We start from the raw sequence: 251,186 nt of genomic DNA, 5'->3' as shown, positions 1-251,186 counted from the left end.
AAAATATTGTAATATTTAAAAAATTTAAAAGTTTAAATATTATAAATATTGAAACGTTTAAAAGTTCTTAACTTTTAAAAAGTTTTTAAAAATTATAAGTTTTAAATGTTAAAAGTTTAAAATATTATAAATATTAAAAAAAATTAAAAGGTTCAAATTTTATATTTCGAAACCTTTTAAAAGTTTAAAATATTATAAATATTGATGCAAAACATATTTTTGTGTATGATTTTATAGATGAGTTGATATTCTTTCATTAGTTTTTTATTTTTGGGTCTAAGGAAGAAGGATTGACATCGCAAGACCTTAATTTGATGTTTGAGTCATATTTTGAGGTTTAAAGAAGAAAGATGGACGACAAACACACACGTTTTATTAGCTATACATAGGCATGACCAGGGTTCTGGTTGTCACGGTTAAGGTTTATTAACCATCGGTTATGGTTAGAAATTTTTGTAACCTTAACCAGAACCGTTTAACAAACGGTTAAACAGTTACGTTTAAATACGGTTACAGTTCAAGCGGTTACTGTTATTTACGGTTACGGTTGTTTGATAATATGATACAGTTGATATTATTTGATGATATAATATAATTGATATTATTTATTTATAATTAATATGTTCTTATAGTGTACTCATATTTCTATATATCATATGATTCATATTAAATAAATAGTTATTAGTATATTTTATTATGTTTTTAAAATATTATAAACCAAGTAAGGATTTTGGTTTGAGAAGTTTCTAAACGGGTGGATCTAAAACCAAATAAGTATATGGATAAAATTGTCAATAATTGGGTGCATGTGTTGACTATGCAGTTAATCATGAATTTTGCAAATTTTATGAGAAAAGAAATGATTTTGTTCTTGGAGTTTGATGAATTAACAAGTTGTGTGGTAGTCTAAAAAAATATTTTCAGTGGAAGAATGTGAAGAAGTTGACGAGGAAGAAGAAGAAAAAGAGTATACCGAATAACCAAACGGTAAAAGTTATGATGACAATTAACACAAAATTTGACAATGAAAATGACAAGAAAGAATATGAAGAATAAGAAAATATTGAACAAAAACACAAAAACATAGGTGGTAGCGATCAATTAAATATGAAAACGAGTTAAATTCATGATTATAAAATTGTTTCGTTTTTTTGGTGGTCAAATAAAATGGTTTAGGATATGTGAGGTCATCATTTTGATTTGCCTCGCCTGGACATCAAGTTAAATTTATAATTTTTTTAATCAGATTTGATTTTATAACACAATTGATTTTTATATTTTAAAAAATTGTGTATCTGAAATTTAATTTTTCCCTTAGTACTAATTTTAATTTTTTTAAGAGATAATATTTTATTACCGTAACTAATCATATATAATTTTTATCAAAATATATTAAATAAACTCATGCGTAGCATGGGTTCAAAACCTAATAATTTGGTCTTGGTTGTGTTGTCTTCGGTAAGGAGGAGGATGACGCCGTCAAAGCAAAAAAATCCAAGTCATTGGCTTATAATAATGGCGAGACATCAGACACCTTTACACCTTTGCATTTTTATTTGTTTCAATTCTCAGAATCACAACATCTTTTTGTTTGCCCAACCGGTGAGTTCTTCCTTCCTTAGTAATCGAACTGACCCATGAAAATGCCCACCACACGTTACGTGTTTATGCTTCTTTCGGTGGATCCAATTTTTTTATTAAAAACTATTGCTTTCTTTAAAATCTTTAGTTCTTTCTTCAACCAACTCTTTCTTTATTTGGTGCTTTCATTCCGTTTGGTGTTTAATCTTCATCTGGGTATTTCTCAAAAATCATAACTTTATATCTTAAAAAGTTTCGAAATTTGTAGAACCCTTTTGCTTTCGATTGGGTTGGGTTCCTTCTTGTGATTCATATATCTGATTTGGTTGCAATTGTTGGTGCTACGTTTGATTAGATCGGATTTGGTTGCATAGGTCTTTACTAGCTCAAGTCGTTTGTTTTATCCAATTATGTCTCTTCTTTGTGTAAAGATCTTGTTTTATGTTTCTCTCTTGATATGTTTCTTGGTTAAACGAGCAGCTTAAGATTGGGAATATGAAAATGTCTTTTGGCTGATTTTGGAAATTGGAATGCAGATAGTTTGAGGTTATTATTAACATGGAAGGAATCATTGTGAGAAGAGTTATACCATCTGACAACAGTTGTCTCTTCAACGCAATTGGGTAATCAGCTCTTTTGAGTTAATAAGAAGTTTATAGAGTTATTTGCCTTTGAGCCTTGTGTTCTTATCTTTGAGGTTTCTTTCTCTTCTACAGCTATGTCATGGACAAGGACCAAAAAAAAGCTCCTGAGCTGAGACAGGTTTGCTCATTTATCTTAAGCTTCTTTGATCTGTTAAGAGTTAGTTCAGCTGCATTCTATGTTTAGCTTCTTTTACCTTGTAGTTATCAGCTTCATTAAGCTTAGAGGTTACTGATACCGTTCTTTAATCATTCTTGATATGGTTAATATCCAATTCCTAACAGTCGAAAAGTAGCAATACTTGGGGTAGGTTTATGGAAGAGAATGTTACCAAATGAATTGAGTATTTCCAGTAACCGTTTAGTGAATTATCCAATCATTATTAAATAGTTCTGAGACATTAGCTGGGTACTATTTTGCAAAGGTGATAGCAGCAGCAGTTGCAAGCAACAAGGAGAAATATAACGAAGCATTTCTAGGGAAGCTAAATGAAGAGTATTGTGCTTGGATTCTCAATCCGGAGAAGTGGGGAGGTATCTTTGCCTAATTTGTTCAATATCTCCATACTATCATGTCCTCGATGCTTGTAGGTTTCATCATCTTGTATTGATAAGTGTCTTTCTGTTTTCTTTTGTGTAGGTGCGATTGAGCTTTCTATATTAGCAGATTATTATGGTCGAGAAATTGCAGCTTACGATATTCAAACTAGTCGATGTGACTTGTATGGACAGGTATCATCAAAATCAAACTATACAAATTCTGAAAGAAACAAAACTTCAAAAGTATCAAACAGTAGTTTTCTCTTTTGCAGACGAGAAACTACAACGAAAGAGTTATGCTAATCTATGACGGTCTTCACTACGATGCACTCGCTGTAAGTTGATATATTCTGCATTGAAAAATTGAACTGAATTACAAAACTGGTGGCTCAAATACTTCGTTGCTATGAATTTTCCAGTTGTCTCCATTTGAAGGAGCTGAGGAAGATTTCGATATGACTATATTTCCAGTTGGTAAAGATAGATCCATCGGGTCAATCGAAGGGCTTGTACTAAATTTAGTAAAGGACCAACAAAGGTAATATATATGTGTTAACTATAGTTTGTTATATGTGGCTTAACTGCTTAAGCAAAAAAGAATAAACCCTGTGATTTGGTTTATTTGATTCAGGAAAAGGAGTTACACAGATACTGCAAACTTCACTCTGCGTTGCGGTGTATGCCAAATTGGAGTTATTGGACAAAAGGTCATTTGCTTTGTCTCCTTAAGTTCTTCATTTGGTATGCTTTTTATCAACCATAGAGCTTGATAGTGAAACATATAATCGAAACTGTAACAGGAAGCGGTGGAGCATGCTCAAGCAACTGGTCACGTTAACTTTCAAGAATACAAATAAGAGAATGATTGATTTGATTCATACAATTCCAAGAAAGGGGAAAAGTATATTATAAAAAAATGATGTGCTGTGCTTAGTTTTGTTTTTTCTGTTGTCAACAATTCAAATCCAGTCTGTTGTACTATTATCTTACGTTGTCTTCTTTCTTTGGTTACATCCCCTCTAAGAGGACAATTGTTCTATAATGTCATGAATATTTGAAAACGAAAATTTCCACTATACATAATAGTTCAGAGCTGCTTTTAGCCTTTGACCATAACAAAACGAAAACAAAAATCAAAGCAAATCATAACGAAATGAAATGCGCATCTTCGCAAATTTGGTGAGTTTGCAGGAAACTAAGAACTATATCATATAAATTGATGAACAAAGTCTCTTACGGAACATTAGCGTCTCTTACTCTGCTACAGGTTTTTCATCCATGAGAGGAGATAATAATATTAGAGTACACATTGCTTAATTGCTAATGACCAAATGACATGCGTAATCTAAACTCCGGTCTAAACTGCTCGTTGGCTCTGACTGCTTCCCCGGAACATTATTACTTCATACAGAATCAGAAACCGGTGAAAGATCAGAGAACCCCACGCAGTGCCCCCGGGTATTAAAATATGGTTCAGCTGTGACCAAAACCGGTTCGGCTTTTAAATCTTCTGTTTAAGAACATGCTTCAACTGAACCTTTTGGCTTTCGATTCGTGCTTCAATGAGTTTTGACTTCAAACTATTCTTCTGTGCACCTCTAGGCCATTCTATGCAACCTTTCATTCCTCCTCGGTTTACATGAGGATGATTTGCAGATTCCGGTGAGGAGTTCCATTGTCCAACCAAATCCATCATCGGGCTGAATCCGCCTTTACTCGAGACTCTATCCGGTGAAACCATTCCCGCGCATGATTTCCTCCCATTTGAAACCCTTCCTCCATTCATACCTTCCATTGATATTACCTTGTAGTTGCTATCCCTATCTCCATTGCTTGCACCTGATGATCTCCAAAGCTTTGCTATTGATGAAACCTTTTTGGATGAGCGTCTTGGAATGGAACACACTTCACTTATCTCTGTGGTTGGAGTCATTGTCTCATCCCAAACTTTGCCTAAGGACTCTGTACCACCACTCGAGGCGTTGCTGTCTCGGTGATGGTGATTGTTGTTGTTCACAGAAGGAATGCTCCCATCTGGTGAGTAACTTGATCCTTGTTCTTCGAGGTGGCTCACTGTTTCCCAACCGCTATCATCTTCTTCAATGTCGCCATTCTGGTGAGTAAAAGCATCCGAGTGTCTACCTTTCTTGTTGTTCAAATTGGCATCTGGACTTACGGTGTGAACTTTAGAACCGTGGCTGATTGGACTGTAAGCAACAGATTTCTCCATCTCTCTATCATGAGCTTCACCGCCATTCATTTCTTCAAATACAGCGTAGATATCATCTGGATTTGCAGGCTCATATGTAAACTCCTTGATTTCTTGGATACTAACTGATGCAGCAGTTTCTCTTAACAACTCCGCCTCTCTCACTTCTTTGACATCTGTAACGATATCCCTGGACCTGAGGAAAGATTCCAAATCTCCTACAAGCTTGTTCATTTGTGAGTACCTTTCCTCGAGTGCTACTTTGGCGTCAATAAGCTTCATCTGGACACGTTCCTCACGCCAGACCTCAGCCATCTGCAGCATTCTTCTTTCATCGTCTACTTCTTCTCTGAGGCTCATGGATTCTATCTTCAATGCTTCAATCTCAGCTTTATCTTCTCCTATTTCCTTGGCAAGTTCATCGCAAACTTCCTCAATCAATTCTCTTGCCTTCCTTTCCTTTTCATAGTCCTGCATGTAACGCTTCACGGCCAACTTTGAATCTGCAAGCTCGTTGACTAATTTATGATTCACGATTTCTAATCTCTGACGGGTTTTCTTCTCCCTGTTCATATCAGTTTTCATATCATCGATGATTGCTCGGACCTTCTCATGTTCTCTGCTCCGCCAAGCAGCCCTCTCCTCGCTAACTTTTCTCAAGAACTGCTCAAGCTTCTTTTTGTGAGATCGCTTCTCGCTCTCAAGATCCTCAATGCGAGCATGTGCTTCCTCCAGCTCTACTTCAAGGGAAGAAACCAATGAAACAGCATTCACTTGTTGATCAATACGCTTCATGTTGCTATAAATTTGATGTACTTCATCCATTGTATCCATGCAGACAGGATCCCATTTTGTTGCCCCCTCCATCGCCGAGTGGGGAAATGGCATTGAAGGCTCGAGCTGACAAGAAAACAATATAAGACTTGAGGTCAAGAAACCATAAAGAATTTACACAAAATGATCAGTTAATCACAATAAAAACCTTCTAGGAATCAAACAAGAAAAGCCCAACAGAAGAATGTATAGGGTTCCATGCATTAGGATGCCCAAGTTAAAAGTTATACATTAAAGCTTCGTAGCTTTTATCAAACCCATTTCCCAAAAAGGTAAGAATGACCAAGACCTCATAAACTAGATAAGAACCAACTCGGACTCTCAGATTATTACTCTCAATCTCATTCAAGTTTTTCTTTTCTGCAGCTTGGGGATATAAGAGAAACTTTTGGGACCTCTTCTATAATACTACATTTGAATATTAATCTGATTTGAAAATGAAAAGAAACCATAATACCAGCAAAAATACACAATCAAGTACGCCAATCGACAAGAATACCCCTTTTTGGTAATTCCTATAGGGAGGAGAAAATATAATCTCAACCACAATTATGGTAAAAGAGCACGTTAAGTCTTTGGAAGAGTAAACATACATCTATTGTTTAGCTAGTATCATATACACTACGAAGAATGAGAAGATAAACACACCTTACACAAGAAGCCATTTTTCGTCGTAGCAATAGTGCTAGGATTCTGCCTAATCTTGTTGCTTTGACCACCAGAAGATTTGTCACTATGGTGATAAAGATACGGAACACCCATGTACCCAGCATTTCCCTGCAGGGGGGAACAACAATATAGCTTAAAACAGAAAGCTAAATGATCATAAAGTTTCTTTCTCCATATGAGCAGCACCCATCAGATCTTTCACTAAATCCAGCAGTTTGAGAAACAAACAAACAATAGGAAACGCTCTCAGTATTCTAACTGCATACTGTATATGGTTATAATCAGCTCGAGTTTGGACTAAATCATAATTACTAAGTCAATGAATTTCTAATGATCAATCCACTGACTAAGAGTTGTACATATGTAGGCTTAATGATGATATAATTATGAAAGGGAAACAAAAGATGATATAAGGTAATCACAGAGCAGTGGTTGTTGAACTTGAACTTCAAAGTGAAGCAATCACCAATTGAGTAATAAATTGAGATCATCATCTCTCTCAATACTTCCATTAAATCCACAACAACAACTACCTCAATGCACTTCAATTCCTAAGTAAAGAGCCACAAAAAGCTACTACTGGATCTCAAGAAAACCATAAGATTCCAAAAAAAAAAAGGGTACCTGAAACCCTAACCCCTCTTTCCCCTTCCTCTCTCCGCCGCTGGAACTCGCGTCAGGTACTTGTAACCTCCATAGACCGGCGGCGAGTTTCCTAACAGAGACAGGCCGTGAGATTTTCCTCCGATCGTTGCGGCGAGTAGTAGGAGCAATAGTCTCAGACCTCTCAACCTGGTTATTATTATTATCATGATTATTACATCCAGCATCCTCGTAATCATCGTCCTCAACAACGCCGCCGCCTCTATCCTTATTCCGATCCTCAACCTTCCATTTCAAAAGAGGAGTCTCAGGTCTGCTTCGTCTACCACCAGAAGCGCCGGATCTTCGGTGACGAGTCAAACTCGGGTTCCTTGCTCTGCGTTTAGTGACTCTTTGAATAGCCCTGAGATCTGGAGGGTTAGTGAATAGCTTCGACTGTAGCTCAGAGGGCGGTAATGTCGCCGTCGGATACGGCTTTCCGGTGACTTTCATCTGTTCCTCCTCAACCACTCAATCAACGCCATACACACACAAAAAAAAGTATCTCCAGACCAACCGTGAAGAACCGACCAAAAACCTCGGGGGGCAAAAAAGAAAAGCTCGAGAATCACAGACGAAAAAATGCGTGACTCAGAGAAAGAGAGAGATAGGGAGAGAGAGCTCTGAGTTCGCTTTGTTGTATGTATCCGAGAGTCTTGTGAGTGGAAACGAGAGAGAGAGAGAGAGAAGAAGAGAAGAAGAGAAGAAGATGAGTAAGAGAGATGAATACGTATGTATTTGTTAAAACCCAAGCGTATTATTAGTCAACGGTATAAGACTAAAACGATGTCGTATGACAAAAAATACACTCGCGTTGTAGCGCGTGTGGGAGCGTATCCCTAAACTACATGGGGGGGGAGAGGTCCTCTCTAGTCAGTAGCTTGGTGGTGCGTGTTGCAGAGAGACGTTGGGAATATATGATTTTATTAATATAAAAAAAAACATTTTGTTTCAATAAATGAATAATTGAATAAAGTTGTACGTGTTTATTATTTATTCTACTAAATAAATTTATGTATGTACAAAAGAATAAGTATCAAGAAAAGAGTGGAATGGGGATATTGTATTGTCTGATGTTAACATAGCAGTTTAATTCTTTTTTTAATGAGAAAATGTATTGAATTGAACATGCAATGCATAAAGCTTTATAATTTAAGTCAAATAGATCTCGATTTCTTTTTTTATTTTATGGGGTTATGACTAAAAAACAAACAAAAGAGACGACGAAGACATCAAAAGGGTATCCTAAGTGAATATTGTCGGCTCATTGGATTCATCAAGCCAGCCTTACTACATACACATGATCTATATATATGTTTCTTTTTTTTCCTTTCAACAAAACTTAATTATAAGAATACAGTATACCATAATAGTTTCAATTTTTTACTACATTTGACTGATTCGAGATTAAATATACCGTGTTCCAAAAAATATGATACATGGCGTTTCTAAATATAGATTTAGGTTTTTTAATTCTTGATTAATTACGGATTTCTCTATCTGGTCTGATATTTTTATTTTTCTGTTAAAGTAAAGTTAGATATGTTATATAAAAATATATACTTTGAGAATGCATTTAATAAATATTTTCTGAAGTATTTATGGAAATTGGAAACTTTTATATGATACTTTTGTAATTGTATCCTACTATACTAATTGAGAAGTACAAATATGAAGTTTTTTCAAAAAAAAAATACAAATATGAAACTAATTTTATAAAATATAAATAATTTTTAAAAAAAAATAAAAACCAATCAGAATTTCAAAAACTAAGATTATATCCAAGTAGACAATATGATTTCTTTTTTTGTTAACTAAATTTTAAAGATTTTGTTATGATTTTAAATTATGATTCTCCTATCATCTTTTTTTTTTTTACAAATTGTTTTGAATTATCATATGATATTTATGATTAATAAATATGTAGAAATTTTCTGCATATGTTGTGATTTGATTTTTTAAAAACAAAGATATATTACACAATTTATGAAAAAATGTTGTTTTAATTTTACACATTGGCGGGTTGGTAAAACTAAATTTATGTGGTTGATAAATTAATAAATTTTATTTACATACAGTTACAATATTGTAATTACTACTTCAAAATATTTTATAAAATAATGATGCAAATACAACAAACAATATAAAAGTATAATATACATCAAACAAATTAAAATACTATAATATTCTAAAATAATTAGTATTCAAACATATATATTTATATATATATATAAATTTATAGAACAATTGCAATATTAAAATTAAATATTATCTCAAACAAAATAACTTTTTAAAAAAATATAACAATAATTTTTATTATTATATTATAATTTTTAGAAAAATTGTTGTGATATCTCCTACTTATGTTAGTATTTTCTTAAAACAAAATACTGTTTTTATATTATTGTTTTCAGCTATTTCTACTCAACACAAACTCGGCAGTCAAGTATGAAAACAGTCTTCTTTAAAATTTGATCAAAAAGATGGAAAATGTAAACAGAAATCAATGATCAGTTTATCTTTTTGTAAAACAAAGTTAACTTATTTTGTAATTCATGTAAAAATGTATATAGATACTTAGATCCTGCGCAACAGATCTTGGCTCTATTTGTTGATCACTGCAATCTGCATGGTTCAATTATAGTAGATTACCTGTTTCTTTTCTTTTTCTTTTTTGGTTTTCAGACCTATAGATCTGCAAGTTTTTTTGTTTGTACTTTTGTATGTGTATATTATTATTTTACCCAAAACTGTTGTATTCTTGTAGATCTATTATTTGTATCATCACTATGGCAAAACTGTTTCAAATGCAAACACATTTATTTTTGTTAAATTTAAGTTTATCTTGGGCTTCCAACTAAAAACTAATTCGTAATTAATAGATTAATTCTAACACTTTATATATTAATGATAGTCTCTTTAAACATCAGATGTGGAACTTGGTTTGTATCCCAACAATCTCCCCTTCAAACTAAGAACCACATATGGGATTTTAACATGCCTTCTCGAGATGATAACTTCATCTTGAACCGATCTCACTTGGACCGATAATAAACCCCTTTTTGGGCCCCCATTACTCGGGTTAACAAGAGGCATGTCCATATCCACTTTTCTAGATCCACCAGAATTTTAACTTTGGGCTCTGATACCATGTTAAATTTAGGTTTATCTTGGGCTTCTAACTAAAAACCAATTAACAATTAGTGGATTAACCCTAACACTTTATATATTAATGGTAGTCTCTTTAAACATCAGATGTGGGACTTGGTTTGTATCGCAACAATTTTAATATTTATTTATTTTATAATCCTTCAATGTAAACGCTCATAAATAACTTTGTATTTCTTACCAACATTTTTTTTAACCATAACGTATAAACGTGGTTAATAATAGCAATCGGCAAACATGCACGTAAAGACCAATATAAACCACATCCATGTATATCAGTCGCCACATCGATAAACTTTGTTAAAATTTGTTCCTCCAATTCACACCTCATAAATAAAATTGAATCATTTGTCAGGTTCATTCACAACCTGTACTATAGACTTCTCAGTTGTCATAATCCGAATAAGTATATATTTAATGTGTACGTACTATCACCCTATTGTGTATCATAATAAAATCCAATGTTTGGTTAAATCTTTAACAACCAAATTAGTTGATTCCTCCTTCTCTAGTGATTTAGTTAGTTCTCTCAAATGTTGGCAAATAGATAAAACTTAGTTTCCTAGTATTACTACTTTCTCTTTGAGAATGTAATGTTTGTATTGGGGATTGCACAACACTAAATAAACAAGATTTACGGGGAAAGAATGAAGCTAGTTCTTTATTAACGATGAAAGCGTGAGGTCGTCACTAACACGAATCAAGATTGAGCTCGTCAGTTTACAGGAGAACTAACAAGTCAATAATGACGAGCTCAGAAGCTAAAAAGGATTATACAAAAGACAATAACAGTTTTCGATGCAAAGTATTGCTCTCTAGGTATTGCTCGGGAGTCAGAATCCTCTTCTCAATAAATGTATGATGCTATTTATAGGTGAGTGTGGAATTAGGGCACTCTAGGGTTTCTGCGCGAAATCCCAAGATTGTCCTCCGAGGTTGGCCCATTTCTTGTTATCTCTAGTAAGTCTTTGTTGGGCGGAGTTGGCAGATGGGGCAAAGCCAATATCCAACAATAGTTCCCCCCTTAGTCCGGCGAGTGAGGTATTTCTATGATCGGCGGGCGTATTTCGAGTCTTCACATATGCCTGCTCGGCGTTGGGCGTTTTGGACTGCCTCGGGATGATCTACCTTTGTATGGTGATGTTTAAAGCGATAGTTTCTGCTAAGCTCAGAGATCGTTAAGATGTTGTATACGTTAAACATGTTACGTGTCTTGAGCACGTCTTCATGGAGTATGGAGCTCGTCCATATGTTCTTGTCGGTGGTCGCCGATGAGCAAGGTCGAGGTCGGCGAGGAAGGATTGATGAGTGGATTCTCACCCTCATGAGGGCGGCGAAGCTAAGGTCGGCAATCGCACGATATCGAAAGATGTCGGCAGAGAGGGCGGCACAAGTGAGGTCGGCAGACTCGATGGCTCAGGCGGAGCTTGGCGACCAGCCGGTGAGATCGAGATCGGAGTGGTAACTGAGATCCGCGAAGTTGGATGTTGATCGTCGAACGAGATCAAGGCGAGATATTGTAAGGTCGACGGTCGGCAGGTGCGCGTTACTGGCCTAGGAAAGGAGAGGGTTGACGAGGTCGGCCTGGTGAGAGAGGTTGAGATCGGCATAGTCAGCTCGTCTCTTACTTGCAACATGGTTGGTCGGCGTAGATCTGAGCTAACATCATGCAAGATCGCACATCTTGGTTCGACATCGAGAGCAGCGCATCACGAGGAGGTCAGCGAGTATGGATCAATGAGAGTAAACTTTCGTCCTTGTGAGGGCGCCTGTTAGCTAGGTCGGTACTTGCCCGTTGAAAGTGACTGAGACCAGCCTTGCGGGCAAGGGAGGAGGTCGGCAAGAAGAGATCGGCGCTAACGGTGGGTCGCTGTGAGAGAGTTAGATTGGTGGAGCTTCCTCTTGATAGTTCCAAGGTCGGTGATTTCCATGGTCTCCACAAATCAGTGGTCCTATGGAAGTTGTCATTGATTGCGAGGTTTCACACCTAAGAGGCTCGCAAGATCGGCTTCCGTGAGGTCGCTCTCATGAAAATGGTAGAAAGAGAAACTGGTCGACGTACCGATTAAGTGATGTTGCAGTGAGGTCGGCACCAGGTTAGAGCGAAGAATCGAGAGGATGAAGTGAGGCTTTGTGAGAGCAAGCAAGGTGCCAAAGAGCTTGGTTCTCATGAAAGCGGCACAAGCTTGGTCGACCCTCATCAAGATAGAGGTCGGCTTGCTTACTTCCAGCAAGGGCGGCAAAAAAAGGAGAAATGCTGATTGGCAAGACAAGGTCGGCTTGATGCTTTGGGAAACAGCTCAGCAAGGCGAGGTCAATTTTTGCAAGGGTGGCTTGTCTACACTTCCTGAGGTTGGCACTTGTGAAAGTGTGGGAGAAAGTTATGAGGTTGACACCGAGAATGAGAGTGAAGATCGACACTGAGAAGGAGGGTGGATGGCAGTGCCAAGCTTGAGAGCAAAGGTAGGCGCCAAGCTTGGAGTGGAGATCGGCACCGGGTAGAAGAGTGGGTATCGCCATCGAGAATGAGATTAAGGTCGGCGCCGAGAGTGAGATTGAGGTCGGCGAGAGTGAGATTGTCGTCGTCGATGTTGAGATTGAGATCGGCGAGTGAGATTGAGGTCGCCACCGAGAGTGAGATTGAGGTCGGCGAGAGTGAGATTGAGGTCGGCGAGAGTGAGATTGAGGTCGGCGAGAGTGAGATCGTTTTCGTCGAGGTTGAGATTGAAATTGGCGTGTGAAATTGAGGTCGCCACCGAGAGTGAGATTGAGGTCACCACCGAGAGTGAGATTGAGGTTGGCGAGAGTGAGATCGTCGTCATCAAGGTTGAGATTGAGATCGGCGAGTGAGATTGAGGTCGCCACCGAGAGTGAGATTGAGTTCGCCATCGAGAATGAGACTGAGGTCGCCACCGAGAGTGAGACTGAGGTCGGCAAGAGTGAGATCGTCGTCGTCGAGCAGGGTCGAGAGATGAAGAGAGGTCGGCGGACAAGAATTGATGAGTGTTGAGGTTGGTTCTCGCGAGATCAGCGGATTGAGGTTGGCGGGACGCTGGGCGATGCCCTAGAGTTCGACAAATCCTCTCATGGGAGCGGTAAGAAGAGGTTTAATTTTCAATTTGAGGTCGGCACTTGTGATAGTGCGGGAGAAAGTTTAGAGGTCAGCACCAAGCTGGAGGTCGGCATCGGGTAGAAGAGTGAACGTAGGCACCAAGGGAGAGGTAGGCACCAAACTTGAGGTGTGCACCTAGCTAGAGGTTGATATCAAGCTTGAGGTCGGCACCAAACTTGAGGTCGGCACCAAGCTGGAGGTAGGCACAAAGCTGGAGGTTGGCATCAAGCTTGAGGTAGGCGCCAAGCTAGAGGTCGACACCAATATTGAGGTAGGCACTAAGTTTGAAGTCGGCACCAAGCTGTAGATTGGCGCCAAGAGACTCGAGTGTAATAGCGTCGAGCGTGAGAGCGTCGAACGTAAGAGTGTCGAGCGTGAGAGCGTCGAGCGTGAGAGCATCAATTGTGAGGGCGGCAAGCATGAGAGCGTTGATTGTGAGGGCGACAAGCGCGAGAGAGTCGAGCGTGAGAGTGTTGACTGTGAGGGCTGCGAGCATGAGAGTGGCAAGCGTGAGTGAGTGTGTGAGAGTGGCAAGCGCGAGTGAGTCGACTGTGAGGGCGTCGAGCATGAGGGCGACATGCATGTGAGCGTATGTTTGATATGCAACAAGGCTTTGTGCTTTACCGGAGTAAAGTGGTAGGCGAGACGGACTCGCCGTACCTTTAGGTGCAGCTTTTGTGTCTGGCTTATCATATGGGTGTTTGGGGTTGGCAAGAACTTGCAAGCCTGAGCTTGGCTTATTAGTTCAGGCGCCCTTAAGCTAGTGCGAGGCTTGCTCGGTTTTTTGCTTAGTTTTGAGATGTATTTTACGGGGCGAGACGTCTCTCGGCTTATCTTGTTACGTGTTTCGAATACCAAGTTTTAGGTTGGTAGTTGAGATGTGCTCGTCGTACCTTTTAGGTGCGGCACTGGTGTTTGGCTTACCCTGTGGGTGCCTCGAGGTCGGCAAGAGTGTACAAGTAAGAACTTGGCTTATTCAAACTTGACCGCCTGCTAGCTGAATGTGAGACTAGGCTCGGCTTTTTTTTGTGCGGATTATTTCACCGCTGCATCCATGTGGAACGCGTTTTAAATCGTACACCTGGCCAGGGCGACAATGTAGATGCTGGACACTCGTTAAAACGGACTCGTTCGAGAGAGCTTGTGTGTGATTACTCGTTCGAGAGAGCTTGTTTGTGATCAAATGTATTCTTGCGAGTGTAATTTTTATTTTTATGTTTTGTTATAGTTGTGTCTTGTAAAAAGCTGCCTACGTACCCTTGAAAAGGGATCAAGCCATTCGTAGTTCATTTTGTGAAGAAAAAGCTTGGTATGACGAGCGTTCTGTTTTTTTTTTTTTTTTTTTTGACCCAAGGCGTCTTGTTATTTTTCGATTTGGTTGAGTTCCACGACCGGTTATCTTGATGGATGGTTTGACCTTGCGTCTTTCTCTTTTTCTACCTCGATATACTTGTTAGCCCGGTGCAGTGCATCGTTGAGAGTCAGAGGCTCATATATGATAATATCGTCCCTAAATCTAGACCCATATGCGAGAGCATTTCGGAGAGCGGAGATCTCAGTATCGTCTTCAATGGCGAGCTTTGAAACAACTTTCTTGAATCGTGCCATGAACACTCTGAGCGATTCGTCGTCTTCTTGGTACATCGTCCGGAGATCGGCGCTAGATGCCCACTTTATCATAAAGGTTGAGTGGTGTTGCAGGAAAGCAGCGGTGAGCTTGTAGTAGCTATCTATCGAATTGGCTTCAAGACGAGAAAACCAACTTAGTGCGTCAAGGGCTAAGTTTTCCACAAACATCTAACAGCATCCGACATCGTATTCTTCAGGACTAAAGTGTGCTCGGTTGATTGCAACACTCATCGATGTTAAGAAAGGTTTTGGGTCGGTTAGCCCGTTGTACGAGATGAACTTGAACTTGTTGATGTAACAAACGCGAACGCTAGAGATTCTTGTCGTGAAGGGTGAGCGTTGAGCCTCTTCGAGCACCTTCTCCAATTTGGGGGCAGCGCTTGTTGCTCGATGTATCTTGGCCGAGATGTCTTTTACGATCGCTTCGAGTCGCTGGATTTTTAAATCCTTGTAATCTTTCAGGTCGTCTCGCGGATGGTGGTTCGACAATGTTGGAGTCGGTTGGCTCCTACTACGGTTGCTACGACGGTGCGTCTGGTCTTGCGGTGGGCACCCCATCCGTGGTGTGGTCGTCATTTGTGATGGACGACGGTTGGCGTCTGTGACTCTCTGAGCGTTCCTCGACTGGCGGTGACATGGGTGGTAGTGTGTCGAGGTCGGCAGGGTAACTTGTGTGTCGACGATCGTGCCTTCTTTGCTGGAGTCTGTTAATTTGGTCTTGCAATCCTTCTTGTGTTTCAACGAGTGCGTCGAGCTGCTCAGTTGTTCATCTGTCCCGACTATTGAGCTTGTCAAGGATAGTCTGCATCATATCGTCGAAGTTGTTCGTCTATCCAGCAAGCAATGGAGCTGGGAGCACGGCACCATCAGTGACAGCTGGAGCCATGGTTTGACGATGCTCGTCATGTGCGGTAGCAAGAGGTGGGATTGGCGCGTCGAGTACGGTATGCATCAGTTCGTCGAGTCTGCTCCTTTGTGCTTTGGGCAAAGCATTTGGAAGGGCGGCATGTTGACGACGGTCTGGTCAGTGGCAGGCTCGTGCTCGGCATGCATGGCAGCGAGAGGTTCCGAGGACGCGTCGGGCGCTGGTAGAGAGGTTGTGTTGTTCGGCGCAGTGCCTTCGACTGTGGTTGTCGGGGAAGGTGGAGGTGGGAGAGTGCATTTTCTTATGCGTCCCCATCGTTGTTTTGAAGGCGATGGTTGTTCGTAAGTTGTGTTGAATTCTTCGCTGGAGTTTCCTGAGTTTGCCATGTCTTGATCTGGAGTCTTCGTGGAAACGGCGACCGTTAGTCTTGATTCGTCAAAAAGAAGCGCTATACTCTTGTCCCACAGTGGGCGCCAATTGTTTGTACTGGGGATTGCACAACACTAAATAAACAAGATTTACGGAGAAAGAATGAAGCTAGTTATTTATTAACGATGAAAGCGTGAGGTCGTCACTAACACGAATCAAGATTGAGCTCGTCAGTTCACAGGAGAACTAACAAGTCAATAATGACGAGCTCGGAAGCTAGAAAGGATTATACAAAAGACAATAACAGTTTTCGATGCAAAGTATTGCTCTCTAGGTATTGTCCGGGAGTCAGAATCCTCTTCTCAATAAATGTGATGCTATTTATAGGTGAGTGTGGAGTTAGGGCACTCTAGGGTTTTTGCGAGAAATCCCGAGATTGTCTTTCGAGATTGGCCCATTTCTTGTTATCTTTAGTGAGTATTTGTTGGATCGAGTTGGCAGATGGGGCAAAGCCCATATCCAACACGTAAGAACTTCCACAGCAAACTAGTTGCTACAGTTTTTTTAAAAAAGGAGAAGAGAGAGAGGTTGCTGAGGACAAGTAATGAAAGAGAAGCAGAATAAAGTAGAACAGAGGTTACTGTAGTGTCCATGAGTCAACGAATCCACCTGTTCCAATTTCCACATACTGTAATGAACAAAAAAGCACACGTATATGTATTTTCCATGTGTGTTTCTTGCCTCAGAAACAAGCCTTCACGTTACAGGCCTTGTGGCCCAATTAAAGTTTACCCATACAATTTTGTTATGCCACTTCTGGTTTGTTTTTTTGCTTTCTTTTTTCTTTTCTTTTTAGTTCTTCTTGTTCTTGGCATGGAATGTTATTTGCAGACACACTTTTGACTTTCGTTTTTTTTTTTCGAACTAGAAAACATGCAGACATTATGTTGAACTCCTCTCTCTCTCTCTCTCTCTCTGTACGCTTGAAAGGTTTGTGCAATTGTGCTCAAGGAGATCCAACTAGCTAGCTAGTCTCATTACCTTGTTGTTATTTGTTAACTTTATAAGAAAGAATAAGAAGACCAAAAAATAACTCCATAGAAATATGCATGTGTTCGCATGCCATTAGGACAGACCAACGTAACTTTTTTATTAGAGAAAATTGTAACCCCAATATTTTCTTAACAACCTTTTGTAACTCCCAAAGAAAATAAAACTTAGCAAAATTCATGTGGGCTTTGTAAACCCACTTTTTGTTCTTTTAACTACTTTGCCATGTGATTCCCTTTTCTTTTCTTCACACTAATTTATATAAATGTACGTACCCCTCGCGGTCCAAAGGTGATTTCATTAGAGAAAACAATATATTAAAGTTTCTAACTAATGAATAAAATGATGAATGAGTAACATGCATAATAAAATATCATCATCCATGCACGAAAATCATGAGCACTCCTCAATCTTTCTCCCTCTTTCTTCAGACTAATATAAACCTTTCATTAATTACACATCTGAATTAGCGATCTAGATAACTAATCTCATCCCAAACTCTCCTCGATGATGATCACCGTTAAGCAATTATTATGTGCCGTATTCTTCGTCCTCTTAAACTCTCTTCTTCATCAAGTACGGGGTCAAAGTTACCAACTTAACACAACCTCTTCATGGCTTAAGAGCCACACCAAAGCAGCTACAACAACAAATTGTGGTAGGGCAAAGCCACCGATGTGTAAACCAAGGACTTGCAAACTATCCGGACCACCAATGGCTCGGATGAAATGTTGTCGTAACCAATGCGTCGATGTCTTGTCCGATCCAAACCATTGTCGGTTCTGTTTCCGGAGTTGTCGGTTCGGGTTATCATGTTGTGGTGGAGATTGTGTGGACACAAACGATGATCCGTCTAATTGCGGACAGTGCGGGAACGAGTGTGAGTCGGGTGCGCCGTGTGAGTTTGGTATGTGTGGTTATGCTGCTCCGTCGTCACAGCCTGGAACTAGAAAACGTCATCATCGTCCTAAGTTTCATAGGCCATGTCCTCCTTCTTCTCCGGACAGTAAACTTTACGATGATCGTGATGATGAATGAATCGTTCATAACGTGGTTAGATACTGATGAGATCGAGTCTTTGAGTTTAACATTTGTTGTTCTGCGTTGATTGATCATATCGTGTAATTTCGAGTTCATTTTTTTTTTTTGATGAAATTTATTTTGTAATGATAATAATTTTGGTTATATGAGTGGTTTATGCTTAGGATTCGCGGTATTTTGTATGGTGTCATTTAATTTGTAATGTTAAGTCGTCGCCTCGTCGGTCCAATTATAACAGTCATATATTATAATATCAAGTGTTGAATTTACTGTTTCGTTTCGAATTGATATATTTCGGTAATATCTATTGTGTATGACTTTCGAGCAAGATATATTATGTCCAGATTTTTCTATATTATAAACTGAAGGATTGTTGCATATAGCACATCAGTTAATTTGTAAATGATTTAGACATGTAGTCGGAGCTAAACGTTTTAGAAGTTATATTTTGATACGTCTTAATTACAGAAAGAATGTGAAAATGTTAATGCATGCTAGAATTAATTTATATACTTTAAACTGAATTTTTTCACTGTTGTGCCTATAAATGTGAAAATGTTAATGCATCATGCATGTAAGTTCAACATAAAGATCAATGTTGGCTTCTTCCATGCATGTTTACGTATATAATATCTAAAAGAGTCGGAAGCACCTGTACTGTTCTTCTGTGGTGGGGCATAAGTTTCTTGTTTGGAGCAGTTGTTTCGAAGAAGGTCTCTTAACCGTGTTTAATCGTGAATATGAAATTTGAAAATTTAAAATTTAGATGGGAGAGTTTAGTTCAAACATGAGTACACATAAAATGCAATGTTTTCTAAACAAATCTCATTCAGTTTACTTTGCATCAGCAGTAGTAACTCAACTATTGTACAAAAGTAATCATCCAAAAGAAAATGTTTTCAAAATTACGAGTGACATAATAAGAACACGCAATTATCTATTTAACATGTTCGGGTTTACGGCCCAGTATGCTCAGAATTTCTCATTTGAGGCCCAGAGCTTCCTCATACTATAAGATAACAATCTCATTCAATTTATATTTATTATATAATTCATTCATCTTCCATTGAGATAATGAATGGTTTTTTTATCGAAAAAGAAAAAAATCTTTTTGACCACTTAAAAAAAAGGAGTCCCTTTCGTGAACTACTAAGTTCGATGTGTGTATGAGCACACATTATCTTTCAATGTTTAAATTTACTAGACTTTAAGTTTGGTGGTATCCACACTCTATCTTATATAGCTTCTGACAATTTATTTTTTCCTTGTCTTTTTTTGTTGAGAAATGTTTTTTATTCAGTCAATAAAATTAAAGATAGGAATAAAACCCAAAGGAACACACACACATATGCACCCTATTTTTTTATGGTTCATAAAAGAAAAATATAGAGCGTATCACACATGTATGTAATCTAATGAGGCCATGTGGTCGTGGAAGATAAGACTATTATTTTACAAATATGTTTTGGGTTCTAATGAAAAAGTGAGTGTTTTCTTTCTAAACAATGGATCAAGTTACTGATTAAATTAGATGGTAACACTTCTTCTTCGACACGTTGTTGTATGCTATATCGGATCCAACATTTAAATAAAATAGTTTTGTTCATTTCTAATTGGTTTATTAGTAGTTTGCATCAACCTTTTCTTGTGATTGAATTTTGTCTCCTTGATAAATGAGTTTCTTTTTGGAAGTAATATGTACTAGTATTAAAATTTGTTTATTAGAGATGGAAATATAAAAAAGTTGAGGTGGAGATGTCATTAGGAAGGAAGACGAAAGAGAATGAAAAAGCGTGGAAGGAGCAAACTTGAACCCAAAAAACAAAAAAACTATCACTCGTTAACGCGTCTCGTCTCCTCAACATGACTTTTTCTATTTATCACACTTCAACCGAATTTAATTCATATAACGAAAAAACAATCCAAATTTTATTAAAAAAAAATTAAACCAATCCAACAATAATGTTCTAAATAGTACTTTGTCGAATAATGGAATGATTTCGCGACTAATAGAGATGTAGATTGCCGATTTCGGTTCACTAAATTAGATAATGAAATGATAAAAAATAGTAAATAATGATATAAATCCCCAAAATTAGTTCAACTATAAACTTCTGTGTGTTGATGATTATTTTTTACCTCTTCGCTCTGCAATATTACTAACTAAACTCTCAATTAAATTGCAAATATGTACGATAGCAATAGTGTAAATACAAATTGAAATCTTGTAAAACAATGGTACGAAAGATTTAAAAATAAAATAAGATAAACTACTCCAAAAGATTATGAAAACATTGATGTGTTTTTTCTTTTCTGATAGGTGTAATTAAAAAATTTAAAAGAGTGAGGGTTGTGTATTTTAGTTTAGTAAATTAATAAGAAATGTGCGAGTCTTTTGGTGAGGCGTATAAAAAAGAAAGAAGAGAAATAAAATGACTAATAAAGAATTAGGAGAGGGTGAGGTGAGGTGGGAAGTGCAATGAAGAAGAGTGCAGAGAAGGAAGTGCCAATCTCTTTCCCTTGTCTCCTCCTCCTCTTACCACACCTATCGAGACACCATCCTCTCTCTCTCTCTCTATATCACCTTTTCTTTTTTTCGAAAAATATTGATTAATTATTAGTATTTTTTTTTGGTTTCTTTTGTTAGTCGATGCGTTTCGAATTTGAATTGCTAATTTGTTCTAACTACTTCAAATTATTCTATATTTTAAATTAACGAGTTTTAACAAGTGTTAGGGCATCACCAACTCTACTCTATTTTAGAGCAAAAACTTTATTATAGAGTAAAATCTTCTCCAACCCCACTCTATATCTTACTTTAAAATAGAGAAAAATTGAAATTACTTTATATTTAGAGTAACTCTATTTTTTCCCTCTATTTTAGAGGTAAACTTTTTTATTTATACTTTAATTCCTCAAATATGAATTTCTTTTGTTTAACAACTCCGTACGTTATTCACGAACAACATGTACAATTTACTAACATCAACAAACTTGGATCGTATCATAGTTTTTAATATGTTGACGAACTTCAATTGTATATGTTGACGAACAACTTCACTTTTTTAATATTATGTATACTAATTAATTAATTTTATTGGCATATTGAATATTGCTGATAAATGCACATCTACGTAATGTAACTTATTTTTTCAATAAAATTTTAATATAACGAGAATGAAACACACTTAACATACATAGTTTTATAAAATTTACCAAAATATTAGGGGGAAGCAACCGCACGAGCGGCGGTGGACGAAGCAATACCAAATTAAAAATAAGAAACATAGGATAAAAGTAAAACAATAAAAAAAAACTAGCAAGTTAATATTTTAGTAAATTGCTTCCCAGTCCTCCAAGATCATTAAAATATTGTTCAAATGGAATAGATGTAGGAGGAGCTTCCTGATCTTGTTGTTGACCACGTCGTTTTTGTAAAATCCTTGCTTGTTCAATCTCAAAATACTCACAAACATTTGGATTCTGAAAAGAATTCAAATCGCAAAATAAAATTTTGTTTTCCTCTTTCAACTCATTCAAAGCATAATTTTTTTTTTTGAATCTCCAAATGATGTTTTCTTTGTGCGCTTGTCCTCTTTAATTGCTCCAAAAATTGTTTATTTCCTTCTTCTAAGGTGTTGATAACCGATGTTGTTTGATAAACAAGTTTTCTTTTCATTTTAGACTTCTTTACCCCATTTGGTCTTGGAGAGGGAGATCCGCCAAGAATTTCCTCCTCATTAGTATTAAGAGAAATTGAAGACAAACCTGGAAATGTTTGCGTAGGAGAAAAGAAATAAGGAATCCAAACACGACAAGACAATAAATAGGTTTGGTTTAATTAGGTGGTTGAGCATAAAAAAATGGGTCTAATTGTAAGTTTTATAAATAAAAGGTACTAAGAATAATATAGAAATAGAATATATTTTAGAATATTCCTTTTTAGAGTAAAAAATAGAGTGGTACATTGGAGAGATACCCTACTCTATTTTAGAATTACTCTATTTTAGAGCAAAAAATAGAGTAATACATTGGAGATGGTCTTAGGTGCACAAAGAAAACCACAATCATCTTTTACGAAAATGAATCATGATCATGTAAACAAACTAGTCATTGTGTTTTAGGGTAAATATATCATAATACAATATTAAAGGTTTTGAAATGATTTATGTAGCTAATTTAGCTATTATTCAGCTGAACATGTGTTTTAAACATACTTTAATATGTATATATATATATATATATATATTAAAGTTCGATTTGAATTTTAGATATAGCTGATCGCAATGAACATTCAAAGCAAAAGATTGGAATAATAGAAAATAAAAAACACATAAGAAGTGTTGACAAAAAAAAAACCACATAAGAAATACAAGTATTATTGGTATATCAATTTCATATATTTCATCCATGTTAATTTTGGATTTATAAATAGTGAAAATACACCACACACAAATTTTCAACTTATTATTATAAACCAAATGTGTGATTATTCCATCACAAGACACATGTCATTACACTTGTCCATGTAGTGTTACACAATCTTTGTAAATTTAACACTTGTCATTACCAAAACTAATGGGTATGTGACTCATGTGTTTTGTAATGTACTATAAATAAAGAGTTGTGTAAGAAGAGTAAGACATAAGTTGTCTTTGATCAAAAGAAAGAGTTCTATATCTCTCACTCTCGTTGGCTTCTCCTTCCTCTCTCTCTCTTTATTATTTCTTGTTCACTTTACAAAATATTACAAAACACATATAAGTGTATTCTAGTTATAATTCACAACACGTTATCAGCACGAAAGACTTTCGATCCGTTACAAGTTTGAGCATAAGCGATTTGCGGTCCGTCATAAGTTTGAGGTAACATTTAAGTTATGTTAAAGGAGATTGGGTATATATGTCGGTTATGCATCACCGATTATAATACGATATCTTGAATCGCAAACTGGTGATAGGTTTACGGCACGTTTTGCCGATTGCCATTTTAATGAAGATGGATTTCCAGCGTTAGGGGGAGGAATTAAACAAGTACCAAAAGATATTACATGGTATACACCATCTTTGATATATTTTGATCCCTCTACAAATCAACGTGAACTAGAAGTTCAGAAAATTGTACATTTACAAAGTTTGGCAAATCAATTACCAGATGCGTTCATAGATATAAAAAGGGTGACAAAGTCATATATCCCCGCTGCAAATGCACCATCAAGAGTTGAAATTCCTATAGAGCAATTAGATGGGAGCAAAGCCAATGAACCTAAAGTTCAATTGAAACAAAGGAGGCCAATGGGTTGTAAAGATAAAAATCCCCTAAATAAAAAGAAAATGGGAGATCAAAAGGTTCAAGAAGAACCAAATAAAGAGAAAAATCCTCAGGATGATACATAAAAATATGAGATTTCTATTAACTATGCCCAAAATGGAATATCATGGTATAGAGATGAAATCGATGATGATAATGGAATATTCTCTTTTTCTGTATCTAAAGAGATCGATCATAAAAAAGATGATCCAGATCCAAGGTCCGTATCAGAATGCCAACATAGACCTGATTGGGAGAAATGGAAAAAGGCTATGCAACTTGAGTTGTTCTCCCTCAATAAAAGAAATGTCTTTGGACCTCTTGTCACTACATCTAAAGATGTAAAACCTGTTGGTTGTAATTGGGTATTTGTGAGAAAAAGAAATGAGAAAGATGGAATCACACGATATAAAGCCCGACTTGTTGCACAAGGTTTTTCTCAAAGACCTGGAGTTGATTATGAAGAAACATATTCTCCAGTCATGGATGCAATTACATTCAGGTACTTAATGAGTCTAACAGCTTCAAAGAATTTAGAAATGTACCTTATGGATGTAGTGACAGCATATTTGTATGGATCATTGGATAATGATATATACATGAAAATCCCTGAAGGATTTAAGATTCCTGAGGCATTAGACTCTAAGTCTAATGAAATTTGTGCGATCAAATTACAGCGATCACTTTACGGATTAAAACAATCTGGGCGCATGTGGTATAATCGCTTAAGCGAATACCTGTTGAAGAAAGGGTATGTTATAAAGAAATCTCCATCGGGATTTGTGATCATTGCTGTATATGTTGATGATCTAAATATAATTGGAACTCAAAAGGAGATTGATGATGCAAGAACTCATATGAAAGAAGAGTTCGAAATGAAAGATCTTGGAAAGACTAAATTTTTTCTTGGGATCCAAATAGAACATTTCCAAGATGGAATATTTGTGCATCAATCAAATTATACGAAAAAAGTTTTAAAGCGCTTTAATATGGACAAAGCGACTCCTTTGAGTACTCCAATGGTCAATAGATCTCTGAATATCGATAGTGATCCATTCAGACAAAGCGACTCCTTTGAGTACCTTATATGAGTGCTATCGGTGGACTCATGTACCTTGCAAATTGCACTAGACCAGATATTGCATTCGCTACGAATCTACTTGCAAGATACCACATTCAGAAAGCATATTCACAGTATAGGAATGCGTCATCTACGAGATTTATGAAAAAAGATTATACATATCTTTTCAATGGGGAGATTACGTTATTATACTCTTTTTTCCTTATCATGGTTTTTATCCCAATGGATTTTTCCGTGACAAGGTTTTTAATGAGGTAGTACGTAACTCGTCGATGGCGATGGATAATCAAGGGGGAGTATTGTAAAACACATGTGTGATTATTCCTTCGCAAGACACATGTTATTACACTTGTCCATGTAGTGTTACACAATCTTTGTAAATTTAACACTTGTCATTACCAAAACTAATGGGTGTGTGACTCATGTGTTTTGTAATGTACTATAAATAAGGAGTTGTGTAAGAAGAGTAAGACATAAGCTGTCTTTGATCAAAAGAAAGAGTTCTAATCTCTCTCGTTGGCTTCTCCTTCTTCTCTCTCTTTATTATTTTTTTGTTTATTTTACAAAATATTACAAAACACATATAACTGTATTCTAGTTATAATTCACAACACTTATCATGTTTTCATTAGCCAAGAATACTATTATAAAGTCATCGATTCATGTTCTCTAAAAAAAAAGAAGAGAAGAATTGGTCTTCTTGTATATAGGAACTTACCTCCTCCACTTTCCATGTTTCCCTTTCTTGTAGGAGTTAGGACTCCATCTTTTTGCTTCTTGTTTGTCTATTTAACCAAATAAAAAATCAAAAATAGGATTTTAGTCAGCTATTTTTTCAATTCATTCACAAATTATCTTAACAAAAATTTATATTATTCCAAAACAAAAAAAAAACACATGTGTGTAGATTCAAAAACAAGCTCGAAAAATTAGAAACAAGTTTTGAGATGATGCAGTATGAGATGTAAAAGATGCATGACTAGGATAAACAAGAATCGAAAGAAACAAACCTTATCATAGTCTATTGCATCTTTGTGCATCTCATTTTGTATTATTCTAATACATGTGTCTAATTCCTCGATCATGTCTAACAATAGTTGTGAAAGTTGTAATGATCTTAAAAACTTCCCAATTTTTTTTTGTAAACTAATGTGAAATTTAAAGCCTGGTTTGCATTCAAAATTGTATACATTTTTGCATGAATTACGGTGTTGCTTTCTAAAAACGGAATATTTATAATGTTTTCCAGTATTCTAACATATGGTAGTAAATACGGTATTTATACATCGTATTCTACTATAGTTTTTTTCAAACAATTTTATAGTTATACAATGGTTTAATATGGTTAAAGCTATAAAGTTCATATATTTTAAATTTTTGCATATATATGGATTTTTTAAGGATTCAAAATCAAAAATTATGTTATTTTTCAAAATGTTTTTTTTTTAAAAAATTAACTAACTACTAGTTTTTTTTCTAACATCGGAATCTGTTCGGCGGTGTTAGCAGAATTGTGGGGAGTGTATTATGGATTTTGTATGGCTTGGGAGTGTCATATGCGATGTGTGGAGTTGGAGGTGGACTCGGAGATGGTTGTTAGTTTTCTTACGACAGGGATAAGTGATTCTCATCCCCTGTCCTTCCTAGTATGGTTGTGCTATGGCTTTATTTCTAGGGATTGGCTGGTCCATATTACTCATATTTATAAGGAAGCTAACCGTCTTGCGGATGGTTTAGCCAACTATGCCTTTTCTTTACCGTTGGGTTTCAAATTTTTAGATGTTTGTCTGGATGCTCTTAATACTGAGCTGCTAGCGGATGCGACTGGAACTGCGTATCCAAATCGTGTTCGAATGTAACTTGAGTTTTTTGCTTTTTAATTTATAGGAGACTATGTCTCCTCTTTTACACCAAAAAAAAATGATGGGATGATTTATTAGTTTTTATAAATAAACAATTATTTAAAATACAGTATATGTGGACGAAAAAAAAATTTCTCTCTCCCAAGATTTTTTTTTAATCTAATGCTCCAATCTCATTGCAAAGTTTATATATTTGGCTAGAATATAAAAGAAAAAATAAAAAAGTTTAGGTTCTTCTTCACGACTGATTTAGCTTGACGGTAATGGTTTCCAATCTCTCTATAATAATCGGTTGACAAAATGATAAGAAAACCCAGTTGGTCGGTCTTGTGGGGCGGGTGCGGGTGCGGGTGCGGGTGCGTGTGTGAAGAAAGCTAATAAGAGAGAATTCCAGAGATTACTATTCCAACCAATTTTAAAAAAAACCCTTTTTCTTATAAAATTAACAAAATATCAGTTATTTATTTATTATTATTATTTTTAAAAAACAAATTTGAATTTTAGTTTCTTCACAAAAAAATTGATTTTTTTTTTTTTTTTTTTAAAAAGAAGGAAAAAAAAAAGGAAAGAAGAAGAAGAAGAAGAGCTTTTTGTGTTGAAGAGAGAGTTTTCCTATCTTCCCCCATACCTCCTCCCCTCCCTCATCTTCTTCATCTTCCCCTCTCCCTTCTCCCAGATCCTCTCTCCATCAACCATTACTACCTACCTCTGACTTTTTTCTTAAATCCACTATGAGGAGAGGAAGAGGCTCTCCCGCCGTCGCCGGACCAACCGCCGTCTCCACCGTTATCAACGGATCTGTTAAAGAAACACAACAACGTTTCAGAGGCGTTCGGAAGAGACCTTGGGGACGTTTCGCCGCCGAGATCCGTGATCCATGGAAAAAATCACGTGTTTGGTTAGGTACTTTCGATTCCGCCGAAGAAGCCGCACGCGCATACGACTCCGCCGCTCGTAACCTCCGTGGTCCCAAAGCCAAAACCAATTTCCCAATCGATCCTTCCCCTCCTTCTCCCAATCTCCGGTTCGCAGCTTTCCCTACTACCGTAAACCAAAACCAAAACCAAGTCGATCCGTTCATGGACCACCGGTTATACCCCGGAGATAATAATAATAATAATAATAACCAACAGTTTCATCCCGTTGTTAACCGGCCGACTTGTAGCAGCATGAGCAGCACAGTCGAATCGTTTAGCGGACCGAGACCAACGGCGGCGAAACCGGTGACGACGGCTGCGAAAAGGTATCCTAGAACTCCGCCTGTAGTACCTGAGGATTGTCACAGCGACTGCGATTCGTCTTCGTCTGTTATCGACGACGACGATATCGCTTCGTCGTCTAGGCGGAGGAATCCGCCGTTTCAGTTCGATCTTAATTTTCCACCGTTGGATGAGTTCAATGGTTCTGATGATCTTCACTGTACCGATCTACGTCTCTAGATGAATTTGGTAACTCAAAATCAAAAGTTCACAGATCCGTTTGATCGATTTGATTTAATTGAAGAAGAAAAAAAAGAAGTTCGTTTTCTAATTTTTTTTTTTTTTAGAAAAAAAAGATTTTCTTTTTTAGTTTTGTGTTTCGTTGAAGTCGAGAAATAGAAAGACAAAGAAACGACGAAGAAGAAGATAGAAGATGGTGATGGAACTTGAGCTTGCGCTGTGTTCTTCTACTTCTGTGATGATGATATATTATTGTAAGAGTATTATTGTTATTACTACTGCCATTAAAAAACTTCTTTGAGCTCTTCATTGTTCGAATCAAGAATTTATGGGTTTTGTTCTAAAGATCAGCCGGTTCTTGTTTAAAATCTCATGTATGTTTGAAGTTTTTTCACATTAGTTGTGTGTGGGATTAACTTAAAAGAAAGACAAGTGAATCTTGTTTTATGAACTTGGTTCATGTGTTGTATCTTAACCCCTTAGAAAGTTATGTTCTGTATTAATGAGCAATGGGTGATTTGATTAGTTAGAGAGTAAGATTATTAACCCAGATCTAAAAAAAGCTTATTAGTAAAGACTTGTTATGAGTTCCAAGGGGTTATGATATTTCTTAACTAAAACTTGTTTTTCTCTTTAAAGGTATTAAAGGGTATGCTAGATCTTCTGTTTTCCAGAATTATTTACCAAACTCTAAGAATTTCAAAAAAAAAATCAATTTTTAAGTTGAGTAAAAGTTGTTAGAAGTTTTCTAAACGTTTCTTCAACCTAAAAATCGTGGTACTGTTGAAGTTTTTATTTCAAATTCGTGATATTTTTTTGTTTTGAATAACAACTAGTATTTTTTAGGTATTAAAAAGGCATTTTTCTAGGTATTGTTTTTGTTATAAAACAAAAAAATTATTTTTAGGTAATTTGGGACAATAGTTTTGGTTGAGTTTGGTGGGCAATTGATAATAAATCTGTGAGAGAGAGGTGTCTGGTGGCAGGCAGATTCGTTTCGTGTTTGACCCATTAGATTAGATTTTGTGTTCGGCGTTACCCTCAAATTTGGGTATCTCTACTTTACTTTTCCTGCCACCATCGAGACACTATTGAACGACCTCTGAGTTCTAACCAAAACCCACAAATTTGTTTTTACTGTTGTCCAAAAATGATTACTTGTTCTGTTAAATCTTGTAAGATAGTGAACTTCTATTTCACTATCTAATCTTGTAATCTAATTTCTAAGATCTTACACATATTTAAACAACATATTAAAATTTAATTTCATAACTGCATTATTTTTTTTGTGATTAACAATTTTTCACAATTTTAAACCAACAATATTCAGTTATTTTTTTCTTTTTGAAATGTTCAATTTATCATTAATTATTTATTAAAATACAAAGAAAACCTAATTTTTTATTTTATTGCAACAATTTTTTTTTTTCTAGAAGTCACATTTTTAAAGAATAGAAGGAGTATAAAACAGTTTTTATTAGAAATAAAATGGGAAAACATTTTAGGAAAACAAATTATGACGTAACTGTAGCGATTTTGTAATAACGTATTACAATATATTAATGCCCAACATATGCTAAATCTAAGATTTGATTATACAATATATCATTCCATTGTTTACACCAAAAAAAATCTATATATATATATATATAATATATATCATTCCATTGTTTTGTGGATTAACAATCAAAAGCTTTACCTTAATGTTATAGATAATAGAAAATAACTCGTGCTACAAAATGGAATTACACATTTGATAATAATATAGTTGAGCTGTATAATATATATTTTTGTTTTTAACAGTATAAATTTTTTAAATAGTGTTCACTTGTATATTGGATTTACATGGTAAATACGTATAATTTATGTTGTTTAAAAGTCACAAATTGAATGATAATAGACACAAACAAATAGATTTGTGGAGTATACGTAGTTGTCTTCTAATTTCATTACTGTAGCAGAAGGAGCACGTACATCAACTATGTCCCAATATACATGTTTAGAAGTATATTTTTACTAATAAAAAACTCATCTCACGAAATCTACGGGGATAATGGTTGAATTTGTCCCACTTAAATTCACATAAAAGGCAGAGATGTCGTCTCTTTCGGGGCGATTCTCTCCATGACTGGGCGTTCCAGTCATACCGTTTCAATTCTCTGATCGTTTTTCCAATCTGGAGTTCCCTTTCGACTACAAATTCTCCATGTTTTAATTTACAGATGTTTGTTGGCGGTTATTCTTCGTCAATTATACTTGACGGTTTTCTGTCTCCCCGATTTCGGAGGAGTAACTGTCAATTGAAACCGCCGTGGAACCACTATAAATTAACCTTCTCCCCTCGCAATTCTCTACCCTTCTTTTCAATTTTGTTTCTTAACAGTCTGATTACTTTCACGATGAGTGACTTCCTTCGAAAATCAATTCAAGACCTCGATCTGGGTATTGATGATCTCCCGGTGGTTCTTCCTCCGGAATTCACTTCTAGAGCGGCTGCTATAAATAGTTTTACTATTGTGGTCACGCCGGTGAATCCAAGAAAACAGAATCTTTGTGCTCTAATCCGTCAAATGCCTCGCGTGTGGGGTTTCGCCGATGGTTGTGTGGGTCGTCTCATTGACGGAGGACGGGTGCAATTTTGTTTTCAGACTAAAGAATCAATGAACCTGGTATTACGAAGAGGTCCCTGGTCTTTCAACGACTTGATGATGTCCATTCATCGATGGTATCCTAATATCAGCGAGGAATCAATGTGAATTATCCCCTTTTGGATACAAATCCAAGGTATTCCTATTCTCTATCTGACAAATGCTATGGCTAGATGGGTTAGTAACAGATTAGGTTTTGTTACGGAGGTAGACTATGATGAGAATGCTAATCAAGTAGGGGCTGTAAGGGTTAGGATAGATTGGAATTTAGACAACCTCCTTAGGTTCCAAAAGAACATCCAATTCATTGTAGGAGAAAATACTATTGTTAAGTTTCGATATGAAAAATTAAGAAACTTCTGCAAGAAGTGTGGATCCTTGAAACATGATGCAAAGGAGTGTCCTCTTTTCTTTGATGTTGGTGACGATGTTGATCCCGGTGAATCGGATGATGATCGTGGTGGAGATGATCATAATGGTGGAGACAATGAAAATTCTACAACTCCAACTCTTGTCACGGTGGATCCAGCAACTCTCATCCTTGGACTTCAAACGACTACTCCGACAAACTTTTCTACACCCAACAATGGAGTTCCAACTGAGTCATCATCCTCCTTACCAAGTCTCTTTGAAGATACTGAACTAACTGCTAAACGCATACGCTATCTTCATGCAAAATACAGTAGTGGTAATGCTGCAGAGAAAACGAATCTTCTTAATGAAAGCAGCGACAATGCTCAATCCGGTTTTGTTTTTATGAAGCGTAAGCGAGTGAGTTTTGAGGATGAGTTTAACAAGGCTGAAGCTGCTGAGGAAATGGCGGTCCTGTGCCAACTCCGCAAAAGAGGGAAAGCTACGGTTTTAGTGGGTTCTTGTTCAGTAACCAAAGGATTCGACGTAGGCGTGGGGGGCCCGGTACCTCCAGAGGATCCAATATGAGAGTCCTATCATGGAATTGCCAGAGTGTTGGCCCTTTGCTAACAAGATCTAGACTAAGTAAACTATGTATAACTACTAGGTGTGATGTTCTTTTTCTTTCTGAAACTCTGAACCAGTGTGATGTTTTATTTGAACTTATGTATGACTTAGGATTCTCAAACTTAATAACTGTACCCCCTCAAGGAAGGAGTGGTGGTCTAGCTTTGATGTGGAAGAATCATGTATCTCTCTCCTTAATTTCAAAGGATGAGAGACTCATTGATGCTTCTATAACACTTAATAATATCCATTGCTATTTGTCCTGTGTGTATGGTCACCCAACTCAAAGTGAGAGACACCATCTTTGGGAAAGATTCAAATTATTATCACTCTCACGACAAACTCCATGGATACTTATTGGTGATTTTAATGAAATAATATCAAATCAAGAAAAGATGGGAGGACCTCCAAGAGATGAATGGACTTTTAGAAGATTCAGAGAAATGATATCTACATGCGATTTGTTGGATGTGCGATCAAGGGGAAACAGGTTTTCTTGGGTGGTCGAACGTCACACTCATACAGTCCATTGCTGTCTAGATCGAGCAATGTTAAACTCTTCAGCTAGGGCGAATTTTCCAAATGCAGAACTTGAATTTTTGGAGTTTGCAGGTTCTGATCATAAACCTTTGCTGCTTTGATTAAATGACAACCAGAATCATCGGAGACGTACTTTCCAATTTGATAAGAGGATATGCGACATTCCCACATTTAAATCTGTAGTTGAGAAGGGCTGGACTATCAGAAATAATAACTTTGATATTCCGATAGCTCAAAGGATATCAAGTTGTCGTCAAGCCATGGCAAGGCTAAAGCTTCAGTCAAATTTAAACGCTGAATATAGAATAAAATCTATACAACATCAATTAAACATAGCAATGGAGGGTTCTCTCGGATGGATGAGACAAAGAATCCCGTATCTACACGATGCACTCACAAAAGCATATACAGATGAGGAGAAACACTGGAAACAGAAGAGTTGCAACACATGGATGACAGAGGGAGGTCGAAATACACATTTTTCCATGCCTCTGCAAAAACAAGATATGCATAAAACAAAATGATCTCTATACTGGATATTCATGGAACACAATTTAGAGGAGATAAAGACATTGGTAAACATGCACATGAATATTTTACCAATGTCTATAAAACAAATGGTCATTATGTCTCTCCTATTGAATTTTCTGATTTCACAGCCACTGTAACGGATGATATCAATGCCAGTTTAACAAGAGAATTTAGCGACAAAGAAATTCATGATGCAGTATGCCTGATTGGGGATGACAAGACACCAGGACCAGATGGACTAACAACTAGGTTTTATAAAGAATGTTGGGACACAGTGGGAGATCATGTCATTTAAGAAGTCAAAACTTTTTTCAGAACTTCACTTATGAAACCAAGCATTAACCACACAAACATTTGTATGATCCCAAAGATAGATAACCCCATCACTGTTTCTGATTATCTTCCTATTGCCTTATGCAATGTTTTATACAAAATAGTATCAAAGTGCTTGGTACAACGGTTGAAACCTCATCTCAATGGCATCGTATCTGAAGCACAAGCTGCTTTTATACTAGGATGAATCATTCAAGACAATGTGATGATAGCTCATGAGTTGATGCACTCTCTCAAGGTTCGAAAAAGAGTTTCACAGACTTATATGGCGATAAAGACCGATGTTAGTAAGGCCTATGATAGAGTCGAGTGGAATTTTTTAGAAACTACCTTGAAGGTCTTTGGTTTTTGCGATCAATGGATAGGGTGGATAATGGCTGCAGTTAAATCAGTGAATTACTCTGTTTTAATTAAAGGTGTACCTCATGACAACATAACACCAGAAAGAGGGATACGTCAAGGTGATCCTCTATCACTCTACATCTTCATCCTCTGTTCTGATATCTTAAGCCACTTGATAAATTCAAGAGTCAAAGACGGAGATATAAGAGGAATTAAAATCGGTATTGGAGTACCAAGCATCACCCATTTACAGTTTGCTGACGACTCACTCTTCTTTTGTCAAGCAAACAACGAAATTGTCAAGCACTGAAGGATGTTTTCGATATTTATGAGTACTACTCTGGTCAGCAAATAAACAAATCAAAGTCGATTATAACGTTTGGGTCTCGGGTTTATGGTATGACACAAGACTGATTGAAGTCGATCCTAAATATACCAAATCATGGTGGAGGTGGTAAATATTTAGGTCTTCCAGAACAATTTGGTCGAAAGAAAAAGGAAATGTTCACCTATATAATTGACCGAGTGAAGAATAGAACATCTCATTGGAGCTCAAGAACTTTATCACCTACAGGAAAGGAAATAGTGCTCAAATCAGTTGCAGTCTCGATGCCTATTTATGCGATGTCGTGTTTTAAGCTGCCAAAGGGTGTCACCTCAGATATTGAAACTTTATTAATGAACTTCTGGTGGGAACGAAATTCACAACAACGTGGGATTCCATGGATCTCATGGTCAAGGCTTAAATATCTTAAAAAGGAAGGTGGTCTAGGTTTCAAAGATATCGAAAAATTTAATGATGCTCTTCTAGCTAAGCAAGCCTGGAGACGGTTTCAATTACCTAATTCTTTGTTTGCAAAAGTCATGAAAGCACGCTATTATCGTGATGATACTCTATTGGATGCAAAAGAACAAAAGAACCAATCTTATGGCTGGTCTTCCTTACTGAATGGACTGAAGGTGATCAAAAGGGTTCTCGATACATAGTTGGAGATGGCAAGTCAATACATCTCAATACTGATAATGTGCTACCAGCTCATCCCCCTAAACCGATAACAACTACAAATGTACATCATCATAATAAAACATCGGATATTTTGATTCAAGAAATTGGGAGCTATCGTTCTTGGGACTTACACCAAGTTGAGACTATATTGATAGTTGAAGATCAAGAAGATATCAAGAATTTATATATATCACAGATTGGAGTACTAGACAGATTAATATGGCATTATACAAGTAGTGGTGAATATAATGTTAAGTCGGGATATTGGCTGCTCACTCATGACCCCCATGATGCTCACCCTTTCCCACCTATTCCTCATGGCTCAGTGGAGCTCAAAAATAAAATATGGAAACTCCAAATCTTACCAAAAATCAAGCACTTTCTATGGAGGGTATTATCTAAAGCTTTACCTACAACTACCCGGCTTCGAACCAGAGGAATGCATATTGATCCTCTTTGTCCAAGATGCAACCAGGAAGATGAATCAATCTTACATGCTTTATTCATGTTCCCTTTTGCAAAATTAGTATGGCAACTATCAGACATATCACCGCAACATAGTAACCAAGTGCACACGGATACAGAGTCATCTGTTGAAACACTCCTCAATTCAGCAACTCAACATAACAACCCACAAAAGTTTTATTTACCGTTTTGGCTCCTTTGGCGTATATGGAAAGCAAGGAACACACAAGTTTTTGATAGCATTAGAGAAGATCCTTCAACCACAGTTTTGAAAGCGGTTGCTGAAACAAAAGAATGGATAACAACTCTAAATCTGGACACACGGATTCCTCCAACCAGTTCTTCTACCAATTTATCAACTTGGACAAGACCAAGCTATCCAATGTTTAAATGAAAATTTGATGCATCTTTTGATACACATAGTCACTCTACTTCAGGTGGATGGATAATTAGATACTATCAGAAAAAAGTTTTGGTTTGGGGAGCAACAGTTTTATCTAACTCTCAGTCGGCACTTGAAGCAGAGGCAAAGGCACTACTATCGGCTTTACAACTAGCATGGATTCGAGGTTATAAATCGATGATCTTTGAAGGGGATTGTGAAAATTTGGTGAAAATTGTTAATGGTCATCAAAAGAATGCGTCCACTTCGAACGTGATTCAGGATATACATCTCTGGGGATCAAAATTTCATAACTTTGTTTGTAAATTTACAAGAAGATCATGTAATGTAGTTGATGATACTCTTGCAAAATTTGGATGTCAAAATACTGTTTTTTATGTTGAATCTGTAACAAAGCTTGTTTGGCTAATTGAACCACTTTGTAATGACTCTGGTTAACTAATATAAACTTTTTCAAGTAAAAAAAAAATTCACATAAAAGGACTTCCAGTTAAAAGTCCATATTTAGTAAGAAAATAAATAATTTGTTGGCTGATAATGGACTTGGGCTATCCATACTCTCAAACTAGGTTCCAAATTATATATACTTGTTAGGCATTAGAGTTGGCACTTAATTAGTACAAAAGAATCCAAAACATGTTAATTTGTGTTCGGTAACAATTATACACAATATAATTACTTTCCGATGAAAAGACATGTTACTTTTTACTTCGTGACTCCTTCATGTATTATAATTAGGATACAGAAATGTGATAATAATAATGAATTCATACAACATAATTCTTTAAGGTTGATTGAAACACTAACAGTAAAATAATAATATGCAATATGAGCATTATGATGCAACATAAACTTTGAGCTTGATTGAAACAACTAATAGTATAGCAGCAATATGCAATATCAAATGTATGATGTATAAGATATATGTTCTGATTAATATAACACATATAATTGATTAGTAAAGTAACGAGATGATTATACATTATAATTGATTAGTAAAGTACCGAGATGATTATAAATTAAATTATAAGAAAAAAATTATTATATATATTATGAAACCATACACAGACGAAAGTTTTACATCTATCAATGCCTATAGCACAAATCTTCGAGAGAATCGACAAGAACAAGGACAGGAAAATATCATGTGATGAATTTAATATCTTAATGTTGTTGGTTTAAGTTTATGAAGTTGGTTTGATGATCAAACTTTAGTCGAACTATTTGTGTTTGGATTTATCTCTATATTTTTTTTAAACTAAAAATAAGATTTTCTTAGATATGATTTTGTTTCGATACTCTAGTTGATTTTGATTAACTCAATTTTTCTTTTATAAAAAAAATTATAACATCAAGAAGGGTAAAAAAGATATATATTATGAAAGCTTATATCTCTCTTTACATTTTAATCTTAATAATTTTATATATACTCAATTTTTATATCATAATATTATTATTTTTGAAATAACAAGTATTGATAAAATAATGATAAATGTTAACTTTAAAAGTAAATAAAATTGTATCTTAAGAAACCATAATGTTTTGATATTTTTTTCAAAATAAATTAATTAGATTAAATTATTTCAATATATTTAATATTATAAAGGTAAATGTCGTACATACAAGTGATTCATGTGATAGTATAGAGGAATGGATCATTCGAGAGCTAGCATTTGAATCTTCCAAATAGTCTGTTATATGCTTTTTTAACAAATAGAAATTGAATCATATACAGAAAAATAAGGTTTCACTCTCTTTTTATTGGTCAATTTAGCATTTATTTTTTAAAAGAATAATTATTTTTAATTAAATAAAAATATAATAATGTATAATAAAATTTTGGTGACCGTAAAAAACAATTATCGATGTAGATTCAACAATATTGATTTGATCAAAACCCAATGAGGGAATCAAGCTAAATAAATCATCTTCATTCATGTATATTTATTTTATTTTTTAAAATATAGAATGTTTTAACAAAATAAACTATTATAATAGAATTATTAAATCATATTTTTTAACTCTCTCTTACCTCCAAAAAGTTTGTAATACATTTTTTGTATACTCATCATTATATTTAGTTCTTGTGATCCAATATAAAATTATATAAAGATCCTTATAATTTTTATTTAATACAAAATTTTATTATTTAATGATTTTCTATATAAAAAACCATTTGATATTCCATTTCCAAAATTTTACTACAAAGAGGAAATCACTAGAATTTAATCTAGCAATATAGCTTAAATTAAAGTGAATATAAAAGAGATTAAAAATCAAATTAATCTTTGAGATTTTTATTGCATTTCATATGATTTTATAAGGTTTCACTCTCTCCTTCTTGGTTCATTTAGAATTTAATTTCTAAAAAATAATTTTTATTTTTTAATTAAATAAAAATGTAACAATGTACATTAATCTATACTTTAAATCAATATTTTACTACTAAATTTTAACTGAAATTACATAAATTATGAATTGATTTTTTTCCATTCATTTTCATTTAAACACACTATAAATTATATTGTTGTAACTCCTCTAATTAATTTATTTTAGAAATGTAACTTTCATCCCTTGAAATCCTATAAATAATCATTCTCATATCATCACCCACCATATCTCAAATTCTAAATATTTCTTTGTTTTGTTTATGTTTTTGCATGGGTTCAAAACTCATGGTAGGAGTGTGATTATATATTTTGTTAGAATTATCTTATATTTTGCTCAATTTTATTTCTTTGTTTTTATATATTTTTTCCTTACTTCTTTGTCTTCTTATTATTTTTAATTTTCAATTACATATGTATAATAAAATATTTTAGAAATGTAACTTCCATCCCTTGAAATCTTATAAATAATCATTCTCACATCATCATTCACTATATCTCAAATTCTAAATATTTTTTTTTGTTTTGTTTATGTTCTTGCATGGGTTCAAAACTCATGGTAAGAGTGTGATTATATATTTTGTTAGATTTATCTTATATTTTGTTCAGTTTTTTTTTTTAAATGTATTTCTTCCATTCTTCTTTGTTTTCTTATTATTTTCAGTTTTCAATTACATATGTATGATAAAATTTTGGTGGCTGTAAAAAACAATTATCGATGCAGATTCAACAATACTAATTTCGATCAAAGTCCAATGAGGGAATTAAACTAAAGAAAGCATCTTCAATCATGAATATTTATTATATTTTTAAAAGTATGCAATGTTTTAACAAAATAAACTATTATAATAGAATTATTTAATCAAAATTTTTAACACTCTCTTACCTCCAAAAAAATTGTAATATATTTTTCTGTATACTCATCATTATATTTAGTTTTTGTAATCCAAAATATAATTATATAAAATGATCATTATAATATTTATTTAATTTAAAATTTTGTAATTTAATGATTTCTATATAAAAAAAACAATTTGATATTCCATTTCCAAAATTTTACTACAAAGAGAAAATCATTAGAATTTAAAGTGGTAATTTTTGTTTTTATCATTAACAATATTGTTTAAATAAGTGGTATATTTTGATATTGTATGATTTGAATAAATAAAGTGTATTATTGAAATTTAGGAAATTTGTTTGCTATACATGTATTTTTAGGGAAAATTTCAAAAATACATCTTTTTCAACACTACTTTTCAGAAATACTATTTTAAAAACTTTATTAAAAAATATTTTCTGAAAATTTTCATATTTTTATGATTAACATAACTAATATATGTGCGGGATATTACCTAGTGACAAATGTAGTTAGGTTAAATACAGTTGCATATAATATGATTGTGGAGAACAACAAAAATCAAACAATCGATATCACAAGGGAAAGCATTTTAAATCAAGTTTTTCGAGGCCGCCAAGTGCCCTGATCACGAATGTAAGCTGATCTGCGTTTTAGCTGGAAAAGTGATGAGCATATACATGCTTCCATCCATTCTACACCAAACTCTACTCACTGAAGAAGACCTCGTCAAGCTTATTACGTCTGAATACTTGAATACTTTGTACAATACATCCTTATTACACAGCTCGAATCCAATTTCGGGTCTCCCATAGTCCCATGTGGTGAATTGAAACAATGAAAAAGATGTGAGATATCTCAATCATAATTCGCCACATTTTCTATCATAATTCGACTTCAAATATAAATATTTGTCTTTGCATTGTAGTATTCAATTGGTTATTAATCTGGATGTTGTCCACTCAATGCAAGAAAAACCAATAGCAAGCAACATAATGGAACGGTTAAAAAGATTCTAAAATAAAGCATGCAAAATGGTAAGATAATAAAAAGCGCAAAATAAAATTTTGTTAAGTGATCAGGAAAAAAAAAAGAGATAAAGTTTTGTCCTAACTACAAAACAATTGAAAACATATGTCTACATACTATGTCTTTCACTAAAACGTATGCCTTGAGGTTAAATTGTGGTAGACAAATTAATTCATGGGAAATAATGTGATCAAAATACTAAACATGTGAAATAAGTAATAGATCACCGTTTTATATAGTTTCATGGTGTATACAAAACATGGCCACTAAGGAACTGACAAGATCACAAGTAATCAATCAGATGCAAACAAACGAATTGATTTCAAATCATTCACAATCATTAACTTAAAAAAAAAAATTCAAAACTGTGAATTATCACGTATAGTATTCGATTTGAGATCTAAAGCACTAATTGAGTTAGACACTTCACATATGCCTTATAAAATTATACTTTTCTTCCAGTAAACTTAAGACATGCCCTCCTTTTGCCGGTGGTTCTTTAAAATCTTTGTATAAATTGAATGTGATAAGAAAATCATCGTACATAAAAAACAGATTGATATAATTGGACATAATACATAACATCGACTAATCAAATGATGATTAGAAAATTAATATGGTTACTGAGGAACAAGACAGCCAAATGGCAGGCGTGGCGATGCTTCTACGGTGATCTGAGAAACCTAAACACATGCCAAGTGGGTTCCACTACACAGCCTGTGTTCATGTTCTTCTACTTGATTTCATATTATACAAACATGTTTTTTTTATAATGAAATTAAGTATTTCCAATTTTCCATTTAAGAATAAAATATAAAATGATGAGACATCATATTTTTTACGTGAAAAAATCACACTCTAGCTAGCTCGAGTCGATTCCAAAGTAACTGTTTTTTTTTAATTTTATTTTACCTTTTCAACATTTTCAAAGCATACCATTTGACTGGGTCATGGATCATTTTTAAACATGGTCCGACCAAAGCCATAATTAATAGCCAAATGAACAAGTTTTATTTACTCTCCATCGATGAAATCACTCTTTTTCGAACTCAATAAAATTTTCAACGTGCTCCGAAACACAATATCCATAAATTAGTGTTACTTTAAAAAAATAACATGATCCTTTTTCTTATTGATATATACTATGCAATAAAATATCAGGTTATGTCAAAAATGAATATAATTAAGTGCTTTTGGACTAAAAAAAAAAGTTTATACCATTTATGTTACTCAGTCCTTACAAGACAAAACAAAATCAAAATTAAAAAACAAAAACAAAACAACCTTCACACGCCAAACCAAAAAATAACTAACTTATAAATAGCGTTTCCCATCTCACTTCTGTTCACAGATCGCATCAGCAATCGCAGTAAAAAAAGAACGCAAACGCGATCTTTCTCTCTTTCTCTTTCTCAAAACTCGGATTCTCCATGGCGGACATCGACATCGGCCTCGGGAAAGAGCCGCTGATAAACCACGAAAACAACAACAACAACAAAACCAACAAGATCTTCAACCGCTGCGTTTCGCACCAGCAAGACGAGCTACACAGCTTCCGTAAATACCTAAGATGGATGTGCGTGGATCACTCGAGTCCATGGACAGCGATCCTCTCTTGGACTATGTTCGTAGTCTTCACCCTCGTCGTTCCTGCCATCTCTCATTTCCTCCTCGCTTGCGCCGAGTGCGACAGCTACCATTCTAGACCGTACGATTCCGTCGTTCAACTCTCTCTTAGCAGCGTAGCCACCGTCTCTTTCCTCTGTCTCACCAGATTCGTTAGCAAGTACGGTCTTCGAAGGTTCCTCTTCTTTGATAAACTCTGGGACGAGAGCGAAACCGTACGAAGAAACTACACCAATCAACTCAATGTGAGTTTCTTGAATTTTATTTTTTCCCCTAATTCCAATTCTTGAATTTATCAGTTTTGGTTTTATCTCTGTAAATCCGAGTTTTGTTTCAGAATTTTGATTGAATCACACAAATCTGTTGGTTTCTTGAGAAACTTTGGAACCGATCAAGATCATGTCGCACTGTGTTAAAGCTAAGAATAGATCTTTTTCAATGGTGTAAAGTGTAAACAACTCATTTCTGCCACAATATTTTTTTTAAAAGTAGGAAGAAAATGCCATTATTATCGTGTAAGGAATTAGTATTCGATTCTTTTTGGATTTATGGCAAATCATTTGTGCAAAGAATAAAAGTCAAGTTGGAAAAAAAAGATATAATAGAGCAAATTAAGGAGAAGATATAGATAGAAGAATCATGAATATAATAAAGTTAGGAAACAAATCTACGGCATCTTAAGGAAAATTAATAATTACGATATTGTCACTCTCTTTTCTAACATATAATTTGGTGGCATTCTCTTACATAAACTTTGGTGACATTCTCTTTGTAGTAAAAAGTAAAAAACTCTGGATTTACCCTATTACTTGTTCTACAAGCATTACAATTTTTTTTGTTCTTTTCTTTACAGACTTCGCTTCATATTGTGTCCTACTTTGTGATACCATGTTTCTCAGCAATGAGTGCATACAAAATTTGGTGGTACGCATCAGGTGGATCTCAAATACCATTCTTAGGAAACGTTGTCTTAAGTGATACAGTGGCTTGTGTAATGGAGCTTTGTTCTTGGCTTTACCGTACAACTGTAATCTTCCTTGTATGTGTGCTCTTCCGTCTCATTTGCCATCTTCAGATTCTTCGTCTTCAAGACTTTGCTAAGCTCTTTCAGATTGATTCAGATGTTGGTTCTATCTTGTCTGAACATCTCCGTATCAGACGTCATCTTAGAATCATCAGCCATAGATATCGTTCTTTCATTCTATGTTTATTGATTCTTGTTACTGGTAGTCAGTTTTCTTCTCTGCTTATTACTACTAAAGCTTACACTGAAGTCAATATCTACAGAGCTGGAGAACTCGCTGTAAGTTTCCTTTACTCACTATATGTATATATGTGTTCATTTCTAAATAAACCTGAAAATTGAATTGTTATTTATCTCAGCTTTGTTCAATGACATTAGTCACTGCACTTCTCATACTACTACGAAGTGCATCAAAGATCACACACAAGGCTCAAGCGGTGACATGTTTAGCTGCGAAATGGCATGTATGCGCGACCTTAGAATCCTTTGATCAGACAGTAGATGGAGAGACTCCAACTTTGGTTTCTAGAAACAACAACATAGATAACAACAGAGGCCATGATGTTGTTACATTAACAGAATCAGACAGTGACGAGTATGGTGACGAAGAAGATGATCTAGACAACAATAACATCATTCACGCTTATGCTTTCAGTACCATGTCATTCCAAAAACGACAAGCTCTAGGTAAAAACAAAAACACAATCTTCTGCACTGTCATTTGTTGCTGTCTTAATGGTTTCCTTAATTATGTCTGGTTGGATTTTTCGCAGTGAGCTACTTCGAGAATAACAGAGCAGGAATCACAGTGTATGGGTTTACACTTGATAGAGGTACACTCCATACGATCTTCGGACTTGAATTGTCTCTTGTTCTTTGGCTTCTCGGTAAAACCATTGGAATTTCTTGAATCCCTTTCTGGGATCATCAAGAAACCTCCAAAATGTTTTGGCACTGAATCACTTTCAAATTCGTTTTATCAAATTTCTCCTTTGTAATTTCTACTGTAAATCAATTTATTTGTTACGTTGGTGTGTTATTATTATTGTTATAGAGTTCATTATTGTAAATTAGATTCGAATCAAAAGCCTTCCCCTGTTTTTCACTTTTATATTTTCTGAATTTTCGAAGTCTTGTACTTTTAGCGAAATGAATTTATTTATTTTCCAGTCAATGTATTACATTGTGTCATACTGTAGTACTAGATGATGAGGGTTTTATAAGATTACCGTAAATTAAGGAATTATTTCACAAAGTACCTTAAAAAAAAAACTTAAAGCTTAAACTACACAAGCTTAAACTAAACCAGTCACTACTTACGCTCAAAAAATTGAACCACACGTGTTCTATAGAACAAGATTTAGCAATTCAACCTAACCCAAAGGTTAAATCAAAGACATCATCACTTACTAATATATATACTTGAGGACCAAAGAGCCTGCCTAAGTAAGAGTGGTGACTTTTGCGGACAGAGTGAATACTGTTCTCTGTAACTTTTGTCTGACCAGAACCATCATCAGCTTTTACCTTCCGATGGATTTTCTGTGAAATTCTTCCGTATAGCTTCTTGGAAAGCTGGTGTTGTGTTCTGTTGTTGGACATGATCTGTGTTGGAATGCAAAGGAGGAGGCTGAGTTGATGATTTCTCCGTCTGCGTAGCTGGATCTTCTGTGAAATTCTTCTGTATAGCTTCTTGGACAGTTGGTGTTGTGTTCTGCTGTTGGACATGATCTATGTTGGAATGCAAAGGAGGAGGCTGATTTGGTGAAATCTCTGTCTGCGTAGTTGGATTTTCTGTGAAATTCTTCTGTATAGCTTCTGGGACATTTGGTGTTGTGTTCTGCTGTTCGACATGATCTGTGTTGGATTGCAAAGGAGGAGGCTGAGTTGGTGAGTTCTCTGTCTGCGTAGCTGGATTTTCTGAGAAATTCTTCTGTATAGCTTCTTGGACATTTGGTGTTGTGTTCTGTTGTTGGACATGATCTGCGTTGGATTGCGACAGAGGAGGCTGGGTTGGTGAGTTCTCTGTCTGCGAAGCTAAATTCTCGTCTTGTAATGATGATTCCGCTATGATCTTCGGGCTTTTATCTTGATAACTTGTGGAAACACCTCTCTGAGTAGCATCTTTGCTCAGTACTATCTTTTTCTCTAGGTTTGGAGGATGAAGAGTCTCTGAGTGAGATACTGGTCCTGAAGGATCATCACACTCAGCATCAGCGTTTCCTACAGGAACCGGTGGATCAAAGTTTGCATCAACTGCTTGATTAATCGCTGCATCTTCAGCTTCAACTATTTGACTCATAGCTGCTTTAACTCTTGGATTCATAGCTGCATCTTCAGCATCAACTGTTGGATTCATAGCTGCATCTCCAGCTTCAACTATTTGACTCATAGCTGCTTTAACTATTGGACTCATAGCTGCATCTTCAGCTTCAACAATTGGATTCATAGCTGCATCTTTAGCTTCAAAAGTTTGTTCCATAGCTGAATCCTCAACTGGTTTCGCTGTCTTGGGATGTGGCGTTGCCTCTTGCTTAACCTTTGGATCCATTTTACCAACCTTCTTCTCTGCGGGTGACTGAACTTCGGCTGTACTAGAAGACATTTTTGCTGTAGTGGCGCTTCTCATGACACGGCCGTATTTAGGAGGAAAAGACTTGCCATTGTACAATTGCACACACCTGGAGCAATGCCACTCAGATTTCGGAACTCCTTTCATGTTGTGAGCTTGTAGACATTTCAAGTGATATCCTTTTTCACAAGCATCACAGATTAGCACGGTCTCTACTTCATTGATATTTCCGTGACACATTTGGCATGCCATTGCTTTACTCATGTATTCTCTTGAAGGTGGGTTCCACAAGACATTTTGTTTAGCTCGCGGTTGCAGAACTTTATGGATTAACTTGGCAATTTCAGCATGGTTGTTGTTTCCAAAAGGTGAAGAAGTTTGACCGTAACTCACTCCTTTCATGCCTGGGAATGCACCTGGTGGAGTTTGAGACATAAATGGTCTAAAGGTCGGATCTGTAACTCTGGAAGAACTCTGAACAGGAACTTTGCTATCTGACGCAGTACCAAATGATATGGTGGAGGAACTCGAATGAGGTTGGGCAGACCATGTTGCAGCATTCCCATAGTAGTTTCCAGCAGGAACTGCTGGTTCAGAAGAAGAGGTAATAATTTAGAGATGATAGATACTTGTCAATGAACAGATAAAAAAAACAGAAGATATGAAACCCAAACTCGAACTCAAAATGAAAACCTCATAGACGTTTCCAAGTTTCAGTTAGCAAAAAAGAACTAATAACCAGGATTAGCGAGAGAATATGCCAAGTGTCAACAGAAAATGTAGAAATCACCAGTAAGCTTTCTACTGAGAACAAAACTTATTAAAACACTCTGATAATGGAGGATTAGTCAAAAAAATTAAACTAAGCAATGGGAAATGATACTCAGATGTTGCACTTTGAGCACATATTCATTACGTTTTTTAACTTCTAACATATAAAGTATAACCATATCAAATCAACTAAATGACCAAACAATTCACCAGCTAACACCAATTTTGAGGCTATCTTTTCTAGCTCATCATATCTTAGCAAAGAATATCTCTAGTATACAAAATAGGGAATAGAACGACAAGGCAAGCAAAGTGGAGATACCTGGTGCCTGAGAAGGACCGGTATGCATATCTGACTTAAACTGTGGTCTCTCTATCCTAGGTTGTGTTATCTTAGATGCATCCTTAACAAAATGGCTTCCAGTAGCAGGATTAATAGAACTAGTGGTTGCCTTCACTTCGCTATTAGGCCACTGATGTGAGGTAGAAACATGATTTGCTGCTGCAAAAATCATAGAGTGGTCAGAGGATTACAATGACTAACTCTTGAAGTTATATTAGCTGATGGTTAATTGAAAACACTGATCGTAAATGTAGTCATACCCGGAACTGATGAATGAACCGTAGATGTATATGTAGTGGACACTACTGGGTTCTTCTTCGATTCTTCCATCTGGAGAGAAACAAAACATCTTTATACCAACAAAAATTGCTACTTTGATTAAATCTGAAAACATCTTTATAGACTCAGATCAATGTGCATGGTTACATCCTAATCGAGAAATTGAACATAGAAGTAAGTAAATAAAAGGAGACAAACCTTTCTCTTCGCAAGGGAGAGCTTCTCAGAGATGGTCAATTTAGGAGCTCGGAACCCTAATCTCTGATCTTTAACCTTAGCATTCAAACCCAGATCTTCAATGACAGCTCCGATAGCATCCCTAGAGATGATATCCTTAGGAGTGAACTCCTGACACATGTCAACCAATTTCGATTTAGCTTCAACCATCAGCTCAATCTCAAGTTCCGTCGGGTTTTTCCCACCTCGGATCTTACGCAATGCCGATAAAACGAGAACGATCTCCGCCACTCTGTTCACTTCTTCGTCGAAACGTGCCTTCTTCGCCGGCGGTTGTTCCTCCACCACCGCAACAGATTCGTCCACTCCGTCTCTATGCTCTTCAGATTGAAGATTCACCGGTACATCGCTAATCGCCACATCCATCTCTAACGAAGATGAATGAGAAAGAGATCCGCGAAAGGAGACGAATCACAGAGAGAGAGAGAGAGAGAGAGAGAGAAGAAGAGAAACCCTAGAAGAAAGAGATAGAGAGGGAAGAAGAACTGAGTTTTTTGGTTTTGTATTGAAAATTTTGAAAAGGGAATTAAAATGTGACAAAAACCTAATAATTTTTCGCGGGTAAAAATTTGGTGGAAAAGTTTTAAGAAAGGACGACGAGGACGAGGACGAGTCGATTAACCAAATTTTACAAAAAGAGTTTTTTCGCAGCAGCTAAGAAGATGATGGGAGAGTCGTGCGGTGCGCTGCTGCTTCGGCTTCTTTATTTTTTTTTCTAGAGAGATATCATCAGCTGTGCAATTGTTTTTCTGGGTTCATAGTTGGGCCTTCTTATTACATAAGCAGGCCTTATTATATACTTATTCCTAAACAGGCTTAGGGAAACTGGGCTTTTATATCTTTCTTTAACCAAATCTCTAATCTTAATTTAGTCTTACAAATCGTTTGACACCGGAATTTATCAACAACAATAACTAAAATTATATAGACTATACATGTATTTGAAGCATCATATATAACTGTTTGTTCATCATAATTGTACAGACTACATGTATTTGAATACCATCATATTGCATTAGATCAAATATCTCTCATGATTAAAAACTTGTTAGAGTGTCACCTCACTATATATTTTTCAAAATTGAAATTAGTAAATTATGTAATCTTACAGTTTAATCCATCAAATATAGTTTCTCATAAAATTTGGTTAGTGGTTTTGTGATTTTTCTTTGTTTGTTTCACATATATTTTGGTCAATTTATATCAAGAACTGCTCTTAATATGAACTAATGTTTGGTCGATAAATAACCAATAACAAAATGACAACATTGCCAAGGCATTACTACGACAATTTTTAAAATATTCACAATCATGATCAATCATCTATCAATCAAAGATATAGTGGCTCCAAAGTGGAAAGTGATGGAAGAGTAGTCAGGTGTTTTGATGGGTGCATTTGTAGGCTACTTGAGACACGCTAACCAAAGATAAAAATCATAGTTTTAGTGTCATTGATTCTCTGATAGTGGGAAAGCATTCAATATTATAGTGGCCTTAATATCATGAATAAATAAAATTGTTATTATAAGGAAATATTTTCATATCAATTATAAGGAAATCCGCCAATTCGATACATTGGAACCTCATTGGAGGATTTCTCCCTCTATTATGTGGTGGATTCATTTTGGTTTTGAAGACATGAGTGTTCGTTACCTTCTTAGTATCCATGATGATAAAGTTCATATTTGCCATAACATTGATTGTCGTTTCGTTATGAGTTATTGTTATCATTTTGAGAGCATCCAAGCAGGTAATCCATACTTTCTTATGGTAACATTAATGTTCAAATCATCGCAAGTTGTAAGATATAAAATCAACAAATGGTAGTCAACATTTTTCCAAACTGAACATTCCACAAAGTTTATTCTTCACTGAGATTTACAAAAACTTAGAAAAAACCATAATGATACACTAAATATTTAACTATTATTTCTTAAAAGAAAAAATTTCACTTCGGAAATAATACAACAACTAATTATATCGTCATGTACAATCTATAATAGTTACAATAAGAAAACCATCTTACAATAAAGTATAAAATTACATAGTATAAACTCAACAGAATATAATATATATATATATGACATCATAGAAACAAATTTAAACTGCAACAACATATACAACAAATAAAATCATGATTAAAAATACATGATTTAAAGTTTTCTCTGTTTTTATATGGAGGAAATAAAATAATTATAATATATGGTTGTCATAATATTAATGTATAATCAATTTCAAATTAGTGTACTGACTAAAATAATTTTAATTTAGTATTATTATAATTTAAACTCATGTATAATAGAACTTGTTATTGCCAAAAAAACAAAAACAAAAAGAACTTGTTAGATAGATATTTTTATTTTATGGTTTATAAGAAAATGAAAATAATAATAATAATAAGATATAAACTATTGAATAAACTTTTTTGTCTAACAATTGTGAATTTATTATACCATAATGATATATAAACCATTTATTAAGAGACATGTGTCTTATGTAGGTCCTATATAATAAGTTTTTAATGCATTTTCAAACTATCTCAAATCAGAACCAATTCTTAGACCACCTTTTTAAGAGTAAATTATTGGTTCTATGATATTAATGGATTTGGAAAACAAAAAAAAAATCATTTGTTATTCAATTATTGATTTTAAGTTAGTTATCAAAATTATGTGTTATTGATTTATGATTTATAAATACTTGTTAAAATCTCATCTTATTCATTTATGATTTGTTTTTGGATTTCAAAATCTATGTTATGTTTTAAATTGATTTGAATGGATTTGAAAGTATAAAATAGAAGGATACAAATCCAAAGATAAAACATGTTATTTCAAAATTCATGTGTTTTGATTTTCATAATTTACAATTTTATATGAATTTATAAATCACTTTTTCAATAATAGCACCTAAGAAAATATGTTTTATTATATTTAACTGTGAAAGACACTAATCATGATCATCTCATTTTTGAGTGTCATAAAAGTAAATTAATATTAAAATTAATAAATACTTATATTTTGGAGATTTAAAGTGTCTCTCTAAAGACACTAATCTAACTTTTTACACATTTAAAGAAATCCTTTTTTTTTAGAGACACTCCATAGAAATGAGTCAATGTGACTAATGAGGATGGTCTAAAGGATCTATTAAATCTTTGTCCAAGTTGTCATCCAAATGAAAATCCTAAAACCTAATTTTGTGATGATCAATTCTCTATTCTTTGCTTAAGAATACATATTCAACTAAATCATCTAATATCTCCTCCGGAATCGGCATTTTTTTATATTCTTCACTTGAACATTGCGAGTCACAATGCATATGCTAGACTAGACCAAAAAGAAACATAAAGTTGATGATGATAATATATAAAGGTTAAGAAAAAAGAAATCTACACTTTAACACAACGAGAATGATATATAAAGTCGAAAAGGAAAAATATTAAAACACAAATCGTTCGTTGGATTCAAGACCTAAAGCTGATGATGATGGTGATATACAGTAACGCAGATACATAATATATACATGTTTTAGTCCATCATTCTATTGCTCATACATTTTCATATCTGCATTAAGCATACAAAAAGAAGAAAACCTCCCAGTAGCATATGGTCTTCATTCTTCCCTCCGGTGAAGCTACGTCCTCCGATCCGGAACATCATCTTTTTTTAACATTTTTTATATTCCTAAAAGAACTCATCGATTCATCGAGAAACCAAAGTCATCATCGTCTAACAACATTGAAGAATATAAATTATTATTATTATGAGTCCCTCGATGATGATCCACAGAACCAAAATCATCATCAGATTCTCCTTCTCCCAACATCTCAATCATCTCCACAGCTTCTCTCATCTCCATTCTCCTCTCTTCTTCTTCTTCGCAACATCTCAACCCTATCTTCAACATATTAATCATTTCCGCTTTACAGTTCTTCATCCCTTTCATTCCCTTGTCGAACACGTCACCTGTTTTCTTCTCTTTAACCATATCGTTCACCCAAGTCACAAGACTCATGTTCGGATCATAACCTTGCGTTAAGTAATTCTCAGGGAATCTCCCTGTCAAAAGCTCCAAAATCAACACACCAAACCACCAAACATCTGTCTTCTTCGTTATGATTTGTCCTTTCGCGGGTCTATACTCTGGCGATTTGTATGCTGTCATGAAGTTATGTGCGTGCTCTGAGCTCATCACCGGTCTTAGAGCGTAATCTGTTAACAATGGCTCGAATGAATCGTCTAAAACAATGTTCGATGACTTTATGTGACCGTGAGGGATTGTTAGTGTAGGTAACTCCTCGAACAAGTAAGACAAACCCTTTGCTACTCCTTTTATGATCTTTAGACGCGTTATCCAATCCAATCCCGTGGAATCATTTGCTGAGAACATATAATTCAAATACTTAGGACTCACAAATAGTATTTATTATTGCAAAATGTAATGTTAAAACATACCATGAAGATGGATTGCCAAGCTACTATTAGGCATAAACTGAGTGACTAGAAGCTTCTCTTCTCTACGGTAATAATAAGCGATGAGAGGCAATAGGTTCGGATGGTTTAATCTCCCTAAACGTCTCATATGCTCATGAAACTCGTCTCGTCCAACATTGTTCATATGTTTATACCTCTTTACGACCAAGGTTTGTCCACTAGATATCGCTGCCTTGTATGAAGCACCAAACGTTCCACTACCAAGAACTTCAGCTGAAGCTCTGAGAAGATCTTGAAGACCAAATCTTTGAATGTCTTCCCTCACAAATAGAAGCCTGCCTCCTGCTTCAGGCATCGATCCTCTCCTTGTGCGATTCACAACGGATTCCGCGGGTTTATTGGTCTTTTTTGCGGATTGATGGTAATTGTAGCTCTCTATTCTTTCCTTTCCCGCAGAAGGATAACCTGACAAGAACTTCCGTCTTCTTGTTTGAATGAAACAGAACACAAGCGCGATGATCACTAGTATTATGCCAATAACAATCAAAATGATTGCTAAAGTGTAAAAGGATCCGGTCTTTTGCCCCATGGGTGGAGGAGTGAGAGATTTTGGATCACTAGGAGATACTGGAACATCAGGAATTTTCGGAGAAGAAAGGGAACATGGACTTATGGGAGCATCACACAAATCTTTGTTACCTACAAGTTACAAAACACAAAACATTAATGTCATGGCATGTAACCAAAAATGCATCAACTCTTGAAAGATTTTATGCAAATTCTATATTAAAAATGATTTTTTTTTTTTGGTTAAACTATATGAAAAATGAAAGAAAGACCCAAGTAAACGATTCCACCAGTTGCACACCTAAAAAGGTTTTTGTGAATTGTGATGTCGACATTACATTCAGATAGCATTATATGATAATGTTAATATATATAACGTTGAAAATGTTACCTGCAAAAGAGCCTGGATCCATGTTTCGAAGGCTTTCGGGTATCGGTCCATCAAGGTCATTATTTTCAAAGCTAGCTAACTTAAGATCCCTCTGTTGAAAATATGGTATTTGCCCTTGAAATTGGTTACCATTTAGCCTCAACTCTAAAAGCATCGGCAAAGTGGCTAGAGAAGAAGGAATTGTTCCTCGGAATGCGTTATTTGCCAACAATATTTTCTTCAAATGCGGCATACCTTGAAATGCATCCGCTGGTATCTCCCCCGAGAATCGGTTATTAGACAAATACAAAGACTTCAAAGAACTAAACCTCTTAACATGAGGCATTGGTCCATTGAAATTATTGTTCATGAAGCTTATGGTACGTAGATTCTTCATAGGAACCAACGGGTCGAGGTTTAGTTTCCCAGTCAAGCCCATTCCCTCGAGTTGTAACCCCCAAACGTAATTGCTACAAAGAACACCAAACCAATTCGCTGTGTTTCCTTGACATGGTGATGTTAATGGATCCCAACTACTAAATTCTGAACCATTTGCTAATGTATCTTTGAATCTCAAGAGACAATCTGCATCTGAACCTGGCACAACCACCTGTGACATTGCCACCGGACATAACACGGTGGTAAAGATGATGAGAAAAATGCAAGAAGGTAGATTTTTCTTCGACGCCGTGTTACACGCAAGCATAACCAGGTTCTCCCAATTTCGCATTGCGGTTACACGCGCAATGGAATCGATTTGATCGCTGCTAAATCTTTTTCTTTTTCTTTTCTTTGTTTTTTTTTTGTCTTTCGTGAAAGCCAAGAAATTGTGTGAACGGAAGAGAGAAGAACAAAACCTACCAAGAATAGACAAAGCAAAATATTTAAATTGGCAAAGCTATGATTTTTTTTTTTTTTTTTTTTGGATTTGTGTCATCTTATGATTATTATTAGGTGAGAGAGAGAGATCTTTGGATAACCATTCAATTATCTTGTTTTAACGTTTAAGTTATATATATACATGTAATCCTTGTTGTTCTGATTTGTCATTTGCTTTTGTTCCAACCAAAATATTTTTTTTTCCTCTAGATGAAACTTAATTTTGGTATAACTGATTTCAGAAATTAGGCATGAATTGGTGGATTAATATATATGATGAGGGTATATGAACGAATTAAACAAGTAATATGTTATATACATTGTAACAGATGTGCCGCCCCAACCACGCATCATATGATATGTTTTTCCATACATTGTAAAAATTAGTTGTTTGTTCTTTTTCGTCATGTTTGATAAATCAACGATAGATTTGGTTAGCCATGCCGGGGGTAAAATTTAGGCTTGTCTTTCTTTTTCTTTTTTTGATCCGAAAGTGTGTCAGACTCTTACATAGAGATCTAGTAAGAAAATTTTTGTTATCTTTTCAAAAGTCTAGTAGAGTAATCATAGATGATGACTTAGTGAATGCCCTTTTTGAAATTCTGTTATTTGTCATAACTCGGATGAGTTGATTTTTTTTCCCGACATAGTGTTGTTACTCGAGAGAACAAAATAAAACATTAAGTTGCATAGGTAGAATACAGAAATTAAAGAAAACTATAGAAATGGGAGGTCAAATACTCAAATCTGAATTCTCAAATTCTCAAAAACAACGCGGTATGGGTCAAAGGGCTTTAAAGTGATGGTGGGACAACTCAATAAGGTCGGCATGAGATCTTAACGTGTGAACTTCCCAAGTACACATTTCTGCTGCTTCTGCAGCGTCCGGGCCATGTCCATACATACATACACCATTTTGTTCGTGCAGCTGGAAATATTCTAAAGTGGATATTTGATCAAAGAGATCCTTTTCTAGACTTAACAGTTAACAGTGGATACGAATACACACACAATATTTCAGTAGCATCTCCGCTTTAAATTCTCATCAATAGTTTGGTACGTAACTACAATGTATTGGATGAAACATTAGTAGAGAGTAGAGACTATCCATTTTAGTTGTAATGTGTTATGTGTCCATATACTGAAAATTTTAAAACTAATTCTCTGGGAATTCATTATTAATACATAATGTACCATTAGTTAAACAAATCTGTGATACATCCAAATATTTTTTTATTTTGAACACACTGATCGTTAAAGTTTGAACACGAAATAAAATCACATTTATGTAAAAAAGGTACAGTAGTTGTATTACTACTAGTTAAAAATAATAAAATAATGGCAGGATAAAAAGGCAGGGAATAATCACAAACTTTTAGGCCTCAAAGTGAGAAGTGTTGGACCAACACCTGGCTTGCACGTTTGGTGTCATCTCATCTCATCTTTTTTTCTTTTCGATCTCATCCATGTAAGTAATACTGTAATAGGTCTCTGCGGACCATTTTACCCTCGCTTTTGGCTAATAGCCTAATACATTTTACTAAAAGATGAAAAATTGAAAAAACCGAGTTGTAACAATAAAATTAGGAAACAATCTTAGTATGGTAAACCCATCAAGCATAGATTTTAAGTTGAAATTATATCGTATTGCATATATAAATCACGCTATAACTGTATATATATGGTGAGTTTGGTGATAACATTAACTCTGTATAGTAGTACTTTGATTTTTCATTGAGGACTCATCAAGGTTATACCAAAAAGGGGAACAAAAATATGTTTATTGCTTTCATACATTCGTCCACACATAGAATATAATAAAAAGAAATTTATTATTTATGCTACGACAACTTTTTTGAGAAATGCTACTTTTGTTTATTCCTTTTCTCCGGCTACAAGAGCAAAATAAAAATATGAGTTTACCTTTCTAAGTTTATTATTGTTTTAAGTACTTCTTTTTTCTCCAAAATCACTTTTTACGAATTTTCATCTCTCTCCACAATCTCTCATATTTTTATGAAATCTTCATCTTGTCTGCAACTCATCGTCCTTTCACATTCTAAGCAAATCTTCTCATTTGTTTCTTCTATGACATCAGCTTTGGACTGACACGGTAAAAGATATGTTGATTTTCTCTGTGTGAGGACATTAATTTTCAGATATGCTTACCTTTTTGTTGTCTATTACTCAGATCTGTAGATCAGCTGTTGGATCCCAACAAAAGTATTGAAATCCAAGAAACCATAATTGTAAGTCAAACTAGCTATTACTTGATGGACCAGATTCAGATCTCGTCTACCGCATTTGTCTATCAGTGGACTTCGCTGGTCGTCCGTTGGTCGGTGGAACAATTTTGTATGTGTGTGCAAGGGTGGACATGTTTTAAGCTATTGACGAACAAGAGTTAACGACCAAGCAGATCTGGTCCACTAAAGAGACCGACAGACATAAATGTGGTGGACAAAAACTGGTCGAGCGTTGAATCTGGTCCACCAAAGGCACAATAAGATCGGTCTCTTCGTCAACAAACCTATAGGGTGGAGAAAATGGTTTTATATTATTGATGGAGAAATATCGTCAACCAAGTAGATATGGTCCACTAAGAGAGCGAAGGACAAAATTAGTGTGGACATAAAAAGAAATGTCCGGAGGTTGAATCTGGTCCACCAAAGACACAACGACTTCAGTCGTTGACCTCTAGAATGGAGAAGTTATATTGGTAATAATGGACAAGTATAATCCAACCAAGCGGATTTGGTCCACTTCAGATGTCGAAGGACAAATTTGGGATGGACTAAATTTGACTAGATGTTGGATTTGGTCCACTGGAAATTTGGTACATGTGTGTTTTGTGTTATAAAAATTCGCCCTGTTTTAAAACGTTCGTCACTTATCAATTTTCTTTCTATTGGCATACAGTTAAAAAATGGCATTTTCAATAAAAAAATAATGAAAGTGGTATTTATGATAACTTTAGTTTTGAAAGTCACATTTTTTACGAAATTCCCTATAATAAATCCTAAGCATGTTTTGTTTTTATTTTATTTTCTTGAGTCATCGTAATTATTCGGTTCGTACGTTTGTTTAATTTTATTCCAAAGACTTTATAACATTAATATTATTAATTATTATGAAGAATCATGGGCTATTATTATTTATACTCACTTGACAACTACCCTTTTTTTTTTTTGCTCGTGTTTCATTCATTTCTTGTTTATTTTGTTTTTGTTCAAAATATCAATTACATATACTATACATAAAAATACAAAACAATACAAATTCATTTTTATTATAGCATTTTTTAATGTTATAACTGTAGTCTGTAGAACGCAACATTGATATTATCATTCTTTTCTAAAACGATTTATTTTGGTTCAATGAATATTTTTAGGTAATTTTGTTGTATAGTCTTTTTTTGTTTTGTTTAAGATTATAGAAAAGAATGATTAACAGAAGGAACAAAAACTGTTACAAGTTGAATGACGACGTAACAAGAAAAAAGAAAAAAAGAAATTGACTCTGGTAAAAGATGGTCAGCCCAGACGACATTTCAACCACTCTCATTAACTCCAAAAATCGTTTTATTTAATTAAACATTTAGCAACTCATGTTCCAACATTTATTATATGTTAATCATTCTTTCATATAGTACCAATGTTTTCATTAATATCTCAGATAAATAATGAATGATGTAATGCATGACAAAATCTATTTCGAATCATATTACAGTTGTTTTACTCGTCGTCATACTAATATTGACTGCGAGAAAATAATTTACGCGGTACAAAACAAACAAACAAACACAACAGTGGCAAAAGAAGTAAAATGGAATAGTCAAAGGGGTACTTTGGTTTGAGGAAAGAGATGAGGATAAAAATGAAATGAGGTGAGCGTTTTATTGTTATTCCCCTCTCTGGGTGTTAAAGTAGGCAAAGCAAGCAAGTGGTAATCAAACAAAGCACTTCTCTCTTTTTTTGCCTTCAAGCTTCCAGATCAAAAATACCAACCAAATCTTTTTCTTGAAACCTCAAGAACCTCTCTTTCTGCAAACTCAACAACCATCATCAGGTGTGATTCTTGATTTCAAAGTTTCAATCTTTTTCCCAATTAAATCGAGTTTTTTTTTTTTTTTTCTTCTGTCGGTTGCTTTTGCTGAGTTCTTGTTTCTGTTATATATTTATTTACTTAAAATTTTTGTTGTTCTTCTTCCTCTTTGTTTCAATCTAATTGTACAATACAACTTACTTTGTTTTTTGGTTCAAGCTGTGTTGAAATTGAATTATCAAGCTTTTGGGGTTTATGTAACAGTTATCTCTAATACATCTTTGAACTTTGTCCTATCTACAAATAATTGAATTCATGTTTCTATCTTCTTAATGACTTTTCTCTGTTGGGTTGATCTTCAACTGAATCTATGCTACACAAAGATCCAACCTTTTTTAGGTTTTTCTTTTCTTGAATAGTCTCTTCGATGATGAATCTTAAGTTGAACGGTTAGGGTTCTTCTGTAGTATCTTGTTTCAGAAACTAGAATCTCTCAGTATCTCAGAAACTGTTTTTTTTTTTGGGTGACAGAGAGCGTTTCGATATGGAAGCTACACAGAAACATATGATTCAAGATGGATCTTCAATGTTTTACCATCCGCCATCTTCGGTTAAGCAAATGGATCTTTCTGTTCAGACATTTGATTCTTACTGCACACTTGAATCCTCTTCTGGCACCAAGTCTCATCCTTGTCTTAACATGAACAACAACAACAACAATTCTTCTTCAACCACAAGCTTTTCTTCTAATGAAAGTCCCATTTCACAAGCTAACAACAACAACAACAACAATAACAACAACAACAACAACAACTCATCCCGGTTTACTCATTCCCCTGAAGACAACAATAACTCTCCTTTAAGCGGATCTTCTGCCACAAACAACAACGAGACAGAGCTTAGTCTCATGCTTAAAGATTTGGAAACTGCAATGATGGAGCCTGATTTAGACAACAGCTTTAACCATCAAGGTGGGTTTGGACAGCAACACAGAGCTGTTTCTTCTGCTATGTATAGATCTATGGAAATGATCTCTAGGGGAGATTTAAAAGGAGTGCTCTATGAATGCGCTATGGCCGTTGAAAGCTATGATTTGGAACTGACTGATTGGTTGATTTCTCAGTTACAGCAAATGGTTTCGGTTTCTGGTGAGCCTGTTCAGCGTTTAGGAGCTTATATGCTTGAAGGGCTAGTTGCTCGGTTAGCTTCTTCTGGTAGCTCCATCTATAAAGCTTTGAGATGCAAAGATCCCACAGGTCCTGAGCTTCTTACTTATATGCATATCTTGTATGAAGCCTGCCCGTATTTCAAATTCGGATACGAATCTGCCAATGGAGCTATAGCTGAAGCTGTGAAGAACGAGAGTTTTGTGCACATTATCGATTTCCAGATTTCTCAGGGAGGTCAGTGGGTGAGTTTGATCCGTGCTCTCGGTGCTCGACCTGGTGGACCTCCTAAAGTTAGGATCACGGGTATTGATGATCCAAGATCATCGTTTGCTCGACAAGGAGGTCTTGAATTAGTCGGACAGAGACTCGGGAAGCTAGCTGAAATGTGTGGTGTGCCGTTTGAGTTTCATGGAGCTGCATTGTGTTGCACGGAAGTCGAAATAGAGAAGCTAGGAGTTAGAAATGGAGAAGCGCTTGCGGTTAACTTCCCGCTCGTTCTTCACCACATGCCTGATGAGAGTGTAACGGTGGAGAATCACAGAGATAGACTGTTGAGACTGGTCAAACGTTTGTCACCGAACGTTGTGACTTTGGTCGAACAAGAAGCGAATACAAACACTTCCCCATTTCTTCCACGGTTTGTCGAGACAATGAACCATTACTTGGCGGTTTTCGAATCCATCGATGTGAAACTCGCTAGAGATCACAAGGAAAGGATCAATGTTGAGCAGCATTGTTTGGCTAGAGAGGTTGTGAATCTTATAGCATGTGAAGGGGTCGAAAGAGAAGAGAGGCACGAGCCACTAGGGAAATGGAGGTCTAGGTTTCACATGGCGGGTTTTAAACCGTATCCGTTGAGCTCGTATGTGAACGCAACGATCAAAGGATTGCTTGAGAGTTATTCAGAGAAGTACACTCTTGAAGAAAGAGATGGAGCATTGTATTTAGGATGGAAGAATCAGCCTCTGATCACTTCTTGTGCTTGGAGGTAACAAAAGAAAAACTTTGCTTGGTTTGAGAGATTTATGAGAGATTAGAATCTATTTGTAAAAGTTAAAAAAAAAAAAAAAAACTCATGATCCGAAGACACAGTTGTCAAATGTTGTACTAGTAAGTGTTGTTGATGACCCCATATGTTTTAATGTTGTATGTTTTTCTAATTTTCAAACAAACTATGATTTGACATCAAACTTATAAGTTACAACTCTGTGTGTTTGATGTAAAAAATTAATGATAACTTTTCTGGTTTTACATAGAAGGGCTGATTCACTTTGTTTATGTCGTTGTTAAGCACGAGATTAGGATAATGCAGACCCTGTGCTTTTCAAGCAATCATTAAGTTGATGTAACACCGACATACTAATTGATTAATTGGATGTCCTAAAGAGTAGAGCGTTTTAACCAATTTGGATCCATCAAAATCTTCTCCGTCAAGGTTCTTTTTGGGCTGTTCAGGATTCTTCTACTCTAGGTTCTTGGATGTGGAAAAAGTTATTAAAGTATCGGGAGGTGGCTAAGACTTTCTGTAAGTCGGAGGTACGGGATGGTACTCGTACCTTCTTCTGGTATGACGACTGGTCTGAGTTGGGAAGACTTGTGGACGTTGTGGGGGATCGGATGTTTGATTTGGGTATTGCGCGGCAAGCCACGGTTGCAGAAGCCTGGCAATATCGTCGCCGCCATCACCGTTTGGACATTCTCAATATAGTGGAAGATGCTCTGGCTAAAGCAAGGCTTCACAGTTCGGTGGGGGAAGATAGAACCCTTTGGAAGGGTCACAATGACGATTTCAAGCCAAAGTTTTCTACTAAGCATACTTGGCATCATCTTCGCCACGCCTCGCCCAGGGTACTTTGGCATGGGGGGTTTGGTTTGCGCACAACACTCCAAAGTATTCTTTTTGTGTCTGGCTTCCAGCGTGGAACAGACTCCCTACTGGCGACTGTATGCTCCACTGGAATCAAAATGCAGTATCAACCTGTGCCCTATGCAGTTCCATGATTGAGACTCGAACTCACCTGTTTTTTTCTTGCAGCTATGCATCGGTCGTGTGGGGCGATTTAGCCATGAATATATTCCGGCATCAGTACACCACTGATTGGTCTACCCTTATCACATGTGTATCTGATCCCTGGTCTGACACACTGGTTGGTTTTCTCGCTCGTTACGTGTTCCAGGCCACGGTTCACGCGATCTGGCGGGAGCGTAATGCACGCAGGCATGGCGATGCTCCAAACTCGACTGTCCGTCTCATCTCCTGGATAGATAAACAAGTGAGGAATCAACTCTTGTCTATCTTGGCCTCTGGCGATCACTGGTACGATGAGGGTCTTCAGCTCTGGTTCGCTTCAAGGGCTCCAAGTTGAAGTTGATTTGAATTTGCTCTGTTTTAGCTTTTTGTAATTTAGCTCATCCTAGGCTTTTTATAAAAACACAAGCTGCACTAGTTGTAAAAACGCTATTTTTTTTAGTATAATTTGACATTTTATTCAAAAAAAAAATTACTATAATTACTCAATCGAGCGTTTTAATGCACGTTTGAAAATTAATGTAAAATCGAACGAAAAAAAATCTATACTGGTAACAGAGAGAGACAATCCGATTAAGTAACACCATTGTTTCAATGTTTAGTCATGAATATTTGTAGTTTTTAGCGGCTGGAGTAAAAGTAGTTAGAAAAAAGTAAGAGTGATGATAAGACAGAACCGAAAAAAAGTTTGTTACTCCTATTTGGTTAAAGACCAGAACATTGAAACTATGGTTTGATAAGGTAGTAATTCCAAAAATAAATCGTGTTGTTCAATCGTCTATTTCATCAAATCGTTCGATTGGTAACAACAACTAATGACATTTGGTTCAACATCCAACCACCAAATTAGATTTACCAATCAACCCTAAGTTTTGCTACAAGTATGAACATGCAGAGAACAGTGTAATCAATCAATCTCGTCAACAAAACAACAGTGCCCCATTTTGTAAAAGACAACAAATGGTATAAGAAGAGATGAGTAAGAAGGAATGTGAACAAAAATCCAAATTAAAACCGTTTCCCCAATTTTCTAAGTTAAATTTTGATTACATATTCTTGGTCCATTATTTTTGTATATGGTCAATTTTGTTACATTGGTTTATAAAAAAATATACTTGGATCCTGATGTATGTCATGATTACGTAATCATTCGTCAGACAAAAAAAAACGTAATGTTTCTAGAAATTTGTTTGACATTATCTTTGTCGTCTTTGATCCCTCAAATAAGTTAGTACCAAAGAATGATAAAATGGGTCAAACCGTCACCCTTACGTCATGCTGTCGCTGATAAACGTGTGCGCTTATCTGAACTAAACGACTGCGCATTCGCATCTAAATACACTATTTTTTCTTTTCAACATTTCAATATTCTTTACTATACATTTCTTAAATGAAGCTATAAAAACTTATATGCTGGCCTTGATTACATAGATGTAGTTACGGCATTGTCTGATCACTAATTCGAATTTGTCACTTATGTTTTTCTTTTCTCTTTTAACTAAACTTGCAAATATGGACAGAAAACCCTAAAAATATGTGCCTGGACTTGTTAGCTCATTTGTTTTGAGGGCATAGCTCCTTCACCTCATGAGTTCAAGCCCGGGCAGAGGAGAGGATGAGAAGAAGAAGATGAGATATAATGAAGGAACAAAAACCCTAAAAATATGTGGATATATAAAAAGAATAAAATTAAATTATTTGAGATGCAATAATTGGGATGTATCCAAAGGGGTCCATTAACGTATCAATGTGTGATTTATAAACTTTTGCCTTTCAAAATGAAACATCTCTATTGCGAGTTATTACACACACAAAAAAAAAGGATAGAGGATGATGAATTGATGACGTAACACAAACCATTGATATTTAAAATCTAAATCCTTAACACTTTTGCTAACGTATTAATGCCTTTTGGAGCTAAGTTTATCAAACAAACAAAAATGAATCATGAGATATATATATCTAAAGAAAACTTGATCATCATGCTTTAAAAGTGTTAAAAAAAAATTGCGTCTTCGAAATCCAACTTATGCTCTAAAAAAATTGCTCTAACATATTGACTTAATAAACCAATTTATATATTTTGGGTTAAGTCATCTTTTTAATTTGGCCAACTGTCAAATACAACAACTCTTTCCTTACTATAAATATACATACATAGTCATCAGAGATTCAGCAAATACACATATATTTTTTTGTTCACCAACTCTCTCGCTCTCGGATTCAAGATGCCAATCCCAGAGTTATCATCTGGTAATCATAACAATAATAGTAAGAGGTTAGTTGTTAAGAAGCTTTTCGCTAGACAGCAACAGGAAGGATTTGGTGCTGTCGTAAGAAGAAGCATCGGAAGGTAAAGCAAAGTAGCAACGTTTCATTAGTTCCAAGTGTAGTAGACTAGTAGTAATGGATAGAAAAGGTTTTATAAATAATTAGTTGTGAAATTTTTGCAGTTTTGAGTTTAGGTACTTCGACCCATTTCTTGTTTTGGATGAATTCTCAGGTTGGTATATATTGTTTCTTTTATTCCTCTGTTTTTGCTCTGTTTCTTTTGAATCCAACTTCTATCTAATAAAAGATATAAAACCTATTAATAATTGCAGTTTCAGCTCCTTCAGGATTCCCAGATCATCCACACAGAGGTTGGTTTTGTTGTTGATTATTCTAAACGCAACTTTACACGTTTAAGTTTGCGTGTTTATATATATATTAGTAAACAACTATATTCCTATCATTTCTGTTTGACATTCATAGTTGACAGTATGATCGCATAACCAAACCTATAACTACTATAATCATTGTTCGTCTTGTTTAATATTTTTTTGTTTCGTATCCAAAATCAGGTTTTGAGACAGTCACTTACATGTTAGAGGTATTGACATCTTCTTATATATTTTTTTATTCAATTGCGCAAGAAATCGCCATCTTGTAGCCTACCCCCCTTGATGAATTTGTTGGTATACACAGGGAGAGATTTTGCATGAAGACTGTGAAGGACACAAAGGAGTAATAAGAGAAGGAGGATTACAATGGATGACTGCAGGAAAAGGCATTGTTCATTCTGAAATGCCTTCTTCTAATCCCAATGGCATAATTACTCACAACAAGGGCTTGCAACTTTGGATCAATCTTTCCTCAAAACATAAACTGTAAGTTTTTTTTTGATTGTACACGGATCATCCAGTTGTCAATGACCTTGAGCTAGTGATCCATGTTATAATTTTCTATACTAGAATACTAGAGTAGGTCTCTTCTTGCTTAAAAGTGTGTAAATTCGCAGAGTGGAGCCAAGTTATCAAGAGATAGAGAGTAAAGATATAGCAGAAACAGAGAAAGATGGTGTGAGAGTTAGAGTCATAGCAGGAGAATGGAATGGAGTTAAGTCAAAGATTTGCACAAGAACACCAACAATGTATCTAGACTTTACTCTCTCGCCGGGTTCTAGAATCTCTCAGCCCATTCCACTTCATTGGAACGCGTTTGTCTATGTTCTTCAAGGCCAGGGCCATTTTGGGGATGCGAAGTTACAACACTCAGCCGCTGCTTCCCATCACTTGCTGGTTCTAGGCCTAGGTGGTGACCGTTTAGAGGCTTGGAACGGTTCTGAGTCCGGTTTGCCACTTCGGTTTATCCTTGTGGCTGGTGAGCCTATAGGTGAGCCAATGGTTCAGTTTGGTCCTTTTGTTATGAACACACAAGAAGAGATTGATCGGACCATTGATGATTTTGAGAATTTTACAAATGGCTTTGAAAACGCTAGACATTGGAAGTCTCAAGCTGCTTCTGCCTTGGGATTGTTTTGAAATCTTTTTGCCTCTATTTCCATTTCATATCCAATTTTTTTTTAATTAGTTGTATTGATCTCCTAGTATTAAATAAAAGTTGAACCATTTTAGATTCTTTAATTCATACTAGAAAACATTTATATTTTGTGTTACCTCTTTAATCATTTCTTAGTAAGACTTTCTATATTAAAAAATGTAAACCGACACTCTTTATTTTAAAATTTAGTACAAATTCATTATTTTGGAACTTTCAAAGTATTGAATTCAAGAAGATGTTGTGTTGTTGACTTCATCCTCCAATGCTTCTACGAACTTATCAGCATAACCACTCAAAAATCCAGGACTAACTAAAGTCTCTTTCAATGTCTTATGATTTCTCTTCACTAAGTTCCCAATCTCACTATCTTTATCCATCACAGATTTAACCGTATCGATCAAGTTCTCCTTGGAGAACCATCCGGAATCTTCTCTCTGCACCTTCACAGAGACTTCGAGTTCTTCAGATCTGGCAATCACTAACCAAAGACTCCCACATTGAGCCGAACCCACAATGGTTCACAAAGCAACCTACTGATGGATGAGACAATATCAAAGGTTGATCTTGATTTACCCATCCTTCCCAAACGATTCCACGCCCTTTAACTCGTTCTTCAAACCCTTTTGGTAATGCTTCCTGAACCGTTGATGAGCCTTTTGGTGGCATGACCACTATTAAAAACCGTAGACCAGTTAGTTAGCTCCTAAACAGAGTTCTTGAAACTGATCCTTCTCGAAAAAGAATTGGGTGCCAAAAGCGCAAAACACCACCGAGCCTGGTTCAAATCCGTTTAACCACTGACTCCATCGATCTTTCTACTGGTTTACCACTTTTATTTTGAGGTTCAGGGAGCATTGGACCGGTTAAGAGAACTTTCTTTTGACATTCTCTTTCGATGAAACCGCATAGCTTACCTTCAAGTTCCACACACGTCCTTATGGAAACAACATCACAGTTCTTAAGGCCTGTGGTAATTAGCCCGAAAAGCTCATGAGAAGATGCGAAGAGAGAGCAGACATTAGCGTCATGTCCACGTAACGCCACTTTGGATAAAGGATAATCCGGCGGAGGAAACCCTACTTCAGCACTAGGTGCAAGAACCATAGCTACACAAGCTGCTGATATGATCTGGTAATTAATATTGACCGTGATCGATCATGAACTTGGTGATGGTCCAAGAAAAGGATCGAGAATCCCTCCTAATAACCGTTAGACGAGAAATCAAATGTGATCACGTGTGGAGTCCTTTTATGGAAACCAAGGATATGTCGCACCTACTTTGCTTATGTCCCTATCTATATGTGGGATTGTATTAAGGGCGTAGCCCTAGTTCCCTTGTACTATAAAAGGGCTCTAGCCGACATTGTATTCTGTATTCTAATGGAAGTCCATCGATTCTCATATTCTCTTTGTTAAACACACACATCATCTCTCTAATTCTCACACATCTCTACACTACTTCCGCTAATCCTAACATGGTATCAGAGCATGTTATTCGATCTATAACTCTCTAAACATACTACTCATACTTTTATTCTCCAGCTATACTCGCTATTCTACTCACTCTATTCGCTTATTTTCTCTTTATACTCGCTATTCTACCCGCTTATACTCAGATCTGTGACTATGGAGAACAACAAACCAATTGTTACTCCAGTGGTGCTCAAAGGAGCAAATTACTTGTTGTGGAAAAGAACCACAAAGACCGCACTTAGTGGCCGAGGACTATGGATCCATGTTGAGACGGATCAACTTCCCAAGAAAGCCATCAAGGAGGACGGTAAAGCAGAAAAGGAAGACAAGGAGGCTGATCTAGAAAAGGAAGTCAAGTGGTTCCAAGAAGATCATACCGTGCTTGCTATTCTCCAAAACTCGCTGGACGCACCAATCCTTGAAGCATACTCGTATTGCGAGACGACCAAGGAGTTGTGGGAGACGCTTGCGAATGTTTATGAATATGTGACCAACTTAACTCGAGTGTTTGAGGTTAAGAAGGCTATCAACTGTCTCTACCAAGAAGACTTGGAGTTCACAAAGCACTTTGGAAAGTTTAGGTCTTTATGGGCCGAACTTGAGATGCTACGACCAAGCACCATAGATACGGCCATCCTAAATGAGAGAAAAGAACAAGATAAGGTCTTTGGTCTCTTATTAACTCTCAACCCTGCATTTAAGGACCTCATCAAGCATATCCTTAGAGGTGATAATCCACCAACTCTTGAGGATGTGTGCTCTCAAGTTCAGAAAGAACAAGGTTCACTTGGTCTCTTTAGCGGCAAGGAGGAGTTACTCACCGCCAAAAAAGGAGTCTACAAGCATGAGGATAAGAAGGTGGTGGTATGGGACCATTGTAAGAAAAAGGGCCATATGAAGGACAAATGCTGGATTCTTCACCCTCATCTTAAGTCGGCGAAGTTCAAGGCAAATCTCTCACAAGAAGGAACGAGTGGTCAAGGTACCGGTATGGTGAATCAAGGAGGTGCAGCAGCCATGGCCATGACGGTTTCCTATGGAGACTTTGTGCGGAAATCCGACTTGGAGGCTCTCATCAAGTCCATCTCTGCACTAAAGGATTCCGGTACCACATTCTTTGCTTCAAAACCTAATAAATCTCTTGTTGTTGACTCGGATGCTTCTCACCATATGATAAGTAACCCTAGTCTCATACACAACATAAAACCATCTCTAGGAAATGTTACCATTGCTAATGGAGATCGTATACCGGTTAAAGGAGTAGGAGACTTGAATCTTTTTAATAAGAATTCCAAAGCTTTCTTTATGCCTACCTTTACTTCTAATCTTCTATCGGTTAAGAAAGCTACTACTGATCTAAATTGTTATACTATTTTTGGGCCTAATAGTGTACATTTTCATGATATTGAGACTGGAAAGATTTTTGGAGAAGGGGACGCTAGAGGAGATCTCTATGTCCTAGAGAATAACTCATCAAGTTCATCTAATTGTTTTTCGTTTTTATCGAACCTTAATGCTATTTCAAGTGATGTTTGGCATGCTAGACTAGGCCACCCTCACTCTCGTGCTTTCGAATTAATGTTGCCTAATGTTTCATTTGATAGTTCTAGTTGTGAGTCTTGTATTCTTGGCAAACATTACAAGTCTATTTTCCCTAAATCTACTACAATTTATGAACATTTATTTGATTTAGTACACTCTGATGTGTGGACATCTCCCTGCCTATCTAGAGATAATAACAAGTATTTTGTGACTTTTATTGATGAGAAATCTAAGTATACTTGGCTTACATTGCTACCATCTAAAGATAGAGTCTATGATGCCTTTGTTAATTTTCAGAATTATGTTACTAATCATTTCAATGCTAAAATAAAGGTACTAAGACTGGATAATTGGGGAGAATACACAAGCCACAAGTTAAAAGAACATCTCTCAAAACATGGCATTTTACAGCAAACAAGTTGCACATACACGCCACAACAAAATGGAGTGGCGGAAAGGAAGAACAGACACCTTATGGAGGTTGCAAGGTCTATGATGTTCCACAACAATGTCACTAAGAGGTTTTGGGGAGGTGCGGTGATGATGGCTTGTTACCTGATCAATAGGACGCCAACAAAAGTGTTACACGATGTATCACCTTATGTGGTACTAAACAAAACCAAACCTTCTTTGAACCACTTACGCGTGTTTGGTTGTGTTTGTTTTGTTTTAATACCAAGTGAACAACGGAGTAAACTCGACGCCAAGAGCATTAGATGCATGTTCATTGGCTATTCAACAAGTCAAAAAGGGTACAAGTGTTATGATCCGACTACTGGCCGTACACTCATTTCATGAGATGTGAAGTTTCTTGAACACCAATGTTACTACGACAAGAAGGATTGGGACAGCTTGAAGGATTTGTCTCATTCAAACTCGGATCGGGCAACAAATCTGCGGTTTTTGCTTGATCATCTCGGCGTTACACAACCAAATCAGACGTCCAACGATCATATCAATTCTTCTACTAGTAGTTCCGAGGGATCACCATCAAGACAAGAAGAAACAGAGGTCGAATCTCAACCCCTGCCTCAAGTGACAACATCGGGTTCTCCATCACATGAAGAAGATATCAACGAGGTCAATCATGACCCCAACGCAACCAATGCCAATACTGAGCCATTGCTGCCATCAACTGTCGTCATTCCCCAACTCCGGCGTAGTGAGCGTCTCAAATTTCCGTCAATCTGGAGAGACAAACGTGTGTACTACAATAATCAGGCCGTGGCTCATCCTATCCAAGCCGTGTGCTCACTTGACATTGTTCCGCCGGCTCATGCAGCTTTTCTTAGCAAGATTGATGCTCAGTTTATTCCACAAACCTACGACGAGGCCAAAGAGCACAAGGAATGTCTGGACGCCGTTGACGATGAAACCGGTGCCATGGTCCGTAACCACACTTGGGACGAGGCCGACCTACCAAAGGGTAAGAGATCGGTAAGCTCTAAATGGGTTTTCACCATCAAGTATCTCAGTAATGGTGATGTGGAGTGCTACAAAGCTCGCCTTGTGGCTAGGGGCTTCACCCAAACATATGGAACCGACTACATGGATACATTTGCACATGTATCGAAGTTAAACACCGTTCGAGTTGTTCTCTCTCTCGCCACAAACTTATCTTGGGAGCTGTGGCAGATGGACGTCAAGAATGCTTTCCTTCAAGGGGAGCTCGAGGAAGAAGTCTATATGCATCCTCCTCCTGGTTTGGAAAATATTGTTACTCCGGGTAAGGTTCTCAGGCTCCGCAAAGCTATTTATGGTTTGAAACAATCTCCACGAGCATGGTACCACAAGCTTAGCTCTACTCTTCGTACCATGGCTACAAGCGTTCAGAAGCGGATCACACCTTGTCTTCGCTCTACTGGTGGCCTGGTCGTGGTCTTGATCTATGTGGACGATATCATCATTTCTGGCGACGATAAGGACGGTATATGCAACACCAAAAATCTTCTTAACTCTACATTTGATATTAAATATCTTGGTGAACTTAAATACTTTCTTGGGATTGAAATCTCTTGCTCTCCGGAGGGTTTGTTTCTATCCCAACGAAAGTATACACTTGATCTTCTGAATGAGACAGATAAACTTGGAGCCAAACCAGTGTCCACGCCACTTGAAGAAGGCTACCAGGTCAAGCAAAGGGGGGAGATGAAGAAACACCGCCTAACGCCCCGTTCTACAAGCTGGCTGAGCCATACGAGGATGTGGGGAGATACCGTCGACTTGTGGGTAAATTAATCTATCTTACAATCACAAGGCCTGACCTATGCTATGCGGTCAATCAAGTCAGTCAACATATGCAAGCTCCAACAAATTTTGATTGGCACATGGTGGAACGGACTCTTTGCTATATCAAGGGGAGCCCGGGCCAAGGTATTTGGATGGGCAAGAACGACAACACTGAATTAGTAGGATATTGTGATGCAGACGATGCTGGTGATACAGTGGATAGGAGGTCAACAACTGGGTATTGTACATTCGTGGGAGGTAATCTAGTGACTTGGAAGTCAAAGAAGCAAAAGGTTGTCTCATGTTCAAGCGCCGAGTCGTAGTATAGGGCCATGAAGAAATTAACCAATGAACTTACATGGCTTAAAGCACTTCTCAAAGACTTTGGATTCGAGTCAGATCAACCGATAACCATGCACTGTAACAACAATGCGACAATACATATTGCTACAAACTCAGTTTTCCATGAACGGACCAAGCATATTGAAGTGGACTGCCATAAAGTTCGAGAGAAGATTGAAGAAGGAGTAATCTTACCGTGCCATACTCCAAGTAAAGATCAGTTGGCCGACATCTTCACCAAGGCTACGAGTCCTCAAGTTTGTGAATACATCTATGGCAAACTTGGACTCGCAGATCCCACACATCCAAGATAAGCTCGCCTAACTCGTGAATGTCATACTCTTTTTCCCTTAACATATTTTTGTCCCATGAGGTTTTCTATGTTGAGGTTTTTAATGAGGTGATACTTCACGGGTTCCAAGCCTAGCCATCTCATCCAGCTAGGCTTGAGGGGGAGTATTGACCGTGATCGATCATGAACTTGGTGATGGTCCAAGAGAAGGATCGAGAATCCCTCCTAATAACCGTTAGACGAGAAATCAAATGTGATCACGTGTGGAGTCCTTTTATGGAAACCAAGGATATGTCGCACCTGCTTTCCTTATGTCCCTATCTATATGTGGGATTGTATTAAGGGTGTAGCCCTAGTTCCTTTGTATTATAAAAGGGCTCTAGCCGACATTGTATTCTGTATTATAATGGAAGTCCATCGATTCTCATATTCTCTTTGTTAAACACACACATCATCTCTCTAATTCTCACACATCTCTACACTACTTCTGCTAATCCTAACAATTAACACTCTTGAATCCAAACTCTTTCACCGTATCTGGAACCCAATGAATAAAATCAAAAAAGATTAGGTCTGGTTTCAAGGCACGGACCTTAGCTTCAATCTGATCGCGTAAGAAATCCATGGCATCGAATATGGGTTTCTTAGTTGAGTTTGGGAGATCCGAGGCCGTCTTGGCGCCATAAGGGATACCATCGACATGGGGGAGGGTAAGAGGCTCCAAGACAATGCTCTCTGGAACAGATTGAGAGGTTCAAGCTGCTTGTGAGCTTTCCTTGGAATGAAAAAGTGATGTTATGACCTTTCTCAGCTAGTTTGTTGGCTAGATGAAGATATGGAATATGACCAAAACCAAACCATGGGTACATAAAAGCATGAAACTTTGACCCCATTTTCTTCAAGAGAGCCCAAAGAAGAAAACCACTTACACTTTTTTTTTTTTCTTTTACTCAAGGTTATAGCAGAAAAGGTTGCTGCTATTTTTGGTTAAATATAGGGTGGTTGAGGAAATGCTCCTCTTCTGGATTAATTTAGTTAAAAGAATATATCAATATAATGTATCAGTTGTGATTATTATTGCTTATTGGGTTAGGTGATAATTGGTTGGCCACTTGGCTGTAGCCTAAATGTGCCATGTATTCAATGTTATTTGTCTTTTGCTTCAACAGATACTATATTCAGAAAGCAGAGTAGTGTTATTAGACTCACAAATCAATGTTACAAAACTGTAAAAAAATCGAAGTGTATTGTATGTAAGAAAGCCAAAGTGAGTTTCAAGAACAACCACATGTAATATTTCTATTAGTTAATGACAAAAGTCTAAGCTTTTTGGAGTGAGCCATGAGCCTTATTTATTAGAGTATATATAACAAATAACCATATAATTGAAAATAATTAATAAACTAACCATGGGGCATGTATCTATGTCGGCCATGGGCTTGAAATTACGTAGCTCTCCCTCTTTTTTTTTTTTTTTTTTTTCAATTTTCTCTTTCTTCTCTCCTCTCTGTTCACCTCTCCTCTCTGTTCACCTCCTCTTTCTTTCTCCCACGGCCAGCTACCACCAGATCTATAAACTCTACAATTCCTTTCAATTTTTTCTTTCAATTCCTTATTGTCACCACCATCAAATTTAATATTTTTTTTCTTCTATGTCCTTTTTTCCCTCTCATCAAATCTCTTTACCTCTAATTTTCTCTTTTTCTCTATAGAAATCTCTCCTTCTCTCACCCATAGTCCATTCTCTGTTTTCTCTTCTCGTCGAATTTCTCCACCACTCACCGATGTAACATGTGAGATTAGATCTGACTTTCAAAACGCCTATAAATATTTCATGTTATGAAAGAATCACATGATATTTTTGTCCGTATATCATGTTATTTTACATAATCAAGTGAGTTTTAAAAATTTTACATAGTCAGCACACAGATTTCTCATATATTATGTTATTTCACATAATCACATGAATTTTAGCAATTCTATACAACCAGCATATATATTTTGTTAATATATCATGTTATTTCATATAATCACATGAGTTTTAACAATTTTGAACGACCAACAAAAATATTTTTTCAATATACCATGTTATTTCGTAGAATCACATGAGTTCTAACCTCTTTCACATGTTTCATATCCACCACTGCAAACACTACCACCGACAGTATCATCAGTATGATCTTCTCCACCGCTGTTATTTTTATGTTTTTGTTCCGTTCATTGGATTCTTTTTTTCTCTTTATTTCTTTCTTCACAAATATATAGTTTGGTAATTAGTTAATTACTATAACTCTAAAGGACATTTTGATATTTATTTCACCTTGACCACACTTTCAAAAAAAGTTAGTTTGCAAAAAATAATCTGACATAAGATTAATTACTTAATTTATTTTTATTTTGTAGTCATCTACCAAAGATCTTTATTTTTTTTGTTTTTCATTAAAAGACACTCACATTGAGATGTGCCTTGGCCTGATCTTAGACTCACAAAACAGTAAAAAAATCGAAGTACCGTATGTAAGAAAGCCAAAGCGAGTTTCAAGAACAGCCACGGTTGGTGGCATCAAAATAGAAGAAGAAGCCGGTGAATGGACCGCATCCAAATTCCATCCTTATCTCCCTCCTCAGAATTACCATACTTGCAGGTAAACCAAATCTACTCTGATTGCACAAGAGTGAGTGATCCCTAAAATGTTGGAATCAATGTTTAGGTTCTTCTCGGCGAGAAAACATGGATTAGTGGATGCAGTGATGAGAAACAATGTCTCTGATAAGACGGCAGTAATTGCACTAACAGGTGGTATTGGCACACTCGATGAGATGTTTGAGATTTTGTTATTAATTCAGCTCAAAAGGATTGGATCTGTATTGCCGGTTCCATTCATTGTGATGAATTATGATTCTTTCTATTCAAAGCTGCTTGAATTCATAGAGAGTTGTGAAATCTTGGGAACAGTTTCTAAAGGAGAAGTTTCTGCATTGTGGAAGGTATGCAACAGCAACTTTGAAGCTTTGACATACTTAGCTGAATTCTATGACTTGCCTTACGGTTCTACAAAACTGGAAACTCAACTTAGAAAATCCAGTCGTGGATGACTAGTTTCTTAGCTCGTTTCTGTTGGACGATAATTGAGTTTCTTATTATAGTTTTTTAGACATTAAGAGTCGTGTCTTGCGATGAAGTAGTTTTATGTTAACAGTTACAACTCTTATTGTTTGTGTTGTTTCGGTCGCTTCGGTTAAGTCCTATATAAGACGTTGTCTTTGTATTGTAACACATTCAGTTTATCATAATAATAATAAGTTGTGTTTGAGTAAAAGAGAGAATCATATATCATTCTCTGTTCTTCTTATTTACTCTTTGTCTCTCCTACTCTGTTTTGATCCAAAGTTCAACAGTTTCTTATTTTTTGAACTGTAAGATATCTTATTTTTGACCATGAGCAACCAATTTGAAGCTATGTGGCACATGTGGAATATATATATTCGTGTGTTTATTGATATATACCAATCAGATTTGTTGTTATCACTTCATCCTTATGGTTCTTCTGTTAGCTTCTCGAGTTATTCTTCTACTTGACTGTACTCATGGTAATGGTTGTGCTAAAGCTAGTGAAAGACAACAATGGTGTCGAGTATTGTGTGATCAAATTCATGTGAATAGGTTTTGTTTGTATCAAGGACCTTTCCGTCCTATAAGCTTTAAATCATAAATCAAAAGATTCTCCACTACAGCGTCACCGATGACAAACAGTCATCAATGATTTCACTACTATGCCAACACATGTCTTCGGCTATTATATAACACTTGCATAAAACCACTTAATAAAAACACATAATCAGTCCATTTTAAACTACTATAGCTTGAGCCTTCTTCAAATCAATTGTGAACTCACTGATATACAAAAGTAATGAGCCAGTTTAACCAAGCAAGACCAAACAATTTTCTGATAAAAGATCAACCAAAGTACCAAAGTACCAAACCAATCAGATTTGTGGTCCATAAAATCATTTCTAATGCCATAAAACAAAAAGTAAAAATAAAAGGATACAAAATATAAATTTTTTTAAAGTAAGTTTTCTTTAGAGCCTTCAGAGCCGTTGTGATATAGAAACTGAATAGTGAATACAAACAAACAAAAGTGAAAACTTGAAAAAAAGAGAAAGAGAGGCGTCTATAATTTGTAGATCGTGCCTACTTAGAAAAGTCTATTTCACACTGAATATTAAAACAATAACGCAATAATTGCTCTTCTTTCACTTTCTACATCTTTCTTCTTCTTCTTCATCCTTCTCCGTTGCAAAGCTCAAGAAAACACAATCCAAGTGGGTTTTTGCAAGCGCAAATTTCAAGAAGAAGAAAAACAGAGAAAAGCTTTCTCCTTCTTTTTGACCTTTCTCCATTCCCCTGAATTAAAGGTTAACATAGCCTCAATTTCGTCTTTTACTTATAACGAGAACCCTTTATCAAAAAAGATCTTTACTTTATCCTTATTCTTATCTGCAAAATTCGTTCTTGTTCCTTAGATTATGGTTTTTTTTTTTGTTCCTCGAGAAAGTTGATTGCTTTCTTGGAATCCATGTATGGCCCTTTCTCTCTTTCTTGTTTTTTTTTATAAAGGAAGCGTCGGCGTTAAATTGTTTTAGTAACTTAGTGAATTGATTAAGCAAATCTTGACCATAATCAAGTTTGTAGCTTTTTTTCTTTGCTTGAGATCAGGTAAAAGACCAAATTTCTCTTTATTTTGTTGTTTGAGGTGTTCTTGAGCTTTGTTTCAATGGCATATTTGATTGCAGCATTTTAAAGTTCTATGATTCGCCAGAGATTTGATTTGACCCACTTAGTAAATTCTGTTTTCTGTGTTTATATTAGTGTCTTTTTGTTAGTTACCTAGAGAATATAAACCAAACTCCAAAAGGTTTGTTTGTTTTATTTAATTATGGATGATTCCAAATGAAACCTGTTGTCTTTTATTGTTTGTTTGCAGATCTTGTTATGGAGTCTCCACAATCTGAGGCATCAATCGTCAACGGTAGTATCCATTTGAATGACAGTGGTGATACCAGAACAAAGAAACCGGTCCTGTTGTCTAGTTCAGACAGTTTCGTTGGTGTGCTTGAGGTTTTTGTTCACCAAGCTAGGGACATCCAGAACATCTGTATCTATCATAAGCAAGATGTGTATGCTAAGCTTTCTCTCACAAGCGATCCCAAGACCTCCTTGTCCACCAAGATCATCAATGGTGGAGGGAGAAACCCTGTTTTCGATGATACCATTCAGTTCGATGTGAAAAATCTGGATTGTTCGCTTAAGTGCGAGATATATATGATGAGCCGCGTGAAGAATTATCTTGAGGATCAGTTACTTGGATTCACTCTTGTACCTTTGTCTGAAGTGATTGTGAGGAATGGGAAGCTGGAGAAAGAGTTCTCTCTTTCGTCAACCGATTTGTATCACTCTCCTGCAGGATTTGTCGAGTTGTCTCTGTCGTATGCAGGAGATTTGCCCGAGGTAATGCACATTCCTGCGGTTCCAACAGCTGATGAGACCGAGTTGGCTCCTATCGAGTTTGATGAAAATGAGTTTTTGGATCCAAAGATTGTCTGTGAAAACAATCAAATGGTGTCCACGTACTTTTCTACTACTTGTTCTGATTCTGATGATTTTGCAAGCTCTGAAACCGGCTTTCTGGAAGTAAACAGCATCCAGTCTGCAGTTGTTGACACTGTTAAAGAAGCTGCCCCAGCGAATACTGTCTCAACAAATGAAATATCTTCTCCCTCAGCTGCAGTTAGCTCTGGTTCCTCGGGAACTCATGATGATTCAAAGCAATCAAGCGAAGGAAACAACTCAGGTTCAGTTAAAGAAGCCACAAAGGCAACAGATATCATGGAGAATGGTGATTTGGATAAGACGGATGATGAAGAAGTTGTGAAACCGGTCCTGACAGTGAACATTGAACCAGAGCAACAGGTGGTGCAGCAAGATATTGTTGACATGTACACGAAAAGCTTGCAGCAATTCACTGAATCACTGGCTAAGATGAAACTCCCTTTGGACATCGACAGCCCGACCCAGTCAGAGAACTCAAGCTCCTCTCAGCAGACGCCAAAGAGTGCTAGTTCCCGTGTTTTCTATGGGAGTAGAGCCTTCTTCTGAAAAAAGCTCCGTAATCATCTCAAGTTTGGCATCAGAAGTAGCAAGTAGTGAAAATGTAATAAGTTAAAAGTAGACTATCCAAAATGTGTAACTATCTTCCTTTGATGCCTATAGCTTTCCTTTGATGCCTATAGCTTTTCTTGTTGTCTGCAACGTTTCTAATTTAGTATTACAGTTTCCCTACTCGTCCCTTCTCATATAACAAATGCCTCGGACTGCATAGACAACCGGTTTCCGTTTGAAGAAGAAAAAGTACAAAGACAGCAAGTTTCATACCAATTTCAGACATATGACTATAACATCAACATGAAATATCAAATTCAACCATCAACTAAGGATCTCTAGATTACCCATTATCAAATAAAATCAAAACTAAGGATTTCTAGATTCAAAGCTAGCTAACGGGTTAATTCGAGCAACAGGAGTGCATTTAAGTGGGTGGGCCATTCTCAGAGTCATTTCTCCAGTCTCCTCCATGTTAACCATATCTCCATTAATTCTCCAGTCAAAACATTGTACCATTGTTCCAATGGCTACTCCAATAAAGATATAGCCCAAGTTTGTTCCGGGACATCCTCTTCTTCCACTCCCAAAAGGAAGGTAGTTCAAAGCTAACTGTTCTCTCTCATCTTCTTTCCTCTTTGGGGGAACCATGAACCTCTCGGGCTGAAACTCGTCTGGATATTCCCATGAATCCGGATCTCTCATCACCGCATAAGCGTTTATTATCATTGTTGTGTTCTGCGCTATGTAAAACCCTCCGATCTTGCATCCCTCTGTTGCATTCCTCACCAAGATTGGCGTATGCGGGTGTAGTCTTAGCCCTTCTTTCACCACAGCCTGCAAATACGGCAGGTTTAAGAGATCTGTTTCTTGAATCAACCTTGTTTTCCCGACAACAGTTTCTATCTCTTCTCTCAATCTTTTAAGAATCTCGGGATTGTTGATGAGTTCCGCCATTATCCACTGTGTTGTATGTGCTGAAGTATCAGTGCCTCCAATGAAAAGCTCCTACAACCACGTGCACAATGTTAAAGATAAAGTCTTTGCATGATCCTTACGCGGCAGCCATGGAAGACCATAAAATAAATTTCAAGATATTACCACAAAGAGCGCTTTGATTTGGTTCCTGGTAATCTTAAACTCTGCATTGTCGTCTGCACAAACTTCCAACAAAACATCCATCATGTCTCTATCCTCTTTCTTGTTCGGATTCTCTTCGTGTTCTTTAATAATCTTCTCCAGCAATTCATCGTACCTCTGCGAGACCTCCATGATTTCCTTCTCAAACAGAGAGATCCCAAGCTTCTTGAGACCTCGACCAACCGTGCTAGCTATAAGGAACTTCTTCACCAAACTAAGTGATTTGGTCACCAAGCCTCTGACTTGCTCTGCTTCACCGTTCTCCTCTGAGCACCTCCTCCCCATTATCATTCTGCAAATGTTGTTATTTGTTAGCTTCATCATCTCTATACCAACATCAACAGTCTCATTCTTTGCTGCCTTATCGAACAACATAGCACAGAAAGTCTTGAGTTCTTTCCCACGGATGAGCCGTGTCTGCTCCAGGGAATGAGACCCGAGAAGCTTTGTGACTAAGAGCTTCTTCATAAATCTCCAGTAATCTCCATAAGGAGCTGAGACAAAGCCAAAGGAACCAAAAAGTATTGATTTTTCCATTATAGGAACCGTGCGATCACGAGTAACAAAGTTCAGGTCGTGGGTTCTGAAGATTTCAGAGGCCATGGAGCCCGACGAGACTAGAACGATTGGGATATGGAAGGCGCGGAGGTGAAGGAGGGGACAATACTGGGAGGAGATTTTCTGAAAGGATTTGTGACACGGAACAGAGAGGAGAAGGTGAAGATGACCTATGACTGGTAGAGACGGTGGGCTTGGAGGTAGACCACAGTCTTGGAGTTGTGGATCTTTTGATTTATTGAAGAAGAGAGCAGAGAGACAGAAGAGTGAGAAGAGCCATAGGAGGATGAAAATGAAGCAGAGCTGAAAGTCAACGGTGATTGCTGTCATTGTTGTCCAAAACCTGCAGAGAGGGTCAGATGAAGCAGAATGGTTTTATTTTATATATACCCTTTCTCTCAGATCTTTCCTTGAGATCCTTTGTAAGATTAAGATATCTAAATAGTTTAATATTTAAGGGACGTTTGACAAGGAGACAAAACAGGCTCCACAAGATATATTTATATATATAACATGTGAAAATAGGTTAAAGAGTTTCTTGAGAAAGAAAAAATCTTTGATAACCAACACAAAAACACTTAATAACTACCAATCCATAACATCTTCGATAAGTCCTTAATCTGAGCTTGAGCTTCAGCTCGAGATTGATAAGGAAGCTCACATCAGCTGAGAAAAGGCTACTGCAATCTGTGAACCAATAAGGGCATTGTTTTTCACAAGCGCAATGTCTGGAAATTGAGTCAAGGAATTCAAGACTTACAATCTTGAGACAATGCTGCATGTAAGGGTTTGGGATTTTCGATACTGATATAAATTTCTGAAACTACTTAAAGTAATTAGACAGCAAAAGATTGGTTGAGTGTTAAAGATTAAGGGAACTTATAGACAAAGGATACTTGCGGCAAGTGAAGTGCCTCCAGTTAATTCATTAACCCGTGCAAGTAAGAACGGAGTTTCTGCATTTCCAGTAACATTTTGTTCCCTGGAAATCACCAAATTCAGATTTAAGACGATAAAATTAGAAAAAGAAGCAAACCCCTTGAAGTTTTCTGATGCAGCATGTATAAAAGATATTAATTTCTTTAAAAGACCTTGCTTCAGTAAGAGCACGCTGTGTTGCTGATTCGATAAGATTTCCGGCGGCTGAATGCTGTTTCGGAATTGGAACAGCAAATAGAATCCCTGCCTGACGGTTCAGCTTCATGTTTGCATCTGGAAAAAGCGGTTTTCTCAATGTGACAAGGGCTCAAAAGTCAAAACGCATAAATACTCTAAAAAGGAAATTTGGAGACTAAGACTACACTTGCCTATTACTCGAGCACAGTCTTCAGGGCTATCTACACGGGAAGGTGCCTACAGAAGTTAATATACCCACGTCACAAACTAAATGTCTAAAATTCAGCAAGTGATTAATTTTAGTGGTACAAATTTTCACCTTACACCCGCTTTTTTCTGTGAAAAATGCTGGAAACTCATCGCTCTTATATGCAGCAACAAACACCTCTTGAGTTTCCTGCATTGTCGACGAATAGCTCTTGTGAAAAACTAAACTCTTAACTGTTGACTATTAAATATACCTCGACCACGGATTACATACCAAATATTCAAGAGTCTTTGGAATATCAAGTATTGATTTAACGCCTGCTGATATCACTGCTATAGGGGTTCTTCCAAGTGCAGTAAGATCAGATGATATATCCATAGCTGCATAACAAACACAATATAGCAGAGCACATATTGGCTTCAAAAGTACTCAAACACCATCATCTCAACAGATTTTCTAACCGTGTAACTACAAAAATTGAAATAGAAGTACAAAATGGGTATGAAGCTTACTATGGTTAGCATGCCTATGCACACCTCCTATCCCGCCCGTCACAAAAACTTGGATGCCAACCTGTACAACCAAAAATTCCTCTGAAATGCAATGAATGATCCCAAAACTACCATAGAGAGATCCTCAAAGGAATAAATCCAATTACCATAGAAGCGAAGAACAACGTTGCAGAGACTGTAGTTGCACCGTTTCCTCTTGTAGCCACCTGACGGAAAACATTTAGGCATTATGGAAGAACAAAACAGTCCATGCATAGATTGACAGAGATGCGGAAAAGTATATGACGTGTTTGTCTATATATAAAAGCTAGTTTATAGTGCAGTAGGTTGAATAAACTGATGCAATTTGGTATTCTGAACTGATATAGGATAGTTTTATTGTTTTCCGCTTGTACTGATGAATATAATGATGGTGCAGATAGTAAAATAAAAAGTCACCAGAAGTGACTCACAACATGTGGTATGTCTCTGCCTGCTGTCTTTTGGACACTTTTTCCTAGAGATGCAAGACGTTCTAATTCTTCTTCGTTCAGACCTGTTAATTACATAATGGCATCTATAAGGAAAAGAAAAAACCTACAAGAATCAAAAGAAACTACTGTTTTTTTGATCCTTAACGAAAAGAGATCTATATTCGTGATCTAAGATCTTGAAACCAACATTGGGTTGCAGGATATGTAAACTGCCAAAGGTGTTCTGAACACCGCTAAAGTTGACTAGGAGATTAGTGTTACCAGGTTCGATACTTCCAAAGCTTAGACAGTCAAACATTGTTATCAACTCACCTATGCAAGGTACTCCATTCAGGATAGCTATAGTTGCAGGGATAGCTCCATTTTCTCTCACAATTGACTCCACCTCTTTTGCTGTTTGCAGATTTTGAGGGTAAGGCATCCCTAAAAAATTGACAGGTAAAGAAAGATACACAACTGAAATCAGACCAAGATCCAAGAATATAGGCTTATGTTTTGAAACTAACTTTAATTAGATTCAAAAGAATGGAATTCAAACAAGTCTTGGATTATTGGTAGAACTAGGAAAGAGCAAACAACCATGGGAGATTATGGTTGACTCAAGCGCGACCACAGCGCGCCCATTGGATAAGGCTTCAGATACTTGTGGAGATATCTTGACCAGACTCCTGAGCTGCTTCAAAACCATTTGTAAGAGAAAGCAAATTAAGAATTGGAAAAAGCCTAGAAACAGTGGAAAATTCAAAAGAGAGCTGGATCTTTTTACACAGAAACCTTGGTGTTTGCCTCAAGAGGTGAAAGATGATTCTGGAGATTCGAGATTCTAGATTGAGCAGAAGACTTCATTTCTCCCTGAAAGATGTAGTTTTTGAAAGCCAATTGAATTGCTCAGGAAAAAAACACTCAAAACAAGATCCTAATGATCAGAAATGACAAAACTTTCGGGTCAAATGTTCAGAAGAAGCATGGGAAATTCTGAAATTAAAGTAACAATGAACTTAGGAACCAAAGAGCTAATCTTGATACAACAAAAAGGCGCCTTTTTTGTGTTCTTGTCTAATTCTTACAGTCAAACAATTGAAAATAACGAACAAAAAGAAGAACTCTTCAAGTTGAAAAATTACCCACGCAAATCAGTTCTGCTGCTCACCAAGGATATATAGCTTTGCAAAGTATGAGAAAATATATATATATATATATGTATAGGCAGGCACGAACTGAAAGATTTGTCTCTATCTTCACTCTTCAGGTATCTTTGAGAGATACACACAACGGAGGAACTAAAGTCCGATGTTGACGAAACAAGTCGGGTGAACCGGGTTTGAAGAAGCGATTTGGTTAAATACATCGGCTACCAGATATAAGAATCTCAAACCGGTCCGGTTTATAATTGAACTGAGAGCAAAGAAAGAAGAGATCTCTCTCTCTCTCTCTCTCTCTCTCTAATTGAACCAACTGAGTGTTTGGGTCCGTTGGCCACATACGATACGATCTCAGTCGCCGACAGTCATCGCCACCGCTTGGTGTTGCGTTCTTTCTCTCTCCTTCATACATACTCGTAAGCTTCTTCAGTTTTTCACTCTTTAAACAATCGGAAATCCCTAATTGTTCCCGATTGATCTAATAGTTGCGTCGAATCGATCGCTGTGACATATAGATAAACAGCTTAATTTCAGAGGCTATGTTCTGTACATTCGTGTTAATAAAAGTGTCCCTGATCGTCATCTGTTTTGCAGATCTTCACATTTCGAGTGATTTTGGTTTTCTCTCACATAAATTTTACAAGCCATGGATAAATCGAGTGCTTTAGAGTATATCAACCAGATGTTCCCAACAGGTGATTTTTGTAATTTTCTTCATGAAAACAGTATCAGAGGAATTATACGGTCTTAGAGTTGTTCATAATAAAATCACAAGTATTATGATGAACTATTGAATTTTTCTTGCTTCTGTAATCATGACCTTGTAGTTCAGCTGCTGATTGGTTTCTACATATATAAATGTGACTGTTTTTACCATGAGTTTCAAATGTGTGTGTTTTTTTTTTTTTTTTGACAGAGGCATCACTATCTGGCGTTGAGCCACTTATGCAAAAGATTCAGGGTGAGATTCGTCGGGTTGATGCTAGCATACTCTCTGCTGTTCGTCAACAGGTGAGCTTTTACTTTTTGCTACACTTACGCAATAGTTATACTCTAGGCTCATTTTTCTTCTGTGTTGAAAGAATAATATATGCTTCTCAATCTTATGATTGGGCTGGCAATTTTACCCCAGAGTAACTCGGGAACTAAAGCTAAAGAGGATCTTGCTGATGCTACACGTGCTGTGGAGGTTAGTTTCTCATTGTTCGATATGTAGTGTTTGCGTTCTATCTATATATCAGTTCTCTTTCAGTTCATTCGTAAGAGAAGTTTGATCTTATTTTCTATTTAACACAGGAACTCTCTCATAAGATACAAGAGATAAAATCCAAAGCTGAGCAAAGTGAAGCAATGGTTCAAGAAATATGCCGTGACATTAAGAAGTTAGATTTTGCAAAGAAGAACATAACCACCACAATCACTGCTCTTCATCGCCTCACAATGTTAGGTTAGTTAGTAATAATTCACTCTGTTAATTAGTTCATTCGCTTTACCATATCTGGTCATGGTATCCTGAAATCAGAACAATAACCCAAGTGTAGTGAATATAATCAAAACAGGGCTTATATAATTAGGGGTTCCAAGGTAGGCAACATCAGATAAGTGACATGATGTTGCTGGATAACCTATTTTGTGGATTTCTGTCATCTTTATATGGTAAACCAAGATAATGCCATGTGCATAGCTTAAGTTGATCAAGTGCACACTATTCATTAGCTCATCAATGAAATTCGCTACCATGCTATGGCAGTCTCTGCTGTGGAACAGCTTCAGGTGATGGCGTCAAAAAGACAATACAAAGAGGCAGCTGCACAGCTGGAGGTACTTTTTGCAATTCAACAATCTTTTGCTTTTATTGGTTCAGTTAGGTTGTAGTACATTTGCTTTGGCTTTATGTTCACAGTGGGAGCTCTTTGTCATTATTTAGCGTTAGGCTACCTAGTTGGATGTACTAGAAGACGATTCTTTGTATTTTCTGATTATACTCTTAAGATTCTAATTCTATAATATATTATAGGCCGTAAACCAGTTAAATAATCACTTCGAAGCATACAGGGATGTTCCTAAAATCACGGAGCTCAGAGAAAAGCTTAATAATATAAAGCAAATCCTGAAGTCCCATGTATTTTCTGATTTTTCCAGGTAATGCCTTTAGTGATTTGATCATATTTTACATACAAAAATAAGTCAGTGGCCAGCCAAAAGAGGTCCGCTGTAATGCTAGTGATTGATGCTCTTGCTTAATTCCTTTAACGTCAGTCTCGGTAAGATTACAGCTCGAATGGGTTTTTTTCCCTATAGAATTTAGGTGTATCAGGTGATGAATTTTGCTCTTTTAGTGTCAAAATTGTGGTTTCGTGCTTGTTGGCTCCTCTGTTGCTAATATAGTGTCTGCATACTGATTAAGCTTATTTGCTGCTTCATCTTCGCCGAAAACCAAAATTTGTTTTGAGATGCTTATCTAGCATTTTTTTTCACTTTTAGCATCTTCCACAGTCCCTCCCCGTCTTATCTGTTAGATGCCGAAAACCTACATTTACCAAAAATATCTACTGTTGTCATCTCAGTTTAGGCACTGGGAAAGAGACAGAGGACACAAATTTGCTACAGCAGCTATCTGATTCTTGCTTGGTTGTTGATGCTCTGGAGCCATCTGTGAGGGAAGAGTTGGTAAACAACTTTTGCAGCAGGGAGCTCACCTCATATGAACAAATTTTTGAAGGAGCTGGTATGTTGTACTTAATTCTCTACATATTACTGGCACTGAAACTCTGAAAGTGCATGTTTATTTTATCTTTATTTATTTAATTTCTAAGAGGTTTATTTGTTTGCAGAATTGGCAAAGTTGGATAAAACAGAGCGGAGATATGCTTGGATTAAGCGTCGAATCCGAACAAATGAAGAAATTTGGAAGATTTTTCCTGCTTCTTGGCATGTGCCTTATAGATTATGCATCCAGTTCTGCAAACAAACAAGGTACTACCTCTAGCGTTGGCGATGAACATTTTTTCCTATCTTTTCTTCTTAGAGTCCTCAAAAACTTCGGGACTGGGCTACATAACACCCCTACTCTTCTGAACTTGATAACTAGATAATTGTCCCACACTTTATTGTTAGGACATAACACTCCTACCTGGCGCTGGAATAGTATAAAATTTGAGAAGGAAGAAAAATTTTTATGTGCAAAAACTTAAATTTGTTAATAGTGAATATTTTAAAAGAACAACATTTTAAAAGCTTTTATAAACTGTAATTTTTTGGGAATGGGTCATATTTTTGGAGATCACAAGAAATGCATGGTATATAATATCTACTTTTTAAAAGCATGGTTTTTGTTGAATCAAACAAGAAAGTTAAATGAAATTTGTTTCATTTTGATGTAAGGGAAAAAATCTTAGATGAGTAAATAGTTTAGGAAGTAAAGGTTAGTTTTATTAGTGCCGAATCTTTGTTGTTCATTTTTAATTTCTGTGTCAAGGTAAGAGGATACCCTTTTTTTAGTTTGTATTTTTGGTTGGTTTGTAGTCACTTTGCTATGAAAGATTAAGTCGCAGTGGTAACTGTGCTAATCTTAATTTAACAATAATATGCAACCTTCTCACCTAACTGTCCTGTTTTCCCAACAATTTTTCAGGAAGCAAGTAGAATATATTCTGGTCAATATGAAAGAGAAGCCGGTTGTAGCGATATTGCTTCTGGTCGGGCATACTCTCTTAGATCAATCATTGCATATGCAAGCTTTGCTTACATACATATTTCATTACATTGATCAGATGGACATAGGGGCGTTGTTTTAATTTTAGATATTCCTCTGAAAGACATATAAAATGATTATGAATTATCTTACCCTGTTCCTCCTTTTCACTATCATAAAATCCTGTTATGTTGAATATCTTGTGGGATGTTTCAGCTCCTCTATTAAAGTTTGATGTCTTTGAATTGTTAGGCACTACAAAGGACAGTCGAGTTCGAAAAAGAACTTGAAAAGAAATTTGGTGGTGGTGTTCCTACTAAAGATATTGAAGATGACATTGAAGAAATTGGTACATGGGAAGATAATAGTCAGAATATATCCAAAATCCGCAAGAAATATGAAAAGAAGTTTGCTGCTAATCAAGAATCCGAGGAGAATGTATATTCTTTTTCTTATTCTATATTATGGAACACACTCTAGTAATTGTATATATCGTTTACCCTTTTTATTGTGATAATGTTTTCAACAGGAAAAGACCGGAAACAAAGACTTATCTGTTACTGGCGCTGGGGTATATTCCCTACCTCCTGATTTTTTTGGTTGATGTCTTATGTATAGTAATTCTGGAATCCCTTAGAGAGAAAGTGGTAGTTGCTTCACTCTTAACAGTTTATAGGCATAATATTACATTTCTAAAAGATAGTAATAATATCTTGCATGGCATCCCCATTTAAGGGTCAACTGAGATTCTTAGACTTTCATCATCCCGCTTGACGTTACATACCTGGAAACTGAAATGATATGTAATCTACTTGTGCCATTCTATCATTTATAGTGTTTATTTACTCACTAGTTACTTGAATTCGCAGTTTAACTTCCGTGGAATGATCTCTTCCTGCTTTGAACCTCATTTAACTCCATATATTGAGTTGGAAGAGAAGACACTTATGGATGACCTGGAGAAAATCGTTCAGGTAATATAATATTTTTCGCTTCACGAGATTATTTTGTTCCAACGTTTGTGAAGTTATCTTAGTGTTGTATTCGTTCTGTCAGGAGGAAACATGGGATATTGAGGATGGAAGTCAAAATAATGTTTTATCTAGCAGCACACAGGTGAGCACCTAGGCAAGTTTCTTGTAGAAGGGTAAATAGTTTTAACGTTTTACAGATATTTACATCCTTATTCAGTGGATTGAATGATTAAGACATCCACTAGGTATTAATTGGCAGGGGTAATTGGCTTCTTTATATAGGTGTGTAGAATAACTCTCTACTTGATACATTGAAGCTATAACTTGGTCATACCCACTGAGCTGGATAGAAATTTGGATTATGTCCGTGTTGTATGTTGTAGTAGTAGAAAAAGTATTCGTGTTAGACCGGATATTATACTCAAGATGAATTTCAAAAAGTATTGTCCGTGCATAATGAACTATCAATGTCACTAAAAAACTAGCGAGAACTTAATAACATTCATATACAAGCTATATCTGTCACGTTATAGCTTATCGTTGGTAATCATTTGAAATGCCTTGTTTGCAGCTATTTTCCAATATAAAGAAGAGCTTGAAACGTTGTAATACTCTCAGTACGAACCAGACTTTATTCAATTTGTTCAAGGTACATTTTTCATATGCTTGATATGGGCTTTCAATATATGTATCATAGAATTGTACTGGTAAGTCGAGCAATGTCTTAGTCTAAGAACCAGCTTTGTTTGGGGGTTTTAGAATTTTATTTGGAGAAACCTTTTTAGTTGACTCAGCTTTTCTAGCCACCTAGGTTCCTACAAGGGTTGGGCATACACATGCTGTCTTTAATGATGTTTGCAGGCCAATTTAAATGTTCTACTTCACGGTCTTAGATAAGGTGGTTGGAGATTTGAGTTTATTTTTTTGAAATGGTCTCCTCTCTACAGGTCTTTCAACGAGTTCTGAAGGCCTATGCTACAAAGCTATTTGGTAAGCTCCCAAAAGGAGGCACTGGTATCGTTGCCGCAGCCACAGGCATGGATGGACAGATAAAGGTGGGCCTTCTTCCTGTTTCCTATGTGTGCTTTTTGATGTAGTTTTTACCTATTTATTTCCTCTGTGCAGGTCTCGGAGAGAGATGAAAAGGTGATATGCTACATAGTTAATTCTGCTGAGTATTGCCACAAAACAGTAAGCTTGTTCTTCCCTATTATTCTGTTTTCTTGCCTTTCTCACATTTGGCACCCTCAGCATGCAGCATATATGTTGATACCGTGTGTATCCTGTTGCGACGGGTCAATGGGGTTGTATCATATGTACCTAATCTTCTTTTGAGGATAGTCATAGAAAAACCAGTTTTGACATTGTTAATCTTTGCATCAAGTTCCAAGAAACTTCCATGGGTCTAGTTACTTTCTCAATGTGTTTGTGATGTGATCTTCCTCCAAAGCATTTTAAGCAATGAACTTCATATCTTACACCTCCAAATTTCTTGGTTTTACCAAATCCAGCGTAGTTGTGAAAGGTTTTTGCAATTTTTCTTATATAATTGTGTCACACATGTGGTACTTCTTCAAATATAGTATCTGTTGCTTCAGTATTAAACAATTTAATGCAAGCTGTTATGTTGTTCGGGGATACAAGATGTGTGTCGGTGTTTCACAAGGACTATTTACTATTTGTATTGCAGTCTGGTGAACTGGCAGAAAACGTCTCAGAAATTATTGACCCACATTATGCTGATGGTGTAGACATGTCAGAGGTCAAGGTATTGCTCACATGAAGGAGTTAATAGTTTTCCCTATTTAGGATTGTTCTTACGCTGTGCTGCTGTGTAGGATGAATTTTCAGCTGTCATAACGAAAGCATTGGTAACACTGGTCCTTGGACTTGAGACTAAATTTGACACAGAAATGGCAGCGATGACACGTGTTCTATGGAGCACACTCGAGAGCGTGGGTGACCAGTCTTTGTAAGATCTAACTGGGGTGTTAATAGCTTATATTGTTTTTGATGCCCATATGACCAAGCGGTAACGACATGCATTTGCATCTTCGTATAGGTACGTGAATGGAATAAATACAATCCTTAGCAGCAGCATTCCTGTCCTCGGGAAACTTCTAACACCAGTTTACTTCCAGTTTTTCCTCGACAAGGTAATTATAAAGAGTGTGTACGATTTGAGTGCCTTCATGATCTGATGGTTGTGGTCTTGTGCAAATTTGGACCCGCATGAAATGGGGTCAAGCCTTGAGCAGGTCCTTACAAAATTTTCATGCTACTCTGTATAACTTTGTGCAGCTGGCATCATCCCTAGGACCACGGTTCTATGCTAATATTTTCAGATGCAAGCAACTATCCGAAACTGGAGCTCAACAGGTTAGCTTGAATGGTCTATGTTTCTTGGATACCTCTGATTCTCTCTGTTGTGATTTCTCTAACAGTCAACTAGTGAATTGCCTAGAATGATATCAGTGTGAAGAAATTTTTTTTACCAAGTTTATGTGTATCGAATGACTAGAGCCAAACTCAGTCTGGTTATATCGCCTTATCGTTCACACTTTTTTCTTTTGTCGATGTTTAGTAATTTCCTGAACTTGTACTAGTATGATCGGAGTGTTCATGCGATGTTATGTTTCTGAGCCCTTAGTTTTTAGTTTGTTTTAGAGTTCGAATATGAATTATCTTTTGGTTTCACAGATGTTACTAGATACGCAAGCCGTGAAGACGATTCTGCTAGAGATTCCTTCCCTTGCCAGACAGGTTAGCTCATCACTACCAATTTATGTCATTTCTGTTATCTCAGTGTGACTTATTACTGGGTATCTTCTGCGCAAAAGTAGAATACCTGATGCCTAAAACCCTTTGGATATTCTTGTTTCGGTCATATATCCGGTATCAGAGAAAACGCATATAGCACTTTAGTCTGTAAATCCGAAACGGGTTACTTTTTTTAGTTTTGACATATCTTGTAATAATATCATTGCAGACTTCAACTGCAGCCAGCTATTCCAAATTTGTGAGCCGTGAAATGAGCAGAGCTGAAGCACTCCTTAAGGTCATACTATCCCCAATAGATTCAGTGGCAGACACTTATCGTGCACTGTTTCCGGAAGGAACACCCATGGAGTTTCAACGCATCTTGGAACTTAAGGTAATTTTGACTTGTCTTAACCCATTTCCTCATTCTAAAACGAACTGGCGTGAGACCCGAGTCTGGTTTCGCAACAGTATTCTAGAGCGACTGTTTAGATCGTGGGGCTAAGTATTGTTCTCTCCCAACAGCATTAGTTCTTTCTCTCTATATCACACTATAGGGGCCTTAAAAATACGCTGAAACTTGTTCTGGTGTTTGGTGCAGGGTCTGAAAAAAGCTGATCAGCAGAGTATACTTGATGATTTCAACAAGCATGGCCTAGGATTCACACAGCCGTCAGTTGCAGCGGCAATGCCACAACCTATGCCAAGCCCACCTGCACCCCCACTGGCAATCACTAATCCGGCTACAGCCGCTGGGTTCATAGCAAACAGTGAGGATGTGTTAACTAGAGCAGCTGCGCTTGGCAGAGGAGCTGCAAGCACTGGCTTCAAGAAGTTCATCGCTCTTACTGAAGCTGCCAAAGACCGCAAAGATGGACCTCTGAGGAGACTCTTCAACGCATGATTTAGTTCTTTTCGACCCTCTCTGTTTTTTGGTTTTTTTTCATTTTTGGTTCTTCTACTCAGAAGAACTTATCAGACCATTATGAGTCTGACAAATCAAACATTTAAATCCACAATATATCCATGTACACAAATTTCGCCATTCATCTTTTGCCTCTTGTTTATTATTTTGGCTACGATTTGTTTGAATTAGTTCATCAACCACCACAGGATTCATAATGACAAGAAAGCATGTTCTGCAGATAGTGAAACTCGAACTCTGTACCTCAGCAACATTAGATACACCCTTAACCAACTGAGCTAAAGAAAACTTAAGAAAATTTAGGGCGGAAATAGTACTTATCCGGCAAACGGCCGCAAGCACATGCTTGGCCTCAAGGCCGGCTCTGGGCACACCAGTTTGTAACTCATGATACCGCTTTTTGAGATCAGATCATTGCACAGCACTCCACAAAACCAGTTTATTTAAGTGATTCCACCGTTTAAGGGTGTTATAAAGAACCTATACAGCTACAGAGGGATACAAGAAAAGTTATGGAACATCACTTTTGGGTTCAACGCATATGATCAACATGCAAATCAATTCTTTCATACATAAAAACTGCTTCTCCCATTCTTCTAGCATCGCATCCAGCTTCTTCACCTCCTCTTCACTTTCGGGATCGGAAGAAGTGTCTTTCGTTGAGCAACTTTATCTCTTCCACTAAACCTCAGATCTGTTCTACTGTGGGTGGCTGGGTGCCTCATTGTAGCATTACAATATAACCGTGTCTTGAAACGTAGCAATCAAATAGTTCATAGTTTTACGGGACAAATGCATCTACCTCCACGATCCCCATGATATGCACAACCATGAGAGGAACACATTTAACAAGATATTTTTCGAAAACAGACCTTAACACGAAAAACACATTACCCGTTCGGTTGATGACATTTGAAAAAATGCACAACTGCATAAGAATGTGTCCTTGTCGTCTTTGAAAGAGTTTCACGAGTGATTAAGCTCCACTATTGATCTTTTTAGTATGTATATTTCCTAATATATAGTTTCACCTTTTGATTGCATCCTACCCATCATCATCTCCTCTTTGATTGTTTAGTGTGTGGTGTAATTTGTTAAATTACAAATTCCTCAAAAGCCAAGTTTAGGATGCATAATTTCTCCGGCTTGGTTAATCTCACTGTACTTGACTGCAGCCGGGGTTCTTCAAAAATAAAAAAGGAACCTCTTTAGTTTGTAATATGAGTATTCCTAATCTTTTATTTCTTTTATTAATAATAGAATACTGCAATGTGCTACAAGATTATTTTTTAAAACAAGAAAAAGTTAAAATAAGTTGGATCATTTGTTTATATGTGATTTTATGCAAATTCACTTTAGATAAATATGAAGATTAAAAACCGTGATTTTTTTTTTTGTTTTTTTTTTTGCTTAAAGGTAAAAATCATATAAATGAATATTGTTTGGATTTACATTTTAGATCCTTGGGAAGAAAAGATAAAAAAGATTTTGGTTATACAATAATAATTATAAGTATTATCTGTAGCTGTATAAGAAACAAAATAAATATCTTCGTTTTACACAGAATATCGTCCTTTTTTTTAAAGAGTGCCTCGTTGGTATGATAAAAGATGCAAACATATGACACTGTAGTTGTACTAGTACTAGGTACAAATAGGACAAGAAATAATACAAACAAACAATGAAGAGCAGAAATATGAAAATAAGTCATAGCTGTTAATGTACGAATATAAGGAAAATTACAAGAGCAAGAAGCTTGGAGAAAAGTCTAGAAGCTTAAAGTGTGTCTTTTACAAAGGGAAAAAAGAAACTTATAGAAGATAGACAATTTCCTATTCCTCAAAGAACAAGAAAATTACCAATTTCTATTAGTATTAGAATAGAAAAAAGCATGTTATATGGCACACTCTGTTTAATATAAATAGGCTGCCTTGGTCTTAGGGTAGAAGCAAAGATTTAGAGTTTGAGAATTCTTAGCAATTGAATCTTAAGCTTAAGTAAAATAGCTTAGAGATTAAAAAAAAAAAACTGTGGGGTTTTGTGAGAGGTTCTTGATCAAGTTTGTGATCCAAGAACTCGAGATTGAGAGAATAGAAAACAGTTTTAAAACGAAAGAGTTGTAAACATATTTTCTATTAATCAAAAGGTTGTTTTGAGAAAAGCCCTGTGTTAATTCTTGATTTAGTTTCTGTACCAATAGCTCCTACTCTTTCATATATGTTTCATAAACTCTATTTGAATACAATATTTATTTTCTTTAAACAATATATATATTAGAATACACATAAAACTATATTTATTTCTTTAAACAATATATTAGAATACAATGTATCTAACTGAATTTAATATCTCTTATGTGGAATATGCATTGCGTTTGTCAAAAAAAAATTATTGTTTTTTTCTTTTCTTTCAGATTCAGAATTAAAAAATAAAAGGAAACAAAAAAAAAAAAAAACTAGCCGTTGGATAAACAAATTTCAAAAGCTTCCAAAAGCAGCTTGTTTGCTAATCCAACGTTCAAAAACAAATCTTTTTTTTTCCATTTAAACCGCAAAGTGACGCCGTTTTACTCTCACTCTGACGTCCTTTTATAAGCAAGACAACAGACTAAGCAACCCCTCAACACAAGAGAGTAGACTCATCTCATCTCTCTCACAAATCGGAAGGAAGAAGAAGGAATCTTTGTTTTCTCTCCCTCTTCTTCTTCTTCTTCTACTTTCGATTAATCTTGAATCTGATTCTACTCTTCTCTAATTTGGCTGTTTCGATTTCTGTTAAAAAAAATTCGATTTTTTTCGATTTCCGTTTGACGATTAAGAAGAAAGGCGAAAGTGATGGCTGCCGTAAACGGGTATCAGGGAAACACTCCGGCGGATCCTCCGGCGTCTAATGGATCAAAACAAACCGCGGCTCCGACTAAGACTGTTGACAGCCAATCTGTTCTCAAAAGGTATTTTTTTTTTTTTTTTTTGTTTCTTTTTCCTTGGGATCTTGTTCCAACATTCGCCATTTCAATTTCAACCGTCTTCGTCTTTTGCCTCGTATCTGTTTATCGTATCCATATGGCTATTACCCATATCCAAATTCTTATGGTTGATGTACTTCTGGATCCCAGTAATTGAAGTGGGAGACTTCTACTATATCTTTGCCTACAAGCTGTTTGTTAGAATGTCTCTGAGAGTACTAAACCTTTAAGCAGATGGTTCTTTGTATTCATCTTGAATCAGAACTTACCGTTGCCCTCTAGTTTATATTTCTCAAAGCTTCGGTTTTTAATCAGACTTAAGTGAATCCCACAGATTCTTAATCCGATTTTTTTTTTTTCTTTTTTGCTTAAACGCAGGCTGCAGTCTGAATTGATGGGCTTGATGGTGAGTTTTTATCATCTTTCTTTCTCTTGCTGTAGATAAACAGATAGTGTGAATTGGTTTTTGTAGTTAAGATTTTGCTCATAAGGTCTTGACTTGGGGTGCTTTCAGATGGGTGGTGGTCCGGGAATATCTGCTTTTCCAGAGGAAGACAACATATTTTGCTGGAAAGGGACAATCACAGGAAGCAAAGACACAGTTTTCGAAGGGACTGAGTACAGACTCTCACTCTCTTTCTCCAATGATTATCCTTTCAAACCTCCAAAGGTTAAGTTCGAGACATGTTGCTTCCACCCCAATGTTGATGTCTATGGCAATATCTGCTTAGACATTCTTCAGGTAAAATGTACCTTCCATTTGTGTCTTTGCTCTACACAGTATTAGAGAAGAAGTGCCAAACTTAATCCACATTTTCGTATTTGCAGGATAAGTGGTCATCTGCTTACGATGTGAGGACAATACTATTGTCGATTCAGAGCCTCCTGGGAGGTAATAATCTATCGGGCATAATGTTTGATTTCCTGTAAAGTCTTGTTGTTGGCTGATCCAGTATCTGAGTTGTGTTCTTTTACATCTTTTTGGTGGTCAGAACCTAACATCAGCTCACCATTGAACACTCAAGCAGCTCAGCTCTGGAGCAACCAAGAAGGTGAAACAAACAGATGAGATAACAGTCATTATAAATCAAACGTCTTTGAAGTTCTTCCATTATGAATTTCTTATGTCTCTTTCGTTATCACTGTGCAGAGTATAGGAAGATGGTTGAGAAGCTCTACAAGCCTCCCAGTGCATGATTTCTGCAAGCTCTTCTGATCCATAAATCTCCACTGCGTTTGATGATTTCACATACAATCATTTTCCAGAAGAAACACTTTGTGTCATTCATTTGCTTTATTCTTTGTTTCTGAACATCAGCAGTTTCATCTGAACTTTACCTTAAGTTTTTTGACTTGAGCCGAATAATGGAAGAATGTGACAAGTGAGTTTTTCATAGAATAGTCAGAATTCAGAAAGATAATATACTTTATTTGTTTATTTTAAAATGGTGAAGAGTGAGATTTCCAGAGATTAATCAGAAGAGATGTTTTATTCATTTCACAAACGAAGAAAAAAGCACTCAATTTCGAAGTACAACTGCAGTTTTTTATTGTTGTAGTGAGAAATGATAATAAGCACACAGGTTTGACTATTCCACCAGATTTAAGAAAGGCCACGAACTTTTCCAGTGACGGTGTCAATATCAATCTCGTAGAAACATGGTCTTGTGGGAAGTCCAGGCATTGTGCTCATTGTACCAACCAGTGGATAGATGAAACCAGCTCCAATGCTTCCTCTTACATCTCTTATTGGCAACACAAACCCTGTAGGTGCTCCTTTCTTTGATGCATCGTGCGAGAATGAATATTGCGTCTTCGACATGCATATGGGAAGGTTCGAGAAGCCTTGTTGTGTGTACATCTCAATCTGTTTCTCTGCCTGCATTTACATATCACAGAAGAATAAAAATGGATTTACATAAGGAGGTTTCTTTTAGCAACAATGCAACAAAATTGAAGAAGTCGGTTTAGGAATCAATCACCTGGTCTGAGTATTCAACACCACTGGCTCCATATGACTTAGCTATGGCCTCAATTTTGTCTTTGATGCTAATGTCCAATGGGTAGAGGAACCTAAGTGGTTGTGTAATGTTTTGACAAGCTTTTTCAACCGCAATACCAAGATCCACCTACAACATTTCCATGAACAATCCATTTTTAAGCAGGGATCTCAGACAAAAAAATTGCATATACTGTCATCGTAAAGTATTAGTTTCTAAAGAGAGAAGATTACCGCTCCTTTACCACCATGAGCATGATGGGAACAAATCACAGCATCAAAAGCACCAGCATCCACTGAAAATTTCCTAACTGCATTTAATTCTGCTTCGGTATCCGTTGAGAACATATTCACAGCAACAACTACATTCACACCGTAAGCCTTTGTGTTTGAGATGTGCTTTGCTAGATTCACACATCCAGCTTCAACCAAGGAAACATTCTCGCTTACATAAGCACGATCAAGAGGCCTCCCGGCAATAACATCAGGTCCACCACCATGCATTTTCAAGGCCCTAACAGTTGCCACAACAATCGCACACTGAGGAGTTAGTCCGCTGTAACGGCACTTAATATTCATGAACTTCTCTGTCCCAATGTCAGAACCAAAACCCGCTTCTGTAACCACGAATCCACCAGGTCCCACCAGCTTTAAAGCGATTTTATCAGCAACAATCGATGAATTTCCATGAGCTATGTTTGCAAAAGGACCAGCATGAACAAGGACAGGTGTCCCTTCAAGTGTCTGCATGAGTGTTGGGTTTATAGCGTCTTTCATCAGAACGGTCAAGGCTCCTCCAACACCAAGATCATCAGCTGTTATCGGCTCTCCGGCCTTGCTGTTCCCAACCACCATTTTACCAAGCCTCTCTCTCATATCACCAAGAGAGGTTGTCAAAGCCAAAACAGCCATAATCTCACTAGCAACAGATATATCAAAACCAGTTTCTCTGGTCATCCCTTTTTCCTCAGGTCCCTGACCAATAGTAATCTTCCTCAAGAACCGGTCATTAACATCCATCACTCTTCTCCACGTGATAGAAGCAGGATCAATATCAAGCCTAGCAAATTTCTTTATCTCCTCGGGAGTAAGCTCCTCAGGACTGGTCTTGGAGATCCCAAGCTTAGTCAATCTCCTGAACATAATGTCACTAAAACTACGCTTCCCTTCTTTATTAGGAGGACACAACCTATTAAAAAGAGCCTTGTCGGATTGAGATGTCTCATGGAAAATCCGAGTGTCGATAGCAGCAGCTAAGAGATTGTTGGAAGCAGTGATCGCGTGAATATCTCCAGTGAGATGAAGATTGAACTCATCCATAGGAATGACCTGACTATACCCACCACCGGCTGCACCTCCTTTGATTCCAAAGGTCGGTCCTTGTGATGGTTGGCGAAGACAAGTAACAACCTAAGCAACAACACTTCAGATATCAATAATACCAAAAGAGAAGTTCATGCAATAGCAAGAGAGAAAGATGTAAACCTTCTTATCGAGGTAAGCGCCTAAGGCTTGGCAAAGTCCAACAGTGGTAGTACTCTTGCCTTCTCCAAGAGGAGTTGGAGTAATCCCTCCAACAACAACATAGTAGCCATCTTCTTGTTCTTGAAGCTCATCAAACGCAGACAACAAAACCTAAAAGAACAAATCATCAGTCAGTTAGATCAGAACACTGAACAACTAAATCAGAACGTCATAAGAGAAACAACCGACAAAAATAAGTAATAGAAAATGAACAAGTTAAAGAGAGCTAATTTTGGTATAAAAATGGTAAGAAGAAGCTAAAATCAATCGAAAGTTATAAACTTTGAACTTACGTAATAGCCTACTCAAAGCTCAATACACTTAAAACCCCCTTAGCAATATCTTGAAAACTATTATGTTTTTGAACAAAAACATGATCGAAACCAATTAGAAACAATATAACAAACAGTATCATACAGCCAAAAACAGAGTTCTTTCAGATCATTGTTCAATCAAATCTCAAAACATGTCACAAGTCCCAAACCGACAACAACCTAGAGACAGGGAGATACATATGAACAATTCATTTTTTTGAGAGAAATAAACAAAAAAGGGAAGTGAATACCTTAGCTTTATACTTGCCGTAGAGATCGTAGTGAAGTGTGTTGATATTGAGATCTTTGGCAATCTCAGAGATGTGTAAAGGCTCGACGGAATTAGCTATATCAATATCAGCCGGAACTGGTGAAACAACCTGAAGCTTTCTTGATGATGGACTCATCACTCTCTCTCTCTCTCTCTCTTCTAAGTTTCCTTCTCTTTTCGGTTTTTGGTCTCAAGTCTGATCTTTGCGTTGGAGAGAGAGAGAGGATGAGAATAAGATGATGGAAGAGGACGATGATGTTTTTTTATAATTTATTTTATTTTTAATTATTAGTTAACCCAAACCATAAACCCATTTTATGTTAACATTTACATGTTTATCCATAGTAAGTAGTTAGTAACCAATGAGAGGACGATGGTATTATTGTTTTTGGTTTTCTCTTTTATTTTTATACCTTTAACAATTCAAAACATATAATTATTGAAGGCAAGAGAAAGCGACGGTTTTGTCCTTAATCTATAAGCGCAGACACTATAACCTATATAGCATAAGGCCTACTATTATTGATTTTTTATTATTTATATTTGTGTCATCCATTTATTTAATTTTATGAGGATTTTATGTTTAAGAAAGAAGATAGCGAGCTAAACCAAGTATAGCTGAATACATAACCATATGTACCAACTTTAAAAATGTATATTTAACTATATAAAGTAAATGTATTGCATAGCCACATGTACCAACTATATGATGGTATATGTTCAACATCACGATCATTTTTATTCTGGTACATTGTTTGTCAGAATCTGACATTGACTAGATATATCCGGTGTTGATGAGCAAAACTTTTTTTTTTTAGTATTAGAAATAAAAGTATTAAAATTGTTTTGTTGACTCATTTATGGTTAAAAAACATATCTATATCCAATATAAAGATATATTATATATGTTTAATGCATTCAATCTTATAATAGTTAGTTTTTTTTTAAAGTTCAAAACTTAAATAAAACTGAAAATAAATCATTAATAGTTTTTAAGATATTGAAACTTAATTTAAAACCGGAAAATTCATGTTATAATAAATAAAATATGGACAATATTTACTTAATATTGCAATTCTTTGGTAAATCAACATATATCTTTCTGAATACTAATTACTTTAGAATGGTATAGCATTTTAATTTGTTTGATGTATATTACACAGTTTTATATTGTTTGTTTGCTGTATTTGCATCATTATTTTTTGAAATATTTTAAAATAATTATAATATTGTCATTGTAAGAAAATAAAATTTATTAATTTTACCAACCACATAAATTTAGTTTTACTAATCCACCGATGTGGAACATTAAAACACACATTGTTTTCTTCATAGATTGAGTAATATATTTTCGTTTTTTAATATTCAAATCACAACATATGCAGCACAAGTTATAAGGTTAGTTTCAAATTTGTACTTCTCAATTAATATAGTAGGATATGTGGTAAAATAAAAGTTTTAATATCTGAAAAATATATTAATGATTTTTAATTTATTTAAAGTTAAGTTTTACAATTGAAAAAAACTATTATAAGATTGATTGCATTAACAAATGTAAAATATATCTTTATAATGAATATAGATATTTTGTTAATTAATAAAAGGCCATAAAAATGTGTTGATCAACATCGATCAACGTCGGTCAAACATGGTCAACGCCGGATCCTGACAAACAGTGTACCGGAATAAAATGATCATGATGTTGAGCACATGTCATCATATAGTTGGTATATGTGACCATTCAATACATTTAATTGGTGTAATTGACAATACATTTTTAAAGTTGGGATGTGTGGCCTTGTATTGAGCTATACTTCGTGTAGCTGAACATCTTTTTCCTATATTTAATCCATAGTCCAATTTTCACTTTTTTCAAAAAGTATTGTATTTACAGAGGTTCTAGTTTAATATTATATATATATATATATATATATATATATATATATATATTTATTATTTGTAAATTTAACCCAAACTATATGTATAACTTAGTAATTTGAATATTTGATCAAACGTCAATTAAAATCAGCTAACCTACTCTCGCAATATTAACTATCTATTCAATGAACTAGCTAGATCTTAAACTTTCGTTTGAATCTAGCAAACCAAGCAAACATTAACAAGTAAAAGTTTGATTTATTCATAAAGTGGCTTAAATTTCAATTCTTGTTGGCTAAGGATCACAAACCCTATGTTCTTTTCAATCAACTCAACAACACTTTAGTGCCCGATGAATTAAACCTAAAATCTTAATTGAAGTGATCAGTCTAGCTTACACATTAATAACAAAAATAAATAAAGAACAACAAGATCAATCCACAATCTTACAACCTAGCAACGATTAATCATAGAAACCTTCTGAAATCCTAAACCAAATTAAGGATGTACTCAGATATGGAAAAACAAGAAAAGAAAATCAATGATGAAGAGAACATAACTAAATTGCAAAATAACATATAAAGAATGGGGTTCACAAATCTTCTCAAAAACAAGGCCAAGAGAAGAAATAATCTCTCCAAGCTTACAATAGCAGAAAATAGAATAGAATAAATGTCATATCTCTAGAGGCCGAGCCTCTAACAAATTAAAACAATGAAAGTTGGTTTAAAACGAAAAACGAAAGCTTGAATCGGGGCCGAGACTAGTCTCCTACATAGATGGACCGATCCATGTCTCTCTGGTCTTCTCGGGTCAACGCAAAAATATCGTGTAAAAGAATGGGGACCAATCAGTCCTTCATGTGGAGCTGTCGGTCTTGAGACACTGGATTCTACGTCTGCTTCATTTCCTCACTGGATTGATCTTTCTTCATTGTATTGCTTATAACTTTCAATTTCACCGTTAAATGTTTTTCAAATAACATGGAAATAACAGTTAACATTTTCATCTAGCTTGTGTCAAAAATGGAGAAAGATCTATCGGTGGGAAATTTTTCGTTTGAGGCCAAACTTCTGAAGTTTCTACTGGTTTGTACTATCTCCAAATGCATGTTTTCGTCTCAAAACAAACTGTAAAACTCACTTTGACTTAATAAAATATTCAAAAGAAATATAAAAATAATGGCTTAAACTCTATAAAATACGACACATCAATATTATGATTGAATATTTAAAGTTAGAAGTATCAATGGAAATTAGCACTTTTATCTAACTCATCTTACATCAAACTAATCCCACCATATCATCCACAAACTCTTAAAGTTTGTTTATCAAAATATTTTTTTGTCACATGGAAATATTGATTTTTCTAAAAACTAAAATTTTTAAAATTATAATTATAATAAGGGTAAAAAAAAAATTACAATTAATTTTTAGTTAAAATATCTTATTTTTATTTTTAATGATATATTTTACTTATTTTTTCTTTTTTTTCCACCAAACATTAATCTAGAAACTAACTCCAAGATTGGTTGCCCAAACCGGAGGATAAGAGTTTACAAATATTTTATTTATTTTATTTTATTTTTAATGATATATTTTATTTCTTTTTAGATAACTAAGAAGTCTTTATTGTTGTAATATTGTTAAAATACATTACATATTTATTATAATAAAATTTTGTGGTGTTTAAAAAATAATAAAATGATGATTTAAACTTGTGTTGTAGCACCATGATATTTTATACTTTTAATATTAATATCGATCAAAAGTCGTCCTGCCATATACCATTTTTTGATATTTTAAATACTTTATAAAATTTAAACATATCGATAATAATATTAAAACTAAAGTTAAAAATTTATTATTTTTTATATATTGAAATGGTTCGAACTAATCAAAATACAAACTTTTAATTTTGATGCTTATTAAGTTAAGATTCTTGCTTATTCGAAATTTGATTCATAATATGACTGTAAAGGATTGTCTAAATAATGCAAAACAAAAGCTAGGCTTTTTTAAAACAATATTGTGTATTACTGTGTATGATGATTCATAGCAATTAAAAAGAAAATCAAACAAACATTATATGAAAAATCATAATTTTAATTCTTGACAAAATCTTCTAGATATCTATATTATTAATTATGGAATATTAATTGTGTTGGGTTGTATGAATAGTAAAAATTAGTTGTAAGGTTGTTTTGATACATGTATATAAGAAATAATACAGATTCCATATATACCATTAATGGGTTTAACTTTTTTTTTTGTGTTGAATGTGATGACATTTCATGTAATACCTTACTAAACTAATGTTACTATATAAATTGTGGCTTTTGATGAACGTACAACAAACTAAAAGTCAAATATGAATAATGTGTGAAGATGAACTAAACTCATAAAATTGAAGAATTGAATGAAGTTTGAGAAAACCCCATGAACTAAAATTGAACAAACAAACACATCAAAATCAAAAATACCAGGCTAGAGAAATGTAAACAGAATTCATTATTCTAGCTATTGAAAAGAAATTTGAATCTTAAAAATGAATGATGTGGGAAGATGAGACAGAAACAAAGAGGATGGAGAAGAAAAATGTGAGGTTGGTAAAGAGTAGTAATATACATATGAAAAGTAATTTTACCATAATTTATTACATGTAATATCCAAAAAAATGTGTTAAAAAGACAGAGTTATAAGTAATTTTCCCATAATTTATTTGGTTTTAATTAAATTACAAAATTTCTTTCCTCGTTAATGAGATGGTATGTGATGACGTGGGGAATCAAGGTTGCTTTGTTTTATTAATCTGAAAAAAAAAAATTCTTAGAAAATTATATATATTTCTTGATTGGATTTGCGCACTCTCATTGGTTGATAACTTGATACTAATTCTCTCGGATTGGCATCTGAACTAATAATTAACGGTTGATTTTATAGTCTATCTCTCTGTTGTTGATATTATTGTCCCTAACGCTACAACAAAAATGTTCAATTTCTTCAATTAATTTGTATCAAAAAATTAAATGATATTAATTTAAATTAAATATTTATAAACGATACAAAAATTATATATTTAACATCAGTTGTAATAACTAATGCTATTATGATTTGTGTTACATCGGTTCATTAAAACTGATGCAAATCTAGATCTATATATTTTGCATCACTTAATAGTACTGATACAAATATAATGATTTACATCATTTAGAATATGATACAAATTTTCAGTCAATTACAATTACAATTAAAAGTGACGTAAATACTATTTGTCAACGTCCCACTGAAAAAGAACCTTGGTATTTTTTATTATGTAAAAAATGGTAAGTTTTTTTTGTTTTTTTTTTTCGTCAAAAAAGAAATTATATAGATGATAAAATGTAATCGTTACAAAGAGTTTCTGCTAACCAAACAGGAGGATGGAAACAAGCAGAATAAAAAGGATCTGTACTACATCCAAATTTTGCTAATACATAAGCTGTTTTATTACAATTTCTAGGAATGTATGAAAATTGGATATTCTCAAAAAACTGAGACCAGTGTAAAATATCTTGATAAACACCATCAATTGAAGCAACATATATTGATTTATGCTGCATCTTAATAAGTATCTCGCAATCCCCTTCGAAAGTAACTTGTCTTATTCCCCGTATCCACGTTTGCTGCATCGCATATAGCAAAGCTTTCCCTTTAGCTTCCAAAGGTGATGATGCAAATCTCATGTTCGCAGCACCCCAACCATTGGAGATTCCTCTGTAATCACGTAAAATCCACTCACCTTGTGTCTCGTAAGTTAAGGAATCAAAACTTGCATTGAAATTGCACTTAAGCATAGGTTGAGGAGGCCTATTAACAGAAACAATTTTTATAGTTTTTATATTAATTAATAAAATTTAAAAACACTTCTTTTCTGAAAATAATATTATTTTATTAATTTTAATATCAATTATATAAGTGATGTTAAAATAATTTGCAAATATTTAAAATAATTGAAACAATATATATATATATATATATATATATATATATATATTTTATTGATCATTGGTGAATTTTATTTGTCTCGAATCGACCTAACTTCTTTCTAAGAGAGATGCGTGGGGTCTAATCTCCTTACCAATTTTTCCTTCTTACCCCTCTCTCTCTCACTCTCTTTTATCACTAATTTTCTCGTTCAATCCCTGAATAAACCAACTGGTGAAAGCAATCTCTCTACACCGTTCTCAACTAACCAGCCTTTTAAAAATTTACTGCCTATAGCCTTAGTATTCCTAGCGCCAGCTCGGGCTGTTCGAACCCACCTTCATCTTTGTCGTAGCCGTACTCGCCATTCTTCTTCTTTGTCTTTCTCCTTTTCCCTCTTTCACTTATAATCAATAGATCTTCTATATTTTTTTGTATAATTGCATTGTAATTATAATTTTCTTACATTCTAAAAAATATTTTACTATATTTTAAAGGACAATTCTTGGGTTCACCCCTATACCTTTCTTATTCATCCCCTCTTAGTTAAGGAAACAACTTATTGATGAAAAAAACAAATTCTGTATATCAATTAAATTTAAAATTCTTAATTCTAAACATTATATTATAGTTTTAAATTATAGCATTTAAACCCAAATCACTTTTTCTATGAACCCAAACTAGGTAACAACCCAGACATAATGTGGATAAATCAATTCAAATAAAATTATTATGTAGGATTTGATATTTGTTTTTGTAAAACAAAATATGTAAATAATTCTTTATATTGTTTTATTCAAATTTACGTTTATTTTTATATAGAAATATGTTTCCTACGTGAAATATTTGAAAGTAAATAATAATTTTAACGCGGTGAAAAAAATTGTATGAAATTTATTTTAATAAAACATGAATAATTATTAAATTTTTAAAAGAATTTTTTTTTTTGTTTTTTAAAGAAGTATAATATAGTTTCAAATCAAATGAATACAAATAGTTTAATTTATTTAATAAATTTGTATTTAAATATGTAATGGCATAAATGTAATTAACATTAATTAATAGGGTTTAGTTGCTAAAATGTGCTTCAAGCTCTCTGGCGACGACACATCAGATTTTTTCAAAAGTGCTTCTTTATTAATATATAGGGGATTAAAATACATTTTTATTTAATTGTAAAATCTAAACCCTAGCCACTATTTTTATAAACCCAAACCGACATATAATTTTGTTTAATTGTAAAATCTAAACCCTAAGCACTCTTTTGTAAACCCAAACCGACATATAATTTCGTTTAATTGTAAAATCTAAACCCTAAACTCTAAGCACCTTTTTGTAAACCCAAACCGACATATAGTTTCATTTAATTGTAAAATCTAAACCCTAAACTCTAACCACTCTTTTGTAAACCCAAACCGACATATAATTTTGTTTAATTGTAAAAACTAAACTCCAACCACTTTATTGTAAACCCAAACCAACATATGATTTCGTTTAATTGTAAAATCTAAACTCTAATCATTATTTTATAAACCTAAACAAACATAATTTTCTTAATGAAAAATCTACAGAATTGGTTTCCTTAATTTGTTTTGTCTTTTTATTTTAAGTTTGATTTATTTTATAAATATGATATGACATGGCAGTTTGTTGTATTTTGATTGGTTAACTAAGAGGGGGTGAATAAGAGTGGTCCTAAGAATTTTTCTATTTTAAATGAATTATTATATTATACATTATTTATTTATAGTTGAACATTTATTTGTTGATAAGTGGTTGGATCAATTGTAGTATTTTTTATAGATACATACTTGTGTTTTATCATTTAAAAAATATATGAAAACCTAATTGATCAAAGAGTCATATATGTAAGAATTACAAACATATGAGTATGAATGATCAAGAGAGAAAGAGAGAAAGAGAGAGCGGCTAGGTTAGAATAGAGGAGAAGGAGAGATTTTCATTCCTTGAATAATAATGACCTAGTTACAAACTACTTATAGGGATAAAATGAAGTATATATAAGGAAACTACTAGAATGTACATTTATAATCGTAAGAAGAACAGGTTCTTATATCTTAAGAATAACACGTTCTTATATCATAAAGAGAACGCGTTCTTATAACATAAGGAAAACATGTTCTTAGTGTGTTCATGTTCACACTCCCCCTCAAGCTTAACCATTTGGAACAGAGGTTAAGCTTGAAACTATGAACACCCACCTTATTAAAAACCTTAGTATGGAAAACCCATTTGGGACAAAAACATACTAAGGGAAGAAGAGTTTGCAGTCAATAGCTTAGGGTCTTCATCGGTGGCATGGTTAGGTCCATAAGTCCAAGTTTGGAGTGTATATACTTGCAAACCTTGGGGCTTGCTGCTTTGGTGAAGATGTCTGCCAGTTGTTTAGAACTCTTGGTGTAACATGGCAAGATAACTCCTAACTGAACTTTTTCTCTGACTTTGTGACATTCCACTTCTACGTGTATCGTCCTTTCATGAAATACTGAGTTTGATGCAATGTGAATGGCAGCTTCATTGTCACAATGCATTGTGATCGGATTTGGAGTCTCGATGCCTTGATCCTTCAAGAGAGATTTGAGCCACATGAGTTCGGTTGTTGAGTTTCCTCATTGCCCTGTATTTATACTCTGCACTTGAGAGAGAGACCGCATTTTGTTTCTTACTCTTCCAAGTGACAGAATTTCCTCCAACAAATGTGCAATAACCAGTTGTTTAGTGTCTATCTTCATGATCCCCAAAATAATCTGCATCATAGTATCCTACCAGCTCTGCATTTCCATTACATACCATCCATATGTCTTGTCCTGGTGATCCTTTGAGATACTTGAGTATTCGGCTCACCATTTCCCAATGATGTACTGTTGGCTTTTGCATATGTTGACTCACCTGGTTCACAGCAAAACATATATCAGGTCTAGCTATGGTGAGATAAATAAGCTTACCTACCAACCGTCGATACTGTTTTACATCTTCGAAAGGGGCATCATTCAGCTCCCCCTTACGATTAGCCTTGTAGATTTCTTCAAGTGGTGTTTCAACTGGTTTTGATCCAAGTTTACCTGCCTCATTCAAAAGATCAAGTGTGTACTTTCTTTTCGACAAGAAGATTCCTTCTTCAGAAACGACAAACTTCTATCCCAAGAAAGTACTTTAGTTCTCCAAGATCTTTGATATCAAAAACTGATTTAAGGTAGAGTTTGGTATCTTGAATACCTACCATGTCATTCCAGGAGATGATAATATCATCAACATATATAAGAATGATTATAATACCTCTTTGGCTTGGATAAGTGAAAAGAGTGTGATCAGCTTCTGATCTTCTAAATCCATTTTTCATCAATGTTGAGCTGAGTTTATGATATCAAGCTCTTGGTGATTGTTTCAGCCCATATATTGCTTTCTTTAATTTAAACACCTTACCGGGACCAATAGTACCTTCAAGACCTGGTGGTGGTCTCATATAGACCTCATCTTCTATTTCTCCTTGTAAGAACGCGTTCTTCACATCTATCTGCCACAATTCCAAAGAAAGATTAGTAGCTAATGATATCACTACTCTTACTGTTTGAAGCTTGGCCACTGAATCAAATGTGTCACAATAGTCTTCTCCATAATTTTGAATGAACCCTCTTGATAAGATTCTGACTTTATATTGTTCTATCCCCACATCACTCTTATACTTTATAGTGAATATCCATCGAGATGTCACAGCTTTCTTCCCTTTTGGTAAATCAGCTTCCTCCCATGTGTGATTCTTCACCATTGCGTTAGTCTTATCTCCAAACACATCACGCCAAACTTTATGTTCTTTAGCTTCCTCATAACTTCTAGAATCCAATGCTTATCAATTTGAGTGAGAAACACTTGATGTTCAACAAGGAAATGTGCCAGAATCCATACAGCGTGTATAGAGTGAGCAACTGCCTTATTATTGTAGTAGATGAACGCGTTTTTCCAGTTTGATGGAGCAGACTTGAGTCTTTCACTTCGCCGGAGGTGAATAACCTCAGTAGCCTCAGTAGTCTCATCCTCTGTAGCCTCAACCTGAGTTGGATGTTCTTCCACATGATCTTCTTCCCCTAATATAGGTTCTTCTCCCCTGGAAGCAAGATCATCCTCCCTGGATACAGGTTCTTCACCTTGAGAGTTCAGTTCGTCTTCAGCTTTACCATAATCATCTGCTTCTTGACTATGAGGATTATCGGTTTCATCCAGAGGAGAACAAGGTTGATGTAATGTTGTCGGTTCACTCTCAGACTCGACTGAATAATGATGTTGTAGAGGCTGAGGTTGATTATTCGCAACTCCAAGCCTTCCAAAAAGAATACGAAGATTATCTGCTCTGTCTGATGAAGAGTAGGAAAGATCTTTCAAATCCTCCCAATTACTTGTATCATAGAATCCCTTGGATTCTAAGAACTTGACATCCCTTGAGACTAGAACCCTCCTAGCTTCAGGTTCATAACACTTATATCCCTTTTGAGTACTAGAGTAGCCAACAAACATGCATTTGACACTCTTAGCTTCAAGCTTGTCACGCTGTTCACCTGGTTTTAAGACATAACACACACATCCAAATACACGTAAGTGATTGATAGACGGTTTAATTTTGTTAAGTACTTCAAATGGAGAGATATCACTCAGTATTTTTGTTGGAGTTCGATTGATCATGTAGCATGATGTTACAACAACATCTCCCCATAACTTCTTTGGTACATTTGTGTGGAACATCATAGATCGAGCGACCTCCATGAGATGTTTATTCTTCCTTTCAGCTACGCCATTTTGTTGGGGTGTATAAGGATAACTTGTTTGGTAAAAAATCCATGTTTGGCCAAATGTTGTTTGAATGCATGACTTGTATACTCCCCACCATTATTTGATCTCAAAATTTTATTCTTGGCATTATAATGGTTAGTCACATATTTCTGAAAGTTTAGAAAAACATCAATAGTTTTATCCTTAGAAGGATGCAAAGTTAGCCAAGTATATTTTCATTTTTCATCAATAAAAGTAACAAAATATTTCTGATTTCACGAGATAAGCAAGGTGAAGTCAAACCATCATAATGAATTAAGTCAAAACAATGTTCATATATAGTTGAAGACTTAGGAAAAACAGCTTTACAATGTTTACCAAGGATGCAAGCTTCACAATCGTTATTCTTAAACAAAATACTAGGCAATAAGAGTTCCAAAGCAAGAAAATGGGGATGACCAAGTCTAGCATGCCACACTGAACTATTAGTCTTATCAATTATTGACTTAAAACATGAAGAAAGGGAAGTAGATAGGTTTGAATCCTCAAGCACATAAAGATCATCTTTAGTGGTTCCTTTGCCAAGCACTCTAATTGTTTTAATATCCTTAAAATAAACATCATTAGGACCAAATATTGCATAACAATTAAGATCATTAGTCGCCCTTTTAGCTGATTACAAATTAGAGGTGAAGCTAGGCATATAAAAAGCTTTAGAGGTTTTATCGAATTAAGTTCCCAATTCCTTCAATAAGTACTTTATCTCCATTGGCTATGATCACATTTCCTAAAACCGGTTTTATATCACTAATTAGTTTCGAATCACTAGTCATATGGTGAGAGCCTCTAGAATCAACAATAAGGGGTTTCGTAGCATTGAGAGTAAGATATGCATTACTTTTAGAGCCTTGATGAGTGCATCGAGATCAGATTTTCTCACCAACTCCGAGGAGACTGCTAACGCTGATCTGTTTCCTTCAGTGATTTGAGAAACCCCTGGATCTTGTGCTTCACCATATCCACTCGCTTGATTCGCTCTTGGATTAGTTCCTCTCGGCCGAAGATGTGGATGGAGAACCCAACATTTCTCCTTAAGATGTCTGGCTTCTTGCAATGATCACATATGAGCCGATTCTTTCCATCATTCCTATAGTAGCCCTTGTTTGCAACAACTACCTCTCCTTTGTTGGCTCCAAACAGACCAATGGAACAATGCTCCTTTTGAATTTGATTGCACACATAATCGAGACTTGGAAGCTCGTCAAAACGAAGGATATGCTTGATGAGGTCATTGTATGACAAATTCAACGTCAATATCAGGCCAAACACCTTATCTTGTTCACAGCGTTCATTTAGAACCATTGGATCCACCGAGCTAGGTCTTAACATTTCCAACTCTGCCCAAAGAGATCTGAACTTCCCAAAGTGTATAGTAAACTCCATGTCTTCCTGGTTGAGATTGTTGATTGCTTTCTTAACCTCAAACACACAACTCAGATTAGAGACATTACCAAATACATTCTTTAGGGTATCCTAAAGATCCTTAGTCGTCTCACAATATGAGTATGACTCAAGAATCGGAGCATCCAAAGAATTTTGGATGAAGGCTAAAACACTTTGGTTCTCTTGGAACCACTTTTCATTGTCACACAAAACGATCTCCTTTCCTTCTTGTTTGGTCGTCGTCTCTTTCACAGCTTCATTGCTCTCAATGTGCTTCCAGAGCCCACGACCGCACAATGCTGTCTTTGTGGTTCTTGCCCATAGCAAGTAGTTTCCACCTTTGAGTGTAAATGATTAGGGTTTTGCTGAGATCCATGATGAGATTCTGGTGCGGAAGATGAAGATTTGATAATAAACACAATAGGAGCGTTACTGCTCTGATACCATGTCAAAATTACAAACATATGAGTATGAGAATAATAGAGAATGGGATAGAATGATCAAGAGAGAAAGAGAGAAAGAGAGAGCGGCTAGGTTAGAATAGAGGAGAATGAGAGATTCTCATTTCTTGAATAATAATGACCTAGTTACAAACTATTTATAGGGATACAATGGAGTATATATAAGGAAACTACTAGAATGTACATTTATAATCGTAAGAAGAACATGTTCTTATAAGCTTATATCCTAAGAAGAACACGTTATTATATCATAAGGAGAACGCGTTCTTAGTGTGTTTATGTTCACAATATATACTTGTTGTCGTAAGCTGTGATGAATTCTCATCTCTTCCTTTCAATAGTTTTATGCTTTACAACTTTATTTCATATTCTCATATGTTTGTAAATCAAATGTATGTTTAATATTTTCTCTTTTGTGGGAGTAGAATCCCACACTCGCTGATCTTAGTGGTCGAAAACGAGGCGAATCTCAAGAACAAGTTTGTGAGAAATTATGTTCGTTTCGATCTCAACATTCAAGTTGTAACGCTCGATCTCTTAATTGACCGAATCTCTCTAAAAACCGAGAATTTCTTTTCAACTCCGGACTTCTCGCTTTTCTCACCACCTTGAAGACCCAAACTCCCCCGGGTCTCTAGAGCTGAACGGTCCTGAGCTAGGCCTCTTTATCACCAAAGTCTGGACCTTTAGTGACACTTGTCATAAATGTGGTCTCAAAGTCAATGTGCTAACTATTAACCGTAGATCCGAACACAGGAAAAATTTATGTGTGAGATTTGAATTTTTAACCTAAACACAAAACACCTAACTATTTAAGAAGAAAGAAAAGAAGGCAAAGGTTGAGGTCGCACTCATATAAGAGGAAGGAGAAACGGCGGAGGCTCCTCAGCCTTACTCCTCATGGGGAGAGGAGATCAATCCATGAATTCCACAAACTCTCTGCCTTATACACAATCTACATTAATTTTATATCTTCAAGGACGAAGATGATTAATTCATCGGTCACATTTCTTCTTCCACCTTGTCGATTTATCGCATTCAGTCACACCTCATAGAAAGATGTTTCTAACCCATCCAACTTAAACACTTATATGTTCTTCTCTACAGGAAGGACGATTTCAGGAGCCAGCGGAAGAAACAAGCAAGAACTTTGCCTTTTTAAACTCCTTAGTGATCGAAACAACTACTACATGGTTTCTGACGGTCCAAGTCCAACACAACCAAAGTTACCTAATGCGAACGAATTGAACAGTCTTAGAGAAACGAAATTTAATAAATGTATTTTGAACATCATTCTTTTTGAAAGGTGCTACAAAGCAAAGATAGAAAAAGAAGTTATTCTTTAGTAGGGAGGCTTTGGCACTAAAAAAAAAGCAACAAAAAGAAGAAGCAATAGAAATTGACATTCTATTAATCGTCATCATTACCTTTACATTGTGTTAATCATTTCTTAAACAGCCTTCCAAATACACATCACAAGGATAGAAAGTACCAAAGAATATATAAACCCTTCCTAAACATTTACACAAAAACTATATTTAGAAAATAATAATTAACAACAAACAAATATTGAATAATTTATTTACACACACTGACTGACGCACATAACCAATTTTTATATATAACCATAAATACGAACGGATCACGATAATGAATTCATGACTGTAAAGAGGCAACGAGGAGAGCAGAGCCAATGCTTGAACCATCTTCCATGGCTTTAACGACTACGTATTGACTCACCTCTTCTCCTAATATCTCAACCAGAGCTTCTTCCATGTATTCCCTAAACATGACATAGTTCATGTACAAACCTCCTTCTACTGCAACAACTGTTCTTTTCTGCATTTGGATTTCGCCTCTGCTTCTCCCGCTCGTGATTCCTCCGCTTCCATCTCGCCCTATCTTCTTCAATATTCCTGCAATTCCTGCTGCTGCTAGCCTCCCTGCTCTTCGTGTAACCACGTCACATACTTTCACCACTAATTTTCTCACCTTCAGTGGGACATCCGGTACCTGTTTTGTTCATTCATAACAAGTTTTATTACATTTTCTACCTTCAAGTTCCATAAAAAGGCGCAATAATAGTGAACATGTTGACTTACCCCCAAGTCTTTCAAGATTCTTGCTACTTCTAGTAGCTCAGGTGTGTCATCTTCATGCATGGCTGAGACTGAATTTGTACTAAGAGATAGAAGTATACATGCTTAGACGTTTTGATATAGAGTAAACAGTACTGAGAGATGGAAGGTACTTGATGTGAGATCAAATTAGACAACAATCAGTTGTAAAGATGACATGTACCTTAGAACGTAAGGCTCAGATAATACGGACGTGGTGGGTCCAAAGACATCAGACTCTTGAGACATGCGAAGAATTACTCTACGAACAATGTCACCCAGATACATTCCTGATATCATCTTCTCAAAACCCTATTAAAGAAAACCCCAAAAGATCTTAATGCTAATAGATTAACCTGATAATAATAACTCATGGTGCAATACAAAACATGAAAAAAAAGGGAAAGCAAGGCAAATAATACCATATCATTTGAATTTGAACTCTCTGCATCCAAGTCAGTGTCATATGAAGTTCTAGGCAGATGAGAGGACCAAAAATTACCCCACTCCATATTGACTACCTGAAAATTACGAAAGAATCTTTTACATTTATTTCTCTGGGAACTAAAGCATGATAGCTGGTTTCTCAAAATAGTTCTTCGTACCATGCTTCCAGAAGTTGTAAGCAGACCCTGACACTTGATTATGGCATCAGTTCGTTCCAAGTAACATGCATTACTACCTGTCCCAAATACAACTGCTACTACCGTGTCTGGATCATGATAATATCCAAGTGACAGGGCTCCAACAGTATCATTTACCTGCTCAAAAGAGAAAACAGAAATTATAACCAAGCATCATTTCATAAGAATTTCTCGCAGCAGCTACATAGACATTTTGATTGGAGTTCTGCTAAGGCGTATTGTAAAAGAGGTAAGAAAAAGATATATGTTGCAGTGACAAAGCACTTACAAGAGCCGCAACATGCATATTTAGGCCTCTTCGGTCCAGCGCATCTTGTAGACATTCAGCTATTTCTTTCCCAACCTAAAACAGTAAGGCATATACGATCATATTACAGTTTAGCTTATGCTGTACTCACACCAAATTCCAAGAGGTGGACTACATTGCCACAAAATCATAACACAGCTAATACTTAAGCTAAAGGTCATCCACTCTTGTTAACCCAAGAGCACTATCAGGATATTAGATAGAATTTTGATAGTAGAGAGAGTAATTCGATCGAGTTGGTACGAGTTGAAGTTATTCTTAAAATTAACAAAAATATCTTAAAGAAAACCACAGGTTGCAAAGAATATAAGAAGTAATGTAAGTATCATAAGACTAACCATTTCACTAATCTCAAAACCTTTGGTCCATTTGATTAGAACTCCTGAAGAAATAGAAGTATGCTTGACAGGGAATGAAAACGTAAATGCAAGTTCCCTTTTAACACCTTGTGAATCGGACCCGTTTTCTTCTTTTTCGATAAACCTTTCCAAGGAGAAGGCGAGAAAGTTGAAAAGAACCTGCAATCATGTGAACAAAAAATCAACAGAGACCAAATTTACTGGTTTACATTATACATAACAAGCAAGGACTGGTAAAATAATAAGCAAAAATAGTCACCTCGCTGGTGCTGTTCATCAGATGTGAAGGTATTGGATGTCGTTCAACATCTTGAACATCTAGATAGGACCTTTGAGCACCGAGATGAACTCTTAAAATCCTAAAATAAGTGCCACCAAGGTGAAGTGCATAATACGTTCCTTTCTCCCTCCTGAAATAAAAGCAGTCAGTCAGTGCAATCCAACACACAACTGCAATGATTGGATGTAAACTATTTGAACAAACAGGCTAGTTGTGACAATTATGAGTCTACAAAAAAAAAAAAAGAAATGAAATACGTTTCCTCAAATAAAAAGAGAGAATCCAATGGCTACAATATGAAGAAACCAGTTCATTTTCGTTTGAGCAGTAGCAATCTAGTAGATAGGAACAAGATACGAAAGTAAAGGTAAGAGATAAGAGAGAAGGAAAAGAAAAGGAGAAGCCCTTAAAAGCTTTTACAGGATATTTAAATAAAATTCACATAAACGAAAAGAAGAGAACAGAATCAAAGGATCTGTTTTTTTTTGCACAAAATGGTACCCACTGACACTTCTTTAATTCCCTGGCTCCCTCCAACTAAAGCTCAAACACGAGAGACCCTTACCACGACCAGGAACGAGCTCGTTGAGCAAGTGATTGTCATATATATAAGAATCAAGCAACAAAACATTCTATTTTACTGCATTGAGCAAACAGTAAAATTAAGGACTTTGGTGAGATCATGCAATGTAGAGTAAACAGAAAGAACCTGAGATCACTAAATCTTGATAAATCAAGAACCAAACCGAAGAGAACAGAAGAAAGGAATCATCTTTCACACATTACTCAAATCAATGTTAAGCATGAAATCCCTAATCAGCAAAAAAAAAAAAAAAAAAAGAAGAGAAAAGCTTACCCAGTGGGCAAAACATCAACGAAAGTGAGGAGCATTTTAAGCTTAGAGCCACCTTCAGAAGCCAAACCAGCGTGCATCTCGACAGCCATAGCATCAACAACTTGTCTCAACCTAGCGATGGGAGTATCACAATCATCCTCCAACTCTTTCAAAATCTCAACCACAGTCCTCCATTTCCTCCTACTCTTCATTCTCCTACCAACCATCATCGCCGCAACAGAACAAGCCGCCACAACCGCAACAGCCGCAAACGCAACCGCCACTTTCCCCATCACAACCCAAACAAAAAAAAAAACAGAACCAAAGAAAAAAAAAACAATTTCTTTCTCTCCCTCTCTGTGTGGCGCTTTTTTACTTACTCCAATAATAAACAAGAGTTCAGAAACAGCGAACAACAACGCCTATTAGAAAACCCTATACGAGTCTCTTCCACCAACATCTTCATCATCATCATCATCATCATCAACTACTACTTTTTTTTTTATTTAACTTTTTTTTTTCTCTCTTAGTCTTCTTTTTTTGTTCCGCCGCCTTTCTACCTTAGCTGTCACTGCTCCACCTGTAAACTAACCACCTCGATTTCGACGGTGCTTTCCCGCCAGTAAACTCCGGCGAAGGTTAAAAAAAACTCTCGAGTTTCTCAACGGCGGTGAAGTGACGATTAAATAAATACGAAGTGAGAGAGATTTATGGATTTCGGCAGAGACAAAAGCGGAAGGAGAGAGAGAAGAAGAGACTAGGAAAGCGAACTGTGATTATATATATTTATTTATATATATATATATAGCGTAATTACAACATACCCTCTCGTCTTTTTTAGATGTCGACGGTTTCGTTTTTTTTTTCTTTCTTTTCCCCAATTAATTTCCATTTAATTAAGAGAATTAGAGGAAACAAATTTATCTTTATCCTTTAATAATATTGCCGACAATTTAAAAGAAAAAAATGTGAGGAAAGAGAATTTGAAAGAAACATTTTTTACTACCGTATAGTAAATTTTTTAATAATATAAAACTTTAAAAAATCTGATACAAAAAATATTATTTGAAATGGGAGAATATGTTATAATTGTAGTTGTTAACTGACGCTTCTTTGTCAACCTAATTGTCTTTTTTTTTTGGATGAAACAAAAAACAAAACAAAAACAACTTTTTTCCTCACTAATTTTGTTTCAAAAAATATACGAACATTCATATATAGAAAAAAGAGGAATTTGAAGTTTTTTTATAAACTAAACTATCAACGATGTTCTGTTCTCTATCTAAGGTCACCGAAAGTGAATAAACATTATACGACCGCATAAGAAAAATTAATTAGCATTTCAACCCTCTCGATTTCTATAATATTACCGTCGTGCCCAGTCTTCTCTCTCTCTCCCTCTTTTTACTTTAATGAATCACACTTTTAAGGTCAGTTACAAAATATTAGGGAGATTACGAAACGTTAACTCAATTACATTAAAATAACAATAAAATAAAGTAGTAGTAAAAAAGAGTAAACTTCGTTTGACCTTTGACCGGGTCGATTTAGTGAAGACTCTCGTTTGAATTAAATTATTTCAACGGCGTGCTGCTCTTTTTGCCGTTGGGGAGAGAATCTCTCACCAAATTATTAATAATTAGAAGCATTCTTAACCATCGATTAATTTTTTAATTTTTAATAAAAACGGTCCATGGAAATCAAATTATTGATAAATGACTCGTGGCTAAATCTTGTCCAATAAAAATAAACCCTCATGTATAGGGCTTGAATTGTAATATTCCACCTTCTTTTTGTGCCACTTTTTTTTTTTTTTAGTACCATCATGCCCTACATTTTAAGCCAACTTGGCAAATTTTATTTTCGCATTGGCATTATTATTTCCTGCCAGCCATTATTGCTATTTTTCGTCATTTATTTAACTTAATTTAGTTCACATAACAACAAAGTAAATGAAAAGCCGTTTTAGTTACAGTAGGGTTAAAAAAATTTAAGCATACAAACCGCTGGAGACATGTTTACGTATTTTTTTTTTTTTTTTTTACAAATTTGATTAAACTACTGTGTAAAACAAAATATTCCAGAATAATTGTAGTTTTTTTCAACAATGTAAATTTATGTACTTTGTATATAGGTAGTTAAAAATGTTTGTATAATATATATTAAAGTGCAATAATTAAAATAGAAATTCGAATGTCCTTTTGGTTTATGAATGTGGCGAACAGCCGCATAAAAGCTGGCAATTTTAATTTTTACATTATAGTTATTTATATGCCATTTTCTTGTTTTTTTTAAGAAATGTTTTTATTGTTGGGAAATTAAAAAGAAACAAAAAAATCTACAAAGGTGAGGGACAAACAGCGTCAGAGCCCATGAAAACGCACGTTGCGATTTAAGAAGGAAAAAAAAAAGAGAGAAGAAGAAAGAAAAAAAAATTCGCTCTTCCCCAGTTTGACAGCTCACTGCCACTCAACAATAGGACCTACACGTTTCGTAATATTTACCATTTTGACCCCTCGTGTGTAGAGGTTCTCCGCGTTTTGGTTTCTCAGATTGTGGTCACGTGACTTGACACGTCACCTGCTTACCCTTCGCTGACGCTACGCTTTCTTCTTCTTCTTCTTTTTTCTCATTTCCGCCACCAAACTTTTTTTTTTTTCTTTTTCCCCCATCTAATTTAATTTCGCATTTATTAAGTTTATGTGATTACATTTATTATTTTACACTTTTTTGAATAATTTGATTTCATATATTTAATATTCAAACACCGTATAAACACGAATACGACTTATCTTGTCTGGATGTATATAAGTTCAAAACTAAGAAAAAAAAAAACAAGAAATATTTATAGTCCATTTCTTCATTTTAGACCCATCCATTTATCAGGCCCACCTATTTTTACTTACTGGGCTGGAAAATGCCCAAGCAATTTATCACGTTCAAATTCTGACACGTCATCAGTTACCACGTCATCGCCTACGATAGAACTGCTAAAGAGATGAGGTGAGTGAGTGAGAGAGGGAGAGAGACGGAGAATGGCTCGAGCTCTGCTGCTGCAACCGTACAGAGCTACGATACGAGCAGCTTCGTCTAGCGAAACGAAATACGACGGCGTTCCGGAGGTTAAGCTCTCTGATCCTACCCGGAACTATCGGGTATTGGTTTTGGGTGGAACGGGTCGGGTCGGCGGGTCTACTGCTACTGCTCTTTCTAAGCTATGTCCCAAGCAGCTTCAGATCGTCGTCGGTGGACGCAACAGGTTTGCGAGCAAATCAGAAGGAAAAAAAAAGTGTCGAATAAGTTGTAAAATTCATTGTATTGAGATAAGATACATATTTCTCTGTGCGCAGAGATAAAGGTGAAGCAATGGTGGCTAAGCTTGGAGAGAATTCTGAGTTTGCTCAAGTAGATATCAATGACACTAAGATGCTTGAGACTACTTTAAGAGGTTTGTTTCAATCAAAATTGGTTGTATATGTTTGAGTTCCAATTGGACAATTGGATGAGATTTTGGGATTGAATTTAGACAAGTTCAGGGTTTATCTGGGATTTTTTTATCTTTGGCATTTTGAAGTTTCTTATTTGAGTATTAAACCGTGAAATGTGGGAATCCAGACGTTGATCTTGTAGTCCATGCCGCTGGACCTTTTCAGCAAGCTCCTCGATGCACTGTTCTTGAAGCTGCCATAAAGACCAAGGTGAGGATAAGGTAATAAAATAACATTTTCTAATGTCACCAACCTTTACCTACTCTATTTGAAATGCATGAGAATTATACTCCTGCTTGGTTTGAGTTTAGGAAATGAGTCTTACAGAGAATTTTTTTTGGTTTATATTTGAAACGAAACAGACTGCATATGTCGATGTTTGTGACGACACAAGCTATGCTTTCCGTGCAAAATCTCTTCAGGCTGAGGCAATTGCGGCAAATATCCCTGCGTTAACAACAGCTGGAATATATCCAGGAGTTAGCAATGGTGTTATATCTCAACACATGTCCCTTTTAGCTTGATTTTGTTTTTACTGTTGCAATAATGTAACATGTTTAACTTTCTTATAGTCATGGCGGCAGAACTGGTCGCTGCAGCAATAAGCGAAGACAAAGGGAAGCCAGAGAAATTGAGGTTACACAACAAACTTTCTTATATGTTTCTCATCGTAATTCATAAGAATAAATAACTATAGTTTTCATATTGCAAAAATATTTTTCCATTGTATATACATCAGACTTTTTCGTTTCTCGCTCTGTCATGTCAGGTTTTCTTATTACACAGCAGGCACTGGCGGTGCAGGTCCTACAATATTAGCAACCAGTTTTCTACTTCTCGGTGAAGAAGTTACTGCATATAAACAAGGCAAGTGTTATAGGACTTCAAACTCCTAGAAATTAAAACATATTACTCTTTCTGAATTTTTCTCAGCCTTGTATTGTGGGGCTTTTGATCAGGAGAGAAGGTGAAACTAAGACCCTATAGTGGAGTGATGAACGTAGATTTTGGAAAAGGTATCCGGAAAAGAGACGTTTATCTTTTGTAAGTCACGCGCCTCCACATCAAAAGCTCCATTGACATCCCTGAAAAATATTTGCTTAGAACAGTAGTTGTTTTCAGGAATTTGCCAGAAGTTAGATCAACTCATGAAGTTCTTGGAGTTCCAACTGTCAGTGCTCGATTTGGCACAGCTCCTTTCTTCTGGAATTGGGGAATGGAGATCATGACAAAAGTCTTACCACCGGTATCATACTCGGACCTTACCTGAATCAATTTTTACATGATCGAGGATGATAATCACATCTCTTTCCTGTAATCAAATTGCAATGCTTGTCTTGTACGCTGCAGGAGGTCCTTAGAGACAAAGCCAAAGTCCAACAAATGGTAGAGCTGTTCGACCCTGTCGTTAGAGCCCTGGATGGCTTTGCTGGAGAGCGTGTCTCGATGAGGGTAAGTGAAAAACAGAGAATTTCAAAATAATTTGCAGCAGTTATTTTGGTTACTCGTTGTTACTTATGTTAACTCTTTGGGAAGGTTGATTTGGAGTGCTCGGATGGACGGACTACAGTTGGGTTATTCAGTCATAAATCACTATCTGTGTGAGTCTCCTTAACATCCTTATATTTGCATATATATATATATATATATATACGTATATGTAAAGTTATGTATGAGAATTAAAATATCTTAGGTTTATAGATCTGTTGGAGTTTCAACCGCGGCTTTTGTCCTAGCAATGCTTGAAGGAAGCACACAACCAGGGGTTTGGTTTCCAGAAGAGGTCTCTCTAGATTTGCTAAACGACCTCAAGGTTATTTTTGTTTACAATGAAAAATAATTTTCAAGTGTTGTTCTACAGCCTCAAGGGATTGCAGTAGAGGCAAGGGAGGTTCTTCTCAAACGTGCATCACAAGGAACATTCAATTTCATATTGAACAAGTGAGCCAATTTTGTTCTTCCTTTTTTGCAGATACCGATTCTTTATCTCCTCTTTTAATTTAATAATGTATTTTCGTGGGTTTCTTCTGATCTAAAGGCCACCATGGATGGTAGAAACCGTGCCGAAGGAGGTGGTTTTAGGGATTTACGTATGAGTTCAATCGAGGAAGAAGAAACATAGATGATCGCTGATACTTTACTTTGTAAACCTGTAAACCAAATTACTTCTGATATGTGTACTCGTACAGATATATATTTGCATCAGAAATATATAACAAAAAAAAACCCAACTAGGAGATGACAAAATCTTGGTGAAACAACCATATAAATCAATGAAGAGTATAATTTACAGGTGAAATGAAGAGTAAAGATCCAGCAAGCTCTTCTCTTGTACTATACGTTCAATAAAGTCCCAACATTTTTAGTTCCATCACATGACTCTGGTCAAGCTCAGGAACATTCTTGCAGTCGCGGTCTTCCACTATATATTCCTGATGTGATTGACACAAAAAGAGTGTTGTGTACCAGAAAGCAATTATCGATGATGTTCAAGGACAGAAAAGCTACAAGAAAGCTGACCTTTGTGAGTTCTTGTTTGGCAAGAACATGGTAATGCCGCTCGTTGATCCTTTGACCACATATAATGGCAATGAAGAACCCGTAAAGCAGTCCTACCAAGACAATGGCCAAAACTGCGACATGAAATAGACCATCATGTTCATTAACCCTCAGTCATTCAGCACAAAGATAGTTCTGGTCGACTCTAAGGTCTAGTGACCGAGTGATTATGTCCAAGAACCTATAGAAAACGAAAATAGTTGTACCAGCCAATGTGTAGAACCCATAAGGATGTTCCTCATAACCAAACATTTCTCGTAGTTCTTCACCGTAGAACTTGTATACTAGTAACCCCAAGAATGCTACAATCTGTTGATACAAGAAGCCTTTGTTATTAAATGCATTCACTAAGCATCACATGTAAACATCTAATCCAAATTCATACAAGGAATCTCCTTTTTCAGTTTTCAAATGCAATAAAAACCATGAATTTGGTCATGAACTGATATGGCAAATATAGCTATGGATTTGCATTCTCATGATTGAATCCTAGTATAATACAAGAGTGGGATGGATAAATATGGGAGTCAAGAAGACGGTAACGAAAATGTAAAAACAGTAAATTCTAACAAGGAAACAGGTGATGTACCATCTGGACAGAAATGAAGATGAAGGCATGATCTCTAGCAACCAGCAGCTGAAATCTCAATCTCAACCACCATCTATCAGCAGGCACATTGGCTCGGAGTTTAAAGAAGGCTCTACACTCTGTACAATGCGAAAATGCAAAACCTTCCTGAAACACATTGCACACCCAAAGTTTCAGCACACACCAAATTATAGAAACAAAACACATTTCATAAGCAAAGTAAAACCATTGATTCAAAACCTCATCTACCACCCCACCAAGAACAAATGTGGTTACAATAATTTACCTTGGTGGAACGCCAGTTATCGAGACAAGATCTGTGAACGTGCTTCTGAGTACCTTTACAATTACAGGGAGCAATCAGATCTTCCCCTGCAATCAACAAAAAGTATACTCATTTCTCTACAAACTCCAATTACTGTAATCATCCTCAGAGATCAGGGATTGCCTTTAGTTATTAATATACCTCCGACATCAAGGCAAATCCGACATTGCGGTTGATCTCCAGAAACGAGAAGAGTAGTTTCGTCGTCGTCATCACTCTCAGCTATCTCTGAAACTTGTCCTTCCTCCAAAACACGATCCCTTCTCTCAACTGCTACGATTTCGTCGGATGATGTTGTTGATTCGTCGAATAAAACATGTTCCTTCTTCCTATCATCATCATCAATCATCACTAAGCTCTAATTGCATCTCTTGAAGAACATACTACTAAAAGAGCTAGAAATGGCGAAACCTGTGAACACGAGAGCAATCAACAGACCATCAGAAAACTCGATCTAGGGTTTCGATAGAAATCACCCAAAAAAAAAAAATCGAAACTTACACGAATTCAACCAATTCTCGAGAACTTGATCCCAAACCAAGCATTGTTTTTTTGCGAGTAAAGAAGAAGCTGCGGTGTAAACACTATGGCTTCGAAATGATTTTGTTAGTCTCCTCGATCCATCACTATATGTGTTGAATACAAACAGAGACGAAGAAGAAGAAGAAGAAGAAGAAGAAGAAGAAGATCTTTTTTGAGGTTTGAGAGCGAAGAAAGAAAGAAAGAAAGAAAGAAAGAAAGAAGATTGGGAATTGTCAAAAACGATGGCGATGAAAAGTCTTAAAAGGGTAAAACTGGAATTTTAAACAAACATGTGGAGGGCACGTGACACATCATCACTCGTTTGCCTTTGTGATCTCTGTGTTTCAGTTCATCATCGTCTTCATTGTTAACTTCGCAGACTCGTTTGGGTCAACACAACACAGATCAGAATCTGAGGTTTTTGTCCGAGAAGAAGAAGAAGAAGAAGAAGATGGCGGAGACTGTACATTCTCCGATCGTTACTTACGCATCGATGCTTTCGCTTCTCGCCTTCTGTCCACCTTTCGTCATTCTCCTGTAATGCTCTCTTACTTTATTCTCTCTAGTTCCTCAGATCAGACTCGCCACGCTTCTTCATCTCCTTAATTCATACCCTGAATTTGATTGCTCATATCTTTAAATCTTAGGAATCATTAGAACCTTCGATTGAGCAAAAGCGATGCACAGTGATTCTTTCTCGTAGAAAGTGTTGTTTTAATTCTTTTAGTACCCGTAGAGTCACATGCTGATACAGTTATGGACTTCGTTATCCAGATTAAGCAACATGCGTAGATTTGAAGCTACAAAGTCATATCTTATCTATTTGGGGAATTGTTAGTTATTATGATTTATTATTATTCTATTTGTATCTACTTCTCTGTTTTTGGAACTTAGTTTGCTACGTTATGATTATCTCAGAGACACAGACTTTCAGTTTCAGTGACTTTTTAAGTAATGGAGACTAGTTTCATTTTCGTGATGATGCTAGATGGTACACAATGGTTCATCAAGATGGTTCTGTTACTAAGACCTTTGGCTATTTTATGGAGAATGGAGTTCAAGGACTCATCACTATATGGCCAAAACCTACTATGATTGCTTGGAAAATAATTTTCTGCTATGGAGCATTTGAAGCTGCTCTTCAGCTTCTTCTGCCTGGTAGGAGAGTTGAGGGTCCAATTTCTCCAGCCGGAAACAGACCAGTTTACAAGGTACTGAACTTGAGGTTACTTAAGTTCAATTAGCCTTGTGTGGTGGAAGTTGGTTCGGGTTAACAAGTGTACGGTTCTGTTCTTGCAGGCCAATGGTTTGGCTGCTTACTTTGTGACACTAGCCACCTATCTTGGTATTTGGTGGTAAGCAATGTTTAAATCTTTTTGATGACTTTGGTATGGATTAAGTTTAGAGACTTTATACTTACATTGCGTTATTCAGGTTTGGGATCTTCAACCCTGCAATTGTCTATGATCACTTGGGTGAAATTTTTTCGGCACTAATATTCGGAAGCCTCATATTTTGTGTCTTGTTGTACATAAAAGTAAGTGGTCTATGTAATGAATGGTGTGTTCCTTGTTTTTCTTACTCTCTACTATTGTAATATTTGACCTTTTATGTTTATAAAACTTGTTCTTTTTCTTGTACAGGGTCATGTTTCACCTTCATCAAGTGACTCTGGTTCATGTGGTAACCTAATTATCGACTTCTACTGGGTGAGTTATTTCTGCTGATCAGATTCTCATTCTTCTGAAATTACTCGTTGGGATTTATTTGAGGAACTCATGTCTAGCCAATATTAGCCATCTCCTCATAATCTTCTTGCCTATTTGCTCAACATTTGGAGGTCAAGCTTTACTAAAGTGCCATATTTAGTAGACCTGTAAACGTCAGTGTTCTTAGCTGTATTTGTTCATTTAATTGACTAAATACAAGGGAAATAGTTTTGTGTGAATATCGTCTTGAATGTCCATAGATGAAGAAGGACAAGAACAAAGTGTGCAGTAGGTTTAACTTATGATAACAATCTCAAGTTTAGATCCTTCTCTCACAATCTACTCTTTGTGTCCTGCTTATCATTAACATAACCTATATTTGTGGCATTCTTTTTTCTCACTGTATTCTTTGCGTTGTGCTTTGTAGGGCATGGAGTTGTACCCTCGAATTGGTAAGAACTTTGACATAAAGGTTTTTACTAATTGCAGATTCGGAATGATGTCTTGGGCAGTTCTTGCAGTCACGTACTGTATAAAACAGGTATGTTTTGAATAGTTTTTTTGTAAACAAATTAGTTCCACATTCTAACGACATAACCTGGTCAGAGAACTTCACCTTTTTCTAATTTGTGGTTCCTATGCTTACCTTAACCAGTATGAAATAAATGGGAAAGTATCTGACTCAATGCTGGTGAACACCATACTGATGCTGGTGTATGTCACAAAATTCTTCTGGTGGGAAGCTGGTTATTGGAACACCATGGACATTGCACATGACCGAGGTATGCATCTGGTATATGTATGAATTTATAATATCATCATCTTCGTCATAAAAGGTACAAGGAAAGAAAGCCAGTTGCAACAACTAGAGTTTCTTTACTATAAGTCCAGATGTACCTTATAGCAAATGCAGCAGCATTTTATCCAGATTCTTATTCCCAGCTTAAAATCACGGGAAGCTAACATTTCCCATGCTTTGTAATTTGTGATTTTCAGCTGGATTCTATATTTGCTGGGGTTGTCTAGTGTGGGTGCCTTCTGTGTACACCTCTCCAGGCATGTACCTTGTGAACCACCCTGTCGAACTTGGAACTCAGGTGCAAAAAGTTTTAACTTTTATAGCGGAATATAGAGAATGATATACGTGAGAAATAACTTTGATTGTTAATCGAATGCGATTCCTTTATGATACCACTTTCATAGGGTTAGGAAAACAAGAAAGGTTAAGGTAAATGTGGCAATCTCAAGTCTCACCGTTAATTCTTGGAATTGAATTACCATCTTTCATTACAGTAGAGACAGGAATTATAGTATATAGAATGTCTATTATATGCTTAAATCATTCCATGCTATGGCTCATGAATCTACATAGTTGTGAGAAATCAACCTTAGTAGTAGAATAGAGCTGTTTATGAAAACCCTATTGACCCTATACTCGTTGACACGTTCTTATTGCCTATCTCTGTCTCTAAGACTTCACCATATCTGTCTTTGGTTGCAGTTGGCAATATACATTCTCGTTGCAGGAATTCTTTGCATTTACATTAACTACGACTGTGATAGACAAAGGCAAGAGTTCAGAAGGACAAATGGGAAATGTTCAGTTTGGGGCAGAGCCCCGTCAAAGGTGTGATCATAATAAAGCCCCAACTAGCTCAGTGAACTTAGCTTTATTCCTTTTCAATGTATATAAATATCTCTTGGCCTCTCGGTTTGTTGCAGATTGTGGCGTCATATACGACAACATCTGGTGAAACTAAAACTAGTCTTCTCTTAACCTCTGGATGGTAAGATTATTCTACTGTAACAACAACTTCCGTATTTAACTATTATTACACTGTAACAACAACTAATAAGACGTTGTTCATCACCAATGGCTTTGACTGTGCAGGTGGGGATTGGCGCGTCATTTCCATTATGTTCCTGAGATCTTAAGTGCTTTCTTCTGGACTGTACCAGCTCTCTTCGATAACGTAAAATCCTTCTCCATCTATTTGCTATATTATATGCGCTCTTCTTGCAAGTGAGACACAATTAACACAGAAAACATCTTTGTTTCAAACCAGTTCTTGGCTTACTTCTACGTCATATTCCTCACCATTCTTCTCTTCGATCGAGCTAAGAGAGACGATGACAGATGCCGATCAAAGTAAGCAAAAAAATCTGAATGATTTATTTACACATCATCTTCGATCTTTGCTTTGATTTGCTGACCATATTTCTGGTTTCTTTTTTTTTTGTTTTGTTTTGGTCAAAAGGTATGGGAAATATTGGAAGCTGTATTGTGAGAAAGTCAAATACAGGATCATTCCAGGAATTTATTGATTGTAACGAAGTCTGCTCTTTTTTTTTTTTCAGCAAAGAAGTCTGCTCTCTTTTTTCGAACGTTGGTATCATCAAAAGACCAAAAGCAGCAAATTGATGTGTTAGACATTCTTTTGCTGATTTGTATGCTAGGTTTTAAAATCTCTCTTTCTAGTTTTACGCCTATAAATTTCTCTAGATTAATTAAACTTACCCTGTCGTTTTAATTTTATACTACTGCTTTTTTTCATGCATCAAATAAGTTAAATCAACATCTTTTCTTTTTTTGGACAAACATTTGCTTTCATTCCATTAAAGAAGAGAACAAATACAGAACAAGGAGGATTATGAGAATCCATTGTTTAAAACAAGCTTGAAATAGGCATTCCCCAATGCCAAAACAACAAAGGTGCAAAGATAAACAAGGTAGATAGGTTAATCGACAATTGATTCTTGAGAGCTTTGAGCCAAACGCTATGAAGCATATTGATACATCTGAGGTCAAAGATTATCGATACTTCTTCCATGATGGATGAAGAGATTGCCACTGTCATAATAACATGACGAAGTAGCGTTGAGTAAGGGGGCAAAGCTGTGATTCTCGCCGGCGTGAGAAGAGCTACACAATGTAGAGCTTTGACAAGGGTTCGAGCAGGGATAGAGATGCTCTGATGCTTGAGGTGGTTTGCTAGTTTCGCCGAGGCATGAGATCTGGACTGGGACAAACCATAGCCATAAACAATGCTCGGACAAATTGGAGTCCGGAACCATAAGGTTCATAAATCAAAGCCTTAAGGGATACTTTTACCATGGTTTTCAGAAGATGGAAACTCCTCCATAGCAACAACAGTGAATTACTTCTCTGATGGGTTCCATAGGGATCGTAATCTTGACCACACCGTCGACTAGGTTTTAACTTCGACAATTGAGATATGAGACCGTACCTGGGCTTAAAGGGATTTGGAACTGAGGCACGCCTAATGGGCTTAAGAAGTTGGAGCCTTAATGGGCCAAAAGCTGACTTAGGGTCCACCAAAGGAAACCCTAATCGAACTTTGGCTATCCACGGAGAGAGACTAAGGCCGCTGACCGGAACGGGTTGAAAGGTTTGCCTTGAACACGGGCTCATCGGAAGTAAAGGATGCATCAATAGTTCGAGATGAGGTTGGTCCGATGTTGAGGCGGAGAGGCAAGAAGACTTACTCATTCCATATTGTTTAGCAGTTGCCCCAGAAGAAGATCGCCTTGCGCCGTCGACGTCTCCCTGAGCATGGCGCATCTACTGGTCCAAGAGGGATGCCTCCTGCCAGTAACGAAGCCCAGGGTGAGGGTTCTTCACGGGTGAGGGTTCTTCACGGGTGAAGTGAAGTACAGATCGAGAAAATTTCAGATCCGAAAGGGGATCCGATTTTTGTAACTCGCTGACTTGCAGATGCTTCTGTTTTGGTGCTGCGGATAAAGGTTGAGAGAGGGAGTTCACCGGAAAACGCCTCTGTCCTTTGATTGATAAACAGCCGTTGGGATATACAAGGTTCAAAAGAGTTTGGAAAGCTTGAAAAAAGGGGAAAAAATTAGGGAAAACATAAACAGAAAGAGAATAAGAGCAGAATCTTGAAGTAGAAGGGAGTGACGGTTAAGTTTTCCCGACGCCGGCGAGCCGAAGCTCCACCAGCGCCGAGAGAGTTAAATGCAATAGTTTCCTCGATAAAAGGAGAGAGTTAATAAGAAAAGTATAGTTAAATCAACATCTAATTCATCATATATATATGCCAATTCAACTTAAAGCAGTCCCTCATGCCACCGACTATAATTTTGAGTATTAGTTGCGATTACATTTGACCGAGAGATGGAACGTAAGATTTATATTATAGTGGTACCGAGTTCGATGAGAGTTGAATCTTATAAAATACATGGAATGATGGGACTTAAACCCTACTATAAAATAAACGAAGCATCTCAAATTTGCAATCACAAAACACATCTCACCGACTATCCTGTTATCAAGTTGACTGCATTTATTTAGGTTTGATCGGTAGTCGGTACTATGCATGATGTTAGAATCTACGATTCTACTATTGATACAGTTTCACAAAATTGTAATTTTATGGTTGGATATATCATACGAGATCTTACAAGCTCTTTCAATCTTTTTTTCTATAATCACAAAACAAAAAAAAGTCATCAATTCTCTAATGTGTAGTCAAAATCAAGTTGAATTTTTCCTGTTTGTGAAGCAGATTTTTCTCATTTTATACTATTTTAATCTCATTCTTTTCTATAGAATCTCTCTGGTCAATGGTCTTCTAGTTTAATGTTTTCTCAACACACACATACAGTAAAAAACAAAGAGAGAGAGAAAGGACAGAAGAAGACAAAAACGTAGGCATTAAAAAGGAAGAAAAGGACAAAGAGAAAAGTAATGAAAAGACAATGAACATTTAAAGAAGACAGACAAATCCCACACCCAATCCTCAAGCCTCATCTCAAAATATATATTTTTTATTAATTTTTTTCCGAACAAAACAACAAAAACAAAAGAGATGGTTTTTGGGTTATGTTTTGTCTTTGTTAGGGCGTGTTTGGACGTTTCCGCCTTCTCAGAATCAATATTTTTACTAAAACAGCTTTTTCTTTTGCCTTTAAACAAAATTTCACGTTATAAATATAGTCATGATTCCAAATCCACCTCATGTCATGACAAAAACCCATAAAAGTGGAGGTTCCAATCTCGAATACAGACATATATGTTGTATTCTTGTATGTATATATTTATAAGATGATTCCAAAATGTATAATGACAATTGAACTTCTTCTTCCCCCATAAGTAATAATACTTTTTCCTTTTCTTTTTGGTAGTTTCTCTATATCAAGACAATTTAAGCTAATTTCAAGAAATTTCTAGGTGATACTTCCCCCTATAATATTGATGACTCTAATGGTTTACAAATGGTGAAAAAAATCTAACAAACAATGCAAAAATTAGCGAATGAATAAAAACAAATTTGCCTAGAATTAAACAAATAAAAATATGTATATGAACTGATTAAAGATAAGTATTATATAATGTAACAGTAATTAAAAATAATTCTAATGAATCATACCAATTTATTTCAGATATAATCAATCGGATCAATATGAGAAGAATGAAATGCAACATATAGTTAGTCCTCATTCAAGTCGTTTGTTGATGTTAATACCACTTTAATGGCTGTAAACCGCACTCATTTTTTTTTTGTTCAAATGGCTGTGTAAACGCACTCAGAATTAAATAAAAAACATATTCTTATGTGAATATATACATGTTAGTACACAGAAATATAGTTAAAACGGTGGGATTGAAAATGTGATAACCTTTTTATAATTCCTTAACACAAAGGAAAGAGAGAGAGAGAGAGAGAGAGAGAGAGAGAGAGAGGGAGAAGGTGGTGGTAGAGTAGAGGAGATGTGAAAGAGGAAAAAAGACAAAGACAAAGAGGAAGAAGACAAAACCGACTATCACGCATTGTCTGGTACGTACAGCCAAAAGGAACAATGCCTCCTCTGTTTTAGTGTTTTCTTTTTTTCTTTAATTTTTTTCCCACAAACAAAAAAATAACAAGAACAATTCACACACACGCTAACACTCACAAGATAACCACCAGAGACTTATGATAGATAGATAGATAACAAGATAGAGAGAAGAAGAGAACAACCCCCTTCCTTCCTATTTTTAAACCAAACAAAAAAATAAAACATTTTTCCTCGAAATTCTTGTGAATTTTGTTCTTTCCATTGATGCAATCAATATCCAGTAAGTTTACTCTTTGTGTTATCTTCTTTGATCATTTGCTACTTCTTGTTATCAAATTCAGACAGTTTTAGTTCAGCTCTCTGTGTCTGTGTCTGTGTCTGTATTTAAGAAAGAAAATTAAAAAAAAATCCCAAGATTAAAAGGTTTAAAGTTGTGTACTTTCTGGAAACCCTAGTTTGTTAGTTCTTCTCTGTTCTTTAACCTCTTTTTTGTTAAACTGCAGATTCTCTGGATCTTTAAAGAAACTTGGAATCTTGGGTTTGCTTCTTCTCGTTGCGAGTCTCTCAAAGTTCTGAATTTTCCTTAGAAAGGATTAAACTTTTTTTTTTTTTTTTTGCTTTTGGCCTTCAATGGTGGCTATGCTTCAAGAAGATAATGGAACATCCTCTGTAGCTTCATCACCACTTCAGGTCTTCTCAACTATGTCACTCAACAGACCGACTCTCCTCGCTTCTTCTTCACCGTTTCATTGTCTCAAAGACCTCAAGCCAGAGGAGCGTGGCCTCTACTTAATCCACCTCTTGCTAACTTGCGCCAACCACGTGGCCTCTGGTAGCCTCCAAAACGCTAACGCAGCGCTCGAGCAGCTCTCTCACCTCGCTTCTCCTGACGGCGACACGATGCAGCGAATCGCTGCTTATTTCACCGAAGCTCTCGCTAACAGAATCCTCAAGTCGTGGCCTGGTCTCTACAAGGCTCTTCACGCAACTCAGACAAGGACCAACAATGTCTCTGAGGAGATTCATGTTAGGAGACTCTTCTTTGACATGTTCCCCATACTCAAAGTCTCTTACTTGCTCACTAATCGGGCTATACTCGAGGCTATGGAAGGGGAGAAGATGGTTCATGTGATTGATCTCGATGCTTCTGAGCCTGCTCAGTGGCTTGCTTTGATTCAAGCTTTCAACTCTAGGCCTGAAGGTCCACCGCATTTGAGAATCACTGGTGTTCATCACCAGAAGGAAGTGCTTGATCAAATGGCTCATAGACTCATTGAGGAAGCAGAGAAACTTGATATCCCGTTTCAGTTTAATCCTGTTGTGAGTAGATTAGACTGCTTAAACGTAGAACAGTTGCGGGTTAAAACAGGAGAGGCCTTAGCCGTTAGCTCGGTTCTTCAATTGCATACCTTCTTGGCCTCGGATGATGATCTCATGAGAAAGAACTGCGCTGTACGGTTTCAGAACAACCCTAGTGGAATTGACTTGCAGAGAGTTCTAATGATGAGCCATGGCTCTGCAGCTGAGGCACCTGAGAACGAGATGAGCAACAACAATGGGTATAGCCCGAGCGGTGACTCGGCCTCATCTTTGCCTCTACATAGTTCAGGAAGGACTGATAGCTTCCTCAATGCAATGTGGGGTTTATCCCCAAAGGTCATGGTGGTCACTGAGCAAGACTCAGACCACAACGGCTCCACACTAATGGAGAGGCTACTAGAATCACTCTACACCTACGCAGCATTGTTTGATTGCTTGGAAACAAAAGTTCCAAGAACATCTCAAGATAGGATCAAAGTGGAGAAGATGCTCTTTGGGGAGGAGATCAAGAACATCATAGCCTGTGAGGGTTCTGAGAGAAGAGAAAGACACGAGAAGCTTGAAAAATGGAGCCAGAGGATTGATTTGGCTGGTTTTGGAAACGTTCCTCTTAGCTATTATGCAATGTTGCAGGCTAGGAGATTGCTTCAAGGTTGCGGTTTTGATGGATATAGGATTAAAGAAGAGAGCGGGTGTGCAGTGATTTGCTGGCAAGATCGACCTCTTTACTCGGTATCAGCTTGGAGATGCAGGAAGTGAAAGAACATGAATGAATGATATGTACACTTTGTGTTCTCTTTTGTTTATGAGCAGAGTCCCCTTCTTTTGTATACATAGGGACACAATCGTAGTTGTTTTGTGATTGCGACTTTCTGTCTCCTTATGCTATTTTAGCAAATGCTTATATTGCCTCTGCATATAATGCCTTTTGAATTTTCAGCAGTGTATTTGTTTGTTGGTTCATTTTGGTTTGATACCAAACCAAATCCCTGTTGAGGTGAGGATAACTAAATTTCAGTTTCTTAACTGTCGTGTCAACCAGTCAACATCAATCCTCTGGTGAAAATCAGAAACACAACAAAAAAAGACAGTCACATTCAAAGGGCAACATAATGTTCATGACTTTCACAAAACTCGAACTTCTTGCAGACACCAAAATTTAGCTTAAGCAGATGATCTTGTCATGTATGTATGTAAAATGACTAACTTGTTGTATACTGTATATATTTAGTTTACAATAAGGGCATGCAATCTCCAAAGAGAGTTTGATGTATATACTACGAAAAGAAGACAAGTTATTTACATATTTCCTCGCTTTCAATCTGTGTACCAGAAGAACACCAAAAATGCAGCTCATGATCAAAATTCTGGAAGAAGAGAAAAACGGCTACACCATGAACAGATACTTGAGATCATCTACTGTTAATCGAGTTGCAGAGCTTCCGCCATGATCTTCACCAAAGGCAGAGGCAACCATTTTCCTTTTATCTTCCTGATGATAAATAGAAATCACAGAACCAGAAATGAGAAACTGATGGGGGGAAACAAGTATCAACTAAAAGGAAATATATATAGATCTTAGAGCATACCTGTAGAGCCAAGATTCTATCCTCGACAGTATCTTTGATTGTCATACGAGTTACAGTTACTGGTCGAGTTTGTCCAATACGATGTGCTCGATCAATAGCTTGATCTTCAGTAGTTGGATTCCACCAAAGATCCAGAAGAATGACATGACATGCAGCAATCATATTCAGCCCAAGATTTCCAGCTTTTAAAGACATTATCATCACTTTTACCTGTTTAGGAAATCTTGCACTGTTTAGAGAGTTTCAGGATAAAAAGAGGGACATATACCGCTAAGAAAATAGAGTAGGAGAAAATAATTTCAGATAAAAGTTTTGAAGATGTGCATACGACTTACATCTGGATCGTTGCTGAACTCTTTCACAGCTCTGTCTCTGGCAATTAGACTCATTGTACCATCTAGTCTTCTAAATTCTATACTATATTCAACTAGAGACAGCTCGACCAAGTCAAGCATACCAGTCCACTGAGAAAATATAATCGTTTTTATTGGTCCTTGGTTAGAAGGAGTTGAGTGCAGACTCGTTTTTTCTACAATGGTGACATCATCATCGTCATATGGCTGCGAGGAAGAAGACATTCGACCATTCTGTGCTGAGTTTGGACTGCCTTGGTTAGAAAGCGACTGTAGAATATCTAAGACAGCTTTGATTTTTGATGAACTAAACTCGCTGTTCTGGATAACTGCTTTTTCAAGACCTCTATCCTGTGAAGAACTACAACCCAAATCATCAGCAATGCAACTTCTAAGGGTGGATTCAGAGAAAACAACATCATGTGCAAGCTGTTCTCGGCATCTAGGCGCAGGGCACGTGTTCTCATCCGCTGTGATATAGTCTGATACACATTGATAGCAGAATATATGGCCACACAAAGTAACAACAGGGTCTTCTGGTGGATCCTGCAAAGAGACAAGACGAAATGAATGGGTAAACAAAATCAGAACCAGTAGCTTAAGGACTAGATTGTGGCAAAACCTGAAGAGATTCTACTTATATCCCTAAATTATTATGCACTTACATGGCAGCGACAGCAGATGGGAGATGATTCTACGCGACTGAGCAGGCGAACTCGAGCCTCCTTAGGAAGTCTTTTAACAGCTGCTTCTGATACTTTTCCAACAGAATCTGCGTTATATCCTTTAACAAGTTGGGGGTGGTCACAAGCTTGGCGTAGTCGCAAAAGCATGAGAAGTATGTTTGCATAGTTTTGATTCAAAGTTCCTGCAGCAGCATATGCCTGCAGAGAAAAAATATTGTTTTACAGACTTGACAGGAATCACTGCAAAAACATTTTCTTCAATGTAAACTCCTCCATAACCACAAAGTAATATTTTTATCATATCGAGCTGCTAGTTACAGCTATAAACCAAGGATGAACTGATAAAGAGCACCTTGAACTGTGAACGTGAATCAGATTCAAGCTTGTTGTAGAAAGACCGCTCCTCTACCGAAAAGTCCACCTTGCTCAAATTAATTGTCTTTGGTGGTAGATTAATTATAGGCTGGCCATCAAGCAATGTTCCTAGATCGCAGATCAGAAGATGATTATCAGAAACCCGGACACAGCTTTGTTAGGAGATAATATGAGTAACATGAAAAATCTATCATCTAAAAGCATAAGATCAGGGCAAAATGAAATGGAAAAATGCACAACCTGAATACTATAACTGGACTTAACTTTAGGACTATCATTAGAATGGCACACAACTAATCTCATTATAAATAATCTAAGAAATAGGCAGAAAAATCTCATTACATAGAACACTGTTGTCAAGTCCTGTCCATCGCCAATCCAACCACTTTATAGGAATAGTGAGATAGTCAAAGTACCTTTAGTACGGCGCAGCATAATAGCCCTTAGAACAGCTTGAAGCTTCTTGTAACCTTGAAGGGAATTTTTGGAAATTGGACCCTTAATTGTGTGGCAGAATGACTTGTATACGGCGTATGGGTCATATCTTAGAAATCTGAAATAGCTGTATAAATCATCAATTGTATTTTGTATCGGTGTTCCAGACAAACACCATCTCCTTTTGGCACGAAGACCGCAACATGCTCTTGCCACTTGGGTTCTATGATTCTTAATCGTTTGAGCTTCATCTAGTACAACTCGAAACCACCCAACTCTTGCCAGAGTACCAGAGTCAGGGTCAGACAAAGAATCATCAGCATTTTTCTTACCTTTTTTCTTACTCTTCTTAGTAGAACCCTCTGCAATTTTCCGTTTCTTATTGACAGAGAAGCCAGAAGCGAGACCGTACTTTTCGGCATTTTTTTCATCGTTCTCATCATCATCCACCAGGGGTTGCTTTGGAACTTCATTTGAAACAATAGCGTAAGTTGTCATTACCACATCATACTTAGCTAGTTCAACAGGATCTTTGGTCCTGTTACCGCCGTGGTATATTAAAACAGAAAGTTTGGCTTCATCATTAACCTTCTCATCAAGTTCTCTTGCCCACTGCCGCACAACACTTGCTGGACAAACAATTAAAGTGCCAGCAGCTGGTCTGTTCCTGATAAATTTCTGTGTTGAAGTACTTGCTTCTTCTCCCTTGGCTTTCCTTATGCCTGACCTACCATTCGCACCACTATCATTTGAAGCCTTAGACTCTGGTTTCTCTAATGGATTTTCTGACTCATCATCAGCATCCAGATCCAATGGTTCAGCCTCTTGATTACTTGATATCTTGGACTTTAACTTTGCCTCGTGCATTTGCCTTAGGATAAGAGCAATAGTCGAGACTGTCTTACCAAGGCCCTGCACAATAGACCAAATAGACTTTGAGAGAAACCTTGTAAATCATAGATAGTTTAGCGGAAAAGAATTCCGATTAACAGTAACCTGATCATCAGCTAATATCCCTCCCCGACAGTGCAAACTACAAGTTTCCTTCTGAAACATCCATGCCAATGCAATTTTCTGAGAAACAACAGAGTTTAGTACACAAGGCAATTCTGACAGATACTGCAAGATGAACCAAAACATGAATACCTGATGCCTCATAAGGGGAACTGAAAGAAGACCGGCAGGTAAATCAACCTCAGACTTGGGTTGATTCAGTTCCTGCAGAAAATACATACTTGATTATCACAATTTTAGGCACTTATCACAAAATCTCATATCGTCGCCAATTTTTTTTATATATATTTTTTTTAATATCTTATACCACGGCAATTTTGCGAAAAAACCATACTCTCGATATGGAAATTATAACCTTGATGCAACAGTGTGAAATAAGAGATAAATGCAACAAAAGTAACACAGTTCCTATTCCTTGTCGTCTCTCAAAAAGAAAAGAAAACAACACTTCCACACACGGTCAAAACATAGAGATTCAGCATGTTACTCGGTCTCAAGCATCATTGAGAAATTGAGACATCCGAACCTAAAAAACCTATTATTCATCTTTGACATATAACAAACAGGAAGGAACGAGCCTATTGCAGTCATTCAATGGTCGTTAGTACCACTGTCATAATAGTTTATATACTAAAGTTTAAAAACGCACAGCTGGTGAAAGAAAGAAAGAAAGAAAGAAGTGTGTTGTTCACAGAATAAAAACACAAAAGGAAAACAAAGATGGGAATCACACGAGTAGAAAGTTGAGATAAGGATGACTACCTGTAGTGCAGCCTGATAGATCAGCCTCTCATCATTTTCCGAATTCCTATCTTCACCCATGCCATTCCTATGCATTGGTTCACTAAAACCATTAACATGTGAAGGAGGCACAGATGTTCCATGAGCCATAGATGAAGGTAGGATCCGAGTGCCATTAGTCACACGAACTATGCCTAGCTCATCATGTGCTCCACTATAACGATCACCAATGCTACTCTTGTTGCCTGATGTAGACACAGATGGGCTACTATAATGCCCACGAAAGTGACTCGCATTCCCGTGAATTGTACCATTGTCAGGTCTAGGAGGAAATGGAAGTCGATTAATGGCTGGTGGATGTGTCCTTTTAAGAGCTTCAAAACCATTGCGTGAAGCAGGATCAGTAAGTCCCACTTTCGTGTGACCATTTGCACTGGAAGAACTCCCACCAAGAAAGTGCGGTCTCAGCGTAGAGGGATCCCTTCGATGAGATCCTGCTTGGTTAAACACAGCACCAAGATCAACAACTCCATAAAAGCTACCCAAACAAACCTCACAATAACAACAACAACAACAAACTAATTAAATAGGTCAGAATTGTAACCTTCAGTAGACGGTGGGGGAAGACGAGGCCTTGTTCTAGTTTCTTGTATCTCGACGTCACTATCTGAACTGATATCAATAGCCAAATCCATCGGAAGACCTCCTTCGACTCTCTCAGAAGAACCAAGCGGTCAAGTTCTTACTTAACCAGCCTGAAATACGCAACGCAAGAGAGTAATGTAATCCTCTAAAAATGTATAAACTTTAGAAAGCGCTTTGTTAATCTAATCACGAAAGGGCAAATCCGCAATACCCAAAATAGTAAAGAGCTTCCAGATAGGATCAAACAAAGAAAAGATACATACTTTGATGCCGAGCCTCACTTGCATATTGGAAAGTAATTTGCTAAATCGAAATAAACAAAACAATCATAATCACCCAACCAAAAAGGTTTCAACTTTCAAGTGGGCGGTGGCTTTTTGCGTAATGTTTGATGATTTGGCATCAATTTCGAATGGAAGATCACCAAAAAGCTCCAATTGAAGATAATTTCAGAAACCCAACAAAAAGCAATCAGGACAGAACACAACAACAACATGCAATGGGCGGGACAATATTAATCAAAAACCAAAAATTTCGATAAAGGGGAACCCTAAGAACGCGAGAAAAGGTGAAAATTGGGGAGGCGTGAATCAGTGAGTACCAAGCAAAATTGAGTGTGAAGCCAAATTATAGTGTTGGGGGTTTTCTCCAGTTGACCAAATAAAGAAAGAATGAATGAGAGAGAGAGAGAGATGCCCACAACGCCGCCGTTTTGGAGCGGAGATGAAAATGAAGATACAGAGAGAGTACTGTAGATGATAGATTCCCTCTGATCAATTTAAAAAAAAAAACGTGGAAAAAATCTCAACAAATCAATAAATAGAAAAAAACCAGAATCAGTCAAACTCAAACATCATCAACACGCCTCGGCCCAAACCTCTCACGCCGATAATAGTTCAACTTCATGTCGTTTAATACAGTATATTTCACTTTCTTTCTTCGGGAAAAAACACTCGTCTTTTATTAGTAGATAGATAGATTGATGTTTTAAGATAGATTTTTATTATAGACTAGATTAGATTAGGACCCGTCTGATGTACGAGTTTATAGTTTTTAAAATAAAATAAAATTTAATAAAGAATATAAAGTAAATATTTTAAGTAAGTAAAAACTATCTATAAAAATAAATAGATATATTGAAGTGTTCAATGTAAATATCTTGTTTAAAAGGTGCGACTCTCCGGCTGGACTATTAATCACATTTTTTTTTGAATGGCCTCACTCGTTGGAAGTTTAGGATTTATCTCTAACTTCGGTCTCATCATAGGGTTTTCTCTATGAGTCGGTGTACTCAAATTTGGATTTTGTTTTCTAGAGGGATGTCTCTCAACAGGATGATCCTGATCAACTTCTTCAATTACCATGATTTTTATGGACAATCTGGAAGGCCATAAAAAAAAAATTAAGATTTAGAGATCGAGACGAATGATATAATTGCTCGGGCTTTGAGCGATAAATTAGCCTGGAAAGAGGCGCTATCTTTTACGGCGGTCATATGGGCTCCATCTCCGTCCTCGAATGTCCATGTTTCTTCACCTTGTTGTCAAATTGATGGTTCTTGGAAAGCAATCATGATTGGGCTGGTGGTATTGCGTTGGTGAGGAGCGAACCTTGTTGTTGGGGGCCAAGTGTCTAAGACGGAGCCCATCTCCCCTGCATTCAGAGTTAGAAACGTTGTTGTGGGCCATGGAGCAGATACGTGCTGAATTAATCACTATGGTGCATTCCCCTGAATATTGGCCATCCTTCTTCAACTTGCTCGATGAGTTTAATTCACTGGAGTTTTTTTCACAATTCTCCATCTCTTGGATCCCGAATGCGACAAATTTGAAGGCGGATTGTCTTTCCCGTGCTTCGCATTCTCTTATCTCTGAAGTTTCTTTTGTAAACCCCTTTCCTCTGGCTTGGGAAACTAACCGAAGAAATTTCTTTTATTTTATTGTTTGGTTGGAAAATAAATAGATACACTTTTAGTTAAAGAAAATAGTTGTAGATGAGTTCAAAAATATTAAAATTTAATTTAATTTAACAAAGAATATATATTTAATTCTTTTTGTAAGTAAAAACAATGTATAAAAGTAAAGATATAAGCTTTTAGTTATAGAAAATAGCTGTGTTTTTTTTTTTGCTAAAATACACTAATGTATATCCATTTACAAATCTACTGTCTATATTAACACTAAAAGTTTATTTGTACACACAAATATATTTTACTGTTAAAATATACTCTTTAGTCTTAACTACTACCAACAAATTGTCTTTATGAACACATTAAATAACCTGTTAAATTTCTCTTCACTTTAACATTTTTATAGTTATAAAAGCGCATACGTTAATCTTACATACTCCTTTCACATATATTACAATAGTAGTCTTTTGAATAAATTATTTGATTGGTGAAAAAATATGAGACGATCTATTTTTGTTTTTTTACTTCAAAAATCTTTTTCTTTGTGTAAAGGTAAGTATTTACGTTTTTTAGAAACAGTAATTAATTATATAATTTTCACAATCATTTCTTATCTTATATAAAAAGTAATATTTTTTTGTAATATAGCAACTAAAAATTAAAGTAAGTATAAAATATTATAACTTTGTATTTTATGGTATATATAAATCATTTTTTTATCTTATATAAAAATAATATTTTTCTTGTAATATAGCAACTAAAAATTAAAGTAAGTAAAAATATTATAATTTTGAATTTTATGGTATATATATATATATAAATTTATCTTATAATTAGATTTTAAATCAAATTATGTTTTATTTTATCTATTTACTATTATATAAAACCTTTTTAGATTAGGTTTAGAATTTTTATATTTTTATTTTTTAAAATTTTAATAATGAATTGACATGTGTCAACATCTGAATGATATAATTGACATGTGTCACGATCTTGTTAATGAGTAATTTTGTCATCAAGGTTTATATAATAAGATTGATGTTTTAAGATATATTTTTATTTTTTAAAAATTGATTTTATATATTGAAAAACTAAAATAATTTTTTCCGGGAATGACGGTAGCTGTTTTAGGTGAGGAAACTATTGACACGACAAACAAACCTGGGGTGGTGTCTACATCACATTCGGTTATGGACAAGGGTCGTAAGTCAAAACCTTCTTTGGCTTTTAAAGGGATCTCTTCTAAAAAGATGAACGTGTATTTGCGATCAACACCAAGGAAGCAACATGCACCTAAGACTAATGAACTGTTTGGTGAGGGCTATAACCTGAAGAACTAGGAAACGGAGAAGGGAGCAGCTGGTGGGTTGAAGCCACCTAAACCAATGGTTGATAAATAAAGATTTTAAACTGGAATTATAAAAGGTTTGGTCATAAAGCAACAATCGATAATTTTTGGGATCTTTGGAAAAAACATCAGTCGGACTTTTTTTGTTTTTTTCGAAAACTAAATAGTTTTATTTTTTATTTTTTGGAGAATTTTATTGAGTCACTTTCGGTATAAAAATTTAAAAAACGCTTGAGCTTATTGTTTATAGTTTCGGTTTAGCTTTATTTTATAATAATAATAATTTTTTGGTTTCTATTTTACATGAGTCAAATCGTTTGATTGATATTGAGGTTCTTTATAAAGGAAAACAATTATTTTTAACTTTTGTGTATGATGACCCGGTTCCAGAAAACGTGATCAAGTGTGGGATACTTAATAAGAATTGGTACTACTAGGACCTATCAATGGTTTCTTATCGGAGATTATATTGAATTAAAAGGAAATTATGAGAAACGTGGGGCAAATTGCAACATGCGTCATCTTTTGTTCTTTTCAATTCCATGATACAAAATAGCGGTTTAATTAAGTTTCTTTATCTTGGCGATAGTCTCTCTTGGCGGGATTAGCGAGATAAAAAAATCAATTAGGTGTTGTTTGGATCAAGCTTTGGCAAATGAGGATTGGCATAATCTCTTTCTCAATTCTTTTGTTGAATGTCTGCCGATGATTGCTTCAAATCATAAACCTATTTTGGCAGAGATAGAGGATAGGATTCCGAGAGACATACAATGTCTTTGCTTTGAAAGGAGATAGATTGGTAAGGAGGGGCTTTTGAGGCCATCTCCGAAGGCTGGGGACATGAAATTGTGGTGGTAGTTTTGTGGACAAGGTGGTTAATTTCCATTGAGCAATTTCTAAACAGGAATACTAAATATTAATCACTGTTTAGAAAATTATTATAGATTGAAAAAAAAGATCAAGGTGATTTGAAATAAAACAAAAACTATCTTAAGCATCACAAAACATCTATTCAGTTAATGAAAACTATGTAAGAAGAATATTGAGGATGCTATTTGGAAATTACAATAGTAATAGAAATGTTATATTTAAGACTTTTTAGTTAGAAATAAGAAAGTTCGAATAATTTTTATGAGTTCGTAAGTGACACATTTTAGAAAAATTAAAACTAAAAATATTATCTATGTGAACTATTTATGTGAAAAGAAAATTTACATCTTTCAAACGTTCACGATAAAACAGAAGATTTGACGTTGAAATCTTATGTATGTGAACAGAAATGAGTTCATGTATGAGATTTGTTCTCTATAAAGCAATTTTAAATGCACCAAACACACAATTAAAGAAAAGAAAAAATGTCAAAAAAATTCCCAACTTTTAAAATGTGGCCAAAAAAGCATCAACTTCTCAAATGTCATTTAAATCACCAAGTTTTTGTTGACTTTTTTAAAAAATAGGTAAATTTCGTTGACTAGACCATTTAAGGCACGACGTTAAATTTTTAGTTAAACAACGATGATGGGGTTAACTTCCGTTAGAATCTCCGTTAAACCAAAACGACGTTGTTTTCATTAGAAGAATAAGACAAAAAAAATTTGAGCCCAGCAAAAATCAAACTGCCTACCTTTATGACACATAACCACCTCTCTGCCATTGAGCCACAATAACATTCAGATATTATACCAATCAGAGATGTATATATATGTAGACAATCGATTAAAAATAGCACAAAGAAAAAAATTGTTATATGTATGTAATGTATTTATAAAATATATGTTATTATATCATTACTCTTTATATATATATATATATATATTAACTTTTAGTGTATAACATATATAATATAAAGAGTAAAAATTAAATATTTTTCAAATACCAAATAAAATCATCAATGTCTTTTTTGGTATATATATATGTGCAAAAAGCCACATTTAATATTTACACTCTTTTTACCTGATAAATAAGATATTAATTTAAATATATGCAAAAAATGAATTATATATTTTATTTTGTTTTTATAATAAATATATATATATATATATCTAGCAAAGAAAAAAGTTATATTAGTTTTTGCTCTTTATATTTTATATATATTATATCATAAAATGTTAATATATATATATATATATATATATTAATGATATGATAACATATATATTATAAATACATTACATATAACCGATTATTTACGTATAAATATATTTCTGTTTGTAAAGATATATAGAAATGTTATCGTGGCTCAATGGTAGAGAGGTGGTTATGAGTCATAAAGGTAGGTAGTTCAATTCTTGTTGGGTTCAAGCTTTTTTGACTTATTCTTCTAATGAAAACAACGTCGTTTTCGTTTAACGGTGATTCTTGTTGGGGTTAACTTCTGTCATCGTTGTTTAACTGAAAATGTAACGTTGTGCCTTAAATGATCTAATCAACGAAAGTTACCTATTTTTTATAAAAAATCAACAAAAATTTGGTGATTTAAATGACATTTCAGAAGTTGATGCTTTTTTTGCCATAATTTGAAAGTTGGGAATTTTTTTTGACATTTTTCCCATTAAAGAAATCTCATGACAAACATCTCCCGTAAAGACTTTGACGATCACTATAACAAAGAAAATCATGCAATTTATTAAAAAAATGAGTATTGAAAATACTCCTTCAGTTTCAACTTAAAACACGCATATTAAGAAGTGTACAATTTTAAAAAGTTCAACCAATCATAAACAAAAATACATAATATAATTAATATAAAAATATTATATTAAATTAAAAGTTGCTTAGAAACTTGAAAACATCCTATATTATAAAACAAAAAAAAATTCTCTAAAACATCTTTAATTTTAAACAGAGGGAGTAGTAAAAAGGAAATAGATATGATATGTCTTGAGAATCAATTCATAATCAAATATATTACATGTGATCCAATAGAACGTAAAAAGAAAATAGATGTTGGGAGACAACGACTGAATCATAGAAGATAACGAGAGAAAGTATAGTTAAAAATAATTAATTTTTTCTACTAAACTTTTAGAAAATAAAGCATATATTATAAATAAAATCTTTTAAAAATTCAAATGATCATATTTATATTAAAAAATTATATTCAAAATAGTTTTAAATTAAAATTCCCCGCGTTTGCGGGTACCTAATCTAGTTGATATAATTGGGTTTATAATCATTGCAAGATTCTTCTTTGTGGAGATCAGGTTGATCAATATGAGTATATCAATAGCAACTAATTATATTATATACATCATCTCACAAATTAAAAGTTTGAGTACTAATCTAGGTGAAGAAACCTTGTATCCTTGGTGATTCTCCACCAATATGGATGAATTGTACGATTCTTAGACAAGCTCAATTAGAAAACCGAATCATATACCATTATACATATCTTAATAATGTTGGAATTAATTCATTTTATAAAAACTAACTACAATGCCACTTCTACTATTATACATACCTTATTTTCCTATCACAACGACAGCGAGCTGTTTTTACAAGTAATAGTAACAGTTTATTTTACTAACCAAGTACATTTAGCTGCCTATATCTATAATACTATAATATTAAAGCAAGAGTATTCATGGACCAACTTTTAAACCAAGATTTTCTTTTGGTAGTTTTTAAATAAAATGGTTAGTAATCAATAATTATTAATACATTAATATATCATGGAATTAAAATTCTCTAATCATTCAAATTAAATTGGATCCCACGCGGGACATTTAATACCCAATTAGTTGACCTAATTATCTCTTCAAATATATTTATTATCTATTAAAGTATTAATCAACCGTAATCTTGCCAAAATCTTAATCGTTTAGAATATTTAATTAAAGAAAACATATACATCAAAATTAAATAAAGAAAACGTTTAAATACATAAGAAATCAAATCTAAATTTTTATTCTTTACAAATATTTAAGTAAAAAATGAAAAAAAAAAAAACAAGAAAAGAAATATTTAAGTTAATATTTGTGCATATTTTTCCTCACAGTTTTTGGAACAAATAAATAAATCCAGTTTAATTTTGAAAAAAAAACTTTAAAATTAAAATTGAATTAATTAAAAAGGTATTTTAAAATAGTAAAGCATTCATTATAGCCTTAATAATAAAGTTAATTAATATGTAAGTATGTAAAATTTAAAATCAATTCAACTTTATTTGAATGGATATATAAAATATATCTAAAATCAACTTATTTGTAAGTACTCTCTAAAACACAAGATATGCAAGAAATATCTTTAAAAAGATCTTATGTAACTAATATATTTGGTAATCATAAATAAAAATAATATATTTATGAAAATAAACTATTTCATGGATTACATTTGTTTAAGAAAAATTATAACAAGTTCATTTAAAAAAAAAAAGAAGCAAAGAAATTTTAATTTATATTTGTATTTCTAAATAGTAATTACCCTAAAATAAGTATTTAAAACTCTAAAATTTAATAATAATTACAATTGGTTGACTATATTGTAAATAAATGTCACTGACCTCCAACTTCAAAGCAATGATCAAACCAACTGGGTCATGTGCAAGTTGAGAACATACAAGAAGATTGTTTATCAGAAAGCCAACGGAGAGGAGATCATCCAACACTGATATCTCATCTCTGACCAGATGGCACACTGCAATGGCAATCTAACGAAAGTGTAGGTGAACAAGTACATTTCTTTCAAGTGGGTTCAGAAACATGTGCTTGACTCTATCTCTTCCGCGGCAGCAAATCATATGATCGATGACCCATTTGTCACACTTATTGCTGAAGTCGATATTACGTACCAGAGAGTTTACATGCTGCCACATGGAGTTACCGATCTGAATGATCAACAACGTCGAAGGGAAACAAGAAACTTTTGAAGCAAGCAACGCATTTGTCCCTCAGAGCCATGGCCAGGAAACACTTCGAATCGTAGTGGAATCGCGAACAATAATATGGCCAAAACACTTGTCTATTTCGATTATTCTTAATTGGAAAAAAGGGATTTAATCAAAAGAACAGAGGAATGACGAAGAACATAAAATTCGGCAAGAAACGAAGAAGAAACAATTAGGTTTTCATATTACACGTGGCATATTCATTTTGCAATTTTTTTTAAAGCTACATTTAAGGGGATAAAAAGCAGGAAAACGGTAAATTTTAACCCGGACAAATTATAAAGTGTATTTTCCTACCCAAATAATAAGACCGTGTCTATTTCAACCTGAACCATTAAACAAATTCAAATAAACTACCCAAACTCTTATTAATGTGTCAAAATCAACATTGACTAATTTAATCATAGTCAACTGTCAAAAATAATGGCGTGGCATGATTTGAACGCTGACGGAACATGATTAAAACGGCTAACGAGACATATTATAATTATGAAAATTACTCTTAACAAAATTAGTATTATCTTCATAACCAAATAATATTATTTAGGTACAACAATTTTAAAAATATTTTTTTAAATCATAAAATCAATAATTTTATCAATCTATTGCATGATTAATTTCAGTGAATATTTTCTAATTGCAGTTATTACATTATTGATTTTTGTAAAACAAAATAGTATTATTTGGATAAAATAATTACAAAAAAAAATTTCTTAACACACGAAATCAATGATTTATCAGCCTATTGATTAATTAATTTCAAAAACATTTCTCAATCAAAACACATAGTCAATGATTTTGTTAATAATTTCTGATAAGTTTGATACCATTTATCAACTAGTTAAAGAATATTTTTTAAAAATCCTTGATGTAATAACTAATAAAAATCGTAATTAAAAAATATTCTTTTGAAATTAATTATGCAATAGGTTGAAAAAATCAACAATTGAGTTTGTAAAAATATTTTGTGAAATTTTAACACAAATAACATTATTTGGTTAAGAAGTATATTAATTTTGTTAAGAATAATTATTGTAATTATAATTTTCATGTCGTGTCTCGTAAGCGTCTAAGTTGTGCATCTTGAGCATCTACATCATGCCTTGTCAGCATTTTTTTACTGTTGACTAATGTTTAAATTAGTCAATGCGGATTTTGACACTATTAATAAGAGTTTAGGTAGTTTATTTAAATTTTTTTAATGGTTCATGTTGATAAATACACATTCTTATTGTATGGGTAAAAAAATACATTTTCGAAATTGTTTGGGTTGAAAATACATTTTTCCCGATAAAAAGCACACCTCCAACAATACATAATGAGGAAAAGTAATTTACTTATTTCGTTGACTTTATGGTGAAGAGGATTACACATATATCTAACTAAAACTTTTTAAAAAGATTTTATCCGTATATAATATTATCTATTTTGTTGAAAGAAATTTGAAAATATTTATTACTTGATGAAATAAAATTAGTCAAAAAAATATAACACAAGTTTGTTGTAAATTTTTGACAATAGGTTTTTCATATTTTTTAAAATATACCAGTCAACAAAAAATAACCTCAATTTCTAAAAAAATTTAGATGTTTTTCTATACTAATATTAATATTTTTATTAATTAGTAAACTAAGGATGCTAAATTTATCTAATTTAAACCATAAAACTTATATATTTCGCCGAAGACATCGAGCACCCAACAAAAGGGTCTAAGCATGGCCATTATCACACCACCACCCCAAACCTGAGTTGGGGTCGAATCCTTTCCAGAAACCATCAATATGACAACAAAGATCCTAACTCGAAGAAGTCGAGGGAATCCCAGAATCTGGTAGATATGCAATACCAGGCGAATCCACTACCTGAGCATGTGCTTCCTCCCAAAATATTTGGTCACTTACAGCCTGATTGATCACCTCCTCAGGCGAAAGCTGCGTGCCTTAAAATACCTTTTTATTCCTATCCTTCCAAAGCAACAATAAGATCCAAGGTAACCGATGAAGAGAATTTGAGCATCCGAATGAGAAGATCCTTGCCTATAGAAGAAATCCAGAATGGAAAACACAGACTCATAAAGGAAACCCCCTGGAGTCACCTGAATCAGAGACACCTCTCAAATTTGACGCGAACGAGGACACACAAAAAGAGCATGGTTGATTGTCTCACATTCCGAGTCACATCTTTTACACATAATATCACATTGAACTCTTTGATGAGCCAACCAATCTCTCAATAGAAGAGAACCAAAGGCAATTTGCTAAAAGAAATTTTTAATTTTAGACGGAGCATGGAGTTTCCAACACATACCCGCTTCTTATTTTTTTAGAAAAATTTACCTCTAAACGCTTCCGCTTCTGCGTGGATTGTTGACCAATTATAAACATACCACAAGGGTGCTTATGTTGAGCGGAAGATCAACAAAATGGTACATGTATAATAACAAAAAAAAAAAAAAGTCATTGCGACTCTGTTTGGTAAGACTCCAAATGGACCATATAGCGCATTCAAAAAGTCATATCTGCTTAATCAGTAGTTCAATACAATGATGGGTGTCCAAAAAGATGGAAACTTTTTCCTTCATGATTATGAAGATAAGAAAAGGAAAAATGATTGTCAGATTATAAACTATTAAGTGAAGTTAAGGATAATAGTTGACCAATTAAAAAAATAAGAAGAAATTAACTAATAACGAACATGAAAACACTCCTCCGCAATGTGAGCTTCTTGGCTTGTGTTCTTTGGGGAGTAATACACTAAATAATCTAACTAAGAGAATCTAACAGCCAAAGAATGATAAACCGAATCTTCAGGGCTTTTTAGCTTATTGCCAAGGTCTTTCTTTTTACGGAATTAAGCAGCGTTAACACCGAAACCAAACTTGTAATCCTTCTTCACATGATCCACCTGGTTCATTCAACAAGTGTGTTTTTCAACCATTCATTATTATCAAAAGCACTCAAAATGAATAGTATACGTATAAAGTCATTTTCTTTACCTCTGCGGATAGAAGTAATCTGAGTCCAGGAGACAATTGTTCTTCGAGGTAAGCAGCCACAACACCGTTAGAATCGATCTTTCCTCTTAATCGACTCTAAATTAACCAAAACCATAACCATAATTAGAACATGTTTTAGCTGCTTGTTTCAAAACTCCAATGGTACAAAAAGGAACGAAGCATGTACCTGTCTAAACATGCAGTCATACCCCACACTAGCTGTTACATCTTTTGAGATATAGTTGTAAATGAAATCCGTTGCAAGTGACAGCTGATTATTAAAGAAAAAATTATGAATTAGCTTTTATACTCTAAATAGAATTAAAGATGAATTAATTAAGACAAGGCTGGAATGTTCACCTTCTCTGTAACCTTTTGAACATAGTTCATGACAGCCAAACCATTGGAAGAAACTTGCCCAGACGCAATCTGATAACACCAAAACATTTATTGAAATTGAAAAATCTATATAAGAAGATCCAAGAAAGAAAGAAACTACTCTTACCATTTTATCAGTCTCGTAACGACCTGTATAACCAACACCCGACTTCCTATTCTGACCAATCCAGAAAACTTCACCACCCAAAGATAGGTGTGGTGTCACATGCTGCAAAAGAAAACAAAATATAATTCAGTGAAAAGATGCTACCAAAGTAAAAGAAACAATTGTCTAGGGATAAAGGGAAAAGCTACCTAACTATATACACTTGATCACATAATATGATAGAGACCAGCTTAAGGAAAAAAGATAAAGCATAATAGCAAAGGACAGTTGTTGACTTTACCTGAATGTAGTTAGCTCCATAAATTGAACCATTTCCAACCTGAAGCTGAGTTCTGTAGTCTGACCCCTATAAATAAATGTAAAACCGGGATATGTCAAAACTAAATAAAGCTAAAAGTTGCATACCATATATAAGATAGCAACATACTGAACAGAGAAAAATTATCACCTTGTAATCAAAAGTGAGTTGGCCTTGCGACATATGTTCTTCATTAGTCAGCTGGCAGAGAAAAAGGAACAATATGTTTATAAGATAAAAGGAGAATACTATGCCGTAGATCAGAACGCACAAATAGGACACTTATTTTTACCTGAGCAGTACCCTTGATGGAAAAATTGTCAGTTAAATCACACTTGCCTCTAGCATTAAGTCTACCATCCGTCGTGACCCTTCCCAGAAGCAGCAGCTGTTTAGAAAGTTTTGTCAATGTTATATATCCCACAGCTAGATGGAAATCATATCTAGTAAGTACGCACAGCTACAATCAACATAAACATACCTTGGGGTCAACGAAAGTAGCACCAAAGTCATAACTGGCAGTTGGAATTTTGATTACTTCGGAATGTTGAGTAGGAACCTCAGTCGGTCCCATCGATACGCTGTTCAATACAGAGGCATATAGTTGAAGAAACACACAAAACGAAGAATGATATTACTGAATTTGTTAACCAAACATCATCATCATCATTACGTACTTATGGCTGACAAAAAACTTCTGGTTCACAATCTTGTTATAATCGAAGCGGAAACCCTCGAATAGTTCTGGCTTTAAAGACACTGCAAATTAAGTGAAACCAAACGAGTCAATCAAAACAAAATCATCACAAAACCATATTAGGGTTTAGGGTTTGTACCAACACATGGTCACAAAACACACCCAAATCAGAATGTGATTTAACAAAAAACAACTAAAAATCATCTATTTATTCCGATTACTCTTGGCAAAACTAATCTATTTATTCCGATATTTTTGCTTTCAAACGCAAGACTAACAGAACCAAGAAATCAGAAACCTAATAATAATACACAGATAGATTGTGATCTACCAAAGTAGAGAGAGTTCTCAAAACACAAAGAACGAAGAGAGAGATAAAGAGCGAAGACTGAACTGTAAGCTTCACGGTGGAGTTCCTCATAGATGAGGGGGCAAGGGAGGTTTGAGTAATCCACTTTCTCGCCAATTTTGGTCTTCACATCGACCTGCGGCGTATAAATCGGTGGTTGAAAGCCCGCCATCGCTGCTCAAGGAACAACTGTTGATTCGCTAGAGAGAGGAATCCAAGAAGACGAAGACGAAGACGAAGACGAGAGTTTTTGAAGGGTTTTTGGTTTTTGTTTGCCTCTCAGCGTGTACGTCAAGGGTTTTGTAATCGTGCCAAAATTAGTTTGACACGGTTTGTTTGATTTTACCTTTTTCTGAAACGGGCCCGAACCCATCTATTTCGGGTCTCATATTTTTCTTTTCTTTTTTTTTTCCCAAAAAAAAAGATGTTTATTTTCATATAATGTAAATTAGAAAGTAGTAATAATTTTCCAATTTTCATAAGTGACTTAAAAGCACACGTATTTCCAAAAGAGTTGAGTAGTATGTTAAAATTGACCTTTTTATATATTTTTATATTAAAGATAAAAAGAAAACAAATGGTTTTAATCATCGAACTAGGAGATCTTAGAGACTACGAGATTGATTTGAAACTATCTTATTGCTTTTCAAGATATACATACTTTCATATACAGTATGTAAATACTTGAAGATCAAGTAAAATAATACATTAAGACGTATCAAATAGAATTGTACACTAATTTAATTTGTATAATTCAAGAAATTTAATTTAAAGAAATTCAACCGATTGAGTAAACAAAATAAATCAAGTAAACCGATTTAAATTTAAGTTTTTATATGATTGAATAAATCCTCCACTATCTGTTATTCTTTCTTTCAAGTCTTTAGAACGCGAAGCAAAATAAATTGTCTTAAGAATAAGGAGGAATCTGCGCTTAAAGAAGAAAACAATTACAAACCTAAACTCACCCAGACGCGGGAATCATGTCCAAAACTTTCATCATGAATGCAAAAATAAATGCATCTTCTTGAAGCTTCTCGAATCTGCAAGTTCATCAAACAAACCATTAACCAGCCACATTGCGAAAAAATCTTCTTTAGCTGAATAGGATTGAAAGTAATAGTCTAAATTGTAGAAACTGGCATGTGTTATATTGTTGGGACAAAGGAAAGGACTAATTCCATACCTCCCCGATTTTGAGAAATGCCCTGCGCCAATCTCACATTTGAACAGAAGTATGTTCTTGTCAGTCTTCGTTTCTCTCAGTTTCGCCACCCACTTGCCAGGTTCAGAGTACATAACTCTTGGATCTGTTGGGCAGATAGCAACAATTACAAAGGTCGACGATAGGTCAGAAATAAACCTGAGCCATCTTTATAAAAGAGAAGCAATTTCGTTTTCAAATTGTCTCTAGGACTAAAGAAAGCTTACCATTTAACCCAGCAGTTATAAGAATATTTGGATAACTCTGTGCTGTTACCTGTTATATTGTCAACAAATGCATCATCACAGAGAACTTCCAAATCATTTATTGCAGATAATATCAAAAGAAGTCAGACATATATACTCACATTGTCGACAGGGGAATACGACTTCATATAGTTGTAAAATTCTTCCTTTCTGGGGTCACCCCACTCCTACAATTATAAAAGCCAAACATCACACAAGTTAAAGCACTGAACCATTTATCAAACATTATTAAACAGAATTAGACGACACCTACTTGATTTGCTAAGGAAATATATCTACCCTTATGGTTATTCCGATTCGCAATGCAAATCACTATATAAACACATGCAGATGATGTACTCTGTAAAGAAAAAAATATGCAATTCAAACGTTTTAAGACACTGAACAAGTATCGAACCCACCTCCCATTCTGATGTCGTAAGAGGAATTGTTGGGTCCAGCATTGTTGTCAAAACGTCTACAAAAGGAACTCCAGCGACAGCCACCTTGAATAAGTCAGGCCTCATATTAAGGACAGCACCCATCAGCAATCCGCCAGCACTTCTTCCTTCGATGCACAGTTTTTCTTTCGAGCAATACTTATTTTCTATTAAATACTCAGCACAAGCAATAAAATCAGTGAATGTGTTTTTCTTCTTCAACAGCTTTCCATTCTCGTACCACTGTCTCCCCATTTCACCACCCCCACGGATATGAGCAATTACATAGATAAACCCACGATCTAACAGGGATAACCTTGATGCCTTGAAATATGGATCCACGGAAATCTGTAAGATAAAAGAGTATTTCATAGCTTAGCTCGAACGAAGTAAAAGGACCGAGAATCTGAGGACCATAAAAAATTCAGCTAAAAATACCTCATATGAACCATATCCATAAAGCAGCAATGGATCAGATCCATCCAGCTTTGCAAGTTTTTTGTTATACACAATAGACATTGGAATTTGAGTTCCGTCGGATGCTGTTACCCATTTCCTTTCTGTAACATAGTTTGACGCATCAAAACCTCCCAATACCTGAATGAAATACATCAGGTTACCAAATTGATCAAGGACGACCAAGCCTAAAGAGACGAAGACAGATTAGGAAAACAAAACCGTAAAGGCAAAGTAACAGCCAAAAAGAAACACCTTGAAATTTTTTATATTTTCCATGTGTATTTCATGTCCGTACCACTCATTACCATTCAATAAAATACGCTTATGCATTGCAACTATTTAAATCCGCAACTAAATGTGCAGAGGGCATAGGAAATAGATCCAAAGTGAGGACTTGGCAAGAATACGTAGTTTACTTACTGTGTCAATCTTCTTGACAACGGAAGTACCACTGTCCATGTCATAGTCATACACAGAAGGAGGTGTTTTCAAGGAACTGTAGCAGAACCTTAAAACATTGGACGAAAATTCAGACTCTGTTGAGTCAACTGAATAGACCGGGTCAACAAAGCTAACACTACGACCACCTTGGAGACTTTCCAGTGGCTGTCCCTCAGCAGGGAGCCTATGAACTGTTATCTTCTGCAGACCCTGTTCACGCTCGAAAACTGCGAGATGATCTCGAAAAAGCTGAATTTCCTGAATCTTTACACTGTCCATGTCAAAAATATAGCATAAGTGACTTGAAGTTAAATGAATCAGAGCAATTCGAAAACAACCCCAGCCACTCATGCGGTCTAAGCCAAAGAACATACATGAGACAAAAAGAATAGTTGGACTTCATTTCGATATGGATAGGAACACTGACAATGGCAAAAAGATTTTAACAAAGATGGTTACCTTTCTCTATGTGGAAGCAGAACAGTTGTCTTTGATGTATCATCAACTGAACAGGCGACCAATTCTGAGTTGTAAAATTCAGTGCTCCTTCTCTGAATGAAAAAGTGGTTCCCACGATGACTGACAGATGAATCAATGCCATCTACACGAGGTGTCAACACCCTAAGTCCATCTTGAGGCTTGCACACATCAAGTGAGAAGACAAATCTTGTCGTTTTGCTTTCAGATGCAACAAATATATACTTGTGGCTCTCAGAAGCGTGAAGATCAAGAGAAAACATATCATCCTTCTCATGGTAAAGGCATATATCACTGCTCTGCTCTGTCCCCAGCTTATGTAACCAAACCTGTTTCAAAGAATATATGAAGATGAGAACATGGAAGCCACACAAATTGATGTTTCTAGTAAAAAGCACCATTAAACTTAGTAAAAACTCAAAAATATGGCATCGATGAAGTGTATAATGTCATAATCTGATAGAAACAGGATAATGTAAATTCTAAAAGGTACTTGATACGATTCATCATCGTACTACTTAAAGAAGAAGAAACAAATTGATGACGTGGAGTAGAGCAAAGAGTGGAGGAAAGAGTCGAAAAGAAAGAGAGGCTTTGCCGTTGCAGAATGAGTTTAAAAGAGCCTTGGAAGCTCATCTTCTTCATTATGTTGAATATTGTGATTGTGAATGTTGGGCAAGCGATGTGCTTGTGTTTGGAGAGTTGAGCTAGTGATGTGCTAGACTCTCTCTCTTATGGTGTGTTGGGAGCTGAGCTAGTGATGTGCTAGCCTCTCTCTGTTCTTATCAGTTTGTAATCGGTTAGTTGTGCAATTGGAGTTAGCGGTATCTCAAAACTTATCATTGGTGCGGTGAAACTGTGATCAGAGCTTCAACGCGATGAAGACGGTGGAATCTGTGATCTATGACGATGATGGTTGTATGGATACGCCTATGTTCACCGGAACAGATCTGTCGTTGTGGATCCCAAAAGTAAAGAGGCTTTAAATCGTGGCTGTTTCTCAGATGATGCGAAGCTTGATCTAGTCTTCTTGTTTTTAGACGGAGTTGCGTTGACATGGTTTATGCGGGAGATGCATAAAGAGAAATTGGGGCCGCAATCATCCATTATGACTAGAAACAGAGTGTTTACCGAGTTGCAGCATGAAATACCAATTGTTGACCCACTTGGTGGTGCAAACATGGTAGTGTGGCAATCTGCTCTTGGAGATGATGTCTCAAAATCAGAGGAACCGTGTGGCGTTGTATATGTGCTGAGCGCTATGCTAAAGGAAAATCCTTCACAGCCTTGGAAATTTATGTGTAAACATGAGTCAGAGGGACTACAACAACCCCATAACCAGTTGGGACCAAGAGAGATGCAGTGGGTTTTTGAGAAATCAACTGAAGTCGCAGCCATAGTCTTTCACAACTTTCGGAAACAGAAGTTTCCTAGAACCTGGAAATTCAAGTTCAAAGATACAGTAGCATCACAAGATTTCAAATCAGGTTTTGACGTCAACGGGAATCAAACTGCTTCTAACAAATCTCTGTGTTTGTTTGTGGCCAGAAATGTGGCAGCGTTTGTTCTTCTTTTGTTTGGGATGGTGAGACAACATCACATGACAAAATTGTTGTGTAGAGTGATGATAAACCATGATTCAAGAAGAACACAACAGTTTGTGTGTGGAGATGTGATGTTATACTTGAAGAAAAACCAGAGGTCTAAGCTTAACAAATCAATTTTAGGACTGGACTTTGGTGTGGCTAGGAAGCTGCTTGAATTTCTTACACTAGAGAAAGCCAAGTTTGACATACAGCAGAATAAGAGTTGGCTAATTGTAGTTGGCATGTTGCACTTGTTTGGTAGCCATAGTTGGGTTTCAGATTTGTGGAGGAGGAAGTTGTGCAAGAATTGGTGGTTTAAATTCAAAGAAGATATCTGCAGGAGTAGAGCTCTGGTTTCGCAAGAAATTAAGCAAAAGGAGGTTGCGGTGGAGTTTCAGTTTCCTCATTCCAAGCTTGAGGACAAGCTTGCTCTCAGTGGGGAAAGTAATGGAGAGGCTGCCACAGGTTTGGAGAATGAGATGTTGATGTTTTATCATAGTTTTCCTGTGTTTTTGGACAAGATCGGGAGTGGACTATGGGGCAGGACAAGCAATAGAGGCTATGGTGTCTAACTTCCAAGTAAAGCATAAGTGGAGAAATAAGGAACTGCAGCTACTGATACTACTGTTTCAGATTCATCACAAGCTGGGAATTGGAAACACGGTTGTTCTTGGGATGGATATGAGACAAAAAGTACAAGTATGGGCTCATCTATGGCTGGAAGGCAAAACCGTTTATTGATTCATCTCCAAGGTATCCTATTACACGTTTTACTACAACAACAACAGAAAAGGAGAAAGTTTCCAAAAACTTGGATGTTCAAGTATAAACAAGAAGCTTGAGGACAAGCTTGTTTTAAGTTTCCAAAAACTTGGATGTTCAAGTATAAACAAGAAGCTTGAGGACAAGCTTGTTTTCAAAGGAGGAAGTATTGATACGATTCATCATCGTACTACTTAAAGAAGAAGAAACAAATTGATGACGTGGAGTAGAGCAAAGAGTGGAGGAAAGACTCGAAAAGAAAGAGAGGCTTTGCCGTTGCAGAATGAGTTTAAAAGAGCCTTGGAAGCTCATCTTCTTCCTTATGTTGAATATTGTGATTGTGAATGTTGGGCAAGCGATGTGCTTGTGTTTGGAGAGGTGAGCTAGTGATGTGCTAGACTCTCTCTCTTATGGTGTGTTGGGAGCTGAGCTAGTGATGTGCTAGCCTCTCTCTGTTCTTATCAGTTTGTAATCGGTTAGTTGTGCAATTGGAGTTAGCGGTATCTCAAAACTTATCAGTACTATATCATGCAAAAGTTAATCCCTGGATCCAAAGTACAATACAATAAGATAGCAGGGTGAGAAAAATAATGAAGGTAAACCTTGTCAGGTCGCAGGATTTCGTCCATAGTTATGTAGACCAAAGCATCATTACCAGCCCATTCAAGATAACAAGTCAGTCCTTTCAGCTGTTCCCCCACTGGTTTTAGGGATTCAGAGTCGATGACAGTTACTGTATAAATTTCATCACCTTTTGTGTCCTCAGCATATGCCACCAATTTATGATCAGGACTGGTCTGAAGACAGAATCAAGAGAATGAGACACATCATGTTAACAAACAATAGAAGATTTTAAACAGAACATTCTAAAGAGTAAATAAAAAAATCAATTCATAGTCCAACCTTGAAGGCACCAATTCGGTAGTAGTCATGCTCTTGAGCCTTGATATTCTCATCTAAAATCACATGCTCAGGAGGAGCATCAGGACCAGTTAGCATAGTATCATACACAGAAGGCTCAGCTTTGTTGTCAGGGATCAAACGCCTGCAGTTCTGAACATACTCTTTTCCTTGAAGATATCTCTTATAATAGTAGTAAGGACCCTTGCGTAGAGGCGCAGATATATCATCTTCTTTGATTCTCCCTCTTATTTCAGCAAACAGCTGATTCTCAAATTGCTTGGTCCCTGAAATGATATCAATCTTCATTATCACAAGCTTGCATAATTCAATAAGTCACTAACAAAACTGAAACCCTAAAATCTTACTGATGGTAAATTGAGAGACTCACCAGACATGACGTAATCAGTGTAGTCGTTTTCTTCATGGAGATAAGAAAGCATATCGGGATTGCAACGAGAATCGTCACGGAGCCAGTAGTAATTGTCAACCCTAACGTCACTGAACATCTCCATCACATGCTCCACCTTCTTCGCCACAGGAGGAGATCTGGATTCCGCCATGTCTCCCGGTGGTGTTAACGGCAATGATGCAGCTCCGGTAATATTAGAGGACGAGGAAGAAGAAGAAGAACAGCAAAACAACCGTGGAATAGGGCGGCGGCGAGAAACAACACGAGGAACGAGGCAAGAGAGGGGAGTATCGAAGTGGAGAAGACGACTACGAGTCGCGAGAAAGTGAGTGCCGAGAGATACGAGTCCACGCCCCCTTATTATCATTTACGGGTTTTTAGTTGCCTAGAGACTCGCGACGCGTTATTGTTGTTGTTAAGGATCAGTTAAATCCGGTTTGGACAAACCGACCTATCTTTTTCGAACCAAAGTGTTTTATTGACGGTCTATGTTCTTGAGTGGAGTATTTTATTGAACTTGATGAAATTTTCTAGCCTCAGATTATTAACCCAAACCTAACTGAATCCTAGTAAAACCGATCGAAACAAGTTGCGATGATAATAAGATTTTGGTCTTACATACAGAACAAAGACGAAACAAAACAGGAAAGAAACACGTATAATAATAACATCCAGAAGAAGTCCAGGTTAAAAAAGTGCATCAAAACTACTAAAATTACCAAAGTGACATTCACTTTCACAAGAAAATGTTTCCAAAATGGAAAAAGCAAAAAACAATGGAAGTGTAAACAACATCAGATGATATACCTTGAACGAACATAAGCCAATGGCAATGGTGATAATGGCTAACTTTGATCAGAGCAATACGAGACTAATAACGATGTAGGATCATCATCATGAATCACAGAAAATATGGAACACCTGTTCTTGGCCCTCTCATTTGATTGTTCTCTTCTGTTTCCGTGAAGAACTTCACTTCCCTTTCCTGGTAAATTAAGCATATTTCAACGTATCATAACGGTAAGTGAGGACCAGATCTTAAACACTTCCCAGAAACACAGAGAGCACAATCGATATGGGCAGACAATTCTAACGCACCAAGAGCTAGAATTGCACATAGATAGATAGTTCCCACACAACTGTTAGAAGAGCTAGAAACCCATGGAAGATGATCTAATATGAATGACAAAAACATAATTCCAACTCTACCTCACCAGAGTTACTTGTCTAAGTTCAAGTAAACAGCAAATTTGTACACGTTTGGGTAGAGACTAGAGAGACAAGTAAGTAAGTAAAATCCTCTCATGTAAAAGAAAGTGCATAAAAGAACATGATACAAGAGATTGTGGCACATAGGTAGGAAAAAAGGAAACAAATAACTCACCATGTTGTCATTGAAACTCAATATAGAAGCCACATTCCCACAGCGGTAGCAGTAATTAGGTGCAGACCACACCTTTATAAAAAAAATAAAGAGAAGAAACATTACCAAGCAAATTATACTTCCAAATATCCAGAATGAATCATAAGAAAACTAGACACTTACAGTTACGAGACCTTTATCTTGGAACATGTACTTGAGACCTTCTTGTACAAGCTGGTGTGCGCGACATACTAGATCAAGATTGTTAATATGGTTAAACTGCACAACAAGCAAAACCAAATATCAGTGAACTGGAATACATTTAATTCTTTAGCCAGCTTATTCAGATTTCAACCAATAAAGAAAGATTCATACCTCAGTGGTAACCCTAGACCCGAAAAGCCAACCAGCTCCACGTGGACTGACAGCCCATGTTTCAATATCTTCAGGATCACTCCACATCAGATCACAGAAGGGTCCTTCATGCGGAATCTCACAATTCCGCTCAATCAGCCTTATCTAGAGGACAAGATAACATTCTTAAGTGAGTGAATGAGATTCAATTTATCATGAATAACAGTTACAGGGTAAAATAATATACAATTACAAAAAGCACATTTTAACCTGGTCAATTGTCCGTACATCAGGTGAAAGGCCACCATGAACACAAAGAACCTACAACGAGGATGCAATACTTTTTAGTATAGTTTACAACTAACTTGTGCCTTCATATAACTCTACGAGAATGTACAACATAATACAATGCCAAAGAAACTGAGAAGAATACTTACAGTGCCATCTATAATAGCTGAAAGTGTAAGATAGTCAAAAACATCCGTGCAATATCTCCATGCATTAGCATTACCATACTTCCTTTGACATTCGTCATAGAAACCATACACCTAGCAAATATAAAATTGGAATGATAATTTAAAATAACTATATCACAAAATGAACATGCAGGGCACAAAATACGACACACCAAGAGTTATATGACACTTTAACCAGAACCCAATACAATTGTGGTCATTTCATATTTTTTTCTGTGGATGTCTTGGATTGTTTACGTACCAACTTTCTAAATCTTGCTACTATGCAAGTAAATTTGACCATACCGCCAGTAGATCATACACATCTAATTTGCACTAGGAGGTACACTTCTCTGCTTAATCATAGTGAAGGTTTACAACAAAATATTACTACAATCTTCTTCCTTGACGTGCATTCTAAAATCTATGATATGATGGAGGAATAGAGAGAAATGAAGTCCAAGAAGAAAAGCACTGGTTGCTAAAAGTTCACATAAAATGCATCTTAGTTAATATCCATGTCTAAATCTAGCATGGCATTGCAACATGTACAAAATCAACTTTCAACACAAGTTATAACAATTGAGGAAGAAAATCAAAATTACTTCTCCCCTAGGAATTGCATGAAGAGCAGTAGAGCACAGCAACAATAGACATAAGTGGCATAGAATTATGCATACCTGAGTTAGCTGTCTGCTTTCATGATTTCCCCGCAGAAGTGTGATATTGGCTGGATGTCTACGCATTGAAATACAAATACAAGAGCGGTTTTTAAAGCTCACAGCAAAGTAAGTTGGATGTAGAGAATTCCAGGAAAACAAAACAGAGATCTACTTGCAGTAGAGCAATACATTTACAGCTTATAGAGCATTCTAAAGAGAACTATGATATACAGTGAAAAGGAAGGATGATCAATATCTCATATGAAAATGCATAACAACAGGAAAAATTCAATTAAAAAAACGTACCTTGCTTTAAGAAGCAAAAGAATGGTGAAAACTTCAAGACTGTTGTAACCTCTATCAACGAAATCTCCCTGAGAAAATCCCCAACAGAAAATTAACCTATGTATACATACATACTGATTTCTCTTAAGAGACTAAGCCCAAAAAGACAAAGTCTATAGTCTATACCATAAATATGTAATTAGTCTCGGGAACATGACCTCCGGTCTGGAAAAGCTTCATAAGGTCATGAAACTGGCCATGGATATCACCACAGACGGTGACAGGACTGTTGACAGGTTGTACATTTGATTCCTCAATAAGAATTTCTTTCACCTATAAATAATAGTCAAGACACATCTTGTGTGGTTACCAATCCATCTTAGCAAAGCATTTTCATGAAAAGAAGAAGAAGTCTACTACACTCAAATAACAAGTTTTGCAAGAGCGTGGGACTTGTGCATCCGTTAAGTGTATTAAATTGGGCTACAGAAGAAGTAAAGTTATCCCTAAAACCCCTAGAATTTAGAAGCGAATTTGCAAGTTGATTGAACCAAAAACCCTAAAATCCGTAAAACAAAGGAAACAACAGTAAGGTAGAAGAAGAGACCAGATTCAAAGTGAAGTTCTTCTACAAAGCAAAGCTAAAAGCCTGAATCGGGAAAGCAAAGAATTGGGTTTTGTAGACGCATGAATCTTCGCAGAAGAGAAAGCAAAGCACACACGAACAACAAAAAGAAGAAGAACAAAGAAGGACGTACGTATTCGCAGAGAAGCTGAAGCTCGTCCTCAGAGAGATGTTGGCCGTCTTTAACCTTGGAAATCCATTGATCTAAATCCATGGCGGCCTTTAATTATCCCCTCTGTGTGTAAGTAAGTGAGAAATTGGTGCTGTTTCGTCGATTTCAACGGCGAGTTTGGACGATCTTTGGTGGAGAATTGAAGCAAAAGATAGATCTAGCAGAGCATTGCTCCCTCCGCTTCGTTAGGGTTACGTAAGTGGAAAGAGAGAGAGAAAGGGGAAACAAACACAACGAACCAAACAATCTCTGACCCAAACCCAATTTGGTCTTCCCCCATCTTCATTACTCGACCCGTCCGATAATTATTATTAATCATTTTTCTGGCAAATACTCTAATCATCATTTTTAATTTTTTAGTTTATTACTTTAATTACCCACCAAACTTTATCTATATTAACATTTTTGAAATACATTTTCGTTTATACCCTTTAAATTTTAATTATTTAATTTTTTTAACAACATTAACCCCTAAACCAATTCCATAAATAACATTGCAGAGAAACTCAAATACTAAACTTTCTTAAATTGACCAACATTTGTTACATTTATTGCCATAAAATCTTAGCAACATCTATACATTCCAATTTTTCCAAAAACAACTCTATCCATTAAAGTTTAAACCAATTAAATCTCCAAAACTATTTTTATGGATGCTAGAATCTCTCAAATTTAAATGATATACAACATATTTTCCATAGCAAAAGTTTACAATATCCATAATAATATTAACATTAATAAATTTCCTAAACGGAAAATCCAATTATAAAATGTCACATTAAATATGTTGAAAACCCCCATATAATTTGGTTTATTTTTTATTTTTTGAGGAATTACCAAAAAAATTAAAATTCTATTAATTATCATAAACTATATATATTGACATGGAAAAATTATAAACTATATAAGTATGCTAATTTTGTAAAACAATTAACATAATTAAACTTGATAAAAACTTATATAGATTTTTTTTTTGCGCAAAAAAATATTTCGATTTTAGTGAGACGGGTTGGCATTAATCCTATATAGGGAGTTAAGTGGAATTGTTTTTTTTTTTTAACACTTTTAGATGTGTACCAGGAGATAAATGTATTACTAGACTATACATATACCACACGGGTTAAAACCTTGAAAACAATACAAAAATCCTATACTTTGAATACTTATATCAAATACCTGTAAAATTTTATATTTTTTTTTAAATTAATAAAACAATAATAAAATAACAAATAAATACAATATAAATTTAAATTTTTAAAATTAAAAATATTGTCCCGCGGTGTACCGCGGGTTAAATCCTAGTAACTCTACATTTTCAAAAGTTTTTTTTAAGATATATCCATTTTTGGGTAATTTATTTTTTTGACTATACCTGTGATCATTCAAATACACCTGAAAATAATTTCACCCAAAATGTAGGCATTCCTAGTTAATTTATAAAATCTTGTCAAAATGAATTATGTGTGTAAAGACATATTTCGAAACCTATTTTATATATGTTGTATTTCGAAGAGAATTGTTCGTCGAAAATCATCCATAATGGGTTAGAACTTAGAAGTAAGCCAAACAACAAGTTGAAAACAACTCTAATGTAGAAAGTGTTTTTTTTTTTGTATTTATTTTGGGGTTTTTTTAAAAAAAATTTGACTTTCAATGTAGAAATAATTTTTTTTTAGACAAACATTGTTGTTACGATGGTCTCCAGATTATAATGGAAAACAGTCATTTGTTGGTGGGACATAATTTTACGTAAGGGTCCATGTGTGGGTTTTGTTTTCGACTTGGTCAATTGGCGATCTTAAGCTCAATCATTTTTACCTTTTTAGTGTTTGGTGGGTTTAGAAGGATGTAATTGCTTTGCAGTGGCCCGGTGGGTTTAAACTCTCTTAATGACGAATGCGGTTGGAAGAATCTTTCATAACCGGAAATTTTAGTAAAACAAGAATTTGTCGACGGTGCTAAATGTTAGTGGACTGCTCGGAGAACAAAATGTTTGCAACTATTATAGTGGGACAAAAAAAAAAGATGAAAATTGGAAACTACCAACTCCGCTAGTGACAAATTTGATGATTATATATCGGTCGAAAAACTATTTACTATATTGAACTCATGGTCGACTCTCATTGTCTATGATGAACTTGTATCTTGTGATGACGAAACTGTGGAAAAAATGGCTCAGAAAATTCAAAGAAAGTTTTTAAACAAATGGAAGCCAGATTTGGGAGATAGTGTTTATATATAATCTGTTGGGATATGGGCTACGCCCAATATGCCACTTGGCCCAACGAGATTAATTAATCACAGTCTCGGCTCGATAAGAATGGGAGCAAGTCATTAATTCCCGCAAAAGGCAATCTCGGGAATTCACGACGAAAACCCTAGACGTTCCTAGGTCAACAGTCCCCTATAAAAGGAAAAAGCATTTATTGGGATCACCATCCTGACCCGCGGACAATACCTACAGAGCAATACTTTGCATCGAAAACTGCTATTGTCTTTCGTATAATTCGTTATTGTTTTCAGTTCGTCACTTTAAGCTTGCTAGTTCGTTTGTGAACAAACAAGCTCTAACCCGACTTGTTTTAAGTGACGATCTCACGTTTTCCCTGATTAATAAAAGAACTTGCTTGCTCTTTCCCACAAAATCATTATTTGTTTAAACTGTGTAATCCCCGGTACAAACAATTGGTGCCCACCGTGGGGCAAGAGTAAAGCGTTTCTTTTGACGAATCAAAACCGACGATCCTCACTTCTTCGAAGCCTCAAGAGTCATGACAAACCCCAGCGAAAACTTCAACGAAGCAACGGAGCAGCCAATGGAGGGGCGATGGGGGCGAACAAGAACACGAACTGTCCCCCCGCCGAGCTCCCTGCCGAGCTCCCTGCCGAGCTCCCTGCGGAGCTCCCTGCCGAACTCCCTGCCAAGCCCAACCGAAGGCTCCTTGCCAAGCCCAGTCGAAGGCCCACTGCCGAGCACAGTCTCTCCACCGGCGCCTGACGCGTCCTCCGAGCCTCCCGTAGCTGCACACGCCGAAGCCGGACCTGCCGTAGACCAGCTGGTTACCAACGCCGCTGCTCTCCTCACCGCCGCTCTCACCAACGCTACCACTCTCCCCAGCGCCACTCTCCCCTTACCTGTACAAAGAAACAGACTCGACGATATGATGCAGGTCATTCTCGGTCGTCTTGATGGCCAGGAAACACGAATGAACGAACGGCTCGAGGCCATCGCAGCCGCACAAGAGGCCTCGCAGAACCAAATCAGCAAGCTCCAACGAAGGAGGGGTAAGCGCCGGAACGACAGCAGTCCTGCCGGCGAGAACGAGAATCCTCCCCCAGCGCAACCTTCTATGGAGGACCGATACGAAGGCCACATACGCCGCCCGACGTCCATTATCGTAGGATCCGTTGATCGACGCAGTAGAGAGGAGCCAAATGAGGACCTGCGAGACGACCATGACCAAAGGAGCGGTAGCCCGCCGACGCCGACACTGCCGATCCAACAGCCCGAGGCCGATCTCAAGGATGAAACCATACGGCGCCTAGAGGCGATGGTCCACGACCTCTCTTCCAGAGTCCATCGAGCCACGAGCTCTGCTCCCAACCTCGATTGAGTGCTCGAAGAAGTCTAGTGCTCACCGTTTACGGCACGAATCTCTCGCACTCAAGTCCGTTACGTAAACAAGTTTAAGTTCACCCCGTACAATGGATTAGACGATCTGAAACCATTTTTGACGTCAATGAGTTTTGCAATCAGCCGAGCTCATTTCACTGACGAAGAGTACGAAGCTGGCTGCTGCCAGCTATTCGTTGAGAATTTAGACCATGAGGCTCTAGGGTGGTTCTCCCGGCTCCCGCCGAACTCGATAGGAACCTATCACGAGCTTACCACCGCTTTTCTCCAACATCACTCTACATTCATGATTCGAGGTGCGTCGAACGCCGATCTCTGGAACATGTTCCAGCGAAACGACGAATCTCTCCGAGACTTCATGGAGAGGTTTAAAAGAATCGTCTCGAAGCTCTCGATTGCCGACGACACGACAATATCAGCTCTCCAAAATGCTCTCGCTCACGACTCCCGATTTAGGGAGGACATAATAATACACGAGCCTCTGACTCTGGATGACGCACTACACCGTGCTAACAGATACATAGAGTTAGACAAAGAGAATGCATCGAGGACAAACTGTCCAGAACCCCTGACCCCCAAATCGTCCAAAGGAAAAGAGAAGGCACAAGACGAGCATCACGAGCCTCGTCAACACTTTGACAAAGAATACACCGATAAGTTGGACAAAGGAAAGAAAGTCCAAACATTTGCAGTTAGCAATCAAGATCCCAAGGCATCTTCATCAAGGCCCTGGAATAGCAAGTGGATCCGAGACCCATCAGGAAAGGACGGCAACAAATATTGCGAATACCACAAGCGAGCAGGACACTCAACAGAAGAATGCCGCACCCTCCAACAAATATTGCTCGACAAATTTAAAGAAGGCCAAATTGACGTCGATCTCGAGCGACGACAAATAGCCGTTCACAGGGATAACCATTTTTTCAATCCTGAGAACAAAAACCCAAGCAAGCAATATAAAACCGCCCCCGCGCCACAACCGAGACCCGAAACTCTACCTCCGCCCCCACCATCAACCCATAAAAGGAATCCCGAGCGCAGTGAGGATGCGAACGCTCCGGCTCCACGCCGAAGAATAAACATGATCATGGGTGGTCTGGCGACTTGCCGCGACTCGGTCTGTTCTATCAAAGCTTATCGACGGGGACTAGAGGTCAAGCGAGGATGTTTAGCTCAAAGCACACCACCTACTATAAACTCCGATCCAATCGTGTTCACAGAGGCCGATGCATCGGGTCTAACTGGACCTCATAACGACCCACTGGTGGTCGAGATGGAGATCGGCGAAAGCATGGTTACCAAAATCTTGATCGACACAGGTAGTTCAGTAAACGTCATTTTCAAAGACGTGCTCATTCAAATGGAAATCGACCTGCGGACCACCGAGCACGATGTTCAACCTCTCACCGGATTCAACGGTGACACAGTGATGACCGAAGGCACGATCATGCTACCAGTTTATGTGGGCGGGACGATGCATTGCATCAACTTTGCTATCGTCGACAAGCCGATCGTATACAATGTCATCCTCGGCACTCCTTGGCTGCATAAGATGAAGGTTGTGGCGTCAACTTACCACCAGTGCCTAAAGTTCCCAACTCCTAGAGGAATATTTACACTACAAGGGTACCCGTTGGTAGCAAGAACCTGCTTCATCATTGAGCGACAACAACGCCACGCCCGAACATTCACCGTTTCGGACTCAGCCGAGCGCCTAGATAGTCGTGTCCACCCTAACTCTGAATCAATCATCCAAGTAAACATTGACTCTTCGGACGCAACTCGATGCGTGGGAATCGGGGCCGACCTACCACAACCAATCAAGGACGAGCTCGTAAAGTTCTTGTGCCAGAACGCAACGACCTTTGCTTGGAGCATGATCAGTATGACCGGCATCGACCCCAACATAACCTGCCACGAGCTCAATGTGGACTTGACGTTCAAGCCAATCAAACAAAGGCGACGAAAGCTCGGGCTAGAGCGTACCGCCGCCATTAACGAGGAACTCAAGAAATTGCTAGAGGCTGGATCCATCAGTGAGGTTAAATATCCCGACTGGCTGAGCAATTTAGAAGTGGTAAAGAAAAAGAACGGCAAGTGCGAGTGTGCGTCGATTTTACCGATCTTAACAAGGCGTGTCCAAAGGATAGCTTCCCCCTACCACGAATCGACCAACTAGTCGAGGCAACCGCGGGGAGCGAACTTTTGTCGTTCATGGATGCGTACTCAGGATACAACCAGATTATGATGCACAAGAACGATCAGGAGAAAACGTCCTTCATCACCGATCAGGGAACTTACTGTTACAAGGTTATGCCATTTATCCTAAAAAACGCTGGTGCAACCTATCAGCGCCTCGTTAACCGCATGTTTGTCGAGCAGCTCGGACGAACCATGGAAGTTTACATCGATGATATGCTGGTCAAGTCAAACCAAGCCATTGATCACGTCTTGCATCTCGCTCAGTGTTTTGAAGTGCTAAACCGATACAATATGAAGCTGAACCCAGCCAAGTGCTCGTTCGACGTGACTTCTGGAGAATTCTTCGGATACCTCGTCACGAAGGGAGGTATCGAAGCCAACCCAAAACAAATTTCGGCGCTTACCAACCTCCCATCTCCACGCAACACCCGAGAAGTTCAGCGCCTCACCGGGCGGATCGCTGCTCTGAACAGATTTATTTCACGATCTACCGATAAGTGTCTGCCTTTCTACCAGTTGCTTCGTAGCAACAAGAAGTTCGAATGGGATGATAAGTGAGAGTCTGCTTTCCAAGAACTCAAGCACTACCTAGCTACTCCCCCTCTCCTAGCAAAGCCCGATCAGGGCGAAACTCTATATCTGTACATCGCTGTCTCCGGCTCGGCGGTCAGTGGCGTACTAATCAAGAAGGACAGAGGAGAACAACACCCAATCTTCTATGTGAGTAAAAGCTTAGACGGAGCCGAGCTCCGATATCCCACGTTAGAAAAGCTCGCTTACGCTGTAGTTATTTCGGCCAGGAAGCTTCGGCCGTATTTTCAATCCCACACTGTTGAAGTCTTAACCAACCAACCCCTGCGAACCATTCTGCACAGCCCCAGTCAATCTGGCCGCCTGGCGAAATGGGCAGTGGAACTCAGCGAGTACGACATCGAATATAAAAACCACACTTGTGCAGAGTCTCAGGTGCTCGCTGATTTCTTGATCGAAATCCCCCCCCCCCACCGAGCTAGAGTTCGGTTGTCCGCGAGAGAAGAAGTGGACAGTGCACGTTAACGGCGCATCCTCTCGACACGACTCCGAGATTGGCATTCACCTTGTTTCATCAACCGGTGAAGTACTCGAGCAATCGTTCCGGCTCACCTTTCCCGCTTCGAACAACAAGGCCGAGTACGAAGCCCTAATTGCCGGAATGCGATTGGCAAGTGGAATTGGGGTGAAAAAGATACAAGTCTTCTGTGACTCACAGCTGGTAACTCACCAGTTTTGCGGCAATTACGAGGCAAAGAACGACCGCGTGGATGCCTACCTTAGAGTCGTCCAAGTTATGTCCAACAATTTTGAGACATTCGAGCTGAACAAAATTCCCCGAAGTGACAACGCACTGGCCGACGCTCTAGCCGTCCTCGCATCCACCTCCGATCCCGACCTCCGCCGAGTCATCCCTATCGAGAGCATCGATCGACAAGGCATCAATCTCCTCGCACACGCCGAGCCCAATATCCAAGATAAGAAAAAGAAAAAACAGGTTATCGAACATGAGACTTTCAGCGATCAAGTCTCGAAAAAGCAAAGAACAGAGGACAGCACCCCCATACTCACGCTATTCGTCGTTGAACCATCGGCAAATGTACCACCTGTTGAGTTCTCGGCCGAGCAAGGATCCGCGACTATCAAGGAAGGACGAACTTCGTCGTCTCACGAACAGTCGTCACCATCTCACGAACGAGTTTCATCGTCACCATCTCAAGAACAAGTGTCATCACCGCACGCCCAACCCAATCCCGAACTTCACGAGCGACCACACGATTGGCAAGAAGAAATCCGTTGTTTTATCGCAGACGGTATCGTCCCCTCGGACAAGTGGGAGGCCCGGCGCCTTCGGACTCGCTGCGCGCATTACACACTTTTCGATGGCAACGTCTTCCGTTGGACAGCATCTGGTACACTTTTGACTTGCGTCGGTCCCGAAGAAATCAATGATGTAATGAGAGAGGTTCACGAAGGTTCCGGCGGTAATCACTCCGGAGGTCGCGCGCTCGCACAACGCATACGCAATAATGGTCATTATTGGCCAAACATGAACGACGACTGCGATAAATTCGTCGCTAGATGTGATATATGTTAGCGCCACGCTCCAATAATCCATGCGTCAACCGAACTGTTGAGAACGACCTCTCCACCATATCCCTTTATGAGATGGGCAATGGATATCGTTGGACCTCTCCCTGCGTCCCGTCAGAAGAAATACATTCTCATTATGACGGATTATTTCACCAAATGGGTTGAAGCCGAAGCCTACGCAAAAATCGGAACAAACAAAGTCCAAATATTTGTGTGGAAAAACATCATTTGCAGGCACGGAATTCCGTATGAGATCGTCACCGACAACGGCGCGCAGTTAACTTCGCTCCAATTCGAAGGTTTTTGCGCGAAGTTGAGAATCCGTTTAAGTAAGTCGACCCCCCCCCCCCCCCGCTATCCACAAGGTAACGGACAAGCCGAGGCGACCAATAAGACCATCATTGACGGACTAAAGAAACGACTCGAAGATAAGAAAGGTCTCTGGGCCGACGAGCTCGATGGCGTTCTATGGCCACACCAAACTTCCCCGCGCCGATCAACAGGAAGGACACCGTTCTGCCTTGCGCATGGAATGGAAGCCCTTGCACCAGAGGAAATTGGCGTACCTACCTTACGACGCTCAATGCTCGTTCACGATCCTACTCTCAACACTAAGATGATGCTCGATACCCTCGACACTCTCGAAGAAGAACGCGACAAGGCACTTCTTCGAATACAGAACTATCAACAGCAAGCCGCTAAATTTTACAACAAGAAGGTGAAGCCACGCCACTTTGACGAAGGCGATCTCGTCCTCCGAAAAGTTTTCGAGAACACTGGCGAGCTCAACACAGGAAAAATGGGCGCTCATTGGGAGGACCCTTACCTGATTTCCAAGGCCGTCACTCCCGGCGTCTACCAGCTGCTCGCCATGGACGGCACACCAATTCCTCGCTCATGGAATTTCGGCAACCTTAAACTTTATTACCATTAGAACGAACGCACTACCAAAAAAAAAAAAAAAAAAAAAAAGTACAACGCTCGTACTACCGAGCTCTCCCTCTGTAATATGAACTACGAGTGGCTTGATCCCTTTTCTAAGGGTACGTAGGCAGCCCGTCACAAGGCACAGCTATAACAAAAAATTAAAAACAAAAGTTTCAACGTATCAAAACACACGAGCTCTCTCGAACGAGTCCGTCTTTGCGAGATGTCCAGCTCTTACATCGACCCTCTGGCCAAGGGAACGATTTAAAACGCGTTCCTCATGGATGCAGCGGTGAAATAATCTGCATAAATAAGCCGACCCAGATCGCATTCAGCTAGCAGGCGGTTAAGTTTGTATAAACCAAGTTCTTACTTGCACTCTCTTGCCGATCTCGTGGCACACACAGGGTAAGCCGGACACCAGAGCCGCACCTAAAAGGTACGACGAGCTCATCTTGACTACCACCCTAAACATTTGGTATTCGATACACGTAATAGGATAAGCCAGGAGACGTCTTGCACCGTAACGTACAACTCGATACCAAAGATAGGAAAAACACAAAAACATTCTTATTCCATAAACATTCTTATTCCAGAAGAACACAAGGACAAAGCAACGAAAGCCAAGTACGAAAGGCCACATTCGGCACAAAAAACTAACAGAACAAACAAGTCTCAAAGTACAAACTTAAGCTCACCGATCTTCACGTGCCAGACCTGGCACTCCCTCCGCAGACTTTCCAGCGTGTTCATCGGAACATTCGCACCCCTAGCAACCATCTCCTCGAGATACGAGCGAATCCCCTCAGCATGGTTGCTTTCAACGAAGAAATGGTCCGTGCACTCTAACTGGATAATGTAACGATGCAATATGTCAACCCGAGTCCGGCATGCGTCAAGCTCGGGCCGACCTTCGAAGGGCCTGCTCCCAATAGGCTCGAGATCGTCCGCTTCAAGGACGGGAATCTCCACCTCAGCCAATAACGCCTCACGACGAGAGCGCTCCTCTAACAAACGATCCAATCTCCATTTCGGGACCAAAAATCTCTCGTCGATCATAGTTTCAAGATATCCGATAATTTCGTCAACACGATGAAACCAGAAATGACGCTCGAACTTTTGACGCGTAGCGAGAATGTACGCTCTCAACCTCTGGATCCGAGGGCAATAAAACTCCATCTCGGAATGAACTACATCATCGGACCTCGCAGAGAGCCGCTCTCGCGCCCTCCTCAGCCATGCCGACCTCATTGTCACAGGCATATGACCAATCTCAACTACTCTAAAATCAAAAGGAGAGGTTTATCTTTAAAACAAGAAAGGAGGATGATGAGAAATGAGCAACTTGAAGACTAATTTATAGAACAAATAGTACAATTTTTGAGGCAAAGCAATCAATACCGCAATTCTCGAAAAACACATCCATAGAATGATGAACACATATCATAAAACCAGAAGACAACACATAAAGCAAGTCCAATCATAATGCAAAGGTTCAAAAAGAAAATACATCGCCTAAACGGCCCAACATCCGCTACAAAACGGAAATAGGTTCTAATAGAACAACAAGACAAAAGCAAGTCACTGCTCGGCAGCAACCTGAGCGTCCGAGCCCGCAGGTGCCCCTGCCATGACGACCTCCTCTCCTACGATCATGGGAACCTCCGCCGCCTGAAGATACGTAGGAACGATCGCAGTCTCTGGAAGAGCCTCGAGGTCGCTGTCCAAAACGTCGGCGATATCGAAACCAAGAACCTTGTCCTCCCACATCTTCGCATCAGCCTCCAAGCCGAGCAAAGTCTTCGACGGAATGACCGTACCACTCTTCACCAGCTCCTGAAGACAATCATAGGTGCCACTCACCTGGCTCAAATTCAGAAGAGACTCCTGCGCCGCTCTGTTGTCGATAATATGCTTCCTCATCCTCTCAATATGAGACCTGTAGCCAGCAACCTCGACATCGATGCCATGCCGCTCCGCTTGCAGCTGCTGCAACTGCGCCTTCTGAAATGCGTGATCAACCTCGAACTGCTCGAGACGAGAGCGGGAAGCGTCAAGAGAAGCCTTGAGATCGGCCACTTGCTTCCTGAAACCGGCAGTTTGCTTCATAAGGACAGCAAAAACCCCTCGCTCTTTATCAAGATCCTGACGAAGCTCCTCAGCCGATCTCCTCGACGGTTCAGAAGTACGAGAATCAGCAAATTGCTTCTCCAGCTCGGCAATGCGACGCTCGTACGAGACGACCATGCGATTCACGCCACCACCATCCTAAAATGCAAGAAATAAAGAATCAAGATAATAATTGGGAAAAATCAACCAAGAACATAAAATGAAATGCCAACCTGGAAGTGTTTCCGAGCCCACGACCGATACAGCTCGGGATCATAGAGAGAACCCACAGAGGCTAGCGAGCTCACCACAAGCAGCAGCATTGTTGATGAACAACTCATCCTTCGTCTTGTAAGAAAAGGAGAACGAATCATCAATCTCAGTAGTGTCGCGCGGTATGCCATCCCTCCTAGATCTCTTGGACGACTCGGGCTCGAGAACAACCACCTCACCACGATGGAGTAGGACGCCCAGAATCAGCGACAACGATCGCTAGGGCATCAGAAGCCTCATCACATGACTTCTGCGCACGCGGAACGACAGCAAGAACCTTGGCAGCTCTTTTGTCGGCACGGGTAGCAGCCACCTCCGCCAATCTCAAATCCCCTGCAGCTCGCAGATCGGCACCTCCACCGGCTGACGGACCAACGACCTCAGTATCGGCAGAGCGCGAAGAAGACCCAGCATCAACTGCCTTCTTGAACTGATCGGCGTATCGAGTAAGACGAGTGCTAACTTTCCCCATCCCTAAGCGCGGTAGACCTAAAAAGGAAAACAAAAGTGTGACGACCCAATAACCACCAAGGAGAGCAACAATCGATACAACAGAATAAGCAGGAAACTCACAAGATCTCTGAGTAATCGAAGGCCAATGGAGCGCCCCTAGTGTTCGGATATGTCTGAGATTATCGAAAAAACCTGGAGGATGAGCGCGCAAGCGGACGACAAGCTCTGTAAACACCGACAAAAATAAAGAAAGGGTCAGAAACCAGTCAAATAGCAATCAAACAAGTATGAGTGAGAAACTATGAAGCTACCGGGAAACATATTCCACTCAGTAGCGCAAAACACATCAAGGTCATCAAACGAAATCTCGTCCCGCTTGACAAAGAAAAAATAACGTTGCCAACGACGAATCTTTTTCCCAGCCCCGACGATTATCTGATGACCCGATTTAGCACTGGTGTAAAAGTATCCCGGACTATCTCTAACTTTTGTGAATTTGGTGGCTTCCTCCAGAAAATGCACGTCAACCTCTACACCACAGTTGGTACCAAGTATCGCCAAACTAACCGCATTACGGATACCTCCCACAGAAAGCTGAGAAATGGCAATCTTACGCCTCGCACAATAACGTATCAAAAATTCTGGCAAAGGGAACCAAAGACCGCATTCAGTAAAGTAATGCTCAAAAAGCGCAATGAAACCTGTCGGAGGCGTGCAAGGACGTTCGTGAGACTCAAGAACCCGGAAAACCAATCCCTCTGGCATCCTACACCACCGCGCCATCTCAGCAATAGTATCCGATGTGCACAACGAAGGACCATGAACGGCCGGACCGACTGAAAGATTGGCACCAATCGACGCAGCGCTAAGACCCAAAACAGCCGAACGTGGACCAGTATCCTCGGCCAGGACAACGTCCATGGGACTCCCACCAGAACCACTATCGCTATCTTCACTGAACTCGAGAATATAAGCAAAATTGTAGTCGTTGGCCAAACTATCGAAATCTCCACACATCTGCTCCAATACCGACACTAACATCATCAAAAACATCTTTATAAGCCGCAAACTCTTCGGAAAAAGCACGCTGGATTCCCGCAAGAGTTTTACCACGCTTATACGTTAGAACTCGGGAGCTCGTCGAAGGACGACCTTCCTTTCTGCACGAAATGCCGACCTCGCGACCACCCTCCATGAGATCGGCATCACCATCGTCGGAATCGACCTTGCAGGAAGTATCGATGAGATAGGAACCAACCTCAACCCAGCGACTAACTACGCCGACCTCAGGAGCACCCATTCGCCGAGCTGACATCCTGCTCGCGAGACTGCCGATCTCATCAATTCGACAAATGGTCGCAGTGCCCTCAACCATGTCGATCACCGGTTCGTCTCCTATGCCGATCTCGGGCATGCCATCTGTGCCAACCTCGTTCGTACCCCCTCGCTGATCTCTCTCGCTTGGGGCCCTATCGCCTGACGACCGAAAACCGAGACCTCCACACATAAGATCAGCGTCGCCTTCATCAAAATCGGAACCAACCGTAATTCAGAGATCAGTCGTGCCAAGCTCGTCGCCGCCGAGCACAGTTGTGCCGAGCACACTATTGTGCCGATCTCCCGTCTTCTTCTCATCACCTGGCCAAACCCCACAACTTCTTGTACTTGGACCGATCTCGCGAGTAATGTCGATCTCGTCAGGGTCGGCGTCGAGCTCACAAATGCCGACCTCAAGACCCCCTCGCCGATCTCCCACATCGATTCCAACCGGATCACAAGTGACCCCATTCGCAACATGGTCGTCGTGCCGCGCTCCTTGACCAACCTCACCGCCGACCTCAACTTGGTTGTCCGATCTCCGACAGCCCAACTCTCTTCGGCGATCTCCCATCTCCATCTCATCGACCTCGTCCGATCTCAAATTAAGATTGCCGACCTCTCGATTTACGAAACCAGGGAGCGGCGCCGAGCTCTGTTCGGCGAGATCGACCTCAACTCGGTTGTCCGATCTCTGATAGCCCAACTCTCTTCGGCGATCTCCCATCTCCATCTCACCGAACTCGTCCGATCTCAAATTAAGATCGCCGACCTCTCGATTGACAAAACCAGGGAGCGTCGCCAAGCTCCGTTCGGCGAGATCGACCCCATTACGCGCACATGCTCCCAACAAAGAACCGCCGATCTCACAGAGCCGAGCTTGGCATTCCAGATCGAGGTCTAGACTATCATCAGCAACGGCGGACCCTCGCCGATCTGGGTGAACCGGCGATAATGAGCCGACCATCAGCGACCTCGATCGTGGCAGCATTAAGCCGATCCCTTGCTCGGCGGCGGCAGCTAGGATTTTTAGGTGTACAACTAAACTAAAGAGAGAAAACTAGAGAGAGAAGGGAGCAAAAAAAAATAAAAGTAAAAGACTAGAGAGAGAGAAATTACCTTCTTTATGGAAGTGGAGGAGGTGAAGAAAAAGGAGAAGAGGGTGAATACATAAATAAGTAAATAAAACGGAAATTTTACTGTCGTAATCCGTCGCCTCGATCTGCGATCTGCTCTTTTTCGGGAAATTCATCGAATACCGCGCTTAGAGTAAAAACTGCTGGATATCCACGGTATCTCTCGAAGAACGAGCCTGGTGACTACAGAAGAATCGCTGTAGCAATTTTGTTCCATAGAAGCGACGAGAGACAATATGTGCCGAGCAGGCATATTACGGACAATTTAAGTATGCCCGCCGATCGCAGAAGTACTGCCACTCTCCGGACTAAAGGGGGGAGACTATTGTTGGATATGGGCTACGCCCAATATGCCACTCGGCCCAACGAGATTAATTAATCACAGTCTCGGCCCGATAAGATTGGGAGCAAGTCATTAATTTCCGCAAAGGGCAATCTCGGGAATTCACGACAAAAACCCTAGACGTCCCTAGGTCAACAGTCCCCTATAGAAGGAGAAAGCATTTATTGGGATCACCATCCTGATCCGCGGACAATACCTACAGAGCAATACTTTGCATCGAAAATTGCTATTGTCTTTCGTATAATTCGTTCTTGTTTTCAGTTCGTCACTTTAAGCTTGCTAGTTCGTTTGTGAACAAACAAGCTCTAACCCGACTTGTTTTAAGTGACGATCTCACGTTTTCCCCGATTAATAAAAGAACTTGCTTGCTATTTTCCACAAAATTATTATTTGTTTAAACTGTGTAATCCCCGGTACAAACATAATCTGCTTCTAAATAAAAGCTGAATCAGTTGTTCACTTGTACTATTTTTACTTAGATAGATTCTTCATTCTTGAAATGTGATGATGACATTGATAAGAAGTCCGTTAATCTTAGTGTATATCAAGAATCATGTAATTTTCTCAAATGTAACTTATGCGGGTGTAATCTTAGTGTAAGAAGTCCGTTAATCTTAGGTGAATTGTGGCTTAGGGAGGATAAGTAAAATGTGACTTTTATTATTAGAAATATTAAAATAGAAAAAATTGTTTTAAAGACAATAATGGTGAAGGCAAAAAAAATTCTAAGCCACAATTTTCTATCTTTTTCTCCTAAAAAATCATTCACCAAACTCACATAACAATGATATTGATAGCCAAAGAAAGTGAAGCAAAAAAAGTTTATGAGACGAGTGAGTAGACGACACAGACACGGTGAATAACCGTGAGCAAAATAGATTATCAATTGTTCACTATTCTTAAACCCTACAAGTAGTTTCCTTTATTCTTAATTATCCTTAATTAATATCATTGTTACTAGAACTCCGACCCGCCGCGATGTCGCGGAGGAAGTATTTTTAAAAAGTAAACAAATTTAAAATTTAAAACTATACATTATGAAATCATTTGAATGTAATAGAATAGTTTGAATACATAAACATTAAACATAAACTGTTACTTAAGACACAACTATCAAAATAAAAACATATCAACAAAAAATATTATGTAGAATAGACGTAACTTTGCAAAAAAATTATTGCTTAAATTATTATAAATATATAAGATATTTTATGAAGAATTATGGTAAAGAGCGACAACAAAAAAAATTATAATGACAAAGGGATCTTAACTAAAAAAATTTAATTAATGGTTGTAATGAGTAAATGTAATTTTAATAAATAATTATAATTAAAATTGTATTTAATAACGAGTGAAACTATATCAAAGAAAAATTGAAATTAAAATACACAACTTTCAGTTATTTAGTTTTAAATTTTAAATTTATTTACTTTTTAAAATATACAATAAATAGACCCACATGTAAATTCTATATTAAGTTGTATTAATTTTCTCTATTGCTATAATCATTTCTAAAAATTTAGTTAGATTATAGAATAACGTTGAATATTAGATATTAATATTCAGTTATTTAGATTCAACATAAAGTGAAAAATTTGTTTCAACGAACTTGCTGGTTACTGATGAATAGACAAATATAAAGAGAGTTCGGAAGACATGACTATTTAAATAGACACACGTCAATGACGTCATACACCTATTAGAACGAAAGTTGTGATGACAAAATATAAATAAAATATAGTGAAAAGACACAACTCTTTAATGAACAGATACAACCGTTTGATTTTTTTTTAAAAAAAACAAATAAAAACAAAAGATTTATGAGAAGGTACCACGAAAAATCGCAACTGTTTGCAATTGATTGTACCTAATAATCCATATAAACTGCTTTCAAATAGAAGGCATCTTTATTACCATATTGAAAATGTCAAATTCAAAAACTCACTATATAATCCATCTAACTGTTGAAAAAAAACATAGGTATTTTTATTAAATTTTTATATTTAAAATTAACTAAAAGTTGTAAATTATATTCATTATTCCAAAAATCTTTTGTTAAATCAAGAATTGGAGGAATTTCTTTACTTTTAAAAGAATGAATGCTAGAGAATAATAATTTAGAAAGCTGTAAAAACTGTTGAGAATGAAAATTTATATTATTTTGTGTCATAGCAAAAAAATGAAAACAGTTCAAACAGACAAATATATATAGATTTCAAAAGATACGAATGTTCCAATAAACACAACTCTATAGTGAACCATTGTAACTTTTCATAAGTAACCGTTTTAATGAACTATCACGACTTTTCGGAAAATATCTAACAGGTACGATTGAAAAAACACAACTGTTGGTCGTATTTATTCGGATTGTTATTATACATAATTTAGAAAGCTGTAAAAACTGTTGAGAATGAAAATTTATATTATTTTGTGTCATAGCGAAAAAATGAAAACAGTTCAAACAGACAAATATATATAGATTTCAAAAGATATGAATGTTCCAATAAACACAACTCTACAGTGAACCATTGTAACTTTTCATAAGTAACCGTTTTAATGAACCATCACGACTTTTCGGAAAATATCCAACAGGTACGATTGAAAAAACACAACTGTTGGTCGTATTTATTCGGATTGTTATTATATATAGATTAGATTTAGAGTCTGTAGAAATTTTCTTATATATTAGATTTATTAATATTGTCATGGGCTTCTCAAACAAAAAAAAATCCACTTTACATACATTTATCTTATCAATTTAAATACATAAGCCTAGATAGAAAAAAAATGTGGCGTAACAAATCTTTAATTTTTGGTGGCTTAGGGCAAATGCCCTTTCCTCTTGCCTGTAAGCACGGCACTATGTGTAAATATTATTTGACAACGAAAGACTGAAATATATAGACGTTCACGTGTCCCTTGCATTTTGTAGAGGAGCTTTCTGTTTTGGGAAAATTGAGGAGAGATAATATAAGCAATCACTAGCAAGTAACAAACCAAACGTTGTCGAGTTTTTCTAAGATACAACATCAAAATGAAGAGAGAAAAAAAAAGAAACTAAAAGAGCAAAAAAAGGCTGAAACATAAACAAAAAAAAAAAACTAAATTAACCCTAAAATGAATGGTTCCCGCATGTTCAGGTCCTCCATAAGTAAAACTCGTTGCTGGTCGTCTTGATGTTGTAGTAGGTGGGATTCGTCTCTTCGACTGTGAGATCGTAGGCAGAGCCGTGCAGCAGTTGTAAAGGGCATCCAATTTTTTTTTAAAAACAAGGGCATATAATTTAGTTATGTCATGTAGTTTATCTCTAATAAAAATATATAAGTATAGAAATATGGGCTGATAAATTTTTCTTACAAGTTATAGCTTTAGAAACAAAATACATGGATTTCTACAATCTAATTTTAATCATAGGCTTATTATATTAATTAATTAAAAACTAGTTATATGACATATACTCTTTATGCTTAGTTAAACAATTAGGATTACAAATTCATTTTTGATAGCTTTTTATTTGGTCGTTAAGGCTTTCTCATCTTTTCATTCTATGGTAACACAATCACAGATTTTTCTTTCAACGTCTTTTCACCAAATTGGTTATATCAAATTAAAACCAGTTTTTTATTTACTATCTCTATTTACTCTATTTTTTAATAATTGAAGTTATCAAATCATATTATGTTAATGTTTAAGAACTAATATTTCGTTTCAGTTTATTTTTGTTATATGACACTATGGTTAATTTTTACAAACGTTTTTATTTTGTATAATTTAAACAAAGGCATTTTATTTTTGTTTGCTTCTTATAATTATTAACCTTTGCACGGCTCTGGTGGTGCTCGGAAGATACCTAGATCCCATCTGTAATGTTGTGTGCTGACCGGAGACGTATATATATGTAATCGGTAGATCTTTCTCATGTTTTAAAACTATATATGTAACTAGGTGGTAGCCCATGCGTTGCTTGGGTTATTACATAATCATTATTTTATTTTAAAGAAATAAGGTTAACTATCATGTTACTATCATTTTAGTTTTTTTATTGTGTACATCAAAATATTTTACTTATGTTTTGCTTATATTTTACATAGATTTTAATTTTTGTTTTTTTGTTAGTTTACTTTTTCATATTAAAAATATATGTAAAATGCGAACTTGTCATATTGGGCCATGAGCTTATGTATTTGTTAAACCGTCTTAGATTTCTTACCGTTTTAGCAATAAATCTTATAGATTGCATTGATAATGATATCGTGCAATTTACATGTTTGACTTTTCGGGTTCTTATTATGTTTTAAAATATAAGTAGAACAATATATGGATTTAAATTACAACGTTTTACAATATATGAATTTTAATTTATTTTAGTTTAATCTTTAAAATAAAATGTTGGATTAATATTATTCATATACATTTTTAATATAAATCTATAAAAGATGAATAATAATGTATCTGAGTTTTTTTTTTTTTTTCAAAAGTAACAAAAACAAATAATTAGAAAATTTAATTTTAAAAATAACAAATGTCAAAAGGAAGAATGTATATCAACTTCTTCTTACAGTATGAGTTTAGTTTAGAGAAAACTTTACTTTATTATATCAGATAATAGATTATCCATGTAAGGTCTTTGACCCTTCTTATGTAAGCCACATGTTAATGCATGTATTGAATCTTATCACTTTTTATCCAGACAAGCTATGGTTGAATCTAAATGAAACAAACAAAAAACCAAACATTGAATCTGAACGGTGATACAACCTAAAATCTTGGAGCCAAACATTGAATCAAACAGCTTAGTCCTACAGAAGAGGAACTCATTAATTTACCTGTCAACTATTATATATATTGTGCAGCCCAATATATATAACATGATATTGGGCTCCTTCTTCATTACAACTTAGGGTTATGAGTGGCTGATAGGGTAGCGAAGAAGTTTCTTTCTTTCAATTATGACCCTAATTTGTACAGTACGATGACTAATATGATAAAACAAGTTGTATTGGCAGAAAAATCGGTCTATAAGTATAATTAATCGGTGAATAAGAGTTGTTCTTGAGCAAAAAAAAAAAAAAAAAAAAAAAATTGGAAAACAGTTACTTGTTGGAGGTACATATTACGAAAGAAATATGTTTGGTTGTAGTTATCCACTTGGACACTTGGTCAAAAGGTGATCCTAATTAAGCCTTGACAAATGTAATGTGCTATATCTACTTTGGTTGTTCTAAATTTTGATACGTAACTCTTTTAATAGTGCTCGGATACAATCCAAGTCCCACATCTGAAGTTTAATAAAACTATCATTAATATATAAAGGGTTATGGTCAATCTACTAATTGTCAATTGGTTTTTAGTTGGAAGTCTAAGATAAGCCCAAATTTAACATGGTATCAGAGCCCACGGTTACAATTCTGGTAGACCTAGAAAAGTGGATAGTAATGGGGGACCAAGAAGGGATTTATTTTTGGTCCAAGTGGGATCGGTACGGGATGGAGGTATCATCTCGAAGAAAGCGTGTTAATATCCCACATGTGGTCCTTGGTTTGAAGGGGAGATTGTTGGGATACAATCCAAATCCCACATCTTAAGTTTGATAAAACTATCGTTAATATATAAAAGATTAAGACCAATCTACTAATTGTCAATTAATTTTTAGTTAGAAACCTAAGATAAACCCAAATTTAACAAATAGATCAAGTCATTTGTGGCAATTGCCAAAAGTTTGTCGGAGAGGCTAAACATCTCGTCTGCCTTCTCGTGGGTAATTTTCTTTAGATATTTTTGTCATAAACTCTTAAAAATAAGGATCACTTAGCTTGATACATGTGTGCCATGTGGCCTCTTCCAAAAATCAGGAATACAACGAGAAGACATATAGTGATGAGGAAGTGAAGACCGGGAGCTATGACGACTGTATAATCTCTATTTTCTATCACGACTGTATAATATTCAAAACTGTAGCCAAAAAAAAAAAAAAAAACATGTCTAACACAACGGAACATTAATTGGTTACTGAATTTTGGAAGCCTTGACAAATAAATTCTATAAATATATATTTGATAGAAAAATTATTTACTGAATCTACCAATAGATTTGGATAGGAAATGATAAACATGACCCTTTTAGTACCATGAAGCCTTCTCACTTCTCAGTAGTCAGTAACAAAACCAAAACCTCAGTTACATCAAATGTGTAAAGAATGAGACGTGCATCTCAAGAAAAGGAAGAAACCAATTAAAACCTGGTACTCTTCAACCGCCCCCACCACTTCATCTTCACCTTCTCCGCTGAACCACCTGTTTCTTCACTCCCAAGTTTGCTTAGAATCAGTTTCGTTTCCCTTAGTCTGCCTCCGTAATCCTTCTTCCAAGTATCAAACATCTGTTTCAGCCTTCGTAGCTCCCGGTCTGGATTCAAGTTTGCTTCCACCTGACCAGACTTCACTTCCATCAAGAACTTTCTGTCGTCACCAAATACCTGAGCTCTCTGTCCGAATTCCTCAGCTAACCGGCTTATCACGCTTAAACCCACGCCTACACTTCTTGACCTGCCATGGCCCATTTGGAAATGACTACCTCCTGAATCTAAATCTGTTCCATCGCTTGCATTCACCGATGCATCAGAATTTCTCGCTGAGTCCTCAACCTCAAGGCTTTTCTTTGCGATGGAAAGACTGGATTGCAATGATTTCATTTGCTTTTGCCAAATTTCTTCCATGGATTTCATCTTTGTTTCATATTCAGACCACCGGTTATCATACTGCTGGAGTCTTTGTCGGAGGATGTCGTTCTCCTCTTCTTTCTCACGAAGAGCAGCTTCGGTTTTAAGAACCCTGCGCTGAAGTTGGGAAAGATATGATGCCTTCACTAGCACCTCGTCTGACTCATTTCTCTGCATAAAGAATCGGTTTAAGATTTGGGAAACATTCATATATATCCTATAGTCAAATGCAAGACAAGAATGAAAACTTTGTAAAGGACCTTGGTGCCTCCAGATTCTAACCATCCAATATCTCCGGCGCATCTTCTAACCAGTTCGCCGCGAATTGCTGCAGAAAAAGGTTTCAGCATTTATTGGAACTTCTGATTTTTAATACATTTTGAGGTTTAATTTGTTTCAATGATGAGAATTAGTCAACCCTTCCTTACCTGATTGTATTACAACAGATGCATCAACCGTGGCTTTATATTGTCGCCTAGCAATCCTTCTCTTAACATTGCTTTGAATAGCAGCAGAAGCTCGATGCCTCTGCAGTAACTCCGTGTATTCCTTTCTAATCTTTTCTCCACGAACAACTGAACAGAAGGATGTATGAGGAATCCATAGCTCAAGTTAACTAAAATATATCTCTACTATAAGAAGATAACATATACAAGCCAAGATATTGCAATGAGACAAGGGGTAATTACATGATTGAAGAACAGTGATTCCTCTTTTTAGGTCTTTTATACGACAGCGTGCTTGGTGCCCTCTAAAATAGCTTTGAAGACGTAAAATGCCATGAAGAGTGCGGTTCCTTGTATCTTCAAGAACCCCAATCTGCAATGGTGAAGCGAACATATTGCAGTAAGAATGACTAATTTTTGGTCCCTCAAAGTCAAGACATCAGACGACTAATTATAGTACCTGGCCAGTTCTGAAAAACAATTTTGTGTAGCCAACTTGGTACATCTCTGGTAAGATATTAAACTGATGGAGAATTGCAACCGAAACACTTAGAGGATCTTTTGCTGCAATGTTCTCCAGCAAAAGAAAACCATACCTAAAGTTGGAGAAGCAAAACAACATCAATGACCATTCAACATTATTGCAACTAAAAGAAGAGGAAGAAAGTGCAGCAACCGGAGATGGAGTCCTTACCTTCGGGCAAATTTATGATGAGACATTCTCGTAGGAAATCCAGACCGAGATATTCGAACTACCTCTAGGACCCCACAGCATCTTAGCTGCTGTAAGACAAGTCCTTGCTCATACAATCTGGGAGACTGAACATTGTTTGGCTTTATGCAGCGAATGAAATGTGGGGTAGTGTTCCCTAGACGTTGCATCAATTGGAAAAGTTGACCCTGAAAAAATATCCAGGCATGGGACTAATCAGATATCATAAGATGTTTCCTCCAAAGCAAAACCAGAAGCCTTTTTGAGATGAAAGCTGTGATGAGTAAACCCACAACAAGTTTTAAGATAGTTACAGAAGCAAGCTGTCTTTAAGGAAATCACCCAACCTTAAATTTAGTTGCTACACTCAGCCGCTGGGAATCAGCTCCACCTGCTTTGTGTAAAGGACCAACAACAGGTTTTTCAGAATGAATGAGCATACTAGAAGCAAACGCCTGAGGAAGGTAGCAAGAGCAAGATGACAAAAGCTGAATGGAATCCGAATGCAACAAATCTCGATTCTTCTCTAGAAATCCAGTCGTCTCATATGTAACCTAAGTTGAAACAGCAAGTAAAATTAACATCAAAAGGGAATCACACTAGGTTACTGATTCATTCTTGATTTCTAAACCTCAAAAATGAACCCACAAAACCCAATTTTATATCATATAAAATGGTGCCACTGATTTTCTTAGAGCTATTACCTCTCCAGCATAATGCGCAACTGTGAAAGCCTTCCCCCGATCTCCTCTAAAGCAAGAATTATCATTTAGATGTTCTTTAAGCTTGTTGGCAAGTGTCAAATCTGTGCCATTTGGAAATGTGGATTCCTCATCCAGAAGAGAAAGCAGACCTAATGGTTTCTGCACAGAAAATGTAACTTAATTGTCTTAAACACACATGTTTTGGAATAACAATAGATCTTTTCCAACACGATATATCTCAACAGTTGCTATGCAGCTGATGATGGGAAGTCATCGCCAGAATTTTACAAGATATTATACTGAGTAATGGACATACTGATATGTAACATATGATGACTTCTGACTGTAGAGGAGAGTAGCTCCCACATTACCTTTTCAAAGAGACTGAGACAATCTTGATTGTCCTCAAAATCAACCCTTGTCCAGTCAATGCCATCCTGAATATATTCCTGGAAGAAGCAGAAGGAAATATTAAGCCTTCAGAATCCGATTGCTTGTGTGTGTCATCCCCATGCTCTGCTAGATATACTACAAGAACCCATAGCAGAAAGGGGTAACTTTACCTCCTGCTCCAGCTTGAAAAGATGACGGTTGAAGTGTTGCTGCAATCTCTCATTTGCATAATTTATACAGAACTGCTCAAAACTATTTCTCTGCAACATTAAAGTAATAACTCCCAAACCAAATTAACTTTGGTACAAAATGTAAAACAGAAGATGCATACATACATATTGGCGAAGACCCGGGGGAACTCATGTAGCTTATGTAAATTCATACAGGAAAAATGCAAAGGGAGACTAAAAAGGAGCATACATCGAATGATTCAAAGCCATAGATATCAAGAATGCTGATGGATCTGCCCGTTCTCCTCTTTCCCACCGCAAGAGATTTGTTTATCTGTTCAACCAGCCAGTCAAATAGGGAGGCATAGATTGACTTTGCTAAAGCATCTCTTGCGTCAATGGCCTGTAAGCAAATAACAAAGAAATTCAGAACAAAAATATATAAACAAGGCTTGATGCCAAATTAATAAGAGGCATAGATCTTGATTACAGTGTGGAAAACCAACCCTACTCAGATTACAACTACGCACAAAGAAATCAATTAAGTGCCAGGAATTCTTTCTAAAAAGGCCCACCTGAGATAGTGTTAGCTTCTGTACAATAGTATCATTATTAACTCTCATATTACGCTTCGATAGAGCTAGCTTAAGCTCATTGATGTTGCACCCAATCAATTTAGCAACAGTTGTCAAACCTGAAAGAAAAGCCAAAGCACTTATTTAGTCTTGCATTGTGCAACCTGTCAAATGATGAAATGATCCACAGAGATTATAAAGCAGCAAACTTGCAATAACCAAAAGCCTACTATAGAGGTAATAATTTCACACAAAATACAGAAAAGCATGATAAATTATAAAGGAGCAGGTAAGGACTGAAGAGCAATACTTTCATCTGGTTCAGGTTCAACGTGATTTTCATTGTCAATAATGGCGAAAGAAACATTCCCCAGCCATAACACTGCAGCAAGCATTGCAAATACACTTTCTTGATCTTCTTTACTAACATGCACAATATCTAGAGCTTCCTGAAATGGCAAAGAGTTTATAAATCAAAAGGTTGGAATAAATGTCTCAAATCTGTAGAGAAAGAAAGTAGAAAAAGCTTGACTGAATGAGGGAGTTACCTTAACGGCGTGAAAACGTTCAGCGTCATCAACTCCGTTAATTGAATAGCAATTGCTCTGTTTCAAATATCTATACTCTTTTGCGCTTGTCAAATTTAGCTTCTCTGATTTAACGATGAGTGAAATAAAATGTCAGATAAACGATAAACGAGGAAAATGATAATTTACGTCAATCAATTTTTTTAAAGAGAACTGTTAAAAGCGCATTTTAGGATTTAGATATCCAGATCATACCTCTAAGCTTAGGTGAAGCCCCAGCACAAAGTTGATAAAATATATGGTATGACCTTTCTCCTTCAGCACATTGAACCACTCTAGACTATTAAAGTGTCAACATAAAAGAAGTCATGTCAATGTTAACAAACCGTATACCAACATAAAGATGAAGCAGCGTAAAAAATATATATAGAGGAACTTACCTTTTCTAGTAAAACTGCCAAAATTTGAAGATTAAGACAAAATAAAAGCTATGTCAGCTGTTGGAAAGGAAAATTAACAAACAGTGTGAAGCAGCAATCACAAACTTTATGCTTACATGTTTGAATTTTAGCACCCGAAATCTTCCCTGTCTCACTAAAATGAATCTCTATCAGCTTACCCTGTCAAATTTAACATCAAAGAAATGTTATGAGATAAACAAGGCCCATAACTTTTACAGATACATAGAAAGTAAAAAGGATCGTAAAGAAAGGCATAGTGGAAACTGGAGGGCTTACAAAACGACTAGAATTATCGTTTCTCAATGTTTTTGCATTTCCAAATGCTTCCAAGATGGGATTAGTCTTTAGTATCTCATACTCAATCCCACTTCCACCTCCAAGAGCAGCCAAGTATTGCATTGCTATTTTTGCAGTCTCAGTTTTCCCTGCTCCACTTTCACCGCTGGATAAAAAGAAATATAATGATAAGAAAACACTTCAAGATGCACAAAGTGGAAGAACTGATTAACCCCACCAAACCAGCACTATATAAATATAGAAGCATCTGTACAGGTCAAAGACTAATGCCTTTTTGGCTAACTGATTTAGCCCCACCATACCAGCGCTATATAAATATTACATATAGAGGCATGTGACCACTAATTCCTGAGCAGATATAGACACTCAAGTCCGCTTGCTGTTACTAATTTGTAATAATTAACATGTACGGAGGAAACTTTGACTAACCTGATAATGATAGACTGGTTAACTTCATCTGTAATGGAAACCAGAAAAGATAAGACTTAAAAACTTAAGAGTGTAATACATTAATTAAGCAGCTGACAAAATAATAAAAATGATCCCACCTCGTATCATTTCACGGATTGCTGTATCTGCAATAGCATAGACATGAGGGCTGTCATTTGATCTCTTCCTGTATGCCTCAATGTTGCGATTTCCATACAAAGGAACCTCCTTGAAGGGATTCACAGCCACCAGTACAGGCCCTGCTTTTGTCTATCACCATAATGAAAAATTCAGTAATCCAAAAGTAAAGGCTGTAACGTGTTATTATAGAATTCAGGGAAGAGACTGTAAACATGACAGGAAAAATAAACTATATTAGCACAAACGGCTTACATATATCATGTCCTGGTTGTACCTATACTCAAGGTTGTACAACACTGCTGGCTCATTTAAGTAACTTAGTTGCATAAGATCATCTACTCCATCAAGAATATCAGGATTTGCAGGCACTAGAGTCTCTGTTTTGACTTTTAAAACCTGTTGAATCACGTGTAGGAAACAGTTTCCGATCAAACACTTAAATTAATAATCAACATCTACCTCAGGGAATTCAAAAGGTCACTTACTTTTCCCTCAGGTAAGGCAAGAACAGACTCTTCTCCTGAAGTTTTCAAAATCTTCCCCAGCTCCCAGTTACCGTTTGGAAGTTGGACCCAAGATTGCAGTACCTAAAATAGAAAACTTGTCAGTTTAATCCCGTCAACATAAGAAAAAGGAATGTTTCCTCTAATGTTTGTTCATTCGTTTCATCCTATTCCTAACAATTAGTCCAACCTGGCCATGCAACAAAAACCAACAACAAGAAAAGTTGCAATACAGGAACCTTAATGATACCTTTTTCCGGGCATATGCGTTTGTGTCGTTCCACCTGTGATCATTACTCTGAGGCAAGGGCACAATAGGATCTTCATCACCAATTGAAGATCGCTCTCCATTCGAAATGCTGCGCACGCTATACGGTGAATCCTCAGTAGCAGTATCCATTCCTCCAACAGAATTTTCAGTGCCATTAACCCCATTCCTTAAGTGACCATTTGGTGGAATAATCAAATTGGTCACACAAACACTTGAGCCAGGAGATTTCTCAAGAAACCTATAGTCCGCCGGCATGGATTTAAGTGACTGAATGGTTGGCGTAACCTTCTGTGACATATTGCCCTGTAACAGACAGACGGAAGCGTTCAGTTCAAAAGAAATGAGACCAGAAAGAAAGAAAATATTCCTAATAGAGCAAGAATGGGGGACCATATATACTTCCAAAGTGCAGTCACTATTATTGAGTTCCAAAACCAAAAGAAAAAAGATTCTAAATTTAGACAATCCTCTGAACTAGCAGAAAATGCAATGACTTTCTGATATGTAGAAGCAATGCAGGATCTAATGGGATGTGTATGCTCACCAAATATCACACTAAAAATAAATCTAAAGGCTTGAGATCTTTCTTACACAGCTTTCTTGACTGAATTGTTTAAAAAAAAATACTAATCTGATGATCTGATCGAACACAATCTAATCTAGATTGAATCTTGAATCATAATATCATGATTTCTAAGAGGAATAAAAAAAAAAAAAACGTTTTTTTTTTTTGTCTTTTTTAAATCAGCAGAGGACCAATTCCCGTATCACTACTCTATAGACGATCACAAATCAGAAAAAAAAAAAAAGATACAAATTTTCTCATAAGAAATGAGCAAAGAGATACTAAAAGATAGAAACTTGATTCGATCTATAGCTCAATAGAATTTACCTTTAGAAATTAGAAACTCAAACAATAAAAAAAGGAGAAAAGGCGGCAATCAGAAAACTTCAGATTCATAGATGACTTCTTCTTCTTTGATTTGCCCCCGATGAGATCGATCTTTAATCAGACACCCAAAAAATCCAATGATCCACAATAGTAAAAAGTCAGGACACCAATGAAGGAATATAAGATTAAAGAAAAAAATGTTTGTGGAAGTAAATGATATATATATATATATATATATAAGTTATTAACACTTGGGGTTTAACAGTAACAATGGCGACTGATAAAACTGAAGAGAAGATCAGAAAAAAAAAAAATCGGAGAAAAAGGAAGAAGAAGACGAAGATGCAACTTTTTCTCTGCTTAGTAAAACTGTTTTCTCTTCTAATTTTCTTTTCTTTTCTTTTCTTTTATTTACTACTTTTCTTCTGATTTAAATTATGTTTAGGCAAACTCTTGTGTGTGTGTGTATTAATTAATTGTCCGACAAATTTGAATGTCTTTTTTGGCCACCCAACAGTGGAATTTTTAAGCACATCACATGGTCAATATTCCTATTTTACCCTTGTTCTTTTTTCCTTAACCGATGCTTTTGTTTTTCAAATTACGTGATCATAGGAGTTTTAATGATGATATTTTCCTCATTTAATGTGGTTTTCAAATGATAATCAAACAAAAAAAATTGTTAATTCTTCAAATTTTGTTCTTTTTGAAAATGATGATAGATAGATGTCTACAACATACAGAGTGTAATATTTCAATTATCATCAGTTTTAATTTGAGTTTGATTATAGTGTTGATTGGTTCTCCCGTAACCTCCCGCAAATGTAGCGTTTGCGGGTGGTAGCAGTTGCTAGTGATTGGTCAAGCAGTCGTAAAACTCCCGCAAACACACCTATTTTAAAACGTTAAACTAGTCATTCAAAACGTTTAATAACGCTTGAAACCGCAACCACCCGCTTGCGCAATCTCCCGCAACCGCAACTGCAAACACTGCGTTTGAACCAGTCAGACCCTACATTTATTTAAAATATGATCCGTTCATGGAATTTAAAAGGGGGGAAAAGACTAAAATAACATTAAGCCTTAACTTATTAAACAATAGATTAAATTAAGCAGAATGGGTTATTTGTCCATGTTTCTATCACACCTCTGTTTTATGTACTCAAGTCAACCATTACATAACCTGAAACTGTCTTAGTTTTTATATTCCTTACAATGTTGTCACTAAACATTAATACAATTTCTTCGGCCTTTACTTCTCAACAATAATAATAATTGGGTAGTTAGCTAATAGCCTAAAGAGCTATTTATTTTTTTCTTTGCTAAAAGAACATTATGATCATGATTAATAGTGATGCAGACCTGAGCATATTTGATTGATCAGTAGATTCTCGAAAACACCTTGATATTTTGTGTTTGTGTTCAATCCTATTTCTCTGAATATTAAACAGAATATTTTTGATCGGTGACAAACATTATGATTTGGGTAAATATCTTATATAATAAAGTAAGATTTTTTCAAACTTATGATTTAATAAGGTTACAAGTGGCACTCTATTATTTTGATATGTGTTATTCTTCTCAAATTTAAATATATTATTTTTTATATTCAATAAATATATTTATAATTTCATACTAAAAAATATCCTATCATTTTTCAATATCCATTTGGTAATTATTTATTTTCTAATGAGATATCATTTATCAATATTTTATATATACCATAACATTATCATTTGTTAGGAAGTAATAATACAATATAAATAAAATTATATAAGATGTATTTAAATATGAATGGAAAAATATTAAAGAGAAAATGACACATGTCACAAGAAAAGAATCTCAAATGACAACTCTGAGAGCATATCAAAAGAGAACCTTACGTTATTGTATAATTTTACAATAACGTAAAATTATCATTTGTTAGGAAGTAAATAATACTAGTCCTGAGACTTATTATCCGAGATCCGATCCGGTATCCGTTCACATCCAATCTAGAAATTCGGATATGACGGTGAACCGGATCCAGATTCGGATAGTGAAAACTTGAATCTGGCCGGATACGGATCCGGATCCGGATAATAGATATATATTAGACCGGATATCCGGTAGTTGTTTATTATTTTGCCTGTATGCTTATCAAACATAATCCAACATAATTTTGTTATTGGGCCTAGCTAACAGACTTTTCTTAAACCTAGTTTCTAATCGATGCCAAAGAGAAGAGAACCTAGTTTCTAAGAGGGTCTTGAAACAGTAAAAAAATATAAATAAAAACAAAAATTAGTTTTAGTAGTTGAACAGTATAGATCCAGGATCTACAAACATCTCTGCTCAGACATAAAAGTGGTTGGGAAGACACAAAATCTATACATATTTATATTGTTCCTATTTTTTTTATTTTTTTTGTTTTTAAAAACACTCAAATTTTGATTACCGATGAGGATGTCCTTACACCCCGTTCTATCTCCGCTGCTACCGCTTCCATACTCACTCCATATCTAATTTTTTTTTCTCCTTTACATCCGTTTCCATGGTGATGTTGTCATATGTACAAGGTTTTGTAAACGGATTCGATTTCCACCGTACGTTATTGGCGACGTTCATAAATCGCTCATCTCCACTAAGTATATCAATCGCTAATCCTAGATTCTTCTTATCAGCCGAATTATTGTGTTTGGTCGCAGTTTTCTGATGATGGGACAAGAGACCATTGAGGAAGTCAGGAAGACGATGATGAAACGGTGTGCGTTGAACCATATTCGGATATTCGATTTTTCTTACGAATAATTTCGGATATCCAGATTTTTGGATACGGATCTGGATAGTAATAACGTGAATCCGCCGGATACGGATCCGGATTCGGATAGCTAAAAAAATGTCAGATATCCAGATCTGTCTCAGGGCTAAATAATATAATCATATACATAAAAATAAAGTTTCACTCTATCCTTAATGGTTCATTTATCATTTAATTTTTAGGGTATTTGCAAAAATACTCTTTTTTCATGTCTATTTTTAAATTATTTTTCCATGTTGACCATTTTTAAAACTATCATTTTTTATGTATAAAATGAACAACATACATTTTTTGAGTGACATCAAGAATGTACAGTCTCTAAAATTAAAAATTTCCTGCCAAAAAATGAAAAAAAAAAATTCCAGCCAAAACTACGAAATTGGATTTTTTAGCAAATTTTTTTGAAATTTATACTTTATAAAAACCTTGTAAACGCTTTTAAAAAATTTTCAAAACACCTTTTAAAAACCTTGTAAACGCTTTTATAAGGTTTTTATAAAGTTTTTAAAAGCTTTTTAAAAAGTTTCCTTATCAGATTTTTATAAGGCAGTTAAAAAGTCTTTTTCAGGTTTTTATAAGGTTTTTTATAAGGTTTTTATAAGGTTTTTATAAGGTTTCTACTTATTAAAACCGTTTTTAAAAGGTTTTTTTTATAAGATTTTTATAAGGTATTTACAAAGCTTTTATATGGTTTTAAAAGGTATTTATAAGGCTTTTATAAAGTTTTTATAAGTAGAAACCTTATAAAAGCATTGTAAATTTTTTTTGGCGGGAAATTTTTTTTGTCAAAATTTATTTGGCGGGGGGAATATATTTCAGAAATATTTTGGTGGAAAAATTTTGTTTTTCAATTTGTTGATTAAAATATTTTTCATGTAACGATAAAATAGTAAATAAAATAGTAATTAAAAATTAAAGGAGGGTAAAAATAAAAATGACAAAAAGGGCAAAAATAAAAATGACAAAAATTAAAGGAGGGAATTATTATTATTATTATTATTATTTTTTTTTTGTTGACAAAAAAAAGAGGTATATCAAAAAAAAGTATTTCTAACAAATTCTCTTAATTTTTTTGAAAATTATGTTTATTTTAAATAATTTTAGAATTTAATTAAATGTTTTAGGTAATTTTGAATATCATAGTAACAATTTTTTTAATCATTAACAATATTTTTAAAAATAAGTGGTATATTTTGATATTGTATGATTTGGATAAATAAAGTGTATTATTGACATTTAGGAAATTTGTTTCTTATATATGTATTTTTAGGGAGAATTTCAAAAATACATTTTTTTCAATACCACTTAGAAATACCATTTCATAAAACTTTATTAAAAAAATCTTTCTCAAAAAGTTTTCATAGTTTTATGATTATTACATAAACTAAAATAAATTAACATAACTAATACAACAACCAATATTTACTTAACGAAGACAAATATTTATTTGAAAAAATATTATTTTGATCTTTAAAACTTATTATTACACAACAACTACATAACGGTAAACAATTTGATAACAATTACAGTACAGATAAAATTACAATTTTAAAATTGTCACTTTCGTAAAATATAAACAAATCCCTAACGAATCGAAAAGAAGGAGACGTTTTGATATGTACACAAGAGATTTGAGTCCCTGAGTAAAAAAGCAATATACAGTTTTCTTCTTCATCTTCTTATTAGTTTTGACTTATGACTTATGAGTGTAAACAAAACGTATTTGTTCTTTGTATGGTTCGGCTCTCCTTAACGTTTTATTTCCCAATCCAAGCTAAGACACTGCACACAAACAAAACCATCATTGGGTTTAGCTTCAAGGCATTAAACATAACATAAAAACAACTCATCACCATCTTATGTGATCGAATCACAAGAGCTATGAGCCTAAGACTAGGTATGAAAACGGGTTAAAAATAGACCAGATTTTTCAAAGTTTGGTCTTGTGGTTTTACGGGCAAACCCCAAGTTATAAGCCAATATGTAACATACTAGACCAGTTCGACTCAAGCTGGCTAGACCAAAACAGTTGTACCACTCTCATCATTGTCACCAATAGCAGAGAGTCAGTGCCATAATTGGTACGTACAAGTTCTCTAATATCCTCGTATAAATCCTGGATCTAAAAGCTCATATGTTTCAGCATGACCATAAAACCGAGCAAACAAAAAGTGTTTATCGACATACTGATGAGAAAAACCACATGCTAAAATACAGAGTAAAGACGAAATCTTGCAATATAAAAAAACTGGGCAAGCAAACTCAAACCCAAAACATAGTAAGTAAGTTAGTAACCCATTGCTTCACTGACCATTTCCTTTCTAGACCTAGGCGTTCACATCACTGAAAGGTTATGACTTTCATAGACTCATGCATCATAATCTAGGTGGGTCTCGTTTCTCATAGAGCAACTAGTAAGCTAGGAAAGCTACTGCTACCCAGAGGAGTAGATAAGAGCAAGTAAAAATGACTATACTTCTGCATGATTTCTTTCATCTGCAATCTTATCATACTTACGTCAAGCTACAAAATTCAAATGCTATCGAACCAACTCAGATTGATACCATATATTAGATGCCTAAAATGCTTATCCGATTTGATTTATGAGGTCCTTCTAACAATGAATCAGTATTCATATCTACCAATTCTCACTTCTCAGACACCGAGAAGTGAACCACTTTGCACACAGACATCAGAGCCAAGAGTAGCGGAATAGAAGAAAATCACAAACCTCAATCCAAATCGTCTTCTCTGGTATCCATATCAGATCCACTGCCAGAATCCGAATTTGCATCCGGTCTCCTGAATGACCATGGAAACGATATACTAAACCTCCTCGGCGTATGCGTTTCACCAGATGATCCCTCCCCGTCTCCACTCGTCTGACCTCCACGAGTCCTGTTCTCATAATCAGGATCATCCGTGGGTAACTCATGTCGACAAACCGGACACGAGTTATGCAGCTGCAGCCACGGAAGCAAGCAATCATGATGGTACACATGCTTACAAGGCATCTGCTTAGCTTCAATACCATCTTCAAACTCATCCATACAAACAGCACATTGATTCATTTCCGATTGCAAAATCTCTTTACTCACTTTCACAGTCGGGAGCGCATCGATGGCTGATTTAGAAGCTGGAGGAGTTCCGTATCGATTCTGATCATCTTCAGCTAGTTGTTGAATCAGATCCTCGAGACCACGCCCAAAGAAGTAATCTCCGTGGTTTCCCGGTAACGGATTAGCTGGATCGGAGAGTTGATTCTGATTCTCGACCAGAAACTGAACATTGATTCCGCTTGATTGAAGTTGCAGGAGATGGTTATGGATAAATCGAACCGGATCGAAAGCATCAGGTTGTTGCTGAGTAGTAGTATTAGTAGTAGACTGTGGCTCCATCGATTGCCCTAAGAAACTCGGATTCGTGAAGTCCATGACTGGTATGAAAGGTAAGCGTGATGAGATTGGATCCGACATCGGGAGAATCAGATTGGGGATTGGATTAGGGTTAGGGTCTACGTATTCTTCGAGGAAACCACCGTTGCAAAGAGGACAAAATGGATCAGCGGAGGAAGTAATAGTGATTGTGATCGTCTGATTGCATTGGTAGCAGAAGAACATCTTCTCCGTCTCCGCCGCGACGGAAGATCCGATTGAGTTTCCGCCGGAAGTCATGACGGAATCTGCAAATCTCTCAAAACGTTGAAGACGATAGAGAGAGAGAAAGAGAAAGACGTTTCAGCGAATCTGTAATTGTGTCGCCTAACTCAATCTTTTTGAATAACGGGCTTCAGGCCCGGCCCACCTGTTAAGGTGTTTGGTATAAAGTATGGGGTGAAATTGAAAGAATAAAAAAGTATTGGACTTTGAAAAGAAATTGATCACCTGCTTTACTTCCTATGCCACACAGACGTGGTCCGCTGAGTCAACACAGCACAGAGGATTAGGAGAACGTGGACGAAGAAGCCATGGACTCTATCGTCTCCAGTTCGACGGTTCTTATCCGATCATATCTCACTCCTCCGGTTCGTTCACATTCTCCCGCTGCTTCTTCCGTCTCCGTGAAGCCTCTGAGCTCAGTTCAGGTCACCTCCGTCGCGGCTAACCGCCAACTACTTTCGTTTAGGTCCGGTGGTAGACGAACCAGGAAACTCACTAGCTCGGCGATAAGATGTGGCGGAATCAAAGAGATTGGAGAGAGTGAGTTCTCGAGTACGGTTCTGGAATCGGAACGGCCGGTTTTGGTTGAGTTCGTCGCTACTTGGTGCGGTCCCTGCAAATTGATCTATCCCGCCATGGAAGCCTTATCTCAGGTTTGATTTATCCATTCTCTCTTTTGATGATCACGCAATTCATACTGTTTCTGATGAAGTTGAATCAGATCAGTTGATTTGAGATGAGAGATTTCGCGCATGATTTGATGATACAAACTTGGGATTTTGAGATTTTTATTGTATGAGCAACTATTGTGAACCCTTGACCATTAGCTCTAAAACTACTAAAAATGTCAGCTAGTGTTTAGAGTAGAGCTTCCTTTGTAAGTACTTAGAGAAATAGATTTGAAGACAGTAATTATACATTTCGATTCTGATGAGCTTTTCCTTTCAAATGCTATATTTTTGAGATTTCTTTAGTTTTCATGTTTACTAAAACTCGAAATGTTTCTTTTGTCTCAGGAATATGATGACAAATTGACGATTGTAAAGATTGATCACGACGCTAATCCCAAGTTGATAGCAGACTACAAGGTTTATGGTTTACCTCATTTCATCCTCTTCAAGGACGGGAAGGAAGTTCCAGGTAGCAGAAGGGAAGGTGCTATTACAAAGGCCAAGCTTAAGGAGTACATTGATGGTCTTTTGAGCTCGATCTCTGTTGCCTAATCGTCTCTCTTCCCACCGGTATTCCTCTGTCTCAACACTGTATTTTTTAAAAAAAAATGTAAACAAAGCTCTTCAGTTGTGATCTTCATCAACCGGTTCTCGTTTGATGTGTATATCTTGATCTTGCAACAAATTTTATGAATAGAAAAGACTTGAGTTGTTGTCAGAGACAAACAAGCATCATAGGGAAAATACATATCTAGAGGCTTATATGCTTATTACACTTGGCCATTGTCTACTTAGTAGTAAGTTAGGTTTTCGTAGATCGTTCATTAAAAGCATGACTGATCATCGCAGTTTTGTTCCTCAGTCAATAGGATTTGGCTTTTGCAATTTTTGAACTTAATTTCATTTTGTGGTAAAAAAGAATAGAAAAACAGATGCAACTCTATGCAAAAATTTTTTTTTGCTTGGATCTATTGGAATGAATCAGATAAAAGAATTCAACATTAAAGACTTTTTTTTTCAACAACTTCCATTCTTTTTCTTCGAATCCCGTGCTCGAATTCTCACATCCTTGTTGGTTTATTCCCTTGAAAAAACAACCAAAAACCAGTGGCTAAGCACAACCAATGCCTCGACCTTGAAACCTTCAGTTTTTTCAGCTCTCAAACCTCCTTGACATAGGTTTCTTCACTTCCTCCAATAACAGCATCATCTGGGATGTAACGTTTCCAGAACGGATGTTGCTTCCATACTCTTCCCATTTCTTCTATAGGAACCCCTTTTGTCTCCGGCAACAAGAAGAAGATGAAGATGGTCATGATCAGAACCATTCCTCCAAAGAAGTAGAAGAGACCAAACTTCATGTGGCAAAGCATCGTGAGGAAGAATTGTCCAATGAGGAAAGTGAAGAACATATTGACGGAGACGTTGATGGCTTGTCCCGCTGGTCTGATTTCCAACGGACAGATCTCACTTGGTACTAACCATCCTAATGGACCCCATGACCATGCAAACCCTGCAACATACAAACATATGAAAGCTAGGATCCAATCCGCTGTTGCAGGTGTTAAGGTCCCCGCTCCCGTGGTTCCAAATTTCATCCCAATTAAGGTACCCACAACGATCTGCAAATTGACCCATCAAACAATATATGTAAGGTAAGCAATCATCTTTATATTAACATTGTGAAACTGAAAATGTTTTTATTTTTCGCATGTATACGCCAACTCGGAACTAGCATTTTTACCTGGCTAACGATCATTTGGATGCCTCCTTCAAGGAAGAGAATCCTTCTTCCGTATCTGTCAACGGCATAGATCGAGACAAGGGTAGAGACAACATTGACCGCACCCGTAATAACCGCTGAGATGAGCGAGGCATCATCCCCGAAACCGAGAGTTTTAAAGAGAACGGGAGCGTAGAACATTATCACATTGATACCAGTAAACTGTTGGAAGAAAGGAATCGCAGAACAGAAAACAAGTGCGGGTCTGTATTTGGCCTCGTTGAAGATGTTCTTCCATGGATTCTCCACTTTCTTAGCAGCCTCACAAGCATCACAAAGATCTTGAAACTCCTCATCTACGTTATCAGCTCCACGAATCTTCTGCAACATCTCTCTCGCTTGTTCGTACTTGCCTCTCTCGAGCATTGAGTTTGGTGTATCAGGCAAGATAAAAGATCCGATAACCATAATGACTGCCGGAACAGCGGCTAAACCCAAGGACACTCTCCATCCATTCCGGGCCATTTTAGATGTTCCAAAGTTGATTAGGTTTGCAAGCAAAATCCCAATGGTTATAGCCATTTGAAACCCGATGTTAAGTGCTCCTCGGATCTTTGCAGGAGCCATCTCCGAGAGATAAACCGGAGTAGACTGTGGAAAAAATAAAGTTTAACCATGATCGGAAGATGAATGAGCCATAACAAAACCAAATCAGACTTTTCAAACTACACAGTAACAGTATTTTTTATAGCAAACAAATCAATCAAAACCGGATTTGTGCAACCAATTTTCATCGAAATAAACCAATATCAATTTTTTTAACCAGAAAAAATGAAAACCAATAGCCATTAAATTTTCTTATACCCAAATTAGATAGTACTAATTAAAAATAATTATTTTATATATTCTTTCAATGGTTTCAATTAATTTTAGACCAAACTGAAACTGAACCGATAAATTTAGCCGAGGGAAAAATGTAATTTGAATATAGTTTGGAACCATAAACTAAAAAACGGCTCGAGAACTGAGAAAAATTTGAACCAAACCGAGCTGAAAAATGGAATCTAAACCACATAACCATGTTTAAGTTGTTGACTCACCTGATTAGCAAATCCAACACCGACTCCGAGCAACAATCTACCGACGATGAGCATTGCAACGTTGGTGGCAAATGCGTTGAATAGAGAACCTATGAGGAAAGCAACCCCTCCAACAAACATGGAGATTTTGCGTCCGTACTTCCTTGTAACAGCCGAAGCTGCAAAGGAAGACGCAAGAGCCGCGAGGTAGAGTGAGGAAGTGAACAATTGGAGCATTTGGTTATCGAATTTGCAGTAAGCGGTCTCGCGCTTTGCTGCGTGCATTTGCCTATCAACCTCCGGGAAAAACTTGCTCAGAAACTCCCCCATTGATGTCACTCCTCCTACACAACAAAAGAAGTCACGTTACATTGCCCGAAACTAGAGTGTAGAGAGAAAACCAAAACGAAAATAACTCAAAAAAGTTGATGGACACCGGAAGAAGGAAAATGCATGCGTATATGGAATTTACGGACCTGAGATTCCGAGGTCGTAACCGAAGAGGAGACCTCCCATAGCGGCTACAATACAGGTCATGATGACAAAGACTGTGACCCCGCCTTCATAGCTTCCTCCACCACCACCATCTGATACAAAAGCTCCTCCAGCCATTATTACTTATTGATTGTTTTTTTATTGTTTTACCTTTTGCTTTGTTATACAAACAAATACTTGTGAGCTTTTGATTCAAAAACTGAAGAGCTTGTGAGCTTCTTAAATATAAGAGTATTCGTGGTCTATTAATAGGAATGGATTGCTTTATTAGCTATTAGAGATTTGTCTTTGCTTGTGAATCGGGGAAGTGGTTTTTTCATGTTCTTCAAACCCAGTTTTAGTGGAGATCTTACTGTCTTTTTTTCTTACAGTTTCTTTTGTTTTTTACGGACATCTTCCGGTCTTATCTCTATTCAACGCATTTGTATTACATAAATATGTTGGGGAAAAACAGTCTCTAACCCCCGAAAATAGGAACTTGTAAATAATATTATTGAGGGATAACTTAGTACGTGTAATTTAGTCTATTTGGGGATTATTTCTAGTTTAGTTTGAATCAGATTTAAAATTGGTTGATAGATACATATACACGTCACTATGGATCGTTTGTTCCAGCTAATTTGAGAGACAGCATTACAAAGATATACTGTATAAAAGAAGACGAAGAAACAACCAAAGTAAGATATTTTACATAGAAGAAAACTGTACTCTTATTGAGTAGGTTTAAGATATTCTTATTGATTAGTTCGTCTGACCATCAAGATATGAATATATGTTCGTTTTAACAATTTCAGCGTCATAGATAAGATAACCAGTTCTGCATGTCAACAATAATTTTTTTTAAAAAGAAAAGAATGTATGTCAATTGATCCACAAACAATATTACAAACAAATTGGTCGGGAAGGCCTTCTTTGCATCTCTTTGATGACAGTTTTTGGACATAGATTATTTATCTTGATCTTTTTAATCTTCATGGCACCAAACATTCTTAATATTTCCCAATACACATTAATTAATACATACTCATCTAAAACCATGTGGTCGTTAATTAATTTAAGGATCAATCATACAGTGTCTTCTTACATAATACTCGATAGTAGGTTTTCACCTGCGATACACCGCGAGACTAAATTATAAATTAATGTATTTTAATTTCAATAATAATTTTTAATTTATTTAATTTTCAAATTTTCAATTAATTAAATTTTATCTAATTAATTTATAATTTTGTTTAGAAAGTTTTTTCTTTTTCTTATGTTTTATACAATTTATAACCTAATTACATTAAATTTGTTATTAGATAAAATATAAAATTTTAAACACTTAGTTTTGGTTTCTATAATTAAACAGAGGTATATGTCTATATGGTATGTTAGTGTATATTTTTATGTATATACAATTTTTTTTTTGGAATATTAAGAATGTGTTGTAGTTTGTGTAATATTTTGTAATTCATATACTAAATAATTTATAATTTAATTTTCCAAACTATGACTACAAATTTATAGTATATAAATAAACTAATAGTTTTAGTGTTGGTTCTAAAGTCCAAATCTGCCATGCTAGGCGGATCACGCAACATGTTCAAAGATTTTTAATCCGCAAAAATTCATCGTACGAAACCTGTGAAAGTAAAATATAGTATATGAGGCTAAAAGTCACTTTCTATCAAATCAATTTTTCAAATTTTTTAAAAACAATACCTCTTCACTCAACTCCTCATAAAATAAGGAAATAAAATCTGTATACATTTGCAATTATGTTTGTTACCTCTTAAAACACTTAGCTTCTATAAAAAAACAAATATAAGTAAAATTAATTTATTTCTTAAATTAATTATTTAATGTCAATGGCATGCTTTTAAATAAATACCAACTTCAGGATTTATTTTATAAATGTATCCAAAAATGTATATATAAATGGTTTCATGTTTTAGTAGGGATGTTTTTTTTTTCAAATCAAATGATGCTCTCATCTTTGATGCACTATTTGTCATTTTTTCATTTTTTCTGCAATTTGTTTTATGATTGGTTGAATTGTGTTAAATAAATAATAAATAAGGAAATTATTATTATTATTTGTTTGGACAAAAAAATGAATTTATATAAGTGGTTTCTTAGTTTATGTGTAAAAAATGAGCTTTAATGTTTTTTTTGGCTTGGTTGTCAAAGATTGAATTTGGGATTAGGAGAAATGTAGAAAAAAATACAAATATATATATATATAATAAAGTTATAATTTAAAGGAGAAATACAAAATTAAAATAATATTGGACCAAGAAATATATGAGAATATAAAATTAAAATCTATACTAATAAAAAGTATGAGCTATAAGCTCCTAAAGGCGTCTACATAGGATTTTAAACAACCAATAGAAATTTGACATATCAGTTATTAACATTTTATACAATTTCCAGAATTTTCTATATTAAGAATAATTTTAAACAACCTATCATGATTTGACATGTCATTTATTAACATTTTTTAAATTTACAGATTTTTTTAGAAAAAGGAAAATTTTAAATTTATGGAAATCAAAGAACTAAGCACAATATCCCACATCGGCTAGAATTTTTTTAGACAATGGTTCAGAACTAGTATAAATAAGATTAATATGCTTCCAACAACGAATGAGCAGGAAACCTTGATTTATCAGGCGTCCAAGTTTAAAAGTATTATTTGGTTTGATCTGGTTTTTTATTTGATCAAATTAAAACTTTAAACAGTTTCAAAAAAATATTATAATATTTAAAATTTTAAAAAGTTTAAATATTATAAATATTGAAACGTTTAAAAGTTCTTAACTTTTAAAAAGTTTTTAAATATTATAAGTTTTAAACTTTAAAATTTTAAACTATTATAAATATTAAAAAAAATTAAAAGGTTCAAATTTTATATTTCGAAACCTTTTAAAAGTTTAAAATATTATAAATATTGATGCAAAACATAAATTATCTTATTTATCTACATTTGTGCTTTTTTATTTCTTATTAGCTGTAAAACATATTTTTATGTATGATTTTATAGATGAGTTGATATTCTTTCATTAGTTTTTTATTTTTGGGTCTAAGGAAGAAGGATTGACATCGCAAGACCTTAATTTGATGTTTGAGTCAAATTTTGAGGTTTAAAGAAGAAAGATGGACGACAAACACACACGTTTTATTAGCTATACATAGGCATGACCAGGGTTCCGGTTGTCACGGTTAAGGTTTATTAACCATCGGTTATGGTTAGAAATTTTTGTAACCTTAACCAGAACCGTTTAACAAACGGTTAAACAGTTACGTTTAAATACGGTTACGGTTCAAGCGGTTACTGTTCTTTATGGTTACGGTTCAAGCGGTTACTGTTATTTATGGTTACGGTTATTTGATAATATGATACAGTTGATATTATTTGATGATATAATATAATTGATATTATTTATTTATAATTAATATGTTCTTATAGTGTACTCATATTTCTATATATCATATGACTCATATTAAATAAATAATTATTAGTATATTTTATTATGTTTTTAAAATATTATAAACCAAGTAAGAATTTTAGTTTGAGAAGTTTCTAAACGGGTGGATCTAAAACCAAATAAGTATATGGATAAAATTGTCAATAATTGGGTCCATGTGTTGACTATGCTGGTAATCATAATTTTCACAAATTTTATGAGAAAAGAAATGATTTTGTTATTAGAGTTTAATGGATTAACAAGTTGTGTGGTAGTTTAAAAATGTGTATCTGAAATTTAATTATTTTCTTTAATACTAATTTTAAATTTTTTTATAAGATAATATTTTATTAGCATAATCAATCATATATAATTTTTATAATTAATCATATATAATTTTTATCAAAATATATCAAATAAACTTACCCATACCCTGGGTTCAAAACATAGTAATATATGAAAAAATTGCAAATAACCACGAAACAATTGAGATCTATCTCTCTCTCTCTAAGCAAGCAGAGACGCGCTTGCAAACCCTAATCCGACGACCTCTCCTTCGCCGCTCGATCCTCATCGCTGGTCAGATTCGTCTCCATCTCGCTCTTCCCCTTTTCCCTCTCTCTCGTTGTGTTACGCTGGATCGAATCTTCTTTTTTTTTTTTTTTTGTTCTCCTGGTCTTCGAGCTCAAGAAATTTGAGGTTTCAATGGTCTTCGATTTCATTTAGTAATTTCGTCAGACTCTATCCTTTGTATGTTTGTATTCTTATAGATTGAACAACACAAGTGAATTGTATTTAGTATTGAAGTAAAGTTCCGTGGGATTGTCAATTTTACAGATTCGCGTGACGGCTTTGTTTTTGATGAAATTGCGTTACGATGGCTGGATACTCAAACAAAGGAGCTCCTACTAATGGATCAGTCTACGTCTCCAATCTCCCTTTAGGAACCGACGAGAATATGCTGGCTGAATATTTTGGAACCATTGGGTTGCTTAAGGTATGGTATTGGCCAGGTACTACCTAATTGTTTCTTTTGTTTTGATTTTGATGTCATTGCATTTGTTTATGGGTCACAAAGTTTTCGAGTTTCTCACATGTTTCTCCCTACATTGTTTTTAGAGAGACAAACGAACTGGTACTCCGAAGGTATGGCTGTACCGAGACAAAGAGACTGATGAGCCCAAGGGGGATGCTACTGTTACCTATGAGGATCCGCATGCTGCTCTTGCTGCTGTTGAATGGTTCAATAACAAAGATTTCCATGGGAGCACCATTGGAGTTTTTATGGCTGAGTCCAAGAACAACAAAATTGCTGGTGATTCAGTTGAGTTTCTTGGATTTGATGAAGGTGCTGCTATGGAAAGTAATGGAGGTGCTGGAAGGGGGAGAGGTCAGGCTGATTCGTCGGCCAAGCCATGGCAGCAAGATGGCGACTGGATGTGCCCTAATACAAGGTCTGTATGATGTGATATCGGTGAGGAGCTTCATCTAGCTCTTTGTTTCCGTTGAATTGGCAGTTTTGTTGTTTTTAGCTTTTTTCGCGGTAGTGTTCTCATATTCTTCTATTGGCAGTTGTACAAATGTGAATTTTGCGTTCCGTGGGGTTTGTAACCGCTGCGGAACTGCCCGACCAGCTGGTGCATCTGGTGGCAGTATGGGGGCTGGTGGTCGTGGAAGGGGTCGAGGTGGTGGCGCTGATGGTGGGCCACCTGGGAAGCAGCCCAGTGGTGCTCCTACTGGTCTTTTTGGTCCAAATGATTGGGCTTGTCCAATGTAAGCATTGATATTAGGTTGGAAATAGTTGGTTCAGTTTCCCAAGATAATGAGTGTTTAGTGCATGGTTAAAAAAACATTGCAATAGGTCATGTATATTTCATCATTAGCAGAAGGGAACATTTAAATAGTATATGCCGTCGGTGGTATTAAAACTAATTTGTTGGATGTGTGTGAAGGAATATAGCTTGTATCTCACCTTTTTTGATGATGTCAGTTGACTGTTAACTTAGAAAGAAGTGATGACCCGCTTTGCTGTGTGTTTTCCTCCTTTTTTGAACATTGTTTTTAATTTTTGTAATTTTCCGTTAGATGGCTGTAAAATAAATAATTGAAGGGATGCGAAACGTGGGTGCTTTAGAGGAAGTTATATTTGTGAAGATAGACTGCCTTCAGTTTTTTTGAGTCTGATACAAAGTAGGACTACAAGTTTTAAATTAAATGCAAATTATGCTATGTGTTTTCTACTATCCTAACCAAGAGGCTGCTCTGTGTGAATGCATATGGGTTCTTAGGCATGATGCATTTTTGTATTATATATGCTTTGGTTTTCATTTTCATTGGTTTTTAGTCCAGGAGAAATCCAAAAGTGACTTTTCCGTTTTGCTCTAATTATGTAACTTTCAGGTGTGGCAATGTCAACTGGGCTAAACGTTTAAAATGTAATATCTGCAACACCAATAAACCTGGTCAGAATGAAGGTGGTGTGAGGTATGACTCACTGCCAATAATAAGATTGCCTTTGAATTGTTATTTGCTATATACGAGCTGAGGAATTGTGTTATAAATGATTTTACAGTGAATGTAGGAGAGATCATAGATTTTCTGTTTGTAGTTTGTTGTAAGGAGTGTATTTTTATTCTGAACGAGTGCAATTTGAATGAATGCCTGTTTTTTTTGACAATTGATATCGTGCTTGTAACGTTCTATTCTGACCAAATTAGAGTTGCATATAAGAAATTTGTTATCCTAAAAGACCAGTGCTGAAGCATTTATTTTCTCTAAATAGGGGAGGTCGTGGTGGTGGTTACAAGGAATTGGATGAACAAGAATTAGAGGAAACAAAGAGGCGCAGGCGTGAGGCTGAAGAAGTAAAAAATGCTTTCCTTGAAAAGCTGTTTGTGTATTTTTTGTTGCAATTCGGATGAGTTCTCAGTTTATTGGTATATCCCATTTAACGTCATAAATATTTCAGGATGATGGTGAAATGTATGATGAGTTTGGGAATCTCAAGAAGAAGTACCGTGTTAAAATGCACCAAGCTGACACCAGACCTGCTGTTGCTGCTGGTCGTGCAGGGTGGGAAGTCGAGGAACTAGGTAATTTCTCTTTCCACTATGATAGAAATTTGTTTGGCTCGATATATAACTAGCTGTGTAGTGAATAGTCCTCAAAGAAAGTTTCCGCTTGTCATCTAGACACTTTGAGTGAAACTTAACATATATGGAGGGAGGGATTTGTTGGAATTTTCACATTAAGCTTCAGCTAACTTGCCTAAATAGCCCAGGCCTTGAGAGGGGATTTCCAATAAACAATGTTTTTCCTTGTTAGAGTGTTCTTCTTTTTAACTGCATATATAAAGAGGAAGATAACAAAGATGAATAGATATTTATTGCTGCTTCCCCCAAAAAAAAAAGGGTCATGATCCAATGTGGTTGTTCACAATTTATATTTTGACTGTGGCAGGTATTGATAAAGATGGAAGAGAGAGAAGCAGAGACAGGCAAAGAGACCGTGGTAGAGATCATCACTATGATAAGGATAGACGCAGAAGCAGAAGCAGAAGTCGAGATAGGGAAAGAGGCAAGGAGCGTGACTATGACTATGACCATGATCGGGACAGAGACAGAGACTACGGTCGTGAACGTGGAAGCAGGTACCGTAACTGAGAGTGGTCATAAGTGTTAGGGTTTTTAGTTTCTCATCTGTTTCATCGAACTTAACTTCTACAACGATATCATTACAACGTCCGTCTCCTATCTTTCTCTTTTTTGACTTATTTTGTGAAGTAAAAGTCTTTTGGGTACTTCAATGGCTATTGTTTTGGTCTCAATATGTTCTGAGAAAAGCATCGTTTTGAAAATTTGATAATTATGTCAAATATATTCATTTACCTTTTAGCCACAAAAAAAAGGGAGAATATCATATACTAATAATTGGAAAATTTGGTTACCGACGTCATTTTGCAAATTTAGACGCGTCTTAATTGATTGTCTTTTTTTTTGGTGTTTTGTTGTTTCATCCCCAATCATTTTAGTCGATGTATGGTTTTGATGGAATCAAAAGATAGAAGATGAAAAAAATCTGTGTGGTGGATAGTATAGTTTCTGAAAATAAAGCAGGATAAGAAAAAAATGGGGATTTGTATGTGATAGGGATGATGATATTATATACTACTGTTTTATATTTTTTTTGGACAGCAAAGATGATATATACTATTAAAAACATCATTTCATTGTCATGACTCATGAACGTGGTCGGATTTGGAAATACGATGAAAAAAGCTCGTCATGGACTCGCACTTAAAACAGAAATATCTTTTTCGTCTAGACCCCACAATGAATTCACATGCACTACAATGTAATGCCAACATATTCTTAGTTAATGAAAAAATAAAAGTTAATGAAAAAAGAAAAGTTAAAGAAAAAGTGATGAAAGTACAAGAAAATCTTAAAGTTGATTTGTTTCTACGTTGAGTTTAAATATAATCAGAAGTTACGTTATCTATTCATGTTTGAGTTTAAAGCTCATATAAGATATGAACCGAATGCATAAACTACTTGACACTAAAAACTAATGTATTTTTTATAGAAAAGAATCGAAACTTAGTAGTTTGGTACCATGAAAATTGTGCAATTGGATAAGAAAAGATTAAAAAATCAATTAATTTTTGAAAGTCAATCCTACACAAAGAAGAAAATAAGAATAAAAATTCAATGGCATTCTTTTAAAAACCAACAAAACATGACAAACAAAAAGAGATAAATTTTATGGGAATTTGAGATAATTTGAAATTTTTATGTGGGTTTCTATAATTTGTTTTAACATTACACTAGCTCAACATAAAATTTGTCTTACTTCCCTCTAATTTCTCTTTGAAATTTTAGATTTAATTAATTTATTGGTGTACATTCTTATTACAGGTGTAAATAAAGACAAACAAAACACTATATATATCCACTCATTTACATGTGCCCACTTTTAATTATTGCTCTATAAACTCCAAAAAAAAAAAAAAAAAAAACAGAGGAAGAACAAGAAAAAAGCTCTCTCACAAGTCACAAGACTCATTAGGCTTTCATAGTTGTTCAATTCAATGTCTCCTCTCCACGATCTTAAGATCAATCTCAATGGACAATACATATTCTTCCTCAATCAGGTAAAGAACCAAACCTAAAACTCAGTTCAAAATTCATGACAATGCTCTGTTCTTAATTCTCTTTATACTCTGTATTTTTATTTTAGGATGTAATTTCAGAGTACTCTGGAAGCTTGAGGAAGATGATAAAACAGAGCAAGAAGAAGAGAAACAAGAAAAAGAAATCTCCAGAGATCATCACTATCGAGCTTGATGATTTTCCAGGTGGACCAGATGGGTTTGAGCTGGTTTCAAGGTTCTGTTACAACAACGGAGATACCTCAATCATTGATGTCTCGAATGTCTCGACTTTGTACTGCTGCTCTGTTTATCTTGGCATGACGGAGAAGTTCTGTCTCTCTAATCTCTTCCTTCAGACCGACAAGTTTCTAGACGAAGTGTTCTATGGGTCTTGGAACGACATCGTCATGTGTCTCAAGAACTGCGAGCAAGTGTTCCTCCAAGCAGATTCCTATGGTCTCGTTGATAAGCTAATCTTTGCAGCTTTGACCAAAATCTCTCGGAACTCAGAAACGTTTTCTTCTTCTTCACTCTCTTCCTTCGCCTCTTCTCTTTCTCCTGAGATGGCGAAAAACACGCCGGAATCAGACAGTAGGTATATTTCGCAATCTGTTTCTTGCGGAAGAAGTAACGAGTGGTGGTTCGAAGATATGTCAAATCTCTCCCCGCAGATCATCTTAAAGCTAGTTATGATCATTGGAGCTTACAAAACCAACATAATAAGCTCAGTCCTAACGAGATTTCTCCTCCATTATCTCAAGACAAAACTCCAAACCAAATCAATAAGTACCACAGAGCTTATGAGGAACAAACTCGAGTACTCCGATTTAGCTGACATAGCGGTTAAAGGAGTGATTTCCGCAGGGAAAAACGCGTTTTCTTGCAGGAAACTCTTCTGGGTTCTTCGAGTTTTATCAAGTTTTAGCCTAAGTAGAGAGTCAAGAACCGGTTTAGAAACCCTAATTGGAGAAATGTTGGAACAAGCAACACTTGATGATCTTCTGATATCTGCAGGAGGAAGCAGAGAGGGTGGTTTCTATGATGTGGATCTTGTGATAAGATTATTAAAAGTGTTTGTGAAGAACATGGAAGAAGAAGAAGAAGAATCAAGTGAGAAGAATATGAAAGATATTGGGAAACTGATTGATAAGTACTTAAGAGAGATATCTCCAGATCAGAATTTGAAAGTCTCCAAGTTTCTTGGTGTTGCAGAGAGCTTGCCAGATTCAGCTAGAGAATGCTTTGATGGAGTTTACAGAGCCATTGACATCTATCTACAGGTCAGTTTTTTTGTTTTAAAAAATCTATATTTTGGTATGTTTTTGTTTTCTTGAATTTCCTCACCAACTACAATTGATTTGATTGAGCCAAAAAAACAAAAATGTTTTTGTTAATTTTTTTTTCTTCTGCAAAAGTGAGACAAAAAATAGAGAATAACTTGATTTTTCTATGTGTATTGGACATATAGAAGATGACAAGTGCCAGACAGATTACAATAACCATTTGCTTTTAAATACATTTTGGCTTTGCACATTTATTATGAAGAGTTGAAATAGAGTCAACTATTCTTTTATTCATCATAAAGATTTGAACTTTGAGGTATAAAGCCAAACTCAATCTTAAGTTTTAACATAAAACCGAAAATGTACCACAAGAAAGATTTGAGGTTTGAGATTAATGTCTGTTTGGGTGGACATAGTGTATACTAATAAATAAATATGGATGTATATATGATTAAGATTTGGAGTCATCCTTAGATTCTCCACTCTGTCTTGTTACTGCCGTGGGGTTCATGTCAGATTACCCACAAGGCAACAGGTCTTGACTGTATGCTTCTTCTTGTTTTCTTTTAGTAGTCTTAGTCTATTAGTAAAAATATCTGAAAAAGGGAATATTTCTTGTAAGGTACTATCAGTTAAACTTGAACCTACATGTAAAAAACTAACAACTATTCAAGTACAGCTTTATATAAATGTTTCTTCTGTTGACATGTTTTACTGGAATTAAAAATAGTTCAAATTTTCAAAATTTACAGAACCAGTGATATGTCAGTTTATAATTGAGTTTTTACAGTGGAGACTTTAATAATTCTTTGTTTTGTTGTTCTTGTTGTACAGTCTCATCCGAATCTGACATCCCAAGATCGGGCAAAGATATGCCGATGTCTAAATTACAAGAAACTAACAATGGGGACGTGCAAACAGCTCGCCAGAAACCCTAAGATCCCTCCAGAAATCTCCATTGAAGCACTCAAGTCCAGGTGTGAGAATCAACAACAGACAACTTCAGATGTTAAAGTTGTAAACAAGAGTTTCTCATGTAGATATTCAGAAGAGAAGAAGAAGCCTGTACTATTGCATCTCGAGATATCAGATAAATTAGCGGATAGGTTGAAGACTAGAGGAGCATATAATTGGAGGGTCATGGATAGTTTCAGAGAAGGCTTATGAAGAAAATGGTAAAAGTCCCAAGTCAAGATTGAGCAGTCAAATCTTCCAATTCATCAGACAATCTCATTTGCACCCTAAAGTTGTCGAGTGTCTTGTACAAATCATCAGACTTGAGGCGCTTTTTATCGTCGAAAGCTATGAATTCATGAAGCTTACCTTTCACTTCCATCCAACTACATCCCGGCGTTTTCACCACCTGTTGATCCTTTCATTTGTTTTCTTACCAAAGCAACTTCATCCCAGTTTTGGGATTCTGAGTACAAATTAGCCAAGAGCGTGTATCTCCCGCTGTGACTAGGTTGCAGCTTGATCACACGGGATGCTGCGTATCTACCTAGATACCTAACTCATAGTCTTTGTGTATCAAACAAGACCCAAAAAAAGCTCCCCATACCACATTTGTTGGCTCCATTGGCATCTTCTCTATCAAAGTCTTTGCCTCTTCTAGCAAATCCATTTCTTCCAAATAAATCAACCATACACGCATAGTGATCCACATTTGGCTCCAAAATGAACCTTTCTTTCATGCTCATGAAAAGCCTTTGACCTTCTTCTACAAGGCCTCCATGAGCACAGGCGCTTAACACAGCGATGAAAGTAACTTCATTCGGTGAAACATGTCTCCTTAACATGGTCTGAAAGAGATCAACTGCATCTTTTCCATATCCGTGCGCTGCAAGTCCACTGATCATCGCGGCCCAAGCATACACATTTTTGTCAGGAAGTCTCTCGAAAACCAATATAGCTTCTTCTAAACACCCGCACTTGGCATAAAGATCAATCAACGTTGTTCCCACTGTAGTGTTTACCCCAATCGAATTCTTAATAATATAACAATGCACTCTTCTTCCTCGGTGAAGTTCCCCTACGTGAGCACACGCCGAAAGAACACAGCTTAGAGTCTTCTCGTTAGGCACAACACCACTCTCTAACATCTCCTCGTAAACTAACATCGCTTTTTGAAAGCAACGGTTTTGCACGTATTCAAGCAATCAACGCCGTTCAAGTAACCACGTTTCTGTTTGGCATTTCGTCGAACACTTTCTGGGCATCATCATAACAACCTCATTTCCCATACATATCTACAAGAGAACTCCCAATGAACACATCACATATAACTCTTCCTGTTTCCAAGTAAAACCCATGAACGCTTCTCCCAAATCGAACATCTTCAGCCTTCGCTGCAGCGCTCAAGACGCTCATAACAGTCATCTCATTAGCCGCGAGTCCAGTCTTCTTCATCTCCACGAAGCAGAACGGTTTCTCACAAACCCATCAATCATCGCAGTCCAAGAAACCACGTCCTTATCATCAGTTCCATCAAAAACACGACTTGCGGAATCGAACAACCCAGAAACAGAGTAACCCGAAATCAACGAATTCCTCACGAAAAGATCCGAATCAAATCCGAATTCGAGTCTCTCAGTTTGAAAACAGCCTTGAGAAGCGGAGGAAACGTGTGACGGCTAGGGACGACGCCGTTTCGCCGCATATAGAGATAAGCAAGAAACGATAAACGACGGTTGAGAGTAATCCCGCCGGAGAAGTGGCCAACGAGAGAATCCCATAGCTGAACGCTGGGAGTTTGGATTTGAGATAGTAAACGACAAGCGTAGCGGAGTTGAGCTGCGGCGGTGAAGCAGCGACGGAGAAGACGAGAGAGAGAAAGAGATCGCGACGAGTGTAGAAGACTGGAGAAGTGAGGAGTAAGCAATGTATCTGCTTGAGATGAAGAAAGTGTAATGGAAGATCAAGCAACGTCTCAAACATTAGAATTGACAAGTACGAAGAGCATAAGAGTGAATAGGTTAATAGTTTTGGTAGGAAGATTGATGCTAATAGTTTACTTAATTATCCAGATAAAAATGATAAATGTTAGAAGTTTAGAGTTTAGAAGAAAATTGATAGTACTATCCTTCATGGTAATGATGAAGTCGAATCAGATATTGAGGTGCCTTTAGAACTAGTTACATGTAAAAAACAATTATCGCATCTAGAACTCTTAACAGTTTTTGTATGCGATTTGAGAAGACAACACCAAAAGTTTTTAATACAATGAAAAAGATTAGAGATGATTATTAAATTTTTACAAATTTTGGTGTTGTTCAATTAGGATTTCAAATACTTTGTTATTTTATCTGGTGCTATTCAAAATTATATAACTTTTGAAAGAAAATTATAGATTGAGTCATTTATAATGAAATTTAATGAAGTTCAATTAGGATTTCAAATACTTCATAATTTTTTTGGTGTTATTCAAAACTATGTAACCTTTTTACTACATGGATTTGTACTTTGGTATTTCGTTAACAAATATCTTTTTCTTTCCAATCCAAGATTTTGCTTATCTATGGTCAGATTTTTCTTAACTACGTACTAAGGTACGACTATCGTATATTGTTTTATTGAGTGTCATTGTTTTAGATATTAAGAGCAGATATATATCACTTGGTTTTTATCTATTCGTTTTTACGGAATTCCGTTTCGATGTTTGAGTAGTTTAATAAATGGGTTTAGGGTTTTCAAAGATACCTAAACATGATGTATTGATGTTAGGTTGTTATTTCTAAATTCATCTTATTGGCTATTCATATATATATATTATTGGCTATTCATATTCTGGATATCATCTAAACTTCTTGTTCTTCTGATAATTAACCATATCTCCAAACAAATAAAAACTGAGATGATATTCTTTATTTTAAGATATGTTCATTCATAAACCATCTTTCACATTTTTCATCTTTTAAGAAAAATATTCTAAACAATCTACTATTCAAGTTATTAAGAAACTAGTTAAAATCAACATCAGTGTTTTTAAAAAAAATAGACATTGCGCATTTTTTTTTTTTGGGTCAATTTATTAGCTGTAAACCAATCACTTTAGCTTGCAATCAAGTTTGTAGGCTCAATAGAGCATCTGATAACGGCTTCAACGCAACACATTTAATTCTCATACCCACCACCAACAAAAAACAAAAAACAAAAAAAAAAGAGTTCATAATAATAAGTTTAAAATAAAGTGTAAGGATTTTTCTGTTGGTACGTAGAACATGTCCCACTATTCCAACGAAAAAGATAAATCAAAATTAATCATTACCATCAATAATACGGTTTTTTTTTTTTTTTTTTTTTTTTTTTGAACTAAACCCTCAATAATACGGTTAATACCTCTTTTCACCACTTCTAAATTTCCCTAGACCAAATTGTTGCAGCGGGATGAAAAATTCGTTTAAAAATTCACACTATTTAGTGCTAGTTTTATCTGGTATGCATGTAAGACGATATTTTTTTTTCTTTCCAGTTTTGTTCTTCTCTTTCCAATTATCGCGACAGAAAAGTTTACAACATGTCTTTGTGTATCTTCTGTCAAATTATTTGTTATAACGTGTTTCATATTTCTTATGTCAAATCTGTGTTATTAATTAAAAAATCGACATTGCAAATTCTATTTTTAAGTTTTGTCAATTTGTTAGGTTTAAATTGTCCAATCACTTGCAAGCAAGTGTGTAGTGTAGGCTCAATAGAGCATGTGATCAAGGTATGAAATGATGTTTGTGGTAGTACGTACAGTAAACAGTACTGTAGAACGACTAGTATATAAGCGAGTCTTGTTTCATCACCATTTCATCAATACAAGTTCATAGTTTTAAGTGTTTCACACATTTTGTGATCAAACAAGTGATCAGTCAAAAGATGGAAGGCAAAAATATGATTTTAAGTGTGCTCCTAATGAGTCTTGTCATATCGCAGATTCAAGTCGAAGCAAAGAGTTGTTGCCCGGACGGGAGTTCTAGAAGCTGTTATAATATATGCCGTTTTACTGGAACTACTCTTGCGGAACTTTGTGCACAACTCTGTTCGTGCAAAAATGTTGCGGGGACGACATGTCCTCCGGGTTATACAAATGACATTCTTGAAAACTCTGGTAATTTAGTTTATTTTCGTAATGTTTTATTAAGTTATGTCTTTTATGAATTGGATTAAGATTTTGACGCAAGTTACATGGATTTTAATTTTTGACTAGCTCAAGGTGATGATGTCAATAGATACTGCAAGTTGGGATGTGCATCATATGTGTGTGGTGCTTTAACTACTCTCCAAAACTCCGGTAAAATATTAGTTCATCGTTAATTATCATTATTATTATTAGATTGCTGAATGGAACAGAAAAATTTATTAATTCTAGTATTGTTTCGGTGAAATAGATGCAAGTGAAATTGTAAATGGAGCAGTTGCACAATGCACCAAGGCATGCTCTGCTTTATGCACCAAGGGCTCAGCTAAAGCAGTTTCAACTGCCTAACAAGCATGTTCCCAATCTATGTGTTGTTGTTTTCTCTGTTTTCAATAATTCTCTGTATGTGAAAAAATGCTAGACACTTGAGCTAGCTACTACTATCTCCAGGTTTTCTATGTCACGTAGAAGGTCATCAATCCCGAGATTGTTTAACCGTTCTACTTGCTATTATCTCAATAAAGAATAATAGTGTGCCCTACTTGCTTTAACGTAATTTTCTTACAATCACCTCATATATATTGTGAGTTGTGACAAAAAAAAAATGCCAACTTAACCATATGGACATATATGACTAAAGTACATGTATATACCGCTATAAAATTATCAATTAAGATTATTTTTTTGTAAGATGAATATATGACTAAAGTACATGTTCTCATTTTAACAACGAATTCCTCACGAAAAGATCCGAATCCAATCCGAATTTCAAGATATGGGCTTGAAACTGAAACGGATTCGAGTCTCTCAGTTTGAAAACAGCCTTGAGAAGCGGATGAAACGTGTGACGGCTAGGGACGACGCCGTTTCGTCGCATGTGGAGATAAGCAAGAAACGTTAAATGACGGTTGAGAGTAATCCCACCGGAGAAGTGGCCAACGAGTGAATCCCATAGCTGAATGCTGGGAGTTTGGGTTTGAGATAGTAAACGAGGAGCGTAGCGGAATTGAGGTGCGGCAGTGCAGCGACGGAGAAGACGGGAGAGAAAGAGATCGCGACGAGTGTAGAAGGTTGGAGAAGTGAGGAGTAAGCAATGTATCTGCTTGAGTTGAAGAAAGTGTAATGGAAGATCAAGCAACGTCTCAAACATTAGAATTGACAAGTACGAAGAGCATAAGAGTGAAGAGGTTAACTTCAGTTTTTTTTTTCCAAATTTCAAAGGAACTGAACCAAATTAAACCAGAGTTTCTATTCAATTGAACTGAACCGAATTAAAACCAGAGTTATTATTTCAACTGGGTTTGATATCTTCTACTTGTCGGTTTTATGGATGAATGTGGATAACATCTTTTATTCATATGTTTGTGGAATGAAAATTTCACCAACTCTTTCTTGTTGCAACACGACATGATCATCACTAACCCGATTATACAATCTCTAGGATTAACTTTAATGATTGATAACCACATTTCACGTCTTAGCCATCTTTAATGAGTGATTAGTGTTTAGGGTTTAGGACTTTGTGAGGGATTATCTGTTCTAATTTTCTATGGATGCATTCACTCGCTAATGTGTGGCAACATTGCGAACGAGGGATCTACTATGTCTCGCAAATACTTTGCAAGTCCCTCGCAAATTTGCAAGTCCCTCGCAAATTTGCAAGAGATTTGCAAGTGTCTTCGCTTCCGTAGCAAATGTTTCGCAAATCTATAGTAAATTTGAGAGAGCATATTTATAAATGATTATTAAATGTTTACAAATTTTATGTTGTTCAATTAGGATTTCAAATTCTTCATTATTTTATCTGGTGTTATTCAAAACTATATAACGTTTGAATGAAAATTGTATATTGAGTCATTGATAATGAAATTTTATGAAGTTCAACTAGGATTTCAAATACTTCATAATTTGTTTAGTGTTATTCAAAACTATGTAACCTTTTTACTACATGGATTTGTACTTTGGTATTTCGTTAACAAATATCTTTTTCTTTCCAATCCAAGATTTTGCTCATCTATGGTCAGATTTTTCTTAACTATGTACTAAGGTACGACTATCGTAAATTGTTTTATTGAGTTTCATTGTTTTAGATATTAAGAGCAGATATATATCACTTGTTTTTTATCTATTCATTTTTACGGAATTCTGTTTCGATGTTTGAGTAGTTTAATAAATGGGTTTAGGGTTTTCAAAGATACCTAAACATAAAACTATTGATGTTAGGTTGTTAATTCTAAATTCATCTTATTGGCTATTCATATATATATATATATATATATATATATATATTATTGTTCTTAAAGCATAATCTGGATATCACCTAAACTTCTCTTTTTGGGCAACTTCAGTTGTTGTTGGGTCAAGACACTTTGGTCGTTAATTTTACTTCCATGGTTTGCCGATTTTCTTTTTCTATTTCTTCTCCTCTATTGTTTCTCCTTACACGAGCGATGAGCCTATTGAATGCTATTGGTTCATGCGGGTGGCACTTGGTACAAATAAATAGTGGAAATAAAAAGGTAAACTACCTATCATGTCTTGACCCTTGAGGCTTGAGGGAGATGAATGTCAGCACTCTACCGACTAACTCGTTCAAAATTGAGAATCTGCAACAGTGTTGTTTCCGGCAATAAACGTGTGTGAGTTAAACCTATACAAACAAAATAAAAGGTAATAATTTTCGAACAAACAATGGTATATAACACTATAAAATTATCAAATTTAAGATTAGTTTGCGATATGGATGACTAAAGTATATATGATACATGTAAATCAGTAAATGGTCACTTTCCAAATCATTATAGTTTCTAACAAAGTACTTTTAATTTGTATTTTTTTTTCTTTTCATGATACACATTTTATTAAATAATTTTAGGGTATACAACATGTTTATGATACTCCTTCTCTTAAAAAATATTAAGGTATATATATAAGGGTTTCTAACTTTCTATACCCCCAAAATATATCAGTTCTCTTAACTATCGATATACCACAAAACAAAATAAAAGAAAAACCTCAAGATATGTAAAAATTGTAAAAAAAAAAAAAACACCCTTTATATGCTTGTTCTTCTGATAATTAACCATATCTCCAAACAAATAAAAACTGAGATGTTATTCTTTATTTTAAGATATATTCATACATAAACCATCTTTCACATTTTTCATCTTTTAAGAAAAATATTCTAAACAATCTACTATTCAAGTTATTAAGAAACTAGTTAAAATCAACATCAGTGTTTTTTTTTTTAAATAGACATTGCGCAAATTTTTTTTTGGGTCAATTTATTAGCTGTTAACCAATCACTTAGCTTGCAATCAAGTTTGTAGGCTCAATAGAGCATGTGACAACGGCTTCAACGCAACACAATTAATTCTCACGCTCACCACCAACAAAAAACAAAAAACAAAAAAAAAAGAGAGTTCATAATAATAAGTTTAAAATAAAGTGTAAGAATTTTTCTGTTGGTAGAACATGTCCCATTATTCCAACGAAAAAGATAAATCAAAATTAATCATTACCATCAGTAATACGGTTAATTAATACCTCTTTTCACCACTTCTAAAGTTTCCTAGACCAAATTGTTGCAGCGGGATGAAAAATTCGTTTAAAAATTCACTATTTAAAAATTCGTTTAAAAATTCACTATTTAAAAATTCGTTTTATCGGGTATGCATGTAAGACGATATTTGCACCAAAAAACATCTAAGACGATTTTTTTTTTCTTTCCAATTTTGTTCTTCTCTTTGATTCACCAATTATCGCGACAGAAAAGTTTACAACGTGTCGTTGGGTATCTTCTGTCAAATTATTTGTTATAACGTGTTTCATATTTCTTATGTCAAATCTGTGTTATTAATTAAAAAATCGACATTGCAAATTATTTTTTATTTTTTGTCAATTTGTTAGGTTGAAATTGTCCAATCACTTGCAAGCAAGTGCGTAGTGTAGGCTCAATAGAGCATGTGATCAAGGTATGAAATGATGTTTGTGGTAGTACGTACAGTAAACAGTAATGTAGAACGACTAGTATATAAGCGAGTCTTGTTTCATGATCACCATTTCATCAATACAAGTTCATAGTAAGTGTTTCACACATTTTGTGATCAAACAAGTAATCAGTCAAAAGATGGAAGTCAAAAATATGATTTTAAGTGTGCTCATAATGAGTCTTGTCATATCGCAGATTCAAGTCGAAGCAAAGATTTGTTGCTCGGACGAGATTACTAGAGGCTGTTTTAATATATGCCGTTTTGCTGAGCAATTTTGTGCAAAACTCTGTTCGTGCAAAGATATTGCGGGGCCAACATGTCCTCCGGGTTATACAAATGACATTCTCGAAAACTCTGGTAATTTAGTTTATTTTCGTAATGTTTTATTAAGTTATGTCTTTTCTGAATTGGATTAAGATTTTAACGCAAGTTACATGGATTTTAATTTTTGACTAGCTCAAGGTGATGATGTCAATAGATACTGCAAGTTGGGATGTGCATCATCTGTGTGTGGTGCTTTAACTACTCTCCAGAACTCCGGTAAAATATTAGTTTATCGTTGATTATCATTATTATTATTATTAGATTGCTGAATGGAACAGAAAAATTTATTAATTCTAGTATTGTTTCGGTGAAATAGATGCAAGTGAAATTGTAAATGGAGCAGTTGCACAATGCACCAAGGCATGCTCTGCTTTATGCACCAAGGGCTCAGCTAAAGCAGTTTCAACTGCCTAACAAGCATGTTCCCAATCAGTTGTTTTCTCTGTTTTCAATAATTCTCTGTATGTGATTAAATGCTAGACACTTGAGCTAGCTACTACTATCTCCAGGTTTTCTATGTCACGTATAGGCCTGGACATAAAAATCGTACCCGAATACCCAATCCAGAATCCGACCCAAAAAACCGGGTTTAGGTTGGGTACGGGTTTGCCTATAAAACCCTATTGGATTCCATTTTCTAATACCCGTGAGTTCGGATTAGGGTCGAATAATACCCGGTATCCGTTTGGGTACCCATTAAACCCGAACATATAAACATATTTATAATATTTATTAATATAATGCAATTACCCCAAAATTATGATTATAATTTTGAATATTTCATTTAGTTTTATACCTAAATATCAAAAATAATCAAAATATCTAAAATATTTTGTTATGTAAGTCAAAATTTAACTAAATTTATTTAAATTTAATTATATTTTTTCGGGTACCCGGTAGTTCGGGTACTAATCGGGTTCTAAAATTTGTAACCCAAACCGACCCGAACCTGATAGTATCCAAACCGAACCGAACCCATATATCTAAAAATACCCAATAGGTTCTATTTTTCTAAATTCGTTTACCCGAACCCGAATGGGTAATACCCGAACCCGAACGGGTTACCCGAATGCCCAACTCTAGTCACGTAGAAGGTCATCAATCCCTAGATTGTTTAATCGTTCTACTTGCTATTATCTCAATAAAGAACTAGGTACCAACCTACTATGTGCGGGATAAATTGATTTAAATAAAATATTATGAGTAAAATTATTATTTTAGATTTAAGATTTGTTTGTATAAAATAAAATATGTAAGTAAAGTTCTTTTTCGTTTATTCAAATTTGCATTTATTTTTGTAAAATACGTTTCATCCGTGAAATATTTGAACTTGAAAAAGAATTGTAAGCTGGTGTAGAAAGTTTTGATGTCTTTTTGTGTCTCTAAAAATCAAAATCACATATTTTATGTTTCATATTATTATCAATATCACTATACCATTAAATAGATAAAGCAATAATTTTAAACTAATAAATTTAATTAAACTAATCCTAACTTTAAAAATGAAATGAGAAAAATGATAAAAGTGATATATAAATGAATATTTTTTTTCTTGTGAAATGTAATTTACTTTTAATAAGTAAATGAGTTATAAAAATGATTATTAAATACATTTTTAATAGTTGATTAAATCTTTCATTTTTAAAAATTTATAAAAAAACATTGGCTCATAAATATTAAAGTAGCATATTTATGTAAATAACTGAAAAGTAAAGGCATTTATTAGAAAGGTACATGAGCTCTGTGAGCACGACACATCAACTTTTTTTGTGAGAGTGCTTTTCTACTAATATATAGGAGATAATAGTGTGCTCTACTTGCTTTAACGTAATTTTCTTACAATCACTTCATATTGTGAGTTGTGACAAAAACAAATGCCAACTTAACCATATGGATATATATGACTAAAGTACATGTATATACCGCTATAAAATCATCAATTAAGATTATTTTTTGTAAGATGAATATACAGTAAAACCTCTATAAATTAATAAACACTATAAATTAATAAATTTTGGTAGTCCCAAGTCGGGACAGTGTAAAAGATAACAAAATTTGATAAGATAATAAGATAATAATTTTTTTGAAATCCCCATATAAAATATGGTCCCAATAATATCATAAATTAATAATCATGTAAATTTACATATACTTTTTTTTTCTGCTGCGTAAATTTACATATATATCTATATATATGTTTATATAGTAAAGTATGTTTCTCTTAAACCTCATATTATAAAATAATTGTTATGTTGTATCTTCAAATTATAATGATATAAAAATATTCTATAACATTTCATAAAACAACTAAGACTTTTAAAAGTTTTCAATTTCTAAATATGCATCATCTGCATTTTGATAGTTTGATAGACTACTGAAATACGATAATTGATATTCTTATTCATAAATTTGAATATTTACGTCATTTATATAAGTGAATTTGTCTACAATATTTGTAATTCATTGTCAATAATATTTTTTAATTATTTCAAATTCAATTCCAATACCATAAAATTTACAACATCCACAATTCTAATGTTATTTTGCAAAAATTGTCTCAAGTCATAATTTTAAAAAATTAAACAATTAAAAATATACCTATAAATTAATGATTATTAATTTACACTATAAAATAATAATAATTAATTTATAGATAAATTAATATCACTATAAATTAATAAAATGTTTTGGTCCCAACATTATTAATTTATAGAGGTTTTACTGTATGACTAACATACATGTTCTCATTTTTACATTAAATATGGATAAACCTAATAATATCCTTAGATACATTACATGTAAATCAGTAAATGGTCACTTTCCAAATAGCTATAGTTTCTTAAAAGGTAACTTATATTCTTTGTTTTTATGATAAACACTTTGTTAAATAACTTTGAGGATATATATATAGTTTTATCCCCTATATATTAATAGAGAAGCACACTTTTGAAAAAGCTGATGTATCGCCGCCAGAGAGCTCCGTGCATCTACTTAATTACATTAACATACCATTATATTTTCAAAAAAAAAAAAATTAACTGAATAATAATTAGATATGTCATCATTTCTCACACAAATTTATATAACACATATTAAAACTAATTAAATAATTACATACTATTTTAAGGCAAAATTTCACTAAAATATACAGGTCAAAGTTATATTGATTTTATATTGATTTCTTAAAATCAGTATAAGTAAAATATTCTAAAAAGGCTATAAAACATATCAATTAATAGAAAGTTAATAAAATAAAGAACATATAACTTATTAAACATACTGTATAAATTATTAACAAAATCATATAAAAACATAATGTTATTTTTATGTTAGTATTATTACCATAATAATTTAAATAACAAGCTTTCAATAGTAATTATAATTGATTATAAAAAGAAGTATATTACCCCTATATTATCTTCAGCTCATTAAAAGAAACTTAATTCCCAATAAATATAGATTTATATATATATATATATATATATTCATAAATAAATATAAAAATGACAACAAATTAATCTCAACATTTAGTGTGATTATTCATTAAAAATGAAAATATTGATAACCGAATAGGAATATACATTCTAATTGTACATTCAATTATGTGCTATTAAAAAGGAATGAGACAATAACCCTTATCATTATAAATAAAGTTAGTACCCAAAAAAAAGCATAATATATTTAAAATGAGTGATTATTAGATTATGCAAAATTGTTATAGTTACTTGGTTAACCATAAATATAAATTTGATTTTTAAAGCACACAAAAATATATATAATATATTGCCATAAATTTTAACATTTTATAAATATTTTCTTTACTACGTTCACATATTTCACGGGTGAAATGTATTCTTACACGAATACGTTGATTTTGTAATTCCATTATTGTTTTCATAATGGTTTTTTGGTAATAATCCGTCATTTATAGACAATATTAATAAACCGACTAACTCAAAAGATTTAAATAGCCTAATCAAAAATATTAAATCAATAAATTAGTTTATATCAGAAAATTTATTTTAGAATCCGATTGTTAATAAAATATAATAAAATTAATTAATTAAGCTACCGACTAATTTAGTATATGTGGTTATGGTTACATAGGAAACATGCAAAATAGTTATGATTACAAAATAAACATAAGAGATATGAATTTGTTTTTTAGACCACACAAAAGACATGTTGCAATAAATAGTAACAAAAGACCACACAAGGTATTTTTTACACGAAAAATGTAGCTTTGAATAAATAAATAAAAACTTTAGTTACATATTATGCTTGATACAAACAAATATTGGTTTTAGGATAATAATTTTTTTAAAATCGATTTATCCCGCATATAATACGGGTTGCTACCTAGTATTTTATTATACTCAAAGGCATGACTGGAAACGCAGTGTTTGCGATTTGCGGGAATTTGCAAAAAGCATTGATAATCTCAGCGTTTGGTAAGAAGAAAACTTTAACTTTTTTTTTTGTCAATCAAAACCCATTATATTAAGCTATGATCAAGCAACTCTCCTCTCCCGAAAGCCTTACAAACATCATACAACTTATATGGATAACACTAAAACAAACTTCACAGGATTTTAGAATCCGGACCAAAATACAACTAACTAAATGGCTAAAACAATGCCAAAGATAAGGGATTGTAACAATCCAAAGGATAGGGAATGATATCACAAAAGAATACATTCAGTCTTAAAGATACTATGACCAGACAAGGCCACATACTTTTTGATGTAGCTTCTCCAAATCCTATACAAGGAATTAGAGTGACTACTACTCCCTGATTTCCCCAGAGGTATGAGAACCTCCAAAACCCGGTATAAGCAAAGGCAAAAAGGACAGGCAGAAGATCCCGTGAAAGCGAGGCAGCACACTTCTTCTTCTGCTGGGAAGGACCATCTGTAACTAAGAGCCAAAGACGCCAACACGAGAAGGGAAGTATCCAGCCGTTCGTCGATCCTAGAAGCATGAAAAACCAGAGAGGGAAATTGTCCCACCTTTTTGGACCTCATGGACTTCCGATTGTAGATGAACAACATAACTGATTGCACCAACATATCTCGGGTTTCGGTTTACATATCTAATCCACCATGTGCAAAAGCGAGAAGGATATGAAAAAACCGTAATTTTAATAGTGGTAACAAACAGAGGGATAATACAATGAAGTTGTAGACTGAGAGAAGAGAGGAAACCTAGCGATGAGCATACTTCTAATCGACGGTACAAGAAAACTTTAACTAAAGAAGCCCTAATATATAAGAATCCAACAACAGAGAAAAGGAAAAATGACGATGATAAATGACAAAAACAACGACCAACAATGGAATCTTAGAAAGAACATAAAACAATCCTTAAGCCATACACTCGCCGTATAATTAAATATATTATACTGCGAACATACAACTTTGCTGGAGTTTGTATCTTTACCTTCAGATCCTTAAGCAACTGATTCAGCCAGAGAAGTTCACAAGTTGCCAAAGCCATACTCCGATACTCTGCCTCTGTGCTACTCCGACTAACAGTTGTCTGTTTCTTAGACTTCCAATTGATCAAATAGCTGCCTAGATAAATGCAAAATCCAGTAACAGATCTCCTTGAGTCAGGACACGTACCATAGTTGGCATCATTGAAGGCATTAAGACATAACTCAATATCTACAGAGAAGAAAAGTCCTTGACCAGGATTGTTCTTAAGGTACCGCAACACACGTAGAGCAGCTGCATAATGCACATCAGTAGGACAAGAGAGGAATTTGCTAAGATTGTTGACAACAAACGTGATGTCTGGCCTAGTGATGATAAGGTACAACAATCTGCCTACCAATTCCCTATAAGAAGTCGCATCCTCTAGCAAAGTTCCAGATTCTCTACTTAGATGTATCGTTGGATCCATAGGGACATTTTTGGGTTTGCAAGCAAGCATACCTGTGGCCGCAAGGATATCCAAGGCATACTTGCGTTGACACAATGAAATCCCGGAAGCATTCCTAGCAATCTCCAGACCAAGAAAATACTTCGGGGCTCCTAAGTCTTTGATCTTAAAAGCTCTATGAAGAGCAGCTTCTAGATCCTGCAATCCATGTCATTGTTGGAGGCTATCATAATATCATCAACATATACCAACAATGCAATGAACGAGTCACCAGTTTTCTTCACAAATAAGGTGTTGTCCCCAGGTGCTTGTTCGAACCTTTCATTGAGAAGAACCGTGGAGAAGCAATGGTACCATTGTCTGGACGCCTGTTTAAGACCATACAATGACTTATGAAGCCTGCAAACTGCATTTGGAGGTAGAGGAGCACCATTCGCAGGAGTATAACATTGAGGTAAGCTCATGTAGATCTCCTCATCCAAAGTACCATGCAAGAAAGAATTAGTAACATCCATTTGAGTTAATCTCCAACCATGTTTAGCTGCAAGACCAAGAACAAGCTTTACACTGGCAAGTTTAGCAACAGGAGAAAACGTTTCAATATAATCAATGCCCTCTTGCTGCATGTAACCTTTAGCCACTAAACGGGCTTTATATCTATCTATCAAACCATCTGGGTTATATTTGATAGTGTAAACCCATTTACACCCTATCACATATTTACCTGGGGGTAAAGATTCAACAGACCATGTACGAAGCAACTCAAGAGCAGTGATCTCCACATCCATAGCTTTCGGAAAATGAGGATGTGCCATGGCTTGATGATAAATTTTGAGGTTCTGTTTCAAGTGAACACGAAAGAACAAAAGACTGATAGGAAGGCTTCAGTTTCGAATATGAAAGAACAGAAGAAAGAGGAAAAAAAGGTAAAAAAGAAGAAGATGAAGCAGAATCAGAAATTTCAGAAATATGTGGAAGAGTAGTAGTGGAAAAAGAATGAGAATCTTGAATAAGATTGCAATGGTAATCAGATAAGTAACCTAGAGCCTTCACCTGTCGTTTTGACTTCGTGATGATTGGCAAAACCTGTCCTGCATCAGCTGTCACAGTCTCTCGGGATGATAATGAAGGAGAGGCACTAGAGTGTGATGCAGAGTTTGATGAAGATGCACTAGAGTGTGCATTTGAATGAGATGCTAAAGCATTACCATCATGAACAGGATAAGATGCAATAGGGGATTGATCTAATGCAACATGTATAGACAAAGGCAATATGGTATGATTAAACAAATCAGATGAAGAAGATGATGATTCGATGTTTTTGAAAGGGAAAATGTGTTCATGAAAAACAACATTTCTAGAAACAGAAACAACACAAGTGTCTAAATTCAAGACTTTGTAACCTTTATAACCTGAAGGATATCCTAAGAAGACACAAGGAATAACCCTAGGTGTGAATTTGGTTCTGTCTTTAACAAAAGTAGACACATAACAAAGAGAACCAAAAGACCGTAAGAAATCATATTCAGGTTTCTTTTTATACAATCTTTCATAAGGAGATATTTTTCCTAACAACAAAGAAGGAGTTCGATTAATAAGAAAAATAGTAGTCAAGACACAATCAGACCAATAATCCAAAGGAACATTTGATTGAAACAAGAATGCATGTGCAACATTGAGTAAGTGTTGATGCTTACGTTCAACAACAAAATTCTGTTCGGATGTATATGCACAAGAGAATTGATGCAACATGTCATGAGTCTTAACAAGATTAGTACATGCTAATTCAGGGGCATTATCACTACAAATAGCTTTGATATGAGCCTTATGTTGTATCTTAACATGCTTGATGAAATGAAAGACAATAGAAACATCACTTTTATTTCTTAACATATAAAGCCAAGTGACTCTTGTACAATCATCAACAATTGTAAGAAAATACTTATAACCTTCGACATACTCGATAGAAAATGGACCCCAAATATCTAAATGGACAAGATCAAATGGTGAGGAAGACAAATGATTTCTAGACACAAAAGGTAACTTTTTCTGTTTTGCTAATGGACAGACTGGACAATGTAAAGAACTAGACTTGGACATTGGTAAAATACCCGACATATGCTGTAACTTGGCAGGTGATGGATGTCCTAGGCGTTGATGCCAAAGGTCTCCATCGACAAGCAAAGATCCAGAGAAATGTGCAGAAAGGACTTCAGTCTCCAAGATATAAAGACTATGAATCAATATGCCTCTACCAATCGTCAAGTCCTGAGAAAGGTCTTGAAGAAAATAATTATCAGAATAAAAAATGTGTAGAACATTGATTATGCTTAAGTAGAGAACTCACACTCAAAAGATTGAACTTAAAAGTAGAAACATGTAATACATCATGCAAAACAAGATTATTTGAAATATACACAGTTCCTATATGAGTGATAGGCACTCTAGTGCCATTGGGAAGTGAGACTGTGACCCCTGAAACAGGATAGGTTTCACTAAACAAAGCCAAGTCAGAACAGGCATGACTAGTAGCTCCACTATCAATTATCCAAGCACCATTGGGAAGAACAGAATATAAAGAAGTAAGAGAATGGTGTTGGAAAGTAAAAGAATGATTCTCATATCGTAAACTTGAAGATGGAAATTCAAAAGAAACAGTACCAGATGAGGACGTTGGTGCCATGGCTCCATTCTCAGTTATCGTAGCAGTTAACTGTGGAGATGATTGCTCTGGAAGCCGAACATGAGTGTTGAGTTGATGGATCAGAGAATGTATTTGATCAGCACTGAATTGACTAAGGTCAAGATTAGTAGCAGTCATTGCTAGTGGTGGCATGTAAAGAGAAGGAGGATTAGATGCTCCATTGCCATTAAACATTGCATTAGCCAATACACCAGGTTTTGCATATTGATTCTGCTGATACGAAGATTGTTGCAACTGGGACTGAGTTGGAAATTGAGGACGAGTCCCTGAGTTGACGTGACTACGTGGTAACGAGTATTGCTAAGCAGATGGCCTTGGTCCAAACTTGTGGCCTGGAGGATAACCATTCAACTTATAGCACTTATGTATGGTGTGTCCAGACCTATTGCAATGAGTGCAATATGGGCGTTGACTAGGCCGGTAGTGTATAGCAGCATAGGCTGTATTATCCGAAGGACCAGTATAACCACCAAGATTTGCATTGGAAGCAAAATCAGATGTACCACTATAGTAGCCAGTTGAAGCCACATAAGAAGGACCGATGCTTTGAAAAACAACATTCTCGAGCTTTGTGACTGGTTTGATTGTCACCTGTCGCTCATCTTGTGTCACCATGTTAAACGCATCAACAACATTGGGAAAAGGCTTAAGCATCAAAATGTGTCGCCGAGTAGCTTCATACTTCTCATTAAGCCCTATCAAAAACTTGGTAACCTTGCATCGTTGCTGTAACTTCTCCCACAGCGAAGCAGCATTGCACTCGCACCTCCCACATGTACAAACAGGTAATTCCACATAATTCTTGTGTTCCTCCCACAAGGTAACCAGTTCCGTATAGTAAGTAGTCACATCAATAGAACCCTGCTGTATAGTACTTAATCGCTGTTCTATCTCATAAACCCCTGAAGCATCATCTTGCTTGAAACGAGATAACAAATCTTTCCAAATCGCTTCAACAGTAGGCATGAACAACAAACTTTGGCTAATCTTTTTACAAACAGAATTCATTAACCAAGTTGCTACCATATCATTGCATCTAGACCAAGATCCAGCATCACGATGAGTATCAGCGGATTTAGGGATAGTACCGTCTATGAAACCGAGTTTGTTGCGAACATTAAGCGCCATACAAACTGAGCTACGCCAAGAATGAAACCCTGAGCCAGTAGAGAGACGATCGGAAACAAGGATTAGTCCGGCGTGATCCGCCACGTGCAAGAAATAAGGATTCTCGTATTGATCGGAATGGTGAGGAACAGTTTCATGAGTCACTGGTCGATTTTGAGGAATCGATTCCATTTCTGAAGATGAAATTGAGAAAGATGAAGAGGATCTATGTCAAATTGATGAATTAAAACAGAAAATAAAAGATCTAGGTCAAAGAAAGGAAAGCAGAATCACGAAGAAGACGATGAAGATCGCGAACAAGATAAACGAAATCACAGCGAAACAAAAAGAAAAAATGGATTCGAGTAAAGCTCGTGAGATTGAACAGCTCATGATCACTTAATCGAGTCTGGGTTCAGCTCAACGAAGAAGATGAATGAGAAACAATGGCGGAAGCTTGAATAGTTTGTTAGAATATTGTTGCTCTGATACCATATCAAGAGTATAAACTAAACAAACTGATATTTCTCATTAATGATAAAAGTGTATCTACAAAAGTATTTATACTCTATACAAGTATAACTAACTGGTACAAAGGAAAGTAAAGTAGTTGTGGAAAAGAAAAAAAATTAGTTGATGGTATACTGAAAAATCTATTTTAGCTTGGCCTCGTCAAGTTACTTAGCAGCTGATCTTCCCCAGTGGAAGGAACCATTGTGTCATCTATGACACAAACCAACGAGAAGAATTGCATTAATTAGCTTCAACTTCTAAACAAATATATACAAAAATCAATATATATATATATATATATATATATTATATCATGCTGAAATCAATGTTACTCGTACCTCCGTATTTTGCTTCCACCGAACGGAATCTGAAAATTACTTTGCATCGGGAAGGTTTACTTTGCATCGGGCTTGAATCTGAGTATGTCGTTTTGCTTGGTAATAAATTCGATATTTATTAGGTGGTGGAGTGTAAGAAAATTGATCTATTCTGAGAAGCTTGTGGCGGGTCTGACTTGTTAAAAGAACCCAATCCGGCGACAAAGTCACACAAGGATATAAATGTAATTAATATAGTTAACATTTCCTGTAATCTAGTTCCCCTCATGTAACTATATATATGTACAGTCTACACTAATAATAATCATCACCTTCAATATCTATATGGTATCAAGAGCCTCCGATTCTTAACCTAATTTTTTTTTTCGTTTCCTGCTGCTTCTCAACAATGTCGATCTCCGACAATGGCTCTCCTATAACCGCTGAAGTTCTTACTACTTCATCCACCCCAACCCTGTTCAATATTAGTACCTCCAACATCACCAAACTCACCGATACAAACTATCTAGTGTGGAAACTTCAGATCCACGCTTTGGTTGATAGCTATGATCTCGCCGGCTATCTTGATGGGACCGTTGTGGCTCCTACGGCGACACTCACCCATGCTGCTGCAACAACGGTTAATCTCGACTACACCTTCTGGAAGTGCTAGGACAGACTTCTATACAGCACCATTCTTGGGTCCATCATCTCTAATAACACTCTAATTTACATATTTTTAGTTAGCATCCCTTTTTGTCCATATCTTGCATTGTTTTCAGCCTAACCTTAGCATTTTTAGGTAATTTACTGTAGGAATCCACATTTAGGCCATTTAGGGTGTTGCATACTTGCATTTGCATATTTTGGATGAAAACATGTACTTAAGAGCCGAAAATGGAGAGAAACAAGATCAAATCCGAGCATGTACCCAAAGGAGCTATGGAGCAGGAAGAACAGTCTGAACACCAACCCGATCGAGGAGGAACTAAGAACAAAAAGAACAATCCAAGGACCTACCCGAAGAGCAACCCGAGCACATTCTCGTGCACCCCATCGAGCAAACCCTCGGGCAGGACTGGAAACTAGGGTTAATAGGTTTCCATATATAAACCTCCCTCTTCTTCCACTTGCCCTAGCACGCCGCAGACCCTCAGAACAGAGAGCGACATCTTCTGGGAGAGATCCAGAGCGACTCAAAACTCTTTTCACTTTTGTTAGGATTATTTTTATTTCTTTTTGCATTTTCTCTTAGATTTCTACTCTATACTCTTCTACCTACTTCTACTTTTATTATAATGCAATTTTCGTTTATCTATGCTTTTATGTTTTCTGCAATGAGATCTGAGTAGTGTAGTAAAGTTTCTAGGGATGGGATAGACGATTTTGTGTTCTTGATCGGTTAAGATGTCTTAGCTTTTATATTTATGTTTTATAAATTCCCTTCTAGATTGGTGTTCTTAATGCTATCAACAGACCGAGAGGTTGAGATTAGATCTAAGGTGTTTTACCATCGAGAGGTGTAGATGAAATGCTTGAATCAATCAATGCTAGAGATTTACTCACTTAGCCTAAGAGATTAGATGAGTAAGGGGTTTATTGACAATAATGGATCGGTTTGTATTGCCTCCTTTATCATGTTTCTCCAACGAGAGTTGGGTAGGGAAGTGATTAAGGTTGATTGTTTCTATTACGAGAGTGTTTTAACAAGATCTGCTTGAGGCATGTAGGACATCCGTACTGGTTAGGAACACTTAGGAGTCGAATACCCCATCCTTTTAGGAGCTTCATATTTAGATTGTTTGCATTTTTATTCATAACTCGATTACTTACCCGAACAGGTATACGATCACCTGCTTTGAGTAGCCCTTCGAGCTGTTCTTTCTTATCTTGTTTACTCGATAACCCACCCGATCCTGTACTCGAATGCTTGCATCGAGTACTTAGGTCGTGTGTTTCTTGTTCATTTTGTTTTCTTTTAATCATTTTAGGATTGTTAGATCAACCCCATTGATTGCTTGGCTTGACTTGCATAGTTCTGATCATATCTCATCTGCTAGCATTACAACCATTTGGATTGATAACCCTTTGTACTACAACTGCATTGGCGCCATTGCCATTTGGTTGAATTTGCTACGTTTAGGATTTCAGCACTTGCTAGATCAAGTTCTATAATTTACTTTGGTTAGTTACTGACTTGTTTACATTCGTATTTGTTTGTCTTGCATTTCAGGTACAACCCGAGCACCCACCCGACCCGTCACTCGATCACCTGGATCAATTTGACCCTCTTGTACACACTCGGTCAACTGTTTGTGCATGCAAACACAATCCAAAGGTAGCCAACACTTGAGTCCTTTCATCGACAGACCTAGGCTACTACGTCAACAACAAGTCCAGCTAGCACAACCAACACTAATTGAGGAGGATATGAACGGTCCACCAGCTCCTCCAGCGAGGACCAACATAGGAGCAGGAGATGCTCCATCTACTCACACTCAAAGAAATGGCATTGTGCCACCTGCTGTCCAGAACAACAACTTTGAGATCAAGAGTAGTCTCATCCAGATGATACAAAGCAATAAGTTTCATGGATTACCAATGGAGGACCCGCTGGATCATCTAGATGAGTTTGATAGGTTCTGTAGCCTAACTAAGATAAATGGAGATACTGAAGATGGATTCAAGCTCAGGCTTTTCCCATTCTCTTTGGTAGACAAAACACACATCTGAGAGAAATCACCCCCCAAGGAGTCCATCACCACCTGGGAAGCATGCAAGAAGGCTTTTCTAGACAAATTCTTCTCCAACTCCAGAACTGCAAGGGTGCAAAAAGTTATCTCCAGCTTTGTTCAGAAGAGCAATGAGACGTTCAGCGAAGCTTGGGAACGTTTCAAGGGATACACTACCAGATGCCCTCATCATGGTTTCAGCAATGCTTCATTGCTATGTACACTATACCAAGGAGTGGTCCCAAAGATACGGATGTTGCTGGACACCGCAATCAATGGAAACTTCCTCAACAAGGATGTCGACGAAGGTTGGGATCTAGTGGAGAACTTGGCTCAATCTGATGGGCATTACAATGAGGAGTACGATCGCACTGTGCAATCCACTGGAGAGGAAGATGCCAAGTACAAGAGGGACATGAAAGCCCTAAATGACAAGTTGGATAAGCTCCTAAGCCAGCAGCAGCATGTCCATGCCATCTCAGAGGAAGATCAGTTTCTGCAACAAGATGGGGAGAATGCTCAGCTTGAGGATGTGAACTACATCAACAACCAAGGAGGCTACAACAAGGGGTACAACAACTACAAACCAAACCCGAACCTGTCCTACCGTAACCCCAACGTTGCTAATCCTCAAGACCAAGTCTACCCATCCGGAGTCCAAGGGAACCAAGGCCAGCAAAAGCCTTTTGTCCAATACAATCAAGGCTACGTTCCTAAGCAGCAGTACTCTGGCAACTACCAACCAATTTCACCACCTGGATTCCAACCACAGCAAGGCCTGCAGAACCAATCCCAAGAAGCTGATCTACGCTGACTGATTCAACAAATGATACACAGTCAAGCATCGGCTGCAATGGACAATGCCAAACGTTTTGCTGAGATGAGCAACAAGATCAATACTGGATACAACAATTTGACTGGTAAGTATGACTCTCTCAACACCAAGCTGAGATACCCTCGAGGGCCACCACAACAACCAACCACCTCCAAAGATCAACCAGCTTCCAGGTAAAGCTGTTCAGAACCCAAAGGATTATGCCACTGCTCAAGCCATTTTCCTTGATGATTATTATGAGGACTACCTCACTGAGGACATTGATGTTCAAGATGGGGAGGTTATGGATCACTATAAAATAAATGAGGCCAAGTACTACATATCCAAGTACGAACCCGAGCCATTACCCGATGAGAGTGATCGAGTTGATGATTGAGCACTGGTTCGAGAATCACAATCTGAAGAACTATCCGAGGCTGAACCTGATGTCACACCCGATGGTGGTAATCGGATGATACATCGTGTAGATGTTCAGATGGCAGACCAACCTAAACTGGTTGAAGCAGCATAAGGGAAACTAGAGGAAAAGTTCAATGCTGCTCTTGACATCCAATTAGAAGCGCTTGCAGAACGTATGGCCAAGCGAAAGGCTCCACCTCCTAAGCTCTTGCCAACACACGAACTTCAAGAGGAAATCATCAGGGAGGCAGCTCAGCTGGAGATTGAGGTTAAGGAAGCTGTCAAGGAGATTGGTTATAAAATTCTCAAGAGTGGAGTATGCTTAGACCCTGAGCTGCGAATCGAGGATAAATTGGAGGATCCTGGCTCTTTTACTTTGCCATGCTCGATAGGACTTCGGATTTTCAAAAATTGCTTGTGCGATCTGGGAGCTTCGATAAGCATCATGCCGCTATCTGTTGCTAACAAGATGGGGTTCAGCAGTTTTAAACCAAGTAGTCTGTATTTGGTTCTAGCTGATAAAACAATCAGACATCCCATTGGGATCCTGGAAAATTTGCCTCTCAGGATTGGAAGGATGGAAGTCCCTACTGATTTTATGATCCTTGATATGGATAAGGAACCAGACGATCCACTGATCCTAGGGAGACCATTCTTGGCAACATTAGGAGCAGTGATTGAGGTTAAACAAGGCAAGAACAGAATTGAGCATGGAGAACATTTCTAGATGGATTTTGATGTAGAGAAAGGAATTAAAAGGCCAACCATTGATGGTCAAACCTTTTTCACTAAGACAAAGCAGAGAAAAGTCAAACATCTTGAAGAATTCAACACTACATTTGTTGTGGAACCTGCACAAAACTTGGAAAATCCATTGAATGAACCTGCTACAGAGGGGAGGATTCCAGAACCTCTCCCTGCCAATACCCATGCTTAAAGAGCATAAAGAGTCAAGCTTAGTGACTTAAAACAAGCTCACTTGGGACGAAGTCCCAAAGGTATCTTTTTATTTTCTTAATTTTCTTTTAATTTATTTATTTGTTTACTTTGCATTATTTTCGATTTTTACATATTTCTGATAAAAAAAAATTAAAGAGAAATTTTGGGGAAACCGAGGCTCTATCCGAATCCGTACCCGACGCGCCTGGTCGTGTTCCCCATCGAGTGCGAGTGGAGTCCGAATTCCACAAAACCCTAGCCCACTCTCGGTGAAGCCCAAAAAGCCAACCTTGCCGATTTAAGGAGCCTTAACCTCACAACTCCATAACTCCCTAAGTTTTCTCTAAACCCTAAACTATTTGTCTTCCAAACTCCTTCTCTCTCTAGAAATCAAGTTTTCTTTGTTTTTGTGGACTAACCCTACTAATCTCGGCTTAGTCTCTGTTCTAAAGTTCAAAGATCCAACAATGGCACCAAAGATGAAGACCTACCAAAACAAGGGGAGCATATCAACCTCCGCTGCTGCTAGAACCGAAGGTGATACCGCCGAAGCTCACGATTCACAAGGAAGGGGAAACGTTCCACATTCCCAACCGTCGGCTGGACATTTCGCATCCCCAACCCGATGCACGACCCGATCCGCCACCCGAGAGGATGCTCGAGCAACCGATCGTGTAGAGACTCGTATTCTCTGGCACGATCCTGTAGCTATCGCAGTCCGCCGATCTCCTCGACGTAGGGACCTGTCTACGTCTGAGAGAACCGTTACCGACCCGATGGAGGTCGATTCTGATGTCGGTGGAGGAGAACCAGAGGAGATCCAAACCTCGCGGTTAAGGAGCACAGCTGCAGTTGCAAGAGGGAAGAGACCAGCCTCTGAAAAGGCTGAGAAGGTAGCCGAGAGAGCAGCTGAGGAAGAAGATCGAGATTCAGAGGAGGAGTGCCATGACCAAGAAGAGGAAAAGAGAGCACGCACACGCCAAGCTTCGCGGAGGCTAAAGCAAAAAGAGGTGGAGACTCCGGTCAAGCTTTTCAAGGACCTCCGCAAGATGAGCTTTGTAGGAACCCATTTCCCTCACCGTGAAATAATGAAGCAGTTGGGAATGGCAAGAGACGTCAAGTTCCTGTTCGACATGTGCCACCTGGGCAAGATGATGCAAACCAACCTCGAAGCTTATCAGGAGGAGACGGTTCACTTCCTCTCCACACTGCGGTTGCACTATTTTGAAGACCACCCGACCCTACTACTGGATGGGGGGGATCGGGTTCATCACCTTCTCCGTGCGCAACAAGGAGTACTGACTTACATTCAAGGAGATGGAGAAGCTGTACGGTTTCGAGGCTGGGACTGGAGAGAACATGAAAGTGAGCAAGGAGGAGATGAAGGCCCTAAGGCTGACAATAGGCGACAAGCTTCCTTACAGGTCTACAAGCTCCAAGTCTGCTCAAATAAGGAGCCCTGCACTCTTTTTTTCTAGAAAGGAGACTGGAAATGTGAATGATCATGAGCTACAGCTGCTAGATATTGCCTTGTGTGGAGTCTTAGACAATGCTAGGGATGGTACACCGCTAGTCAGAGATGCCGCGGACACTAGTATGGTCTTTGTGCTGCTCGATCAGTTCCTCTACCGGAATTCTTGGGCAATGAAAACTGAGAGGAGGGATGGAGCTGAAGAGATCTCCATTGGAGGATTGGTCACACCAAACTTTGTAGCCTGCGATGTGCCCTTGAAGGGAGTGATACATGAGCCGAGGTGGCTAGACATCGACTACCTCACGCTGGCGAGATTCTTGGCTTATGAGAGGCCAAATGATATGTACTTGTTCCAGTTTGTCCATCCAGCTGCATGGGCAGCTCAAATGATCCTATCCAACGTCGTGACTACCAAGGTCTGGCTAGGGAACAACATAGACTTCACACCACCTTTGGAGGAGCTGTACAATCCGGAGGAGGAATCCGAAGCTGAGGGAGAGCAAGCGGAGCAAGGACAGGGAGACAACTCGGATGAGTATGATTTTGAGGATTATGTGTGCTCTCAAAAGCAACCTGTTGGGATGAGGGAAGCTCACAAGAGGATCAGCTGGCTGAAAAGGATGAACAAGTTCCTAGCCAAGAAGGTAAAGGACCTCACTGGTCAGTGAAGGTAATGGGAGGAAAGATCAAGGAGCTGCAAGAGAAGGCAAGATGTGGCTCAGCTCCCACTTCAGCTTATGCACCCACATGGATGGGGAGGAGCGGACCATTAGGAGGAATACGAGGATTAGCACCTTCAGAGCCGCACATGGCATCCTCCTACGAGCCCCAAGCAGAGGAGGGAGTCACGAGATCCAAAAGATCAAGGAGAAGCCACTCAGACGCCTATCCGATGCCCGACACGATGGGGTACACGATGCCTTATCCGATGCACCCATCGAGCACCCATCCGGGTGACCACTCAGGTACTTTCCCTCTGCCTTACCAGATGCCGTATCAGATGCCATACTCGATGCACCCTGCCAGCGGCTATATGGGTGATCATTCCGAAACCTCTCCCACCATATCCGATGCCATACCCGATGAACTACGCGACGCCTTACCCGATCAACCCCTTGGATGCTGGTCCGAGCAGGTCGTCTGTGCGCATAACCGAGCTCTCTGATGAGTGAACCTTGGCGCCTGCTGAAGCCGGTGGCGACCCTGGCTACACGTTTTCAAGTATGGAGGCTGCTACAACTTCCTTCTTCACCAACCCATGAGGTACCATATTCATCCACCTTTGTAAATAACATTGCATTTAGTTTCATTTCATTATGTGTAATTCTTGGATTCTTTTTCAGACTTTTATTTACACAGGGACTGTGTAATTTAAGTTTGGGGGAGGGTCCTAGGATGTATATAACATTGTGTTTTATTTTATTATTTCAAATTTTTTGCATACTAGTTTTATTCATTTAAGAAAAAAAAAAAAAGTGTTCATGTAGTTGCATGTTCATATTAGGATTGAGTCTAGATTGCTTCATATAGGATTGTTGCATATGCATTTTAGGAGACAATGATTAAAACCACTTTGTTTAAATGCCAAACCTTAGGATTGAAGCTATGGCTAGCCCTTAATCACAGTTCATTGTTGCTAGATCAATCTTTGGAAAAAAATGAAAAATCTTTGTTTAGAACCTTGCATCTTTTGAACGCTTCCTCCACTTGCTTGAACATTGCATCATCTCTATATTATATGACTTAACCTGAACTTCAAAAATTTCTTGCTTATGGAATTTAAATACTTGCTCATGGTAACTCAAAATCGGGTTAACACACCATTTTTACCAACCTTTTCGTTTAACCCGATTTGTTTTTCCATACCCTTGAACCCAAACCTTTCTTTCAAGCCTTTTTGTGAATCGTTGAGTGAGGCCTTTTCATTGTGCTATAGGTTGTGAAACCTTGAGAGTATTGAGAACGACAAAGAACTGGCTCTTGTTTTAGCTGAGTTTAGAATCATTGGACTAGCTAATAGGATCAGTTTTGAAAGATAGGTGGTTAGCATGATTATTTGGGGTTGGGTTGAGGAATAAAAGAGAAATTAAAGAAGAAAATCTCTAAGGTCCGATTCAAGTAGCTCTAAGTCTCTAAAAAAAAAAAGAGAAAGATCCTGCTATAGTCACTACAAAAATAGGAATATTATTAGGAGTTTAGCTTAAAAAAAAAGAGAGAGAGCTAGATGTCTAAAGTTTAGACCTTAGGGATTATAAAAAAAGGGGGAAAGAGTTAAAATCAAGGATGTGTGTAATTTTATTCAAGGGGGTTTGATAAAAAGAAAAAAAAAAGGTTAATGAGAAAAAGGGTAGATTATCAAGAGTTAAGCTTTGTTTGCCCTAATTGTTCTCAATCTAGATAATTTTCACAACTGTCTAGCATTCCTTCTTTTGAGAGTAAGCCACCCAAAGAAATTGTTTTAAAACCACTCTACCAAAAGTCTTACCCTTAAAACCGATTGATTCACCTTCCATTTGCAAGAATTTGCCAAACACTTTAATGAATGTGAAAGAAATGTTCTTTGGAATTGCAAGTCTTTACTTTTAGTTGGAGCTTGAATCCTTCGCTTAGCTCAAAAGGTTATGAGTCCCATTTTAGAACCGCACCCTCCTACTTCCTTGCTAGAGGACTAGCAATATTTAAGTTTGGGGGTCTGATAACTCTCTAATTTAAATGTTTTTAGCATCTCTTTTTGTCCATATCTTGCATTGTTTTCAGCCTAACCTTTAGGTCATTTACTGTAGGAATCCACATTTAGACCATTTAGGGTGTTGTATTCTTGTATTTGCATATTTTGGATGAAAACAGGTACTTAAGAGCCAAAAATGGAGAGAAACAAGGTCAAATCCGAGCATGTATCCGAAGATGGGGAGAACAGTCCGAACACCAACCCGATCGAGGAGGAGCTAAGAACAGAAAGAACAATCCGAGGACCTACCCAAAGAGCAACCCTAGCACATCCTCGTGCACCCATCGAGCAGACCCTCGGGCAGGACTGGGAAGCTAGGGTTAATGGGTTTCCATATATAAACCCCCTTCTTCTTCCACTCGCCCTAGCACGTCGCAGACCCTCAGAACAGAGAGCGAGAGCTTCTGGGAGAGATTGAGAGCGACTCAAAACTCTTTTGACTTTTGTTAGGATTATTTTTATTTCTTTTTGCATTTTCTCTTAGATTTCTACTCTATACTCTTCTACTCTACTTCTTTTTTTATTATAATGCAATTTTCGTTTATCTATGCTTTTATGTTTTCTGCAATGAGATCTGAGTACTGTAGTAAAGTTTCTAGGGATGGGATAGACGATTTTGTGTTCTTGATCGGTTAGGATGTGTTAGCTTTTATATTTATGTTTTATAAATTCCCTTCTAGATTAGTGTTCTTAATGCTATCAACAGACCAAGAGGTTGAGATTAGATCTAAGGTGTTTTACCATCAAGATGTGTAGATGAAATGCTTGAATCAATCAATGCTAGAGATATACTCACTTAGCCTAAGAGATTAGATGAGTAAGGGGTTTATTGACAATAATGGATCGGTTTGTATTGCCTGCTTGGTCATGTTTCTCCAATGAGAGTTGGGTAGGAAAATGATTAAGGTTGATTGTTTCTATCACGAGAGTGTTTTAACAAGATTTTAGAGATTCATTGTCTAGGGAATATCTTCTTGAGGCATGTAGGACATCCGTACTGGTTAGGAACACTTAGGAGTCGAATACCCCATCCTTTTAGGAGCTTTCGTATTTATATTGTTTGCATTTTTATTCATAACTCGATCACTTACCCGAACAAGTACAAGATCACCTGCTTTGAGTAGCCATTCGAGCTGTTCTTGCTTATCTTGTTTACTCGATCACCCCACCCGATCATGTACTCGAATGCTTGCATCGAGTGCTTAGGTCGTGTGGTTCTTGTTCATTTGTTTTATTTTAATCATTTTAGGATTGTTAGATCAACCCCATTGATTGCTTGGCTTGACTTGCATAGTTCTGATCATATCTCATCTGCTAGCATAACAACCATTTGGATTGATAACCCTTTGTACTACAACTGCATAAGGAATTGATACCCTGGGTGAAAATCCTAGTATCAACCTCCATTGTCCAGCCATTGGTCTTGCGATCTATCACCTCTGCTGAGATCTGGCGTACACTTGCCGAAACATTTGCGCAACCTAGTCGTGCTCATGTTCGACAGCTCCGCACTCAGATTCAACTTTGGAAGAAAGGTAACAAATCGATCGATGAATATGTTCGTGGTCATATTATGCGCATGGATGAGCTTGCTCTTCTTGAGAGTCCTTTTGCACATGAAGAGAAGATTGATGCTATCATTGCCGGACTCCCTAAGGAGTATAAGCTTGTCATTGATCAGATTGAATGCAAGGATACACCGCCGACTATTCCGTACATTCATGAATGCCTCGGTAATCATGAAGAAAAGCTACCCTCCATGAACACCGCCACAATGTTATCTCCATTTACGGCTTCTGAAAACGCTGTTCAGTATAACAACAAATCCTCTGTCAACAACCAGTCCTCTCGCTCCAACAATAAAAATATTTGCAACAACAACAACTATATGGATTCAAAAACAACCAGTGGCAACATTCAAATCGGTCTAACAACCATCCCTCCAAACCTTACTTGGGAAAGTGCAACAAGCTGGGTCACAGTGCCTAACGATGTCCGCAATTTTAGTCGGTCCAAACCACCACAAGTCACGCTCCTCTTAGTCCGTTCAAGCCATGGCAGCCTCATGCCAATCTTGTTGTTGGTTCTTCCTCCACAGCTAACCCATGGATCCTTGATTCTGGTGCTACTCACCATCTCACATCCGACCTCAACAACATTGCTCTTCACCAGCCCTACAATGGTGGTGACGATGTCATGATCGCTGATGGTACTAGTCTCGCCATCTCACACACCGGTTCCACACTTCTTCCCTCCAACACTCGTTCTTTAACATTGAACAAGTTTCTGTTGCATTTTCTCCTGCGGATTTTCAGGGGAAGGATCTCAGTACGGGGGTTCTGTTGCTCCAACGGAGAACTAAAAATGGACTGTATGAGTTGTCGGTAACACTTTCTCAAGCTGTGGCTCTTCTTTCTGCATCAGGTCTAATGAGTGATCTTAATAAGTGGCATTTCTGTTTGGGACACTGTAGTGACCCTCACTAAAGGATAAAATTTTATTCAAGGAATTTATCCGGAAGGGCTCGAAAGGGAAGAAAAGACGAAGTAGATAAGAACTGCCAAGTTTCGTCCGAGGAAAAAACGGATTGAGCAAAATGCTGATCAGTTAGCCTACGGACGTACGTACGGGCATACACATTACACGCAGGACAGCGTACGAAGACGGGACGATCATGCAGAGGGCACCGTGAACCAGGAAGGTTGCGGGAGACGGGAAGGAACCCGCTAAAATATTATTTTAATCTTGAAGGGTTAGTGGGATTAAAATAATATTTAAATTATTTAATAGATTTTTCCACTAAGTATATTTAATTAAAGGGAGTTAGTTGAGGATTAATTTAATGGGAGAATCGACTAAGCGGGGAGGAATATTCCTTTTCCACTCATCGCATGTAGAGAAGAATGTGGTGATGACACCTCACCTCTCTCATTTTTGTAAGTGTTGAAAATTAAATGTGGAAGCGACACATACCCCTGCGTGTGGCATAAGGAGCTCGCCCACACTCCCTATAAATAAGCTTCTCATTTATCATTTGGAGAGAAAAAGAGAGAGCTACGCCCAAAGGCTGGTGAGAAAAGAGTGAAGAAGAAAAGAGAGAGTTTCGTCTAAGTGTGAGAAGAGAGAGTTGTGTGTGCTTCATCTATGGGAAGAGTTGTTGCAGCAAAGGGAAGATCGGGTTGCAAGAGCTGAAGATCTGCAAAAAAATCTGTGAGTTTCAGGAAGCATATAGTTCGATTTAGCTTGGTATGGTAGATCCAAGTTAGAGTCGATTTTGCATGTGCATATAGTTGCATTATGCTTGATTTCTTGTTAGTTTTCTTGAAGTTTTGCATTTTGGTTAAGAAATTCCATGCCAAATCTCGAGGGTTGATGGGGAGATCCGCTTGATTGATGTGTTGCATGTGAGGTTCCATGGTAGATCTTGAGCGTTGGGATGGATATCCGCTTGATCGATCTATTGCATGTGAGGTTTTCCCCTTTTAGATCTCAAGCGTTGATGGGGAAAAAAATCCGCTTGATTGTTTGTTGCATATGAGGTTGTCCATGGGGAATCTCAAGCGTGGATGTGAATATCTGTTTGAATTTATTTCTCCCATGCGAGTTTAACCCATGGTGGATCTCGAGCGTGGATGGGATGATCCGCTTGATTGATCCATTGCATGTGGATTTTGTGTGGTTGCATGTTGCATATTGTTTGTTGCATGTTGTTTTTGTTTAGGTTTATGGTTCTTTAAGATCATAAACCTATAACCTTAAATGTTGGATTGGTCTTAGTGTGTGGCGTTCGTGACGGGGAGGTTCGGGCAGCCATAAGCGAACTAAGAATGAAGATATGTCCGTCCTTACCCGCAAAGCCGTTTCTACATACAAACTAAAATAATCTTGCATGTGGTTGCGAGGAGCTCGATTTTGGCTCTCTACCTTGATCGATGCTATACACGACGGTGTATTAGGGTTTTTATTCTGGTTGCATGCCTTTATGGTTGTATTCAAAGATAAAAAGGGAAAAGAATGGGAGACGGAATATCTGGGCCCTAGTAAAACTTGTTTAAAAATCTTTCTTTTTATTCAAGTTTTGCATGTTGCATTGGTTGCTTGTGTGTGATTGTTTGCTTAGCTTACTTCCGCATGCATTCTCTAATTGATTGATTGATTGCTTGATTGCTTGATTGTTGTGTGGTGATTGATTGATTCCTTGTGATTTGGGGTGGGGTTTGGGAATCTAATCTTCTGCAGAGACCGCTGAGACTCACTAAGTAATCTTAGATTATTTATGATAATATTTTGTCCTGCAGGTAACCACTAGAGGGTCTAGAGGTCGTGATGTTTGATAGGAGTTCGGAGTAGTTTTATTTTGTGCCTTTGTGTAAAAAGAAGAAGTATGTTTCTTCCTATTAAAATTGTTATGTAAGATCTTTTTGGCAATAGGCCTGACCACAATCGTTATAAGTTTTGTTTTGTGACATATTAATAATAAATAATATTCGGTTTTAGATTCGAAAGCGAGTTATGTCTGAAGTGACCAAGTTCGGTTTGGCTCAACACTTGGATATCATGAGGGTTGAAAAGCCTAAGTGATGTCTAAAGTGGTGGGAATATCATCGATGGACTGGCTAAGGGTCGGAATGTGTTTTAGAACCTTGGTCGGATCGTTGATGAATATTTCCTTAATGTAGCGTCCGGGACTGTTCTAGCCGGGATTGCTTAGGAATGGTTCAGGGGCGTTACAGACACCCCTCTATTTCTCTTTTAAACACTATTGTCTCCAAATTTTCACTTCCAGTTGCATCTTCTTCTTCGAAAACTTTATCATGTTTCGATTGTCCTATTAATAAAAGCCACAAATTACCTTTTACTCAAACTTCCATTGTCTCTTCTCGTCCTCTCCAATATATTTACACTGATGTTTGGACATCTCCCATCCTCTCTACAGAAAACTACAAATATTACCTTGTTCTTATTGATCACTTCACCCGCTACACTTGGTTTTATCCATTACAAAGAAAATCGGATGTCAAAGCTGTCATTATTGCCTTCAAAGCCCTTGTGTAAAATCATTTACAACACCGCATCACAACATTATTTTCTGATAATGACGGAGAGTTCAACGCATTAAGAGAATTTCTGTCCCTTAACGGCATCTCTCACCTGACCTCACCGCCTCACACTCCATAACACAATGGATTTTCGGAATGAAAACACCGACATATCGTAGAGAAGGGTCTTAACCTTATGACAACAGCATCAGTCCCTAAGGAGTATTGGCCGTATGCTTTCTCCAATGCCGTGTACTTGATCAATTGCATGCCCACTCCAGTCCTCTCTCTCAACTCACCATATCAAAAACTGTTTCAAAAGTGCCTAGTAATTATGAGAAGTTGAGAGTGTTTGGTTGCATGTGCTTCCCGTGGCTTCGACCATATACACGTCACAAGCTTGATGACCAATCCTCACGCTGTGTTTTCCTTGGCTACTCAACGACACAAAGCGCATATCAATGTCTTCACCCCCCATGGGACGGATATATGTTTCTCGGCATGTTCAGTTTAATGAACATGTCTTTCCGTTTGGCTCTCCACGATAACCTCCTGTTACGGTTAATGAGACCACTCCTGTCATCGATCCAGAAGTCACTCAGATACAAGTTCCTCTCCCTGCTCGAGCAAATGAACTCCCGCACATGGATTCTCACCTGCGCACACGCCACCACTGTCTGTCTCTCCGTCACCACAAACACATGTATCGTCTTCTACGTCTCAATCTTCTTCCCCCTCATCATTGGAGCCCACTACTCCTCATATACTGCTCCACTTGAAAATGAGTTGCAACCCACAACTCAGCCTGCGTCACATGAAAAAAATATGGTGTTGACTATGCTGAAACAATCAGCCCACTAGCTGCATTGATTGGTTTAAGGCCCGCCTTGTTGCGAAAGGGTTTCATCAACAATATGGTGTTGACTATGCTGAAACAATCAGCCCAGTTATTAAGTCCACTACCATTCTTCTAGTACTTGAAGTTGCTGTCACCAAGTCCTGGCCAATAAAACAGCTTGATGTTAACAATACTTTTCTCCAAGGTGACCTAGCTGATGAAGTCTATATTTTTCAACCGCCTGGATTTGTAGATAAGGATAACCCATCTTATGTTTGTTGCCTCTGCAAGCCGATATATGGTCTCAAACAAGCACTACGGGCTTACAACACCTTGCTGAAACAGTTTCTCCTTCAAAGTGGTTTTAAAAACTCCTTTGCAGATGCTTCGCTGTTTGTTCATCACTCCAACGCTGCTCTCACATATGTCCTTATATATGCAGACGACATTATTGTTACTGGAAGCAACTCCGCCGTAGTCGACAAGATTCTTAGTCCGTTTGCAGACCGCTTCTCTATCAAGGATCCAACTGATCTACACTATTTCCTTTGTATAGAGGTAACCCGCCCTCCTACCAAACTTCATATGATGCAACGTAAATATATCCTGGATCTTCTCGCCAAGAACAACATGTCCAATGCTAATCCTGTCGTCACACTGCTACCTGACTCTCCACGACTCACCATATATACGGGTACTCCCTTGCCTGATCCAACCCAATACCACTCTGTTGTGGGTAGTCTTCAGTACCTCGCCTTTACACGTCCAAATATTACATATGCAGTGAACCGACTCTCACAGTTTATACATCGACCGACAACCATCCATTGGCAAGCAGCCAAACGTGTCTTACGATATCTTGTTGGGACGACTGATCATGGTATCACTCTTCATGTCTCCTCCCCAATAATACTACACGCCTTCTCTGATGCTGATTGGACAAGAGACACTACTGATTGTGTGTTCACTAACGGGTATGTCATTTATATTGGTCGAAATCTGGTCTCGTGGTCCTCTAAGAAATAGCATGGGGTCTCTCGCTTCTCCACTGAATCGGAATATCACGCAATGGCCGAGACTGCATTAGAGGTCCGCTCGTTATGCTCTCACTTGATGGAATTACACATCACTCTTCTCACGGCTCCCGTCATCTATTGTGACAATATTGGTGCGACTTACTTGTGTGCCAACCCGGTTTTCCACTCACTCATGAAGCATATAGCGATCGACTACCACTTCATCTGCCCTCAAATCCAGAATATATGGAGCTTACATGGGAAAAACAGAAACCTCGTGCTCTTGCACATTTCACATGTTTATCGGCACGGATATTATCCTCTCAAGAAATATATTTAATACTAAAGTAAGAAAATCTATCTCTAAAATGAATAAAATTCTTCAATTCTGATGAAAAAGTCGGCCAATCTTCAATATTAGACATCATCCTTAGGAGGTCTAAGCAATCCGTAGCAAAGAGAGCTTAATCTAAGTTCAAGGCCAGAAGGCACTCTATAGCCCAAACAAGGGTGTCTAACTCCGCATGTAAGGGATGTAGGCTTGTACGCAAACCTTTAAGCCCCATATGCAAGAATCTAGCACCGAAAGAAGCAGTCCAGCTGTATCCACTCATATCCACCTCTGCATGCCAAGATCCGTCTATAAAACATACAAGGCAATCTTGTGGGATTTGGGTCGATATGCCCGCTTCTGCTAACCCTGGCGGTATGTCTCTATTGTTTGCTCTTCTCCAATCTTCTTCTTCTTAGATGGCTTTCTCCAGAGTATCTTGCGGAGACTCAGATATATTTTCAAAAACTTTCTTGTTTTCGCCTTCCAAATGTACCATATCATCCAAGGGAACGTCCTCAAGTTTTGATCAATTGCACCAAAGTCTCTTCCACGCCCATATAGAAAATCGAGGTTTCTATATAGGGAAGATGAAGGGAACACCATAGGATGGGAAGGTATTGTCGATAAGGCCCATACTTGATGTGCTGGGTGTGAGAACTGAATATGTTCTTCTCTTTACGAAGTGTTTACTGAGCGGGGGTGCTTACCACCGTCCTAACTCCGATCTCAATGTAGAATGAAGACAATAGTGTGCGAAGTGAATGTTATGTATTATTGCTCAAGTAGAATTTTTTCCATCCCCTTTACAATCACCTCTCTATTCGTACTTATACTCCTAACTATCATTCATTTTTCTCATTAAATCCCGCACATTTCGTATTATTTAATACAATTGATTAGGGGAATCTTTGACCGTATTCTGAGATCCGGAATGACTTATACCGCTCTTCACCTCGTTCCATTCTTCTCGTTTAACGTTTAATGGGCCAGTTCTGTTTATAACTCCGGCCCATGTTCCTGAGGAATTGGCCCATGGTCCAACTCCCGAAGTGAATGGTCACGTTACCAACACTGGGGGGCATTCAAATAGCATATGATTTATATTTTTCTCCTCCGCTCCACATCTAGGACAATCTTTAACTCTGCCAATATGGCGATGATGTAGGCATTTACATGTAGCCAAGTACCCAGACACACATTGCCACACGAAATGCTTAAGCTTTCGTGATGTTTTTAACTTCCATGCTAGCCCCTTGAGTGATGTAACACTTGGCTCCTGAAAGGGAGGTCGCAAACAGGGCGAGAGATAGCTCTCGCGGCTTCGTACTCAGACTTAACTGTATAATTCCCAGACTTTGTCAAGGTCCAAGAATAACCGTCCCTCGAGGCAATTTCTTTTGATTCCCAAAATAAGGATAATTTTTTTCGGGGGGAAAGTTCCCGAAGACACTCAAGTTTCCACCGTATTGTATTGAAGTCGATCAAAGTGTTAACTGATCAAAAGTCAATTAAAACCTAATGCGTACTCCACCACAATCTAGTGGTATCGTTGTAATACTTTAGGATCGAATCCACAGAGAACAAGTATTGCACTATGAAACTATGAAGATTGAATCTAGTTAAAGCAAAAAGAAGAAATTTGTGTTTCAAGTAATTATAAAAATCAAAATCGGAAAGTAAATAAACTGCTTTTAAATCAAGAAGAAAATATTGGGCGTCGAGTATCTATCGGGAATATAATTCTTGGACTAACGAGGTTAGATGCAGATGCATTAGACACCATTCTAGAACTCAAAAAAAAAAAAAAAAAGGTTACTCGTACCATAGACATGCGTAACTAAGAATAGCAGGAGAATCATCTCTATAACAAGAAACGATTAATTCTCACCTTTTTATTATTGGTTCAATTGTAAATGAAGATTACAATACTATTATCAATTATTATGGTTTTTATTATTATTATTATTATTAGGTATAGAGCCCCTCAATATTACGGGGGAACACATTTTAATAAAAAATTTATTATTATTTTTTAAAAATTATATTTATTTATTAAACTATTGGGATTCATAAATTATTTAATAATTTTTTTTTTTAATTAGAAATTTTTGAGACATTCTTTATATACTACTTAATCTTTTAAAAAATAATTTTACCGTCACATGTGATTAGATAAATAATAATCAATACTATAAACATAAAATTAAACAAATATTTACGATTAAATGATAGGAGAATACATTAGAATTGTGTTATTTCGTTCACGCTTATTCGTCGTATTCTTTTGTTCGCATCTTTTCAACATAACCTTATACTAGGTAGTAACTCATGCTACAGCACGGGACAAAATATTTTCATATAAATGTTGAATCTGTCCCGACCATCCCGTCCCATCCCATCCTATCCCGTCTCGACCATCCCATTAGAAATTTTATGTCTCATAACCATTTTATATTAAATAATTATCAATATAATAATGTTATTAATAAATTTTGGCTAAGAAATTTAGATGAAATACATGTATTCTCCATACAAATTCAATAATTTATATAGTTAGTAGAAAGTATAATTCTCGTAAACTGTAAAATATTTTTTAAAATATCCAAAATTCTCAAAATACCTGTGTCAAGATAGTAACCCGTGCTACAGCATGGGACAATATATTTCATACAATTTTTAAAATCGTAAAATGACTAAGAATTATATTAACTCGGGTGCTATAGCACATGTGCGTTATTTTCATGTAAATTAAAAAAAAAAACCTAGACATATTTACTTTGGAAAGAGAATCACGTCCAGTACTATCCAATCCCCTCACGTCCTAACCCATCCATTCTCGAATTATTGCTTTAGCATAGAACTTGAAATAAAGAATTCTCTGATTGCAGCAATAGCCTCTGCCCCGATCACACTCCAAGACTCTTTGAAGAACTCCGCTTGAAAACCATCCAGGCCGCATGTTGTAAAATAATAAAATGATGATTACCCTTGTTGTAGCACCAAATTAATAGTATTTTAAATTTCTATCAATACTGACCCAACCATCTTGCCATATAACACTCTTCTTTAAATTTTCATAAATTTTTTTAGAAGTGTAAATGTTAATAATATTGTAAACTTTTCATATGTTTAAATTTATTATATTTGTTTGCTCCAAAATTTCTTTGACTAAAATACATGTAGTTAAGGTTTCTTTTCATTTACTGTATTTGTTTAGCTGCTATTAATAACTTAATTATATAGTTTTCTTCACTTCGAAGGAGGACTATCATAATAAAGTGAAAGATAGAAGTATTATATAGGCTGAAACTGTCAAACAACATACAACATGTTAGTTAATAACTTAATACTCTTTTCATAAATTTAACATTGAGTCTTACCAAAAAAAAAATTTACCATTGAGTAACAGATAATATTTTTATATAAACTTTAAATCGTAAAAGTGAGTTAGAATTTGTTATTTGAAATACATAAATTAAGTGTATGTCCAATATTGGTATTCAATCTAAATATTGAATTTTAGTTTGGTTTTACTTTGGTCTCGTCCCGGTCTGTTACGTCCCATCATGCCCCGTAACATTGTGTCCTGTCACGTCTCATCCATTCCTATCCCGTCAAACATTTAAATTTTCATAACCGTTCTCTATAATAATTATCCATTATAGAACTTTATTAAAAAAAATTTGGCTAAATACATGAATTCTCTATCTTAATATTTAATTTACATTTAGTTAATAAAAAAATTATAATTGTCAAAAACTCTCAATATATTTTCAAAAATACTCAAATTATTTTTTGTAGAATAGTTTATAATTTATTTGACAATCAATAATTGTGTTATTTATATAGGAAATGATAACATTGAGTAACAGATAAGTTTACATTGATAATAGCTACATTATCAAAAATTAGGATCCAAATATTCGAGAAAAATTTATTTAATAACTCATAAGAGTTGGAACAAAACCAAGGTCAGCGAAAATTGTAAACCAAGTTAATATCAACTTATTAAATCCTTGATATGAACAAAATTAGGATTAAAAAATTATGAAAATAATAGTTTATTTTCATATTTTAGTTTATTCATCAAGTTCATAAATTGATTTAGGATTATAAGTTTTAGTTGTATAAGGATATCCACTAATACTCATTACCCGTATTCATTCCGTCTCGGGAAAAATACCTTTAATCTCAGGATCGAGTAAAGAGTATTATAATTTTATTATCTCATGGTAAATGTTGAATATCAAGTATTCATTTTTTTAATATCCATCATATTATCCGACCCTTTATTAAATTCATTACTTGATCTGTAAATACCCATTTTAAAATATTTATTATATTTACCAATGTATTATAAATAAATCTTAAAGTGTTTTAGAATGACTTTGCAACTAAGAACTATATAGTTTTGAAGTTTGTAATTTTATATTTTGGGAACTAAATGTTGAATATATTCCTGTTTTATCTAATTTTATGAGTCCAGGAAGAGTAGTCCCGTCTCCTCTCGGGTATCTGTTCTCTCCATTATCCTCATGTGTTTTACATCATGAAAACTGAATGCTAATTTTTGTTTATATGTAGAGAAAGATAAACTTTATGACATGTCTTTAGCTTTAGCCGTAGGATATTTAACAAAAATTCATGATTTAACAAAAATTATGTTTTTATTATTAATTATAGTGCTTTAATTCATACTACATATTGTGAAAAAAAAAATATTCTAAAAAATACTGAATATATGGATTGAAAAATATATCAAACATAGATTTTTATAGATCTTGTTTATATTATTTTCTATTTATTGTCTAAATGTAATAAGGCTATGATTGAATAAAGGAAAATCATTGGTACATCACATTCTTGAAAGATGAGATCAATTTTTTTTAGCGCAAAAAATGAGATCAAATTAAAAGAAGAGAATCCAACAAACTTTTCCTGCAAAATTCAAAATCAAATTAATTTAAGAATTTAGATATAAAATTAGTAGTAGAAAATATAAATATGAAAACATTATATAAGAACATATATATATATATATATGATGCATGTACCTTTTTTTTTAAGTACGACTAACTGACTAAGTAACATTTGATTACGACAGTAACATTTGTACTTTTTTTTAGTTTAGTGGAGAGGATTATGCATCATATGATGTTCGTCATATTTTTCCAAAGATCTCAAAATCGCAATCTACAGCATAACATAAGTATAACAATTAACAGTTTTAAAGAAAACCAAACATGAAAATCATATAACTAAAAAATTGATTATTGCTCTTTAAGGGGTGTCTTCATCATCTTTGATTCTGACAGTAACCATCATAATCAAAACCACCGGCTATCGAATCCCAGTTCATCCACCATGTCAGATCTGGACCATAAAAGTGAAGAAACAAAAGCAAAAACTTTCGAACACAACATTTGTGGTCAAAAAAATCAGATTTGGATATGAATTCGAATTGAAAGTGGAGGGATTTTATTCATAACAAAAAAAATCAAAAGCGGCAAAGAAGCGCCGACGGCAAAACCGGCCATCACCGCTATGGAAGCCGAGCGATGCCGGAAGTTTTTTTTTTTTTACTATGAAGTAAGTTGATTGCTTGATGAGTTAAAATAGCTAATTATACTCTATATTTATAGAGAACTTAGATAATTGTGGTATTATGTTGATCGTTGAAACGCCCCAACCCGTTTTTTTTGTAAATACTATATATATAATTAAGCATCCCATACTACTTAATTAAATCAACAAAAACCACAAAACATCATTTAAACCAGCCATAACCATCTTACACAGCGGAAACGTACAAACAATACCAAACCAACATATCCTTAATACAATAACATTCCTAACCATTCTATCCAACAACCTATCATAACTCTAACCAAGGTTCCAACACATAACCATAAATAACCAACAAAACACAAATGAGACCCTAGATCATCCTCCTCCTCATCGCCTTGATTCCACGTTCACACTTGCCTTTATCTGTACTGCAAACACAAATTGAGATGCATGAGTATTTAATAAACACTCAGTGAGGCCATCCTCCCATCTACTGGGCTATACACACAAGCAAATGAGATTCTATTATTAAAGCCAACAACCAAAACACAAACAACACAACAAACCAGGAAAACAAGACTCGGTTAAGTCTGGTGTCGACCGACACTAAGTCGGTGTCAACCGACGCTAACGCGTCACTGGTGTTAACCGACACTAGGTCGGTGTCGACCAACACTCAACCAACATGGTGTCGATCGACACCACCTTTGCAGAATCGATCTGCACAAAGCCGAACGACGAACCTCCGTTCCAAACCGCTTCCAAACCCTCCCAAACTCTTCCAAACTTCTCAGGAACCTATGGGAACATGAAAACAACCAACCCACACAAGCAAAACACCACAAACACAAAGAAACAGCCAAAACAACAGAGATCTCAGGCTTAGATCAGCCATGGTCAAGCACTCACCTCTTTTGCAGGAAGATTCTCACTCAACAACGACGAATCCAACACTTAGAAGCCTTCTCCTTCGTTCCTAACACAAGATCTTCACTCCACAGCAATAGATCTCTCAAGAACAACAAAGTATCTCACAAATCTCTCTCGAAAACGTTTTCTCCTTCTTCTCTCTGCTTCTCTGTCCAAAAACGGCTAAAAGGAAAAAATAAGTCGAGTTCTCCTTTTAAACTCGAGTTTAGGGCTTCTCTTAAACCAACCACGCAAACCGGACGATGAAAATCGAAACAACCGAACCGTCAGCAAACGGTGTCGACCGACACCACATGTGGTGTCGATCGACACCCTAACAAAAATTCCAGAAATTGGTTCGCGGACGTTACAATCGTCTATTGAAAAACTTGGAGAGAAAGCAGAATATCTTAGATAAGATCAACCATTTAAGTATTTTTAATTATTTATTTTAATTATTTTAAAGTGGAATGAATGATACCATAGTTTTAAGAAAGATTATAAGATATTTGAAGATTATTTGATTGTTTATGATTAAATATTTGATGCAATTCCGTTTAGGAAATAGCCATAAAAGTCGAACATGTAGTTAATACAGTGGAATAAAAAGAAAATATGTTTTTTTATATCTTTTCAAATTATCGTCTATTTTTAAAAATAAAAAATTAATTAGGTCATAAATCCAATGGCATACACTTGTAATTTCTTACAAAACAAAGGTTTATTAGTTAAACGACTTTACAAATAATAGTAGGGATTAGTGTAATCTACAGTTGTCGTGTCTTCTCTTTGTAACCTTACAATCATCTTTTTGTATATTTTAAGAACTATTACAACTTTTTCTCTGGTTGCAAATATGATATGTAAATGTTTATATTTTGAAATTTCTTTTCTTTTTTCTTAAATGCTAAAAATATGAATACATCGTATAAG

General features: G+C 36.4%; 34 protein-coding genes, 1 long non-coding RNA gene, 2 other non-coding genes and 6 pseudogenes across 81 annotated transcripts; 21 read left to right on the top strand and 22 right to left on the bottom strand.

The window, feature by feature from the left end:
- Window positions 1–1,431: 1,431 nt before the first annotated feature.
- On the top strand, window positions 1,432–3,829 carry LOC104777994 (OVARIAN TUMOR DOMAIN-containing deubiquitinating enzyme 2). Of its 3 annotated transcripts, none has more exons than XM_010502342.3 (9): window positions 1,432–1,602; window positions 2,118–2,204; window positions 2,298–2,343; window positions 2,648–2,756; window positions 2,863–2,954; window positions 3,035–3,097; window positions 3,182–3,300; window positions 3,394–3,469; window positions 3,563–3,829. In XM_010502342.3, exons 2-9 carry the CDS (start codon window positions 2,140–2,142, stop codon window positions 3,617–3,619), a joined length of 627 nt encoding a protein of 208 aa, XP_010500644.1. In that variant the 5' UTR covers window positions 1,432–1,602; window positions 2,118–2,139; the 3' UTR covers window positions 3,620–3,829. The 3 variants fall into 3 exon arrangements, with proteins under 3 accessions (XP_010500644.1, XP_010500645.1, XP_010500646.1); XM_010502343.3 differs by lacking the exon at window positions 1,432–1,602 and adding an exon at window positions 1,624–1,797; XM_010502344.3 differs by lacking the exon at window positions 1,432–1,602 and adding an exon at window positions 1,774–1,955.
- A 117-nt stretch (window positions 3,830–3,946) lies between these two features.
- LOC104777993 (uncharacterized) lies at window positions 3,947–8,119 on the bottom strand. The gene is made up of 3 exons (XM_010502341.3): window positions 7,099–8,119; window positions 6,454–6,582; window positions 3,947–5,871 (listed from the first exon to the last, which is right to left on the bottom strand). The coding sequence occupies exons 1-3, from the start codon at window positions 7,567–7,569 to the stop codon at window positions 4,264–4,266; spliced, it is 2,208 nt and encodes a 735-aa protein (XP_010500643.2). The 5' UTR covers window positions 7,570–8,119; the 3' UTR covers window positions 3,947–4,263.
- Window positions 8,120–17,729: 9,610 nt separating this feature from the next.
- Window positions 17,730–18,634, top strand: LOC104777992 (stigma-specific STIG1-like protein 4 pseudogene; annotated as a pseudogene).
- An 8,210-nt stretch (window positions 18,635–26,844) lies between these two features.
- On the top strand, window positions 26,845–28,387 carry LOC104777991 (ethylene-responsive transcription factor 3 pseudogene; annotated as a pseudogene). The gene has a single exon (XR_015594516.1). The product of XR_015594516.1 is annotated as an ethylene-responsive transcription factor 3 pseudogene (transcript).
- A 2,054-nt stretch (window positions 28,388–30,441) lies between these two features.
- On the top strand, window positions 30,442–35,726 carry LOC147947770 (uncharacterized; annotated as a pseudogene).
- A 5,039-nt stretch (window positions 35,727–40,765) lies between these two features.
- Window positions 40,766–43,384, top strand: LOC104777990 (uncharacterized). The gene is made up of 4 exons (XM_010502338.3): window positions 40,766–41,431; window positions 42,040–42,489; window positions 42,570–42,897; window positions 42,984–43,384. Exons 1-4 carry the CDS (start codon window positions 40,991–40,993, stop codon window positions 43,118–43,120), a joined length of 1,356 nt encoding a protein of 451 aa, XP_010500640.2. The 5' UTR covers window positions 40,766–40,990; the 3' UTR covers window positions 43,121–43,384.
- Window positions 43,385–43,425: 41 nt separating this feature from the next.
- On the bottom strand, window positions 43,426–47,175 carry LOC104777989 (uncharacterized). 4 transcript variants are annotated; one of them, XM_010502335.3, is made up of 4 exons: window positions 46,374–47,175; window positions 46,157–46,226; window positions 45,876–46,055; window positions 43,426–45,366 (listed from the first exon to the last, which is right to left on the bottom strand). In XM_010502335.3, exons 1-4 carry the CDS (start codon window positions 46,776–46,778, stop codon window positions 43,727–43,729), a joined length of 2,295 nt encoding a protein of 764 aa, XP_010500637.2. In that variant the 5' UTR covers window positions 46,779–47,175; the 3' UTR covers window positions 43,426–43,726. The 4 variants fall into 4 exon arrangements, with proteins under 4 accessions (XP_010500637.2, XP_010500638.2, XP_010500636.2 ...); XM_010502336.3 differs by having other exon boundaries at window positions 43,426–45,369; window positions 45,876–46,052; window positions 46,374–47,163; XM_010502334.3 differs by having other exon boundaries at window positions 43,426–45,369; window positions 46,374–47,154.
- Window positions 47,176–49,809: 2,634 nt separating this feature from the next.
- LOC104777988 (pollen receptor-like kinase 5) lies at window positions 49,810–52,681 on the bottom strand. Its single transcript, XM_010502333.2, has 3 exons — window positions 51,807–52,681; window positions 50,870–51,547; window positions 49,810–50,794 (listed from the first exon to the last, which is right to left on the bottom strand). The coding sequence occupies exons 1-3, from the start codon at window positions 52,513–52,515 to the stop codon at window positions 50,109–50,111; spliced, it is 2,073 nt and encodes a 690-aa protein (XP_010500635.1). The 5' UTR covers window positions 52,516–52,681; the 3' UTR covers window positions 49,810–50,108.
- A 3,737-nt stretch (window positions 52,682–56,418) lies between these two features.
- On the top strand, window positions 56,419–59,130 carry LOC104777987 (scarecrow-like protein 5). Its single transcript, XM_010502332.3, has 2 exons — window positions 56,419–56,732; window positions 57,240–59,130. The coding sequence occupies exon 2, from the start codon at window positions 57,253–57,255 to the stop codon at window positions 58,867–58,869; it is 1,617 nt and encodes a 538-aa protein (XP_010500634.1). The 5' UTR covers window positions 56,419–56,732; window positions 57,240–57,252; the 3' UTR covers window positions 58,870–59,130.
- Window positions 59,131–59,356: 226 nt separating this feature from the next.
- LOC147947769 (uncharacterized) lies at window positions 59,357–59,878 on the top strand. The gene has a single exon (XM_087507444.1). The coding sequence runs from the start codon at window positions 59,357–59,359 to the stop codon at window positions 59,876–59,878; it is 522 nt and encodes a 173-aa protein (XP_087363570.1).
- Window positions 59,879–61,890: 2,012 nt separating this feature from the next.
- LOC104777986 (pirin-like protein At1g50590) lies at window positions 61,891–63,811 on the top strand. Of its 3 annotated transcripts, none has more exons than XM_010502330.3 (6): window positions 61,891–62,259; window positions 62,360–62,409; window positions 62,510–62,548; window positions 62,750–62,778; window positions 62,874–63,055; window positions 63,187–63,811. In XM_010502330.3, the coding sequence occupies exons 1-6, from the start codon at window positions 62,135–62,137 to the stop codon at window positions 63,707–63,709; spliced, it is 948 nt and encodes a 315-aa protein (XP_010500632.1). In that variant the 5' UTR covers window positions 61,891–62,134; the 3' UTR covers window positions 63,710–63,811. The 3 variants fall into 3 exon arrangements, with proteins under 3 accessions (XP_010500632.1, XP_019099471.1, XP_019099472.1); XM_019243926.2 differs by having other exon boundaries at window positions 62,050–62,259; window positions 62,516–62,548; XM_019243927.2 differs by having other exon boundaries at window positions 62,078–62,259; window positions 62,485–62,548.
- LOC147947768 (UDP-glycosyltransferase 79B5-like) lies at window positions 63,343–70,536 on the bottom strand (annotated as a pseudogene). Its single transcript, XR_015594514.1, has 3 exons — window positions 70,108–70,536; window positions 68,803–68,807; window positions 63,343–64,856 (listed from the first exon to the last, which is right to left on the bottom strand). The product of XR_015594514.1 is annotated as a UDP-glycosyltransferase 79B5-like (transcript).
- Window positions 70,537–71,931: 1,395 nt separating this feature from the next.
- LOC147947767 (uncharacterized) lies at window positions 71,932–72,926 on the top strand. The gene is made up of 2 exons (XM_087506939.1): window positions 71,932–72,251; window positions 72,318–72,926. Exons 1-2 carry the CDS (start codon window positions 72,067–72,069, stop codon window positions 72,700–72,702), a joined length of 570 nt encoding a protein of 189 aa, XP_087363065.1. The 5' UTR covers window positions 71,932–72,066; the 3' UTR covers window positions 72,703–72,926.
- Window positions 72,927–73,759: 833 nt separating this feature from the next.
- LOC104777983 (uncharacterized) lies at window positions 73,760–75,949 on the top strand. 2 transcript variants are annotated; one of them, XM_010502322.3, is made up of 2 exons: window positions 73,760–74,025; window positions 74,595–75,949. In XM_010502322.3, the coding sequence occupies exon 2, from the start codon at window positions 74,603–74,605 to the stop codon at window positions 75,764–75,766; it is 1,164 nt and encodes a 387-aa protein (XP_010500624.2). In that variant the 5' UTR covers window positions 73,760–74,025; window positions 74,595–74,602; the 3' UTR covers window positions 75,767–75,949. The 2 variants fall into 2 exon arrangements, with proteins under 2 accessions (XP_010500624.2, XP_010500625.2); XM_010502323.3 differs by having other exon boundaries at window positions 73,931–74,326.
- Window positions 75,950–75,965: 16 nt separating this feature from the next.
- On the bottom strand, window positions 75,966–77,874 carry LOC104777982 (cytochrome P450 705A22-like). Its single transcript, XM_087506932.1, has 2 exons — window positions 76,871–77,874; window positions 75,966–76,777 (listed from the first exon to the last, which is right to left on the bottom strand). The coding sequence occupies exons 1-2, from the start codon at window positions 77,795–77,797 to the stop codon at window positions 76,139–76,141; spliced, it is 1,566 nt and encodes a 521-aa protein (XP_087363058.1). The 5' UTR covers window positions 77,798–77,874; the 3' UTR covers window positions 75,966–76,138.
- A 65-nt stretch (window positions 77,875–77,939) lies between these two features.
- Window positions 77,940–81,088, bottom strand: LOC104775209 (pseudouridine-5'-phosphate glycosidase-like). Of its 6 annotated transcripts, none has more exons than XM_087506937.1 (13): window positions 80,901–81,088; window positions 80,551–80,628; window positions 80,356–80,449; window positions 80,089–80,199; window positions 79,756–79,838; window positions 79,450–79,509; window positions 79,304–79,364; window positions 79,065–79,171; window positions 78,903–78,980; window positions 78,775–78,820; window positions 78,559–78,679; window positions 78,364–78,449; window positions 77,940–78,195 (listed from the first exon to the last, which is right to left on the bottom strand). In XM_087506937.1, exons 2-13 carry the CDS (start codon window positions 80,620–80,622, stop codon window positions 78,125–78,127), a joined length of 990 nt encoding a protein of 329 aa, XP_087363063.1. In that variant the 5' UTR covers window positions 80,623–80,628; window positions 80,901–81,088; the 3' UTR covers window positions 77,940–78,124. The 6 variants fall into 6 exon arrangements, with proteins under 6 accessions (XP_087363063.1, XP_087363059.1, XP_087363060.1 ...); XM_087506933.1 differs by having other exon boundaries at window positions 80,356–80,452; window positions 80,927–81,064; XM_087506934.1 differs by having other exon boundaries at window positions 80,927–81,051.
- Window positions 81,089–81,150: 62 nt separating this feature from the next.
- On the top strand, window positions 81,151–89,391 carry LOC104777980 (vacuolar protein sorting-associated protein 53 A-like). 3 transcript variants are annotated; one of them, XM_087506929.1, is made up of 24 exons: window positions 81,151–81,334; window positions 81,513–81,613; window positions 81,835–81,929; window positions 82,051–82,107; window positions 82,215–82,365; window positions 82,669–82,739; window positions 82,936–83,060; window positions 83,486–83,646; window positions 83,753–83,894; window positions 84,553–84,616; window positions 84,865–85,050; window positions 85,142–85,183; window positions 85,482–85,586; window positions 85,669–85,728; window positions 86,158–86,235; window positions 86,534–86,641; window positions 86,712–86,777; window positions 87,277–87,354; window positions 87,425–87,558; window positions 87,649–87,742; window positions 87,888–87,965; window positions 88,287–88,349; window positions 88,576–88,740; window positions 88,948–89,391. In XM_087506929.1, the coding sequence occupies exons 2-24, from the start codon at window positions 81,565–81,567 to the stop codon at window positions 89,248–89,250; spliced, it is 2,475 nt and encodes an 824-aa protein (XP_087363055.1). In that variant the 5' UTR covers window positions 81,151–81,334; window positions 81,513–81,564; the 3' UTR covers window positions 89,251–89,391. The 3 variants fall into 3 exon arrangements, with proteins under 3 accessions (XP_087363055.1, XP_087363057.1, XP_087363056.1); XM_087506931.1 differs by lacking the exons at window positions 81,151–81,334; window positions 81,513–81,613; window positions 81,835–81,929; window positions 82,051–82,107 and adding an exon at window positions 82,478–82,574 and having other exon boundaries at window positions 82,225–82,365; XM_087506930.1 differs by lacking the exons at window positions 81,151–81,334; window positions 81,513–81,613; window positions 81,835–81,929; window positions 82,051–82,107 and adding an exon at window positions 82,460–82,574 and having other exon boundaries at window positions 82,228–82,365.
- A 2,387-nt stretch (window positions 89,392–91,778) lies between these two features.
- Window positions 91,779–93,682, top strand: LOC104777978 (ubiquitin-conjugating enzyme E2 20). The gene is made up of 6 exons (XM_010502314.3): window positions 91,779–92,221; window positions 92,615–92,642; window positions 92,751–92,978; window positions 93,065–93,128; window positions 93,229–93,288; window positions 93,387–93,682. Exons 1-6 carry the CDS (start codon window positions 92,106–92,108, stop codon window positions 93,431–93,433), a joined length of 543 nt encoding a protein of 180 aa, XP_010500616.1. The 5' UTR covers window positions 91,779–92,105; the 3' UTR covers window positions 93,434–93,682.
- A 25-nt stretch (window positions 93,683–93,707) lies between these two features.
- Window positions 93,708–96,747, bottom strand: LOC104777977 (formate--tetrahydrofolate ligase). Its single transcript, XM_010502313.3, has 5 exons — window positions 96,325–96,747; window positions 95,721–95,870; window positions 94,470–95,645; window positions 94,219–94,365; window positions 93,708–94,115 (listed from the first exon to the last, which is right to left on the bottom strand). Exons 1-5 carry the CDS (start codon window positions 96,478–96,480, stop codon window positions 93,840–93,842), a joined length of 1,905 nt encoding a protein of 634 aa, XP_010500615.2. The 5' UTR covers window positions 96,481–96,747; the 3' UTR covers window positions 93,708–93,839.
- A 4,643-nt stretch (window positions 96,748–101,390) lies between these two features.
- Window positions 101,391–108,412, bottom strand: LOC147947766 (uncharacterized). Its single transcript, XM_087507443.1, has 9 exons — window positions 107,932–108,412; window positions 106,112–106,758; window positions 105,632–105,722; window positions 105,179–105,270; window positions 104,999–105,097; window positions 104,875–104,955; window positions 104,546–104,772; window positions 101,762–102,070; window positions 101,391–101,403 (listed from the first exon to the last, which is right to left on the bottom strand). Exons 1-9 carry the CDS (start codon window positions 108,410–108,412, stop codon window positions 101,391–101,393), a joined length of 2,040 nt encoding a protein of 679 aa, XP_087363569.1.
- Window positions 108,413–110,257: 1,845 nt separating this feature from the next.
- Window positions 110,258–114,213, bottom strand: LOC104779275 (hexokinase-3). Its single transcript, XM_087506928.1, has 9 exons — window positions 113,437–114,213; window positions 112,560–112,710; window positions 112,280–112,459; window positions 111,903–111,977; window positions 111,596–111,751; window positions 111,413–111,511; window positions 111,175–111,302; window positions 110,976–111,054; window positions 110,258–110,886 (listed from the first exon to the last, which is right to left on the bottom strand). Exons 1-9 carry the CDS (start codon window positions 113,706–113,708, stop codon window positions 110,530–110,532), a joined length of 1,497 nt encoding a protein of 498 aa, XP_087363054.1. The 5' UTR covers window positions 113,709–114,213; the 3' UTR covers window positions 110,258–110,529.
- A 2,129-nt stretch (window positions 114,214–116,342) lies between these two features.
- On the top strand, window positions 116,343–119,150 carry LOC104777975 (uncharacterized). 4 transcript variants are annotated; one of them, XM_010502309.2, is made up of 13 exons: window positions 116,343–116,674; window positions 116,766–116,863; window positions 117,031–117,113; window positions 117,266–117,392; window positions 117,476–117,539; window positions 117,673–117,770; window positions 117,863–117,947; window positions 118,026–118,149; window positions 118,254–118,355; window positions 118,440–118,504; window positions 118,605–118,686; window positions 118,765–118,844; window positions 118,942–119,150. In XM_010502309.2, the coding sequence occupies exons 1-13, from the start codon at window positions 116,451–116,453 to the stop codon at window positions 118,997–118,999; spliced, it is 1,290 nt and encodes a 429-aa protein (XP_010500611.1). In that variant the 5' UTR covers window positions 116,343–116,450; the 3' UTR covers window positions 119,000–119,150. The 4 variants fall into 4 exon arrangements, 3 of the variants coding, with proteins under 3 accessions (XP_010500611.1, XP_087363052.1, XP_087363053.1); XM_087506926.1 differs by having other exon boundaries at window positions 116,375–116,674; window positions 117,031–117,124; XR_015594513.1 differs by having other exon boundaries at window positions 116,384–116,674; window positions 118,597–118,686.
- On the bottom strand, window positions 119,040–121,202 carry LOC104777976 (uncharacterized). Its single transcript, XM_010502312.3, has 7 exons — window positions 120,878–121,202; window positions 120,518–120,787; window positions 120,338–120,423; window positions 120,052–120,198; window positions 119,669–119,771; window positions 119,424–119,536; window positions 119,040–119,335 (listed from the first exon to the last, which is right to left on the bottom strand). Exons 2-7 carry the CDS (start codon window positions 120,723–120,725, stop codon window positions 119,246–119,248), a joined length of 747 nt encoding a protein of 248 aa, XP_010500614.1. The 5' UTR covers window positions 120,726–120,787; window positions 120,878–121,202; the 3' UTR covers window positions 119,040–119,245.
- A 41-nt stretch (window positions 121,203–121,243) lies between these two features.
- Window positions 121,244–125,206, top strand: LOC104777974 (7-dehydrocholesterol reductase). The gene is made up of 13 exons (XM_010502308.3): window positions 121,244–121,435; window positions 121,887–122,109; window positions 122,198–122,253; window positions 122,333–122,435; window positions 122,542–122,607; window positions 123,035–123,148; window positions 123,263–123,389; window positions 123,604–123,704; window positions 124,109–124,234; window positions 124,330–124,394; window positions 124,499–124,580; window positions 124,674–124,756; window positions 124,866–125,206. Exons 1-13 carry the CDS (start codon window positions 121,350–121,352, stop codon window positions 124,930–124,932), a joined length of 1,299 nt encoding a protein of 432 aa, XP_010500610.2. The 5' UTR covers window positions 121,244–121,349; the 3' UTR covers window positions 124,933–125,206.
- A 3,000-nt stretch (window positions 125,207–128,206) lies between these two features.
- On the top strand, window positions 128,207–130,676 carry LOC104777972 (scarecrow-like protein 3). Of its 2 annotated transcripts, none has more exons than XM_010502305.3 (2): window positions 128,207–128,420; window positions 128,925–130,676. In XM_010502305.3, exon 2 carries the CDS (start codon window positions 129,052–129,054, stop codon window positions 130,498–130,500), a length of 1,449 nt encoding a protein of 482 aa, XP_010500607.1. In that variant the 5' UTR covers window positions 128,207–128,420; window positions 128,925–129,051; the 3' UTR covers window positions 130,501–130,676. The 2 variants fall into 2 exon arrangements, with proteins under 2 accessions (XP_010500607.1, XP_010500605.1); XM_010502303.3 differs by having other exon boundaries at window positions 128,381–128,701.
- A 223-nt stretch (window positions 130,677–130,899) lies between these two features.
- Window positions 130,900–136,601, bottom strand: LOC104777971 (helicase-like transcription factor CHR28). 3 transcript variants are annotated; one of them, XM_010502301.3, is made up of 11 exons: window positions 136,181–136,601; window positions 135,539–135,689; window positions 134,956–135,428; window positions 134,326–134,397; window positions 134,176–134,253; window positions 133,161–134,091; window positions 132,722–132,852; window positions 132,349–132,567; window positions 131,666–132,229; window positions 131,331–131,540; window positions 130,900–131,233 (listed from the first exon to the last, which is right to left on the bottom strand). In XM_010502301.3, exons 2-11 carry the CDS (start codon window positions 135,627–135,629, stop codon window positions 131,129–131,131), a joined length of 2,874 nt encoding a protein of 957 aa, XP_010500603.2. In that variant the 5' UTR covers window positions 135,630–135,689; window positions 136,181–136,601; the 3' UTR covers window positions 130,900–131,128. The 3 variants fall into 3 exon arrangements, with proteins under 3 accessions (XP_010500603.2, XP_010500604.2, XP_010500602.2); XM_010502302.3 differs by having other exon boundaries at window positions 135,791–136,537; XM_010502300.3 differs by having other exon boundaries at window positions 135,843–136,513.
- Window positions 136,602–146,319: 9,718 nt separating this feature from the next.
- Window positions 146,320–148,924, bottom strand: LOC104777970 (putative mitochondrial import receptor subunit TOM40-2). Its single transcript, XM_010502298.3, has 11 exons — window positions 148,611–148,924; window positions 148,197–148,278; window positions 148,001–148,100; window positions 147,812–147,907; window positions 147,670–147,720; window positions 147,502–147,567; window positions 147,222–147,323; window positions 147,077–147,145; window positions 146,904–146,987; window positions 146,717–146,812; window positions 146,320–146,625 (listed from the first exon to the last, which is right to left on the bottom strand). The coding sequence occupies exons 1-11, from the start codon at window positions 148,735–148,737 to the stop codon at window positions 146,572–146,574; spliced, it is 927 nt and encodes a 308-aa protein (XP_010500600.1). The 5' UTR covers window positions 148,738–148,924; the 3' UTR covers window positions 146,320–146,571.
- Window positions 148,925–149,382: 458 nt separating this feature from the next.
- On the bottom strand, window positions 149,383–156,057 carry LOC104777969 (uncharacterized). The gene is made up of 11 exons (XM_010502296.3): window positions 155,471–156,057; window positions 155,083–155,366; window positions 154,782–154,976; window positions 151,814–152,160; window positions 151,334–151,625; window positions 150,893–151,051; window positions 150,437–150,802; window positions 150,137–150,202; window positions 149,997–150,045; window positions 149,752–149,875; window positions 149,383–149,608 (listed from the first exon to the last, which is right to left on the bottom strand). Exons 1-11 carry the CDS (start codon window positions 155,856–155,858, stop codon window positions 149,530–149,532), a joined length of 2,349 nt encoding a protein of 782 aa, XP_010500598.1. The 5' UTR covers window positions 155,859–156,057; the 3' UTR covers window positions 149,383–149,529.
- Window positions 156,058–156,072: 15 nt separating this feature from the next.
- On the bottom strand, window positions 156,073–159,751 carry LOC104777968 (phytochrome-associated serine/threonine-protein phosphatase 1). The gene is made up of 10 exons (XM_010502295.3): window positions 159,369–159,751; window positions 158,797–158,943; window positions 158,632–158,699; window positions 158,344–158,401; window positions 157,646–157,756; window positions 157,479–157,529; window positions 157,230–157,373; window positions 157,038–157,133; window positions 156,876–156,947; window positions 156,073–156,476 (listed from the first exon to the last, which is right to left on the bottom strand). Exons 1-10 carry the CDS (start codon window positions 159,447–159,449, stop codon window positions 156,393–156,395), a joined length of 912 nt encoding a protein of 303 aa, XP_010500597.1. The 5' UTR covers window positions 159,450–159,751; the 3' UTR covers window positions 156,073–156,392.
- A 20,199-nt stretch (window positions 159,752–179,950) lies between these two features.
- Window positions 179,951–187,606, bottom strand: LOC104777967 (myosin-3). Its single transcript, XM_087506924.1, has 24 exons — window positions 187,164–187,606; window positions 186,251–186,574; window positions 185,983–186,084; window positions 185,750–185,893; window positions 185,476–185,626; window positions 185,357–185,384; window positions 184,907–185,072; window positions 184,726–184,789; window positions 184,610–184,623; window positions 184,425–184,509; window positions 184,191–184,294; window positions 183,953–184,091; window positions 183,643–183,761; window positions 183,318–183,470; window positions 183,068–183,157; window positions 182,876–182,953; window positions 182,505–182,663; window positions 182,148–182,354; window positions 181,783–181,988; window positions 181,549–181,684; window positions 181,332–181,461; window positions 181,071–181,217; window positions 180,903–180,970; window positions 179,951–180,813 (listed from the first exon to the last, which is right to left on the bottom strand). Exons 2-24 carry the CDS (start codon window positions 186,566–186,568, stop codon window positions 180,157–180,159), a joined length of 3,465 nt encoding a protein of 1,154 aa, XP_087363050.1. The 5' UTR covers window positions 186,569–186,574; window positions 187,164–187,606; the 3' UTR covers window positions 179,951–180,156.
- A 1,855-nt stretch (window positions 187,607–189,461) lies between these two features.
- On the top strand, window positions 189,462–190,112 carry LOC104777966 (uncharacterized). Its single transcript, XR_766366.3, has 2 exons — window positions 189,462–189,748; window positions 189,851–190,112. It is a non-coding gene; the product is annotated as an uncharacterized LOC104777966 (long non-coding RNA).
- Window positions 190,113–191,405: 1,293 nt separating this feature from the next.
- Window positions 191,406–193,861, bottom strand: LOC104777964 (E3 ubiquitin-protein ligase RING1-like). The gene is made up of 2 exons (XM_010502293.3): window positions 192,695–193,861; window positions 191,406–191,745 (listed from the first exon to the last, which is right to left on the bottom strand). Exon 1 carries the CDS (start codon window positions 193,635–193,637, stop codon window positions 192,696–192,698), a length of 942 nt encoding a protein of 313 aa, XP_010500595.1. The 5' UTR covers window positions 193,638–193,861; the 3' UTR covers window positions 191,406–191,745; window position 192,695.
- LOC104777962 (thioredoxin X, chloroplastic) lies at window positions 193,851–195,011 on the top strand. The gene is made up of 2 exons (XM_010502291.2): window positions 193,851–194,275; window positions 194,639–195,011. Exons 1-2 carry the CDS (start codon window positions 193,931–193,933, stop codon window positions 194,843–194,845), a joined length of 552 nt encoding a protein of 183 aa, XP_010500593.1. The 5' UTR covers window positions 193,851–193,930; the 3' UTR covers window positions 194,846–195,011.
- A 167-nt stretch (window positions 195,012–195,178) lies between these two features.
- On the bottom strand, window positions 195,179–197,784 carry LOC104777963 (sugar transport protein 9-like). Its single transcript, XM_087506925.1, has 4 exons — window positions 197,572–197,784; window positions 197,117–197,439; window positions 196,038–196,667; window positions 195,179–195,915 (listed from the first exon to the last, which is right to left on the bottom strand). Exons 1-4 carry the CDS (start codon window positions 197,705–197,707, stop codon window positions 195,454–195,456), a joined length of 1,551 nt encoding a protein of 516 aa, XP_087363051.1. The 5' UTR covers window positions 197,708–197,784; the 3' UTR covers window positions 195,179–195,453.
- A 3,682-nt stretch (window positions 197,785–201,466) lies between these two features.
- Window positions 201,467–204,868, top strand: LOC104777960 (transcription initiation factor TFIID subunit 15). 22 transcript variants are annotated; one of them, XM_010502283.3, is made up of 8 exons: window positions 201,467–201,767; window positions 201,880–202,039; window positions 202,162–202,496; window positions 202,615–202,815; window positions 203,443–203,526; window positions 203,825–203,906; window positions 204,011–204,134; window positions 204,502–204,868. In XM_010502283.3, exons 2-8 carry the CDS (start codon window positions 201,920–201,922, stop codon window positions 204,702–204,704), a joined length of 1,149 nt encoding a protein of 382 aa, XP_010500585.1. In that variant the 5' UTR covers window positions 201,467–201,767; window positions 201,880–201,919; the 3' UTR covers window positions 204,705–204,868. The 22 variants fall into 22 exon arrangements, with proteins under 22 accessions (XP_010500585.1, XP_010500589.1, XP_010500587.1 ...); XM_010502287.3 differs by having other exon boundaries at window positions 201,477–201,621; XM_010502285.3 differs by having other exon boundaries at window positions 201,487–201,792.
- Window positions 204,869–205,958: 1,090 nt separating this feature from the next.
- Window positions 205,959–209,096, top strand: LOC104777959 (BTB/POZ domain-containing protein At1g50280-like). Its single transcript, XM_010502282.2, has 3 exons — window positions 205,959–206,194; window positions 206,281–207,474; window positions 208,312–209,096. The coding sequence occupies exons 1-3, from the start codon at window positions 206,132–206,134 to the stop codon at window positions 208,642–208,644; spliced, it is 1,590 nt and encodes a 529-aa protein (XP_010500584.1). The 5' UTR covers window positions 205,959–206,131; the 3' UTR covers window positions 208,645–209,096.
- Window positions 208,818–209,597, bottom strand: LOC104779273 (pentatricopeptide repeat-containing protein At1g50270 pseudogene; annotated as a pseudogene).
- A 2,628-nt stretch (window positions 209,598–212,225) lies between these two features.
- On the top strand, window positions 212,226–213,143 carry LOC104777958 (uncharacterized). The gene is made up of 3 exons (XR_015594512.1): window positions 212,226–212,572; window positions 212,672–212,755; window positions 212,853–213,143. It is a non-coding gene; the product is annotated as an uncharacterized LOC104777958 (transcript).
- A 177-nt stretch (window positions 213,144–213,320) lies between these two features.
- On the bottom strand, window positions 213,321–213,752 carry LOC147947765 (pentatricopeptide repeat-containing protein At1g50270 pseudogene; annotated as a pseudogene).
- Window positions 213,753–216,662: 2,910 nt separating this feature from the next.
- On the top strand, window positions 216,663–217,559 carry LOC104777957 (thionin-2.2). The gene is made up of 3 exons (XM_010502280.3): window positions 216,663–216,951; window positions 217,051–217,134; window positions 217,235–217,559. Exons 1-3 carry the CDS (start codon window positions 216,732–216,734, stop codon window positions 217,330–217,332), a joined length of 402 nt encoding a protein of 133 aa, XP_010500582.1. The 5' UTR covers window positions 216,663–216,731; the 3' UTR covers window positions 217,333–217,559.
- An 8,246-nt stretch (window positions 217,560–225,805) lies between these two features.
- On the bottom strand, window positions 225,806–226,804 carry LOC147947764 (uncharacterized). Its single transcript, XM_087507442.1, has one exon. The coding sequence runs from the start codon at window positions 226,802–226,804 to the stop codon at window positions 225,806–225,808; it is 999 nt and encodes a 332-aa protein (XP_087363568.1).
- A 3,461-nt stretch (window positions 226,805–230,265) lies between these two features.
- Window positions 230,266–230,372, bottom strand: LOC147947763 (small nucleolar RNA R71). Its single transcript, XR_015595664.1, has one exon. It is a non-coding gene; the product is annotated as a small nucleolar RNA R71 (small nucleolar RNA).
- A 13,534-nt stretch (window positions 230,373–243,906) lies between these two features.
- LOC147947762 (uncharacterized) lies at window positions 243,907–244,379 on the bottom strand. Its single transcript, XM_087507441.1, has 2 exons — window positions 244,142–244,379; window positions 243,907–244,064 (listed from the first exon to the last, which is right to left on the bottom strand). The coding sequence occupies exons 1-2, from the start codon at window positions 244,377–244,379 to the stop codon at window positions 243,907–243,909; spliced, it is 396 nt and encodes a 131-aa protein (XP_087363567.1).
- Between the last annotated feature and the right edge of the window lie 6,807 nt (window positions 244,380–251,186).

Source organism: Camelina sativa, chromosome 3 (assembly GCF_030686135.1).
Source record: "Camelina sativa cultivar CO46 ecotype springtype chromosome 3, ASM3068613v1".
NCBI classification, from domain to species: domain Eukaryota; kingdom Viridiplantae; phylum Streptophyta; class Magnoliopsida; order Brassicales; family Brassicaceae; genus Camelina; species Camelina sativa.
This window is presented reverse-complemented; position numbering and strand designations above follow the sequence as displayed.

Excerpts from the sequence above, each read along its gene's own strand:
- LOC104777994 (XM_010502342.3), top strand. The coding sequence starts at position 2,140 with ATGGAAGGAATCATTGTGAGAAGAGTTATACCATCTGACAACAGTTGT. Across the intron at positions 2,344-2,647 it reads AAGCTCCTGAGCTGAGACAG|GTGATAGCAGCAGCAGTTGC; the intron begins GTTTGCTCATTT and ends TATTTTGCAAAG. Across the intron at positions 3,098-3,181 it reads TTCACTACGATGCACTCGCT|TTGTCTCCATTTGAAGGAGC; the intron begins GTAAGTTGATAT and ends TGAATTTTCCAG.
- LOC104777993 (XM_010502341.3), bottom strand. The coding sequence starts at position 7,569 with ATGAAAGTCACCGGAAAGCCGTATCCGACGGCGACATTACCGCCCTCT. Across the intron at positions 6,583-7,098 it reads AAGAGGGGTTAGGGTTTCAG|GGAAATGCTGGGTACATGGG; the intron begins GTACCCTTTTTT and ends TCCCCCCTGCAG. Across the intron at positions 5,872-6,453 it reads AAAATGGCTTCTTGTGTAAG|CTCGAGCCTTCAATGCCATT; the intron begins GTGTGTTTATCT and ends TTTTCTTGTCAG.
- LOC104777990 (XM_010502338.3), top strand. The coding sequence starts at position 40,991 with ATGGCGGACATCGACATCGGCCTCGGGAAAGAGCCGCTGATAAACCAC. Across the intron at positions 42,490-42,569 it reads ACAGAGCTGGAGAACTCGCT|CTTTGTTCAATGACATTAGT; the intron begins GTAAGTTTCCTT and ends TATTTATCTCAG. Across the intron at positions 42,898-42,983 it reads CCAAAAACGACAAGCTCTAG|TGAGCTACTTCGAGAATAAC; the intron begins GTAAAAACAAAA and ends GATTTTTCGCAG.
- LOC104777989 (XM_010502334.3), bottom strand. The coding sequence starts at position 46,778 with ATGGATGTGGCGATTAGCGATGTACCGGTGAATCTTCAATCTGAAGAG. Across the intron at positions 46,227-46,373 it reads TCTCCCTTGCGAAGAGAAAG|ATGGAAGAATCGAAGAAGAA; the intron begins GTTTGTCTCCTT and ends GTTTCTCTCCAG. Across the intron at positions 46,056-46,156 it reads GGTTCATTCATCAGTTCCGG|CAGCAAATCATGTTTCTACC; the intron begins GTATGACTACAT and ends TGATTTTTGCAG.
- LOC104777988 (XM_010502333.2), bottom strand. The coding sequence starts at position 52,515 with ATGCGAAATTGGGAGAACCTGGTTATGCTTGCGTGTAACACGGCGTCG. Across the intron at positions 51,548-51,806 it reads GGATCCAGGCTCTTTTGCAG|GTAACAAAGATTTGTGTGAT; the intron begins GTAACATTTTCA and ends TGTAACTTGTAG. Across the intron at positions 50,795-50,869 it reads CTTGGCAATCCATCTTCATG|CAAATGATTCCACGGGATTG; the intron begins GTATGTTTTAAC and ends ATATGTTCTCAG.
- LOC104777987 (XM_010502332.3), top strand. The coding sequence starts at position 57,253 with ATGGAAGCTACACAGAAACATATGATTCAAGATGGATCTTCAATGTTT.
- LOC147947769 (XM_087507444.1), top strand. The coding sequence starts at position 59,357 with ATGTGGAAAAAGTTATTAAAGTATCGGGAGGTGGCTAAGACTTTCTGT.
- LOC104777986 (XM_010502330.3), top strand. The coding sequence starts at position 62,135 with ATGCCAATCCCAGAGTTATCATCTGGTAATCATAACAATAATAGTAAG. Across the intron at positions 62,260-62,359 it reads GTAAGAAGAAGCATCGGAAG|TTTTGAGTTTAGGTACTTCG; the intron begins GTAAAGCAAAGT and ends AAATTTTTGCAG. Across the intron at positions 62,779-62,873 it reads CAGTCACTTACATGTTAGAG|GGAGAGATTTTGCATGAAGA; the intron begins GTATTGACATCT and ends TGGTATACACAG.
- LOC147947767 (XM_087506939.1), top strand. The coding sequence starts at position 72,067 with ATGTGCCTTGGCCTGATCTTAGACTCACAAAACAGTAAAAAAATCGAA. Across the intron at positions 72,252-72,317 it reads CAGAATTACCATACTTGCAG|GTTCTTCTCGGCGAGAAAAC; the intron begins GTAAACCAAATC and ends ATCAATGTTTAG.
- LOC104777983 (XM_010502322.3), top strand. The coding sequence starts at position 74,603 with ATGGAGTCTCCACAATCTGAGGCATCAATCGTCAACGGTAGTATCCAT.
- LOC104777982 (XM_087506932.1), bottom strand. The coding sequence starts at position 77,797 with ATGACAGCAATCACCGTTGACTTTCAGCTCTGCTTCATTTTCATCCTC. Across the intron at positions 76,778-76,870 it reads AAATCAAAGCGCTCTTTGTG|GAGCTTTTCATTGGAGGCAC; the intron begins GTAATATCTTGA and ends ACGTGGTTGTAG.
- LOC104775209 (XM_087506933.1), bottom strand. The coding sequence starts at position 80,622 with ATGAAGTCTTCTGCTCAATCTAGAATCTCGAATCTCCAGAATCATCTT. Across the intron at positions 80,200-80,355 it reads GTCAACCATAATCTCCCATG|GGATGCCTTACCCTCAAAAT; the intron begins GTTGTTTGCTCT and ends TCAATTTTTTAG. Across the intron at positions 78,981-79,064 it reads CAAAGACTCTTGAATATTTG|GAAACTCAAGAGGTGTTTGT; the intron begins GTATGTAATCCG and ends TCGACAATGCAG.
- LOC104777980 (XM_087506929.1), top strand. The coding sequence starts at position 81,565 with ATGGATAAATCGAGTGCTTTAGAGTATATCAACCAGATGTTCCCAACA. Across the intron at positions 83,061-83,485 it reads GTATTTTCTGATTTTTCCAG|TTTAGGCACTGGGAAAGAGA; the intron begins GTAATGCCTTTA and ends TTGTCATCTCAG. Across the intron at positions 86,236-86,533 it reads CTTTATTCAATTTGTTCAAG|GTCTTTCAACGAGTTCTGAA; the intron begins GTACATTTTTCA and ends TCCTCTCTACAG.
- LOC104777978 (XM_010502314.3), top strand. The coding sequence starts at position 92,106 with ATGGCTGCCGTAAACGGGTATCAGGGAAACACTCCGGCGGATCCTCCG. Across the intron at positions 92,979-93,064 it reads TCTGCTTAGACATTCTTCAG|GATAAGTGGTCATCTGCTTA; the intron begins GTAAAATGTACC and ends TCGTATTTGCAG. Across the intron at positions 93,129-93,228 it reads GATTCAGAGCCTCCTGGGAG|AACCTAACATCAGCTCACCA; the intron begins GTAATAATCTAT and ends TTTGGTGGTCAG.
- LOC104777977 (XM_010502313.3), bottom strand. The coding sequence starts at position 96,480 with ATGAGTCCATCATCAAGAAAGCTTCAGGTTGTTTCACCAGTTCCGGCT. Across the intron at positions 95,871-96,324 it reads ACGGCAAGTATAAAGCTAAG|GTTTTGTTGTCTGCGTTTGA; the intron begins GTATTCACTTCC and ends TTGTTCTTTTAG. Across the intron at positions 94,366-94,469 it reads CTCATGGTGGTAAAGGAGCG|GTGGATCTTGGTATTGCGGT; the intron begins GTAATCTTCTCT and ends GAAATGTTGTAG.
- LOC147947766 (XM_087507443.1), bottom strand. The coding sequence starts at position 108,412 with ATGGAGTTTACTATACACTTTGGGAAGTTCAGATCTCTTTGGGCAGAG. Across the intron at positions 104,956-104,998 it reads CAGGACAAGACATATGGATG|ATTATTTTGGGGATCATGAA; the intron begins GTATGTAATGGA and ends ACTATGATGCAG. Across the intron at positions 102,071-104,545 it reads GCAAGCCCCAAGGTTTGCAA|GCCTCCTCAACCTATGCTTA; the intron begins GTATATACACTC and ends TTCTGTTAATAG.
- LOC104779275 (XM_087506928.1), bottom strand. The coding sequence starts at position 113,708 with ATGGGGAAAGTGGCGGTTGCGTTTGCGGCTGTTGCGGTTGTGGCGGCT. Across the intron at positions 111,752-111,902 it reads ATATGCATGTTGCGGCTCTT|GTAAATGATACTGTTGGAGC; the intron begins GTAAGTGCTTTG and ends TCTTTTGAGCAG. Across the intron at positions 111,512-111,595 it reads TTACAACTTCTGGAAGCATG|GTAGTCAATATGGAGTGGGG; the intron begins GTACGAAGAACT and ends CGTAATTTTCAG.
- LOC104777975 (XM_010502309.2), top strand. The coding sequence starts at position 116,451 with ATGGCTCGAGCTCTGCTGCTGCAACCGTACAGAGCTACGATACGAGCA. Across the intron at positions 118,150-118,253 it reads TGACAAAAGTCTTACCACCG|GAGGTCCTTAGAGACAAAGC; the intron begins GTATCATACTCG and ends TGTACGCTGCAG. Across the intron at positions 118,845-118,941 it reads TTCAATTTCATATTGAACAA|GCCACCATGGATGGTAGAAA; the intron begins GTGAGCCAATTT and ends TCTGATCTAAAG.
- LOC104777976 (XM_010502312.3), bottom strand. The coding sequence starts at position 120,725 with ATGATTGATGATGATGATAGGAAGAAGGAACATGTTTTATTCGACGAA. Across the intron at positions 120,199-120,337 it reads ATAACTGGCGTTCCACCAAG|GAAGGTTTTGCATTTTCGCA; the intron begins GTAAATTATTGT and ends AATGTGTTTCAG. Across the intron at positions 119,336-119,423 it reads CCAAACAAGAACTCACAAAG|GAATATATAGTGGAAGACCG; the intron begins GTCAGCTTTCTT and ends CAATCACATCAG.
- LOC104777974 (XM_010502308.3), top strand. The coding sequence starts at position 121,350 with ATGGCGGAGACTGTACATTCTCCGATCGTTACTTACGCATCGATGCTT. Across the intron at positions 123,705-124,108 it reads CTGTCGAACTTGGAACTCAG|TTGGCAATATACATTCTCGT; the intron begins GTGCAAAAAGTT and ends CTTTGGTTGCAG. Across the intron at positions 124,395-124,498 it reads CTTCTCTTAACCTCTGGATG|GTGGGGATTGGCGCGTCATT; the intron begins GTAAGATTATTC and ends TTGACTGTGCAG.
- LOC104777972 (XM_010502305.3), top strand. The coding sequence starts at position 129,052 with ATGGTGGCTATGCTTCAAGAAGATAATGGAACATCCTCTGTAGCTTCA.
- LOC104777971 (XM_010502301.3), bottom strand. The coding sequence starts at position 135,629 with ATGGATTTGGCTATTGATATCAGTTCAGATAGTGACGTCGAGATACAA. Across the intron at positions 134,254-134,325 it reads TTCCCCTTATGAGGCATCAG|AAAATTGCATTGGCATGGAT; the intron begins GTATTCATGTTT and ends GTTGTTTCTCAG. Across the intron at positions 131,541-131,665 it reads AGTTCAGCAACGATCCAGAT|GTAAAAGTGATGATAATGTC; the intron begins GTAAGTCGTATG and ends TTTCCTAAACAG.
- LOC104777970 (XM_010502298.3), bottom strand. The coding sequence starts at position 148,737 with ATGGCGGGCTTTCAACCACCGATTTATACGCCGCAGGTCGATGTGAAG. Across the intron at positions 148,101-148,196 it reads AAGTTTTTTGTCAGCCATAA|CGTATCGATGGGACCGACTG; the intron begins GTACGTAATGAT and ends TGTATTGAACAG. Across the intron at positions 147,324-147,501 it reads ATGGAGCTAACTACATTCAG|CATGTGACACCACACCTATC; the intron begins GTAAAGTCAACA and ends TTTCTTTTGCAG.
- LOC104777969 (XM_010502296.3), bottom strand. The coding sequence starts at position 155,858 with ATGATAATAAGGGGGCGTGGACTCGTATCTCTCGGCACTCACTTTCTC. Across the intron at positions 155,367-155,470 it reads CACTGATTACGTCATGTCTG|GGACCAAGCAATTTGAGAAT; the intron begins GTGAGTCTCTCA and ends ATATCATTTCAG. Across the intron at positions 151,052-151,333 it reads TTGTCAAGAAGATTGACACA|GTATTGGGAGGTTTTGATGC; the intron begins GTAAGTAAACTA and ends TATTTCATTCAG.
- LOC104777968 (XM_010502295.3), bottom strand. The coding sequence starts at position 159,449 with ATGGATTTAGATCAATGGATTTCCAAGGTTAAAGACGGCCAACATCTC. Across the intron at positions 157,757-158,343 it reads AAAGCAGACAGCTAACTCAG|GTGTATGGTTTCTATGACGA; the intron begins GTATGCATAATT and ends TATATTTGCTAG. Across the intron at positions 157,134-157,229 it reads GGTCTAGGGTTACCACTGAG|TTTAACCATATTAACAATCT; the intron begins GTATGAATCTTT and ends CTTGTTGTGCAG.
- LOC104777967 (XM_087506924.1), bottom strand. The coding sequence starts at position 186,568 with ATGTCACAGAAGGTTACGCCAACCATTCAGTCACTTAAATCCATGCCG. Across the intron at positions 185,627-185,749 it reads ACAACCAGGACATGATATAT|ACAAAAGCAGGGCCTGTACT; the intron begins GTAAGCCGTTTG and ends TTATGGTGATAG. Across the intron at positions 182,355-182,504 it reads TTGCGCATTATGCTGGAGAG|GTTACATATGAGACGACTGG; the intron begins GTAATAGCTCTA and ends GTTTCAACTTAG.
- LOC104777964 (XM_010502293.3), bottom strand. The coding sequence starts at position 193,637 with ATGACTTCCGGCGGAAACTCAATCGGATCTTCCGTCGCGGCGGAGACG.
- LOC104777962 (XM_010502291.2), top strand. The coding sequence starts at position 193,931 with ATGGACTCTATCGTCTCCAGTTCGACGGTTCTTATCCGATCATATCTC. Across the intron at positions 194,276-194,638 it reads CCATGGAAGCCTTATCTCAG|GAATATGATGACAAATTGAC; the intron begins GTTTGATTTATC and ends CTTTTGTCTCAG.
- LOC104777963 (XM_087506925.1), bottom strand. The coding sequence starts at position 197,707 with ATGGCTGGAGGAGCTTTTGTATCAGATGGTGGTGGTGGAGGAAGCTAT. Across the intron at positions 197,440-197,571 it reads TTACGACCTCGGAATCTCAG|GAGGAGTGACATCAATGGGG; the intron begins GTCCGTAAATTC and ends TTTGTTGTGTAG. Across the intron at positions 195,916-196,037 it reads TCCAAATGATCGTTAGCCAG|ATCGTTGTGGGTACCTTAAT; the intron begins GTAAAAATGCTA and ends GTCAATTTGCAG.
- LOC104777960 (XM_010502283.3), top strand. The coding sequence starts at position 201,920 with ATGGCTGGATACTCAAACAAAGGAGCTCCTACTAATGGATCAGTCTAC. Across the intron at positions 203,907-204,010 it reads GCAGGCGTGAGGCTGAAGAA|GATGATGGTGAAATGTATGA; the intron begins GTAAAAAATGCT and ends TAAATATTTCAG. Across the intron at positions 204,135-204,501 it reads GTGGGAAGTCGAGGAACTAG|GTATTGATAAAGATGGAAGA; the intron begins GTAATTTCTCTT and ends TGACTGTGGCAG.
- LOC104777959 (XM_010502282.2), top strand. The coding sequence starts at position 206,132 with ATGTCTCCTCTCCACGATCTTAAGATCAATCTCAATGGACAATACATA. Across the intron at positions 206,195-206,280 it reads ACATATTCTTCCTCAATCAG|GATGTAATTTCAGAGTACTC; the intron begins GTAAAGAACCAA and ends TTTTTATTTTAG. Across the intron at positions 207,475-208,311 it reads CCATTGACATCTATCTACAG|TCTCATCCGAATCTGACATC; the intron begins GTCAGTTTTTTT and ends CTTGTTGTACAG.
- LOC104777957 (XM_010502280.3), top strand. The coding sequence starts at position 216,732 with ATGGAAGTCAAAAATATGATTTTAAGTGTGCTCATAATGAGTCTTGTC. Across the intron at positions 216,952-217,050 it reads TGACATTCTCGAAAACTCTG|CTCAAGGTGATGATGTCAAT; the intron begins GTAATTTAGTTT and ends ATTTTTGACTAG. Across the intron at positions 217,135-217,234 it reads AACTACTCTCCAGAACTCCG|ATGCAAGTGAAATTGTAAAT; the intron begins GTAAAATATTAG and ends TCGGTGAAATAG.
- LOC147947764 (XM_087507442.1), bottom strand. The coding sequence starts at position 226,804 with ATGGAATCGATTCCTCAAAATCGACCAGTGACTCATGAAACTGTTCCT.
- LOC147947762 (XM_087507441.1), bottom strand. The coding sequence starts at position 244,379 with ATGGTGTTCCCTTCATCTTCCCTATATAGAAACCTCGATTTTCTATAT. Across the intron at positions 244,065-244,141 it reads AATAGAGACATACCGCCAGG|AGGTGGATATGAGTGGATAC; the intron begins GTTAGCAGAAGC and ends CTTGGCATGCAG.